Source organism: Marmota flaviventris, chromosome 13 (genome assembly GCF_047511675.1).
Source record: "Marmota flaviventris isolate mMarFla1 chromosome 13, mMarFla1.hap1, whole genome shotgun sequence".
Taxonomy (NCBI): Eukaryota; Metazoa; Chordata; class Mammalia; order Rodentia; family Sciuridae; genus Marmota; species Marmota flaviventris.
In genome coordinates, this window is record NC_092510.1 from 70,827,393 (window position 1) to 71,115,750 (window position 288,358).

Genomic DNA, 288,358 nt, shown 5'->3' on the forward strand with positions numbered 1-288,358 from the left:
CCTTCCACTGGGACGGAGGTAGACTGTAGCCAAACTATACAAAAAGCTGAGATTCACCAAATTTTACCAGCCTCTTCATCAAGCCCTCCCATAAATGCTGCAAATTTTGTTGGACTAGATTCCAGAGTTCCAAAATTGTTATTTCAGACATTTTATGTACTTAATAGTTATTTCAACTTGTTATAGTCACTCAGGTGTAGTGATCTACTCTTGGAGATTCATACTCCACCATATTCCATGATGTAATTCTTGTTACTTTTTATGTTGGCAATAGCATATTATATTGATAAACCCATATTTTGTTTATCTATTCAGTAGTTGATGGACATTTGACTTGAGTTATACATCATGCTATTATAAGCATTCACAATAAGTTTTGGTGTGAAAGTTTTAATCATAAAATTACTCAAATATGTACCTAAAAAGTTCTTATGTTAGGGGCTGGGGTTGTGACTCAGTGGTAGAGTGCTTGCCTAGCATGCATGAGTCCTGGGTTCAATCCTCAGCACCACATAAAAATAAAATAAAGGTACTGTATCCACCTAAAACTAAAAAATAAATATGTTTTTAAAAGTTTTCATGTTAATATTTCTTATATGATCCTAAAAAATAAGTTTAAAAATTAAATGTATGATTCCATTCAACAAGAACTTATTATTTATTCTGTGTTCTGTGTCCTGGAGAGTCATCTTTATGCAAGAAATATATTAGGTATTTGGCTTCTCCTGGCTTACATTGGCCGCTAAGTGTTGAGACAGGCAATAAACAAGGAAGCAAACAGGTAGCTTTGGATGGTAATATGCTAAGCAGAGGACACCAGTGGAAATTATATGGGCTGGATATATACACATACATATCCTCACCTCACAGGGCTGAGAATATTGAACAACAAGGTAGTGGTTTAGTTAGAAAAATCTGTACAGAATTCTAAAACAAGTAAAATTTTCTGCATTTTCATTCTTTGTTGGTCTGACTTGATCTTGATGTCTGTGAACCACTATTACTTAAATTATTTTTCTTTTTGAACAAAAAATCCTTTTCACAATTGATCCACTATTGTGATGGACTAACCAACTCCATAACATATTCCAAAATACATCACTGAAAAATACCACTAAAAATTCTCCTTTACTTACTACCCACTTACTATAAATTATTTATAGTGACACTTGGAGGACCAAATTGGTACCAGGGCCACAAGCAAAAATGAGCCCAGATCTACTACTGCTGATAGTAGCCACTTGGGCTGGTTGTGCTCATGTTATCATAGGACCATGTAGTTGCTTAGCTTTCTCATCATTTTTCGGTATTCAGCTACTATAAAACTTTCATTTATCCTAAATACTAGGTTATTACTTGGGCTTCTCTGGTGTAAATGCATCATAAATATTTTGATTCTTTATAAAAAACATGTTAATTCTGCCTCTGTCATTAGCTCTTGACAAATTAGAAAGCTTCTCCCTTGTGAATTATCATTTATGATTTATCTACAATGATATTTAATAGATTAAATAACTTAGAAAGTATAGAATTTTCCATGAATCTGCCTTCAACTATAAATTATCAGAAAGGGGAAATGGAAATGTTCCCTTTCTCACTGATAAAATATTTCATAATAAGCAAAAATACAATTGCTGAGGGCTAGGCTATAATTCAGTGGCAAAGGGCTTACATGGCATATATAAGGCCCTGGGTTCTACCCCCAATACCACACACACACACACACACACACACACACACACAATACACACACACACAGAGCAATTGCTGAGAAACTGTTGTGATTTTGACATTAGGATAGACCAAACCAAGGACATCCAGACATACTTACCAGCCTTTTAGAATTTAAGTGCTATCATCTTAGGTAACTATTTGTAGTTTTGACCTCATAAAAATAAAAGCAAATTCCAGCACTTAACTAACATGGCAACACTTCATTATTAAGTAGTCATCAATAAAATAGAAAACATGGTTATACTTATTCAGAAAAATCATCTAAATGAAAATGCAAATATTTTACATTCTTGTTGAGAACTCTCAGCCTCTTAAATAAGTCCCAAGACACCAGTTTGCCCAAACCTAGCTGACTTCTATCAAGTCAGGACCACAGTCCAAAACAGTTTGCTAGTGAACATTGCACAAAATTTTTTATAAAATCAACTTTGTAGTAACAGAGCTTTTGCAACTTGCCAACGTCCCTGTCCACAAGATCAGAGTTTCAGATGAATACCTTTTGGCCTTCTCAGACACATACTGGGTCAAGTTTGAAAGGGAACAATGACTAGGAATCATTCAGACCCATGCTTTTCTCAACCCCAAGGAAAGATCTTACCAATAGTTACCAATTCTGCTATTCAGAACATTCAGCCATTGCCTGAGTTACAAATACCTTCCAGATGGGTCTTATTTATGTGCAAGGAAACGACCAAAACTACCATCTAGAATTTAGAAGTTTGTTCTGGGTTCCACTTTCAGGAAAGACTAACTAAAGCTTGCTCAAAGGATGAAAGCACAATTCTTAGCCAAAAGAAAATATTAGGAAGGCAGTGACATTTTCTCCAAATCCCAAGGGAGCCCCTCCATAGGGAGGAGTCAACTCCTCTTCAGCCCAGGAGTAAGAACAATGGCTCCAGGGGAAACACTCCAGAGGGAGTTTTTACAGCATTTGACATTCAGAGCTGCCTGCCCAATCAGCAAAGGATTCACACACAAAGGGCAACTGCACCACTGAGACATAGTTTGTCTGTGCACAGGATCCATGTATTGGAAATAGTTCAGAAAGGCTTTCTGCCTGGTTATTTGCCTGCTGATGGCAAAGGCATCTGGAGTGGTATCATTCACACTCCTGCAGCCTATTCTGCCGAACTTGGATGTGAATAGAGTGCCTGTTCAGTTTCCCCAGAAGGAAAGCATGAAGAGAGAAAACAGGAAGAATTGATTGGAAACTTTTGGAGATCTACCTAAAAAGAGAAACTCTATGGATCTAGAATGACAAAGTAAAGGTCAAGGCTCTGTCTGAACAATTGTGAGTTGTTATGGTCTGCGTGTTGCTGTCCCTCCCCTCAGATGTACATGTTGAAATCCTACCCCTGAGTCTGGTGGTGTTAGGGGGTGGGGCCTTTGGGAGACAACTTAGGCTCCACCCTCATGAATGCGATTAGTGCTTTTATAAAAGAGACCTCAGAGAGCCCTCTAGCACTCTTGTCACTATGTGAGAATACAAAGAGGCCATGTTGAGGATACAATGAGAAGTCAGCAGTCTGCAAACCAGAAGAGGGCCCTCACCAGAACCCGACCATGCTGGCAACCTGACCTTGGACTTCCAGCCTCCAGAACTGTGAGAAATAAATTTCTGTTATTTATAAGAGACCCAGTCTGTGGTGCTTTGTTATAACAGCCCCAAATGACGATGACATTAGCCTGCAATTGTTACTCAGATTTGGTACGAAATATTTGCTACCCTATATTATAGAATCTGACTCTGCACAATTTTTTGTAGTGGAAAAAAAATATACTGCCCTTATGCTTTTTATACATTTTCCTGTGTTTATTTTTTTTAAGTCTTTTATTACATTCATCAGATATAAAAAGAGACAAGCATGGCAGAGCAGAAAGGGGATGAACTTGAGCCTTTCACTCAGTTTCTCATTCCGTGCAAACATTTCTTGTAAGCCTTTGTGTGTCAAGAACTGCAGCACCATGATCACCGTGACAGGAAAATGTTGCGAGTACATATACTGCCTTGTAAATAGGGCTCCATGATTGCAGTGATATTTACAAGCCATGTTATAGTTCAGCCTTCAAACACATGCTCAGGAACATGCTCTGTACAAAAGGAAGGGAAAGTCGTGCTAGTTCTGAAGTACTATTTAGCTGTCAGATTAAGAACCACTTTCCAGGAGGAACTCACCTCAAGTGTTATAATGTTCTAAGTGCCAATATAAGACATCCTGTTTTGAGGAAGTTGCTGCTGATAGCAAGGACCCCCCATTTTATGTTTTTTTTTTTTTTTTTTTTAAGAAAAAGACTAACTGTGAAGAGATGATGAGAGAATTGGGAGGAAGATGAGACTGACTATCTCCTGTCCTTATCATTGGAGAGATACAGTTTGGGGCTGCACAAACTTCAGGAATGCTCCCCAAAAGAATGACAGACCTAAAGTTGACAAAGGCTCTGTCTCAACAATTGTACATTGTAATGAACTGTGTCCTAACCCCCAGTGTGATGGTGTTTGGGGTTTTAACCTCCTCAGCTGGTGTGAATGCTAGGGCAAGTAAGGTAATTTTGTAATGCGGTGATGCAGAATTCTAACAAAGATAAATACATGTATCCCTGTGTCTGTTGGGGAAAACTAGAATGTCTGTTCAGCTTCTCTCTGGGTGGAGTTGGCTGTTGGGGGCTTTCTAGCAGTAACATTCAAACCTAAATAACCTGGCAACCTCCCCTTTTATGGTAAATATTTTGTAACCCCTTTCATTTACTCTCCTGGAATAAAATTCACAGAAAAAAAACATACCTAGAAAATTCATTGAAAATTTATGGGGGAAAAGTTATTATTTGTGTTTACCTATTTTTAAAAAAGATTGGCTCTGATCATTGTGACAACCCAAAAATAACCTCATGTATGTCCAAAGTGTCCCGTGGGGTAGATATTGCTTCCCTAGAGCACCACTGATAAACAGGCATGGATCAAACAGCCCCATGAGAAGGCTCTTTTGTTGCTTATTGGATTAACTTTACACTGAAAAGGGAATCTGAGGCTAGAGCCAGAGCCAAGCACTCTGGAGTCAGTGCAACCTCTGAATTTAACAAAAGATCAAGGCCCAAGTAACTTACTAAAGATCAGATGGCCAAGGAGTGACCATCCAGCCTGTAGAGTAGACTTCTGATCTGAACCCTCGCTCCTTGAATACTATTTGCCTCTTCCATTTAGAGTTGGCAAAACTATGCTGAGCTCCTGCTATGTATCTGTGTGGCTTCTTCTCACTGCTTCCCCATCCTTACCCCTAGCATTTTGTGCAGTATGATTTTTATAGCAGTATTTTTATCTACTGTTTTAGAATCAGTAATATTGTGGTTGATCGATTGCCTTGCATAAAGTACTAGTTATTCCACCTCCATACCCCACCCACGGCTGGCCTGTAAGTCACCTGACAACCTTGAAATCATCCTCATTTGGGGACCCTGTTTTAAGGCCGAGCTCTATGACTAACTCACAGCCTGCAAGAGGGCAAAGAGGATCTCTGAGATGGCCAAGAGTCTACCCCATTGTTCTATACCCTTTCTCTATACAAAATCGCTTTAAGCTTTCACTGTCCTGTTTTCCACTGTTCAGTGGCTGTGTGGCCTCTAAAGCTTCTGTGATCAGTCCCTTCAGGGGATTAGTCCCTTTCAGCTGACTCACCTTAGAGGCCTTTGTGGGCAGATTAGGGGGTTTGCTTGATCAGCACGCCTGTAGCTTTACCAGGGCCTGGACTTCAACAGGGCTCCGCAATCTCTCCCTTTTGTTTCATGTTTTGTTCTGTTTTTCCATTTTTCCTTACTCAGTTAAAACAAATGCAGTTGTCTAGAAACATCTCTGTTCGTGAGGCAACAGCTGATGAGAGAGGGATGGACTAGGACATTAATGATTAACCAAAATTAGATCTGTCCAAAGATTTTTTTTGTCATGGATCTATTTTTTCAGAACTTATGTAAGCAAAAAATACCCAGTGCTGAGTTTTATCTGTATATACAACTTTGAGCATGCTGTCAAGCTTCAAAAAGGAATATTGCTAAAATTCATTTGCAATTAAGTATCTCTTAGAATAAAAATAATAAAATTTGAACTCTCTTCAAACTGATAATCAGAGAGATGAGATGCAGAATCACTTGCTATTTCTACTAAAACGTATCTGAGGAACAAAGTTCTCTAGAAGCTCAGCTAAAGGAGCATCGTTTTGAGGTGGGGCTTCAAGGAAGGTTTCCTGGGAGAGTAATTGTCTGCGGCACAGAGTAATGCCACAACCGGTCCCTGCAGTTCTTTGGTGGCTCGGAAGCTTTACTTTTGGTTTGCTTTCTCTTCGGAGAAAATATAGAGAAGAAATAGATTAATTTGGATGGGAAGTAAGATGACAGCACCTAGAGGTCTCTCAAATTGCTGCTTTAAATTTTGGAAGGAACGATTGCAGTCTCAGTTGTGAAGTCTGAGACTCTGGAGAGTGAAGATGGGAGTATATTATTGTGGCTACTGTCTCCTCCTCATTTTGCTCACTGAACTAGGAGAAGGAAAAGGAGGACAGAGTCTCAACTCAACCATAAGCACTGGACCTGTCTGCCTTGGACTGGTGTCTTGGTGTTTTGCATCCATGTGGCTCTCTCCATATGAGCGGGGGCTCAGGGTGTAAATAAAATGAGTGAAGGTCTTCATATGAAATTTTCACACTGGAAATAGTTCCATTTTCTCATCCTAGTTAGGCTGGCAACAGGGCCATCTTCCTTCCCCACACCTGGGCCTTGCTTTGCACCCTCTTTCCATCATAACCTCCCTTGTATGAAGTTTCTGGAAAGGCACAGATGATTTTTCAGGCTGTTGCCTACTGCCACCACCCAAAGCCGCCTGAGCAAAGAGCATTGAGGACCCTCTACAGCGTTGGGGAAGGGAAATCCATGCCCGCCTTTCCTGAAAGACAGACCCATGTGCTCCCAGCATTTGCACCTATTGTTTGAAGATGAGCTTGGCCTTTGCTGATGAGTAATGACCTCGACATGAGTTCTGTCAATTTTGAAAACTCTGCTTCTTGTCTCCAGATATATACTTTCCTCTGAGGCAGTGTTCACAGTGGGCCCTTAAGGACTCAACCCTCTGTGAAATCATGTGCCAAATTTTGCATCTATATGTTGCTTTCATATATTCTTTCTTTCCTACACATGGGTAAGAACCATTGTGCCTAAAGAGTAACCAATCTGTGTCATCTCTAATATCCTTTAATTCTCCTGAAATCCAATTATATCCAAGGAATGGGAGTGAATTCTTGAACTCTCTGGGTCTTGGACCATTTGGCAAAAAAAATAAACACAACTTTCTAACCTGCCCTCACCAAAGGTCAGCCTCCCAGGGACTTTAAAGAATCTTCTGATATATCCTAGGCTAAAAATCTACCTGTACAATGAATACTTAACCCAAGAACATATATGAAGGGCCAATACACACTAGATAGTCAATATCACTAGTCATAGAGAAATGCAAATTAAAGCTTCATTGTTATATCCCTATGCACTCTAATGTATAGGGATACATTGGCTAAAATCAAGAAGACTGACAATGCTAAATATTGGAGAGGATTTGTAATAACTGCAACTCTTCTGTCTTACTGAAGGTGGGTGCAGACAGAAGGAGTCCAAAATAGTGCCACCCCTTTAAAAGTTTGTTTCTTATAAAGCATACACTTATCCTACAACCTGAAATTCTACTCCTAAGTGTGTATGCAGGAAAACCATCTGACCACACGAAGACCTGGGTGTGGTTTTTATAAAGCTTTATTCACAATAGCCCCAAACTACAAATAATACAAATACATATCAAGTATGAATGGATAAACGGTGACATATCCATACATACCACACAGCAATAAAAAGGAACTGACTGCTTATAGGTAAAACAACAGGGATGATTCACAAAAGCATTATGCTATGTGGAAGAAGCCAGATATGAAAGACTACCTACTATATGATTCCATTTATATGATATTATTCTAGAAAAAGCAGAGATATGGTAATAGAAATCAGATCAGTGGCTTCCAGGGGTTAGAGATAAGGGGAGGGAATTAACTGTTGAGGGTGTAGGGGAACTTTTTGGAATGATAAACTAGTCCTATATCTTGATTGTGGTGGTGGATATGCTATTAAATACATTTGTTAAAACTTGACAAACTGTGCACTTAAAATATTTGCCTTATGGAAGCTATTTATCAATAAAGTTGATTTCAATACAACTAGCAGCAAATCATCATTTTTTTTTCATATAAAGGACAGTCCAAACATGGAACACCTTGCAAGGAAGGATAAAGGATCTCAGATTTGGCATCTGATTAATTTTGTATATTGAATGCTGGAGTTTTCTAATTTCCTATTCACATTGGCACTCTTTCAATTCTCAGTGGCTATTTATATCTTTCCCATCTTAATGTGGAGCCAGGATATGTAATGAGTACTGCAGAGTCTAAATTGGGAGCTGGTTGTATTTTAGGGCTATTAAATCCACTGCAAAGTTTGAAGTAGATCAGAGAGGAGAAAAAGGAGAAAGAGATCTGAAATGGACTGAAATAGAATAAAGGGGATGCAGAAATGTTTCAGAGACATTTAGGCTTCGCCTGGAACCACATGTGACAGTATGAAAGAGAACAGTATTCAAAGAAGACCCCTGTTCAAAGCCTTAGAACAGTTCTCCTGTGGCCTTTGGGGGAAAAAAACCCCCAAAACTACTAAGCATGGGATATCAGAGTTTTTATGATTGACTTCCAAATCTATTCATTGCCTACTGAATCTTTTCATTGAATCAAAAGCTCCTTAAGCACATGCTTATGAGCATCGCATTAAGTTTTGTTAACAGCAAGTGATCAATATAGTGGTTAAGTATCCATTCACCTGCTGAAGGATATTTATGTTGTTTCCAATTTTGCTTTCTTATTTCTTGGGTAAATACCTGGAAGTAGAACTGCTAGGTCATGTGGTAGATTCGTTACATTGATACAATGGAATACTACTAAGCAATAAAGACAAACTATTGGTACACGCAACAATGTGGATGAATCTCAAAGGTATTTTGCTGAATGAAAGAATCCAGATCCTCCACCAGCCCCCAACAAAAAACAGTAATACTGTATGAATATATATATATATATATATATATATATATATATATATATATATATATATATATCACACATACACACACACACATACACACAAACAAATCTATAGCAACCAAAAGCAGATGAACAATTAGGGAGCAGGGGACAGGGAGGGACAGGAGATAAGGATTACAACGGACAGGAGAAAACTTGGGAGAGATGGATATATGCTCACTATTTTTATTTTGATGATGGTTTCACAGCTGTATACATGTCAAATTTATCAAACTACATTTTAAACATGTTCAGCTTACTGTATGCCAGTTATACCTCAAGATGTAAAAGAAAATATGGGTTGACAGGCAGCAGGCTCTCCATAAAATGTACATAGAACGATGCAGAAAAAGTTTTTAACGTTGGTTGAAGGAATGCAAAGCAGGTGCTTGATAACTTACTGTGATTAATATGCAAAAGCGACATGAATAAATATCAAATGTTCAATAATTTCAGAATGAATGAACAAATCTGATGAATATCTACTTAATGTTTATTATGTTCCAGGCATGATCTTAAGCTCAGGGAATGGATTAGGAAACCAAGCAAAACTCCCCCTAATCAAATGAGCTTTAATTTTAGGATAGTAGAAAATTAAAACATAAATAAAACACTTACAGTGTGCTAGATAGGTGGGAAGGAGAGGTAACAAGGCTAAGAAGTAGGATGGGGAGGTCAGGGAAGGAGGTTGACATTTTAAAGAGTGGCCAACCTCCTTGAAAAGTGATACTTGAGGGAAAAGCTGGCATCTGAGCGGACAGGTGGATGTCTGTCTAGAGGAATAAAAAGTAACTGTTCCAAGTGTTGACGAAAAGGATGGGCTAGAGCAGAGTAACTTCAAGGTGGGAGAAGCTGGTAGCAGAAGAGCCAAGAGCTGGGGCAGAGCCGCCACGCCCCCTGCGGGATCCCGGGCCCTCCCGGCCGCGAGTACCTGCGCTGTCCCCGAGGCGGCGCGCCTGCGTCCGCCCCGCAGCCGTCTTCCGCCGCCGGACCCTGCGTGGGCACGCGCAGAAACCGCTAGGCGGTGTCGGTTTCCCTTCCCACGCGCGGACGCCGGCGTGGGCCGACGCGACCGGGGCGCCCGCGCGTGCGCAGAGCCGAGCCGGGCTGCCCTGGGGGCGGGGCGGCGCGGCGCGGGGCGGGGCCGAACAGGGTGGGGCGGGGGCTTGAGGTGATTCCCGAGCCGCGGCGGCGGCTCCGGCCGTGCGGGAAACCGAAAGTGGGCGGCGGCCGCGGCTGGGCCCCGGCGGAGACGGCGGCAGGAGCCGAGCCCAGAAACGCGGAGACGGGCTGTGGGCCCCCGGGACGAGGTGAGCGTAGGTCTTGCCGGCGCTGGGCGCGACAGGTGCCGAGCGCCGGCGGTAGAGGTTTCGGGTGGGCGCGGCGCACCTGGGTCATCGGCGGGTCTGAGGCCGGGCGGGGCTCCCGCAGGCCCGGGACCTCTTCCCTGCAGCCGCAGGGGTGCCCGGGTCAGACGCCCAGGCAGCGGGCTGCGCGCTGGGGGAGTTGGAGTTCCAGAGCGTTGTGTTTCAAATCTCGGATGGGACCCTTTACCCCGGCCGCTCGGGGCTGGCGGGGCGCTCACCCGGGAGCCGGACGACCCTCCTGCCGGCTCGGGAGCTCGGTGCAGTGGGAAAATGCGGCACTGGGGGCGTGGACGAGGGCGGGAGATGCTGACCAGGAAGTGCTTCCAGTACCGGCGCGATGGGCCGCAGCTGCTCGCTCCTAGCCTCTGATCCCGGAGCTGCTGGTTCTTTGAACCCATGAATTTTACACCGCGGCTCTAAGTTTCTTAAAGCTGCCGACATCCTCAAGCATCTCTATAACTCATGAGAGGAGCCCGTGCGGGCCGCTCAAGAAATGCAAGACGCACACTATCCGTTCCTCTCAACCGTGAGCAACGGGTGGATACAAAGCACCAAGCCCCCGGAGGAAAGCATGGATCCGCGAATAAGTTGTCTCTTAACTTTCGTCAACATTCCCCCAACAACTTGCTGGGTGGGAACTTGGAGCAGGCACATCTTTTCTTGCTCCCAACCATTTATGGGCTATAATATATTTCCATTAATTAAGAGTTACACTCCCAAATAATTTCAAGGAGTAGGGAAAGTAAATAACTGTTAGCAAAAGCCCCGTTCCGAAAGGTTTGTGATAACCGTCCAATAAAATGAAACCAAAACCCCACTGATCTAGTAGTAAATTTACCGGCCACCAACACTATCCCGGTTGTGCAGATGGAAATATTGCAGAAAAGTGTTGCGCCTAGAGATCTGCACCAACCTAGTGGCAGAAGTGAAACTAAGACCTAAATCCTGGGCTACCTTGCTTGATAGGCATGACTATGTTGCATACTACAAATATGTTGCATTTTATAAATTTGTGTGTACTTTGCAGACCTGGATTGGAATCCGGTTTCTCTGCCTACTAGTAATGTGACAATGAATAAATTACATACTTTCTCTGGTTTACTATGTATCAAGGGGAAATATTTTACTTACTGTGGAAGATTTCTAGATAACCACTATACATCCTTTAGCTCATATTAATAGTCAAGCAGTGTTAATGTTGTTTTTTGCACTAATTGTTCATATTTTACATAATTGGATTTCAGTTTTTAAGTGTAGGGACACAAGATCTTTTAAGTTTTCTATATTATATAAATTAACACATGGTGGAGAGATTTGCATTTCCACTCAACTGACATTCATTTGAGCATCAGTTACATGCAGTGTACTTAATGTTGGTTGTAGGGAATTCTCCCAGGGCCAGATGGGTTAGAACTCACATCTTCCGTGCCTTGATTCAGGATCCTTTGGTGGCCCACAGCCTCCTTTTTGCTACTTAAAAACAGTGAGGCAGCAGTTGGCAGTACCTTTGGATTTCAGTCCCTGTAGGCTGGAAGTGAAAAGTAATCCCTGCTAATGCCCTTTTAAGTGCATTGGTTGAACATGGCTGAATGCACTATTGTATTTTGCATCAAGAGATTTAAATTCCTTGAAGTACTTCTCCTTTAAATTCACTGGGCAATGTAACCTATTTGGATACTTAATATTGAATGTAAAGAAAATATACTTAGAATCCAACTCTTTATATTTGATCTAGGGCTATTTGCAAGAACTGACATTTGATATGGAAAAGTGCATTGGATCTGGACACTGTCATGGGATAGAAAGTTTCTTGGTGTTTGGAGTGATATTTAATTTCATATTTATGTGAATTGTTTTTGTTTGTGCCAAACCTACTTTCTCTTCCACTGCCACCTCTCTGCTTTTGAAAGCTTCATTCTTTTCATTATTTCCCCATAAGCCAAATATTTTTAAAAGTTTACCTTTCAAATAAACTAAAAATAATTAACTTTACAATTTTTAGTTGAAGGCATGTACAAATGCCAGTTAGAGCTTCTGATCAACCCACCATACCTAGCGTGACTTCAAAGCAATTTTGGTATTTTGGGCTTGTGCTAAAATACAGGCTTTTGTCCTGAGTAAGCAAACCCTTGGTTTCCATTAGCTCTTTGGACCCATCTCAGTCTTGAAGGGAAATCCAAAGAAAGTTGAGAATTTCACCTGTTACTCACCCTCTTTATCTTCCATGTGAAAAAAAGAGACCTGAGGTAACTTGATTAAAGGGTAACAGGTAATTAGTAGCAAAACTAAAGTTAAGATGCAAACTCTAAGTCACCCTATTATCAGCTGTTTTTCTTCTAGTATGTAGATTTATAGAAATCCCTTACTTATACATTCATGCTATGCACTGAAAAAAATGTACAAATAATTTGGAACTTGAAGTCACAAGAATATAAAGGAAAACAGTTCCTTAAGAAAGCATACCACTCCTGGTGGATGCTAATTACTATCTTTCCTTTAAAAGGTGGTAGTAAGTAGACTGTAATTGAAAAAAGAAGATAGCATGTTTAACTGTTGCAAGATGAATAATCATTGGGTAAGGAACTTAGATAAAACCCTTCGCTCTCTGTAAGATGAAGGGTTTGAGTTGGCCTAGATGATGTCTGAATCTTTCAGCACAGATGTTCTGGGACTTTAAGGTCCCATCTAGTTGCTAAAATAATATCTTCAAGGAAAAAAGCAGCCAGCACCAGAAGTATATTCCCTAAGGAGATATTCAGATACTTCAAAGGTGAGCAGCTGAAGGTAAGAGAGCAACTAAAGAAGGTAAGAGAAATTACGTGTGATTTCACTTTACCCTAATAATTCTTAAGATGTATTCTGGGATTTAGTGTTAGCCTAAGGAAGTTGAGCCAAATAGTACAGCTGGAAAAAGTTGAGAAGAAAAAGCATAGAAATTACTAGCTCCAGTAAAGGCCTTTGGGCACCATAGTTCTAGGACTGCCCAGGAAGGCTCAGTAGCAGGCATTTATCTAGGATACATCAAAACCAGATCCTTTAAAATGAGATTTTCTTAACCATTTTCAGGTGTGTTAAAGAGAAAAACTGAGTTTACAAAATACAGTTTTCAGATGTATTAAGAATTATGGTAGGCCATTTAAATCTTGTTTCCCTAAAGGTTGTTACTTGCTTCTACTCCCTGCCGTACTTCCTGTACATTAAAAGCATCTTGGGGCAGTGACAATGAAAAGTAAAGAGAAAGGGTAAAGAATAAAAGGAATTGTCGGGTGTCATAATTGAATCTTTGTGATGATTGACAATTCTTTTGAATTTGGATGACACATCCTTCAATTAAAATATGGCAGGTCCCTTTTCCATGTTTTTAGGGCTAAACACTAAACATCCCTCCAGGTTGCTATTAGTGTTTTCTGTCAGCTTTGTACATTAGGAGCAATTGTCTGAAAAGAAGTCCTAGTTTGGGAAACAGAAGATAGGGGTTCTTGTGATTCAGTTTCCTCACTTGTAAGCTGCAGAGTTTGAAGAAGACAGTGTTAAAGTACCAACTAGTGTTTCATGCTTCCCCCAGCTCCCCACTTTTAAAAAAGATTTATTTTTTGATTGTAGTTGGACACTTTAATTTTTATTTATTTATTTTTATGTGGTGCTGAGGATCGAACCCAGGGCCTCGCACGTGCTAGGCGAGCGCTCTACCACTTAGCCACAATCCCAGCCCTGAGCTCCCCATTTTTGAGATTGGGTTCTCAACCTTCTTTTGTCAGGCATAGAATTGTGGTCTAGCAGGGAACTCTAGGCCAAGACTCTGTGCCAAAGCAGTAAGGAACTTTTTGCTTGTTAGGTGAGAAATCTTAGAGATCCACTGGCTTTCTTAACAAACTTGGCAGTTCATAAGTGTGTTTATGGGGAAAAATAAGAAAATCTGGGAAAATTATGATATTTCAAATTTAATGGTGAACTAAAAACTTCTTTAGTGTACTAGTGCTTCTGTCATTGCACTCTCAGCTATTTATTGCATATATTTACAGGTCATTTCCCATCCACACAGTTCTTCTAGGAAATCATTTTATTAGGTAACTACACTGTGCATAAAATACATATACCACTCCTGATGCTTTTATTCAGAAATAAAGACAAAGGAGGAGGAAACAGTGAGAGGAATAAAGTGAAGGACAAGTGCAATCTGCTGTGGCCAGTTCTTTAAGGTCTTTGCTTGCTGACTTTAGTCAGTTGAAATCAAAAGTGATATGACTTAATAATTCCCCAGACCTACTCCCAGTTTACGCTGCTGAATACATCAAGTAGCCCCTGTGTTGTCTAGAAAAATCCTTAGAAATTTCAGCCTGAGACTCTGGTCTAAAATAGAGATGGCCAACCTCAGTTCTCCCAACCTAGCCAAACATGATTATGAGGGCTTACATGATACGCTCAGTAAAAAGTGAAAATAATTTGAATTCTCTTATACCCCAAATTATATTTATCACAACATTTTTAGATAATAAAAGAAGAGGAAATGGAATTGAAATATTAAAATGAAAACTTTAAAAACTTGAGGAGCCACTTTAAGCAAACTTTTTGAACAATTTTTTGGGAGAGAGGGATGCCCAAGTTTGCTTTTGGAACACTAATAATTGAAATTCCCATGGCAAGCTTCCTTTTGTGCTTTTAATGCATGATGTCCAAGATAATACACTTGATTTTTATAACTAGGGGGTGGTATTTCTTTATACCTCAAGAGTATAATTGTTGTCTTCAGCAAATCTCAAAAAATGCCATGACGACCAAGGATTTAATGAAACTCAGAGCATTCAAAAAATAATATTTTTAAGCTTAACTTTCTTTTTATTCAGTGCCTAAAGTTATATAGCTAATGTTAAGAATTGTAAACCAGACTGGAAGAGATTGACATGCATGAGAACAAGGCCTCCATCTGAGAGTCCTACTTACCCTGCTAGGTCTTGCTGCACTTAACTGCTTTTCACCAGCTTGAAGGTCCTCAGCTTACAGACTAATGGTCTGTAGCTCCCTCCAAAAAGTTGTTTCTAAATGGAGTTATAGTAGCCCATGAATGATCATATACTTTAGAAAAAGGGTGAAGGAACTTAATTTACAGATTGCAGCCAGGCATTACTTCCCACTCTTCTCAAGAATAGGATTCTTTTGTCACTTTTTAAAAGCATTTGTGAAACTTCATATGCTAGTATTTGTACTTCTAGTATTCATTGGTTGATGAAATATGTAACAAAAGCTCTGTGGATTTAGTAACAGTATGTATTTAATAACAGTATGTATGGATTTAACAAAGTGTCTGCACACTGAAAGAGAAATCTGTGTAAGTGTGATATACTTAGCAGCATTTAAGCAGTGCTTACTGCTCAAAAGGATTTCTGGACTCCTTGTAGTGATGCCCTGGGCCTGGTAGGGGCTCCTCATTGTGAACTCTGGCTCTTGAATGGAAAGGCTTAGAAATAGATGGTTCTCCACCATAGTTTGGTAAGAGGAGCTATGTCATGGAATTTATAGCCATCAATAAAATTTTAAAATAATTTTAATAAACATAATTGAAAGTTATCCTTCGGTAGTTCACATACATTATGCTATATCCAGCTGAGTAGGGGAGAAAAGAAGTAGTGTTAGGTAAATGGAGAATTTCTTATTTATTTAATGTATACTCATTGAGCTCTTGGTACAGGCTGGGCCTGGGGGTTCCACAGCAAACAACACAGATACGAATCCCTGCTTTTGTGGAGGAGTCAAACAGTAAAATTAAATAAAGAGGAGTGTTGAATGGTGATGATGAACACTAAGGAGAACAGTAAGGTAGGGTAGTGGAATCAAGAGTTCTGGGCAGCTGGCATAGCAGTTAGGATTTTTTAATAGGTCGGAGAGGGAAAGCCTTACTGAGAAAGTGACATCTGAGCAAATACCTGAAGGAGGTGAGATGGTGAGCCATGTGGACCTGTGGAGGACAGACTTCCTAGTAGAGGTAATGGAAGTGCACAGGCCCTGAGGTGAGGCCATCCCAGGCGTATTGTGGGGGAAGCAAGGAGCCCAGGGAGGATGGAATAGATTGAGTGGAAGGAAAAGGAAGGAAGAATTGAGGTCAGGCACAGATTGATGGGCAGGCACTGATTGTGAAGCCCTTAGGCCGCTATAAAGACTTTGGCCACTTTAAAGGCTTCTTGTCTGAGACAGGAAGCACGAAAGGGTTTTGAGCAGAACAGTGATGTGATAAGATCTATAATATGAAAACATGACTCTGGCTGTTGAGTGTGGTGTGGAGAATAGATTCTAGGAGGCAAAGTGGAAGCAGAGGCTAGCTAGGAGGCAGATTCCCTAAGCCAGGCAAGAGATGTTGGTGAGGACCAGGACCATGGAGATGGTGAGTGGGGGAGTTGTGGATATTAGCCTGTTCATCTTCATTGTGTCATTTAGTAATGAGAGAAGAGGTGTGAGAACCACTAATACTGATTGCCCCCCCATCTTACAGATAAGGAAACTGAGGCTTGGAAGAAGGAGCTTGTTTCACAGTAGTGTTTAACTTGGGGCACAGAAGCAAAAGGAGGCACGGGCACAACCCTCTGCAGTCCCCTGTTTCTACTGCAAAACCAAATCAAAATATATTACCTATTTGTCAGCAACTTAACTATTAAAAGAAGTATTAAAATATGGACTTGAACTCTGATAATAAGTGCCTTAAAGGGAGTGTGAGAATGGGAAGAATGTGTGTGGCATGAGTCTTTCCAGTGTTAAGTCAGGGAATCTAATTTTAAAAAAATTCCCCAGAAGCCAAGATAGGCCAACATGAGGTTGGATAGGGTGGGAAGGGAAAAATAATTGTACCGCGCAGATTAGCATGTTATTTAATTTCTCAGATTCTTACTTGTAAGTGTATTCCTTATGTCTCCATGAAACTTAACCCAAGAACCTTGAGGCCAAAAGATAGGACAATTAGTTGGGGGCCATAGGACATTCACTGTGTCTTGACAGAGTCTGTGGCCTAAAAAAAAGGAAATATATTCAGAAAGGAAAAGATTAATGAAGCATTGGACACAGTTTCCCAGCTTTGACTGTGCTTTGTGACAGTCAGACTGGTCACAAATGTGGGTATGTGGCCTTCACTAACTCCCAAATTAATACTCTGGGAAAAATCCTTGCCGGCCCCTGGTTCAGAGCAGAAATAAGAAAGCTAGAGAGGGCATTTCAGGAACAGCGATGAAAAACTGTTCTGAAGGTGAAAGGAGTAGACTTTCTTACAGAGCCACCTGTAAGACAAGCCTCTGATTAGCTCTTAAGATGAAGTGAGGTGTGAGGCCTCTCTTTCCAAATCTTCCTCATATTGGGGGTTCTGTTATGTTTTAGTAATGGGATTTCCATTGATCAATGAGATGCATTTGGCAGAGATTTTTCCCCCCATAAATAAAGTTGTTACAAACATTCATGCACATGTTTTTTCTTAATATTTATTTTTTAGTTGTATTTGGACACAGTATCTTTATTCCATTCATTTATTTTTATGTGGTGCTGAGAATCGAACCCAGGGCCCCTGCACATGCTAGGCAAGTGTTCTACCACTGAGCCACAATCCCAGGCCATGCATAGGTTTTTGGGGACACGAATAATTCTTTCTCTTAGGCAGTTACCTAGGAGTAGGATTGCTAGATTAAACTGCCAAACTATTTTTCAGTGTACTGTTTTACACATTCACCAGAAATGTATCCGAATTCCAGTTATTCTGCACTGTCATCAGCACTTTATATTTTCAGTTGTTTACTAAACTATTCTAATATATGTGTAGCTATATAAAGTGACTTACTTGTAAGTGATACTTCCATTACTTCATCGTGGATTTGATTTGTATTACCCTAATGGTTAATGCTGCTGGGCATCTTTTCATGTTTTTGTTTTTGTTGTTTTGACATCTGCCTCTGTACTTTAGTAAGTTATGTATTCAGATCTTTCACATTTTTAATTGGGCTTTTTGTTTTATTGTCGAGTTTTGAGGGTTGTTTATATGTGCTGGTTTCCAGCCCTTTGCCAGATGTGTTATGAAAATATTTTCTCTCAGTCTGTGGCTTGTCTTCATTTTCCTAACAGCAGAAATTTGAAATTTTGTTGAGCTTCATTTTGTCAGTTCTTTTCTTCTGCAGTTCTAAAAAAATCTTTGTCTGACCCAGGGTCACAAAATTGATTCTTGTGTTCTGTTTTTTTCCCTAGAAGTTTTACAGTATTAGACTTTTCATTTCTGGTCTGAGTGATTTTATTATATTTTGGTACTGGGAATTGCACTTAGAGGCACTTCACCACTAAGCCCCATCCCCAAACCTTTTTCTTTTTTTCTGAGATAGTGTCTCCCTAAGTTGCTGATGCTGGCCTTGAACTTGTAGTACTTTTGCCTCAGGCTCCAGAGTCACTAGGATTACAGGCGTGTGCCACTATGCTTGGCTAAATTATTTTTAAGTCAATTTTTATGCATGTTATGAGGTTCATTTTTTGCATATGGATGACTAATTATACTAGCACTATTCATTGAATTTTCTCCATTGAATTTCCTTAGCACCTTTGCTAAAAATCAGTTGACATATATGGGTTATATGTATTCTAAATAATAATCTATTCCTGGATTATGTATTCTGTTCTATTGATCTGTGATTGTCCTTTTGACAATATCACACTATTTTGATTAATATAAATTTATAGTAAGTTTTAAAATCAGCTTTAAGGCATTGTCTAAGAATAGGTGACCATGGACATTTCTTGCCCTATTATCAAAGAAAGCTTGACTATTTCATTGTTACATATTATATTAGTTGTGGAATTTTCCACAAATTATAATTATCAGGTTAAGAGTGTTTCCTTTTATTCTTCTGTGAATTTCTCATTGTAAATCAATTTTTAATTTTGTGAAATATATATTTTTCACCAATTAATATTATATTGGTATCTAGGTTTGATCCCCAATACTGAAATACCTCTTTTAAAATTTTTATTTAGTGGTTGCCATAGGATTTATAATGCATATATCCTTGTCACAGTCTTTATTCAAATAATATACTTCATATGCTTTAATATCCTTTAGTCTGTGGATGTAGTAAATTACATTGATTGACTCATGAATATTGAGCCAACTTTTCATTATAGAATAAATCATAACTGTTAACCCTTTTACTTATTTTTAGATTTGATTTGCTAATGTTTTGTTAGGAATTTTTGTATTCATATTCATGAGGAATATTGGTCTCTACTTTTCTTGTAGTGTCTTTGGTTTTAGTATAAGCATAATGCTAACCTCATAGAATAAGTTCAGAAATGTTCCCCTCACTCTCATTTCTGGAAGAGTGTGTGTAAGAGTGGTATTGATTCTTCATAAATGGTGATTTGCCAGCATATCCATCTGGGATTTAAGTTTTCCTTGTGTGAAGATCTTTTTGAATATAAATTCAATTTGTCTAGTGGATATGGGATACTCATATTATCTATTTCTTCAGTGTTCTTTGAAAGTTGTGTTTTTCAGTGAATTTATCCATTTCACTTGTTACCAAATTTATTGGCATAACTTGTCATAATATTCCCTTTTTAATATCTGTAGGATCTGTTTTAATGACCCCCCCTTTCAGTCCCACTAGTAGTAATTGATGCCCTCTCTTCTTTTCCCCTTGATTCATCTTCCTAGGAGTTCATCAGTTTTATTAATGCTTTCAAAGAATTAGTTTTGGTTTTATTATTTTTTTCCTATTTTAAAATTTCACTACTGATCTATTTCATCATTTCAGTACTGATTTCTGTTTTCATCTCTTATGCATGTTTTTGATATAATTTGTTCTTTTTTCCCCTCAAAGTATATTTGGCTATTGATCTGGCACCTTTCTTATAACAAAACGCATAATGCTATAAATTTCCCTTTAAATAATGATTTAATTGTATCTGGTTTATAATTTTTATATATAATGTTTTAATTTGTTTAAAACTGTCTTTTTCAGATAAGTGAGGAGCCTTCCTCTTTGACCATTGGTTATTAGAACTACATGTTGTTAGATTTGCAAATACATGAGATTTGTCCATTTATCTATTACTGATAACTAATTTAATTTTGTTTGGGTCACAAAATATTCTTTGTATAATTTTAATTATTTTAAATCAAATATTGTTTTAAGTGCCAAAATATATTCTGTTTTGGTGGCTATTCCATTCCATTTTGATGCTCTTGAAATGCATATATAGTCTCCTATTGTTGGAGGAGGGTGTTCTATTGATATCAGTTAGGTCAGTTGAGTTGAAAGTGTTGTTCAGCTCTCCTGCATCCTCACTGACTTGTCTGCTGAATCACTGAATCACTAAGGAAGGCTTTTGAAGTGACCTACCATGGTTGTGAACTTATTTAATCTCTCATGTTTGTGTGTTTTGAAGCTCTGTTGTATGGTGCAGCTGCGCTTAGGATTCTTAGTTGTTGTTGTGTAATGTGCCTTTTTTAATCCCTGGTAATGCTCTTTATTCTGCTATTAATATAGTCAACATTTGCCTGGAACATCTTTTTCTCCATGTTTACTTTTAACCTATATACTTATTTTTTAAATAGATTTTTTGAAGATATATAGGTATGTCTTACTTTTATGTCCAGTCTGCCAGTCTCTGACTTTTTATTGGGCTATCTCAGTCATTTACATTTAATGTAAATATTGGTATGGATAGTGTTGAATGTACCACTTTTCTAGATGTTTCCTATTTTCCCTGTCTTTTGTTGTTGCTTTTCCTTACATATATCTATTCTTTAAAACTTCTGCCTGCTTTTGAGTATTGTTTTATTTTTATTTATGAGTTTTATGGGGGGTTTCTTACCCTTTTTGTTTTGTTTTTGTTTTTCAGTATTGGGGATCAAACCTAGACCCTTATGCATGCTAGGGAATTGCCTACTACCAATCTACATCCCCAGCCGTTTTTATTTTGAGACAGGTTCTTACTGAGATGCCCAGTTTGACCTCAAATTCGTGATCCTCTTGCCTCAGCCTCCTGAGTAGATGGGAATGAGTATTGTTTAATTCTGTTTTCTCTTCCCTACTGGCTTATTAGTTGTACCTCTTTTAAAATTTTTGTTTAGTGGTTGCCATAGGATTTATAATGCATATATCCTTGCCACAGTCTTTATTCAAATAATATACTTCTTCATGGGTAGTTTAAGAACCTTCCAAGGGCATTATTCCTATTCCCCTCTCTCCTGTTTTGTTTTACCATTGTTGTACATTTTGCTCATATATATTATGTACCCCACATGAGGGAACATTTTTGGTGATAGAAATAACTTTGATTGTGGTGATAATTACATGGATATATATCATTTTCAACATTCAAACACATAAAAAATTTACTTTAATAAATTAGCCTAAAGATTTGTATGTATATATGTGATTTCAAATATATGTAAAATCTGTGCATCTATTTCTCTATAGAAAGAATATGAATATAAACCTAGTATAGGACTTTCCTAGACTGCTGTTGGTGACAATTTAAAAAGAGTTAATGTTTTTACTTCTGTACATAATGAATGCTTGGATTTCCATTTGCTCTATAAGCCTTGCTATCATTTAAATATCATATTTCTAATTGAGAACCCCCCTCCAAAATGAGCTGATATTTTGTTTCCTTTTTTAAATGGACAAATGGGGAAATCCATAGAATTATATGCTGTTCTTCCTTTGTTTTCTAAGCCAGAGAAAGAAAAAAAAATCTGCTGGCCTGGAATTCTATGCTATTCAATACAGTAGCCACTAGCCACATTTAAATTAAATGAAAATTTTACCTCCCCAGTTATCTAATTGAGGTGCTGAGAACCACATGCCTAGGGCTCCATTATACAGCACAGATGCAAGATGTTTCCTCATCACAGAAAGTTCTGTTGTACCCACTGTAGAAGGAAAATTAACAAGGCTTGCCTTTTTCTTTTCCTTAGTAAGAGGGTAAGCTGCTGAGCCATTTTTCCTGGCTACTTGTACTTTATTCTCTGAATATATCTTCATTCTGTTTTTCTCTGCAAGATGTAATCTTGCAAAGAAAATATAAGTGGTAAACCTAAAAAAATGTCTGCTACTGTCAAATAAAATTCCTTGCCAAGATCCACACTTTATTTCCTAGGTATCCAAATTCACTTTTTATTTATTTATTTATTTATTTTTGCTCAACTCCTATTCTGTTCATGACACATTTTAAAAATATATATATATTTTTTACTTGTAGATGGACACAGTACCTTTGTTTATTTATCTTTATGTGGTCCTGAGGATCAAACCCAGGGCCTCGCGCATGCTAGGCAAGCGCTTCACCACTGAACCACAACCCCAGCCCTGTTCATGACACTTTTGAGCATGCCATTCTTCTTGACTTATTTCTCCCTGTATCTACAGGATTCCTCCTTTTATCTACATGACTTCCTCTTTTACTTTTTTTCTCTCTGGTTCGTTTTTCTTGGTCTTTTGTATGTTGTTCTTCACAGCCCAGCCTTTTCTTTCTGGCCTGGCTGATTCCTTCCTACCTGTCAGGATTCCATTTGGGCCTCCTTCCTTCTGGGAATGTTCCCTGCAGTATACGCTCCCAGGATCCTTTGTTCTTTCTGCCTGCCCTGCATTCTCAGGTGGGCTGAGCTTTCCATCATAATCATACAAAAAGTACTCATTACTGATTTATGGTATACTCTAACAAGGTTGAGCTCTGAAATCTATTTGAATTCACAGACTAAGAAGCCTAATACAGTAACCTGCTACTGTGTTCTTTGTAGGTGAAGATGCTGGAGGCAGATCTGGTTTCAAAGATGCTACGAGCTGTTTTGCAGTCTCATAAAAACGGGATCGCATTACCCCGACTCCAAGGAGAGTACCGCTCCTTGACTGGAGACTGGATCCCCTTCAAACAGCTAGGTTACCCTACTCTGGAAGCCTATCTGAGAAGTGTGCCAGCAGTTGTCAGGATAGAGACCAGTAGATCTGGAGAGGTAAGAAAGCAATTGTGCATGTTAGAAGAATCCAACCAATTTGTAATGAATAACCTTCCCAGCACTTCCAATCCCATTCCTAACAGAAGTCAAAATGAAAAGTACTGGCTAAGGGCAGTAGTGATGAAGAGATCAATGTCCAGATGCAGCATGGGTTCTGTGTCTTGTTTAACCCCTCCTTTCATTGTAGAAATGGAATTTTAACAACACCCCCCCCCCAAAAAAAAAAGTTTACCCAGTTTCAACATTTAAATAAATAGCTGTGCTGGGGCCTTTAACTGCCTAAACATAACATCTGCCCATTACAAACCTGTTGCAGCTGTTTTTGTCAAGGTCACTGATGACCTTTGCCACATCTCATAGGCAGGGTTTTTTCCCCCCTGTCTTTCAACATTCATAGGCAGTTGATAGTTGTAAGTTCTCATCCTTTGGCCTCACAGTGATACCTGCTATCTGGACCTAGGTCCTTCCCTAGTTGATCACTCATCACTTTATATTACAGGGGCCTCCCTGCCATTCTCCCTGACTGTCCCTTCCCTGTCCAGCTCATTCTTTCCTTTACTTCATTACGATCATTTTATTTTCCCACTTTAAATCCTTCCACTTCTCCAGAAGAAAATTATGTGTAGTATGGACTATGTGGCAACAGCAGATAAGTCTGCATTTTCACTGTCTCAATAATGTTACTTTTTTTAAAAAGAGAGAGGAGAGAGAGAGAGAGAGGACTTTTTAACATTTATTTTTCAGTTTCCGGCGGACACAATATCTTTTTATTTTATTTTTATGTGGTACTGAGGATCGAACCCAGCGCCCCGCACTTGCCAGGCGAGCGCGTTACCGCTTGAGCCTCATCCCCAGCCCAATAATGTCACTTCTTGCCCTTTGTACAGTATGATAGATGTGGACAGACACCACCCAAAAGACAAATAAAAACACCTGTTATCTCTCGTCATTTGCTGGGTACATTTCTACATATATAAATATACAGAACAAGGCTAGTATGGTTCTCACGCAAACTTACACATTGGTACTTCTTTTTGGGGGGTGGGTAGGAGGCAGGGTGTGGAGGAAGAGGGAACCAGGATTAGGATTAGGAGAGCCTTCAGAGGGGAAGTTTATCTATAGTAACTTTTATAAGAGAAAATATAACTTGGTTATATATTAATAATAAAATGTACTTTGGCTTCTTTAAGTCCTTTCTGTACTTACACCTTATATCATTACAACACGTGACACAATGTTTTCTATTTATATTCTTTGCCTTTCTCTTTTTCCTTCCTATGTCCTTGATAATGAAGGACTGGATTTTTTTGCTTCTCATAGTTGATATGTAATATGTGTTGAATACATGAATGATCATGTGTCAGGATTAATTAATAAATTCATCATGCTTCATATAGTTACTGTACTATAATTTACTTAACTCTTTGGAACCCTGTTTTAGACATTTCAAATGTTTCTAGTATTTGACTATTAAAATATCCCTCATTGCACATATTGGAGTAGATAGCATTTTTTCTTTTGAATTATGTTCTTGTAATATAGTCTCAGGAATAGAAATATTAAAGAGTAAGAACATGTTTTGGCTGTGGTATAAAGTTTCATTTATTTTCCTGTTGTTGATTTCAACTCAAGAGTCCAAGCCTTATAAACTAAATGGGTCTTTAGAGATCATCTAAAGTCTCCATGCTTCAAATATTTTCTCTGATATCCTATATATCGTACCAAATTTTATTATTATCATTGCTATTGTTTTGGTGCTGAGCATTGAACCCAGGGTCACTCAACCACTGAGCCACATCCCTAGCCCTATTTTGTATTTTTTTTCCTTTGGTCAGATAATTTAATACATTTACATTAATCCATTTATATTTAAAGTGATTTTTTATAGGTACGGATTATTGCTGTTATTATATATATAAAGTTTTCTATTTTACAATTCCTTTTTTTCCATTTTTTTCTTTTTTTTGGCATTTTACATTTTTTAATGTGGGTATAAAATTTTACATATTGTAACCAAATTAGAAGTGACATTTGTGTTATAAGTTTGTTGAATATTTGACATGAGGCAATCTAACAATGTGACATTGGGAGATACCAAGTAGCCCTAAACAACTAAGTTTTTGAAAACAAATAGAGAAAATAATTCCATCCTCACATGATGGAGAGAACAGTGATTACATTAAATGAGGGTGTTCTATGCATATGGATCACTTTTTTTTTTTGATCTTGACATATCATATATTTGATTCAAATGGGGTATGAATTCTTATTTTTCCACATGTACAGATTGCAGGATCACATTGGTTGTACAGCCACATTTATACATACAGCCATACTAGTTTCTGTTGTATTCTGCTGCCCTTCCTATCCTCCCTCCCATCACCTCTCTCTGCCCAATCTACTGTGACACATTTCTCTCTCTTTTTTCCTTCCCCCTCACACCATTTTATATGTAATTTTGTATAACAATGAGGGTCTCCTTCCATCTTCCGTGCAATTCCCCTTCTCCCTCCCATTCCCTCCCACCTCTTGTCCCTGTTTAGTGGTAATCTTCTTCTCATGCTCTTCCTCCCTACTCTCTTTTGAGTCACTCCCCTTATATCAAAGAAGACATTTGGCATTTGTTTTTTTAGGGATTGGCTAACTTCACTTAGCATAATCTGCTCTAATGCCATCCATTTCCCTGCAAATGCCATGATTTTGTTATTTTTTAGTGCTGAGTAATATTCCATTGTGTATAATGCCACTTTTTTTTTTTATCCATTCATCTATTGAAGGGCTTCTAGGTTGGTTCCACAGTCTAGCTATTGTGAATTGTGCTGCTATGAACATTGATGTAGCTGTGTCCTTGTAGTATGCTCTTTTTAGGTCTTTTGGGTATAGTCTGAGAAGGGGAATAGCTGGGTCAATTGGTGGTTCCATTCCCAACTTTCTAAGGAATCTCCATACTGCTTTCCAAATTGGCTGTACCAATTTGCAGTCCCACCAGCAATGTACAAGTGTACCTTTTTCCCCACATCCTTGCCAGCACTTGTTGTTGTTTGTCTTCATAATGGCTGCCATTCTTACTGGAGTGAGATGGTATCTTAGAGTGGCCTTAATTTGTATTCCTCTGATTGCTAGAGATGGTGAGCATTTTTTCATGTATTTGTTGATTGATTGTATATCCTCCTGTGAGAAGTGTCTGTTCAGATCCTTGGCCCACTTGTTGATTGAGTTATTTGTTTTCTTGTTGTTTAATTTTTTGAGTTCTTTGTATACTCTGGAGATTAGAGCTCTATCTGAAGTGTAAAGGGTAAAAATTTATTCCCAGGATGTAGGCTCCCTATTTACCTCACTTATTATTTCTCTTGCTGAGAAAAAACTTTTTAGTTTGAATCCATCCCATTTGTTGATTCTTGATTTTTTTTTAAAGACACACTCTTTTTTTTTAAAGAACACCTTTATTTTCTTTTTTTTTAAAGAGAGAGAGAATTTTTTAATATTTATTTTTTTAGTTCTTGGCGGACACAACATCTTTGTTTGTATGTGGTGCTGAGGATCGAACCCTGGCCGCACGCATGCCAGGCGAGCGCGCTATCACTTGAGCCACATCCCCAGCCCTGATTCTTGATTTTAACTCTTGTGCTATAGTGTCCTATTAAGGAATTTGGAGCCCGACCCCACGAGATGGAGATTAGGGCCAACTTTTTCTTCTATTAGACGCAGAGTCTCTGGTTTGATTCCTAGCTCCTTGATCCATTTTCAGTTAACTTTTGTGCATGGTGAGAGAAAGGGATTCAGTTTCATTTTGTTGCATATGGATTTCCAGTTCTCCCAGCACCATTTGTTGAAGATGCTATCCTTTCTCCATTGCATGCTTTTAGCACCTTTGTCTAATATAAAGTAGTTGTAATTTTGTGGATTGATCTCTGTGTCCTCTATTTTAAATTTAGATAGAGGGTCTCACTGAGTTCTTTAGCACCTCTCTTTTTGCTGAGGCTGACTTTGAACTTGTGATTCTCCTGCCTTAGCCTCCCAAGTCTCTGGGATTATAGGTGTCCACCATAACAGTTGGCTCTCAGTTTTTTAAACAAAAGATCAGAAGCTAAGCCTCTATATTTTAAGCAGTTGTGGAGAGTCCAGGGACTCTATTTGTCCCGTTTTGCACTCACAGTGGCAGCCCCTGAAACCTTGGAATTCTGTGGCTCCATTGAATACAGTTTGAGAACCCTGGTTTATACTATCCTTGTTTACAGCTGAGAATGCTGAAATTTATTCAAAATCACCCAGCTACTTTGTTGCAGGGGCAAGGCTAGGATTTAATGGTCTTGAGAGAAGTGATGCCATATAGTAGTTACAAGAACTCACTTTGGAATCAAAAATTATGCCTTCTATATAACTTGGAAGGTGACTTAACTTTCCTGAACTTCTGCTTGTAAAATGGGGACAGAGCATATCCTCATGGATTGTATGAGATAGTATATGTAGATCGTAGGTTTCTTTTAGTTCAGTTATTAATCCCATAGTACCTACTATATTATAGATGTCTAATAAATACTTGTTTGAATTTGAAGAAAGAATATTCATTGTACTAGTCTAGACTTGAATCTTTTTGTAGAAAATATATTTTGTGCTGTTATTATCAAGGAGAGAGAGAGATGAGTTTTTGCATGAAGTTGAATTGGGACTGGTAGACTCAGTGAGACCCACTTTTACAAATTGGCCCCAAGGCAGCACTCACTCCTAAGAACTGTTTCTTTTCACTCTGCCCCTGTTGAATAGATTACCTGCTATGCCGTGGCCTGCACAGAAACTGCAAGGATTGCTCAGCTTGTGGCTCGTCAGAGAAGTTCTAAAAGGAAAACTGGGAGGCAAGTTAACTGTCAGATGAGAGTGAAGAAAGCCCTGCCATTTTTTCTAGAAGGTAGGACGTTTTCTATGGTTAAAAACATTTAAGCCTTTCTATGAATATTTTGTCAAAAAGAATTTTGGAAATATTGCTTATATTCTTGATAACCACCTGTACTTGTTAACATCTGTACGTCAGGAGCTGGGATTTCCATTTGAAATGATTAAGTGAACAGGATGAGCATGACTTAGGAAGTCAGTCAATTACTAACTGTATTGGCAAGGTATAGTTTTATTACCTTGGGTTATTTGAGGGAAAGCCTCATTCGGAATGTGGATAAACCAAGAACCTATGATTTAATGTCTTATTTAGCAAATTATGTCTTTGGTACAAGACCTCTATTTTCAGAAAAACATGAATTATATACTATGAAAAAGTGTCCTAGATAGTGCAGCCTGTGTTTACCACATTCGGTTCTAAAACTAAGTTCTCAATAAATAGTTGAACAATAATATGAAACAATAGATGACTAAATACCAGAATGAGCATTTTGGACCAGGCAGTCTTCACTGTGAGTAAGAATGGCAGTGGAGGACTTTGTGGTGAAGGGGAGAAGAGCCCAGACTCAAGCAGTGGGTAGAGTTTGGATTGGTGGAGAAGAGATGGAAGGACCATGCTGTAGTTAGGAGAATGTGAGGTGGCTGCCACAGAAGTGCCAAGGTGGTGGCTCGAAGGTGAGTGAAGAGACTGACCTGAGTACTTCTAATCCTCTGTTTCTACTCCGTAACCCTCCAGGGTCCCCTCCTCATGTTCTTACAGACTGTTCTGAGAATAGGGATCCACAGAAAACCTCTGGCCAGTGGAATGGCATGATGAAAGTAGGGTTTGAAAAACTGATGGATTCCATTATGTATAACTAACTTCACAGGAAAACCAAAAGCAACCCTCAGACAACCAGGATTTGCTTCGGATTTTTCTGTCAGCAAAAAACCTAATCCAACACTGTTAAGAGACAAAGGAAATGCCCTTGGAGTTAAATCTGATGTTGAAATGCCACCTTATCAGATGCACAGGACTCTTGGAAATGAAGTATTCAAAGACATTCCAGTGCAGAGGCATGTGACCATGTCCAACAGCAGGTATTTGAACTTTATCTGACTGAAAGGAGAAGTTTGATGAACCTAGGATCAAAAAGTGTTAAAAATATGCTCAGATTAAGAAAGACTTTCTGTCTCATAAAAATAAATTCACATGTAGAGAAATGAATCCACTTTTCCTGGCTGCCTGCCGTTCTTTGAATGTATCTGTGTTCTGTGTTTTCTATGCGCTGGGGGTAATCTCCTTGTAAAATTCATTTTAAAAGCTCTCACAAGTTGTTCTAAAATGCTGTTTTAGTATAACTTACCTTTTTCTGAAAACCTTTCATTTTAAATAATTTTGTAGGTTTTAAGTAATTCTGAACAACTTTACATGCTCCAGTTTGCTCCAATAATCATCCCCATTATTAAGCAGTTTCCCCAGGTGTCAATGCAGGAGAGGGCTGGACCAGCATTAACAAGATAACCTAGAAGCCTTAGTTTGGGTTTTGTCACTCGCTAGCCTGATAAAATAAATTATTTCATCTTTTGGATTTGTGGTTTCTCATTTGTCCAATGAAAACGTGAAATTAGATGATCTCAAAATTTCTTTATGGCTCTAAATTTTGTGGTTTGAGGCAGCTCAGAGGTCAGCAAACTGCAGTGCACAGGCCAGTTCAGGACACCTGCCTGTGTTTTTGTACATGCAGTTTTATAGAAGCGTGCCCATGTCTTCTTTACATATGGCATGTGGCTGCTTGTGCAGCACAGGGACATGGTCCAGTGGTTGTGCAGAGCCTGGATAGCCTGAAAAGCCTAAAATAGCTACTGTAGTATCCTTCACAGAAAAAGATTCTGCCCCTGATACAGATGAATCAACATCCCATCCTTCCATCCTTTTAATTTGAAAATTTGTGCCTTTTCACAATAAATATATTGTATTCTATCCCTTTAAATCAGTGTTGGAGAATTCCCATTTCAGGTAAAAGATAATTTCCCAGGAACCTTCCCCCTAGATGTTAGAATGTTTAGGAAGAATTTTTTTTTTAAAAAAGTTGTTGTAAAGAGTACTATATATTTTTGGAATCTTCTATTATTTACTTAAATGTATTAATACCCAAATATGTTCTCCAAAGAACTGAATTTTTAGAGTCCTCCATACTGTTCAAAATTGGGAAATATGGGTGTTGCTGAGCAAAATGCACTCATTGATTGAGTCATTCAATCATTCTTCCAATGTCCAGTGTGTTTTGTATGTATCATAAATAATTCACATTCTTAGTGTCTAGTGGGGGAAGGAGACATGAACAAAAATGGAATTTGTGTGGGGATTTCTTTGTCCTCATATTTGGAAAATGTATATTCAATTCATATAAAATTATTTTGATAAAGTATATCAAGTAGGGATCTGTTTCTTTTTTTTTTCAAATAGTTATTTGAACAATCCTTCCATTGTCTACTTTGAAATTCCACTTTTATCATGTTTTAAGAGAAAATATAAATTCAATGTTTGTAGTATTCTATTGTTTTATTTATCTGTCCAGTTATTTTAAATGTTTTAACTTTATAATGTATTTTGAAGTAGAAGTCCTTCATTTTCTGGTTATATTCTAGAATATTCTTTGTATAGTTTTCTTCTGTTTTACCAGTCCTTTAAAGTTGATATTCTGGAACTCTTAACTACCATGTTCTCAAAGGAGGTTGTCAAAGGCCTAGTTTAAATTTAGCTTTTAACTTGGTTTTCTTGAGTTAAATGTAAAATATGAAAGATGAAGCTAGATTTCACTTTTCATTTTTTCCCCATTTTGGAGTGTGTTAATGACTTGTTTTGCTATTTGTGGAGATTTTAAGTGTTTAAAACTTGATATTCTTTCACACCTTAGGTTTAGCCCAAAGGCATCCTTTCCACCACCTTTTCAGATGCATCTCTCAAGAACCTGTACTAAGGAAGTGAGTGGTATGTTTTCCAAACATCTTTGTGGTATATATTGGCTTCTGGAGCCTCTGGGCCCCAAGAAGAGTATCTGATGGTGGCTTTTGACACTTGTTCTCACCTTCCCCTACTTGGAATATGCCTCTTCCCCTTTTTTCTGAATCTTTTAAATCATGAATTCAGGTGATCTTAAGATAAAATAATACTTCCAAGGATGTTAACACTTGACTTCAGGCCTTCTTCATACCAGACCTTGTTTGTTTATGTCCATGTGTCGTCTCCAGACCCTCCTCACCCTCTCCCTCATTTTAGGGGTCAGGCCCCAAGACTTTGCTGTCTGAGACCTCACAGGAAATCCCCTGATCCAGATTTAAAGTACACAAATGTGGGATTTAAACTCATAAAAGAATTTCAGGTTTTTCTGCTGCTTAAAAGTTGGCACTGTAAACTGTGTGTAATGACCACTAAGCATCTAAATGTGAGTATAATTAATTCTTCAGCATATAAAATCCAGAAGTGCTGTTAAGAAAACAATAGGACACATAATAAAGTCATCCAAGTCACAAATTCATCCATTTGTCTTCTTGTCTTCTTCAACAATAAGGATTATAGTATTTTTGGAATCTGTGCTTATATATTCTAAGAAGCATCAAAGTGATTTTTACATGATTTTCTGCTTTCAGTCTGATTGGTACTGAGTTGAAATTCTTTTTCTTCCCATAAGAACACATCTCCAATGTTTTATGGAAATTGAACAATTTGATTTTTGTTTATTTGAATTATTTTTACAAATGTATTTTTCTAAACCATGGCCGCTCAGTAAAGTCATAGTCTCTTTTAGAGTCTTAAATTAGTATAAGCTTATTCTGTGGAAATAAGAGGACTTGTTTCAGGAGGATTGCAGGTCACCCATCAGATTGAAATGGATACAAGTAAATACAACCTCCTCTCCTACCCACCGGCAGCCTAGGGTTACTTCTTCATTTGTTTACCAACAGGTACAAGTGATTCCAGTAGCCCCACAGAGCAGGTGTATTTTCAGGGTCAGCTGTCATTAAGGAGAGTCTGGCCAGTTTATTAGAAGCTGGTTGTTTTCTTCTTCCCAGTCCTTTATTATTTGAAAAGAATCTAATTAATTAGCTACATTCCTAATAAGAAATATATAAGGACATCCTGAAACTTTGTTTTCCATGCCATTTCAGTCTGGGTCTTAACGGCCTCTGATGGGAAGAGCAGAGTCGATTTCTAAGCATCTTCAAGGATCAGCTCCCCCTTTGGCTTCCTGGCATCTTCAGAGGCTAGTGTCCCAATACCAGTCTTTGTGTATCTATTAGCCAATTTAAAACAAAGTAAAAATTACTGGATCCTAGCAGAAATACTGTTTGATTAAAATATGAATCTATTTTGCACATAGATGGTAATTTTTAATAATCAGTGTCCCAGTGGAATTTTGAATAGGTTTAGAACAAATTTTATAGTTCTTAAAATATCAGAGCTGTCAACTATAGTGAACTCTCAGATTTCTTTGCCTTAAGATGTCAAGTCAGGCATTCTGAGATTTAAATAAACGTGAGTAAGAAAGCTAGCCACAACTTTATAAATACAAACTTATGAAAGATGAATACTAAGGAAATAAAAACAATTCAGATATTTCTTATCTATGAGTTCAAATCTGTATTCATTTTTATAAATTGCAGCTAGTTTGATTGTTGTAGCTGGATCTGTTTTTGAACCTTGGTGTTTTGTGAAGTTGTTTTCATTAGTAAAGGAGAAGATTATAATCTTAAAATCAGGGCAACTTTTTATCTTCTGTAAATCCTTCTTTGAGCTTACTATTAAGGCATAATTCTTAGGCTTTGTGAAATATAGTTTTAAATTCAGCATCGCATATATACCTATGTTCTAAAATTTTATCCTACATAGTTGCAGGAAGGAAGACAGTTGGTTAAATAATAAATTGTATTATTATTTTGTCCTTATGTTTAAAGTGAACTATAAAGCATCCTTGCAAAACAGAGGGTCTGACATCCCCCATTGGGTATCTCTTGACCCTGCCTGTTATTTCAGGGATGGTAGAATGAGGTTGTCATGGTGCTACTGTGCTTAATCCTTACCCCATCTAAGATTCTTGACCCCCACAAGCCCACTGGAAAGCAAAGCCTGGAGGCATAAATGCTAGGTAATGGGGATAATCTAAACTGTTAAGCATTTTGGTTAATTCTATCATTTTTTTAATTTAAAGATAATTTTAATCAGACTGTTGAAAAACCAAATGTCACGCCTCCTGCCTCTTACACTTATAAAATGGATGAGGTTCAAAACCGCATAAAGGAAATACTAAACAAGCATAACAATGGCATTTGGATATCTAAGCTTCCACATTTTTACAAAGAGTTATATAAAGAAGACCTTAATCAAGGAATTTTACAACTGTTTGAACACTGGCCTCATATTTGCACGGTACGTTTTTCCTTATTCCTCCCTTCTGATGTCCTCCCTCCCAGCTTTCCAACATGAATTCTGGTCATCCCACCTTGTATCCAGGGAGCATGATGCGCTGCACATATGTTACCTTGTTAATCTTGATCTCCGAGATTAGCAGACGTCCATTCTTATTTATGTGAGAAGTGTGTCAAGGTTGAGGTCACTGTGTGTTATATTTGCTGCTGTTACATATTTGGTTTTAAGTTATTTTCAAAGTGCATTTAATGTTTGATAATATGTACCATATACCATTTTGTATTATTGAAATGCTACCATTGAACACCAAAAGCTTTGCCAATTTAATAACTTATTGGTAATAATTTTTATTAGCCTCAACTTTTATGTTCTTGTTTTTGAGCATTTTTAAAGACTTTAAGCTGAACAAATTTTGGTTAATTATGTATATAATACCTTATTTTTATTTGGAAATTATATAATATTTAAATTTTTTACAAATTTTTACAAATTTAGAGTAAAAATTTTAAATGGAAAATGACTTATGAGTTTCCATACCTATTCATACTTGGGAGTTTATGATAAGATAATGGATCAGAATAGTTTATTAGAAAGTTCAACAAGAGATAGAGACAATACGTTTCTTAAATACAAGTAATTAACTTTTAGACATGTATGTGCACCCCCACACCCACTTCTTGGGGTTTCTAGTTATTTTATTCTCTATAACAATTACTAGTATTTGTGTAGCTTAATTTGTGACTTCTGGGGGATATTTTCATCCTTGCTACTCCGCCTGCCCACAGAGTCTCAGAACATCTCTGACTGGCACTGGAGTTGAGGGGAGTACCTACCTCAAGGGCGAGACCTAAAATGTACAGTTTCCTCCTGCATTTCAATCTAAAACAACGAATTTTATTGTTGTTGTTGCTTTTTTCATCACTTGAATTAATCTTTCTTGCATGATTATTTTCTACCAAGTCAGGGTGAACCATGAAACAGAAGTACAGTATATTTTTCCTCTCTGTATGCTATGTCTAGCTAAACTTTGGTAGGTTTTATATGGAACCACTAGTATTTGTGAGGTGACAGTGATTTGTTTTGTGAGGCACTGTGTCTAGGATACTCCAAACTGCCAGTTACAGTGATGTCTACTGAGATTTTTCAGAACTTTTTTTTTTTTTTAATGAATATTTTTTGGCAGCCTACTGTTAAGTAGTTTTGAGCGGTTTTACCATGGTTCTTTTGAAAGAGCTTTAAACAGTTGCATCATGGTTATTTACCCCTTCTCCTAACTTGCTTTCTCCTTTCTGAAAAGCAGAAACATTGAGAGCATGGCTAGGGCCAATGTTATTCTGTAAGCAAAGCCAGACAGTCTCAAAAGCAGTGCAGAAAACAGGGTAAGAAGAAACTTGGTAATGGGTGGCTGTCTGTATGGCTTGTCATAAACTGAAGAAGAAACCCAATTACAGTGTATTTCTTTAAAAAAAAAAAGAAAAGTATTGCTTTTAATCATATAAAACATTCTTTGTAAAAAGAAAAGAAGATTGAAAATTAAAATTATAAAGAAATTTTAAAATCTCCCATAGTTTAACCACCCAAAAATGACCACATGCAGGTATTTCCCTTTGAATGTCAGAGTTGGCAGCATCACTTCAGGGGCCAAATAGCAGCTCTGAATTTTTTCTTTCATGCATAAGCAGCATTCTAAGGATACTGGATGACATCTGCTGCAGGCAGAAATATGCTTTTAATCTGTTGTTCTTAACCTTTTAGATCTCTCAGAAAAATATGTACTGAGCATTTTTAAAGCTAAAGAGAATATAGAGTCATTAACGATGTTGAACCAGTTTTATGGTGTCCTAGGCAACTTGGGAGGGAAGAGGGCATTGTGCAAAAGCTGTCTTGGAAGCACAGAGCTCCCAAGGCCATAAGGCTACAGACCAAGAAAGCTGAAATCCAAGTATTCCCATTGGGTCCTGGGGGAAGGACAGCCACACCTCCTGGCTGTTTCAGAGCTGTGGTCTTGTTAATTAAGTTCTTAACTGTTGTGTTAGGCTGGTGTTTATAAATGCCACCACTGACCTGATTGCTAGGGAGAAAACAGAAAGCAAGACAGACATGGTCCTTGCCCTTAGGAAACTTTCTGTCTGGTGGGGAACAGAAGCGCTTAGCAAATAATGATAAGCATATAGTTGTTGTTAGGGAGAAGAGCAGAGTGTGGAGGGAATGTGTAAACAGGACTTACTTAGTCTGCTGGGGGTGGGCGGGCCTGGTAAACTAAAGCCTGACAATTGGAGTAAACTAGGGAAGAAGATCCCAGACAAAAGAAATAGCTTGTGCCAGAGCCCTGGAGTTTTCAAGAAGCTGAAGGAAGTTCAAGAAGAGAGTGTCCCAGCTGCTCGAGAAGCTGAGGCAGGAGGATCGAAAGTTCAAAGCCAGCATCGGCAACTTAGCGAGGCCCTAAGCAACTCAGTGAGATCCTGTCTCTAAATAAAATATAAAAAAGGCTGGGGGTATGGTTCAGGAGTTAAGCCCCCTTGGGTTCAATCCCCAGTACCCCCCCCCCAAAAAAAAAAAACAAGCAGGCAGAGGCCAACTTGTTTCATTAGAGTCATCATTTAGTAGAAATGAGCAATTCCTGCCCTGAAGTCACCCAGGATCCTGGCCTCTGACTGACTTTGGTTTCTAATAAAATTCTTAAAGAAACTATGACTGTTGACTACTAGAGATTTGTTCAAAATTCTCTGAAACCTGGGTGGAGAGAGAAACTTCTCCTTTTCTATAGCCACCTGTCTTATGGAGAGCTGAGGGGCCCAGCTAAGAAGAGCTCCTGCCATAGCTCTAAGACCTGCTGAGAGGCAGCTGCCAGACTGCCCCAGGAGGGTTCTAGGTTGGGCCCATGGCCTTAATCATACAACATGATATTTTGCGAATAGCAGCATAAAATTATAGAACATAAAATGTTGTGAAGGGGGCAGATGCCTAATTAATTATTAGTAGCTACTATGAAAAAGTTTTAATATGAATTTTACTATTTACTTTTGTTATGTATCATTTTTTATCCATTTGATGTCACTAGTTATAAGTTGTTTAGTACTCCTCAGATTCTTAAAAATTCCAATTCCATCCATATAGCAACGTATTAAACATCAAAGGAAGCAACAGCAGGCCTGTCACTCACATAGGGATATTTTTATATTTTGTATATTTAGGAATCTGTCTAAAGTTTAACTGTGATAATCAGTTGTATAAGATAATAAAGCACCTTTCAGCCCATGCAGAATGAATTGCCTTTAAAAAAAAAACAAAACAAAACAACTGAATCTTTCTAGATGGATAGGAAACAACTCAGATTCCTGAGAAAGTGAAACATAAGTCAAGCAGTGGTGGACTCCTCACAGTCCCCAACAGTGCCAGCAGAAGCAGTGGTGGAAGATAAACTGAGGACTTGGAAGTATAGCCACATATTTTTAAGATGCAATATGATTTCTTTTCCAAATTTTTACCAATAAAAAGAAATAGTTAATGAACGTGTTATTGGGTTGATGTTTAAATTGTGTTTCAGTGAACATCTGAATAGGAGAAAGGTGAAATAGCACTGAGTACAAAGAATGTGGACTTTTAGATTTGCCCCTTACCATTTCTTAGCTGTATCACTTTCAGCATACCAACCATCTTCTCACAGCCCCAGTCTACTCTAAAATGTGAGTAGTTCTACCCATGTCATAGGGTGGTTGTGAGAATTAAAAAGATAAAATATAGAAAGCAGCATCATAAACAGAAGGCATTTAATAAAGGTAGCTGCTTTTGAGAGGCAGCCCAGCTTACAGCAGACCAAAACCAAAATGAATAGGGACGTGCCCAGCAAGTCTTACAGAGGATGTCATCTCAGTGAAAACAGAGAAGCTAAAGAAAAAAGATGAAGTTTAAATTGAAAATAAATATGGAGCAGTGGATGAAATGAACTCGAGGAACTGATACTTCAAGACAAGTGTTTCTGTCATTGTAGGGAACAGATTCTTCTCCTGTCCCCACCCTCACCAGAGGTAACAAGACCAGGGTAGGCCTCCAGTGCACAGTGAACCAGCAGGGATCAGCCCAGAAAGCTCTGTACTTGCTTAACCAGAGGATTCCATCATCTTCCTGAAGGAACATACAAGCAAGTGGCCTTACCTTGGGCCACGTGAAGGAAAATGGTTTGAAGTTCATTCTAATATAAATGGTCGCAGTGTATGTCTGAAGAGGAGTGCATCAGTGAAAATTCTTTCTTAGGTGAAGGCATGGGAATGAGAGAGCATTGTCCTCAAAATATATAGAGTCTATAAAATTACTCATTCAAGATGGTGGCGAAAATTTCCCTGGGTAGATGGTTTGTAAACAATCAGGGTTACAACGGGAACATTCACCCTTGATTAAATCTGTGGAATGTACCACAAACTCTTACACAGTCTTAAACAGAATTAACTGAAAAATTAAGCCAAGGCTATCTTGGGTTTATCAACCCCAGCCTCAGTGCTGCAGAGGTGGATGTGAATGTAGGTGGCATGAAACATCAAGTTGAATGATGTAGCTGCTATTTTCCTATGACACAGGATCCCACCATCCCCCGCCACTGCCTTTACATGCTTTGAATATATACTTATCAGTTTGCCTTCCTTGTGACCTAATGATGCCATTGGAGACCTCATCTCTTTCTTAATCCTCAACTTTCCCAGTACTTCTCAGATTGAGCACAAAAGCTACCTGTTACGGAGTCCATCAAACAATCACCCTTTCTGTAAATTGGCTAATCATAAGGTACAAGGCTCTGGTGGATGACTCTTCCAGGTTTTTATTGTTGCTGGTACCAGGGGGTCTTTTATTCATTACTGACATCAAATTGGCTTGATTTTGAGTGGGTTGGTTGGTTGTTATTTGATTTTTGAGTTCGTAACCATTGCCAGTACCTAGAGTGCTCAAAAGCAGGTCTTCAGGTAAATGTGATTTTATTGTACTCAGTTTTCTGAGTGGTGACCATATAAATGAAATTTAGAATACAATTTAAAGCTTCAACAAAAAATGTCTACTCCATGGAAACCAAACTGTGCTTCTTGATTTAGTTGGTTGATAAAAATTCTGTTATAGAATCCCAAAGAAAATTCTAATTCCATGGAGACGGTAAGCTCACCTTGGAAGCCCATGCTGCAGAATTAGCAGGTGAGCCTTCTGAGACTCAAAGGAGTTTGGCTTCAAGAGTTTTAAGTTTGCAGCACAGTAAACTATAAAGAGAGAAGCGAAGACCTTTTAGAGTTAAGGAGAAGAAAGTTTCTAGGCATGTAGGATGAAGACTTTTATTTGTTTGATCAAATAGATTCCTGAAGAATTAATGTTTTAAGTCCTTAGGCCTCACATCTATGAAATCTAAAGCATCTACTTGAAACTTAACAGAAGTCCAGACAGGTATGAGATTCCTGAGGAGGCAGAGATTAAGCTGAATATAATGAATTTGTGGGGACAGCAAGCTTAAGGCATATTTAATATTGAACCTTCTGATGATTACCATAGGAGGTGGCTTGTTTCCATGGCATATGCAGTTCATCTTTTATGTTACCTCTCTCTCCTGCTGGGAGGTGGGCATGGGAATCCATGTGTAGTATATACATTGGATGTGAAATTACAGGTCATGATTGTTTGGGTGACATCCAAAGCCAGAGAAAAGATGTAGAGCCACAAAACAGAGTAAAACATGAAGGAGAAGGGCATGATTATGATCCTCAGTCTCACCTGAGTCAGTGAAGGAGGAAATGAAGGGGACTTGAGGAACTAGAAGCTGTGAAAGCCTCCTTTTCAGGGCTGGGACCTGTGGCACACTCCTGTAATCCCAGCAACTTGGTAGGCTGAGACAGGAGGATTGCAAGTTTGAGGCCATCCTCAGCCACTTAGCAAGACCTTCAACAACTTAGTGATACCTTTTCTTAAAATAAAAAATAAAAAAAGGCTGGGGATGTAGAGTGCCCTGGGTTAGATCCCAAGTACCAAAAAAAAAAAGCCCCTCCTCTTCAGAGACCCATCTAAAATGGTTAGGAGCTGATTATCATACCAAGGAAATACTAAAAGCCATGTTGACTTATGTGACCATTTGTGAAAACCAGGAGGCAGCCATTCTGTCTAGGGGGAGACAGGAGATGAACACGTGACACTTGTCAGATGCTTCAGAGCTCAGCAACATCACCTTGCCATACATAGAACAAGCTCCTCTGCTCAAAGACTCTTGGAGGCTGGAGTCAAGAGAGCAGTAGGGTCTCTTTCCTAAGCCCATTAGTAAACAATTAAGAAGAGATGACACATTCTAAGTGCGAGAGATGGCAGTCACAATAGGGTGCCTGGGAAAGCAAGTTTCCATTTGTATGAAAACTTTTAAACAAAAGAGTTTAAGGTTGGGGCTATGGCTCAGAGGTAGAGTGCTCACCTACCATGCATGAGGCACTGGGTTCCATCCCCAGCACCACATACAAATATGTGTCCACCTATAACTAAAAAATAAATATTAAAAAAAGAGTTTAAGCTGGAAAAAGTCACATTTGTTTTAGGTCATATTTTTATATATAATATGTGTATTAGATTATGTAAATCTATATATTTTTAACTCTAAATAATGTTTCATTAGTTTTTTTCCCTTTGAATTGAGAAACCCTTAAGTCATTCTCCAAAGTTTGGTTAACCAAGTGTGTGGACCAGGCTTATTTTCCATAACACTAAATCCATCCACGAATATTTGTCTAAAGTGTTGAAGGGTATCAGAATCAATTTAGTATCAGGTTTCATTCCTAATGTCAAATATGTATTTACTGCTCATTTTAGTAAAAATTGTCTGAGTTTAAAGAGGCCAAAGCACTGGAGAACAAGTGGAATTTATGCATATAACCAACCCCTTTCCAGATAAAGAAACCATTAAAAATTGGAAAGTGCCTACAATTCAAGGAGCTAGTCATTAGTGGGAATTATTGTCTGTCTTAAAAAATAATAATAAAACTGCTGAAGAAAAAATCTACCTTCTAGTTTAGATGATTATTTGGCTATTATTTGGGCTTTGGATGAATTTGGGATTACTGGTCAAAAATTTGCTTTGTAGGCTGATTGGTAAAGTTTGACTTAAGTACTGCAGACATAACCTGGAAGCTTATCAGCACTTCCAGTGGACTTTATCCCGAAATAAAGGCCAGAGTAAACAGAATTCTGCTCCTACCCTGCACCAACACATATTAAGTGATCGTAGTGTTCTGTTGAAGACAGTGACTTCAGGCTGGGCATACAGCTTGTAATCCCTGCCACTCTGGTGGCTGAAAGCCAGGAAGATCAGATTTGAGGCCAGCCTGGGCAACTTAGTGAGACTCTCTCTCAAAAATAAAAAGGGCTGGGGATGTAACTGAGGGGTAGCGCAGCCTTGGGTTTAATCCCCAATAATAATAATAATCCTATTTGGAAGATCTTGTTGTACTGGTTATATTCAGAGATCATATTGAGAGGTTTGCTAAAGTTAGGCATTTTGTTAAGTCATTGGTCCTGATGACATATGAGGCACAGATGGGAATTGAGGCTTAGAGACTGGAAGGGGGCAGACTTAATAAACACTGAGGCATCCCATATTCTTAGTTGACTCCTTGGAAAGAAAAAGAATCATTAAGCAGAAGAATCTTCTTATCCTCTTATGGGTTAGAAGAAGCCATATGGACAGTTGGGGGATGAGGCTTATGAAAGTCATTTAAGATGAATAAGATGGTCTGTCCCCCAAATTGGAATTAGCCTCTACTATCCACTCCAGAGAAAACCCTGAGAGGAGGTTGGGAGATGAGAACTGAAGTAAGAATTTTAAGATGGGCCCTGCAGATTCATCTGGCTTTGAATACAGAGTGCTGCCATGTCTGGATCTCAAACTACACTCCTTGGGATTCTCTGCAAGTAAATCACTCGCACAGGATTCTGTTTTCTTTATCATGTGGCAGAAGTTTGTTTTTCAAATCTCCTTTGGCTACCCAATCTAAATTCTTGTACCTTATCAAGCATCTTAAAGCATAGAGCATATTGGCATTTTTAGACTCCATATTTCAAGAAATGGACTAACCATGGAAAGAAGGATGAGCACACACCAAATGTCTGTGCTCCTGTGGCTAAACTTTAAGGACATAAATTAGTGACAGTTAAATGACATGCCATCCAAAGCTTGTGCCAGCAGGAGTCCACAAATGGTGGCAGGAAGTTCTTGCAGCTGGTAGAGGGCCATAGAGCCCTTCTGCTGTCATTTTTGCTTTACGTTTTTCATGCAAGAACTTTTTTACTCACTCCTCAAAACTTAAGAAACACATTGGCAGAAGAATGAGGAGGGGAAACCTAATGTTTTACACTTGTATTAATATAATTTGCTTATGTATCATCTAGAATATGTATAGTCAGACTGAATAAAGGGAATCTTTTAATATCAAGTTGTGCCTTTTGACCTATTAAAGCACTTTTATGGTGACAAGGTGGATCTTTCTTTGCACAGGCACATACATCTATGTTCTTTGTAAGCTGTAAGGAGAAGTGAATGGTGTCAGCATTTACTAAAAGTTTACTAAAAGTTGCCCACTCAGCATCCTTAAATACTCTTTTTTTGGGAGGGTGGGATTGCCCCTAAGTTTGTGTTATTACCCTGGTGGATCTTCCTCAGGGCTTAAACTGCAGCTAAGGAATAGCCGAATAGGACCTGATAAAATATGAACATTTCAGAAGGCAATGAATATTAACCTCAGTCTAATGGCCTCCCTCATACAGGGTTTAAGAAACTGTTTTTATAGAGGGCCAGATAGTAACTGTCTTAGGTTTTTCAGGCTCTAGAATGTCTTAGAGCTGTGCAGCTATCACACATCATACAGGCTGTCACAACTGTTGTGCAGCTGTAGTGCAAAATACAGGTAATAGACCAATGGGCATGAGAGTGCTTCAGCAAGATTTCATGTACACTGAAATTCCTAGCATTTTCACATCATGAAATAATTCTTCTTTTGATTTTTTTCAGCCTTTTAAAAATACAAAAATCATTGCTAGCCAAGCTGTAGTTTGTAGTTTGCCAGCCCCTGGACTAGCAGTAGAAAGGTCTAGAACTAAAACAATGAAGTCATACATCAGTTTCCTTATCTTTCTTACATAAAAAAGATGTATCAAGCTCTGCCCTCACACATGGTATGCACATAAAATTAGAAATTGGATGGCATACAAATCACTTGTTCATTGTAGTGACAGCACTTTCAGCTAACTTTGTGTTACGCTATGGTGATTGTAAAAAAAATGTACCTTGTCTTTGGGGCATCTTTTTCTAAATAATGAGAAGTTGAGGGTTGTGACATTATAGAAAGAAGACAGAGAGCATTCCTATTTTGTCTTAATATTTCCTGATGTTCTTCCCAGTGGACAGTGATGATACCTGTTCATAGCTTCGTTTCACCTTGGATTCAGTCCATTTTGTAAGCTGTTGCTTTGAATTTGGCAAAAGAGCCAAATGAGCAGAACACTTACAACAGGGCAGAAGCACTCACGGTTTCCTAGGCAATCGAAGACTGGATGTCTCATAAGGGAAATTAATACTATTTTATTTTCATTGTTATTTATGAAACAGGGCTCATGTTATTTTCAGGAGAAGGCAATGCATTAAAAATCATAGTAACTGAGAGGAATAAAATGCATGCTTTTATGTGTGATCCGATTGAAAACAGCATTGCTAACAAATATAAAATGCACTAATGTGTTTTCAAATAGTTATAGTCATTGAAATGTCAGTCCTTTTCTTTCTTTAAAATTTTCAGGTGGAAAAACCTTGCAGTGGTGGTCAAGATTTACTTCTTTATCCAGCTAAGAGAAAGCAGCTTTTGAGAAGTGAACAGGACACTGAAAAAGTGCTTCCATCCCCACTACCTGCTCCCAAACACACACCGCCATTGAAAGGAAGTGGAGCAGTCATGCCAATGGACATCAAAGAGAAAGTGGCAGAGCTGCTGGTGAAGTACACCAGTGGCCTTTGGGCTAGTGCACTCCCCAAAGCATTTGAGGACGTGTACAAAGTAAAATTCCCTGAGGATGCCTTAAAAAATCTTGCCTTGCTTTCTGATGTGTGTACCATAGACTACATTTCTGGAAATCCCCAGAAGGCCATTCTCTATGCTAAACTTCCATCACCCACCGACCAGATCCTAAAGGATGAAGGGCAAGCACAAGGCGATTATGATATCAAGACTATGATTGAACAAGAATATTTGCAGTTAGAAAAAAACATTGCTGAAAGTTCCGAAACCTTCATGGAGGACATAACAGTCCCTCCTTTGGTGATTCCGACCGAGGCATCCCCGTCTGTGTTGGTGGTTGAACTGAGCAACACAAATGAAGTGGTCATCAGGCAAGTTGCATTTTCTGATTCTTTAGGATGCTTGTGTACTGTTGACTGTGCTTGTGGATGCCAGGGATCAAAGGAAAGATAACATACTCTTAGTTTTGTAGAGTTATAGTGAAGTATAATAACATATTTTTTAAATTTCAAAACATACAACTATTCTTATGAGAAATGATGACCAACCGTTTAAAAATCAGGATAATAAAAATGAGCTTGAAAAGAATTCAATGTCAAAAGCATTTTAGTCCAAAGGAAAAGCAACCCCCCACCCCCGACTAGGTAGTATCATTTCATCAGGGTCTATAGTATGTAGCATTTCCTAAAAGTCAGAATAGCTAAGCAGCACCATTAGCTCTTGGACCCAGAGGTGCTCTGGCAACATGAGCCTTTCAGTATCATTGCCAGGGAGGAGGAGTCATCACCTAAGTGGCTGATGATAACTGGAATGACAAAAAACAGCTCAGCTCCAGGCACTCACCTTGGACTTTGGAAAAACTGTACAATACATGGAAAGTCTAGAGCGATTACAATTTGCAGTTTCCTGCTCAGGAAAAAGAATGGGAGCCTCTGTGGTGAAGCTCTGGTGCACCAGCCCAGGGTACAGCTGTGGCTGGCAGGTGAGGAAAAGGCTGAAGCAGAACAGAATCCAGGTTCCTTCAGCCCAAATGGCCCTGTGGTATGAGCTGCCAGATATTCAGGGCCAAGCGGGAAAGGCCCAAAGAAAGACCACCAAAACCAAACTCCTTCAATAAAAGGAGCTAAAAATTATAAAAACTCTTGCTTTCTATGAATAATCTGAGTCTTGATAATGGTGTGACCCAGTTTCTTGGGATGCTCAAACTAGAAGCAACTTTAGAGAGGGCTTGTTTTATACAGGGGTAGTGACCATATAAAGTGTTTATTCTGGGAGTGGTATGGCCTAATGATAAACATAGCTCAGGGAAGGCTAGGGAGTACCATTATGGTCCACTAATAGATTGAGGTAAAGATGTCAAGGGGCAGATTGCTAACTTTTACTATTTGATGTTGTAAAGAAAACTTAAACCTACTTACAGCAGGGTTCTGTGGTATCTATTACCAGTAATCATTGGTGCCATTGTCAGAGATCATCCAGTGCTGGGCTGGTCAATTGTGATTTCTGACGTTATTAAGGAAAGGTTGGCAGGAATCTGGATCAGTTCTAGGACATTAATTGAGGGTTCCAAACTATTCCAGGAGTATTAGTTCCAGGGTCTTCAGATTACTTAAACTTCTTTGTCCAATATAAATTCAAACCCTGGAGTCTGTGATCAGCAGGACAGCTGGCAACCAGCAAGCATGATAGGTCATATTTACTGTTAGGTTGACCCTAGGTCATTGGTCCCCCTCCTTAAGAGTTGGCAGACCCTGGCCAGACTGTACTCTGTTATATCCCATCTTCTTCACCTAGGCAGTCAGTAAGTAGGCCCTGAAAAATGGGCTTCTGGCTCATAAAGGTCCTCAAGGGGTGCTTTAGCAGAATCCCGAGGTTAAATATGGGAATCTTTGTCTCCAGTCTCAGAAATTAACTTTGTAAAACTTGTAAAAATTTGTAAAATTTGTCTATATGCCTCCTTGCTCAGGTAACTGGGGACAGTATATGACCCCATTCTTGTCATTGTTCACTCTCATCCTCTACCCTCACCCCAGCCATGTAGCTATCCTACTCTCCTGGCTGCCACAGAGAGCACCTGCATTTCTCTCTGCCTCCCTCTTCCCCACAGGAGCCTGTACCAGGCAGACTGCCCCCTCAGGGCTGCAGCCCAGGCTCTGCCATTTGAGCTCCCAGGGCTGGAGCAGTGCTACCAAGGCCCTTGAGACTCCAGGAAATGGGTACTTAGGCAGAACTGCAGACCTCCCAGAGCTCAGAGTGCAGCTGCATTCCAGGCAGCACCTTAACATTGGCAAAGCTCAATAAATAAAAACTGGGAACAGTACAAAGAACTATGATGTGGTGTGCCCCAGCCTCCTTTTGTGGTTAAAAGACTCCATCTCCTGTCTGGGATAGCTCCTGTTTCATTATCCACATTGATTTTCTAGGTTTTATATCCTGGAACGAGGCCTTTAATGAAGGCAAGAAACAACAGCCTGCTTGTGGCAGAAAAGAAGCTAGTATGTTTTGAGACATAAACTGGGACAGAGTGACTGCAGTTGTCAATGCTGGAAAGCTGTAGAAAGGGCTAGAGCATGTCTGAAAATAATACTAGAAATAATTCTCAGAAAGTAGACCTTTTAGAATATACACTCACCTCTTTTGAGAGTGTCAAAACTCAATATTTTGTTGTGATTTGTTCACTAAGTTGGGGGCAGTGTGTGTCACATTGTTGTGTTCAGTATGTTCAAGGCTGTATGTTGGAGCCCAGGGACTAGCATGTGCTAGTTCCTATCCTGGGCTTTTTTTTCTTAGTAAAGTTTCTTTGCTTTGCAGAGCGTGAGGTTCAGAGCCAGCCTTAGAGGGGGCAGAACTTTCTGGTAGATTCTCTTCTCAATATTGGACACAGATCCCCAGAACTCTTAGTGGAGCTCTGAGGGTGATCCCCACTTCCTTGAATTCCCTTAGTGTCTGTTTTCCACATCTCTTCCTCTCTTCCCTCCCTCAGGTCTTTCCTCAGCCTTGTCCTCCCTGGGGCCTCTTCTGGGCTGTTATATCCTCTGATTCTCTGGATGGTTGTGGAACATCTGCCCCATCATATGGTGGATTGGACCTCAGTCTTGTTTTGTGTGATCTCCATAATACGCTAATCTTGCTTTACCAGGGGATAAATGTTTCCTGCCTTCCCTCCACCATTGGTATAAACAAGTCTGAGACTGGAACCAATGATGGCAGTAGAAGAAGCAGAGTGACACTAAATGAATTCCTGTAGTTTTCCTCCCACTGAGTTGCTTCATTCATGTTTTCTTCCTTTTACTAATACAGGTATGTGGGCAAAGACTACTCTGCTGCTCAGGAGTTAATGGAAGATGAGATGAAGGAGTATTACAGTAAGCACCCTAATGTCACACCAGTCCAGGCCGTGCACGTTGGGCAGCTGCTGGCAGTCAATGCCGAGGAAGATGCTTGGTTACGTGCACAGATCATCTCAGTAGAGGAGAGCAAGCTAAAGGCAAGCACCATCTGCTGTGTCATGGCATCACAGGGGCACACACCTTATTCTGTTTCAGATATAAATGTTGCTTCTCATTTTATGTCCTTTCCAATCTAATCCTATATAGTTTTCACTGGAAGTTGAAAAAGTAATGTCAGTTAAAGATTATCCCTGTCAGCTTTTAAGTCAGTGGTAGGCATGTTATTTATGTCTCAGGAGTTTGCTAACAAAACAAATAAATAAAGCACATGCAAAGGATACCCAGAACCTACCGTCTGATCAGGAAAAGGTGTGTATGCTCTCTCCCCATACTGACCCCCTCTGGGCAGCTCTTCAAGGAATGATCAGAGAGCTGCCACTCTTCCTCTCCCTCTTAGCGAGAACTCTTGCAATTCTCAGGAGCTGCTCCTAGGGTCACCCTCTCAGTCCTCTTGGAAAGGTCAGAGGGCTCCTTCACTGCCCTCTGCCATCAGCAGGCTCCTTGACTTCCAGCTTGGCCACATCTGGAGTCACCTCTGCCCCTTGCCTCTTCTCACTCTCAATGTAGGGTCAGAGAAACAGGACTCTCTCGCCCACAGTCCCAGTTTCCCTTAGGGCTGTGGTGCCTCGGCCTCATAGCCCCCCATACAGTGTGCAGAGGAGCTACGTGGGATCTCTGCTGTATCGTGATCACTGTCTGCTGTTTTTACTGTGTCATGTCTTCCTTTCTTGGTAGAAACTTTATTTGGAAATTATCCTTTGAATAGGGCCTGCCTCCTGGATCTATCAGGCAGAGAGGCCTCTAAGTTCTGGAGAATCTGGAGGAGGAGAAGAGATCCTTTTCTTTCTTGATTGCTAAGATGTCTCCTTTTTGTTAAGCGAAAATGCACTTTAAGACTTCTGTGTGTCGCCTTGCTGCCTGAGAGCAGGTGCCCCTCGCCTCCCAGTCTTACAGTTCCTTCTGCTTGAGTGGAAGACTCTCAGGCCGCCAGGGGAATGTGTCTAGAGATCTTAGGGTTCTCTCTGGATTTGCAAAAAGGAAAGCCCGCTTCTGTTTCAGCAACCCCTGTTCCACAGTTTAAAACCAAATTCCATTTGCCATTTCACCCTCTGGCCATAATCCATGTGTACCATTGAGTGCTAACAGCCCACCCCAGAACCAGGCTCTGGTCCACCAGTTACTCCCTGCTGCAACTCCTGCCCACACACAGCGGGAGGGCAGGGAGGGAAGCTTGCGGCTTCATACCCAGTTTGTTCCGTAAGTAAGAGAGGCCCTGGCCCTGTCCAGAAGTAAGGTCACCCAGCCAATAGCCACATTTCCCATTCATAGAGAAATTTAGAAAATTCCTTAACTGAATCTTTAGAGACACAACTTTTTAAGAAGTTTGACTGACTTTAAAAATCTGAAACTATAACACTGATTGGCAATTGAAGACTTATCATATGACCCCTGAGCATTTGATAGAAGAGAGATGAAAACATGGGCCCACAAAAGGCTTGTTGTACATGTTTGCCACAGCTTTATTATTAACAATCTGGAACAACACCAACAGGTGAATACATAAACAAGTTATAAAGTTATAGTTAATTTATACAATGGAATACTATTCAACAATCAAAGGAATGAAGTATTAATATAAATACTGACATGGATAAATCTCGCATAAGTCCATGTAAGTGACATCTAAGAACAGGTCAGCTTCATCTGCAGTGATAAAATCTGAACAGTGGTTGCTTGGGACCGAAGTGGAAAGGAACTGGTTGCCAAGGGGAAGAGGGAGCCTGTGGGGGCAGTGAGAAGGTCTGTATCTTGATTATGGTAGTGATTCTATGGACTGTTCATTGGTCAAATTAGACTACATACTTCCAATATTTTTTATTCAGTGTAATTACACTTGGATAAGTTTAAAAAAAAATCTGGAAAAAGCTAAGGACCAAGTTGGTCACTGGACTAGAGAAAGCAAAGAGTTTTTTTTATGTTTGTAGTGTGGGCTCTTGCCTGCCTGTATTTGTGTGCCCATGTCTGGGTCCCTCTATTCCTCTGGGTCTCTAGTTGATAAGGAGTAACCATCCCCAAATTTTGCTAGATAAGCTTATACCTCTGGCCATTTATCTCCTCCTATCCTTAGGGAGTTCAGTGGAAGCTAGTCCATGTTAAGGGATAGGGATTTCTTATGAAGAGAAGAACTTTGCATAAGTCCTGGTGTCACATTAACAGTGCAACAGTATTTACAATAAATAATGCAGATATTCCACTAGGACATGCCCACTCTACAATCTATATTGCTACTGAGAGCGGATTGTTAGAAACAGGAAAAAATAACTCAGTGTCTTGGACAGTAGCATGCTCTAAGACAGCAATGGTTGTAGCAAAGCTGACTTATCTCATTCCCTACCTCCTGGTGGCGCTGACTGATTTCTCCCATTATTTGGAGAAGCCCCAACTATTTCACATGAACTTTGTTTCTCTGGAGCTGCACTTGGCTTGGCAGCTCTTGGCTTGCTGTCTGACTGCAAGGTCCTTGGCAAATAGGAGGAACAGGACTCTCAAGTGGGGCTTTAAGACCTGTGGCCACTTGATGGTGCCAGAGAACCACAAACAGAGCCAGATACCTGGACTTTGTGAACTTGCTGGTGTTCCTCTCAGGGCATTAGAAACTGCAGAGCACAGGATACAGGGCAGAGTGTGGTGACAGTCACGCAGGGCCATCTAGGGACAAGTGCTTTAAAAACTGTGGCTGCCATACAAATACATGTTATCATGATTCAAATACAAGAAAGAGGGTTGGAACTGTAGCTCAGTGGCAGAGCACTTGCCTAGCATGTGTGAATCCTTAGGACCACATAAAAATAAACAAAGACATGGCACTACAATTTTTTTAAATATAAGAATGAAAAAAAAGAAGCAAGCCACAGACATTACAGAAACACTCTGAAGAGTTTGGAGAAGTCTTTTGCTGTGCTGAGAATACATCCTGAATTTCCCAGAAGTCATGATCTCAAAAGTATGTCCTATAGTCAGACCACACTATCTCCATTTCAGGTCTGGGAAGAACAGAATCCAAGTTGTGTGTGGCTATAGCTATTAAAGGAAGTGAAAGCTGCCTGGTTCCTGAGGTCTATGAGAAGCGAGAACAGGTGCTAATTTAGAAGGGGAGAGATGAACTTGTACACTTAAATGGCTAGCCACCTGCTATAGTGACCCTGCCAGCAATCTGGGCCGCCAGCACTCTGTGCCCCCGGCAGCCTTGAATTAAGTGTGGACTGTAAGAAGCATTGCCACAGGGGACAGACCAGCCACAGCCCCACTTACCACATGGTCCAGGAAAGAGTTAGCAGTTTCTCCACCTCCTCTCTTTTTCCTTAGACTCCTTGCTGGAGAGAAGTTTTGATTTGTGCCATGATCTAGGTGCCAAGAAGCTAGCCTGTTCACTTTGTTTTCCTGCCAAGCCTCTGTCCCAGTTTTTGTTCTTTTGTTTTGCTTTAAAAAAAAAAAAAAATCTACGCATCTACTTTAATTGGAGAAGCATGCTAGGTTTTCAACACTTTCAGATTTTAAGTTATCATTCTAAACCACAATTTAATATATCTAGATTTTTTAAAGGCTTTGTGTTTATATGGTTCTTGTCAACAGAAAGTTCTATATATACACTAAAAATAGCATTTAGGCTTTTACTGATCTTTGCTGATGGTGAGGAGGAGCCCTGAAAACACAGAACTGTGGCACATATGTACAACAAGCCTTGCTGAGCTGGATGAAGGTTGAACCCAGCTTCACATCCCTGAACCAAACAAGAATATATGTTTTTCCAGTGTAGAATTTTATGTTGTCTGGTCATGATATCATTGCTGTCACTGACAGAAACATCTCAGGCCCTGGAAGCACAGTGGCTGAGGCACTGGGTTCCATCCGCAGCACCACATAGAAATAAATTAATAAAGGTATTATGTCCGTTTACATAAAATCCGCCCCCAAGCCCAGGCTGAGTTTGGCTGCAGCTCTTTTGCAGGTTCTTGCATAGTCAATAAATCACTGTTCTTTTCTTTCCTCCTTACGGAAGCATAAAGGTATATGTGTGAGTGACAGAGTAGGGTACACTTAAGGTCTGGAGAGCACATTGGTAAATAATGAGAGCAAAGCTGTCAAAAACACTGCTTTGGGGATCTAGACTCTGATGTGCTGCCCTCTCTGGGAACAACTGCTGCTACCCAAGGAACAGGAGGAAGACTAAGATTAAGCTGGCATTGGAACATGAACGAAGGTGGGGGAAGGGAGGGCAGTAGAGTTGGCAGAACCAGATAAGTATGCTGCCAAGATACCAGTGACAACAAGGCCTGGAGTTGTCCATGTTCTTCCCATTGAGGAAGGGGCTAAGTAACAGACTGGGGCTGGAACCAAGAGCCCTGTATGTTAGTTAGCTTTCTGTTGCTATGGCAAAATACCTGAGATAATCAACTTAGAGGAAGGATCTATTTGGCTCATGGCTTCAAAAATTTCAGTCCATAGTCACTTGGCCCCATAATTGTTGTCCTGTGGTAAGGCATAGATCATTGCAGGATGTGAGTGGGCAAAGCTGTTCAACTTATGGCAGCAGGGAGGTAGAGAGAAAAAGAGAAGGGGCCAGGGACAAAATATACCCTTCAAGGGTACCCGCAATGACCTACTTCCTCCAAGTAGGCTCCAACTCCTGAAGTTTTCACCACCTCCCAATAGCTCATTAAGCTTTGAATCCATAAGTGGATTAATCCATTTATCAAGTCATAGTCCTCATGATCTAGTCATCTCCCAAAGGCCCTGCCTCTGAACACTACTGTGGTGGAGACCAAGCCATCAACACATGTGCTTGGTGGGGGGTGGGTGCCATTCAAGATTAAAATTAGCAACCCAATGTCCTGGGCCCACTCGAGGCTTCTCTTCAGGGAGCAGCTTCTGCAAACCACTTCCTGCTGGTTGTGGCATAAAATGGAGCCAGTTAAATAATATATCAAAGTTTTGTTTTTAAGTGAGGATAAAGAACTTGGAACCTAAACGTCATGATGGTGGTTGTTTATCATTAGGTATGCTACGTCGACTATGGCTTTAGTGAAAATGTTGAAAAGAGCAAAGCATACAAATTGAACCCGAAGTTCTGTTCACTCGCATTCCAAGCTACAAAATGTAAACTGGCAGGTAAGGTGCTTTCCATTTTGGTAGCTTATCACCACTACTTTTTTTGTTGTTGTTAAATGCTGAAATCATCTCTGTATCTCAAAGTGTTATAAAGTGTTATTTCTTGAAAGGTTTAAATGCACTCATGTTAATGTGTTATGTGTTTAAGATGTGATCCTTATGAAAATATTATAATATTTTTATTTTATGATACATATAAAATCCACTGCATTGTATTTTTATTATATAACGTATTATACTATGTTTATTATTAGAATATTTGCTGGCCATCTGAAAGGGGTTTTTTGTCCTAATCACCTTAGTAAGAACCAGGAGAGGCCCTATACCATGGGGTTTGATCACTTTCAATCCCATTGCACCATGTGTCTTGAGGTGACCCTCAGCCCCTTTCCCAGGGAGATGGACTGTGGAGATGAGACCACAAGTATGTGCCCCCCAAGTCCAGGCTGAGTTTGGCTACAGCTCTTTTGCAGGTTCTTGCACAGTCAATAAATCACTGTTCTTTTCTTTCCTCCTACGGAAGCATAGAGGCATATGTGTGAGTGACAGAGTAGGGTACACTTAAGGTCTGGAGAGCACATTGGTAAGGTTAATGGAAATGTATATTGTGCCAGGAAGGCTTGCACTCCATTGGAAAAGTGATCATAAGTCTCTAAAGAAGTGCCCCTCCCGGCAAGGGTGGGTCCTTATATCACAGGAGCCAGGTCTGACTCTGTGAGACCAACCACAGTATCTTCAGGACCTGTTGGAAACCATATTAAGAGTGTAGGACAAGATGTAGGAGGCTGAAGTGAAAGGTTTGAGTAAAGCTACAGTGTGTCTAGAGAATAGGAGAGTGAAGCACAGGAGGAGCCTGTGAATTTTAGCTAATGGATTTAAAGGGGAAAATACAGAAATAGATATTATAATTAGGGAAGTGATGAGCTGATTAGTTTAATAGATGAAATTAGAGTTGTCATATTTACACTATATTGAATTGCAGTTTTCAGAGAACTGGAAGAGCAATTGGACTACAACAAAATTCACCTAATACCTAAGTTATGTTAAACACTTAATCGTTCTTTGATAAATCCGAAGGGACTCTGTATCCTCAGGGTTATAATAGTGTGCAGGAATGAAAGAAGGAATGAGGAGAGAGAAGAATTATTGTCTCAATTTCCAATAAATATGTCTTCATTTTATAAGAAAAAAGCAATTGTATTTATTTAACTAGAAATTGGAAGAAATCAAGGGTAGACTTTTAGGAAGGACATTATACAGGTACGTGGAGATACATCGATAGCTTCCAATGTGCTCTAGTATCTGTTTTTTGTTTTATTTTGGTGAGGGGGCCACCGGGGATTTAACTCAGGGGCACTCGACCACTGAGCCACACCCCCAGCCCTATTTTGTATTTTATTTAGAGATGGGGTCTCACTGAGTTGCTTAGTGCCTGGCTTTTGCTGAGGCTGGTTTTGAACTCAGCCTCCTCAGCTGCTGGGATTATAGGCGTGCACCACCACACCTGGCTGCGTCTCTTTGTTTTAAATGTGTGTTTGTATATAAAGTGAAGGCTGTTTCTCCTAAAGGAGAAATTCTGATTGGTCATCAGTTTTTCATCTTGTTTTAAGATTGTCAGCCTTAGAGTATCAAAGGGTATTCACATTGTACTTTTAAAAACCTATAGATGAGTAAGGTAAATAAGATGGTGAGGGCTGGGGTTGTGGCTCAGTGGTAGAGCACTTGCCTGGCATGTGTAAGGCACTGGGTTCCATCCTCAGCACCACATAGAAATAAATTAATAAAGGTATTATGTCCATTTACAACTAAAAAATTTTTAAAAAAATAAGATTGTGAAACAAAGAATCCATATAAAATTTAACAATTCTGTGGTGGATTCATAATTCCAGTAGGTGATCCAAGCAGGCACAATCAGTTCTCCATCTTAGATGATTCTGTTATAGCATTTGCTATTTTTCAGGACTGGAGGTTCTAAACGACGATTCTGATCTAGTGAAGGTGGTTGAATCTTTAACTTGTGGGAAGATCTTCGCAGTGGAGATACTTGATAAGGCAGATATTCCCCTCGTTGTTCTGTATGATACCTCAGGAGATGATGATATCAACATCAATGCCACCTGCCTGAAGGCCATATGTGACAAGTCCCTAGAGGTTCACCTGCAGGTACTACCCTAACCACCCTCGTCCTCTGAAACACATGCACCAGAGAGAAAATCATCAGAAAAAATGTTACAGATTTTAGGCTAATGATTAATACAGATATAACATAAATATTGAGAAAAAAGAAGGAGGGACTGGAAGAGAAAAAACTGTCAATAGTAATTATTACTTAGGAATGTGATTTTTTATTTTCCAGTTTCTACAGTGAGTATGTATTAATTTTGTATGAAATTACTCTGCACAAATAATGAAGGGAAGTAATACAAAAAGAAAAAATTCAGTCCATGAAGATATTTATTATTATTTGCTTTAACATTTTTAAATGCATAGAACATCAGTGCCCCAAAAGAAAGAAACTTTTAAATAAATCACAAAACATTTACCCTGAAGAAAAGTACAAGGTCTTTAAAATAATCATTGTAAAGGCATCATAAAAACACTGGGGGAATGGTTTGAATAAGCAGAACTGAGAATTGTCGTCTTATTACAACTTGATGACAAACGGCTAAAATTAAATCTTTACCTCAATTATAGTTTTTCTTTTTCTTTTTTTTTTTTAAGAGAGAGTGAAAGAGGGAGAGAGAGAGACAGAGAATTTTAATATTTATTTTTTAGTTATTGGCGGACACAACGTCTTTGTTTTGTATGTGGTGCTGAGGATCGAACCCGGGCCGCACGCATGCCAGGCGAGCGCGCTACCGCTTGAGCCACATCCCCAGCCCTCAATTTTAGTTTTTCAAATTGTTCAAATTCACATGACCTATGATCATTAGTTAGAAAGCAGGTTGGTCATGGGATTGGTTTTATGAGAGTTTTTTATTTTCATTTCTGTGAATGTTGCAAAAACATGGTTTATGGGATAATTCTTATTCTAAATAAGTGGGGAAAATAAACCAAAATTAACTACCTTTTTAGCTTTTCAGACAATGGAATGTGGTAATCTATGCAAAATGTCTTGTTTGTGCCTGACACAAGTATATTAGGTATTCCTTTTGGAAAGAAAAGGATCCAGTGTAATTAAATGTAGTTTTTTACATTTAATAATTTTATTTGATACTGTCATCTAAGTTAGATGATTTTAAAATACAAACTTTTAAATGGGATATTTAGGTAAATATCCCTTATGAGAAAAGAACATTCTGTTCTGAAGCATTCTTGGTGTGCCTCTATCTGTTCCAGGTTGATGCCATGTACACAAATGTCAAAGTGACTAACATTTGCTCTGATGGAACACTGTACTGCCAGGTGCCTTGTAAGGGTCTGAATAAGCTCAATGACCTTCTGCATAAGATAGAGGACTACTTCCACTGCAAGGTAATGGATAACATTCCCCCCATACACACACACACACATACATACTATTAGTCCTAAAATCACACACGTAAGTAGTTCACTAAACTGCAGAAATGGGAGTAATTTTAATAGTTTGAGGTAGAATTTCTAGAAAGATAAGTAGGAGCCCCAGACTTCAGAGCTTTAAGAGAAAAACCCCACCATATTCTGCATTTTAAAATGGAGACGATGACAGTGTGTTCCTATGGGATTGTCCTGTGGATAGCTGCTTTACTGGTTAGTACAGTGCCTGGCATATAGTAAGACTTCGTTATTTATAACATGTAGTTTGATGACCTATCAGTGCAGCTGCCTGTGACTCTGTTAGAGCCAGCTGGCCCTACCGCTGCAGGCAAAGGAGAAACCCTGGGATTTAGGACCATAAAACTCTGCCCTCATATTCCTTCTCAGGCACCACTAACTAGGCTCTCTATGGTAAATGTGGTTCTGCAATTTAAATTGTACTAATAAGTTCCTTACCGTTTTATTCGTGTGTGTGTATGTGTGTGTGTGTATGTGTGTGTGTGTGTGTGTATTTATGAATCAGGATCAGTAGAGGTTTTAAGTTCCAAAAGTTGTTTCCGCATATCCATTAGAACATTATAGTCAGAATATGCTGAGATTCCTAAGTAACTAAGCCCTGTGGCCACTTTAGCCCTGTCCCCCTTGCCTTGGAAGTGAACCCTTACCTTCTAACCTATAAGGTGCATTGGGCAACTTGGAGCACTCTATTCAGCTTTGTATTTTAGCTGTGCTTCTTGAGGGGAAGAGACTGTGCCTTGCCAGTTTTCTACATCCCCTACAGTACCTAATTCAGTAATGTATACATAAAATAAATATTTCCAAAATACTTGCTAAATCAGGTTAAATCTGTATTCAGATCACTATCCCCTCCTTCAGTGTTACAGATATCATTTGTGTGTGTGTGTGTGTGTGTGTGTGTGTGTGTGTCTAAAGCTATTTCAAGGTCATTACTTAAGTTTAATTGGCTAATGTGTCTTGGAGAAATCTGAGACCACCAGAGAGGCTGTCCCTGTTGACTCGTTTGCATAATGTCCTATAACCTGTGGTGGTAAAAAGCACTCTTGACATTTTCCGGGCTCTGGTGAGCCACTGAAGGCATTTTCTTTGGAGAGAATAGAGGCATTCACCTGAATGGAAGGAGACATTCAGGCAGAAGAGGCAGATGAAGACCTACACGCCTAATTTGTTGGCATTTCATTGGCATGGGTAATACATATTTGTGTTGATAACATTTCTTTTGTTTTGGAATTAAATTCATTGAGTCTTAATGTTAAAAGATGGAAAGAAGAGGCCTTATGGACAGCTGGCCCAGCCTCCTCACTTTTCATCCATCTGCTGTCCTACTCTTTGTGAGATTCAGCACCCATCTTCATGTGTAAGTGATGGAGACGGAGCCTAAATGAATCATGTTGACCTCTCTGCTAACATGTTAACAGGGCTGATTTGTGAGCCTTGTACACTCAGGGAGAGTAAACCACTGTCATCAACAAACATGCAAATGACAAGACAGAAGTTCTTGTACCCCTTGTATGTTTGCTGCATCCACAAGGCTTACTCCTTGGAAGGAAAGGTCTCAGAGGAAGTCTGGGTTATATGTGGATAAAACAGCTCCCCACCCCCTTGGCAGTGTGTTTCTTCTAATGGTGTAGCAATGTGCTCTTTGCCAAGAGCAATGAAAGTATCTCATGTTTCTGTTTTGTAGCACATGACATCTGAGTACTTCGTCTCATTACCCTTCTGTGGGAAAATCTGCCTCTTCCATTGCAAAGGAAAGTGGTTACGAGTGGAGGTAAAATCATCACTTGACTTTTTAAAAACTTATTATGAAACATTTCACATATATACAAACGTGGTTTTAAAATAAAAGGAATAAGCCACATGGATTCATCACTAGTTTATGAAAGAAAAGACAACCTGAATGGTTCATCTCCCTTTTTTCCTGCCCAAGAGAGGCTACCAGCTGAATTTGGTGTTTCTCATTCCTATTCATTCCTTTACGCTTTTAGTATATTTGTTTCTGTACATATATACTTTTACTATATATGTTTAGTAGTTTGTTAACTAGTATAAACTATATAATTCTGTGGTTCTAGATACAAGAACTATATAATGAATATGTCTTTAGAATATGTAGTAAAAAATGAACGTGGCTAAATGAATAAATTTTTAAATTTTTCTGTAAATAGCAAAAAGTGTTGATTTTTCTAAAATATGTTTTTCACTTCCAGTGTTAATTAGTTATTCACCCTTGTTGATGCATGCAGCCCCGGTCCATCTACATTCACACCGTATGATATAACAAAATGAATATGCCAGTATTATTATTTTCTTCTCCTGATGATGAACATCTAGATTACTTGTCATTTTTTTCTTGTAAAAAGCACTGCTCTGAACCTTCCTACGCCTATCTTGCAGAGTATCTACCTAGAAGTAGTCACTGGGTACAGGAAATGCATAGCTTCAGCTTTTACTAGATAATTCCTAGTTGTTCTCCAAAGTCTATGTCCATTGATGGTGCAGCCCTTGAGAGATCTGGCTTGCTGGGGGAGTCTCAGACCCTTCTTTCCCCCTGCCCAGGTTTGAGGCCCTGTATTCACATACTCATCTATTTCCAGTCCCTGGCAATTTTAAACTTAGTTATAAATTTGAAAGGAGGTTACATTTTATCATTTTTATATTTTTAAAAGGTGTGTCTTAGATTTTTGTAGTTGCTGATTTTTTTCTTGAATCTTCCTTTCTTCTTGCCCTTTTTTCCTCCCTTCCGTATCTATTTTGCCCAATTACTAAAATCGAAAATCTCAGCTTTGTTATTTTTCTGTTTTTTTTTCCTTGAGTACAGAGGTTCTTAACCTAGATGCAAGGACCTCTACTTTCAGTGTGGGGGTGGGATTCCTGAACCCTTCTGTAATTATATCCAAAGTTCATATGTGTGCACTCGTATTATATATTTGCAAAGGGAAGTATGCGTAATTTTCTTAAGATTCTCAAACCAACCCAAAAAAGATAAGAACCATTGATCTATTCCTTTTTTTAAATGCTGCACAGAAACATTTTAATAAATTAATTGATTTTACCTTTTAAGAAAACTCAGGCCTGTCTACATTAATTAAAGCAGTTTTGGAGTAATTACTATCATTAATGTAAATGTGTCAGGAGGCCAAGCTCTGAAGTTATGTGACCAGGGCTTGTGTGCTATATGCTTAGCCATAAACTTCAAAAGCATGACTCACTAGAAAGAATGTGGCATTGTACAGATCTTAAAGCTCTTTTACAATATGTAAATATACAAATACTTTATAAACTTTAAAAAAATAATTTCAGACTTTCTGAAGAATTGCAAAAATAGTACAAAGAGGCCCCATTTACCTTGTACTCTTCAACTGACATCTCACATGATCATCATATCATTTTAAAACCAGGAAGTTAACAGTGTTAGTACAGTGTTCTTAACTAACCTGCAGAACTTTTTGACATTTCCCAAGTTGTCCTACTAAAGTTGTTTTTCTGGTCCAGGATTCAAGTCAACATCCACATTGCATGGTGGTTATGTCGACTCCCACCTGCAGTTACTCAGTCTTTGTCATTCATGGCTTTACTAAACATAGCATCATTTTGTAAACTCTCTCTCAATTGGAGTGTCTTTGTTTAAATTTCGGGTTGTGCATGTTAGACAAAAACATTTTCTTAGTGTATGCCCAGATACTTGGATGACTGTCTGGTGTTATATGTATTGTTATCAAATTATGTATTGCCTACCTTTGAGGTAGGCAGAAGGTTTGAGTATTCTCTTAGCAATGTGTGGAAAGTTAGGGAGGAAGAAATTATGAGAAGCAGATCCTGTGTTAAATGATGTTTTTATTTTTGACAGTTACACAAATAATTACAAAGTAATTACTGTAGAAGTAATTGACTCTGTCATTTCTCCATTTTTTAAAATTATTTGGAATTTGTTTTATCTCTCTAAAACTTTCTGCGTTTCAAAGGTTTTCAATTAGCAAAATGATAAAAATTACTAGGTTTTCTGACAAAGCTATAAAAAGTGTTTTTAAAAATATATAGTATTGGGCTGGGAAGGTAGCTCAGTGGTAGAGTGCCTGCCTAGCACATGTGAGGCACTGGGTTCAATCCTCAGCACCACATAAAAATAAACAAATAAAATACAGTACTTATCAATGTACAATGCGAGTACAATTTTGTTTCTGAATTCCCTCCATTCTTTGTTTTCCTATTGCTAAAATATAGTAGTAATTTCCCTCACGTTTTAATATCTTAGAGAACAGATTACATCTTCTAATTAGCAATATTTAGTAATGTATAAAGTCATTTTACAATAAATCACATCTTGGAATTAGAAAATAGTAAACATCACTGTCCTTATGAATTTTATTGATAATTAGTTTATTGATTATTAGGTGAATTAAAAACTAGATGTTGAAATCAATTCTGCTTTCAAAGAATACTTGATAAATAAATGCATTTTAAATTAAGAGGAAATTTTAATAATATAGTTTTTGTTGCTTTTAATATGCAGTTTTGAATTATATAAAATGTAATTGCATGGAAATGTTGGTCTTTGGAGCATAATAAATCAGCCAGTACCTTTCTCATTTCAGATCACGAATGTGCACAGCAGCCGGGCTCTTGATGTTCAGTTCCTGGACTCTGGCAACGCAACGTCTGTAAAAGTGTCAGAGCTCAGAGAAATTCCACCTAGATTTCTCCATGAAATGATTGCAATACCACCCCAGGTACAATATGTCTTAAGCCTGGAGATTTGCTGGAAGAGGTTTGGATGTGTTTGTGATCAGTTTATGAGATGCTTTCTCAGTTTTGATCTTGCCAATGATCAAAGTCCTCATTTGTAAGAAAATTGAAATTTATCCAAATGTGGTTGTTTACCGTTTCTGAAGTAAAACTTGGCTGACTTAGACAGAAAGCCCAGTCATACTTATATAGTATTGTTTGATAAATGTTTGCGTTTAGGTCCACTGAGGCATTAAGGCTGTGTTGTCCAGGTGGAGGTTCCATTTTAATTATTAGATGCCAATACCAATTCCTATAGTTTCAGGATGTTCATACTTAATCATTTTCTATGACTTTTCCTCCATACATTTTAGTAAAAAGATTAATGTCAGCCCTTTTTTCCTCTCTTATTGAACTTTTAGGTGATAAGGATTTTTAATTATCTTGAAAAATTGTTCAGGACTTTTTATTACTTTTTGGAGAAGTGGTGTATTTTGTATTAAAATTAGTATTTTTTTAAAGAGAGGAGAGAGAGAGAATTTTTTAATATTTATTTTTCAGTTTTCAGTGGACATAACATCTTTATTTATTTTTTTTTAATTTTTATGTGGTGCTGAGGATCGAACCCAGCGCCCTGCGCATGCCAGGCGAGCATGTTACCGCTTGAGCCACATCCCCAACCCTAAAATTAGTATTTTTTTTTAAAATAGAATTATTTGGTATTCCGTAATTGCGAAATACCTTGACACTGTTTTCTAGAAGACACCTCCTGCTCTCAGTATTCAGTGATAAAACAGTAGCTGTGCAAACCTCACGTGGCTTTTAGTGTTTCTCTCATTCCGGCCTCCGTTGCCTTTTCTAGCAACAGCTATTACACAGATGTTTAACTTTTATTCAAACCTGTTTTCAGAATCCTTTTTCTGAGTCCTTTTGTTCAGTTATAATATTGGAGGCAGACAGACCTTAAGTGCTGCTGTACTTTTGAACAGTTCTGGCCTCTTCATCTCCTTGGTGAAGCATTCATCCAGGGCTAGCCTTACCTCCAGGGGTTCCCTGCCTGGGAGGGAGGGCTGTGGCCCACTGCTGCCAGTCTGAAAGGCACACAGTAGTTTTTGTTATGCTGCAGCACCAACAGGTTCTGAATGTTTTTTCTGTTAATCTTATCTGGATTTACTATTTAACATCTGTTAAGACTACTGATTGAGGTGGGAGCGGTCCTTAAAGGCTAGCTAACCCAAGCCTCTGGCTAACAGCATCTCCCCAAGAGGTTTAAGTCACAGTAGCAAACTAATGGTCTGTCAGCCAAAATTAATTCGAAATGTTGTGTTTTGGCTCTTGGCTCTTACCATAATTTAAACATGTAAGTTAGTTCCCAGGATTTTAAAATTAGGATTTTTTTTTTCCACACAAAAGCCTACTTCTGTCTTTTCTTTTGGTAATACATAATATTGAGCCCTCTGCCCTATGGGCAGTGCCATGTTTGCCAACTTGCTGGCCCATTGGACCCCCCCATACTCCCGCCATTACTTACCAGCCCCTGCAAATATTATAGTGCCCTCTCCCTCCGCCCTGAGTGACCCCTCCCCTCCGCATGCAGCTGGCACTATGAGTCAGACTGGAGGGAGAGGACAAGAGAAGAAGGGGTAGAGAGGAAAGGAGGAACCCGAGAGGTATAAAAAGGCTCACCTGAGGCTGAAGGGATCCCCAGGGTCACCTTTTGCTACCTGCTGCAGTCATTCTACAGAAGCTTGGGAAGTGGGGAAAGGCAGTAGTTTTGGAGTAAATGAGATGGCTGTGGATTTTAGGTTTCCGTGCCCCACCTAGTTCTCATCAAGGCATCCTTTAAAAAGTGAGCTCAAGTACATGGTCCCATGAGCTACCCAGGAGATACTGTAGAGCGCTGAAGCCTCTGAAAGATCCTTGCAAAAGTTATATTTTTTTCAAATATAACTTAAAAACTTCATTTTTAAGTCAAGCTTAGAGGGAAGGTCTAGATGTATCCCAACCCTGTCTGCTCAGCTCTGTGGTCTTCCACAAACTAGTTTCTCTGAGTTGTCTCACTGTCTATAAAATGGTGTCCCAGGGCCTGCCATGCAGAGGTATAGTGGGACGGGAAGTGCCTGGTACAAGCAGGCCCTGGCTCATAAGAGAAATAAAGGTAGTAGTAGTGACATAAATAGAGCCAGGAACATAGGGACCGACACTCAAACCAAGAGCTGTGGCGGTCACTACCTGCTATTGCTGTTGATGCCCTCTATCTGGACAGCATCTTTTTGAAGGAAAGTAATGTTGACATTACTCTTGGGTACAAGTTCACTTTTCCATTGTGTTTTTTTCCCCCACAGGCTATAAAGTGCTGCTTAGCTGATCTTCCGCAATCTATTGGCATGTGGACACCAGATGCTGTGCTCTGGTTAAGAGATTCTGTTTTGAATTGCTCCGACTGTAGCATTAAGGTTAGTTATTTTACTGGTCCTGGTGCTTCTACAAAGGGATCTAGAGCCATTGATCAGAGGGCCGCTAGTGGTTTGTTTGGAAGAATTTTGTTACTGTAAACTGGTGCTTTCACATTGGACATATCTTTATGTTCAAAATATTGGTTACATGTGTAGCTGTAAAATATTTCATGGTTTAATTGTTTCTTATTTAAGAAGTTATCCTGTATGCCTGATATTACTTTTAAACTATTTATTTAATTTTTCCCATTATTGATAAGATAGTAGAGATGGTTCTCTATTATACTTTTGTATTGTGATAAGGAATTAAGTCATCAACAAAAGGACATATCTCTTGATAATTGTTTCTTATAATTAAATAAGTCCTTTTTTAAAAAATTAGAATAGGTTATAAACATCTTTTGTTTATAACTTTGGTTATTTAAATTTCTTATTTCACTAGCTCTTGTTTCATTTTCTGCACTTTTGCATCTTAAAATGAAAAACCATGCTGGGCATGATGATTCATATCTGTAATCCCAGCAACTTGGAGGCTGAGGCAGGAGGATCACAAGTTGGAAGTCAGCCTCAATAATTTAGCAAGATCCTGTCTCAAAAATAAAAAAGGACTAGGTGTATAGTTCAGTGGTAAAGCAACCCTGGGTTCAATCCCAGTACCACAAAAAAGAAAAGAAAAACCTTGTTCCTATTTCTAAGAGCAGAAATAAATGTAAGATGATGTTTTCTGTTATTAACTGATGCAGATATTGTTTTATATAAACATATAAACACACAATGTCCTCAAAAAAATGTCTGCATGAAATCTCAGATTCGCTCTAGCTAACACCATTCCCCTGTCTTTCTAAAAGTTCCCCTAGGGTTGCATTCCATGTGGCTGCATGCTTAATTCCACACTGTTGTATATTTTTCAGTTGTCATACAATATTGTTTTCTCAGCTACTCATTTTTTTCTAAGCTACTTGTTAAACTCCTGCAGCTCTGGTATTTGATAAAAATTTTTAGTGGTTAGTTTTTAAGTGGTACTTCTGTATCATAAATATAAAAAAAAAACAAACTGATAGTCAGTATCTCATTAGTACCTCAAAACAAACTGATAGTATCTCATTAGTATCTCAAAGGATTATTTTAAATAGAATTATCTCACTGGGAAAAAACCATTTTTTTAAGTAAAATACTGTGGAAGGATCGCCTCACTGATGTCTCCTGATATGATATCCCTGCCTGTGTTCCTGCCTTTTCATTTCTAGCCCTGTCTGATAATTAGATGCGACTAAAAGTGTCTCACTGAGGTAAACCAGAGAAGATAATGAAAGTCATTTACAGTCATCTAGCCTTTGGGACACATGGCAGTGTTGTCCCAGTTATCAGTACGTGGTATTCCTGCACAGACACCCCTATAGCAGAAAGAGCAGAGGTGGCTGAGGAGTCAGAACGTCTTCTGGGAGAAAGTGCAAAACTGTGGTGTGGGCTTTCTTTTCTTCTCTCCCCAGGTCCCTTCTCCATGTAGCGAGGGTGAGGGGTGAGGACATACAGTAGGCCAAACAAGGAATTGGACCCACGGGTGTGGGGATGTCCGAGCTTTTTCTTTTCCATCCCAGCAAGGGTATACCAGCCTGGAATGGTGACCAGGGCTTTTGCCATCCTCATGATTATGTAATTGTTGAAACTGGGTGATGGGAACTCACCATGATATTCTATTTTTTTTTGGAATGTCATTAATTTAAAAGCTCTCATCATGACGTATGGAACCACTCTTCTCAGTGATAATGACCTCTGTCTAGCAAGTGGTAAGGTTTCCCCAAAGCTTTTCATTTCCATAAGATTGCTGCTGCTTTATAGATTATTTTGACTTGATTCTTTTTATTGCTAGACTGTGACAGACAGTTCATCTTACCTTAAATAAAATGAATTTTAGCCAGTATGTTTTGCAAAATGCTGTGCTTTCATATTTAAGATTAATATTATAACTGTCTCTCAAAATTCAATGTGAATTTGGGTTTCTTATATTGATTTTTGTATTTTCCAAAGGTTACAAAAGTGGATGAAAACAGGGGGATCACATATGTGTATTTATTTACTCCCAAGAACTTCCCTGATCCTCATCGAAGTATTAATCGGCAGATTACAAACGCAGACCTGTGGAAGCATCAGAAGGATGTGTTCTTGAGTGCCATATCCAATACAGTCACCTCTCCCAGCAGCAAAAATGGTAACACACCCTTGTCAGGCCACACTGGAGAGAATTTCAGAAAGAGCTTCCCAGAAGTCATCAAAAAGCCCATGGCAGACCACACCAGCTCTTTCTCTATGGAAGAACTGCCACCTCCTGTCCACTTGTCGAAGCCAGGGGAGCACATGGATGTATATGTGCCGGTGGCCTGTCACCCAGGCTACTTTGTCATCCAGCCTTGGCAGGAGATACATAAGCTGGAAGTGCTGATGGAAGAGATGATTCTGTATTACAGTGTGTCTGAGGAGCGCCACATAGCGGTGGAGAAAGACCAAGTGTATGCTGCAAAAGTGGAAAATAAGTAGGTCCTAGGACAAAGCTTTTTATTCCGCTCCTAAGAAAAGTGTGTAGCATAATACCAGGGATTCTTAATCTCAACAGAGGTATTTTGAACCACACAAATGTATTTGGAATGTGAATTAAAATCAGTGAATTGTGCAGTTTTTCTAATATTTAAAATGTCATTTATCTAAAAATCTAGTTAACTATACTCCTGTTAAAGCCTAATTATATACTGAAAATGAAGGTTTAAATGTTTTCCCACAATACTTTTATCCAGAAAATAATTTTTCTCATTGACTTTTTTATTTTAAAAGTAAAATGTATGTTATACAAAATTTATGAAATATAAAAAAGCATAAGAAACTAAAATTAGCTACCTAAACATAATAGTTGCTAAATCATTTATGTATTTCTTCTAGTTTCATATGCATATTTATATAATTGGTATATTATTATTATATAGAAATCTGTATCTACTTTTCCTCCAACATTATGCTATGAACATTTTTCCATGTGGTAGAATTTCTTTAGAAATATTTTTCATGGCCAAATGATAATATGTCACATGGAGAAATCATAATTTTTCTCTTTTGTTATGTAGGATTTTTCTCTCAGATTTCTCACTATTAGAAGTAATAATAGATTATTATTATAAACAATAAAGCTTTGCATCTCTGATGTTTATGGAATAGGTTCCCAGAAGAGAAATTAACCTGTTGAAATTACTTGTTGAATCTCGATATGTCTAGATCAATATACGTTATACATTTCTTCCTAGCAGTGTGCCACCCTTTATAAGGAAGACCAGTGCATTACATCACTGTTCTTTGGCCTTGGGACTGTGAGAACCATACTTCTTACACATGTTTAACACTCGAGTCTGTTTTCCTATATTGTCACGCCTGGATCCACACTCTCCTCCCTGAGTCCTGTGGGGCCCAAGCTCTCCACTCTCCACTCTTCTGTCCATGCATGCCACGAAGCCCTGGGAAATGGCACCTCAGCCCATCTTTTCCTCATGCCAGCTCGCTTAGGGGAACATACAAGCTTAACGTTGATGGCTGAACATGAAGAGTTGTCTCCCCTCCCCAACACACACACACACACACACACACACACACACAGAGGGACCCCACGCTCAGGTTAAAAAGTCATACTGCTTATTTTTTAAGCATTTTAAAATATTAATTAATTTTTAAAGTATTAATTTTAAGAATTAATAAAATACTTTTATTCCTTAAGATAGCAAACATAGTCATGTATAAATGTCATTTTCATGGGAGAGAAAACCTAATTTGTAACTCTCAAAAGTGAAAAGTATAATTATCATTTTGAAAAGCACACAACTCTACTTGTCACAAGGTTTTCATCTTCAAAAAATTATTTTTACTATGTCATTATGTCATGTTATTTACAACCATAAGCATAAATGGGTTTAATTCAGTTTGTGTAAGTTTGCTTTAATCAGAATTCTTTGTAATTTAGTTACATTTAAAAACAAACCATTGTTAACTATCAGGAGGAGCAGATTAATGATGGCAGGGAGGTTCTACTTGGAGGAAAGGGGTTACCAGGGAAGGAGAACTGATAAACTGGAGGCCTGTAGTGTGGGCCCTCTGCCTCCCCACCCACCCTCTATGGGTTTGAACAGTTCTGCCCAAGAACTCTTGGACTTTAACTTGTTAAGTTATTCCCAGATAATCAAAGATTGTTTTTCTGTCTTTGTTTTTAGTACCAGGGATTCAATTCTGGCACTCAACCACTGAGCCACATCTCCGCCCTATTTTGTATTTTATTTATTTAGAGACAGTCTCACTGAGTTGTTCAGCTCCTCACCATTGCTGAGGCTGGCTTTGAACTCGTGATTCTCCTGTCTCAGCCTTCCGAGCTGCTGGGATTACAGGCATGTGCCACTGTGCCCAGTTTCAAGTGTTGTTTTATAAATAAGAACAGATTATCCAAATTTTTTTAAAGCTTCGTGAACTGACAGTATCAAGTGTTAGAGTGTTTATCTTGCTTAAGACTCAGGACTATTTACTACTATACCTTGTTCCCAACTATAGTAGGCTAAGACTTAGGAATTTCAGATATATTTTTTTTTAATTAGAGTGGTTTCCAAATTGATTCCAATAAGAAGCACCTAGAAGCCCTATTTAAAATACAGATCTCCTTCATCACCCCAGGAATCCGCCATCTCTGTGGTGGAGCCCCAGATCTGTGTTTTTAACAAACTCCAGGGGATGCCTTGCACTAAAGTTGGTGATCTAATCAAAACAGAAGCCTTTATGAAGCTTCTAGTTTTGAGAATCAAAAGCTGAATAGAAATACATCACATCTGTTTTCTGAGGCTTTCTCCCCACTGCTCTGTACCTCTTTATTTATGGACTGAAAATACAGACCACCATCTTGTTGCCCTGTACAATTTAAAGACAATGCTGTTGGTAAAAATCAAATGTTTTTGTCTCTTTTTGCACTCACACAACTTAGCAACTTTTACCAAACTGGCATTTCTACATACTATGTTCTCTTCAATTTGATCAGAAATTTTATTAATAGAGCTTATCTTCCAAATGATGGTTATTATAATGCCCTAGGGACTGAGACTGGTGCATTACTGCCTGTCACACTCTGAACCTGTCTGGAGGTTCCTGGAACTCCTCCAGTGGCCACCAGTCACATAGAGTGCTTTAAAGTTGGCCTCTTTTTTGGTAGGTTCTTACTGTTTACTAGGGCAGCTGAGTGGTTTGTAGACCCTTCTCGAAGTGTTTGCTGGCCAGCCCCTGCCTAGCAGTATGTCACAGTAACAAGTCTGCCATTCCCTGGGCTTGGGGTTGGCAAACACATTCCAGAGAATGACTGGGCCTTCCACCTGAGGTGGAGTCCCTCTCTGACCATTGAGGTACTGAGACCACCTTCACAGACACTTTCATCTCAGGTGCAGCAAGGAGTGTTCCTTTCCTTAACATAATAATCCTTTTTTAATCATATAATTGAGACTATAGGACCTCAAAATGGCACTTCATATTTTAACCTCCAAGTCTAGGTTTTTCACATTTTATCAGTGTCCCCGGGAGGGAAAAGTATTTTCATGTGAATTTCTTTTTGGTTCCTTGAATTCCAGATCTGAAACCAGGCTCCTGTTCTTTCCCACCCTCTTACCACATCCAGGTTCTTTAGGGATGAGTTGGGTTTTGTGCTTGGTTTTGGTTTTCAGTTTCCTCCCTTGGCATAAAATTGTCAAGTTTTTGTTCAAAGCTTTTTTTGATCTCTCCCTAGCCTCTGGTCTCAGGCTTTCTCCTCCATTCCCACATGCACTCCTTTCCACCATGCCCTCCCTAGCCAGTCTGTGCTTTCATCTCAAGTATTTTCCACCTCCAGCTGGTCCTGCACGCATCTCTCTTTTCACCTCCCAGACCATGGGCTACATACCAAATGTGTGGCTGTTCTCTGTCTCCCCAGGGTGAAGGGATCCACTGGTCTTGTCCTGACCGTCCTGCACGGCATGTTTCATTGTGCTTAAGGATGGTTGGTGGTTTATGTATCAGTGTCCCTCATTAGCTCTGTGAGGCCCAGCAAAGTCTCCTGAATGAGCAGATTTCATCAGATGAGCCAATGGCAAAGCCAAGAATCGTAACCTTTGGGAAAAGAAGCAGCAATGGCCTTAAAAACTTCTACAATTATATAGCTTTCTATTTTGATAACCATTACTTGCATTAATTATTCTTTTTTAATATTTTTAGTTGTAGATGGATACAATACCTTTATTTTATTTATTTTCATGTGGTGCTGAGGATCGAACCCAGGGCCTCACACATGCTAGGCAAGCGCTCTACCACTGAGCCACAACCCAGCCCTAATTATTCTTTTTCTCACAAAATGTTTGCTTACCCCTAAAGCCATTGTTGACTTTGTGTGTTTTTTCTTTTTAATCCAATGTGCAACTAGGTGGCACAGGGTGCTTTTAAAAGGGATCCTGGCCAATGGACTGGTCTCCGTGTACGAGCTGGACTACGGCAAGCATGAGTTAGTCAACGTGAGGAAAGTACAGCCCCTGGTGGACATGTTCCGAAAGCTGCCGTTCCAGGCAGTCACCGCTCAACTTGCAGGTAACTTCTGGAGAAGCTGAACTCCTGCTGCAAAGTAGCTTACATTGTCCTTTTGTCCTGGGTACTTAGTTCTAAGTGCAGAGTCGTTGGCCCATTGAGTTTTTGGTGCTTTTTTCTGTATTTTTTTTTAAACACTAACAACATCCTGACCATAGTGGAAATAATTTTAATGAACCTTTCAGTCAAGTTCTTCCATTATATCTACCGTTCCTATTCTCTGTTTCTGGTTTCGTGCATGAGTATATTTTTAAAGCTGCAATCCTAGTACAGGTGCATTATTGCATTCTGCTCTTCATTTTAGCATTTTGTTCCCTAATAGTTTTGGGGGTGGTTATTTCATGGTTTTGCTCATTATTATTTTCCCCCCAGTACTGGAGATTGAACCCAGGGCCTCATGTGTGCTATGCACACATTCTACCACTTAGCCACAGTCCTTGTTTATTTATTTTTGGCACTAGGGAGTGAACCCAGGGGCACTTACCACTGAGCTATATCCTTAGCCTTATTTTTAAATTATTTTTTCATTTTGAGACAGGATCTCACTAACCTGCTAAGGCTGGCCTCAAATTTGTGATCCTCCTGCCTCAACCTCCCACATTGCTGGGATTATAGGCATGTACCAGCTGCGTCTAGCCCCTGCTATTAATTTTTAAGGTGTAAAATATTCCATTGAACTGACATTTCCCTATTGTTGAATAATTAGGTCATTTACAGTTTTTACTGTAATATTAAGAGAAACTTTGCAGATATGTATACTAGCAAAAACAAAAACACAATTGAAGCAATCTAATAATCAAATGGAGACAATTTCATTATTATTATCGCACAAGTTTATTTGTTGCATAAATTATACTTTACCCAGTGGAGTATTACACAATCATATGACACTGGTGGGTCATTTTCATGGCCAAGTGAGTTTCCAATTTGCATCACAACTGACAGCATGCAATAGTATGAAATTTCGCCACATTCACACCTGCCTCTTGACATTAAAATGTGAGGTGCTGGGCCTCAGGGTGTGGCTTGGTAGCAGAGCACTTGCCTAGCATGCATGAGCTCCTTCCCCAGCACTAGAAAAAATAATTAAATCAAAGCTGGCCTCAAATTTGGTACTAGATTTAGTAAGTGTTCAGTGATGCCTCTTCGCAGTCCCGTCTAATGAGGTTCTCCTTTGATCTTTTGTGAGAGCAGTGGAGATGTGGGTGGCTCCTAGTGAGCTCCCACCATTAGAGAGCATGAGCTGTTGGATGGAGCTCGACCCAAAGGCCTGTCAGCATCAGCAGAGGACTTTGAGGCCAGGAGGCCTGAGGAGGGCAGACACTGGGAGTCAGCTGGCTCTCTGTGTCCTGCCACACTGGGATAGGGGGCATTGTGACCATGACACAGTGCCATCCTGATTGATCTCTTTGCTACTGCCTGTAGTCCTCAGCCCCACTTAGCCCAGTATGTATCACGGGGACAGAGTGATTTGATCTCAGAAAGAAATTATATCTTAGATTCTTATTTGTTAGAAAGCTACTTATTGCCTTATTTTGAAACATTTGACATTTTGTCTGTCTCTTTCTACTAGAATTCAAAGGACATTCTCGTGATAACGAGAAATAAAGCAAAAATGATGCTTTGCACATGACTTGGTGCCAGTTAGTCAGCTTTGGACTCAAATCTCTTAAGTAGCTTTTTGAGATTTAATGGTTACTTGTTTCATTTTCACTTTTAATGCTTAAGTTTTGCTAATTACACATTCTGTCAAACATGATCATCCAACTTCCCAGAGAAGGAGTCCCTGTGAGGAATGAGTGCCTGAAACCATCATCCCCATCGCTGGCATGGCAGTTAATGGTTGCTGTGCTTACTCCGTGCTAGGGACTCTGCAAGCCACTTAGATCTGTCTCCTCGTCTAGTATGTGCATCCCATGTTATAAAGTTCCCTCTAAGCACTGCTTGTGCTGCATCCCACAAATTCTGATATGCTGTATTTTCATTTTCATTTAACTCAAAATATTTTTAAATTTCTCTTGATATTTTTTTTGACTCGTGTGTTATTCATTCTCCAAGTGTTTGAGCATTTTCCAGCTATCTTCTTGTGTTGATGTCTAATTTAACTCTGTTGTGGTCTGAGAGCAGACATTGTGTGATTTCTGTTCTTTTAAATGTGTTAAGGTGTTTTTTCTGTCCCAGAATGTGGTCTTCCTTGGTAAATGTTCTATGTGCTTGGAAAGAATTGTAGTCTGCTACTGTTGGAAGAAGTAGCCAATAGATGTCACTTTTAGTAGTCAGAAGGAAGTAGTCTAGAGATGTCAGTGGATTTATAGTGCTGTTGAGTTCAGTATGTCCTTACTGACTTTCTGCCTGCTGATCTGTCCATTTCTGATAGGTGGCCGTTACAGTGTCTGACTGTGACATTGGATTCATCTGTATCTCCTTGCAGTTCTGTCCTTTTTTGCCTCATGTGTTGACATTCTGATGTTAGCTGCATGCCCAATGGGATTGTTAATGTCTTCTTGAAGAACTGACCCCTTGACCATTATGTAATGCTTCTCTTTGTCTTGCACTGAAGTCCACTCTCTCTGAAATTACTACACCTATTTCTGCTTTCTTTCAATTAATATCAGCATAGTATATCATTCTCCAGCCCTTTACTTTTCTTTATATTGTCTTTAAAATGGATTTATTTTTGATAACATATAAGTGAGTCTGTGTCTTGATCCACTCTGATAATCTCTTTTAATTTGTGTATTTAGACTAGTAACATTTAAAGTGATTATCAATATGGTTTGAGTGATACCTGCCATATTTATTGCTTTTTTTCATTTGTAGTCTATGTTCTGAGTTTGTTTGTTTATAGTACCAGAGATTGAATCCAGGGCCTCATGCTTGTTAGGCATAATTGGTCTTATTTTTGTCTTCCACACTTTCTGCTTTTCTTGATTTTAATTGAGCATTTTAAATGGTCCTATTTTTCTCCCTTCTTAATATATCAATCCTATTTCTTTTACTCTATTTTACTTTTTTCAGTGGTTGCCATAGAGTTTGACGTACACATTTACAAGTAATCTAACTGGACTATTGTTTTCTTTTTTCTGTGGTGCTGGAAATTGAACCCAGGGCTTCACATATGCTAAGCAGACACTCTACCACTGAGCCATATCCCCAACTCCAAAGTCTACTTTTTTATATATATTTATTTTTTAGGTGTAGTTGGACACAATACCTTTATTTCACTTATTTATTTTTATGTGGTGCTGAGGATCAAACTTGGGGTCTCGCACGTGTGAGGCGAGCACTTTACCGCTGAGCCACAACCCCAGCCCCCCAAATCTACTTTTAATAGTTATCCTGCTTCAAAGGTAGTACAACCTTGTAATAACAACCTTATAACCAAACAGTTCCTTCTTCCTGTCCTTGCCTTATTGCAGCTACTCATTTCACTTATTTGTACAGGCATATATAACCAAATATGCTGCTGTTGTTTTTATCTTGAACAAACAGTTATCTGTTAGATCAGTGGAGAGTAAGAAAAATAAAATCTTACCTTTACTTATTCATTCTCTAATGCTTTTCCTTTCTTTATGTAGATCCAAGTTTACTTTTCCTTTCCTTTGCAGAGCTTCTTTTAACATCTCTTCCAAGGTGCCTACTGGTACCAGACTCCTCCAGTTTCCAGGGTTTGGCTTGGTTTTATTTTTTAGGTGGTCCCAGAGTCTGCACCTGGGCCCTCTCACCTGCTAGGCAAGCACAGCCACTGAGCTCCACCCCAGCCTCTCTCCTTCACTCTTGAAGGGTAATCTCACAGGATACAGAATTCTGGTTGTGGGTTTCTTTCTCTCAGCACTCCACTCTCCTTGCTTGCATGGTTTCTGAGAAGGTAGATGTCATTCTTTTCTTTGTTCCTCTGTAGGTGAGGTGGTTTTCCCCTCTGCCTTCTTTTGAGATTTTTCTTTCTCTTTGATTTCCTAAAATTTCAACATGATATGCCTTGATGTTTTGGAGAGGACATTGAGCCTCCTCAGTGTTCTGAGTTTCCTGGACCTATGGTCTGGTGTGTGACACTAATTTGAGGAAATTTTCAGTCATTTATTCAGATAGTTGCATTCCTTTCTCTTTCTTCTCTTTCAGTTTCCCGTCATACACATTGTGGCACCGTGGGTAGTTGTCCCCTGGTTCTTGGATATTCTGTTGTGGGTTTATTTCATCCTTTTTCTCTTTGCCTTTCAGTTTGGGAAGTTTCTATTGTCACATCCTCAAGAACAAAGATTTTTTTCCTCAGCCTTGTCCAGTCTACACAGGCACCTGCTAGAGAGAGAGGAGTGACGTAGACTGGGAGTTTCATGGGAGTCGCCTGTTGGGACAGGGGCATTCCAAGTGTTTTTGATCTCTAACTTTTCTTCTTTATTTTTTCTTAAAATTTACATCTTTCTGTCATCCATCGGGTAGGGCATAGGTTTTTGGGGTGTGAGTGCTGGAGCTGGAACCCAGGGCCTCACACACATTAAGCAACCACTGAGCTACCCCAAGCCCCAGCCACGTGTCCTTACGCTGTCCACTTCATCCATTAAAGCCCTTAGCATATTAATCATAGTTCTTTTAAATTCCTGGTCTGATCTTTCCAGCATTCCTGTCATATCTGAGTCTGATTCTAATGCTTGTTCAATCTCTTCAAACCGCGTTTTTTGCCTTTGGCATGACTTGTGAAAGGTGGACACAGTGTCCTGGGGAAAGGAGCTCTGGTAAACAGGCCTTTGGTAATGCCATGGCAAGGTGGTGTGGGGGTTGCAGTCCCATGCATGGCTAGGGCTGAATCTGGTGAGCCTCTGCCCCAGCTGTGAACTTGCCCAGAGCTTCTCAGGGTTTCCCCTTAGGTGGGGTAGGGTGGCTAGAGGAGAGAGGAGTTGGACAGTTCCCTTCTCCAGGTGGATTAGGCTCTAGTGGAACCCCAGCATGCGGTCAGGTGCTATTAGAACCATTTTTCCTGAGAACAGGGCTTATTAGGAGCCACCCCCTACTAGAAGCCCAAGGGGACTTTTCTCTGCTGTTCACTGTGAGAACCTGGAGAGAGGAGGTCATATTCTTGGAGGGAAAACTCTCAGACTTTTCTACAGGCCTCCAGCTGTTCCTCATTCTGCCTCTTGGTCATTGGTTTGTGCTCCAGCAAATTGTGACTCACAGTATCTGCCTGTCTCTCCAGTTTAGGGGGCAAAAGACTACTCTGTGACCCTACTTTTCAGTGTTTTTAACATTTTACTTATTGTTAAGATGAAACAATAACTTCTGAATTTCTTGCATGCCGAGCCAAAATGCAGAAATTCTGCCAGCCACTTCATTAGATTCTCCCTGTTGGGAGTCTTGGTCCTGTTACTGTGACTATAATGCAGATCAGGAAAGAGCAGCTGAGAGAAGTACCACCCCAGGCCCACAGCCTTGACCCCGCAGTCTGCCTCTCTGTGCTCGCCTTGTTTTACTGTGTGCTTCCTCCTCGGAGAGTAAGGTGTAGCAGACCTGGATTTGGGTCCCTTAACTGCTCAGCCTGTCTCCATAACAGTCAATCTCCGTCCTCCTTGTGTCTCTGAATGTTGGGTCAGATGAGCAAGTGCGGATGAAATCCCCTTGTAGACTAAAACTGCACAAACGCATGTTTCTTTTACACTTAACAGAAACTCAGTGCTGCTCTGGGATCCCATCTCCAAGCCCAGTTCCTCTTCTAGGCTCACCTCTGCTAAGCCTTTCTTCCTACAGACTTGCTCTTAACTCTGAGCATCAGATGACTCATCCGAAGGGAGGAAAACAGCTAGAGTGGACGTGATGGAGTGTCTCTTGCTCAAACGCGCAGGCACCCGCTAGAGAGAGGAGTGACGTAGACTGAGAGTTTCATGGGAGTCACCTGTTGGGACATTGCCATTGACGTCATTACTTTGGTAGACTTGGTTCACATCCACCCAAGCCCTGTGAAATTTGGGAATACCCCTCTAACCAAATAATTTTGGAACCTAAGTGGAATCCACAGGGTGTCCTGAGTGTATAAATGAAAGTACTTCAAGGTTCTCTAGGGTCCTTGGGCCAAATCCCTTACCCACTCACAAAAGGGGTCCCTGGGTGCTTACCTCCCAAGGCTCCCAATGAGTCATCGCTTCACTCTGTCTTCAAGGATAACATGACATCCTTTGCAGCAGTTCTGCCTGGGTGTGCATTCAGTTTCTGGATCATAAAGTAAAGGAGCCGCACTATCGGGTCATTCCTTACCTTACTGATCAGGCTCTAGAAGGGTTACCTTTTTCCTTCTTAAGTAACATGGCTCTCAAAAATTGTCAAAGCTGCTAAAGATAATGATGAGACTTCTAAACTTCTCGTGGGAAATTCTTAATAATCCAAGTCTTTAGCCCTCTTGCTATGTAGATAACAAGTCTTCTAAAATTATATCTAAAACCCCCAGACTTTCATTCCTTGGGACATAATTCATAGTTTGTCTAATCTAATATATGTGGTCTTAATTTATATTAATAGTTTCTTGAAAAATATTTTTTCTTATCTCAATTTCATTTTCAGATCTTACATAGAATTCTCTAACTTGATCTCAAGTTCAAAAGTTAAAAGATGCACAGGGCTTAAAATTCATCTGGCAAACCAGTTTCTTTTGTGATAGGTAAACTGAGGCCTGAGAGAGGAGCCAAGTTGTTTAGGGTCATACCACTTGATAGAGGAAGAGCTGGGAATAGTAACACATATCCTAACTTTGAATGCATGGTCTTTTCCATGGTGCTGGGTATAATTTTTAAAAACTATACTGTAAATAGATCAGATATCAGTCTTTTCTATTTTAAACTATATTTGGTCCATCAGGAAAAAAAAACTTAGAAAAAAATTTCACTAATATCATTGACATTTATTTCCCCTGGATATGTCAATTATTAGTTTAAATTTACATAGACTTTATGTAAGGGAAATGTGTGTAATCTTTGGGGGGGGGCGGTACTGGGGATTGAACCCAGAGGTGCTTTACCACCAAGCACATTCTCAGCCCTTTTTATTTTTTATTTTGAGACAGGGTTTCACTCAGTTGCTTGGAGCCTCCCTACGTTGCTAAGGCCTTGAACTTATCATCCTCCTGTCTCAGCCTCCTGAGTAGCATCTCAAAGTAAACTCGTGTTTGTAGGTAAAGGCTTATAGAAGTGGCTCCACTAGAGTAGAACTATAAGCTGGACGGGTTTATGATTGTTCTGCAACCATCTTCTGGCGTAGACAGGTCTAATCTGGGATGCTCAAGTTACTCTGGAATTGACTGAATGTTTTTCCAGGATAATGGATCAAAGAAAGGCCATTGACACCTCACTGCTCCCCTGCTCCCTGTCTTTCCCCTAGGAGTGAAGTGCAGCCAGTGGTCTGAGGAGGCTTCAATGGTGTTTCGAAATCATGTGGAGAAGAAACCTCTGGTGGCACTGGTGCAGACGGTTATTGAACATGCTAACCCCTGGGACCGGAAAGTAGTGGTCTATCTAGTGGACACATCGCTGCCAGACACTGATACCTGGATTCATGATTTTATGTCTCAATATCTGGTAGAGCTTTCAAGAGTTAATTAATCACTGCTTCTGAGATCTTGATGACTAATTCAGATTTTTTTAGCAATAACAAAATGTAGTAGGCTTTAAAAACATATTTCTGCTACATGGCTCTGACTGTTGTGGGGGATTGAAACGAAAATGCTTATGTTTGATGAAAGATATTTAACAAGTTTTGTTTTAACAGAGTTGACTTTTCAAAGAAAATTGCACTTGAATTATTACTATAATATTAGAATAAAAATGTTTATCAATATAAAAACTGACTACCTTGTAATTTCTAGGCTTTATGATCATAAGGTGAAAGTTTCCTTTTCTGTTCGTGTCTTCTTGCAATGCTGAATTCCTCTCCAGTTAAACGGAATTTTATGACTTGACCGTACCCTGATATGGTGGTGTATCCCAAAGCATGTGAAGATTTGTCCTGACTCATTAGCATATCAGCACTGTCACAGACCAGGCAAACTAGCACACACCCTTGACTCCAGACCTTCAGTGGCTTCTCATTGTCCACAGAGTCCAGACCCAAGGACAGGCCTTCCACAGCCCCTGCTCAGACTTGTCCACACATCCTGCTTCAGCCACATTGAATCTTTATCTGGTCCCTGAACCTCATGCATTTTCATCCAGGACTGCTGACGTTCTATAGCAAGACTCGCTACGCTCAAACTGTGTTTGTTTATTCCCACAACCTGCAGCACATTCTCCCCATCTGTTTTCCATGCTTGATCCCCACAGCTGACCACAAGCCCTCCCTGGTGCCACTTTCTACTCCATAGTACTCTCTTGGTCCCATATCTCAGTGCACTTCAGGGTACACAACTAGTTATCTGTACCCACCACCTCAGGGAGGGGAGGGACAGGCTTAGTCATCTCTTTATCCAGCAGTTCTCTGTAAAGGTTTGACAGCTGGTCTGGCTGGTGAGAAGATGAATCTTGATTTCTATTGTCAGATGGTTTGCTTGCTGTCTATACTCCCACCATTGTTGCTTTCTGGCTAATAATGTGACATCACTGGATGTGGAGTTAGGAAGGGAGGCACCTATGTGGCTCTTATGGCCCTAGATAATGGACTCCAGCACACACTGTGTCATTGACAATGGACAGAATGGCATCTTCCCTAGTCAGGCACTTGTTATATGCTTGCTAACTGATGAGTAGATACAGGGGCTTTAACCCTGATGTAAAGATGAAGTGGAGAGGCCCTGGACTGAGTGGAGCAATGGAGACTGCTAAGGTAGCTCAGTGCCATTGCGCTTGCCTAGCATGCAGGAAGCCCTGGGGTCCAAAACCCAGCACCAGAAGAAAAAAAAAAATGTGATGGGAATGAAGGAAAAAAATATTGAAATTTAATTTAGTTAGCATAGGTAAGAAGACAAGAAAAAGTGAAGTCAGATCTTAAGGACTAGGGTGATGATCCTTACCCAGTTTGAATGGAAGATTAATATTTTGGTTTTCCACATACTGAATTTAAACCAACAGATCTCTGTGTGAAGATACATACAAACTATTAGAAATATGGGGTGAACTTAAGGGGAGAAAACCAGGCTGTTAGATGACCACTCTTAAAGTCATTGGTGTTTACTCGAGAAAGTTTTTACTTGAGAAAACAAAACAAAACAAAAAAAGTAGAGACAAGATAACAGTAGAAATTATCTCTAGCTTTAAAAAAAATTTAATATTTACAATTAAAGTGGTTCAAAATTCAAGAGTATTATGCCAATTGATTAAAATATTTATGATGAAATTTTAAAATTCTGATGTTTAAGTGAAATAAAATAGTGTGGATTTTTTTATAATGGTCTCTTTTCCTACCCCCCCCCCAAAAAAAAGGAAAAAATTATCAAATGTCTACAAGTAAGGAAGAAGTGGTTTCTACTTCACCGACTTTAGAAAATGTTTCCATTTTTAAATCAATTAGTTGTTGATGTAAGTGTAAAATTAATCTGGTGCTAGGACAGTTTGACAAATTACTTGGCCTCTCCCTCATACCATATTCCTAAGTCAGTTCCAGGTGGATTGAAAACCTAAACAGTGAAAGCTAAGACAGAAAAATACCATCAAAATTCGGGACTAGGAAAGAATTCTTAAACGGGACACACAAAGTACTACCAATAAGGAAAACAGATTGATATATCGTATTAAAACTAAGAGCACCTTTCCTGAAAAGACATTGTTAAGAAGGTGAGATAGCAAAGCAGAGTAGAGGAATATCCCCCCCTGAGAAGTATATTGAATGTTCAATACAACTATTCAGAAGAAAAATGGGCAATACATTTGAACAAATACCTCACAAAGGAGGAAATCCAACTGACCATATAAAAAGGCCAATATAAAAGGGGTCAACCCATTAGAACACGGGAAAGGCTAGCTGGAACCTCAACTAGATACCATTACTCATGGACCAGAATGACTGTTTCAGTTTCCTCAGTGGTATGGAAGACGTAAAACTGCTGTGTAACACAGTAATACCTTTGGAAGAGTTCAGGCTTCTCTCTTCTAAAGTTAAGGTTGGTCATACTCTGCAACCCTGTACTTCAAACAGCAGTGTGTGTGCTGGTGCAGAATAGATTGGCAAAAAACGTTACAGTAACACTTTTCATAGCAGTTACAGGACTATGTTCGTTAATAGTAAAATGGATTTTTTTTAAGAGAGCGAGACAATTTTTTAATATTTATTTTTTAGTTTTCGGTGGACACAACTTTATTTTTATGTGGTGCTGAGGATCGAACCCAGCGCCCTGCGCATGCCAGACAAGCACGCTACCACTTGAGCCACATTCCTAGTCCAATAGTAAAATGGATTTTTTTCAACTAATGATATATTCATATGATGGAAAACTCCACGGCAATAAGAAAGAACAAATTACAGGTACATGAAACATCATGGATTTATCTCACAGAGTTGAGCAAATAGAGACAAATTGTAGAGGCTCAGGAAATCAGGATAGATTACCCTAAGGGTCAAGAAGTTGAGCATCTTTGGGAGGGAGCTAAGACCAAGAAGCAACAGGCTGGTTTCTGGGCTTCTGACATGTCCTGACTGAGGACTGGTTTGCACAAATATTCATGCCTTTAAAAGTCAGGAAATAGCCAGGCCAGATGGTGCACATCTGTAATCCCAGCAACTCAGGAGGCTGAGGCAGGAAGATCAAAAGTTCAAGGCCAGCCTCAGCAATTTAGGAGACCCTGTCTGGAAAAATCAAAAGGTGTGAGGGTGTAGATCAGTGGTAGAGTGTCACTTGGTCTTGAATCAAATTGTGAAATATGATATATCAAGAACTATGTAATGTTTTGAACAGCCAACAATAAAAAAAAAAAAAAAAAAAAAAAAGAAAGAGGAGAGAATAGAAAAGAAAGATCAGGGAGCACATTTATGTTGTGTGCTCCTATATGTCTGTGAGACCACAACAAAAATGTTTAAATAATCTGAAATATTAAATCACTGCTTTATTTTAAAATATATGGCACATACGCCTTGAAAAGAGTCTTACACCTGTGAGAGTTTTATAATATAGAAATACATCTTTGTGAAACTATTTTAAAATGTTTTTTAAAGTGTTTCTCTCATTAGTAATCTATATACCAGGATTAAAGAGCTTATTTTATTAGGGTTTCCTCCTTCAAAAACTTTTCCACAATAATCCAAACGGAGATGTGTCCCCACATCCCTACAAATTCCTTTGTATGAGCAATTTGTTTTATTATAATACTTTAAATTTCTGTTTGGGTTTAGGTGGTGTGTTCTGGAAAACACAGCCTTTTGAGAAAGTGAGATTTTTTGTGGTGGTTATTTTAAGACGTTCGTTTGGACACTCCATTCTATCTCAGTAGAGTGGAGAGAATGCATTCGATTCTGTGTTGGAATTACACGTTCACCAAATGATAGTTATTAAAGCCTGGGCTCCTGCCAGACCTAGCTGGGCTGCTAAGATGGGATGGATCGCTACTTCAATGCAAGGAGAAGGTGCAGCAGCCGATGGGCTGGCCTTGCTCCTTCCACTGTTGAGGACCTCTTAAAAATTCTAGACCCCGAGGGAATTAAAAATCTGCCCACCTTTTTCCAAACAACTCTACATCGCTTAAACTTCCTGGGGTAAGTGGGAAAGGGCAGATAACACATCCCCTGGGCTGCGGAGCCGGCTTCCAAGCCTGGTTTTTTTTTTTTTTTTTTTGCCCTGAGCTCCCACCCAGCGGGTGTCGTTCTCGGCCGGGGACCTTGCGCTGAGCTCGGGCGACCCCGAGTTGGGGGTGGGGAGGGCGGCGGGCGGGGCGGGGCACGGTGACAGCGCGGAGCCGGGCCCGCCCCTGGCTCCCACCCCCTGGAGCCCTCAGCGCCCGCCCGCCCCAGCTCGTCCAGCCCCGCGCTCCGCTCGCCCGCCTGCCGCCCGCGCTCGCCCCGCCGCCGCCCGCGCCCGCGCCGTCCTCTCCGCTCCGCGTCCCGGTAAGCCCCCCACCCTCCTAGGGTCCCTCTCGTGCTTGCGGGGCTCCCTGCCCCCGCGCCGGGGCCCCAGCCATATCTGGGCAAAATATTCAGCTGTCGCCGCCGCGGCCAAGAGGGACTGAGCGTGGCTCTCTCTATAAATAGCTGCCTCCTCGGATTGCCTTCGGGACTGGGGAGCCCGGGTGTCGGGGTCCGGCGCCCCGCGCTCCGCTCCCCGCCGCCTGGCGCGCATGGCCCTGGCCAGGGCGCCCGCCCTCTGAGCCGCGTCTGTAAACGCCAGAAAGAGCAGCGCCGGGGGCCGGGGTCCTGGTGGAACGGACTCCCCGCCGCCGCTGGTCTCCTGTGCTGCCGGCCTGAGCGCCCGCGGGGCGCTCTGCTGGGTGCAGGTGCCCGCCGAGCCGGGCCCCGGGGCGCGGCCTCCTCCACCCGCGGAGAGTCTGGGGGCGGGAGTGGGAGCACAAGTCTCCGGGGACGCGGATCCCGGGTTCGCGCTGAGCCGGCCTGTGGCAGGAAAAGTTTCCAAAACTGCGGGAGATGGCAAGGTTTAAAGCACCACCACACGCGCTTTACGCAGCCGGGCGGAGCGGGAATCAGCCTGGAGGCAGGAGCCCCCTCGCTACGGTCAGCTCATGGAGTGGCATGGGTAGGGTCCTACCCTTCTCTGGACCTCGCTTTCCGGGTTTGCACGGAGAGGTTAGGTCCCCGCAATGGAGCTAGGAGCGCGGCCGGTGAGAGCGGCGGGGCGGGTTCGTGACCGCCTGCGCTCCCACCACCTGTTCACCAGCTCCAGGCCTGGGACACGCTGGGCACAGCCGCCCACATCAGGAGGGGTTGCAGAACTCAGAGACTGGTGGATCCCCGAATCGGGTGTATTCTGGAACCCACTAGAGCCCTCCAATACCCTGTGTCATACACTCCGGGGAAGTGCACCCCGGGGTGCTTACTCTCCGCTGGGTAGCCGTCGCCTTGCAAAACAGCAAGGGACCCATACAGCTTTAGACCCAATGAACTGGGCAGGGCCAAGGGTTCCAGTCCAGAGCTCCCTGGCCTCAGTTTCCCCGTCTGTAAAACACCTATGACATGCCCTCCGAGCTGCACAGCTCCCTCCTCTTGCCCACCCACTACTTCCGTTATCCACCCTCTTTGAAGTACTCATCTTTGCCCGCTCAGACTCTTGAAAAACCACTTGGCCTAAGCTATTAGGTATCCACATCACACAGCCCGCCCCTGAACCCAGGTGCTAAGACCTCAGAGCACCCCGAGGGCTCCATCTTTCTCCCCAGGTGACGGCCATCTTGTCCCCGAAGCGCCTCAGAGCCCCCTGCTCAAGGTCATGCTGCTGAACAGCAGGTCTGTAGCCTCCGCCTGTTTTTCCCCATCTCTTTCTGACCCTTCCCGCTGTGCAAGCAGGTCTTGGGACCCTGTGAGCACCTAGTCCATGCCCCTCTTTTGTGATCTGCTACTGAAACAGGACTTTCCTTTGCTAGAGCAATGGTGCTGTCACCCTAGAAGGCTCAGTTTTGTTCCTAATGCCTCTATTACATTTTCTCTATAGCCATCTCAAAGCCTCAGAGGTAAAATAATTAAGGGGAAATAGAGCCATATAGCAAGGTTCTCATCATTTCAAGCTGTACAATAAACAGGCAGATGAAAAACAAGGAGCACCATCCCTTTAGGGTGTTCTCTCTGGTGAGCTAGTCTTTTAAACCCACGTTTTCCTCAGTCATTGTCCCCTGGGTTCCTAGCAGCCTAAGTGGAAAGCCAGAGTCCTCTAAAAATAGCCTCCGCCCCATCTTATCAGGGTCTCACACCTTTTAGCTACTCTAGGGTAGGGTGGTTTCCTGCAGCTCAGCAAAATGTGAAAACAGGGAGCAGGTAGTGGCAGCTGTGAGTATCAAGGGTGGTCTGGCCTGGGGATCAGAATCCCTGGCTCCAGCCCCAGCTCTGCTGCCCACCCAGAGTGACCTTGAGCAATGAGGAGTGGCCAAAATGGTCTCTAGTGGAGGGAATCAAGAGGGCTCAGACTCTCATTTGGAAGACTTTCTAGCATGAGGAACTTAAAGTGCCAGGCATGAAATCTGAGGCATTCCCTTGTGAGGAGAGGTTGGGAAAGGAGCAGGAGAAAGTGGCTTCCCAAGACCTCAAGAAAGAGAGAAGTGGACAATAACATTTGTTTCAGAGAGAGAGAGGGTGGCGAGAGCTAGGGAGGGAATATTGGATTTGACAGAGGGCCTGGGTGAATTTCACCAGGGCATTGCAGAGGATTCAAAAACACGATCTACCAGTGACCCTTGTCCAAGCCTCAGTTTCCTGCTCCTAACAATGGGGATAAGAACTTCATCCATTTCCTCCAGGTTTGCTGTGGGGATTGAGAAGTTTCTGGGAAAGCCCTCAGTGGAGAGTTGGGCACCTCGTGATGGTATTATTATTGTTAGTGAGGGACAGAGGTGGGAGCTGAAGTGGAAATAATTTCCAGTTCTTTTTAAAAGCTTAAATGTTGGAATAGGTGGCATATACCTGTAATCTAAGCAGCTCAGGAGGCTGAGGCAGGAGGATCTTTATTTCAAAGCCAGCCTCAGCAACTTAATGTGGCCCTGAGTAACTCAGCAAGACCCTGTCTCTAAATAAAATATAAGAAAGGCTGGAGATGTGGCTCAGTGGCTAAGCACTCTAGTGCCAAAAAAAAAAAAAAGCTTAGATAAGGAAGGGAAAGGTGGTAGGAGCCAGGGACAGAGCACAGAGGGAGGAAGAGTGTGACGGAGGAGAAGAACACAGGAGAGGGAAAGGCAATTATAGAAGAACCTAAGGGGTCAGAATTGAGGATCTTCCTTATTGACTTGCTGAGTGTCACAGATCCCACAGGTGCCCTTCATCCTCTGTAACCAGGTTGAGCAAAAAAGGGTAAAAGAAAGCAGATTCTGGCTGGAGGCCCCTGTGTCCCCTGGCAGATTTCAGTATCTGCAAAGGAGCTGGGTGATGGGCCATGAAGGGTGGCTTGACCTGCCCAGGGGCCTCCTGACCTTGGCTTGCTTATTTCTGAAATGACATCATCTATCAATGACTCCTACTGAGCCCAGTCATAATGGCCTTTTCCAGTCAATGTTTTGATTTTTCAGTCTTACTAATGGACCAGCCAGGCTGCCAACATTTCTAAAGATGCCTGCTCACTTTCCCTTAAAGCCAGAACACCAGATAGATCAATTATTTGGCTGCTAAGAGCCATTATCAGCTGAAAGCCACAGGCCTTCTACTATGGAGCAATGTGAGTTAGCACAGTTCCGGGGTCACTTCCTCCCTTTTCTTTTTTGGTTGATCGTGGTAGGACATGATTTGATTCTCTTTGCTCGTAATGATAATGAAAGAGTGAGCTCACTGGAGTCAACCTAGGACAAAGTCTGGATGGTTTTTTTTTTGGTATTAGGAGGTGCTAGATCCTTCTCTGATCTGAAAAAATAAACAAACTCAAGCATTGTTTCCATTTCTCCTTCTCTTATGTCTTTTTGCTTTTTAAAAACGAGCTTTGTGGAAGAGCTGGACCTTACCTGGCCTGGGGAGAAAAGAGGGAGGCAGAGGGAGACGGACCGCACCCCAGTGTACCTGTCTCATTTTATCTGCCCAGGGTCCCCAGCCCCAGCCACCCCTCGCTCTGGGGTCAGTAGGATGGTGCCCCCAGGCTGGTCCTGGAGATGACTGTGGTGGGCGGAAGGTTATGACCACCAGATGTTTTGCCCAGAGGAAGCGTGGGGGAGCAGATATGTCTCTTGGCCTCGGTCAGCCTTCTTCATGGACTGGCTTTCTGCCTCTCCCTTCAAAGCTGGTGCCAGTCATAACCCTCCTCTCCTCCCAGCCCACGCCCTCTCACGATCTCATCCACTCCCATGACTCCGACCACCCTGTGATCCCGAGTTCTGTGTCGGCCTGGACCTCTGTCCTCAGCTGCAGGCATCTGTAACTCCTGCCAGTTGGACAAAAGCAATAGGATGTCCCAAAGGCACTTCAGTCCAGCAGGCCAGAGCCAGGCTCTTCCCCCTTCCTCTTCCTGTGTCCCCGGCTTGGTTGCCAAGGACACCGTCCACCCAGCCACCAAGCCAGAAGCCTCCCTTCCCTTCCCCACCCTCACATAAGGCCACCCAGTCCTGTCAGTTCTGTCCACCACCCCAGTTGTCAGATCTCTGTGAAGTGGAGCTATGGCCGTGTCACTTCCATTTCAAGGAGTCCCCCTTTCCTCCTACAGACCTGTTTCCTTACCATGGTCCCAAGCTACTTTTTTGAAATCACACAGATTGGGGTAGACCCTCCCCCCAATCTGTGTGCCTTCTGATCATGGCCCAAGCCCACGGTGTCTTCCTGCTTCTGCTGTCCCTTCTGCCTGGAATGCCATCATCCTTCAGAACAGAGCTTCTCGGTGCCACATCTGTGCTCCCACCGCCCTCAGCTCCAGTCACTGTGTGTTCTGACTGGGACCATCCACTGACCTGTCCATCTGTGGGGAGACTGAAACCCCCTTGAGCATGGGGTTTGTGGCTCATTTATTTCTGCCCCCCAGGGGTCCGCCTCATGGCTCAGCCCGTTGACATAGTGCAAGCCCTTTAGGGCTTAATTAATGGCTGCCTGTTGGATGAATGAAGGAGTAAAGAACAAGTAAAACCAAGCTCTGTGATCTCCACGACAGTCACTCAACACCAGCCAGCCCTTGCAGCAAGATTTCCTGTTCCATCAGACCACCCGCTCCATGAGGGCACATGCCATCCGTTCTGCTCCCTGCCAAGTCCCCAGTCCCCAAGGGCCCCCACACAGTGATAGCTAGTGAACCAATCCATGATCTCATCTGAAACTCACAGGGAGACACAGCAGGTATAACCACCCCCTTTATGTAATTGGACAGTGAACCCCAGCAGGCATTGCTCCAGGTCATCTGGCTGGAGGGTAAATTCCAGAAAACTGAAGTGTTCTTCGGGGTTCCATCAGCTTGAGGGACGAGAGTCCTAATGTTGTGTTAGGACTTCCTAACTTTCTAATGTCCACTTTAGTTATTTGGGATCTTTTTAAAAAGAGCAAGTTCTGGTTCAACAGGTATAAGATGAGGCTTGAGATTCTGAATTTCTAATGAACTCCTTACTTCTAATAAGCAATAATATGTTTATTAGATAATAAGCCTCATTTCTCCTAACAAGCTCTAATAGTCATAATTAGGTGATACTGATCCTGCAGCCACAAGCCACCACAGGTTAGGCATCAAGGTGAGTGCCGGCCATTGATGTTCTCTCCTGCCTGTTGCATTTAAGATAGGGTTTTATAAAATCCACAAATGAATTTATCTAAGCCCTGGCTCAAAATCAAGGGCTCTTCCTGGCCAGGACACTGCTTCCAAGTTTGGTGTCTGTGAGCACAGGATGATGTCTGGCCAGTACTGGGATGTGGACCCAAGACAGCTGACACTCTGAGACAGCAAAACCGCTCAGAAGTGTATACATGTGAAGGTGATGGAGAAGGAGACGGGAAGAGACTTCCTCCATGCAAACTCGGGAAGATTTAAACGTTTGGACTGGATTGTGATATTGCACGCATCTGTGTATGGATTTTATATCAGATTCCACCTAACCCCATTAAAAAGGCCTGAGATGGCTTAAAATAAACCTATGCAGGCAATGTAACTGGTAAGAACAGATCAATTTAAAAGGGCAGAAACCTTGAAGATGAGGATCGTGAAACTCTTTAAGGATCTAATTAGCACTGTGAACCCTTGCTCGGGAAAAGTGAACACATTAATACACACAACAGTAACCTTGTCATTTCAGTGGGCATGAGGATCCCCCTGAAGTCCATTCAAAAGCAGGTTAAAGACACCAAAAACAGAGAATAAGGAGAGAAAATTCTACTGCATGCTGCCTGAAGGCACCAACTGTATTTGGACACTCAGATCAGCTCTGAGATGAGTCATGGAAGCCACAGGAAAAAGGAGTCAAGATGGATTGGAGGGCTCTTTATATCCAATAGAAGTTGAAACATCAGTCTTTCAGAAGAGATAAACGTTTCTATTCTTCATATAGTATCAGGATAGGGCACTGGGTAGAAGGCAGTTTAGCAGAGTGGTTAAGAACGTGGACTCTGCAGACCATCCCCCTGATTTCAAATCTAAGGTCTCTCAGTTACAGACTCTATCTCGGGTAACTTTTAACCACGCTGTGCTTTGGTTTCCCCATCGACAAAGTGGGGTGATTGTGGGGATTAAATTAGTCACGTGTAAAATGCTTAGGACAGCGCTTGGGACAGTGTCAGCGTTATGTAAGTGTGAGCTATTCTGGGAAGGGAGCAGGGATCACAGGTACAATCAGATTTCCTGCCTAGATTTGAATACCGGCTCTGCTGCTGATTAGCTTTCTGGATGGTCGACTGGTGTCCTTGTAAGGAAGGTGAACACCCACACAGAGGAAGCCATGGAGGTAGGAATCAGAGCTCCGAGTGATGGGGCAGCAATCCCAGGAAAGCCAGGGCTTGCTGGCTCTCCAGAAGCAAGGAGAGAGGAATAGGACTGATCCTCCTTTCCCTGATTCTCCCAGAAGGAGCAGGCCCTGCCAGACACCTCCATTTTAGATTTCTGGCCTTGAGAACTGTGACAGAATACATTTCTGTTGTGTTAAGCTGTCTCGCTTGTGGTAATTTGTTGTGGCAACCCTAGGTTGAGTCCTGTCACTTCACTTCTCCACACTGAAATTTCTTCATCTGTAAAATAGGGATGATAAAAGTACCTACTGAGTTACGAAGATTGCATTAAATAGCCAGGCACAGTGGCGCACGCCTGTAATCCCAGCGGCTTGGGAGGCTGAGGCAGGAACATCGAAAGTTTAAAGCCAGCCTCAGCAAACTTAGCAAAGCCCTAAGGAATTTAGGGAGACCCTGTCTCTAAATAAAAAATTAAAAAGACTGAGGATGTGGCTCACTGGTTAAGCACCCCTGTGCTCAGTCCCAGTACCCCACCCCACCACCCCCCAAAAATTACATGAAATAATGTACATAAGACCTAAGCATGGTGCCTGGTGTGCAAGAATTATGGCATAGTGCTTGCTATAGAAGTGACATAATGGTCAATTGCAGCCTGAAGGAGGGTGTGGGTGGTATTCCATTGCTTCTCTGTACTATAATTTATTTCTCCAATATCCTGTTGATGAACTTCTATGGGGTTCCCAGGTTTCTTGCCAATACAGATTGCACCAGCCAATTTGGACATTTATCTTTGTTCAATACGGTGAGCAAACTAGTAGGCTAAATTCCTAAAGTGGAATTGCGGAGTCCAAGGGTGCGAGGACCTTGACGGATATGGCTTCTGCTGAGGTGAAGAGGCTACACCAGCATATACTCCAGTCCCCGGGAGACCGCAGACCTCCCCCTGGGCTGGGAACACTGGCAAGCGCCACGTTTTTTTCGTTTCTTCTGTCTTTGTCATTCTGATAGATGATGCTGATACTTCATTTCTCAATTTGCTTTTCTGTCATTCTGGGCCAGGTTTGTTACCTGTTCACATGTTTATTGGCCATTTGGACTTCTTTTTATGTGAATCACCTATTCCTTTCCTCTTCCCACATTTCCCCAGGGCAGTTCTATTTTTGTTGTTTGCTCTTGTAAGAACTCTCTGTCGAGTAAACAAATTAGCCTTTTGTTCTGTGTACAGCAAATATATTTTTTTTCCGATTTGCCATTTGCCTTTTGCCATTGTTCACGCTAATTTTCATATTGTTTGTTCAGAAAATACAAAAAATGTATGCTACCAGCTGCTGCGGGTTAAGGTGACAAGGTTTGCATTTATAAAACAAAGAATGAGAATAGGAGTGAGGCCCACAAGCTTTTCTACGAGTGCTTTCTAGATTGTGGCTGTCAAATCCGATAATAACGCTGCGCATTCATTCATTCATTCATTCATTCAATAAACAGCACCTGAGAGGTGCGGGGCTTTGTGCAGGCCCCTGGGACACGGAGATGCTTGCCCTCCAGCGGCTTTGAATCTCAGGCGAGATGGGGTGCAGCAGGACAATGCAGTCCCCCCAAAGACCTCTGGTGGCCTCTGCCGTTTGTGCTATGATGTTGGCTCCCTGGAACCCTCTCTGGTGTGGAGGAAGGTGAAACAGTTGGAGCTGAGCCTGGGGGAGCCAGGGGTGGCCTGGATGAGGGAAGCTGCAGAGAAGTGGGGGAAGGAGCCACCAAGAGGACGACAGCTCCTTTCCAGGGCAGGTGGGCAGGCAGCTGGCACAGGGAGATGCTTTCAGAATCCTTTCCTGGAACTCTTGCTTACAATGACCCCTGTGGTGACTCAGACACTGAGTTGGCCCCAAGAGATGCAAAACAAAGATATGGGTTGCTTGCGTATGTGCACACCCACACCCGCACCCACACCCACACCTACCTTTCTAATTTAAACCATTTGACAACTTTGACTGACGCATGGACCTCCAAGGCTCACCATGCTCTGGGATGGGGCTCACAGCAGCTGCAAAAATCGACAGAGTCAAACACTATGTTTAGTGTCCCTGCTTTTCTGGAAGGTGCTTTCCTGGATGACTAAAAGAATGAGCTCAGCCAGAGAAAATAAGGGCGGACAAGCCAGAAAATAAGCCTTTTAACAAGAGCCGAGCCTCCTCTGTTCACTACGTCTTCCATGATAGTACCAGGCCTTACAGGGCCTTAAGTCTCATCTTGTCAACTCCCCAATAGCCACCACCAGCCGAGGCACCTGCCCTCTCTGGAAGACTTCATCTAGTGCTCTGTCATCTCCTCACAACCCATAGTGACGGGGCTCCCTGCCTCGTGAGTCAGTCCAGTGCATCCCTGGGCATTATTATTGTTAGAAACTTCCTTGGGCTGATCTATGTCTTGGTGATCTCGGTGAATCCATGTCTTCTGCCCTCTGGGAAACCAAGACCATTTCGGTTATCTTTTCCCTGGGTCAGCCCAGTAGGGGTTACAGAGAGGAACCACGTTCCTCATGGTCTTTCTACACACGACAGCCTGCTCACCTTCTCTGTATCAGTCAGCATTACCCGAGAGAAGGCCACATGCACAGAAGAAGTCACCTATGTGGCCAGCGGACATATGAAATGTGCTCAGCATCCTTAGTCATCAGGGAAACAGTGAGGTGCCCTACCTTCCACCAGAATGAAAAAGTACCGACAATACCAAGAGTTAACAAGGACTAGAACTCTCACACATTGCTGGTGGGAAAGTAAAATGGTACCATCACTTTAGAAAACTGACAATATCTACTGAAACTAAATATGTGCCTACTCCATGACCCAGCATATCCTATTTCTGGGTACATAATCAAGAAAAAGTAAGTGGTTACTTCTACTGAAAAACAGACTCATAGCACTATTTCTAGTTTCCAAATATTAGAAATAACCTAAATGTCCATAACAGTAGAGCAAATACATCAATTATGGTACATTGCATATAGTGGAATACTACAGTGGAATGAAAAAGAACAAACCATTGCTACGTGAAACAGCACAGATGAATCTCACAAACAGGGTTGGGTGAAAGAAGCCAAGCCCAAGGACATACGATGTTCAACACAGTCAAAGCTAATCTGTGATTTTGAAGACCAAAATCATAGGGAGGTTGACTGGGAGGGCGGTATAAGAAAGTCTTCTGGGGTTAGAAATGTCCCGTATCTTCACCTGAGTTTTTCCATAAGTGTATGTATATATATTGGTGAAAATTTGGTGAGTTTTACACTTAAGGCTTGTACTAGACTGTCTATAATCTATGCCTTGTGAAAAAAGAAAAAAATTCCCTACCCAACAAAAGAGCAAAGGCCCAGGGTTGGGTTCTTGCACAGAAGCGAGCGACCGTGGCCCTTGTTTGACACCCTGCTTTCATCAGTTCAGCTGAGATCTCCCCCAGCTCTGGGGCCAACATGGCAATAGTGTGCCATGGACGGTCTCTGAGAACCCCACATCTTCCTCGTGGCTGCTGAGCCGTGTCTACCCATGCTGGGCTTGCAGGTGGCTTGTTGGGCCGGAGACATCGAGACATCGGGGGACTGTGGGGAGGAGGAAGAGAGGAGTGATCTGAACTGCCGGGTCCTTTATCAATACCTCACACCCCCTGAGGAGAGCATGCAGTCCAGGCTCCAAGCTCTGCTTTGTGAAGGCTGCTGTCAGAGGGGCGGGGCTGCTGCCAGAGGGGCGGGGCTACTGTCAGAGAGGCGGGGCAGGGATCCTATTGCAGGTCCGAGGGAGCCCCAGGCCCAGGCTCATCTGTAACCAGGCTGACCCAAGGTGAGGTGTCTGTAAAGAGGGGCTCCTGGCTCAGCCCATCGCTCTCTCCTCCTCCAAGGGTGGTGGATGAAGAATTGGCACATGGGACACCATCCCAGAGAAATACAGCAACTGGCTCAAGATCACACAGCCAGTTTTCAACCCAAGTCAGGATTTGTAAGCAGGACCCCGACTCCTATCCAGTGCTCCCTCTGCCATGGTGCATTGACAGCTTCCTAATGCCCCCAGGGATTGGACATTTTAATGGGTTGAAAGTCACTAGGGAGGACTGGTCACAGCTGCAACAAGACTGAGTCTGGCTGTGAGACCTTCAGGGTGTGTGTCTGGCCTAGGAACAGATCGCACACCTGTGCAGGTGCCCAGAACCCTGCTCTCAGAGGAACCTGGGCTTGGTTGAATGCTTAGCAGTCAATAACTTGAAATTATTAAGACTTTTTTATCTTTGAAGTTGAATTTTTTTTTCTTGTACCTGGGGTGTTTAACCACCAAGCCACATTCCCAGCCTTTTTTTATATTTTATTTAGATTCAGGTTCTCCCTGAGTTGCTTAGGGCCTCACAAAGTTGCTGAAGCTGGCTTTGAACTTGCCATCCTCCTGCTCCAGCACCCTGAGCCTCTGGGATTACAGGTGTGTAATCCCTGCACCTGGCTCAAGTTGCATTTTTAAAGGGGAAACCCGAGTGGACAATGGAGCATTCACCAGGGCTTCGAACCTCAGCTCACATGGGTTCCTCCTCCTGCTGCCTCTCTGCTTCCTGGCATGGGTTCATGGAGTCCCGCTCCCCTGTCACTGGACACTGTGGCCCTCCCCACTCCTGCCCAGCTGCCACTGGATCCCTCTGCATTCCTACCATGTGCATTCAGCTGGAAACCCTATAGGGCAAGCCTCTCAGCACCCCTTCCAGGTCCCTAGTGTCTTGCCCAGAGGTTGCAAAACCCTCATTATATTGCACAAGACACTAGGGACCCAAGACAGGGGTGGATGAAGGATTGTGCTGGGGCAATGACCAGTGGGAAGGGAACTGACCTGGATTGACACCCCACCTCCAGGGCAGCCTGTGTCCATCCTGCATCTGCAGGAGGGGGAAACTGGCAGCCAGTGGACACCTGGGGGGGGGTCACAGCGTTAAATAATAACTAAAAAACACTATGACAGATGGAGAGAGAGAAAATGAACAGAACAACCTCATAGTTTAGTATCTTCCCTTTTGAACAAAGGACCCCACATTTTCATTTTGCACTGGACTCAGCAAATTCTGGGGGCAGCCCTGCCTGGGAGAGTTCTGCAAGGCAGGGTGAGAAGCTGGGCCACCTTAGGGAGGAGCTCTTCGGGGAAGCAAGCAGACATGGGACTTGGACCTTGGTGGTCCAGGGAGCTTAGTCCCCTCGACCAGCTCTCTCCCTTTGCCTCTCCTCTCCCCATGCCTCTCCTCTGTCTGGACCCCATCATGGGTGACAACACACCCAGGGACATGGAACTGCAGCTGTAAAAGTGGTTGTTTTTATAAGCTGCAAAGCTCTCTGCACATGGGAAGGATGGCTATTGGCATAATTATCCAATCATATTTTATGACCTTGACCTCAACTCTGAACTCTGAGGAAGTGACACCAAACTTCCCTTACTCACTTGTCTACGCCTTAGACAGCCAGCCGAGTGCTGGCTGACTCTTCCCTTGCTGGTCCGCTGGCCTGGGTTAGGATTTGTTTGTTCGCTCTGTTCCCTGACTGACAGTTGAGTTCAGTTTGCAATAATCACACCTTTCTTCTGAGGCAGACCAGGGCTGAGATGTGGACAGGTGATCACGGCCCTCTCCTGGGCCCCACCTGTGGGCACAGAGAGATGAGGGAGCCAGCATCTCTTGTACTAGGCAGGGGAGTGCTGCTTCCATATGGCCACCCACAGAGGTTGTGCCAGGAGAGAGGGCTGGGAGCCTGTGTCGAGGGAAGGAAGGCACTTTGAGGGCTTCCTGAGGCTTTGAGGGCACAGGGGTGGGGAGAGAACATTCCAGGCTACAGACCAGCATCAGCAGGACCTAGGGCTGGGACTCCAGGGATGCTCTGGGACAGGTAGTCTTTATAGTGCAAAGGGGAAGGCCTGCAGCGGGGTTAGGGGCTGGGAAGGCTCCAGAGGTCCCCAGGTCCCGAGGGTCTCAAACCCTAGGAGGGGAGGACGCTGTCAGTCTGCCCTAATGGGGAGCCATAGGGGCAGTTTGCCCCTGGGAACAGCATGGGAGTGACTTTCACCAAGATTATTCGGGGGCTGAGGTGAATGTGGCCAGGAAGAAGGGAGAGCTGAGGCAGAGTGACAGGCCAGGGTCCCAGCCACACCAGGCTATGATTCTACTCCTGTGAGCCCCACGCGGTCGTCCTAAGTTCACAGAGACAGGGAGGGGCACGGTGGGTGCTGGGGGCAGGGCAGAGCAGGGAGTGGGCAGTGAGTGTGTAAGGGGTACAGGATTTCCTGTGGGATAGAGGAAAGCCTTCCAGAATGCCCAGTGGTGATGGTGGCAATGACGGGAACGCACTTCATGCTACAGAACTACACGCTGAAAATGGGGAAGGCTGGGGCTAGCACAGAAGTGGAGGACTCCCGTAGCGTGCACAAGGCCCGGGGTCCCAGCTCCAGCTCCAAAACAAACAAGGTAGAAAGTCAACGCGATGTTTGTTGTTATCACAATTTAAAAAAAGAGAGAGAGAGAGAGAAAATATGACGGTTAGACATGGGGTGGACAGAGGCGGGAGGCAGGTGTTTGCCTAGGTGGCTGAAGGCAACAGAGGTGCCAGAAGCCAGGTGTGGTGATGGGGACAAGGTGATCTGGGGGCAGTGGCTCAGGGCTAGCCATGTGGGGAGTGGGGGACTCTAGGAAGAAGTGCCTGGCAGGGAGCCATGACTCAGGAAGGCTGGAGAGCGGCCACCTAAGTCATCACCACCTGAACACTGGGAGCAGGGCATTGTCCAGGAGGCAGGAGGCAGGGCCACAAGGGAAGAGGGAAGCCATGGTTTGAGCTTGCCTTCTCGTTTAGCCATAAGGAACAGAGACTCCTTCAAGGTGTCTCGGTACAGCAAGGATGGCATGGGGACAGCGTGACCTTGTAAGGATTATGGGAGGGCAGGAGTCTGTGGGAACCAGACTTAAGCCATGGCCATCCAGGCCTGAGGGAACAGGAGCCTGGTACCTGTGGGGCCCAGCCTTCGCCCTCTCTCTCAGGTTGCATGAACTGTCCCTCTCATGAGGACTCTGGCCCCCTTGCCACATCACTTCCCACACAGCCTCAGTGTCCACACGGTCACTCCAGCCCCATGCTCTCTTTATGTCCCAGGTCAAGACTGTCAGAGGTTGAATTGTGTCCCCCACTCCCACCAAGATGTACCTGTGAAATAGAGTCTTTTCAAAGGATCAAGTTAAGATTAAGGTTACTAGGGTGTCCCTAGTGCGGTCTGACTTACGTCTTTATAAAAAGGGGAAATGCTGACATCTACAGAGGGAACAGGACACAGGGCCCAGAGAATGTCAACTCCAGGCCTGAGGCTACCAGAGTGAGGAAAGAGGCCTGGAGCAGACTCTCCCTGGGATCCCTCAGAAGGGCCCCCTGCCCACACCGCCTGAGTTCCCTCCGCCAGCCTTCAGTGAAGCCACTCAGTTTGTGGAACTCTGTTAGGGCAGCCGCCAATCGAATACACAATCAAGTGAAGAAGCTCACTGCCCAACTCCCCTCCTTCCCCACTTTCCCCTTCTTTCCTTCCCAGTCCCCACCACCATTCTCCTTCTTCTCCCCCTCATTTTGTCCTAGGCCAGCTCATAGGCCATAGACCAGCCAATCACTTGGCTGCTCTCCAGCCAGACACCCACTCTGTCCAATCCGCTGAGAGCAGAGGGTGTCCCATGATATAAAGTCTGGCTGCCTGAGCCATGTTTCTTTTGGAGATAGCTCTCTAGGGAGGGACAGGGGACATTACTAGCTCTCTCATGTCTCTGAAGCTAAAGCGGGAGCAGTGGGCAGACAGCATAGTCCTGGGATGCAGGATTTAGGGATGAGGGATGGTGATGTAAAATCCCTTTACCAAAGTGTGTTCCAAAAGAGAGACCCATGCACCAAGAGATGTCTCTGAAGGGTCAAGTGGGGACCCAACCTTGCTTTGCCCATCTTCAAGATATTCCCCAATGGAAATGAGAAGAGAGTATAACTGGAAAATATTCTTTTGAACTTGTGACTCTGCTCTGCCTGAGCCTGGGGAAGTGCGGTCCATAAATCAAGACTCTTAAGTGACTCCTCCCAAAGCATCCCCTCACAGACGGTGCTGGAGGAACGTGGGCAGAAGTGAACGGGCTCACCTCCTGCGAGATGCAGGAGCACTGTGTACTGGGAGCACCCCCTTCTTAGAGCCTTCGCTTCTGCTGCTGCCCTGATGGATGGCCTCAGCCCTTGACCCACTAATTTTTACTGTCCAATCTGCCAAGTTTTATTTCCTGGCACAGCTTGTAAATTCTATTTTTTATATTTAGCAGAGGCTTAAGGCTTCTGCCTTGGAGATGCAGGGTTGGCAGGATGAGCCGTAAGTATAAAATAGTCCACAGATTTGGAAGACTTAAGTTTCACTTCATTGCATTTTTAAATTTACCTAGCTGCCCTTTTCTTTTTCTCAAGAGCTTTTACTCAGGACCCAATTTATAAGGCAGGTGACAGAGGAGCTGTTCTGGCTCCGGAGGGTCATGCTTAGAGTCCCTGCCCCTTCATCATTCATACCCTTCCTGCTTGTCGCTCTGCTCTGGGATTCTCATCCCCCAACCCCAGGTCTGGTCCAATCCGTCCACAGTCCACATTAAAAATGGTAAATAGGATCTGAGAAGACCAGGGGTTTTCCAGGGTCTCAAGGACCACAGACCAGAACCCAGGTGTCTGCATTTCCTGTACCTCTGGGCCAGACACAAGGCCAGGGCTCATTGTAATGACTGGCACTTGTTGAGACCAGGTGGACTGCGTACCAGCCACAGGTCCCGTCTCATCTGCTTTTTGATACTTAGCCCTGACGCATCCTATGGGGTGAACACGGTTCTTCTCACAAGAAATCAGCCCAGTGACTTTTCAACTTTTTATTTGAGCTGCACAATTCTTTGTTCAAGAGAAATCTTAACCACAACCCCAAATAAGAATCAGGTAAAATTAGAGGTGGGCCCCCTCGCTTAACCTTAAACCCCTACAGGGATCTGGAGGCACTTTCTCAGGGGTCTTCTGAGAGCTCAGTTTAAAAACTGCCCATGCCATCCAATTCTATCTATTTTAGAATTGGAGGCCCAGAGGAGGGGAGGAACTTAGTGAGGGTCACTCAGGGAATTACTATTACAACTAGGCCTGCAACCAAAGTCCTGGGAACTTCAGTCCATGTTCCATCCCTGACACCTCTTTTATTAGGAAACAGAGGCCTTATAGTAACAGCTCTAACATGCAATCTCTTCCACGCTGTACTTTAAGCCTGGGCTTGCAGTGGGCTCTAGTAATGTGCTAGTTTCTTCTTCCCCCACTCCATGTCCTCCTTGCCTCCAGCTCTCCAGGGCCACCGACCACAGGAGGAGAATCCTACTTTCCAGAACCCACTGCTGTGAGCCAAGTGGATGAGTGTGGCGGAAGCCCACAGCGCCATCATTTACCTTAGGAGTCCTCCATTCTTCCCAGATTATTTAGTGCAATGCTTCATCGCTCTGTAATATTCACAGGACACTTGACATTAGAAAGGGCTTTTTAAATCCCATAAAATAGGGATTTTGAGTTCAGCCACACCTTGGGGTGTATAAATGGTTCTACCACTTCAATGCCACACTGGAACCTCTGGGAAACAAATCATTAACCCTCTTGGGTGCCATAAGAGGAGACTCAGGAAATTTGATGATCGTACCCCTGGGTGTGGCATCTCTGGGGGTGGCCTGCTGCCCAGCCCACATCCCTCCACTAGCAGACCCGTATCCACCACCTCCTTTGCTCTCTGGCTCAGTCTTCAGTTCCTTCTGCCCCAGCTGGCTTTCCTATGGATTTCTTTCTCCCCGTTTCCTTGTCTTGGCTCACTCATTCCCAAGGGTCCCATCTATGATTCTTTATCTACAGTTTTATTGCCAGTCATCTAGAAAAGGAGTTAGCTGGCAAAGATATATAGGATATATATATATATATATATACAGAAAGCTCCTGGGGTCCTCAAACTGTTTGATTTCCTGGAGCTGTATCCTGTCTGGTCCTGTCCCTGTAACACCCTTCTTGGGTGGTTCTAAGGATGGAACACAGACCTGAAGCTCCCAGGACTTTGGTTGCAGTGCTAGTTGTGATAGTAACTCCCTGGGTGACCCTCACTTGGGTGGTTCTAAGAGTACCAGAGGTGACTGGGTTTTGTTTTGTTTTTCAAACTTTGTTTCATAAGATTCCAATTCGGGGAGCAGTTTCTTAGAGACATGGTGACATGTCAAAAAGATTGGGGAATTTTGTTTGCAACCTACCCCTCTTGGAGACATCCATTGCAGAGTAGCATAAGAAAACTCAGAGAAGTCCTAAAGTCTAGATCTCGGAGAACCTGACACAACCTTGAACCCGTTCAAGCACTGTCTTAGCTGTTTGTTGCTAGAACAAACTACCGGAGGCTGGGTACTTTATGAAGAAGTTTATTCAGCTCAATTTTGGAGGCTAAAGATTCCAGGTGAGGGCCCTCCTGGCCACGTCACAACATGATATATGACACGATGCTGGGAATGTATATGAGAGGAAGAAATCACATGGCAAGATAGGAAGCTGGAGAGTGGGGAGGGCCAGTCTTGCTTTTTTATAACAACACCCTCTGGCAAGAACTAACTCCTTCCATAAAAGCAGCATTAATCCCTCCAAAGGGCAACACCTTCCATGACCCAATGACCTACTGCTCTGCCCCACTTTTTAAAGGTTCTACCACTTCAATGCCACCACACTGAGGGCCAAGTTTCTAGCACAAGAACCTCTGGGAAACAAATCATTAAAAAACTGTGTTTTGTAGTCCACGGGGTGCCAGTTTGGAGGCCCCTCTGGACTTCTCTGTGAGTTGGTCTGGAAACCTCTGAGCCCTTCAGTAGGGTCCCTCTTGGCCTTAGGATAGAAATCATAGATCCACCTTCTCTCCTGGCTTCACTTAGGAAAATCCAAATTAGGTTGCTTCCAAGGACCTCAAGGAAGGTTTTTCATCAATACCAGAGCATTGTCAGACAGCTGTGCTTTCTTTGGAAGAAAATGGAAATGGATCAAGGGGGGGCCCATTTATGGTCTGAACACTGCATTCTTGGGGTCTGGTCAAAGGAAGACGTCAGACCAGGCTGAGCCATTCTTAGAGGAAAGGATGGAGCTGGGGTTGCTGTATTTGGGAGGCAAGTCCTCCTTATCAAGCCGGCTGTCACGTCTTCAGATTTCTCCTAAAAATGTGCCCACACACTAATCAAATGTACTCTCTCCTTTAAACGAAAACTCAACTTTGCTTTTAGTTTATTTTAGGTTACTTTTAATTGCTTTCAATTAACAACTAATTCTAGGTGGTAGATCGGGTGGTTGTTTTCTTGTTTCATTTTTCTCTCCTGTGGAAAATTCCATCAGTCACTTCACAGCTGAGTCACAGGTTTTGTTTGTTTGTTTGTTTGCACGGGGGTCTGAATAAAGCTGCTGTGAAGATGGGGATAGCAATTATGTAAGTGTGTGAGGGCTGCTGGAACAAAGTGCCTCACGCTGGGTGTCTGGAACAATAGGAATTTATTGTCTTGAAGTTCTGGAGGTTAGAAGTCCAAGGTCAAGGTGTTGGCAGAATGGTTTCTTCTGAGGGCTGTGAAGAAGAACCAGTTCAAGGCTTCTCCCCCAGCTTCTGGTGTTTTCTGGCTCTCCATGGCTCGTAGAAACGTTCTCCTGACTGTGCATCGTCACATAATGTCCTTCTTGTGTGTATGCCTCTGTCCGAATTTCCTCTATTAGGACACCAGTCACATTGGATTAGGGGCTCATCCTACTCCTGTATGACCTTGCCTAAACTTGATTAATTATATCAGCAAAGACCCTATAAGGGTCACATTCTAAGTAAGGCCCCATCCTTCCTTGTGTTACTGAGTCACTGAGGTACTGGGGTTAGAACTACAACATATAAATTTGGAGGGGCCAAAGTTCAACCCATGGCACTGCTTCTGTCCCACGGTACTTAAGGAACTTGCAAGCTGTTGCATCCCACACCTGCCCATCAGGAGAGATGGCTGGGGGCTCGGCTCAGGTAACTTGAAGGACAGGTAGAGACAGATGCAGAGATACAGCAGCTCTGCAGCAGGTTTACCTTTCCCAGGAGGAGAGGAGCCCAGAGCCTCCTCCCGGCTGACTGATCAACAAAGGCAGGTAGGGGACTGGAACTGGGTTCAGTCCCATGAGAAACTTCCAGGGTGGGGACCTCTGTGGGGAGGGGACAATGTAAACCCCGATCCTGCCCACGGGAAGCCACATGGGGGACATTCACAGGAGTTGCATGGAGAGGTGTGGGCCCAGTGCCAGGCCACGATGCACTTGGGTTTGTGAGGAGTCATCAAGGCTCCTCAGGGAGGTGAAGTACGAACTGGGATTCTCATGTTATTGGACAATTTTTGTCATGCTGATGGATAGAAGGACTCAATGCCCCATTGTCCCCTCAACTGCAAGAGACTGTGTGTGGTACAGTGGGAAGCACTCATGCGCTGACATCAGGGGTCCCAAGTCAGGCCCCAGGCCATCCCTCCAGTTCTTCATGGATAAATGGCTTTAATTTAAAAATCTGGTTTACAGGAGATGCTGAGGAGCTGGAAAGAGTTAACAGGGAAGGGAATCTCATGGCTCTAGAAAGTAGCAGACACAGAGTCTCAACACAGGAGCTGAGTTTCATCTGTGAAAAGGGAACCCAACGGCATCCCTCTCCAATGAGAGAGAACAGGCGTGGGCCCTGGCCTCCCTGGTTCCCATGAGCCAATCACTTCTTCCCTTTGGACCAACTCCCTTGAGAGTGAAATGAAGGGCCCAGGCTAGACAGTGTCCCTCCGCCAGGACATTAAGTGATTCTATCAAAAATGTTTTGAGACAATACAGGCTTGAAAAGCCAACAGACTGAAGTACAATTTGTGGTCATGTGATGTGGGTGACTCACTTAACCTAAGTCCAATTTCCCTGTCTCTGAAAGTGATGGTAAATAGCCCTCATGGGTTAAGTTTGAAAATGTTCCTGAAGTGTTTAACATGTGGCTTGGCGTTTGGTAGTAAAAGTTAGCTCTTATCAGAGCCTCTGTTTGGTCAGGATTGAATGAGTTGTGGTAGGTGAAGGGCCTGCCCGCAGTAGGTCTTCCATGAATCACGGACACTGCATTTTCCCTTTAAAACTCGGTCCTGGCGGAGCTGTCCCCATGATTCCCACTGGGGCCTTGGGTAGAGGGGGAGGGTTGCCTGGAAAAGAATGTGAACTATTTGAAGAATAAAATTGTTTTCAAGCCCTCGAGCCATTTTAATCACCCATTTGCTCATCTTCAGTAGCTGTGCCCCTTACAACCAACGTGAACCCATTCAACCACCCGCCTAGGGGTTCTACCTTGTTCAGTTTCTTAGAGAATTAGGCCCAAAACCAGAGAGCTGTTTCCAGCATGGTAATAATTATCCTGGCAATTCGTAAAACAGTCCCAGGCCGCCTCATGACGGACAAGCACCCTTTCACTTGAGAACAAACCTAAGGAGGGTCTTTCTAAGATTTCTCTCTTTCCGGTAGGTCACAGATCACACAGAAACTCGGAAGACAAAGGTAAATCCCACCACGCCATGTCCTACAGACGAGAGCTAGAAAAATACCGTGACCTGGACGAAGACGAAATCCTTGGAGCCCTCACAGAGGAAGAGCTCAGGACGCTGGAAAATGAGCTGGACGAGCTGGACCCTGATGTGAGTGGGCACTAGGGGAACACGCTGCCCCAGGTCAGGGGCCACGCCCTCAGCACCGGGTGGGCAGGCGTGTCTTCCCCATTGCCACTGTCTTCTCCTTATATGGCAGTGACACTGAGTAATGATGTCTTTGTATGGTTTCTTAAAAAGTGCTGTTTAGAGTTCTCCAGGAAAACCGATCCAATGAGATAAGGGTAGATACAGAGGGTTACTATGAGCAGTTGGCTCAAATGATTTTGGAAATTGACAGATCTCGAGATCTGCAGTAGGAAGCTGGAGACAAGGAGAGCTGGGGTGCAGCTGGGGTCTACCTGCTGGTGGGCAGAAGGCCCCGGAAGAGGCAATGTTTTAGTTTGAGTCCAAAGGCAGAAATCAGTGCCCCAACTCCAGGTGGCCAGGCAGGAGGAAACACGGCACCCTGACAGGAGGGTCGGCTTCTTTGTTCTGTTTGAGCTTTGGATAGATTGGATGGGGCCCATCCACAGGGGCAGCCTGCTCTCCTCAGTCTTCAGATGCAAATGGTAATCTCATCCAGACACACTCACAGATACAACCAGAACGAGGTTCCCCAAGTGTCTGGGAACTGTGGCCCAACAAGTTGGCTCGTAAAACCAACCGCCATAAGTCCTCTTCTTGTTAACCCAGCATCTCTTTGAACCATAACTAATTTTCAAATAGGGGCAGTACCAAGGTTGTACTTCTGCCTAACACGATACAACCAATCTGTGTACCACAGGGAACAAATGAACCTATTCCCCAGAAGGGGTGGTAAAGTTCTTGAATGCTGTTGACTCTTCTCCAAATCCTGTAACCTAAACATTATGATGGAAAATGAACAATACTTAAATATTATCAAATATAGTCAGGGGTGGCGGCACACACCCTGTAATCCCGGTGATTTGGGATTCTGAGGCAGGAGGGTTGCAAGTTCAAGACCAGCCTGGGCAACTTACAAGAGAGTCCCGAAATGAAAAATAAAAGGACTGGGGATATACCTCACTAGTAAAGTGCCCCTGGTTTCCCAATACCCCAGGGGGGGTGGGGGGTGGGGGGGTGAGGAAACAAAACCCCACAATGGTGTAAAGTCAATAACAGTTTATGTTACATAATAATGAAATGAGAGGGGAAAACTAAAGATATTTGCTACATACACACATTCATAAAACAAAGGAAATATTCATGACAATTATTGTCCTCATTCCTATAACTGGTCAGATGCAGGCGGCTTGTATTTAAAATGACTTCTTTCCACCACCCGTTCTGACATCCTGTTGCTTTTAGCGAGCACCTCAGCTGATTGAGGACCTTCATTCTGAAGGCTCTCAGCCGTGTGTAGTCCTTCTGGGGTGGGTGGTTGACTTTTCCATTGACCTTGATCACAGGGCATGGCGATACTGAGAGATGCCTACAGGACCTCCCATGTTCCAAGCTCAGGCTTTGTCCCCTCTACTGTGAACTGGGGGTACAGTTTCCACTTGGTGGCTGGGATCAGCCACGCCAGCCAGCGCTGTGGCTGCCTTCTCAGCCTGTTGATTCCCAGGCACAAGGAGCCCAGGTGGCCAGGGGGAGCCTTACCTTCCTGTCCAACGGATCCTTATGCCTCCAATGAGAGAAAGCATTCCTCTTGTTGCCCTGTCACTTCTAGACAAGCAGAGCCTAAGGTCAAGAGAACAGGAAGCAAAAATGTTGCCAGGAGTCCCTGGGGACACTCCCATTTCCAACCTTGACTCCTAAACCTGTGAATCCTGCCTATGGCCATATATTGGCCCCCTGATTCAGAGCATGCGCAGCCTCCTGGAGCGCCTTGACTAGGGCCCGGCAGGCCACAGACACCTACCTGGCTGCTGCTGTCACTGGGTCTTCCAAGGGCCATTCCACTGTTCTGTCAAGTGCAGTGCTTTTGGATGGAGGGGAACATGCATTGTAGAATGAATTAGTTGAGAAATAAAGGACTAGAAGAATTCCTGTCACTTGTTTGATGTTTTATCATTGCATTTCATAGTTGGCACATTGAAGAAGTTTTAATTTAATTTAATGCTCAGAATTCACCTCTGTAGTCAGGATACCCAGTATTGATAAGCAGAAGTCTCCCTGGTAGTGTGTTCTTTGGCAAGCCATGCTGGAGTAAGGGGCAGGGTCTTCATGCTAAAATTATATCCCAGCATAAGGTCTATGCTTAGCACAAAGAAGGCAGATAATGAATGCTACTGAATTTGGTGCATTTCTATTTGATGTGTTTTTAATTAAAAATGGAATGTTTCATGCCTTTAAAAAACAGTCTTCATTCAATTCTGGCCTAACAGTGATCTACCAAACAAACAAAATTTTAAAAAAGCACCTCACTTTCGTTTCACTAGCGCACAGATAATCACTGCTGATGTTTAGGGAGCACAGTACAGCAGGAAAAATGCAAAACTGGAGGCTAGAGGTCCCATTTCCACCCCTGTCTCTGATACCCCGTGTGACCCGGGGCCAGTTCCTGTCCTTCCCTAGGCCTCAATGTCCCATCCATGACATGCTGGAGTTGGTTGGTCCCTTTCAGGACTAAGCTTCCATGAGCTTATCACCTGGTCTTATCTCCAGACTCCATGAAGTGGCTTCTTTCCAGATAACCCAGAATCCTTGACTAGGGTCCGGGATCCATGCCCCATGGGATGACAGATCCTTCCAGCAAAGTGTCCTCATCTTGCTTTTCACAGCTTTCCCCTGCCCAGCCACGAGGAGACAATGCCCTGGAGAGGCAGCTTCTGCTGATCAGAAGGCAGTGTGGGTGGAGGGAGCTGAGGTTCCTCCGCCTTCCCGCCTGTCTCCTCCTGCTAGGCTGCACGGCTGCCGAAATGAGCAACAGAGGCCAGCAAAACAATCCAGCTTCCGCTTCATTGCTGCAAAATTATTCTGTTCTAATTCTATCCTAGATTACTGTTCATAGAATTTCAAGAACAAACAGCTTTTGAAAGTTAGAACAAAAGGGGATGTGGCTGCTTCTAGTCAATTCGATAAATGTGACTCAGTTACCTGCCCAGCCCGGGGCCCTGTGTTGGGCACCAACAGGGATCCTGCCCTTCAGGACTCAGGGTGGTAAAAGCAGGTATAATAATCAGGTTCTATGTGGGGCAGGCAGGGGGCTCAGGATTATCTCTTGGTGGGAGGCTCCACAGAGCAGGTGATATTGGAACTGGGCCCTAGATTTTCCAAAGTCTATAATTAAAAATGAAGAACTCCAGGTGAAGGCGTCTAGCACGGGCTGCAGGAGGGACGGTCCATGTGGGAAGAAACTGGGAGGGGGAGCCTTGGTGATTTCTGTGGAATGTTAGATGTGACTAGAAAGGGGTCAGGGGCTGGATATGGGGCAGGGTGGCAAGGCAGACAAGAGTGGACTTCTCTCAGTAGCCTGGGGAGCCCTCAAGGAGCAGTGACTCCATGTGCTTTGGTGACTTCAGGAGCTGATTCTCAGCACAGAGGGACTATTAGGGGTACCAGAAGGGACGGAGAGGGGGCTTGGACGTGAGTCCCCCTGTTCTGTCCACCTGTTAGTGGCAAGTGCTCTTGAAGGCAAGGAAGGGCCTGACCTTCTCCACAGCCCTTCCTGCAATGCCGTAGAACACTTGCTATTCCCAGAGAGGAACAAGTGGACCCCCAGGGTCCCACAGGCCTGCTGTGTCTCTCTTTTTGCCCTGTTGGAGTTTCCCTGAGCCACTGGGTGGGGATATTAGGTGAGGCTGCAACTGCAAATAGGGCATCCGATGACAAGGATCAGAGACCAGCATTCGCCCCAGGAGTGAGGAGGGGGCAGGGGAAGGCGCCATCCCAGAATTGACAGTGTAGCCCTAAGGACCAAGCCCAGGCCCCAGCTGGGAACCATGTCACTAACCTGGCAAAGATCCTCCACAGAGCCCAACACCAAATATCAGGTTCTCCAGCCTCAGGGGCAAATTCCCAGGGCCTTGGTACCTCTTAGAAGCCAGCTCTGCTGTCCAGGTGAGTAACAGGGATGGCTCTGCTGGTTCCCATGGAGGGAGGAGCATGGAGGCTCAGATTGCCACCAGCTTGCCTATACTCACACCACTAGAGTGACACCACAGGGCTCGGGCTCTGGGAGTCGGGTTGCACGCAGGCTCCAGAGTGTGTACAGGCGGCTCTGGCAGGAGGGGAGCCATTGTGCCGGTGGGTCTGGGAGTGGGCACAGGCCACCTGAGACCTGGCATTCTCAATTACTGGGGTTTCTAAAGTGACATTGTCAAACACCCCTTTCTCCCTCAGTCGAGGAAGAAATCAGAGCGGATGGGAGATAACAGGCCAAACCGGCTTTTTGTCCCCAACACACAATGGCCCCTTCACTTGGGATCATCTCTGTTACCTGATTTGCAAGACAGTATTCCTGTTTTGAAAGGCCTGGGGTAGGGGCTTCTTTCTGAGAGCTCAACATTCCAGCTCTAGTTTCCCCCTGCCTTGGCCCGCTCCAAAATCACAGCCCTGGGAGAGGCCAAAGGTATGTGGACCGTGAGAGGACAGTCAGCAGCGGGTATGCAACCCCCAACTCAGAGCAGGAGCCAAGCCCAGAGAGGGGAAGCAACCTGTCCTAGATCTGAGATGTCCAAACAGAACCAGAACAGAACCCAGGGGCCCTGATGCCCAGGCTGCTGCCCTCCTGTTGTACCCCACACTCCTCCTGTGTTGACTTTTGTGTCACATGAGCTGACATGGCACTTGGGACGTGCAGATGCTGTTCTGAGCACCTGGAATATATAACTCAGCCATCACCCTAATCTTCTGAGGCAGGTGCTCTTCTCATCCCCGTTTTACAGATGAGGAAATTGAGCAGTGGAGGAACTTGTCCAAGGTCCCACAACTTGACAGTGGCAGAGCCACGACATGGTTCTGGAGTTCACGTCTTAGCCAAGTAGCCTGAGGCTTCATGGGAATCTTCATGGGATCGTTTGGGTCCTGTCTCTATCCTTGGGCACTTACTTTTCCCTCTTTGGGTCTCAGTTCCCTTGACTGTCGATGGACATAGTTGGATAAAAGACCTCAGATGCCCCCTCCAGCTCTCCCAAAGCACGATCCTCAAGTCCCTTCCTGCTTGGACTCGGCAAGCCCTTCAGAGGGTGACGTTTTGGGTTATGCAATTAAGCCCCAGCATCACGTGACAGCGTGGAGTACGAGAAGTTGGACAGCAGCTCTGTTTGCAGCAGAGGTTTCCAAACTTGAGCACATTAAAAAAAAAAAAAAAAGGTTCCCCAAACTTTCTATCTCTCACTCTGGAAAAACTCGAGCTTATCATGAGATTGTTTTGGACTCCCGCGGGAAAGGAATGCTTCATGTGCTAAAAGTATCCGCTGTTGACTGGTTCCCCAGAGGATCTGCCCTTTCGCGTCTCTCTGGAGTTAAGTGGATGTTGCTCTGAAGCTGAGCCAACTCTGTTGTTCAGATCGCCTTTGTCCTGGGTAGAGGGGAAAACGGGCAGTGTGCAGAGCAGCGCATCAGGGACTAGTCTCACACAGTGACTTGTGCCGGGAACAGGTTCTTATGTGATCAGTAGATACTTAACATTTACTGGGTAAAGCCCTGTTGGATTATCTCATTTAGTCCTCTGTGAGGGTTTGGTGTTTTGTCTATTTTAAAGGTTGGGAAACTGAGGCTTACAGAGAGGAGTTAACCTGCTCAGGATGCAACCTGGGTACTGCTGGGATTTCCACCTACGTAGCCATGCCCCAAAACCTCTGCTACTAACCCTCACTCCTGTGAGCACTGTGGGACCTGGACTTGGGGAACAGACCTGGGAATCACCAGCAATTTTTTTTTTCAATTTGATTTCCTTTGAAGGTGTTATGTTATTTTCATCACAAATACTAATCTTTTTTAAAAAAAAAAAGAAATTAGGGATCCACTAACACAAAGAAATTAACTATAAATATTATTTGTTAATGAGGCTTTGGAGAAAAAGTAGAATATTTTAAAAATTCTCCCAGAAAAAGGATCAACGGATTTGCAGGAGAGACAATAGTAGAATAATCCCAACCTCATAAAAGAATTAGGGCCGATGGGTTGATTTGGCAGTCAGCTGTTGGGAAGCTGTGATACAACATAACCACAAAAACAATAATGAGAAACAACAGGAAATCACGAGAGCTGCAATTCTCTGTCCAGGTGTTCTTGCATGCCAGGTCAGATGTTCCCATTTCATGGGCATCTGCCCAGGAAACCTCCAGAAGCACCCTAGGTTCATCTTCACAGGCTGGGGTCAATGCCGTTCTGCAAGTAAAGCTAGAGGCTAAAGAAATGGTGGAGGTTAAATCCTGGAACTGTACTGCCCACCCATGCCCTGCATGAGCATATCAAGTACATAGGTAAAAGACCCTGAGTGACAGTCTGTCCTGGACTCCTGTCCTTCACTTGGTACTTGGTGACTTTCACCAAATCCTCATACTGGTCCTATAGGTACTATTATTACCTGTTTAGTGGTGAAAAATCAGAACAATGATAAGACCCTACAATAGAGAGAGGAGAAAGGACTTGTTCAAGGTCACACAGAAGGTCATCAGTACCAGGGCAAGGGCCTGGGGCTTCCTGACCCACCGTGGGGCTCCTCATCAGGCTCCACACACTCCTACAACCCACCCTCCCTGTGCCCCAGAGCATATCCTATAAGGCAGAAGACACTCTTGGCCATCCTAGGAGCTGCCAAGTTTGGTCCACGGGGCCGTGGTTCTTCCTTGTAACACAAACCGGCAGAATCGCAAGCTCAGGACAGAAGTAAACAGTTGAAATGGAAAGAAATAAATCTCTTCTCTAAAAATAGGCACGCATCCTTAGAAACACTGCCGGTCGGCCCTGCATGCCCAGGATGGGCTCGGTGGGGCAAGGGCGAATCAGGCCAGGCAGCGTGTCTCACTCTACCCTTGTCTTGTGGCCCCAGGACACCCACACCCACACCCACACTTCTCTCCACCTCCTGTCTGCCCCCACAGCCCAAGAGACCTCTGGGACCTGAAGCCCTTCACTCCAGGTTGGCATTTCCCACATCTCCAGGACCAACTCCCGTCCCCTCCCATGGGATCCTTGCTGATTTCCCTCCAAACCCCAGCACAGCCTTGCCCACACTGCAGACCCTGACTCATCTTCCTTCCTGCACTGGGTTTGCCTCTCAGGCAGAAAGTGCTCAGAGGAGGAGATGCAGCTGCCCTGACAGTACCTCCAAAATGTAGGCTCTGTCCGGTTGAATGGAAGTAAACAATGAAGCCCTACGTGGTCACTCTGATGGGCAATAAGCTAATTTCATGTGGGGTTTAAACCTTTATTCTAAGGTTTCAGAATAAAAGGGTTTAGAGCCTCATTTTGCAGGGGGAACTCTAAAATCAGAGAGTACCAGTGCCATATCTGTGACCTTATGGCCCTGGGATGAGAATCCAGGGTGGCAGGCAAGGTTCAGCTTGGTTTCAAGCAACAAACTCAAAATCGCATATGCTGTAGTTTGTTCATCCTTCAAGTGCAAGTTCAGAGGCAGGCAGTCTAGGGCTGGTGTGGAGCATAGCTCTCCAAGCTCTCCAGAGACCCGGTGTCTAGCCAGCTCAGCCCCTGCCATGGCCAAGGTGTAGCCCTCATCCCCATGGTCTGTAGTGGGAGCCACAGCCCAGGCATCAGAATAGAGGGACAGGGAAGAAAAGGGAGGGGCGGGAGAGAAGGAGAAAAGCCAAAATTCAAGTGCCTTTTAAGGAAGATTACCAGAAATTGCCACTGTTTTCTCATATCACTGATCATGGCTTGACTTAGCTGCAAGGGATCCTGGGTAATGTAGTCTTTAACTCTGAGTAGCCAAGGGCTCAGCTTAAGAGTTGGGGTGTGTTTGTTACTAAAGAGGGGAGAGAACATCAGGGATAATTTAGAGTCCATCACCATGGGTTTGTCGGTTTGCTGGCCTTATGTTCTGCTCTGCCAAAAGCCCTGAGGTAAAATAAGAGATGTTGGCAAAAATTTAAGCAAATTTCCCAAGTAAGACATCGCAAAAAGCTCACTCTCTAGCTCAGCATTTCCCAAAATCCCCTTCAGAGAACCCCAGTCCCATCACAGCCCTCACTCTAACAGCTTTCATGTGTCCCCTCCCCCAGACTTGCTCAGGGGCAGCAGTTGGGGTAGGCCTATGGGGTGTCCTAGAATACTGTCCTTTCCTCCACTGGAGCATTGGTGCTGTGTGAGTGACATGGATGATCCGTTCCCACTCTCCTAGCACCCAGTGCTTGATGATGGGGATTCAGGAAAGACCAAGATATGTCCCAGCTGGCACTTGAGGGACACCCATTCTCCTTGGTGAGAGGGATATGGCTAAACATACTCTAGGACCGCAGAGGGTGGGCAGTATATAAGAACTGGCAAGATGCCAAGGGCAGTCTGGAAAGAGACTCACCAGGTCAATGTGGGTCACTGCAAAGACCCAATGGGGGCCCCAGGGAAAAGTCTTGAGAGGAATGCAGAGCAGCAGGGTCAGCCCAGAACCAGACCCAGCCAAGGAATGGCAGTGTGCGAGACAGGGCAGAGCTGTGGAGCATGGAGGGGCAAAAGTGGCCAGAACCCAGACCACTCCCAGAGGGAAGAGGAGCAGGAGGCTGGAGAGTAGGAGCAGGTCGGGGTCAAATCCTGAACCACTCTCTGCACCTGGCTCATGAATTTTGTCATGATTCTAGGTCAGTGAAGCTGCTGAGCCTCCATGAGCACTTGGGGTCAGCACACATGTCACCAAGGTGTGGCCAGCTGCTGGAGGGGAACAGGGTGGAGGTGGAGAGAACTGAGACTGGAGGACCAGCCAGGAGGTGGGTCTGATGGTCCCGGCAAGAGTCACAAGGCCTGAAGGAGGGTGGTGCCCATGAGATGGAGATGTTCAGAACACACGCTATCTCAGGCTGGGACCGACCCAAGCTCCGGTGCAAGCCATGCTCCTGCCATTGGCCCAATCTCTGCCCATGCTGCACTTTCTGTCTCCCTATGGTCCCCACTCCCTCTCTTCACTTGGCCAAGGCCCAGGAAATCACTTCCTCCAGGAAGCTCAGGGCCGAGTAAGGTGCCACGCTGGGTGAGGTGCCTCCTCTCTGGCGGTGAGCAGGGATTGTGCACCCATTGTCTCAGGAGGCCCATGCCCAGCCCAATAGGGAACTTTTCTTTCTTGCATGAGGATTAGGAGAAAATAGGGCAGAGAAGCTTTCTATGCCATGAGCACCAGAGACAGATGAAATGTGCTGCTATGTCCAGTAGGTCCTGTTGCAAACGAATACTGGCCTTGGGCCCTGGAGGCCTTCAGAGGCCAGCACTGATGTCTTATGAAGTTGATCATGAAAGATGCGTTTCACTAGCCCTTCAGTAAGGTCAGGGTGGCTGAGCCAAAGGCCCAGCTCTTTCCAAAAAGAAAGCAAAAACAGGAAGAGGTCCAGAATGTATGTGTTGGTGTGGGAGTATGTTTGGAGAGAAAGGGACCCTGAGAGGTTTCAGTCCTACTTGTCCCCTTTATCTATGATGTCAAGATTCTGCAGCTGGGGCATGAGCAAGCTCAGTCCTGCCTGTCCTGATGTGGCCTGATGTGGCAGAGGGGAGACAGGAGGGCAAAAGCACAGGGCAAATTGTTTGAAATAGGACAAGTGGGAGATGTGGGTGGGAGTTTTAAGAACAGAAGCTCCCTCTGAGCCTCATTTTGTCCCCCTGTAGAGGGACATTAGCTCCATGAGGAAGAGCCCTGTCTTTTAACTTGGAGAGGGGACCTGGCTCTCACACAGGGCCACGCCCAGTTTCCAGCACCCTCTGCTAAGGGAAACAGTCAGTAGGGATGGAATGTCTGTCAAGGAATGAAGTCTACAGTCCTGGGTCAGGGTCCAGCATGTGACCTCAGGCAAGGCTCTGGCCCTCCCTGGCTCTTAGCTTCTCCCGGTGCCTAACACTGAGGTTGTGGCCCTCCTTCTCTTTTAAGGGGCTGTGTGTGGTGCAGACACAGAACAAGCACCCAGCATGCCTGGTGCTGGTTGAGGGAAGCACGGTTTGCATCTCCTTGTTCTTAGACATGGCTGATTTATTTGGGAAAAGTGATCTAATCATTTGTTGGTTGTTGTGACTTTGAAGAATCGGGCTAAGTGATTTTTTTAATTATTATTTTCATTGCTGGGAATGAAACATGGGACCTCAAACATGCAGGGCAAGCCCTCTGCCACTGAGCTACATCCCCAGCCCTATAAGGGATATTTTATGTGTGACTAGCCACCAGTCTGAAAATAGCCATATTGACCCTTGAGCATGCTAACTGCACACAGTGTCATCTGTTTGTAAAGTCAGGCTTCCTGGCTGTAAGGCTATCAGACTGTGTGATTTGGGGCAAGTACTTCAGCTTTTTAAGCTCTAGTTTCCCCAAGTGAAAAACTTGGCTTGGAGGACCTCTTAGGGCTTTGTACCACCCAGTTGCAGGAGTCTATGATCCTTTTAAAACATTACATATGTGTGCACATGTGTGTGTGCTAGTGTGTGTCTGCACAGTCTTGTGTGTTTATGTGTGCTCATGTGTGTGTGCACGTGTGCATATGTGTGTGCTTGTGTGCTTGAATACCTGAACACGCCTACAGTTGTTCTAGCCAGGATGGCTTTTCACACGTCCTTCACTATCTATAGCAGTGATATTTGTACAGGGACTTTTTCTTTAGCCATACTGGCTCTTGTTTGCAAGGGTGTGCAGGACCCTGACAGTACAGTTGAGGATGTGTCAAAGTTTCTGTTGTCCTTTGCTCAACTGGACTCCAGAGCATGGTTGTGAAAGTTATACTAAGATTAATCTCTCCAACTGTAGTTGGAGTTTTTTGTTTTGTTTTAAATAACTTGTTGCCTTTGGAGAGAGAGAGAATTTTTTTGAATATTTATTTTTTAGTTTTCAGCGGACACAACATCTTTGTTTGTATGTGGTGCTAAGGATCGAACCTGGGCCGCACGCATGCCAGGCGAGCGCGCTACCGCTTGAGCCACATCCCCAGCCCTGTAGTTGGAGTTTTAATGTGTTACAACATTGAAAAGGAAGTCACCATTTTAAAACCAGAAGTAGGGAACTATAGGAAGAGTTGCCGAACTTTTTTCCCCATGATCATTTCCAAGAACATATTTAAATTTTTGCTTCTTCATTTGTTTTTTTAATTTAAAAATTTCTTAGTTAAAAAAATCATGTATAAACCAAACATGGTGGCGCACATCTGTAATCCCAGCAGCTCAGGAGGCTGAGGCAGAAGGATTGCAAGTTCAAAGCCAGCCTCAGCAACTTAGTGAGGCCCTAAGCAGCTTAGCAGGACCCTGTCTCAAAATAAAAAGAATAAAAAATGGGCTAGGAATGTGGCTCAGTGGCTAAGCATCCCTGAGTTAAATCCCCAGCACAAAAAATAAAAAATAAAAAAAATCATGTATACACGTCATTCTTCCTCTAGCCAGTGCCTGGTGAGGGTAGAACAGCCCATAGATGTTTGTGGAACAAGCAAATGACTATCTTGACCTCCTCAACATGGAATCTTAGTCTGATAGGACCCTAATGGCAGCACATGAGCTGAGTTTGGCTTGCAGTGTTTCATTTGGCCTGAACATTGTTTTGGAAATGTTTGGACCACATGTCAATACTTTTAAATCAAGTGAGTTCACATAAAAACAAGCAGATCTAATAACACCATCCATGTTCCTACAGATCAACAATCACTAGCGCTGGGTAGTGTGGGGCACGAAAGCCCTACTGCACCGCAGTCCCCACTACCCACAAGTGATAACAACTATAACTTTAGGCTAAGTTCTGAGCATCTGGGAATCCCTCCTCCTTAAAACACACACTAGGCTGCCTGTGGGGTGACAGGAAGATCACTTGGGCTTGAGTCACTGCATGTAACTGAGACTTTGCTCTAATTTACTTCACCTCCCCCATTCCCTCCCCCAGGACCTACCACTGCACATTGGAGAGCTTGGGTGTGGTCATGGCCATACCTCTTAGCACACTGTCTGGGCACAATACTTATCAGTAGAAAGAGACATTTCTACATATACACGATCATCAAATACCCTCCTGGCCAGAGCCAATGACAAAATACCTGTGAGAGCTCTTGGTGAGCCTGGGTCTGGTTAGGAGTAGGTCTCTCAGTGTGAGAAACCCCACTCAGGGTTCTCTCATCCATGGCTTCTCCATAGCTAATTTACAGACAGGCATGTCACACTGTAGAACAGGCACCATGGTCAGTGGGGGCTGCTCTAGCCCACCAGACTCACCGTCACCCTTGGCCCTGGCACAGGAAGAGCCTTCTGTTCCCAGCATCCCATGACCATTCAGATTAGTGATTGTATTAGCCATTTGGATAATTCTTTCCTAGATAACATACGACATTTTAAAAACAAGAGTTTTTCTGAAATATAATTCACACACCCTACAATTATTCCATCTGCAATCTACAATTCAGTTTTTTTTTTCAGTATACTCAGAGTTGTACGATCATCAACACAGTCAGTTTTAGAACATTTTCATCATTGCAGAAGAAACTTCATACCCATGAGCTATTGCTCCCCATCCCCCTAAGTTCTACCAGCTCTCTTCCTCAGCTCAGGCTGCCATAGCAAAATACCGCAGAATGTGGGGGCTTACTTCCTCACAGCTCAGGGGCTGGGAGGCCTCAAGTCAGGGCCCAGCAGGGTTGGTCTCTGGCAGGGGGTCTCTTCCCACTTTCTCACTCTGTTCTCTCATGACAGGGGGCTGGGAGGGCCCACAGCAAGCTTTCAGATTCTCTTCTAACAAGAATGCTAATCCCATTGGCTCAGGGCTCCATCCCGGTGACCTCATCCATCCTTGCTTACCTCCATGTAGGCCCTATCTCCAAATATTGACACATTGGGGGTTAGGGCTTCAGCACGTGGATTTTGTAGGGTCAGAGTTCCATCCATAGCCCCAGCAACCCTCAATTTGCTTTCTGTCTCTATACATTCAACTATTCTGGACCCTTCATATAAATGGAATCATATAGTATGTGACCTTTTGTACCTGGCTTCTTTCACTTAGTATGACGTTTTTAAGGTTCCTTTATGTTGTAGTACTTCATTCCTTTTTTGTTGTTGTTGTTTCCTTTATAGTACTTAGGATTGAAGCCAGGGATGCTTTACCACTGATCTGTATCCTCAGCCCTTTTTGTTTTATTTTGGGAAAGGATTTTGCTAAGTTGCTGAGGCTGGCCTTGAACTTGTGGATCTTCATGCCTCAGCCCTTCAAGTTTCTGGAATTACAAGAGTGAACCACCATGCCTATTTTTTAATTTATTTGCCTTATGTCATTGAGTCATAAGAGAAATTTATGTATCCTGGCCACTAGGCTCTTATCAGATATACGATTCACAAATATTTTCTCCCAATCTGTCATTTCACTGATGTCGTTTGAAGCACAAGTGTTTTTAATTTTGTTGAAGTCCAAGACATATATTTTTTCTTTTGTTGTTTATTGTATTGTGTCATATCTAAGAGACTATTGCCTAATCCAGAGTCACAAAGATTTATGCATATGTTTTCTTCTAGGAGTTTAATAGTTTCAGCTCTTACATTTAGGTCTTTGATCCATTTTGAGTTAATATTTATATACAGTGTGAGGTCACATACTGTTTTTGAAAGCAAGCTAAAGTGATAATCAGGAATTTAACAACTATGCAGCTGTTATGGTTTCAGTTGAAAATCATAATTCTTTAAACATACATATTATTTAATGGAAAGAAAATAGACTTCAATTCCTAATGAGGCGTATATGTTCAAATTTTATGTTTTATGTTCAATTTTGATATTTTTGTTTTTAAAAGTCAACTTCTTTCAATAAACATTTAAATAAAAACAAAATGTTTTTATTCCCTTGTTATATGTCTTCAGTTCAATGCAGTTGTTCTCAGCATTGGAGGACATTTGACAGTATTTGGAGACATTTTTGGTTGTCAAGACGGGTGGGGGAGGGTGCTACTGGCATCTCTGAGGTAGAGACCAGAGAGGCTGCTGCAGTCTAGATGTATAGCACAGCCTACACAAAAGAAGCATCTGGCTCAAAATGTTGATTGTGCTGAGGCTGAGAAAGCTAGCTGTCTGGATCGGTGGCATCCATCACAGAGATTTGGAAAGCTGTGCAAGTTTGCAAACCAGTTTCCAACTTCATAGATTTCTCCCATCACAAACTGAGCCTTTGGGCAAGCCAGAATGTGTCCCAGCCCCTTACTGCCATCTTACCCTTCGTGGCAATGACAATCTATGGGCATCCCCTTGAGATTTTTTGAGAAAACCCAAGCACCTGCTTTCAATCCTTGATTTGTTGTGTATTTGCATGAAATTTCACATGCTCATATTCAAATATCTTGAACTTCAAATGTATTTGGATCATTAATTCTCTCTTAGCGACATATCTGGGTAACCAGTCTCCTGTCAAAATGTACTTGAACTGATGCTATAACAACAGCCCTAAGTCACCCTTTGGGGGTGTTCATTACACCAGGCACCATGCTGAGCACTCTGCCTGCATTGCCTAATTTAACTTTCTCAACCCGCCTACAAGGGAGTCACTATCACTATTCACATTCTTCAGCCTTAGAAACTGCAGCGTTGGGCTTAGGGGCCAAGCCCCATCATATAGTTGGGTCATTGTTATTCTGAGTCAGCACTTGAGCCTTAGGTGGGGTCAATTGTGAAGTGCAGGCATGTCACAGAACGGTTGGATGAATCATTTTGGACAAGCACATACAGACATTTGCAGGGCAGTGAGGTGGCCCTCAATCACACAGTAAGCCCCCTGCCATGGGACAGAAGGAACTAGCTGCAGGAAGTCCCCTCTAACCTTGTACCTGTCTGCGAAGCCTGGCTCTGCTGGGAGCCTGTCTGCTGTGGCAGACTGTGTGAGAACTGCTGCTTCAGGGTGCGGTTGGCATCACACATTCCTGATGCTCTGTTAGGCTTGATTTTCTACCTATAGAAACCCTCTCACTACATCCTCCAGCTCCTAGACTCTCCCGACCTTTGGCCTTAATCTGTTTGCACTTACCGGCACCACCCTTGAGGCCCTGACCTCTGCTGTACAGGCTTGCTCACCTATGGCCCACCCCCCAGGCAGTGACACCCCCCCTCCTCCCCCACCCCGTCTTGCAGCCTCTACTCCTGCTCACACATGGTGTGGTGGTAGACGGTGATAAAACAACTTGCAAAAATTCCACATCTGTTCAAGGTGGCCTCTCCTCCCAGCATCATCTCTCTGGGTGTCAGGCACGCAGCCATCTTTATATGCCTCTTGTGCCCTTGTCAGAGGGGGATTTCAGAAGAGTTTATGAGGGAAGATAAGGTGGTACCAAGATTTGAGATGGAATGACTCCAATTTAGTGAATTTGTGGGTGCAGCAAGAAGTTGCACACCTGCACCCCAGGTATCCTCCTCTAGCTCTCTGAATGAGTGCAAGGGGGTCAGAAGAATTAGAAATGCAGATGACCTCTCCTCAAAATTTGAACAACGGCTTTTGTTCTGATTTGTCCCTGAAATTCCTTGGGCAAATCTTTGCTTGTTCTGGAGGGAGGGGGATCTCTGAGCATCCTCGTGGTTATTAACATCTTTGCCTCTCAAAGGTTTGGGGGGTTGAATTAAAGGGAAGCCCATTGGGGTGATTGAAATCTACCCTAATGGGGAATCTGCTTCTGTGGGAAGCCCATGCTTAGTAGCCTGCCCATGTTTGAAAGAGAGCAAGCGCCCAATTGGTGGATGCTATCTTTCTTGAGAGACCCATCTCCAGGGGCAACGTTCAAAATATTTAACAACCAGCATGTCACAAGCACAGACCTGCTGGAGGCTGGAAGTAACCTATGGGAGGGCCACAGGCGCTGCAGCCAGAGGCACCTTGTCCTCCTCACAGCTCTGCTGGGCTTTCGGATTGCGTTTGGTAGTTCTGCCTCTTTCCACCTGATTCTGCATTTGAGTCCTCCCTCAACCCCCTTTGGCTTCTCTTTCCAACACTTGAAACACAAACTGCTATTGTTCATACATCCAAACACAACTTAGTCTTATTTACTTCTTTTTTAAATTTTTTTTAATAGTTGTAGTTGGACATCATGCCTTTATTTATTTTTTAATGTGGTGCTGAGGATCAAACCCAGTGCCTCACACATGCTAGGCAAGTGCTCTGCCACTGAGTTACAGCCCCAGCCCAATCCTATTTACTTCTCTAGTGACATTCTGAACACTCCCTCTGGGCTCAGCCTATGTCAGTCACCCTGAACCCTCAGCCCTCACCTTCGGAAACTTTTGAGACAGGGAAACTAGAGAATTAAGAGATAGCCTTTGTCTGCCTTTCATCTGGGATGTGGATTGACGTTGGACAAGTCCCTGCTGCTCCTGGGCTTTCAGATTCTTTGCATGTAGAAAGAGAGACTTGGATGGAGTCTATAGCTCTGGGGTCCCCACTGGTCCAGGATGAGTTCCTAGAGATTTGCAAGTCTTCAGCAGCTGACTGCTCTCTCTCTCCTTCTCTCTCTTGCTCCCTCTCCTACCTCCACAACCTGCATCTAGAATGCTCTGCTGCCTGCAGGCCTGAGGCAAAAGGATCAGACCACCAAGGCGCCCACGGGCCCCTTTAGAAGAGAGGAGCTCTTGGATCACTTGGAAAAGCAAGCAAAGGAGTTTAAGGATCGAGAAGACCTGGTCCCCTACACGGGGGAGAAACGAGGTACTGAGTGATGTCATTCTTATGCATACATCATTCCCAGGTGTGGCCGAGGGCCCACTATATGCCAGGCCCCTCCCTGACTGGCCAGGAGACAAGTCCCAGCTCCTATGGCACCGATGTGTGGTGTGGATTTGGTTAAGTTTGGGGGTGAACAGAGGAAAGACACCCCACCTGGAGCAGCCACACGTCTCCCCTGGTCCCTTTTGGTTGGAGTGTCCTGGCCATTTTTCATCCAAACCTAGATCCCATTGAGAGTGAAAGAGGAAACCATTCACAGGACTTGAGGCCTAACCAAGGACCACCCTGTGCATATGAGGAACCAGAGAGAGGGCCCCGGCCCTTCCCTCCCTTCATCTGTCTGTCCAGATGCTCCAGCCCAGGATGCATCTAGAAGTCCCCAGGGAGAAGAGAGGCTCTCGTGCCTGTGCGCCTTCCAGGCCCCCCGTTGTGTATTTTGCCTGTAGATGCCATTGATATTTACTGTGAACAATTTAAAAAAATAAAACAAAGCAAGTCAAAATCATTTCTGCCATTGAAAATAAGTTCTGGTCTCGTTTTAGTGAAGATCTTCCTGCTCCCTCCCCACATCCACCCTGTGCTTCTGGCCCAAGTCACTGTGATCTCTCACCTGGACTGTCACACCAGCCCCGTGACCATCTCCCCGCCCCCAGTCTTTCTCCTCTTCAAACTGTGCTTCATCAACAGCCCACGTGAACAGGGTTGTTTCTTTTTTTCAATTGAAGTAAAATTTACATGACATAAAATTAACCATTTTAAAGGCAACAATTCAGTGCATTTAGTACACCCACAGTGTCACAACCACCACCCCTATCTAGACCCAAAACATTGTCATTTCTCCAGAACTAACCAGGTATCCCCTTCCTCCACTACTCCACCCCCTCTCCCCAGCCCCTGGCAAGTACTACTCTATGAACTATTTATTCTGGATATTTCCTATAAATGAAATCACATAGTACATGACTTTTTGTATCTGGTTTCTATCAACTAGTATAATATTCTACAACTCATGCATATTGTAGTATGTCTCAGTACTTGGTTTCTTTTTATGATTAAATGATATTCCATAATCTGTTTATCCGTTCATCCACTGATTGATAGACATCTTGGTTGTTTTCACCTTTTGGCTACTGTGATTTCACCCTTTGGCTGCATTGAACATTACTGTTCAAGTATTTGTTTGAATGTCTGTTTTCAGTTCTTTGGGATATATACCTAAGAGTGGAATTGACGAATCATATGGTAACTCTATATTTAAATTTTGGGAACTCCCAACCTTGTTCTCCATAGCAACTGTTCCGTTTTTCACTCCCACCAGCAATATATAAGAGATCCAACTTTCTACATCCTTGCCAACACTCATTTCCTGCTTTTTTTAGTCCTGCTCATGGGTGTAAAGTGGTTTCTCATTGTGGTTCCATTTGCATCTCCCTAATGAAGCATCTTTTTCTGGGCTCATTGGCCATATGTATATCCCCTTTGAAGAAATGTCTATTCCAGTCCTTCACCCATTTTTAAGTTGGGTTGTTTGTCTTTTCATTGTTGGGTTGTAAAAGTTCTTTCTATATTCTGGATACTAGACTCTTATATAGAGTTTGTGAATATTTAATTTCACCCTGTATGTTGTCTTTGTACTTTCTTGATAGTGTCCATTAATGTGTAAAACTTAAATTTTGGTGAAGTATGATCTTTTTTTTCTTTTGTTGCTGGTAGTTTTGTTGTTGTATTTAAGACTCTATTGCCAATCCTAAGATTATGAAGACTATCCTAAGATCATGCCTTTTCTTTCTTCTAAGAATGTTGTAGTTTTAGCTCTTATAATCATGTCACTAATCCACTTTGAGTTTGATTTTGTGTATGGTGTGAGGTAGAGGTCCAACTCTTCATTTGCATGTGAATATCCAGTTCTGCCAGAACTCAGAAATGATTCTTTCCCATTGAATGGACTTGGCACAGTTGTTGAAAATCAATTTGCTATGGATGTTCAACTTTATTTCTGGACTTTCAATATTTTTCATAGTCTATGTGTCTATCTTTTCATGAGTATCACATTAGCTTAGCAGTTAAGTTTTGAAATCAATGAGTCTTCTAATTTTGTTCTTTTTCAAGATTGTTTTGTCTATTTGTGGACCCCTGCAATTCCATATGCACTTAAGGATTGGCTTTTTCTTTTCTGCAAAAAAAGGTCATTGGGATTTTTGATAAGAATTCCATTGAATCTGTCTGTACATCATGTGGATCATACTGCCATCTTAATAATATTGTCTTTTAATCCATTTATTCAAGATATTTTTGCATTTATTTAGATCTTCTTTAATTTCTTTCAGCAATTTTTGTTGTTTTCAATGTAAGTTTATACATAAGCACATGATTCTTTGGGTCCTATCGTAAATGCAAGTGTTTTCTTGAATTCTTCTTCAGATGGTTCGTTGTTGATGTGCAGAAACACCACTTATTTTTGTCCATTGATCTTATACCATGCAACATTCCTGAATTAGTTTTTACAGATTTTTGTATGTGGAAATTTAAGGTTTTTCTCCATATAAGAATATGTCATATACAAACAGAAATAATTTTCCTTCTTTCTTCTCAGCTTGAATTCTATCTGTTTTTCTTGTGTCTTTATGACTAGAACTCCCAGGACAGGGTTGAATAGCAGCAGTCAAAGTGAGTCTCTTCATCTTGTCTCTCACCTCAGGGGCTCCTTTCCCCACTTCTGACAGGTCCCAAATCACAGGCCGTCATCTCAGTAAAGTCTTCAAAATGACGATACCACCTCCTCTGCCTCACACCTTGGCTTTTCCTAGTCCTTTGCCTGGCTTTGTCTTCCTGTGTTCATGATGCTTAATGCCATGTGATTTTTCACATGTTTATTCTCTGTCTCCTTTCAATAACTTGTAAGCTATTGAAAGTCTTGGTCACTGCTGCTCATCAGTCTCTAGAAAGGTGCCTGGCACATAAGAAGCATTCTATTATTATTGCATGAAACACATGCACACACATACACACACACACATATGCACACATGGGCTTAGTTTTAGTCTCAGTCCATCTTCTAGTGCTATAACTGAACACCACAGACTGAATGGATAATTATAAAGAAGAGAAATTTATTTCTAGAGGCTCGAAGTCCATGAGCTGGTGAGGGCCTCCTGGTTGCAGCGTAACATGGTGGAGGATATCGCATGACACGAGAGAGCGAGTGTGCTAGTTCAGGTCTCTTAAGAAGTCACTAACACCCTGGCACAGTGGCGCACACCTATAATCCCAGTGGCTCAGGAGGCTGAGGCAGGAGGATCACAAGTTCAAAGCTAGCCTCAGCAATTTAGCAAGACCCTGAGCAACTCAGCGAGACCCTGTGTCTAAATAAAAAATATAAAGGGCTGGGGATGTGGCTCAGAGGTCGAGCAACTCTGGGCTCAAACAGTACCCAAAAAAAAGAAGAAGAAGTCACTAATACCACCATTGGGTCCCCCCCCTCGTGATTTCATCCACTCCTAATGACCTCCAAATACCATGAACACAGGAACTTGGGGATGAGGTTTCTAATGCTTGAACTCTGGGACACAAAGACCTTAACATGCTGTTTGTGAAATTTAATTTTTCACTCATGTGTCTTGGGCATTTTCCTTCTTCATCTCAAGCAGCTACCCTCAGCACACTTTAAGAGCCCTTGGCACCCCTTGGGGGATGGGGCACCCTCACCTCCCCAACAGTGCTCACTAGTGGACCAGTAGCGGGCATTTGCACGTCTCCCGCTTTACTCCCTCATTCTGTCACGAGCCTGACACTTTAAAAATAGAATGTCCCAAGAGGCAAGTGTGTATTTTTGCTCCCTTTTTGTGTTGTGTGAGTATGTGTGTGTGTGCTGCTGGGGACCAAACCCAGGGTCTCACACATGTTGGGCAAGCGCCCTAACCCATAAGCTGCACCCCATCCCCCTTTTTGTCTTTCCACCATCTGAGTGTATTTTATTTATTTTGTTTAGGAATGTTTACAACTTTTTCTCTTACACGAGAGCCCTTAGTTAAGGCATCCCTATTTTATTCTATTATTTTCCCTTGTATTTTTTCTTGCTTGCAGGTGGTTTAAAGTCATGACTGATGCTTTGAACAGAGTGGTTTAGTTTGACCAATTACAAACCCTTCTTTTCAAGTGCAAGCGAGGGGTGCCATGTTGGGATCCCTGACTTCTAGTCTCTGGGGAAGCTGTTCTCTGGAGGGAGAAGCCTAAAGGGCCCCCTCCACAGGACTCTGCCATGGTCCACCAGGGCCAGTGTCAAAGGCAGTCCGAACGTGGTCACACACCTTGACAGACACCATGTGTGTTCACAGGAAAGATCTGGGTCCCCAAGCAGAAGCCAGTGGATCCCGTGCTGGAAAGCGTGACGCTAGAGCCCGAGCTGGAGGAGGCCTTGGCCAACGCCTCGGATGCGGAACTCTGTGACATTGCAGGTGAGGGGCCTTCCAGAAGCCTCCCAGCGCCTTCCAGAGGGTTTATTCACAGTTGCAGGGAGCCCTTGTTTGGTTCACTTTAACAGGACACCTTCTATTTCTACAAGGAGACCAAAGTGTTAAGATAAAACTCCTTTCTCAGGGTAGGGGTGGAGCACTTTCTGGCATGTGCAAGGTCCTGGGTTCAATCCCCAGCACAGGAAGGGAGGGGGTGCATATCCATTATCAAGATGAGGGGGAGAGAGAAAACCATTTGAGCCCATCATATCACAGAGCCACTTGTTGCCATGAGACCCCCTCCCCCAGAGAGGCAGGAATGTGTCTCAGGGAGGGCCAGTACAGGGCCTTTCCCAGCCACTTGTATCACATCCTGCACAAGCCCGGGAAAGAAAATATAGAGAAACAAACAGGGCCTGGCGTGATTGGTTTGGGAGACTCACAAAAGGATCAGAGTGAAGACACCTGGTTTTAAGTTTTGAGCAGGGCGAGAGTGTCCCCCTTGTGTCTCATACTTCAGACATACCTCCAATGTGTGTCTCATTCCTCCAATGTGTGTTGCCATATGATCTTCACACTGGAAAACTCCAGAAGGTGGCAGACGTCCAGAGTCCTTTGCTGCTCACCTTTCTACCTAGCTCCTGTTCCATCCCCACTGAGGGGTGGGCTTCTTCCTGAAGACTCTGGGGCTGCTAACCCTCACTCAGGTGGTGGAGGGAAGAAGTCAGGGTGTGGAGATTCTGGGGGCAGAGGCAGGACAGAGGAAAGGAAGGGACCAACTGTAAGTGAGGTCCAGGGAAGAGTTGGCCCCAGAGACTAAGTGGCTTTTGGTGACTTTAATAAAGGAGGAACAGCAGTAAGGGAAACATTGAGTTTGATTTCTGGCCTGTGACATTTCAGGTGCCTTGAGCCACCCAAAGGGGGATAGTTGTGCACAAAGTTCTGGAGTTCTGCAAGGAGTCCCTCTTTGAGACAGAGATCTGGGCATGATTAGTGTTGCCAAACTCCAGGAAGAGCAAATGGCAGGTGGGGCCCGGGCTCTGGGGAGGCTTGTGCCAGGCTGGGGTAGGAGACTTTAGGGGCCAACCTAGCATGGTGGCATTAGCCATAATGGGCTGGAAACCAGAGGCCAAGACAAGATGGGCAGACCTGACCCAAGAGCCAGGAGGCAGAAGGAGGGTTCAGGCCAGTGGAGAGTCTCTGAGGTACCAGGCCAGGGACTGGGTGGGGCAGCAGCTGTCCACCTCATCATGTCCACTGGTCTCTTGGCTTCTCCAGGATGCCTGTGCGTGACTCCTGAAGGCATTCCGGGCAGGGAAGGGAGCTGGGGAGGGTGCTCATCTGCAGCAGGGGGGCCATGGAAGGAGGGCAGCAACTTCAACTCTTCAAACACAGGCCAGGGGTGACCCTGAGCAGTGGCAGGGGAAGCCAGGTTTCAGGGGCCTGAGGAGTGAAGGGAGAGAGCAGGTGTATGGCTCTGAGTACAAACAGCCCTTTCCTGAGGAGACAGGAAGTGTGCACAAGGACCAAGGGCAGCAGCCAAAGGACATGGGCTGAGAGAGTGGCTTCCATTCGCGCTGTAGAGCAGGGAGGCAGAGAGCTCTCCCCAGAGGGGAAGGGAACACTGAACTCAGGAACCTAGTTTGCTGTGCAGTTGAGGATTTGTTTTGTCAGAAGCCGCACAAGTCATATCAGATGGCCCGTGATGCCCATGTGTTCAACCAACCTCTTCCCCAGCCGGGGTCCTCTTGAAGGAGCCCATGCAGGGGAGTGCTGATGCCCTGGTCCCGCACCCCCAGGCTGACTCGCCCTGGAGCTGTTTTTATCCTGGACTTTCTCCTGCAATCACCCTGCATGACATCACTCCACTCATTAGGCAGCTCCAGAGGATTATCAAATGACCGCTGTCAGAACCAGGGCTCCTGCCCATGCCTGAGCCAGAACAGATCCACAGCACTGGGTGAAGTTTCTGGGTTGCTTTCTTGAAGCTGTTTCTCTTTATTTTTGTTGCTGCTGGGCTCTTTTTTATTATTTGCCCATGATACCATGCCCTTCTGATGTCCGTGAGGGAGATGAGGCTGTGCATTCAGCCCAGTACTAACTGGATGTCCCCAGATTCTTGAAAGGTGGCAATGCCATTGGAAGGGAGGGATATTTGCTGAGCACCACCTGGGTCCCAGGTGCTGTGTGGGTCGCTCTCAGCCCCCTGTTGCTTCTAGTGATCACAACAATCCCATGAAGCAAATTCTGTCGTTGTCCCAGTTTCATACCAGAGACCAGTTGCTCCTAGCACTGGGTTGGAAGTTGGGGGGCCCAGATGATACCAGGCTTGGTGGCTGGAGGCACCAAGATCGATGGTGGTGTGGGTGTGGCTCCATTCTCAAGAAGGGTGTGGCTAAAGCCATGAGTGGGGTGACTCACCAAACGAAGAAACTAAGGGGACCCAGGGTCTACAGGTCACCTCTAGTTCACTCCCAGGTAGGGATGGTACCTTCTATCATCCCAGGCTTTGGTCTCTCATGCACACAGTAAGCACCATGTTCCCAGGGTCTGCCTACCTACTATGTACCATGCCTCAGACTAGGCTGTGGTGAAATAATCCTAAGAGAACAGCCCGTTTCCTATCCTCATGGAGCGAACTTAAACAAGTACCTGGAAAATGTGATATGACAAATGAGGCCCACCCTCGGCCACCTGCCCCCAAGGACAGTCAGCCAGCCCTAGCTCTGTGGCTCTTGGAGGTGGTCCTGGCCAGATCATCCCCTGGCTGTTTTCATGCCCTCAGGCCCTTGCCCTAGACTCTCATAGTGGTGCTTATCTAGGCACCCAAGTCCTGGGCCAGAGCCACTTTCTCTCACCTGTTCCTAGGATGCAGGTGCACACCTTGCAGCTGTCCGCAGAAGCCATAGGCAGCTGGAGAAGCCGGGCATGTATGCGAGCTCACGCTGCATCCCGAGTGGAATCACAAACGAGTGAGGCCTGCCAAGGCAGAGAGAGGAAGCAGAACTCAATGTTCTTTTTCTGAGTTCAAAAATAGTTCTTTTTGAGTTTTGAGGAAGATCTAGACTTAAAAAAAATAAATAAAAAAGAAAGAAAGAAAGAAATCAAGTCCCTCAGTGCTAAATTCAGCTTTGCCGGTATCTACAAAGAACAAAGCAGCAGACCGTGTGGAAGTGCTGTTTTCTTCCATTGCTCCCTCCTGGTGACATGCAGCACCCAGGACCAAGTGAGAGAGAAAGGTCCCCATCTCCTACCTAGGGCTGGCTAAGGCAGCGCTGGCTTCAGGACCACCAGGCGCCACATTGGGCCCCTCTTCCTCCCTCCCTCCCTCTCTCCTCCTTCCCTCTTTCCTCTTTCCTTCCACCTTAATTTCTTCTGAGCTGCCAAATGGTTTTACTCCTCCTTAGGCCTGCTATTGACACATAGTACCTCCTAGCTCATATGTGATGGGTCCTTAGAATTTCCTGGTAGAGCCGGGTGCAATGGTTCTTGGGAGGCTGAGGAAGGAGGATGGTGAATTCAAAGCCAGCCTCCAGCAACATTGAGGCACTAAACAACTCAGTGAGACCCTGTCTCTAAATAAAATACAAGATAGGGCTGGGGATGTGGCTCAGTGATTAAGTGTCCCTGAGTTCAATCCCCAGTATCCTTCCCCTCCCTCTCCCCCGCCCCCCCAAAAAAAGAATTCCCAGGTTGAGGAGATGTTCTAGAACTCCAGGACTACTAGTGACCTCATAAGCAGAAATACTAACTTAGAAACCAGGAGAATCCTTGCCAAAAGGTCTTGGCAAACCATCTCCTTGGAAAGTGGAGGTGGGGGGTTTGACAGGGCCTGCCTGGATATTTATTGTGAACAATCAAAACAGGAGAAACCATGAGGAAGTGTTGTGTGGCTGTTGACTGAGGCCCACAGGAAGGTAGGTGTTTAGCACTTACACACCTCCACTTTACAGATGAGAAAACTGAAGTCCCAAAGGGGAAGCAACCTGTCCAGGGTTACCCAGGAAATTAGGACCAAGGCCCAGGCTAAAACCCAGGCCTCTCAGTCCCCTGCAACGTCCCTGCCTCTGCACCCCTCTCTAGACCATCACAGGAAGCTGGCAACCGAGCTCCACATACACTTTCCATTCTCCACCTCTGTCTATGTCCAGGGTGAGAGCAGGCACCATGTGAGGTTGCATCTTTCACAGGATTCCCCATAACCTTTGCAAACTGTGTTTCCAACCTGAAAACAGTCGCAGCCCAGAACACCATGAGCTGCTGCTGTGTGGGAGCCCTGAGTGCCAGCTCCAGGGGGTGCCTCGTGGTGATGTGACTCACCTGACGCTGACTCAGGCCTCAGCTCCTGCTGCCCACGGAGATGCAGCCTAAATTAAAACCTGGAGAGCTCGAAAAACTGCAGATGCCTCTCTCCCTATCGGTTCTCCTCAGTGATGAACAGGCAAGGATAATTTTAGGATGTGAGGAGCAGAAGGGACTCTCAGATAATTTCTTGTTGTGGTTCTTGGCTCCTGGGGGGCATCAGAATCACCCAAGGAGGTTAAAAAATCTCTCTCCAGAGATTTGTATTGTTTGTCCAGGGTGAAGCTAGGCATTGCTATTGTCTAAAAGCCTACTAGGTGATTTGCAAGTGAGGCCATGATTGAGGAGGTCTGGTCTTCTACCACCCCCTGGTTTGGCTGAGGAGACTGAAGCCCAGAGGGAGGAGGACTTTCCCAAGGTCACACCAAGGGCATAATCAGGGCTGGAACTAGAGTCTCCTGGCTCTTCATTAAGGGCTCTCATGTTACCTCTTTAACTGGAAACCATATCTAATGAAATGGGTTTTGGATTTAAAAAAAATACCATCACCAAATATTTACCAAATACCTATTATTTCTGGGAGGGATGCTAGAGAGACAAAGAATGCTCTTCCCTGACCTCTGGAAGCCCACAGTCCAGCAGAGGAGCACAAACGTACCTGGATATCTCTCATAGTGGGTCCTCTATGGTATAATAAGGACACCAGGCATTGGGAGAACCCCAGAAGGAGAGGGAGGAATCCTACAAAACTCCCTGGAGAGGAGGAGGGTTACCCCAAGTCTTAAAGGAGAGGGGGAGATAAAGAGGTTGAATAAAATACAGGATGTCCATTGAATTTGAAAGTCAGATAAACAATAAATAACTTTTTGATATGAGTATATCCCAAATAATGAATGGAACATACTTATAATACTAAGAGATTATTCATTGTCTATCTGAAATTCCAATTTCTCTTGGTGTGGAGAATCACCAGCAGAAGGGACAGTGTTGGCAAAGGCAGGAGAAGCTACTGAGCGGTGATGAACAGTGTAGCGGGTAAGCAACCAGCTGCTGAGGCAGAGCCAGCCAGGGGGGCTGGTGTTTGGACTTGGCCATCACAAGCCACAGTCCTTCCATGGACAGCTGCACACCGAACTCACATCCATCACTCCCTCCATAGACCAGCTCACGCCCTGCTCAAGGCTTCACTGGCCTCCCCGTTCACACCAGGAAAAGACATCTAAACTCCTCATCTCAACCCAGAAGACCTTGTAAGATGCAACCTTGCCCTTGTGAAGTAACTCTTCTCTAGAGGGTGGTTGTACAGATTAGTGTCAGACGATTGTTCTCAACCTCTGCTGCACCTTGAACCTTCTGGAAAGCTTTAAAAATGTTGCAGATGCCTGGGCCCCATCCCCCCAGAGAGTTTAGTTTAACAGGTCCAGGGTGGGCCTGGGCCTTGGGAGTTTCTAAAGAGTCCCTAGCCTTGCACCCTGCAACCAGCTTGACAATCACTGATCTAAGGCACTTCCCTGGCCCAGAGCCCCTGGTGTTGCAGCCCTTGTTTTGACCACCTCAGGTCCCACTTCTGGCCCTCTCCTCTCACCTCCTTTACCCTCTAGCCCCACTGGCCTGCCTTGGCCTTTCCCATCCTCCATCCCTGTCTCCCTTCTCTCGACTTGGCCAACACAGTCACCCTTCCCTGCCCAAGCCCACTTTGATGTTCTTCCCAAACACGCTGAACTTTCCAACACTTGTCACATCCCATGCTTATGTGTTTGAACGGTGTGGACACTCACTTGGTGTCCTTTCCCCCATCTGACCATCAACTACATGAGCAGAGACCCTGACCCTGCTGTTCTCCCTGCCCTCTTCCCCAGCCGGGCCCTCAGCAGGTGTTCAATAAATGCTGAACAGTGATTGAGTGGAAGAATGGCCGAGCACGGGAGTGATGAGGTCCCACTGGCATTTCCAGAAGGATCTTTCTGGCTGCTCTGTGCTGAATGTTGGGAGGGAGAGGGTCAGAAGGATAGGACAACCATTGTGCCACAGCTGTGACAATACAGATGCTTCTGAATGAAAGATGGGGGGCATCCTGATAACCCTACTGTATGTTGAAAACAGCCTACATCAAAAACACACTTAATACCGGCCTTCCAGACATCACGACACAGCACCCCGGAGAATCTTGGTTGTTTTCCCTCGTGATTGTGGGAGCTGGGGCTCACTGCCACTGCCCAGCTTCTTGAAAGAGTGTCCTCCCAAGTATGGCTAGCCTGGGAAAAATTCAAAATTCAAAGTCTGTTTTCTACTTGATGCATGTTTCTTTCATGCCATTGTAAATTCAAAAATCATAAATTGAACCTTTGTAAGTCGGGTACCATCTGTACAACCACAAAAGATAGGGCCTCAACCAGGACAGAGGAGATGGCTTGGGAGGTGAGACAACCAGGGCCTGGGGGGTGGAATGGGCTTGGGGGAGAGGGAGCCATGTGGCTGAGGTGTTGCATGAGGGAGAGGTCAGATGGCAAGGTGAAGAGGGATCCATAGGAAGATGGAGAGGCTGAGAAGGTTTCCTTCTATTAGGTTAAATTGGGTGGGGCATGCCAGTAGGAGCTTAGGGGGACCTGGAAGTCTGAGGGCAGTGGTCAGAGAAGTCTGGGAAGGATGGTGATCTGAGAGTCACTCACATGGAGGTGAGAGTAAAGATAACATTACATTTTAACATTTTTTGCACAAGTGTTTCTAGCCATTTCTGTGAGCTAAGTTCCTGGGGTGGGGAAGGTGGGTTCAAGGGAGGTATCTCTGTCTGCAGGAACAGAGTCAGAGAACTTCCTCTGTCCCCACAGCTATCCTGGGCATGCACACGCTTATGAGCAACCAACAGTACTACCAAGCCCTGGGCAGCAGCTCCATTGTGAACAAGGAGGGACTCAACAGTGAGTACATGGCCCTGACTCCTGGTGGCTGCACCCCTCGCCTGGCCCCCTTACCCCCTCACAGAGGGCACCTTGGAGGAGATGAGTCCTCCTGCATCTTGCCTCCTCTGCTCACTGATGCACTGACTCTTTGCAGAAGTTCTAAAATCTTGTGTAGCCAAAACTATTCATCTTGTCCTTTGAATGTCCTGGAATTTTCTGTTTTGTTTAAAGAAAATGTCATAAAGTATTCTCCTACATTTTCTTCTCAACATTTGGAGATTCACTTCTTATGTTCAACTTCTTAATCCACCTGGAGTTCACATTTTGTGTGTGGGATGGGACTAAACTTTCATTTTTTGAATGAATATCTAATTATATCACATCAATGGTGACATTTATCCTCTCCCCACTGGTGTGAGGTCTTGCTTTTATCATCAGTCTCCACATACCCATGAGGGTCTGTTCCACTGATCCCTTTGTCCTTTCCTGGGACCATATCCCATTGTCTTAATTACTCCACTGCACTGTTCCAAGCTGACATTTGGACCCAAAGGGAAATAAAGGTGCCAGAAAAACAAGAACGCTTCCTTTGGGAAGATGTAGGCATTTCCTTTCTTCCCAGGCTATATCATGTCCTCACCAGAGTCCACTGAGATAATGAGCATGGCGAGAAGGACTATCCCTACTTATAGAGGAGGGCTGGAGGGTCAGAGTTTGAGAGGTTCACCCAGTTCTTTCAGAAAGTCAAAGCCAGAGCCCCAACCTCCTGGCTCCTTCACAGGGCTCCTTCTGGCACCCATGACGTACAGGCTTCCCAAGCACCCAAACTGCTGATGCTCCCTTTCAGGGTGTCCTTGTGTTGAAAGAAAGTTGTCCCTGTCTTCCTGTGAGCCACCTCCCTCTCCCTGGTCACTCTAGGTGTGATTAAACCTACACAGTACAAGCCCGTGCCTGACGAAGAACCGAACTCGACAGACGTCGAGGAAACACTGGAGCGGATAAAGAACAACGACCCGGAACTTGAAGAGGTCAACCTCAATAACATCCGGGTAAAGTTCCTTTCTTTCACTTCCCCTGTGTGTGCGTGGGGTGGGGGTTGTCCATGTCACCTAGATACCAACAGTCTAGGCCTGTTTAGACTCTGGATGTTTCTGAATCAGATGGCACATGTCCCAGATGGGAGCATCTAAGGGGGTGAACAGTGTAAACAAGTGCATCCCACGGTCCTGGTTTCTTTCTGAGCACATCAGGCCCAGATGTTCACCGTGGGTCAACCCAGCTTCCATCTGGAAACCTGCCATGTTTTTCAAAACGTAGAGATTTTCTGAGATACAAACATTGAGTCAGACACACGCTTTAGCACATGATCTGGAGGCTGGCAGAGTCCAGGGCCCGCAAGGTTCATGGGCCTGTCAAGCCCTGGGCAGGCCCTGCCCCCAGCCATCACTCCTACCTCCTGCTGGATCATGTTCAGGCTCCCTCCAGCCTCGTTCTACAGCCACAGAAGGGAGCTGTTGGCCCAGTGTCCAAGGAAATAGCTGAGCTGTTTGCCCTCATCTCTGTGGACCTCTCCCCGGGTGGCCATCAGGGCAGAGGAGGGACAGGTGGACCAGGAGCCCCACCCTGGAAAAGGCTGTAGGAGGAATGCCAAAGCGGGCACAGCTGCCCACCCACCTGCTCAGCCCCAGGCCAGCAGGATTAGTTTGGGGAGGTGGGGGTAAGACAAGAAGCCAGACCCCGCTCCAGGCTCCTCTTTCGTTTCTTCTCCACTTTCCAATGTCGGCCAGCCCCTGGGCACAATCAGATTGGAAACCTGGGCCCCAGTGTTCTCCTCCACCTGGATCCCCACTCTGCTCCCTTGGGAGCTTAAGTGACACTCTGAAATGAGAGCTCAATAAAAATACAGCCAGGCACTCTCTGCCTCAGTTGTGAACTCCCTGGGAGGCCTCTGCTAAGGGCTCAGACTCCCTCCAGGCCTCAGTTTCCCTGATCTGGTCCAACTGCCTCATGACACAGTTGCGTCTGTGGTTTTCACCTGAGGACATTAAAAATATATGTACCAGCTGGGTGCAGTGGTGCATGCCTGTCATCCTAGAAACTTCCGAGCCTGAAGCAAGAGGATCCCAAGTTCAAGGCCAGCCTCAGCAACTAACAGAGAGCCTATCTCAAAATAAAAGGGCTGGGGGTGTGGCACAGTGGTAGAGCACCCCTGGGTTAAACCCCCAGTATTACACACACCCAAACACACACACACACACACACACAACAATGCCCAGATTCTGATTTTATTCGTTTGGGATAGGCTCTGGTATTAGCAATTTGTAAATGTTCCCTAGAAATCGCCGATGTACCACCAGAGCTGAGCCTTCTGTGTAGATGTCTGTGACAGAGTATCTAGTGCAGCCCCCACTTCTGATTTCTAGAAATAGGCCCAGAGAGGGGAAGGAAGTTCCCCAAAGTCACACAGAGAGTCAGACACACTGCCAGGGGCTAAGGGATAGATCAGGCTCAGCCCTGCCCCTCCCCGCAGCCCTGAGCCCACTGCACAATGCAATGCTGCTCTCGTCTCTCAGTGTCTTGATTTTTAGCTTCTTCTCTGACTTTCACATGCACAGAGGAGAGTTGTGGGTTCTGTCTGAAAATTCAGAGGTGATTTTCTCAATTTATGTGCCAGAAATTTCTCCCCAAATCTTTGCCTTCTGGGACAAAATCCATTTCGCTTTCTGGCTAGGGACGTGTTGGGACTAGGATCCAGGCTGTATATGTCAGAGGGTGACTGCCCCAGGTGCCTACCCACCTGTCCCAGGTGGAGACTGCTGATCACCCTCTGCTGCCTTTTTCTCTGCAGAATATCCCTATACCTACCCTGAAGGCATACGCGGAAGCCCTGAAAGAAAACTCCTATGTGAAGAAGTTCAGCATCGTGGGGACCCGGAGCAATGACCCTGTGGCTTTCGTATGTACCTCTTCATTCTGCTGAATTGAAGTTGGGGGGGGTCTGAAATTAGGGTTACGCTTGTGGCCTCAGGACCATCTGTATCCAGGTGAAAGAATGGCGCTAGGAGCCAGAAGGGAACACGGGTGGGACCACCGTTGCCCAGTACTACCTGTCATCACCCCAGCCAATCCTCACGACCCCCCTGCTCTCAGAGGTGTGGGCCTCCCCACTCTGCACCTGAAGAACTAGAGTTCAGAGAGGTCAAGCAGCTTGCTTAGTCCAAGTCACAGAAGGAACGAGAGGCAGACATGAGATTCAGATGAAGTCACGGACCCGTAAAGCCAGATCTGTCCACTCAGTACTTCACATTTGGGGCAAAGCTCTGCCCTCGCTGGGCCTGTTTCTCATTCCTAAACTCATTGTCTTCATCATTAGGTCCCAATGACCAATTTGATTTTCCCCCCTTGTCCTGAAAGATATTGCTGATTAAATTATATATATTGTAAAATAACCATTAATTTAAAAAATATTTGATGCACATTTACTGAGAGCCTCAGTGTACTTAGCTCAGAATTAGGCTTTGGGAATTCAACTGTGACTGGTCTCAGCTCCTTTTTTTTGGTGATGCTGGGGATTAAGGGCCTTGTGCATGCAAGGCAAGCACTCTACCAACTGAGCTCTCCCACCAGCCCCTCAGCTCCCATTTCATGTACACACGGGTCCATTTGGCCACGCAGGCAACTAAAAGATAACAGCACAGTGTAACACCAGTAGCAGGTAAAAAGTGCAGGAATCAGCTTAATCCATTTAGTTGCAATAAGTTTTCTTCTGATTGTTAAAAAGAGGAGGGACAATTTTCTTCAATATTTTTGAAATGATAAAAAGAGCTCACAACATCCATGGCTGCCAGAGGGAACCTCTGGACTGATGACCTCTGAGTTCAGTGGGTCCTGAGTTTGTCTATGGTGACACAGCTGGCAAAGCCACATGCACCATACACTACTAGGGCATGGATCAGAAACCAGGCATGTCCATGCTGGCACTCAGCTCAATGCCACAAGTGTTTTTTGGGCACAGACTTTGTGCCAGACCGACAGCTGATGTCAGCCTGTCTGTACCTGCAGACCCATTGTCGAATTCTGAAGTGCCTCGTGCCAGTGGCTAAGCCAGGAATCCAGAGCCCTGTACGTGCCCTGCTGCCTGCCTTCACTCTTCCCCTGTGCCCTTCACTGTGATCTAACATGCAAGGGGTTAATAAGTGACATGACAGCCTCCAAGACCTACTCAGCCCAAGGCCTGGCCCCCCAGCCTAGTGCAGCTAACTACTTTGGTGATTAGGCCAGGCCAGGTCTTTCTGGGGAGCAGGGGCTGTCATAACGACACAGAGAGGACACAGGTAGGGCCCCTGTGGAAGAGCTAGCCTCTTCAGAAAACAGGTATGGTCATAGAGAAAGCCACCACCCCATCCTGGGGACACAACTAAAGTGTCATAGAGAAAGCCACCACCCCATCCTGGGGACACACTGAAGTGCCATGGGCAGGAAGGGGATGATTTTAGCATGGAAGATGTGCTGGGAGCTGAGCCTCTGCAGGGACAATGCCACACAGCAGGCATTCCTGGCTCCAAGTGTCCCTTCAGGGCCCACTGATCACTGTGTCCCAGGCCTCTCAGCTGTTGGTGTCTTCTTTCCCCCATGACACATCGTTTCCACCAACTGCTAATTAGCTCATTTCCTTCGGAGGCTCTGATTGCCATCTACAACCCCTGGCTGCATCTCTCTGAAACGTGCTGAGGGCCACCTGAGCCCTCCTCCAGCTGGCCCTGCTCCTGCCTCGTGGGGTGCTTTCCCAGCCTTCCTCTTCTGCTCCCTGGTGCTCGGAGAAAACAGTGACTCTTCAACAGAGCAATAGAGGAGAAGCTGAGAGCACACAGGGGAGGCTGAGCCTGCAGTGGTCACCCAGCGAATGTTGCCTGAAGCCCTACTATGTGCTGGGCTCTGCGTGGGCACTGTGGGCACCATGGGACACTGGGGCACGTTTTCAGCCCAAGGGTCTGATGGCAGAGACACACCAGGATAGAAACAACTGTGAACCTAGGAGCACAAGTTCCATGAGGGAGTTGTGGGTAAATCAAGAGGGCACAGAGCTAGCTGAGAGCCAGCAAAAGCTCTTACAGAAAGGGGCGTTGAGAATGGCCTTGAAGGACAGGCAGGGTTTGGACGAGTGAAGCAGAAAGAACGTTCCGGAGGCAGCGATGGCAGGTGAGGGGAATCAGTGGGAAAGCACTGAGCATGCGGGTCTGTGGGTGGCTCTGCTGGAAGAGGGCAGAGGAGGAGAGGCAGGCTGTGGAGATGGCGTAGATGTGACTCCATAGCATGTAGAGCCACCAGAATGGGAAGTTACACTCCATGTATGTGTGATATGTCAGAATTCACTCTACTGTCATGTGTATCTGAAAAGAAGAAAGAAAAAAAGCCCCACTGGGTGAGGGGGGCGACTGAAGAAAACAGGGATGTTTGGAAGTGGCCTTCGGAAGCCAGGGATGGTTGCAGGGGAGAAGAGACCCCTTCAGAGACGTGTAGGTGGAGGAAGTTCCAGAGATCATCTGGCCTGCACCCCATGGAATTTGTGGATCCACCCACGAGGGGCTCCAGCCTGCCGGGGTGACTCACAGGTGTCCCTGCTTTCCTCCTGTGGTCAAGGCCCTCGCTGAGATGCTGAAGGTGAACAAGGTCTTGAAGACGCTGAATGTGGAATCCAACTTCATCTCTGGAGCTGGGATCTTGCGCCTGGTGGAAGCCCTTCCACACAACACTTCTCTGGTGGAGCTGAAAATCGATAACCAGGTAAGATGGGCAGGTGTCCCCGTGCCCTTCAGTAAGCACTCCTTGCTGATCCGCGTTTGTCAGCCTGCAGCTTCATGGAGCAGGTGCCATTGATTATGGAAGCTCCAGTGCCCATATGTGGGGACTCCACAGTCCACTGGTCCATGCCCTCCACCCTGGGAACCTCCTCGCCCATCATTTCTACCACGTGCTCAGCCAGCTTCTCCTGGAAACCTCCTCGCGATGGGGAGCTCATTCCTTACCACCCTCGCCCTTCACTCTTAGGCTTCGAGAAGATCCTTCCTTAGACTCAGACCAGCTGGCTCCCTTTCTATGCCCCGGTTGTTGGGTTTAGTTCTGTTCTCTGCTGCCCCCAGGACATCTGATCACAGATCTTGTAAACCACTGGGTTAAACATCCCTGCTTTCTTGAGTCACCCCCGCCAACCCAGTGGGGCTTTTTTTCTTCTTTTTCTTTGTTCTTTTTAGATATACATAACAGTAGAATATATTTTGAATATCATATATACATGGAGTATAACTTCCCATTCTTGCAACCATTCTTGTACATGATGTGGAGTTACACTGGTGGTGTATTCATATATGAGCATAGAAAGTTATGTCTGATTCATTCTATTGTGTTCCCCATTCCCATCCCCCTCCCTTCCCCCCATTCCCCTCCCAATCCAGTGAACCTCCCCGCCCCCCGCCAGGCTATGCCCCCCATGAGAGAACATTTGACCTTTGGTTTTGGGGATTGGCTTATTTCACTTAGCATAATAGTCTCCAATTGCATCTATTTACTGGCAAATGCCATAGTTTCATTCTTCTTTAAGGCTGAGTAATACTCCATTGTGTGTATATATCATTTCTTTATCCATTCATCTGTTGAAAGGCACCCAGGTTGGTTCCATAGCTTAGCTATTGTGAATCGAGCTACTATAAACATTGATGTGGCTGTGTCACTGTAGTATTCTGATTTTAAGTCCTTTGGGTATAAGATGAAGAGTAGGATAACTGGGCCAACTGATGGAATCATTCCAAGTTTTCTGAGGTATCTTCATACTGCTTCCCAGAGTGTTTGAACCAATTTGCAGTCCCACCAGCAATGTATAAATGTACCTTTCCCCCCACATCCTTGCCAACATTCATTGTTGCTTATATTCTTCATAATTGCCATTCTGACTGGAGTGAGATGGAATCTCAGTGTGGTTTTAACTTGCCTTTCTCTAATTGCTAGAGATGTTGAACATTTTTTCATATATTTGTTGACCATATTTCTTCTTCTGTGAAGTGCCTGTTCAGTTCCTTTGCCAATGGGACTTTTGATTGTCTTCACCATTCAAGTTACTCCCTGGGCACATCTTAGTTTGTCTTTATAAAGTTACTGTTTCTCTCTGATTTCTGTGGTTCCATCATTTATCTTTTGGCAGCTCTTACGGTCCTGACTTTCTAAGAGGGGGTTAATAACAAAAGTTGAATGTAACAGTAGCTTGTACATGGTTGAGGGTCTGCTGCGGACAGCTGTGTGCTACCACCTTGCATCCACTGTGTATGATCTTCACAGCCCTGCAGGATGTGTGTATTACCAACCCCAGTTTGAAGAAAAGAAAACTGCTCAGAGAGGGTTAGACAAGCAACTTCCTCAGGGTCTTAGTCAGGATTTGAACCCAGGTCTCTCTGACTCCAAAATCACACTTTATTCACTGCCACACCTGGCTTCCAACATTAAAATGCTTTCTTTTTTATGAACAGGGAACTCAGGGTTTTTTATTTTTTCTTTTTGTTTTTTCTTTCTCTCTCTCTCTCTCTCTTTTTGGTGTGTGTTTTTTTTATTTTGTTTTGTTTTTGGTACCAGAGATTGAACTTAGGGGCACTCGACCACTGAGCCCTATTTTGTATTTTATTTAGAGACAGGATCTCACTGAGTTGCTTAGCACCTTGCTTTTGCTGAGGCTGGCTTTGAACTTGCAATCCTCCTGCCTCAGCCTCCAGAGCCCCTGGGATTACAGGCATGCACCACCACACCCAGCTTTTCTTTTCTTTTCTACAAGAAACTTTTGAATGGATGTTGTGTAAATGTATACATAGGAAAAAGACTGAAAGGAAATATCACAAAATTATTAACAGTTGTTATTCCCAAGTAAGATTAGGGAGATTATCAGTACTTTAAACTTTTTTATTATAAAGTATTCAAACAGACAGAAAGTGCATAAAACATAAATACACCGCTTAACAAATCCTAACAGCTGTGTGAACTCTGTCCAGGCCAAGAACTAAACCTTTCCAGTTTCTAGAAGTCTTTGTCCACCTCTTCCCAGTCAGAGCCCTTTCTTTTTCTTTTTTTTTTTAATATTTATTTTTTAGTTTTTGACGGACACACATCCTTGATTGTATGTGGTGCTGAGGATCGAACCCGGGCGCACGCATGCCAGGCGAGCGCGCTACCGCTTGAGCCACATCCCCAGACCCCAGTCAGAGCCCTTTCTTTCCAAGCTCTTTTCAACTTGCTCCCACTTCTGTTCCTGCCTCCTGGAATGTTCTCTGACCCCTGCCCTCTTCCCTACCTGGAGAAACCCGTCTTCCTCGGCTTCAGCTAAAACCTCTCCTCTGCCCAAGTGATGTTCCAGAGCAGCTGGAATCAGCTGGCCAGGACTAACATGCAGTTTAGTGATGGCACAGGGCATGTTGGTACCTTGAAATCACCCTGCTGGACACCACCTAGCAGGGTAATGGAGCACTGCCACCTTCTCTCAGCCTTCATATTTCCTCTGAGCCTCTGCTCTGGTGCTCCTCCTCTGTGTCCCCCTAGCACCTCAGCTTCCCTGTAACCTCTCGGAAGCTGAGCTATGTCTGAGCTATCTCCATATCCCAGTGCTCAGCCCAGGTCCTGGTCCTGTGGGGGGGTGCTTGGTAAGCAAGGTCGCCTTGGGTGGCTGTGTGGATTGTTCACTGCATAATGAGGTGGCTGGCAAAGCGAAACGCAGTGCACAATCCACTCTCCAAGCTGGTGCCATGGTCTAGGGCTTTGTTTACACAGAGAGGGCACTTTTTTTTTTTTTTTTTTTTCTAATTCATATGAAGAGCCACACAGGCCAGCAGCAGCCTTGCAGGGTGAACTCCCTGCTTGGGACACCTGGCATCTCTGTCACCCGTCCCAGCCCTCCCCCTCTCTACCCTTCCTACCCTCTCCCCTGATCACTGCTGACTCTGCTCTGTGAGGCAGGAGGGCCAGAGGGATGGAACAAAGGCATGCAGCGGGCTTGGCAGAGGCCCCAGACCAGGCCCTGGGCATGAATGCTCATGTGACTCCAGGCCCGGGCCAGGCAGGAGGCAGGGTCTCCCCAGAGTCAGCTGAAACCTGACTTCCTGGCAGAATGTTAGCCCTCAGCTACAGGAGTACTGGCCTCCTGTCATTGAACTGCCCATCTTGCCTGTCACTGCGGTCCCCCTAGAGCCCAAGACAGAGCCAGTGCTGACTGACCATTGCCCTCACCCCAGCTGAACACCCTGGTTGTAAGAACATTTGCTTCCCTGAGCCTCAGTTTCCCGCCTTGGAAAATGAGAATAATAAGAATCTACTTCTAAGGAGATGAATTCTGGTAGCTTTTAAAATCATTCTAGGTGATCTAGGGAGTTCAGACATTATTCTAAGGGTTAATTTACCGAGCAGGCACCATAAGCTCTTAGGAGCCATACGGAGCGCTTTGTATCCATTATCTCATTTAATGCTCACAATGGGTAGCTGAGGATACTGTGCCAGGCAGCCCTCCTCTGGGCCTGGGTCCCCAGAACCCCTCCTGAGATCCACTTCCACCCATTCCCTCTTGTCCCCCAGCAGCCCCAATGCTAGTCAGGCCCCCCATCTTGGCAGCCATAACCCCTTCTGGTCTCCCAGGCCTCAGTGCCCCCTCTACCCTAAGTCTCCCACAAAATGTCTCCCAGGCCTGGGCAAAGCCGGCTCCCCTCAGGTACCTCAGTCCTAGACTGGGATGAGCCGGAAGTAGGACAAAGAGAAGGTGTTGAGTGGCCTCTGATTTATTTCTCATTCTTGGTTAGTCACTGAGGTCCTCAGAGGCCAGAGCTTTTGCCTCAATCCTTGTGCTTGTAACCTGTGTCAGTGAGACTCTGTCCTTTTTCCTTATACGGCCAAAGAAAGGAACTTGGGGAGTTCCACCCAGGGTGACATGCAGCCCGGCAGGCTGGCTCACAGAAATGGGGAACTTGGATTCTGAGGCTGTTTGTTGACTCAACCGCATCTCCAACGGCGATGTTGCCCTGACACCCGGAGAGGGTAGGAAGGGACTGAGCTAGGGCCAAAGAACACTGAGAAAATGTCCAGCCCACCTCCTTCTACAGGTAGGGGAACTGAGGCCCTGAGAAGGGATGGGACTTGCCTGAGGTCACAGATCAGGTTATCAGCAGGGCTGAATTGGAACTTTGGTATCCTGGCTGCATTTATGGACAAGAGAGACCCTGTCAGCCCCCAGGGATCAGACTCAACAGACCAGGTACCTGTGGGTCCCTGCCCAACTCATAGCCAAGTGGTGTTTCTCTGTCCTTCCTGATTCACCCTCCTAACTCCCAACCCAGCTGCCCTTCAGAAGACGTCCTCAGAACAGACCAAGCCTGAAGGCATGACTCTCAAATGAGAAAATGTGTAAGGCTTAGGGGATATTAGCCAGGTTTCCCACTTCTCCTTTCAATATCTGACAAGGAAGGCTGTGCTTAATATTTTGAAGGGAAAATAAGGGAAGTGGGTTATGTTTTCTTGCTTTTCCAGATCAGATAATTTGGTTTTGGCTTTTTTTCCCCCTAACTAAACATTATTTGTAAATGTATCAGCTATCTATAGCTGTGTAACAAATTATCCCAAAATTTAGTGACACAGCCTCAAAGTCCTGGCTTGAAACAAGAAACATGGATTAAGTCATAGCTTCTAAGGGCCAGGAATTCAGGGGCAGCTTGGCCACATAACTTCTCCCAGAGCAAGTGATCCAAGACAAAGAAAGAAGAAAGCCTCAAACGTCTTTATGACCCAGCTTTGGAAGTCACACAGTCTCTTCTATCATTTTCTGTTAGGAGGAAGTCATTAAGTACAACCCCTGCTCAAGGGCAGGGGAATTAGGCTCCACCTTTTGAAGGAAAGCTTATCAAAGAATTGTGCAGACATATTTTTAAATCACCATAGTAAAAATCACTCTTACTTTGTGCTACAGGAGTCTGGCCAGAAAGCCCTTTCTTACCAGCAGAGTTATACAAGGTCAGAGCAGGATGTCTCAAAGGGGTGATAAGCTCTACTCCCCGGGAGTGTGTAAGCAGAGCAGAACAACTTGGAAGCTCAGAGATGGAGAGAAGTTTAATAACAGCTAGGGTTCAGAACTCTGGTGTTGGACAAGATAATTCCCAGAGCTACTTTCTTTATATTTTCAGTTGTAAGTTATAAAGAAATGGCGAGGATTTGGCCAATCAAATGTACAAAGTGAAATATATATATATTGTAGATGGACACAATATCTATTTTTATTTATTTTTGTGTGGTGCTGAGGATTGAACCCAGGGCCTCATGCGTGCAAGGCAAGTGCTTTACCACTGAGCTACAACCCCAGCCCACAGAGTGAGTTTCTGGCCAGGTTGGGATCTCAGAGCCACCAGCACCAGGTCACGGCTCAAAAGATTTGAGGCATTAATCATATCCTCTGATGATGACCCTCAGCCATGGTAAAGGTCTGAGGACATGAGCTATCACACACTGCCAAGAGCATGCCAACTTTCATAGGTTGTTTAGTTTTAATTTGGTTTTTGTTTTTAGCAACCAAGCATCAGTTTTATTGCAAAAGCAACAGTAACAGACTTCTCCAAAGAGAAGGGGCCCCTGCAGCTGGGAATCCCTTTCCCAGGCTATTGGCAGAGCCCTCGCAAGTTTAATTCAAAACGTGCCCACCTTTCAACCCAGCAATCCCATATCTTTACAGCCAGACTGTGGAATACGCCCCCCCCCCCGCAAAGTCCACTACCACCTTGTAACACACACAAAGCAACCTTGGTGGCCGTGAGGGCTTCCCAGGAGGCAGTGAAAGGACTGAGGCAGGTGGCTACGTACTAGATTTCCACCAAGTATTGAAGGAAACAGGCAAGTTGCAGAACAACAAATAAACTATGAATCCATTTAAAGAAAATGAACCAGTACAAGGAAACCATACCAACCCCTGCCTATTTGTGTCGTAAGTTTCCTGGCACAGAAACACACACCCCGCTGGCCATGGAGTGTGCTTCTGCAGAAAGTGGGTGGGGCTGGGAGGGAATGGTGTGACAGGGACTCATTTTACTCCAACTGCTGTAGAATCACTTGAGCTTTTAATGAGATTACATTTCTTCACAAGTGATTAATTCTCAAGCAAATCTGAAAGGAGGCAAGAGCTCTTCTCTGAAGGCCCTCTCCCTGGCCCTGCTGCCCAGAATCTGCTATGGCCTGTCCTGTCTGACCAGCCCTTGGTCTCTCCCCAGGGGCTTCTCAATGCCTTTCACCCACTGTCAAGGTCACCCTCCATTCTTTATGCCATCCAAGCAAGCTATTCATAGACTCACAGGACACAGGGCCCAGAGACCTTAAAGGTCATGAAACCTAAGTCTTCCCCATTCATGACAGTTTTAGGGAGACCCTTAACAGAGGTGGCTGCCTTCTAGTTACATACCTCCAGGGACAGGCAGCTTGCTCGCTTACCAGGCAGCTCCGTCGGTGTATGGGCACTGGCAATGGTTAGACTGCAGTTCTGCACCAGAGATAGACTCCATCTGCCACTAATTTCTCTGTCAGTCCTCTGTCTGCCTTCTGAGCTTTCTGAGGCCCGAAGTGGCCACTGGCACAGACTCTGAGCAAACTGTCCTCATTAAAATCCTTCTTCTGCAGCTGACCAGTTCTGTGATTTCAGGAAAAAAAAATGCTTAATATGTCTGTATGCCACTTTTCTGTAAAATGAAAATTGTGATCAATAGGTATCTATCTATAGGTCGATAGTGAGGAGAAAATAGCTCATTTTCCCCTAAGTGCTTATGACATTGCTTGACACACAGCAATCACTAAGTGATGTTGAAAAATAAGCTAGAGAAAGAAGCTTCTTTAAAATCTTATCACTTATTCTAAGAGGTATGCACATTTTCTATTTTATTCCTTAATACAAAAATGATGGTCTGGGGAATGGGCAATGTTCTGGGTTCATTCTCTAGCTCCAAAACATAAAGGAAAGAAGGAAAGAAAGGAAGGGAGGAAGGAAGGAAAGAAGTAAGAAAGGAAGTTAAGTCAATCCACGATTAACACTCCAAGAAGACTGACCATGATTATCTAATGGATTCTGTACCTTCTGAGACACAGATAGTCTGCATATATCCCAGATTTGAGAATCTGGGGCCTAGAGGATCCTCTGCAGCCTTTCCACCCCCAAGTCTAGGTCAAACCTTGGGTTTAATAAACCGAGGGAGTGCGGTGCAACTTCCATCCCAACATGGGCTCAGTTTATTCACCTCTAAGATGGAGAGGCTGGGACCTGCCTGCCTTGGTTGCCTTCTAGGCTGCAGGCAGGTAGAGTAAGGTGATTTGTGTCAGAGTACCATGTATGCTTGGATGGAGCCGCACAAAGGGTGACCGTCGCGGAGACAGCCCTGCAGTCGCTGGCCACTGCTTCCTTAGGGCTGAGACTTGCCCATCCCAAGTTCCAGAAGCATCTTCCCAGCAAGTGACCTCGAGGACAGGCCAGTCTTACTGCTAGATGGGCTGGGCAGGGAGCTGCCCTTCTTAGGTCCTAGATGGTCACTATAGCATCTGCCAGGCCACACCAGCCAGGGCCCACTCCTTGTGCTGAGTCCTCCAAGGATAGTCCCAAGCCCTTCCCAGCATTCTCAGGAGTGGTGCCAGGCAGGCTGGTGGAATTTCACCAGCATCTCTCCTCCCACTCTGATCAGCTTTCCCTGCCCACTCTGAATGCAGACTAGCTCTGGTGGATTCAGAGACCCGGGAGAGCTCTGGCAAGGGTTCAGCTGCAGATCACACTTGTCTGTTCAAATGCTGAGCTGCTGTGTCGCTAAGTTGTTCCTCGTTCCTCCATCCACTCCAGTCCATCAGGTACTCTGTGCTGACTGGAAGTCCCCTGTCCAGAGCACCTCTGTCATAATGGGAATATTCTCTATCTGTGCTGAGCAGATATGATCGCCACTAGACTCTAGCCATTGAGCACTTGCAATGTGACTAGTGCCACGGTGGAACTGGATTTTAAATTTTATTTTAATTATTTAGATCTAAAGAGTCACGTGTAACAAGTAGCTACACATAGGACAGTACAGTTCTGGTTGGAGAACACATAGGCAGGCAGGTGACCCAAATAAGGTGGATGGACTGTGCTACACATAAAGAGGGATGTCCGATGTGTCCCTTGCATGTGGAATGGAAAGGGATCATTTCCAGGGGTTAGGATCAGGAAGGCCTCAAGAGGGAGGGGGAATCTGAAGTAGGTTTAAGCATTAGGGATTCACAAACAGGGCTAGAGAGGAGGGTGGGGACATTTCTTTTGGAGCAGGAGAGCATGTAATCTTTAAGATGTAGATCTCCAGCTGCACCAGGCACCATGGGACAGGCCACCAGAGGCAAATAGGTGAGCAAGGAAGGAGAGAGAGAAGGAGGCAGGAAGTGAAATTTGCAGGCCCCCGAGGAATGGCGCTTTACTCCGGAATGGCGCTTTACTCCACCGGGTTATTGAGGGAATGCTCTCAGGTCATGTGGGTCAGACACAAGGCCAGGCCTGGAACACAAGAAGCTCTCAGTAAATAGCAGCAGTTACTGACAGTGGGGAGCCTCTGGATGTGGTTTGTGTGTTTGTTTGCTTTTTAGGCCTGGTTTTTAAATCACTTTTTAATTATGAGATCATTGTAGATCAGCATGTAGTCATAAGAAATAATAGAGCTGGGCGCTGTGGCGCACGCCTGTAATCCCAGGGGCTCGGGAGGCTGAGGCGGAGGATCACAAGTTCAAAGCCAGCCCCAGCAAAAGAGAGGTGCTAAGCAACTCAGTGAGGCCCTGTCTCTAAATAAAATACAAAATAGGGCTGGAGATGTGGCTCAGTGGTTAAGTGCCCCTCAGTGCAATCCCCAGTATCCCCCGCACCCCCCACAACACACACACACAAAGAAATAAGAGAGACCCGTGTGCTATTCACCAAGCTTGCCTCAGGGGGAATTGTGGTTTTGTGTCCCAACCAGCAACACTGATACAGCCAAGATACAGGGGCGATTCCATCGTCCACAGGAACCCTCATGTTGCCCTTTGATAGCTAAATGCACTGGTCTCCTCCTCTTCCTCCAAACCCCAGGCAGCTGCTCACCTATTTTCCATTTTAATGTTTTTGTCATTTTAAGAATGTTGTGTAAATGAAACCATATGGATTGGCTATGTACCACTTGGGATTGGCTTTTTTCCCATTTGGCACAATTCTGTGGAGATTCATTCATGCATGTATTGACAGGTTGTTCCTTTTAACTATTAAGTAGTATTCCATGGTACAGATATATCGTTTGTTTGACCACTTACCCACTGAAGGACGTTTGGGTTGTTTCCAAGTTTGTCTCTTACAAATAAACCTTCTGTAAACATTTGTGTACATGTTTTATGAAAACATTTTTATATCACTGAGATAAATACCCAGGAGTCCAATTCTTATATCATATGGCAATTGCTTATGTAGTGTTTTTCCAACTTTTGTCCAAAGTGACTGCCATTGTCCCATATCCACCAGTACCATATGAGTGACCAAGTTCTCTGCATCCTTGCTACACTTGGTGCTGTCACTATTTTTTTATTTCAGTAATTCCAGCAGGTATGTGGTTTTGATTTGTGTTTCTACAATAGTTAAATGTTAAACTTCTTGCCATGTGATTATTTGCCATATGTGTGTCCTCTTCTGTGAAATGTTTCTTCATATTTTTTCCTCATTTTCTAATTGGATTTTTTTAACTGTTGGGTTTTTAAAAATTGTCATATAATTCATATATACACAACTCATCCTTTTAAAGAGAACAATTCAGGGTTTATAGATTATTCACAAAGTTGTGCACCTATTACCATTAGCTAGTTCCAAAACATTTTTATCACTCAGAAAGAAACTATACCCAGCAGCTTTTACTCAATTCTATTCCATTCTTCCTCCAGCCCCTGGAAACCCCTCACCTCTTTTCTCTTTATATGGATTTACCTGATCTGGACATTTCATATGAATGGAATCCTATAATGTGTGATCGTTTTGTCTAGCTTTTTTCACTTACCATGTTTCCAAGGTTCATTCACATTGTAGCATGTAGCAGTACCTCATTCCTTTCAATGGCTGAATAATATTCCACTGTAAAATCTACCATATTTTGCTTATCTATTCATCACTTGATGGTATTTGGGTTGTCTCACTTTGGGCTATTATAAATAAGACTGTTCTAAGCATTCTTGTGCATGTTTTTATACATTTCTTTTCCACCTAGGAGTGTAATTACTGGGGTCATATGATAACTCCATTTTTATCTTTTCAGGGGAACTACCAAACTATTTCCCAAAGCAGCGGCACCAGTAGTATATCATGGTCCCGCTTTTTCCAGGTTCTTGCTGACACTTGTTATTGTCTTTCTTCCTATTACAGTTCATCTTAGTGTGTTTAAGGTGATAGGATTTTCTAAATTATTAATGATGATGAGCATCTTTTCAAATACTTACTAGCCAATTGTTAATCCTCTTTAGGGATATATCTATTCAAATATTTTGCCCAGTTTTAGTCATTTGCATCTTTACTATTGTGTTCTAATGTTTCTTTTATATATTCTGGATGCTCATACTGAACAGATGTACAGAAAAGTTTTTCCCATTATGCATTGTTGCCTTTTCACTTTATTGAGAGTATCTTTTGAAATACAAGTTTTAAATTTTGGTAATGTTCAATTTATCTCAATTTTTTATTTTAGGGTAAAATTTACACCTATATTTTTTCTAAGAATTTTATAATTTTAGTTTTTATAGTTAGGTCTTTGATTCATATGGTGTGGGTCTAAATTCATTCTTTTACAATCTTTGACAGTACTTCTTGCAAAGACTCTTCTTTCATTGAATTGGCTTGGTGCCCTTTTTGAAAAAGCAGTCTTCATAAATGTATGAATTTATTTCTGGACTCTCAATTCTATTCCATTCATCTATATATCTGCCTTATGGCAATACTACAGTATCTTAGTTATGACCACTTTGTAGTGATTTTGAAGTCAGGGAGTGTGGGTCCTTCAACCTTGTTCCTTTATTCAAGATTATTTTAGCTATACTTGGCCCTGTGCATTTTCATGCAAATTTTAGGATCAGCTTTTCCATTCTTGCAAAAAAAGAAGCTGGAATTTTGATAAGGATTGCACTGACTCCACAGTTCAAATGGTATGAAATCTTCTGATCCATGAATTTGAGAGGTTTTCACATTTTTTGAGGTTTTCTTTAATGTCAATTTAATGCAATTTTGTACACTGAAAAGCATACAGGTCTTCTTTTGTTAAAATTTATTCCTAAGTGTTTTATTCTTTTTGAAATTATTGTAAGTGAAATCAATCATTTGTATAACTCTTATTTCTAATGTATAGATATACAACTCATTTTTGTGTATCACTTTTATATCCTGCAATCTTGCTGAACTCATTTGTTAGCACAAATTTTGTGTGTATTTTTTTTTTTAAAGCAACTCCTCTGCCATTCCCAGCTTCCTTACTGTGTGATGTTTCTTCACTCATAAGTTGAAGAGAAGTTCCTGGTTATCCACTGGCTTCCATATTGGAAACACCTGGGGAGTTTTAAAAAACACAGCTACCAGAGTCCCACTCCCAGAGACCTTGATTTTGTTAGCAGGGGTATAGACTGGACAGGGGAGTTCTAAACATCTGTTTGGGACGAGATGATCTGGAGGTGCAAACATTCCTCCAAGGAGGAGCTGTTACCTGGATGCCTGCTCAGAGAAGGCTGTCGTAGGGCCATGGGAAGAGCTGCTCCTGGCACTTGACAGACCTAGCTCGATCCCAGGCATGTGCTTCTGCCCAGGCCACCATCTTATCCCTCTCTACTCCATTCCCTTGCTTTTGAAGGGAGGACTAAAATCCTCACTCACTCAAGGATTCTGCCTATAGAGGTGGCTTAGGTCGAGGTGGTTTCTTTACACATGGAATGAATGGTGATTATTGTTCTTTTTTGATCAAAGAGCCAGCCCCTGGGCAACAAAGTAGAAATGGAGATTGTGAGCATGTTGGAAAAAAACGCAACGCTTCTCAAGTTTGGATACCACTTCACCCAGCAGGGGCCCCGGCTGCGGGCATCCAACGCCATGATGAACAACAACGACCTTGGTGAGTAGACATCTGCTTTCTGCCCTGCCCACCTGCTGGTCCTTCCCTCTGTCTATGTGGAATAGTTAGGGAGAATCCTGCTGACCCCCTCTGAGGGTCTTCTGGAGCACGCCTCCTTTTTTCATGCTGGTCATGTCTTCCTATTTTTCTGTTTGTGGCTCCTGTTCTCACCTAGACGGAGTTCTCTGGTTTCTGGAGCCAGGGCTGAGTCCCTCCTATCCACCCCACACCTCAGCACAGGCTGAGCCCAGCATACATCAGCATGCTGGCCAGAGGCAGTGAAGTTTGGGGGGCACAGGCTCAGCACGGGTCTTTTCCTCTCTGAATTCCTGGAGTCCTCTCCAGATCACACTGTCTGGCTTTATCCCAGGTTCCAAAGCTTCCAACCAACACGACTACCATAACCCTGAGCCTAGAAGATTTTACACTGCTTTGAAGGAAAAGTTGTAAAGTAAAAGCAGCTTACATTCATCTAATCTCAGTTAAAGGCATAAATTAGGGCTTTTTTTTCCATAGAGAAAAATAAAGAAAATGTCAGTCTTTCTTGATGATGATCATCAAAAACATCAAGAGACACAAATAGATACACAAGATGAATGAATGAAAAGCTGGATGGATCATTCACTTCCTTCCAGGTGCCAATTGTTCACAAGCTCCATGGGTACTTATCTATTATGTATGTCCCTGCTGGCTGCTAAAAATCCTCAATATGGTGTATAATAAAGGGAGTCTGACTGACAAGACCACAGGAAAATAGAGGAAAAATACAAATCTAGCAGTGAGTCTGCATTGTTAACAGGGCTGATCATCATATGTGGCCCCAAAGTTCGTAAGATCACAACAGGAAAAAGACAAACCAAGTTACATTTACATTAATCTTACAACAAGTTATATTAATCTTACAGCAGAAGTAAAGGAAGGGTGAGTGTTTTTAAAAAGCTTCTTTCTGGGTGAAACCAGGGAATAAGTGTTTTAAAGGGCAGTGTCTTCAGTGAATTTTTCATCAAATTCACACCTGCTCTGCCCAGGTTCTTTCTAGTTTCCAGTCCTCAGTAAAATGCAAAGAGCCGAAACCTGAGGTACAAGTCACAGCCCAGGTATGTGGCTTCCTGGTGATGATGAGGTAAGATCAGTGTGAAGGAGAATGGAGAGTGTGTAGGCATGCAGGGGGCACGCCAGGGCACCACAGACCATGTGCGAAGATGACCACAGAGCTCAGGCACAACTCACACTGGGCACAGCTGTCGATCAAGTCCCTCATCTCCATGAACACCTCCAAGTGCTGTAAGAACGAACTGGGTTTTGAAGACACTGGTTCCTACTCTTTAGCATATCACACTCAGGGGCTGTTCATTCATTGCTCCCTCCAGAGGCCACTTTTTCTAAGAACCTCAGGTCTGGTCTCTTAGTTTACCTAAGAGAAAAGTGCCCTTGTTTGAAATTAAATTAGAACACACACAAATAACCAAGCATCATAATCATGATTATCATATCACAGAGGTGACAACTGAACTGAGTAGTTGAAGGCCCCCGTAGGACTGTGATCTGGCTGCAGACTTGGCATTTTAAAAGCCTCCAGTCTTATTCTAGAGAATAATCTCACATTTCCTCCTCCTAGCTAAAGATTAAGCTTCTTCCGTGCCCTTTAATGCCTGTTTCTGGGTTGATTCAGCTTCTGTCTTCCATAGTGTGATGGTCTAGAGATTTATCTTTTTTGATGATCAGAGGTCAGGGGTGCTGCAGGGGGCAGAATCATCTAGAAGCTGGACAAAGGACTGTGAGAATTCTCTCCCAATCCCGAGTCCAAAAGTCAAAACTCAGGGTCTCTCAGAAGCCATTCTGAGTCTAGAATGCTGGAACCTGAAGGGACGTAGGGCTCAGTCCCCAAATTATCTTCTGGAGAAACTGAAGCCTGGAGTGGTCAGGGGGATGGAGGCCCTGGCTCAGGCAGGTTACCAATTGTTAAGTTACAGCAAGCATTTCTGAAGACTTTGGTGTGCCCAGCACTGTGCCAGGTGACATTAGGGGCAGCAGAAAGGTCAGTTCTCTGATTCAAGAAGTTTTACAACCTTTTAGGGGAAAAAAGACTCAAAGCCATGCCTAAAAATCAAGAATGTCTCCAAACTCTGTCCAAACAAAGTGAGGAAATGATTTATGAGGCCAGAAGCCAGTTAAGCAAAGCATCCTGATGGGGTAGGGCTTTAGCCAGCCTTGAAAGGAAGGGCTGGGTTGCTGGGGGAGGGCGGGAGGCATCCTTGCAGGGCTCTAGAAAGTGTTGGGACTGCCTACTAGGGTACTTAGGAAAGGCTGGGAGCCAGTCTACGGGGTGGCAGAGACAGGAAGATCTAAAGGGGTTGGAGGAACCTTAACAGGGAGTTAGGCCTAGAAGGGAAAATAGTCACAGAGAAGGAAGGGAAGAGTGTTCAAGCACGGGGTATAGCATGAGCAAACAGTGGGTGGTGTTCACAGGAGCAGGGCTGGTACATGTTGGGGAGGCTGGGGCCCCCTAAGCTCAGGCTGTTGGTAATGAAAGCAGGCGGAAGTGGGAACTGTGGCAGTTTGCTTGCAGGGGTGTCAGACAATAAAAATGGGCCTCTGGGTTATCCCAGGGAACTGTGTGCAGCTGCTCCCTTGGGGTGTCCCACAGACAGAATCAGAACCACATCATCTCAGAGATTACAGGCCACATTTGAAGTGCTAGCTGGCAATATCAATTTCTAGTTTTAAAAGCAAATTTGTGCCCATTTTCTAATTTTTGTAAGAGAAATGCTTCTGATTTCGATGGTGCCTTGGCTCCTGCCTGCACAAGAGAATCCTGATTCCCTTCCCAACACTGTCTTCCTCCTTGCTTTCAACCTGTGATCTTGCAGCCAGGCTTCCATGTTTTCAATTGGGTGCTTTTACCATGAAAGCCTCCTGTTGTCCTTAGGGCTCTGGGGGCTCAGCAGAGCTGCAGCAGGGAACAGAGCCAGGAAGGGAACAGGCCCCTCATGGGTCCCTAACACTTGGCCTAACTTGGGGCCTTGGGGCTTTGCTTGCCTGTGAGTAGGTGGACTTCTCCCTGGGGGATATTCGGTCTCCAAGGCTCCCAGGTCAGTCTTACTGCAGACAGGTGGGCTGCCTGGGACTCATGAGGTGCATTTTTGGTCTTTCTCCCACTGTGTGCTGATCTCTCAGGAGACTGTGTGGGTGGAGGACACCGAGGTGGAGTGGATATCAAGGAGCAGCTGAGCTATGGACCTGCGTTTCTCACAGCAGTGCCTCAGATGACTCCTGTCTCCACTCTATTTATAGCTAAGGCCAGGCCATTGTGGACCCCAGGCCCTCTAAACCTGCCACTGGAGCTCTTTCCACTTAACAAAATCTGAATTGCAGCCTCCAAGTTAAGGCAGCGGTAGAGAGGGGATAACATGTTCAAAAGCAGAGAACGTCCTTCCCCGGAAAGTTGTTCATCCGCTGCATTCTGAAGGAAGCCCCCCCAACCACTTTTTATTTTTTAACTTGTTCTTTTTAGTTATACATGATAGTAGAATGTATTTGGACATATCATGCATACATGGAGTACAACTTCCCATTCTTGTAGTTGTACATGATGTGGAGTTACATGGGTCGTGTATTCATATATGAACACAGGAAAATTATGTCCGACCCATTCTACTGTCTTTCCCATTCCCAAGCCCCCTCCGCCTTGGGTGTCCAATCCAGTGACACCCCCACCTATTGTAAGTCAGCATTTGCATATCAGAGAAAACAGTCAGCCTTTGTTTTTTTGGTATTGGCTTATTTCACTTAGCATTCACTTATGCACAAATGCCATAATTTCTTTTTTCTTTATGGCTCAGTAATATTCCATTGTGTATATATACCATGTCTTCTGTATTCATTCATCTGTTGAAGGGCACCTAGGTTGGTTCCATAGCTTAGCTATTGTGAATTGGGCTGCTATGAACATTGATGTGGCTGTATCACTATAGTATGCTGATTTTAAGTCTTCTGGGTATATGCGAAGGAGTGGGATAACTGGATCAAATGGTGGTACCTTTCCAAGTTTTCTGAGGAATCTCCATACTGCTTTCCAGAGTGGATGTACCAATTTGCAGTCCCACCAACATGAGTTACCTTTTCCCCCACATCCTCACCAACATTTGTTACTTGTGTTCTTGATAATTGCCACTGTGACTAGAGTAAGATGAAATCTCAGAGTAGTTTTAACTTGCCTTTCTCTAATTGCTAGAGATGTTGAACATTTTTTTTCATATATTTGTTGACCATTCATATTTCTTCTTGTGTGAAGTGCCTGTTTAGTTCCTTTGCCCATTTATTGATTGGGTTATTTGTTTTGTTTTTGGTGTTAGGTTTTTTGAATTCTTTGTATATCCTGAAGATTAGTGCTCTACCTGTGGTACAGGTGGCAAAGATTTAAGGAAGCCCTAACAAGCACCCCAAACAGTGCAATAACAAGCACCCTGAAACCAGTTTTTAAAAGTTTGATTATAAATTGACAATATATGATTGTATATAATTATGGGGTACAAAGAGGTGTGATGATTTAGGAATATGAAGTAGAATAATGAAATCGAGCTAGTTGACCCATCACTTGTCATACCATTTTTTTTTACAACATTTGAAATTCATGATCTTAGCAATTTTGAAAGGTACAATACATTACAAAAAGTATATTCACCAAGATGTGTAATAGGTCTCAAACAAACAAAAAAGTCCAATTCCTTCTGAGACTTCAGGCCCCTTGGCCATCAGCCCTTGTCCCTCCTGCTACCCTACAGCTTTTGTAACCATCATTCTACTCTCCACTTTTGAGTTCAATTGTGAGAACATATGGGATTTATCTTTCTGTGCCTTGCTTATTTCACATAGTGTAACATGTTCAAATTCCATACATGCATGCATGGCAAATGGCAAAATTTCATCTTTTTAAAGGCCAAACAATATTTTGTGTGTTTGTGTGGGGGTGTGTGTGTGTGGGTGTGTGTGTGTCCATCCCACATTTTCTTTACCCTTCATCATTTGATGAAATTTTAAGATGATTCTGTACTTGGCAATTAGGAGTAGTTCTGCAAGGAACATGGGCATGAAGACAACTTTTTGACAAACAGATTAAAAATCTTCTGGGTAAATACCCAGAAGTGGGATTGCTGAATCCCAAATCAATTTCTTCATATTCCCCCATAACCATCTCAGGAAAAGAGTACTACCTTCCCCACAATCACCCGTGCCAGAAATCTGGACCTCTTCTGCCCTGACTACTGCCAACCAGTCACCTCCTCACTGACCCCAACACTGGCCTCTCATGGAGCCCCATCACATTAGCTTGGGCTCTGGCAACTTCTTCAGCCTCCAGCTCCTGCAGGCAGCACTTATCCCAAAGCTTGCCACCCTATTCTCCTGCTTCGAACTCTTGCTGGGCTCTCACTGTTCCCAGGCTCAACTCCTTCAAGTGGCTCCCACAGCCCTAACATGACATAACTGTGTCAGGCACTGTTCTGAAGACTTCCCACCTTACAAACTATGTTGTCCTCCCCTCTACCACACGCTATTATCATCCCTGTTTTTGCAGTAAGGAAACAGGTCTGCAGAAGTACAAAGTATATCCCATGGTTCATGGGCAGACCTGGGATTGGAACTAGCAGTCTGTGTCCAGAGCTGTATTCTGGAACTCACTGGAGACCATCCCATCAGGAGGCCTGGCCTTGCCTTGCCTGATGAGGTCCTGCCAGACTCAAGCCATCCTCTTGCCATGCTATACCACCCATTCCAGGTACTTTGTGTGCCCCCAAGTGACTCAGAAATAAGCTTAAAAGGGTCATTACTCCTAATGCCATGTACCTTTCTTATCCTCTGCCATTTCATTCTTTACGATTCAACTGACCTGTTACTGCCCATCCTGGGAAGGTTGTAGCACTCCATTAAAGTACCTTTCACATCTCACAGTACTATGCTGGAGAAACTGTAAATTTTTCTGTTACTATTGATACATTTTGGCCTGTTACACTGTATCATGATCATAGGAGCACTCAGTAAATGTCACTGAATTACATAAATGAATAGAAAGTGCTTCTTAAGGACATCAAAGACATGATTGGCAAGTTCAATTGGCCAAAAGTGGGAGTTTGGCAGCGGGATGGGGGTGTTCCTGGTAACTTGAGATTGCTTCTGGATCTGACAATCAAAGATTCTCTGGTTGCTGTGATGACAGGTAAGGAAGAGTTTAAAGAAAGCCTTAAGATTGAGTTAGAGGATATTGAAAGTCTTGGCTTTGACCCCCAGCTGTCACTTAATCACTGTAACTTGGGGCAAGTTACTCCCCTCTCAGCCTCATCATTAAAATGGAAAAAATAATACCTGAATAAACAGGACTCCCTCCTTTCTCCAATGCTCCAAGTCTGTGCCTATGGATCTAGACCAGTACTGAGGGCAAAAAATAGAAAAAAAAAAAAAAGTATATGGGTCCCTTTTTATACCCACAGCCATGGGCTAGGGATTTGTTTTTGTCCAGGCTCCTCCAATGGCTCTTCTCCAGGAGAAGGGAGCTGGTCTTCCTTGTGAGAATCAGATGAGACAGGGATATGTAAGCTCTTTGTTGATAAGGCCAAGTTGTACTGAGGGAAGAAGTGCTAGATGGACTCAAGATGAGTCACAAGCCACAAACATGCACTCTCTGCCATACTTTCGTCATCTGTAAAATGGGGATGGCATGAACATCGCAGGATTGCTGGAGGGGCTTCAGTGGGCTGTGAAGTGTGAGGCCAGAGGACAGCCCTGCTGGGTTTGCTGGTAGCTAACTTGGTGATGCTTCAATGGCTGGTTCATAGAAACTCTGTTCGCTTTGGACAAATTTTTTTTTTTTATTTTTAGGACTGGAAATTGAACTCAGGGCACTCAACCACTGAGCCACATCCCCAGCCCTATTTATTTGGAGACAGGGTCTCATTGAGTTGCTTAGTGCCCTCACCATTGCTGAGGCTGGCTTTGAACTCACAATCCTCCTGCCTCAGTCTCCCAAATTGCTGGGATTGCAGGCATGTGCCACCATGCTCGAACAAATTTCTTCTTTTTAGGTTTTGGCTTTTGTTTCCCTACATCTATTCCTAAGCTAACAAGACACTGATCACCTTCAGGAATTGGGCTGAACACAGTGTCTTTTCCCAGAGAGATACTGCTTGCATCCTGATTTTGCATTGCTTATTCTTTTGACCTGGGATAAAGGGGAGTACGTAGGGGCTCAGACACAGGCTGAACTCTAGGCTCCACACCGAGCACCTGTATTACTGAGAACTTCCCCTCCAGCTCCCAGCCAGGTCTTGAACAACATACCTTCTTGTGGGTCTGCTTTATATACTCAGGGTCATACACAGGCCAATTTGGTTCTTTTTGCAGTTTGTATGCCCCACTATGTTAGACACACATCGACCATCTAAGCTTGGGAAAGCATCTAAGTATATAAACGTATTCCCCCTGGGCAACAGCTTCCTGCCACATCAGCATGCCCCTTGACTGATACCTACCAGTCTACCAATTTACTAGACCTTTCTTTCTCTGATGGCTGATAGTTTAATGCTCGGTCTTCAACTGCCAACACTAGACATCAATCCATCATTCTCTAAGCTTGCAAGCTCCTGGATAGTGGTGCTTTCCTCTTAATGTCATGGAAACAGTGTTGAATAAAAATTGCCTTGCTCCTGGGAAATGTTAAAAATGTCACTGTTAAACATAAGGGACACAGATACTGCAGGAAATCTTCAGGGTGGAAACTTGTTTATACAGGCAAGAGGTGGGCACGGCTGCTAACTCTGCCTGCTAACAAAAAATAAGCGAGAGGCTTCAGAAGTGACAGTGGTGGTCCCTAGTGCACAGGCACAAGTGGCTTAAGTCTTATCTCCATTCCTTTTCAGTGAGGAAGAGGAGGCTCGCAGACTTGACGGGGCCCATCATTCCCAAGTGCCGCAGTGGTGTCTAGGGTGTGGAGGTGAAGACCACGCTGCTGAACTGGACGTGTTCTACTGACAATCCGCACCTTGCAGTGCAGACCAGGAGGCAAATGCTGGCACAAAACTCTTTTGTGGTTCAGTTCTTCATGCACTAAGGGTCTAGGTGAACTAGTGGTTGTAGTTGAAAATTTTATAAATTGTGGTTAATGTGAAGTTTTTCTTTAGTCACAGAAGTTCAGTCTGGTTATTATTTAAAAACTAAGAAGCCCTCAAATTGGCAGATCTTCCTGTAGATGATTTGACAGTGGCAGTGACTTAACCCCAAGGAGCCCAGATTGGTGGCCCTGCTGTGTGGTATTTCAGGTTCATTTACAACGTGGAACCCATAAACTAAAAATGCACTCTTCTACCTGGTTTGCAAGTATTAAATACTTTATTACAAATTTCATCTTAGCTATTTAGCAAAAGGAACAAATAAACACTCTTTATTAATCCTCCTTTAAATTTTAAAAACTTCAAGATTATAAGTTGCCAAATTGATTACTGGATCAGAGCCACAATTTTCCCCTTAAGAATACAAACCGAAGCCACAGAGCTCTGCCAGGAATCAAAAAACACCAAATTCCTTTTGCTGGATATGAAGTTTAAAAAAAAAAAAAAAAAAAGCAATGGTGAAATTTGAAGTTTCAAAAACCCTCCTGGGCAACAAACATATTCCTGAGTTACTTACGAACATTTGAGATGTATGTACAATTGAATACTGGAGCAGAAAGAAGTTTTTCCTCATTGAATGCCAACCTTATGACAGATGTGAGAACTTCTGGCTAAATACTTGAAAACACCTTTCTATACAGCATAGTGGGCAAATGGCTCATGAAAGGCCAAACACTAGAGGGGTGAATTTCCAGTCCACTGTGGATATGATGCTTATTATTATGGCCAACCTTACAGACTTAAACTACCTATCTCATCATTTATTAGACAAATCATTGAAGATCTCATGCATATAAATGAAGCCTCTGAAGGACAACAGTGCAGAAAACTTAAGATATTAAAGAACTGGGAAATCCTGGCCAAGCTATGAAAAGATGATTATTCTTAAAACATAATCTTGGTATTTCTACTGGACCTTTGCCCCTCTTTTTTAACAACATGGCATCTTTTGGGAGTTGGCAAAAAGGTTAAGCCACATTGCCCTTGTGCCTTTTAATATACCACAGTGCCAGTTAACTTACATTTTTGTTTGTTGCTTTGGGGAGTTATTTTTATTAGGGATTCAGCAAATCTTGTGATAAAGGACAAGGCCAAAGAGCTAATGAACACAGACTAGGAGGCTTCTGATGAAGAAGGAAAAATCTTGTGCACTGAACTGTAGAGATGTGGACAGTACAGGGTAACTAGAGGTGGAGCCAGGGCCTCACCACTATGAAGAGTGTCTACTGCGGCTGCAAATGGGCCCAGGAGCGGCACCATGCTGCAGGGATGGCCATCCCCACTCGGCTTCTCCTTGAAACACAACTGCAGCTGCATTCTGCATCACTGGAAACTGCAACATAATATTAAATCTGTTGGTCAACTTGTGGCTGTGTGTTTCTTGGGACCCATGTGACAGGGACATGTGCCTGGCATGCTGACCAGAAGGCTGGACAGCCACTGTGGTAGTACTGAATGATCTCATTAAGAAAGCGAACTGTGTTCCAGGTACTGATCTAGAAACTGCTCCTAAGATGCCAGTGCCATCGAGCCTCTCTGGATCTCTCAGAGATAACATTTAAAAGCTGAGAGCGTAAGTACTGGAGGAAGCAGGCCTGTGAGGAGAAATCTCACAGAAACCAAATCAAGTAAATTATGAAGCTTGGGCCATACCTTTAAGGGCATCTCCATCAGATGAGCTGTTGCTCTAGACCAGGGGATGGCAAACTTTCCTATAAAGGGCCAGGCAATAAATATTTTAGACTTTGTGGGCCCATGGTCTCTATTGCAGCTACTCAGTTGTGCCCCAGATCCTATAGGAAGAAGTAGGTATGTAGGTCTTTTCTGATAAATTTTACAAAAGCAGGAGGTGGGCCAAATGCTAGTATTGAGATCTTCTCAGGCAGTCAGAGAAGAGACAGAGGCAGGGAAGGGGAAGATGGCAGATGACCTAAGTGGCCTGGTTTAGGAACCCATTTTGAGGGCCCAAGATTCACAGTTTTGCCCCAGGATGGACACGTTTGCTGACAAGGGCAATGACTACTAATAGCCTGCTGCATGGCAGAGAGGGCATGAGTGACACAATCACCAGGCATAAGACTATGCCTCACAAGCTTTGGGATTCCATCAGCTTACCCATCTTCCATCTACCACCTTCTGAAATAGAATGCTTCAGTAAGTGATGAAAATTTGACTCTCTCCCTTGCCCCTGTGAAGTGTAGGTGGTCAACATGATGGTGACCAGTGTGCCACAATGGCACTGACCAACAGTGAAGTTCCCGATTTCTGTTTCTGCAGCCTTGACAATCTCTTATACAAAGTCACCCCACTGACTTTGAGAAGGCTTGGGAAATGCTAAAAGTGTCACTTACACAAGCAAAGACCCATCCTCACCAACACTGGGCTCTGGTGCAGGGTTCACAGAGAGTTGCGCATGCTGTGAGACTTCCCTTGGGATGCGTGGCCTTCGGGCTGTACACTCACATTCCTCTTTAAAACTGTCCTGAGTAGGGCCTGAAGCCTGCCTGTCCCCTTTGTCTTGACATGTGACACAACAGGCTGTGAATCCTTGTCCTTGACAGGCAGGACAGATCAAAACAAGCTGGCGGCATTGGGGAGTGGAGCAGAGTTTATACTGGTCCCACTGGGCTCCACAGTATGAACATTCTAGGTTCAGAAAGAAAAGCCCTTATTATACACCCACACATAGACATGTACTTCTCCAGTTCCTAAATATAACTCTGAGCTCACCCGTATCTAATACATCCTGTTGAGCCAGGGAAGGCTTCTAAATAGTACATCTCTTATCTTCAAACAAAGAAAATGCTGCCCCCTTACTTTCTTAGGAGTTTTGAGGAAAGGTTGTTGTTGGGAATTATCTTTCTGATGCTAGCACTTACTGATCTATTTTTCTTTATCACATCTAGAAAAACAGGCCACAATGTTTCTCTTTTTCATTAGCTACTCCCAAAGTTGGACAACCAGCCCTTATTCAATGATCTTTTCCCTTAGAACACTTTTCCAATGGGGATATTCAGATGACTCCACATCTAAATTCAACTTCTGCAGTGTATACCATTCTCCCCGAGGCCAGAGTTTCTCTGGCTGCTACCAGAACACCTAACTACCTAATTCCTAGACAGCACATTATCTTCCTTCTCGGCTTGTTTTTCTCTGCTGACTTCCTGACACCACTGACACCAACCTTCCTCAAGTCTCTCACCTTGCTTATCTCTGGGCCTTTTCAGGTAATTAGTATCGGCCTGCCTTCCTGCAGCAATGATGAACTGGGAATGTGCCACACAGTATGGGCGTCTGCACTTGTGGTGACCTACCTGATAACACATCACTGTTATAGCACAGGGCATAGCGCTCATCAAAAACAAACAACTTCCCCTTGTAAAAACCATCAGGAAACTCTTCCAGGTACTTGTGGATACCACCCTTGAGCTGGAACACTTCCTTACACACTCCCTAGGAACAGAAAAAAAGGAAATCTGAAGAAACAAGCAGAGACCTAGAGGAAGATCCACAGAGCAGTGCCAAGTGCCCAAGTGGAGGATTCCCCACCTCTGCTATCTATCAGGGCTCCTTGCTCCCCCTGCAGGACAGAGGAATTGCTAACCAAAGGGTAAAGGAACCAACTGGCCAGACCTCGCCTACTGGGGGGAGGGGGAATGGGGGGATGGGTGATGACAGCAGTCGGCGCCTTCACCCTCTAAGATCCTGGGAAGCCCAACTATTTTTGCTACCCCCTAAATATAGGAAGACATCTGCTGGGGCATGTGATATTACTGAATTTGCTCTTCTCAGGATCAAGCAAAAGGATTAGGAAAGTGGAGATGTTGAACTAAGCTTTCTCTTTTGTACTTGATGAGTCTCTAAGACTGTTAAGTGTTTTTCTCATCTTGAGATTTAAGAACCTCAGATTTTGCACTTGGAAACTCTATGCTGGAACCATACAAGGGAAAAACAAATCCTTTGGCTGGCTGGAGGGTGGGAGAGGACTGGGAAGGGGTGGAAAACACCACACAGGCTGCTGGTAGAGACTTTGTCACCTCCATGTTGGCAGCATCTCCAGGGCGGTAGCTCACCTTGGCCTTCAGGTAGGCTGAGCCGCGCTCACATCGGATGCCCCCAGTGCAATACATCAGCACCCTTTTTTCTCTGAAAAGTTCTAGATTTGTGTCAACATAGCTAGGAAAATAACTGAATTTCCTGATGTCTGGGGCTAAGCAGCCCTGGAATCGCCCCTACAATGTAGAACAGCAGAAGGAAAATTTTCAGAAAAACATACCAAAAGTTCTCTATATCAACAATTCCCATCCTTGGCAAAGAGCATTTGCCAGTTGCTCTTCTCATCCCAAACTCTGACCTTTTAACCTCAAATCTGGAACTAGAAACAAGGCTGGCAGGCTGTAGATGACCTTCCTACTGAATCCACAGGGGAACTGGAGAGGCTACCCAAAGTCAACTTTATAAGATCATTGACACATGTCAGAAGAGTCAAAAAGTACATTATTTGCCAAGAGGTCTTTAATTCATATATTCTTAGACATTCTCACCAGATTCTAAGTGAAAAGGCTTGGATTTTCTTTGTAGCTGCTAGTAATGGAAGGTGATATGTGTGGTCAGTGGTTCCCCTTGGGAAATATCCCATGCCACAGGAAGGGGGAGATTTACCTATACTATTCACTAAATTCGATTCTGGTTGTTACTTACTATTTTGCTTTCATAAAAGTTCCTGCAGTCCAGTAGGATAGTATCACTTTGTTCTTTATCTGCCTGAGATAAAAATTTTTCTACTTCTTTATGAAATTCACCTGGGGATAAATGGATTCCTAAAGCCAAACCAAAAAATTATGTTAAAACAACAACAAAAGGAAACACCTAATCACAACTTACGTAGCCTGAATTTTATGTTGGCTTTGTTTCTTTCCACCCAAACCTCTTTTCCCCATAATGACAGACTCCAAATAATATTTGATAATCATAATAATGATAAAATAATTTAGTGAGGCCTTCATCTTCCTCCTCCTAAGAGGACTACAGAGAGCAGGTAGGTTAGAAATAATTAGCTGAAGAAATTTGCTCATACTTGGCCTAATCAAGTGATAAAACCCATGTAACTGGGATCTATTTGGGTTTGCTCATTCATTGTATGCTCACTAGTGAGTGGGTCAGGAAATGGCCACTGTTCTACTGTCACTGTGCATGAAGGAGCTCTGGAATATATGTGCTTGATTGTAGGCTACAAACAGTTTTATACCAAGGCTGAATCCAAGTTCAAGGATAAGAACCTTGGCTTAGTCCACTGAAAACACTGAAATTTTGAAAATAAAGTTAGAATATGTCTTTTAAAAATGCAAAAGGGAGGGGCCAGGGTTGTGGCTAAGTGGTAAAGTGCTTGCCTAGCATGCATGAGGCACTGGGTTCGGTCCCCAGCACCACATAAAAATAAAAACAAATAAAGGTATTGTGTCCATCTACAACTAAAAAAATATATATTTTTTTAAAAAATGCAAAAGGGTAAGAGGTAAGAAAAATGTGTCTAACTTTGTGTACATGATTAAGAGAGAAAGAGGTGGGAGGAGTTGATACAGGAATGACATATGAGAAAAGAAAGGAAAGAAAGAAATGGATAAGAAAGTGAGAAGATGGGTGAGTGGAGAAAAATATTAAAAACCAGGGGACTATAGGAAAGAACCTTTGCCTGTAGGATAGAAATATTCCATAACCTCGGGGATCCAGACATCAGAGTAGATGGTGGGAACTTTTGGTGAATTTGACATTGTAGGGTGATTATGACCCATGCAGGGATTCTGGTGACTTACCACCATTCACGATAGAGTTTTATAGCACTAAATAAGCCTCACTCTGCCCTATAAGCACCCGACAATGCTCTGTACCCTGGAGAGGCTAAAGGCCCCACAGCACAGCCAAAGAGCCTGTGTTTCTACTAGTCTAAACTAGGATTATAGGGAGTATGTAACCAGGCCAGATGCTATTTAAGTCAATGTCATATGACTGCATGGATACCAAAAGAGTGGGGTAAAAAAGGATATTAAAAAATGTGATGAGAAGTGTAGAAATTGGATAAGACTTCATCCTGCATGGAGTCACAGGGAACCTAAGCTGTTATTGCTGCTGCTATTATTGGTGTTGCATTACTGGCCCTGAGAATGCCTGACTGGATCATGATCTAGACAGACATGTTTCAAAGGTCCCTTTGAACAACTTAGTTCAAATGAAAGTAGCATGGCAAGGCATGGAGCCCACTCTTCCCTGAGCTCCTGAGCAGCGCCCTGTAGCACCAAGAAGAGCTTTTGTTGTTGGCATGGTGCTTTCTGTTAAGATGGGGCCACCAAGTAGACACAACCCTGTTTGGCTCTTATCTTCTCATGTAAGAGTTGTCTTCTCCAAGATGCTGGTATCTTACTCCCACATTTCCCTCTGCCTTGACACTTAGCCTTCTTTTAAATAATGTGCATATTGAAAAATGAACACCTTAGAGTCAAGTGCCCTTTGCAATTCCAATGAAAGAAGGCAATACTACCTATGGAGTAGTCTTGTGGGGTGGAGAAAGAAAAGAAAGGAAAAAAGTAAGAAACTGAATCTGATCGTATCTGGTCCTGACTTAACATGGTAGCCACTGTACCTCTAGCTGACAAGCACTTGAAATGTGGTTTGAGACGTGCTAATAAGTGTGACATACATACTGAACTTCAAGGACTTGGTATTAAAAACAAAAAACTGGGGCTGGGACTGTAGCTCAGTGGTAAAGCGCTTGCCTGGCTTGTGAGGCACTGGGTTCGATCCTCAGCACCACATAAAAATAAATAAAGATATTGTATGTCCACCTACAACTAAAAAAATATTAAAAAAACTAACTGAAGTTGAAATCAATGTTTTGAATATAGCACAGTAATACAATAAAATATTAAATTAATTTTAACTTTTTACATGCGTAGCTACCACAAAATTAAAAATTGTATTATGTGGCTTGCATAATTCTATTAGCACCATTCTAAATCTAATTACCAATTTGTAGGAAATACTGGAAACAGAGGAAAATTCCATGGGGATGCAATTAAAATTATCTGGATGAGAAACTCTATAGGCCAAATGACCTAGTTCCTTCAAAAACTAAATGGTAAGGTGGGAAAAAAAGATGGAGGTGAATTTATAGATTTAAAGACACTTATAGAGGCACATTGATGAAATCACAATGAATGGGTCTCATCTGAATCTTAACAGAAATGTAACAAATAACAATACACTGGGAACTAATTAGGTATTTGAAATATTAAGATATTACCATTAAAATGTTTTAGGTGTCACAATAGTATTACTTTTTTTTTTTTTTTCCAAACTTTGTCTTTTATGATTGAAATGACATGGCATTGGTATTTCCTTCAAAAGGATGGGAGGGGGCTGGGGTATAGAGAGAAGCTGGCCATGGATTAGTAGTTGCCAAAGCTGTGTGATAGCACACGGAAGTTTGCTATACTATTTTCTCTACTCTTTAATGTCTAGAAATTTTCATAACAAGTAAAATAAAATACATTTTAAAATCCCACAAAATAAGTATCTTTCAACCATCCATAGGACAAAGGAAAGGGAGAAAGGAACATTCTAAAGCATTGTAGACTGCTTTGGTATTGAAAGCCACTTGGTTTCTGTGGCAAAAAGTGCGTGCTCTATTCTGCTGGTGAACTATTTATAAGTAATTACACTCTTCACAAATTGCTGTCTTTGAAAATAAAAAACAACTTCATGGCTAAAAATAATAATAAGTAATTCTAAGGGGTGTGTTCCATAAGCACCACAGAGAAGACCCAGGTTGTGAGCTAACTCAGAGCTGTTTTAAAGAGAATATTCATCAAGACTCTTGCTGATCAGTGTCTAACTTTCCTATTAAATTTTGCCCCTATGACAAAAAGCATAACTCTACTTTTAAAAATAAGCATACCAGGCTTCTTGTAGGAGATCTTATAGGGGCTGATCCCCATGGGCACAATTTCTTCAAATACACCAACACGCAATTCTGGAAAACAGTGAGCTCCTCCTCTGCTGATCTAGACAAAGAGAAACAAAAAAGAATACAGTCTTCCTATATCATCACCAGGTCTAAGTACTAAATGTAAATATTATGGTTTGTTGAAGTCTTAAGAAACCTCAAATTAAAACAAAGATTAAGAAACTACAATGGGCATAGAGTTAGGCCCAGAATGTTCCAGATAATTCAAAATATTAATAAATAGTTATTGCATATCTCTCATGTGCAGGAATGTTATGTTCTATGGGTATGGGCATTTAACTATAAAACTGAAGAACCCCTGAGCAATTCCCAATGTGTGATTACACCCCAGCTGCTAGTCTGGAGCAACGACTTCTTTTTCTATTGTCACTAGCATGAACACTTCCCAAGGCATTTCCCATCATCTTATTATCTATTGTGATGAAGCATAAAATCACTCAAAAACTGCTCTACTTCTCTATGTGGTGTGAAGTGTCAATCTTAATTTTAGGTTTACTAAAAACATAGTAAAATCAAAATGATCTGCTCAAACAGATAGTCCCACAAATGAATGAACACATCCACATTTTAGAGTCAAACTGTGTAAGAGTAACATCTTTATTGTGTAAAATTGGAGACTGAAAAGAGGGCTCAAGGTAACATGGTGACTCATTGGAAGAATGGAGATAGGAATTCTCCTTCTATTACACTGTCTTATAACTTAAAGGGAAAAGAGAATTTTTCTGGCTCTGTTTATTTCTCTACATTGGTCTCCTCTTCAATAACCTACACTGAGACAGAAGGAGAAAGCTCTAGATCCATTTCATTTTCAATTTTTCTTACCTTAAAATCTTCCTTACAAAGATAATCCTTAAATAATGGATAAGAAAGCATGGCTTCCACATAGAGTCTGGTGGCCAACTTGCTTCCTCCAACTGTCCCATTGATTCCTTCAGTAGCAATTCGAATCTGAGAAACAAGATGTTGAAAAATAGGGATCAAAGCATGTTCTTAGTTATTCTTCCAGGATAGAATGAAATGATCTTGCATATCAATGAGTTTAACAGGATACGCAGAGAGCTTCTGTGGACACTGAAGTATTACTGAACAAAGGTACCCATGTTTCTATAAAATGGCACAGCCTGTAGAAGAGGCAAGGTATTTAGATCATGTATGCTGAACAAGACAATGTGAATAAAACTCCTGGAAAGTCCATTTACAGTAGGAGCTCCAATCATCCAATGGCCAAACAAGTGAATTCTCTGAGCTTAACCTAAACCCAGGAAGTATATTAGAGTCAACAGATCAAGATTTAACTCTGCTACTTACTTGCCATGTAGCTCTAAAAGAGTTAAATGACTTCTCTGAACTTCAATATATTTTTTATGTTTCATATTTGAAGTATGCAGTTTGGGCAGTTTTGACATGTATGTAACCAATACAATTAATATAAAAAGCATTTCCATTATTCAATTCTTCATGTTGGTAAAAAGAGAATAAAAGAATACCAAAAATGGTGGCGCATGCCTGTAATCCTAGCTGCTTGGGAGGCAGAGGCAGGAGGATCATGAGTTCAAAACCAGCCTCAGCAATTTAGCCAGGCACTAAGCAACTCAGTAAGAACCCGTCTCTAATAAAATACAAAATAGGGCTAGGGATGTGGCTCAGTGGTGGAATGCCCCTGAGTTCAATCCCTGTACACCACCCCCCCAAAAAAAACCCCACCAAAAATGATTAAAATAAAACAAAACAAAAAAATCTGAGGAGATATTACCTAAAGCACAGAGAATACCTAAGGGCAGGGAATGAATGCATGTATCATCTCTGCATGGCTCGGGGATGGTTGGGAGAAAGCCACCATCGCAAACCCACCCATTGGAATCCAAGTACCAAGGCGAGTGTGTGTCTCCTTTGTTTACTAATGTATACCCAGAGCCTAGAATAGTACCTGCCACACAGTGGACATTCAATATATATCTGCTGAATAAATGAATGGGTATCTCATTTTTGGTAGACGAGAAAGCAAGTACACACAAGTGGCTTTCACTATAGTATAGCATGAGGGTAAATAGGAACCTCCCACTTGGACGACTGAACACTTTGCTTATGGTGGATTCAATAAGACCAGGCAACAGGTCTTTAGAAGCTCTCTATATTCTCTTTGGAATATTTCATTGATAAAGGGATAGGTCACCAGCATTCTCTGGGGGCCTTGCAGAGTTGGTTGTCTCAGTACTACAAAGTCTTGGCATGGCTACAAAATGGGATTCATCATACAATCGAATGCACTGGTAGTGGCTATCCATAGTTCCATGATTAAAATTCTAGATTACATCCAGATTTCTTAAAAAGTCTGCAGTCTAGTGCAGCTTATTCTGGGAATGTGCTATGGTTTGGATCTGAATGTGCCTCAAAGGCTCATGTGTTGAAGGCCTGGTTTGCAGTGCAGTTATATTCTGAAGTGGAGCTTTTGGAAAGTGATTGGACATGAGGGCTCTGATCTCATCAAAGGATTAATTCATTGATGGATTCATAACTGAATGGACTACTGGGAGGTGACTGAGTGTTGAGATCCACAGCCTAGTCGGAATGGTGCCTAGCATATTACCAGAAGGAGTGGTTGAGAGGTGACAAGATGATGATAATTAAGTTAAGCTGTGTATAATTGCTGTGACTGGATGATGCTGGACTGAAACAGGCTGTCTATTCAGTTGTATATGGACCCCTGCTGTCCAGCAATAGGATGGCTCCTGCTGCCTCAGGCGCCTGCCTGCCTGTGGAGTTCTCCCAGAGTTCCCCTTGAGCTCTCGCGGGGATTCCTGGAGAGTTGTGTTGGTTGGTGAGGTTCCGGTGGAGGGAGTTCCAGTTGGTGTGTGGTGTTCCTGGAAGGGCCTCGTGGGTGGCGTGCACCAGAGTTCGAGCAATAAAGGAGTTCCTGTTTGAACCTACAAGTGCCTCGTGGCGGCTCGGTTATTTTGTGCCCAGCCAGACTGCGGCAATTGAGAACTGGAGAAGGGGCTAGTTGGAGGAAGTGGGTCACTGGGGATATGCCCTGGAAGGCTATTATCTGTCCCCAGCCTCTTCCTCTCATTCTCTCTCTGCTTCTTGGCTGCCATGCGGGTAAGCAATTTTCCTCCACTGTGCCCTTCTGCCAGGATGTGTGGCCTACCCTCAGGCCCCAAACAACGAAGCCAGCTGATCATGGACTGAAATACCTGAAACTATGAGCCAAAATAAATCTTTCCTTCTTTTTCTCAGGTTTTGTCACAGCAGCAAAAAGTTGACTAACACAGCATGGAATAGTGAAGCAGGAAGCATATGCCATCTCTGCTGACAGTTACTGTATTTACTACCAATTTACAGGGGACTACACAGAAAAATAGATTTGAACCAATGTAAGATCAGGAAATGCATTTCCAGAATAGTTTGAGACAGATAAGATAAAATACATACTTCTATATAGCTGTCTTTGAATGGGCTAGCAGATCCTTTCCTATTTTACTTTAATCTCAGAACCCAAATAAATGGCAAGCACATCTACTCCCCACATAATTAAAGCAGAGCAATTTTAAACTCAGGTGCTAGACTTTCAATCTCTAGGACTCTTCAACAAAAACCTTCAAAGGAATTCCTTGTTGAGACAGGCCTTATACCTATAGTATAAGTAGAAGTTAGTTATTAAGCACCCACTATGAGAAGGAGCTTTATATTATATTGAAAGGTAGATTTCATGATCCCCATTTTACAGAAAAGGAAGTAGAGGTTCAGAAAAATCAAATAACTTGTGAAGAAACTGGGGGGTGGGAGATCTGGGATTCAGAACCAGAACTTACTGGCTTTAAAACTTGTCCTTTGCAAAGTATCCAATGTACCTCCTCAAATTTCTTAATCCATATGGATGTACAATGATAAAGGCAGAAGCTTCTTTCCTCAATCCTAAAATTGTCAGGTTTTCTTTCCTTAAGTTCCAATCAATATTCTGCCAAATCTACCAAAACAGAACTCTAACTAAACTGGGCATGTATCCTTGAAGCATAAGAATTTGGACCTGAGATACAGGAAGATGGTGCCACCTTGTGTAGAGGATCCCTCACTGCTAGATTACTATTAGGTTGGACAGAGAATAAAAGTATGCCTCTACACCAAGAGAAGAGACTGATTTCATATACTGCACATTCTGTGAGAGTACCCAACTTTCAAGATGTTCTCTGAATAGATATGGTATATACGTTCATTCCACAATATCTACTAATTTTTTTTTACTATGCATCAGAAATTGTGATAGGAAGAACAAAGTGGTTGAAAAAAAAAATCCTTCCCCTCTTAGAGCTTGCAGACCAAGGAAGGTTAAAGATATGAAGATACTGAGTTATAAATGGACAAGTGATAAGAAAGTAACAATAAGATGCTACAAGGAGGATCGTGAGTTCAAAGCCAGCCTCAGCAACTTAGTGAAGCCCTAAGCAACTCAGTCTCTAAATAAAATATTAACAACAACAAAAAAAATTGGGGGCGCTGGGGATGTGGCTCAGTGATTAAGTGTTCCTGGGTTCAATCCCCAGTACGAGAGAGAGAGAGAGAGAGAGAGAGAGAGAGAGAGAGAGAAGATGCATAAGAGAGTATACTGGGAAAAATGAATTTAGTCAGGAAAGGTCTCCGGGGAGATTTCATGAAGTTTGAGTAAAAATTAGCCTGGAGGAACAGAGTAGGTGTGGGAGAGTTCCTTTGCGAAAAGGCCCAAGATACGAAAAAGCTTGGTATGTTCCAAGAAACTCACAGACCGTGTTGCTGGAGTATCAAGAGTGAAGAATGGCATCAGATATGTGGAAAAGAAGCTGAGTGCAGTGGTGTACACCTGTAATCTCAAGTTACTTGGGAGGCTGATGTAGGAAGATCACAAGTTCAAGGCCAGCCTCAGCAACTTAGTGAAACTGGTAAAGCACCCATAGATTCAATTACCAGTAACGAAAAAAAAAGTTAAGTGAAAATGGTAGGAAGTGCCCAATCATGCAGGAACCCAGGGCATGTGAAGGACATGGGTTTTACTGCACTTGTACTAGACAGCAACTGAAAGATACTGAGGGACTAATATGATTTTATTTACCTTCTAAGACTATTCTAGCTGTTGTGTAGAGAATGGATTAAATGGTGGATAAGGATAGAGGACTTAAGACTAATTTGGAAGCTACTGCAAGGACTAGGTAAGAGAGGCTGGTGGTTTGGTCTAAGGTGGTGGAAGTGAAAGAGAAATGAATGGAGTCAAAGGCTATTTCAGAGGTAGAAATAATAGGACTTGGTGATGAACTGAATGAAGTAAATGAAATCCCGGCATGTTAGAAAACATGGGTGTGGAAAATAGCAATAACTGGTTATTACCTTAGGAAACTCATTACCTTAGGAATCTAAAACTTAGAAAAAATTAGCTGCTTAGACAGTGTCATAACTGGATGGGGTCTCAGAGGAAACCTAGTTCACTTCTTTTGATTTAAAGTTTGGATATTATATAACAGAGAGACAGATATGCATATTATGAATCACAGAGAACATTACAGAAAAATAAAAACCATCTGTCCTGTCATGCAGTCATGATCATTATTAGTATTTTTATATATATTACCTCTCATCTTTACATACATACTATGGTTTTGTTATGAACATCCATTCAATTTTTTTTATTGGACTTTCTCCAAATACATGCAGAGTGTCCTGCTCTAGCACTGAAAGTACAACAATTAGGACAACATTCCTAACTTCATGAAGCTTATATTCTCTAAGGAAGACAGAATATACTCTCAGGCATAATAAATTCTTTGAATAGCAAAAAGGGATAGGAGTGCGGTAAGGACTCCTCTGATTACAGTTCTGAGAAGACAACATTGAAACAGAGATCTGAAGGGAGGCACAAACCATGTGGAGATGTAGGGGAAGATGTTAGGACATTCTAGAGGGAAAGGTAAAAGCAAGCATCAATACCTTGAGATGGCAAAAGACCCTGGCATATTCCAGGAAAATTAAGAAGCAGCTTAGAATCACACCTGTATGTATGGTCTATAAAAGGGTTTGGGAGTTTGTATACCATGAACATTCCCCCATCCCAGAAGTCAGCAAATTATCCCTGCTTTTAAATATAGTTTTATCAGAACACAACCAGATCTACTTTTTATGCATTGTCTATGGCTGCCTTCAAGCTCCAACAGTAATGAGAAGTTTTTCTTTTTTTTTTGTAAAAGCCTAAAATATTTACTATCTTTAGGAAAAGTTGGCTGACTCCTGCTCTAATTCTTACAAAACACCACGATTAATAGCTATTTAATGCTCTACTAAAATGCACAGCAGGATTTCTCTAACTTCTAAGAACCCAAGAGCAAACTATTTTTTATAGAGTATAGGCTCTGCAATCCAAAGTTGGAAGGCAAGATGAGGCCAATGCAGGGGGGCAGATGGAGAAGGGGTTACCTTGCCTGTGAGGTGCAAGTGCTGACACAGAGCTGTCTGCCAGGCACAGATCCATTGGGGATCCTCTAGGTCACAGTAGCAGTAATAAAGTAGCACCTCCCCTTCTTCACTGCCCTGGCCACTATAAAAGAAAATCAGAGGAAAAGAGCATTTGAGATGCTGGTGTATCAGGCAGAAGATGAAGATGGAGCAACTCATGTCTGCCGTTTGCTTCTACTACTATTCTCCTGAAATAAAAAGCAACTTCTTTTGGTATTTTCTCTGTAGAAGGCAGTATCTGCACCGAACATCCTACTTTACAAAAAGTTAGTTTACTTAACTCTCCTTATAGTCATATCTGAGAGACTGGTATTAATAACTCCATTTATAGGAAAGTTGGAAATATGAGTTCATTCTGGCTTCTCCTCTAACACAAGGCAGTATCTGTTTTGAATCTCTCACCAAATAAAAAAGTTTCAGTTCCATTTTTTTCAATCCTCTTACCTGTGAGGTTATTGTCCCTATGGGACAAACTTTCATACCTTAGCAAGTTCATGCTGTCAACAGTAAACCACTCAAAAAGTGCAACCACATTTCCCACACTCTAAGATACTACAGAAGAGTATACACAGTTTGAAACATACAACTTAAAAAAAAAAAAATTCATTAGGTGGGATATACATTCCCCAATAAATTCCAATAAATGATTTGTTTTGCCTGGGTGTACAAATGGACTCATTTGGTCTAATTTATAAGAGTCCTTTTGTTGTTGTTAGTTTTTACCTATTCCATTTATTTATTTAAAGAAATTTAAGTCACCAGGCATAATGATGTACATCTGCAATTCCAAGACCCAAGAGGCTGAAGCAGGAGGATCATAATTTCAAGGCCAGCTTGGGCAACTGAAGGACACACTGTCTCAAAATAAAACAAAACAGGGCTGGGAATGAGTGCTTTCTTGGAGGGAGGTCCTGGGTTCAAACCCTAGTACTGACAAAAACAACAAAACCCAAAGATATAAATAACCAAAATTTACAAGTAAAATACACAGACCATAAGTGTACAACCTGATCAATTTTGACACAGGGGTATACCTGTGTAACCTACACCCCTATCAAAACATAACATTCTCAACATCTCAAAAAACCCTCTTGTATATATTGCAAGTCAAATCTTCCACTACAGGCAACCTTTCTATCATCATAAATTTGTTTCTGAAACCAGAAAGTAAGTACTCTGGTTTTGGTCTCTCAGCATAAGGGTTTTGTGGTTTACCCATACATAGCCCTTCATATGAACAGTCCACAGCTTGCTCCTGTGCAATATTTTTATGATTATACCAGTTTATATTGTTCTCCTACTGATAGACAGTTGTAGTTATTTACAGTTTTTGTTGTTGTTATGAATAAAACCATGAAAATTCTTGTTCAAGGCTTTTTGTGGACATGTTTTTATTTCTGTTTGAAATATACTCAGGACTAAGTCATAGGCAAGATGCTTAACTTTAAAAAAAAATAAAATCTACTGAGGGCTGGGGTTGTGACTCAGTGGTAGAGTGCTTGCCTAGCATGTGTGAGGCACTGGGTTTGATCCTTAGCACCACAAAGAAATAAATTGAAGGTACTAAAAGAAATGGGAAATAAAAGGTCAACTATTAGGAGGGGAAAAAAAAAAAAGAATATGCTGAACACTTTTCCAGAGTGGTTGTATCATTCATTTCACATTCCCACCAGCAACAACTGGGTGTTCCAGCTTTTCTACATTCCCATCCATATTTGCTGAAATTGGTCATTCTCATTTTAGCCAGTTTAGTGGGTGTTGTGTTGCTCATGACAAAAACACTCAGGGATCACTCCAGGGGAACTGGGCTATGCGAAAAAAACCACACAAGAGACAGAAATACCTTTTTCTTTGGGGGTGCTATGGCGGCTCCTCTGACCTTAAGGGTCTGCAGAAAGAGAGAGTGAGCCAGCATGTGCTGACCCCTTTTATTGAGGAGAAGCCATTTAAATGAGGCAAGGGGTCAGGTTTCTAACTTCATGATGTCTGCTGTCAGCAGGTTGACTGACATCTAGGAAGGCCACACCCAAGGGCAGAGTAACAGAAGGGGACACACAAAGGGTGTTTCCATGGAACATTCTATCCCAAACAGAGCAAAGGGTAATATCACAAAGGAACAGGTGAGCATAGCTCCACCCATAGAGCTGCAGGAAGTCACGCCTACGCATGAAGACACATTTGGTTGCATTATTTCTACCCTCAAGATCAGGGCTACCGTCTTCAGCTACTTAAGAGTAACCAGATCATTATGGGTGGGGGGGTGACTGACAGTGCCTCAACTTATCAGGAGGGGAAAAACGCTGGTCACATGACGCGACTACCTCCCACAAGTGGGAGGGTTGTTGTATCTCACTGTGGCTGGAAGAGTATTTTTAAGTCAAAACCAAAATACCAAATGGAAATCTTACCTTTTCAGTTCATCAGGGCTAAAGCAGCTTGTGTCAGGCAGCCAAGCAGACACCTCGTGGCTATGAGTGAGATACTCTTTTAGTGGGTTCTTTTTGTTTGCAGATGTGACACTCTTTGAGGTACTCAATGTTGCAGCAAGTTGCTTTAAAATAAAAGCAGTCTGGTGATAAATTTCATCAGCATGTTGTGTTGCCACATGTCTATGGATACTGGTCTGGTTCATGAATAGCTGCTGACAGCATTTCCACCATTTTTCTTTACATTCATAAGAAGGTGCAGGAACTTGTTTGGTTTTGACCAAAAGGGCAAAGGCCTGCAATTACATTTCAAATAATATCACTATTAAATAACCTTAAGTTTATAGGTAATAAAAATTTTAATGAAATCTTTTATTTTGTTTATCCACAGGCATTTCTAGTTTTACGTCCCACTATTCTATGGACAAATTCCCCGAGACAGTGACAGTTCTCTTATTAGTAAGCTTCAGAAGAGACTAATAGAGAAATTAAAACCAGGTGCTTTACATTATGGAGCTTAAATAGTCCCCAGCACCATAAATTTATTCTCAGGATGCAAAATCTAAGTCACACTGGAATGAATATATACTTTAGTTTGGGAAGTCAGAATGGGAAGACGTGGCATCACCTCCTGGCCTTCCACAGTTGAGCTCTCTCCCCCAACCTCTCTTTTGCTCTTCCTCCACCACATGTATCTGCCACATGAACAAATCGGGGCACCTTGCTGTTTTTATTTTCCCATCCTTGCCCATGTTATTCCCTGTAGGTGGGATGTGCTATGCTAATCTCCTATTTTCCAGAATTACTTTATAAATTTCAGAGCCTACTTTAGTGGACACCTCTATGATCTTCCTACTTCCTACTATTTCTCCATATTCTAAAAAATAGAAATTTCTGGTTTTTTCCAATTATTTGTAAATACTGGCTCTAATGTTCACTGTATCTTTAAGAGTAGATACAAATCTTTTGATAATCAACCTTCAGGTGCTAAGTTTTCATCTAGACAAAGTAAGTCATAAGAATCACACAAATGTTAAACAATGTAATTCGATTTATGCCCTTGCCTGGTATAGAAGGTAGACAGTGGCATTCCTTTGCAATGTATTTCCCCATTCTGTTTTTAGTCTAATCTTTCTCTTATAATATTCCTAGTTCAATTGAACCTATCTATTAATCCTTTAATATGACTTAAAATATTCCTGCCTTTATAGCTTTGCTTCTACTAATTGTAGTGTCTAGGATGCTCTTTCTTCTTTGTAAGCCACTAAAATCTTATGTAAATGAAAAGATTAAGTATTATAATGATGTCAATTCTTCTTTTTTTTTGGGGGGGGTATTAGGGATTGAAACCAGGGGTGCTTAAACACTGAGCCACATCCCCAGCCCTTTTTTATTTTGAGACAGAATCTTGCTAAGTTGCTTAGGGCCTTGCTAAGTTGTTGAGCCTGACTTTGAACTTGTGATCCTCCTGCCTCAGCCACCCACACTGCTGGGATTACAGTTATGCACCACCATGCCTGATCAAGATATCAATTCTTTAAAGCATGTATTTAATGCAATTATAGTCACACCAGGTTTATAACCAATTATAGTCAAACAATTGTCCTTTAGGAACTTGACAAGATAGTTCTAAAATAACAAAGAACTCTTATTGCCTAACAAAATCCATTTTCTTTTCTTATAGGGCAAACAATCAGGATTGGCTGTATAACTAAGTTTTCTCTAATGGAATGTGAATGAAAGTGACATGTGACAATCCAGGTCTTTGTGTGTGTGATGGGCTGGGATTGTGGCTCAGCAGTAGAGTGCTCACCTAGCATCTTCAAATACTATACCATGACTGTTCCTGAGCCATCCTATGCCTATGATCTCCTTTGCCTGGTACTGAATTAACACCACTAATTAAGGCCCCTGACCAGATCATACTAGAGCTGGAGGGCAACCTCAAGAAGCTATTTTAGAGGCACCAGCGTTACTATATACACATTACTATATACACATGATCAGGAAAACATTGATAGCAATTTTACCTTTTTCTTTGCAAATGAGTATTTCTTCTTTGTACTGCCATCTAACTCTGCTTTGAGCGTATTGCTGGAACTAATAAGACTTTTATCTTTTAAATCCAGGTCAGAAAATCTTAAAATGCAGGCCTCTTGGTCATCTTCTTGGCCTGGTGCAGTTGAAGAAGGCATCTGGATTGATTGCAGCAGTGGGTAGAGATTCCTTTCAGTTTAGTATTTCCTAGGACATAAGCAAAAGAGAAAGCAATGTCAAAGTCTATTTATTTCCTGAAGTAAATATGAGCTAATCAATCATGCAAATCTGCACAGACCCAGTAGCCCAAGCTATCTGTTCATTCGACTGCTCAATTAATAGTATCATTTAACCACTATTTAGTGCTACACACTGTTCTACACATTGGGGATATAGCAGTGAATGAAAAACGAGACTTTCCATTTTCTTAGAGTTTACATTTCAGTGGAGAAAGGTAAAGAAATGAATAACCTGACTACTAAAAAAGAAAGATGTTGGGAAGGATTATGAAGAAAAATAAGCAGGATAAGGAGGCAAAGGGATGGAGGGGCTCTTTAAACAAAGCTAGTAGGAAAAGCTTTTCTGAAACAGTAGCATTTGAACAGAAACCTCAACCAGGGAGCAAGCCATGCGCACATTTAGGGTAAATACAGAAAAGCACCATGTACAACCAAAATCAACCAAGCTGTGTGCTAGTATCTTCCATTATTAACACTTTGTTCTTTCTGTCCCAAATTTCAGAGCCCATTTTAATAAGCCAGAAGAAACCTCAAAAATGTTACTGTGGGGGCTGGGATATAGCTCGGTTGTAAAGTGCTTGACACGCATGCACAAGGCCCTGAGTTCAATCCCCAGGACCATCAAAAAAAAAAAAAAAGATGTTACTGTGGCCAAATCTTGTCAAGATGGATACACTACAACCAACCAACCAACATATTGATTCTTTTATAAAACAACTGTTACAGGTTACAAATGCTAAGAGGCAATATGAAGCACTGAGAAAAGCATGGACTTTGGCTTGTGCTCTCAAGCATCTGAACCTAGGCAAACCATTTACTTTCTTGGAGTTCTAATTCCCTGAGTCTGCAAATTGGGGATGACAATATTTACTTTACAGCATTAGAAAAGAATATATGACACATACTATGTTTTGATGAATAGTAACACTGTTGATATTTCAATTAGATGTAATGCCACATTTAAAATTTAACTTTAAATTGACTTATCTAAAAAGCAGCAACTGTAGACTATTATTTTCCAAAAATGATTGCAATCAGTATTTCTAGTCTATTTTCCTTCTCTTTAAGCCTAGGCAGCCCCATAATTGCTCCCCAAAATAAAGTATGGCAGAAGCAATGCTATGTAACTTCTAAGATTGGGTACTAAAAAAGGATACTGTCCTGCCTCTTGCTCTCCACACAGCATTTTCACTACCCTCCAAATTATCTCCCTTTATTCTGAATCTTCTTCCAATTTTACCTTACTTTATATCTTTATTTGGAACTATTCTTTATGGAGCCTCTACTATGTGCCTGGCACATAGAATTGTACTGGGAATGCAACTCAGAATAAAACTGCTGAAGTTTCTATTCTCTTGGAGCAAGTAAGGGGAGTCTACAAAAAAGCAAATAATAAAAACATGAAAATACCAGATAGTGTAAGTTCCCTTTGCTGAACTCTTTACCATCCTAAGCTCTAAATGTTGAATTTCTCTATTACATTCACCCTGTAGATGATATCATCTACTCCCATTACTTAAAAGAACTATATTTGCTTCAAAATAAGTGGGGAGGGAGGTAAAATAGGTGAAATCAGACTGGCCATAAGCTGATAACTACTGAAGCTGGGTGATGAATACATGGGAGTTCTTTAGTTTCCCCTACTTTGGCAGATATTTGAATTTCCATTAAAAGATGGAAGACAAATGTTAAGAGAAAATTTGTATTTAGACTACTATATAATAAACAACTCCAAATCTGTTATCTCCAATCTGGGCCTCTTTCCGCACAATTTCATCTAACCACTAGCTAGCTTCAGTTTCAAAGGCAACTATTCAAAACCAAAATTCTTAATGTACTTCCTCCAAATGAAACATGCTCTTCTCCAGTCTTCCTTATCTCGGTAAAAGACAATTCTATTCTTCCTCAGACAAAAAACTGTGGGATGATTCTTGACTCCTGATTTTTCTCAAAGGATCATCAAGCCCTTCAGGAAATCCTATCAGCTTTGTTTTTGACATACAATCAAAGCAGACTTCTCTGTACCACCTTCACTACCACCTTTCAGTTCCCCAGCATTTCTTGCCTGAATTACTGCAATAGCCTACTAGTCTTCTTCCTGTAGAAACCAGGACAGTAACTTAAAAACCAATCAGGTTATCTTCCAAAGGCTTCTCAATTTATTCAGATGATGTCCAAAGTCCTCACAAAATCCCTTCCCCTTACCTCTCTGATCTCATCTTCCACTACTCTCCATTTGCTCATTAGACCTCAGATCCCACTACTTGTGCCCATTCCTTTATGGGTCATTTAGAACAACATTTAGCTCCAAGAGAGGATGGGTTTTCCTTTGTTCGCCTCTGCATTCTCAGCATCTACAACACTGCCTAGAGCACAGGAGGTGCTAAATGTTAACAATCCAATACTTATTGAGTGAAATAGAACAGTGATTGAATAGTCAGAGAAATGCCTCACTGAGAACCTGATAGTTGAGCTGAATCCCTTATGACCAGGAGTCAGTCATATAGAGTTAGAAGACAACTTCAAGTAATAGTGACTGTAAATTGCTAAAATGGGAACAAGATTGACTCATTACAAGAGGCAAAAACGTGGTTGGAGCACAGTGATGAGGGCAGAACCTTACAGACCCTGGTTTGTAGCTTGCAACAGAAAGTTTACGGAGAATTGTAAACAAAGGAATAGAGATCTGATCATAGATTTGATTTGAAAAGTACAGCTGTCACGGTTTATGGATAGGAGTTATATAGGAAATGAAAGACCTAAGAATGATTCCTCCCTACATTTTTGGGTTAAGCAACTGAAGGATGATGCCATTTACTGAAATAGGTAAGACTGGGGGGAGAAATAGCTTAGGCCAGGAGGGTACAATTTCAGATGACCATGGACAAGGCAGTGTGGTGCTCATCAAAGACGTCAGGGCAGAGATGTACATATACTGCACACGCAAATAGGAACCCAAGGACCACTGGAAACAAAGTACTGAAACCATCACGTGTCCCTATTAATCAGCTCAGACAGGTGAGAGGTAAGGCCGCCAAGATAGCAGCAGGCCTGCCCACATCCCAGGGGGCTGTCGGAGCGGCTCCGCCTCCCGCCAGGCCGCACCCCACGCGCCAGACCTGGCCCAACCTCTCGCCAGCTTTCCCGAGGCGGCAAAAGCCGGGAGGAGGGAGTAAGATGGGCACGTACCCGCCAGTCCAGAGCCTTTCCTAGGTTTTTCTTCGAGGAACTGCCTCTGCTTAGCAATGGTTACCTCTCCCCGCCCTCTAGCCCACACCCACGCCGCGCGTTTGCTAGCCTCGTGACGTCACCTCGCTCCGGAAGTCCTCGCGGGCGCCGGCGCAAGGGCCGCCGGGAACAAGCGGGGGGCGGAGCAAGGGAGCCCCGTGGGCGTGCCCGGAGCCCGGGCGGGGACTGAGCCGGCCCTGCACCACTAATCCCCAGGCTTGGCTCGCGGCCGGCGCGCTCTGGCTGGCTGGAGCGGCGGCCTCTTCCGCGTGGCCCCGGAAGGACACTAGGCGGAAGGAGGGAGAGGGAAGCCGCCGGCCGCGGAGGAAGCCCGAGGGGGCGGATGCGTGCGGACCGGACGCCCGTAGACCAGTGAGCCTCCAGACGCCGACTTTACGCTCATCGGCAGCCTCTCCCGTCGCGCTTTCCGTGAGCCTTCGGGAGCGAGTGCGCCTGCGCGCCGTCCTCTCCGCGTGCCTCGCTGCTGTCCTCAACGCCGGCCGGCGGCCCGACGGTTCCTGTGGCGCTTCCCGCCCGGCTTCTAGGCTCGGCAGCGCACGGGCCGGCGGCATGTCGCGGCGGCGGCACAGCGACGAGAACGATGGTGAGTGCCCTCGGCCGGCCGCCGAGGACGCGTCCAGTGGAGCTGTTTGGCTTAATTGGTCTTTGGGTCTGTGGGAAGGGACTGGAAGCCCGTCCCCCCGTGCGCATTCCGGGGGCCTTGGAGGGAAGGGTGTGCACCGCGCGGCTGAGCCTGGGCGGCTTCGGACAGCGATGCCAACTCCCCGCCCCTTGGGGAAAGGAGGCCTGGCAAGTCCCTGAACAGATCCTTGGTCTCTAAGGACTCCTGGATCTGGCCGTGCGCCGAGGATCAGGAAGTGCACCCGTGCCTGGGCTGCCGCCTCTTATGGTCAGTGTCGGGGACCCAAAGACCCGGTGCTTGTTTTAAATCCTCAAAGCTGCACGTGAAACAGGTTCACGAAGACTTCACCAAAAGAAAAGGAACAAAACCTTGACCGAGATCTGATGAAGTGCATGCAGTCTGAACTCCACACCTGTTAGTCATGTGATTTGCCCTCTTTTAAACTGCAGGGAGAAAATTTTGTCTGTTTTCCACACCCAACAGATCACTAGTAAACAAACCCATGTAGTTACATTAGATTAGTCTTAAGCATGTTTTTCCCGTGTAAGAAAGAGTGCAGGAAAACTAACAGAAGACCAGAGGTTCTCAGGACCTTTTGGAATGGTTGTGTTTATGAAGGTCATGATGTTGTAATCGTAAAATTAAGAATAATTTTGCTAGTTTAAACAGAGAAAAGCTTGCTTTATGTAAAGCATTAAAACCAATGGAGAACACACAGCCATATACAAAGGAGTGAAACTAAGGAGTAATTCTTTTTAGTGTTTTTTCCTTAAAGAGAGTGTATCAAAATAGTTGAAGCAAGATTTTGGAGCCAGAGCATTTAGGTCAAAGGCAGACCCTGCTATTTATCTACTTTGTGATCTTGCCCAGATTGTATAACTTCCTTAAACTTTAGTCTGTAATACAGAAGTAATGATATTTATCTCTTCTGATTTTGTGAAGGTTAAATGAATACATGTACCCATGTACCCAAGCTATTTATTATCTGTTAATGCTTCGGAAGTGATAAAAACTAGCAGGTACAGTAAGAGAAAAAAAAAAAAACAGAATAGAAATTTTAAATTTAATGTGTTCTCCACTAACATTTTTCTCTCCTGAACTGTGGAGGCAGTTAGGGATAGAGGCAGAATCACATGTATTTAGTTTTAGCACTGAAACACCAGATTTCTGCAAGGGCAGGAATTGAGAGAATATTCTAGCCCAGCCTTCTTATCAGACACCCAATTATCAGTGCTCTTACAGCAGCAAGAGCAAGTCCAGGGCTTTCTCCATTGTATAAGTGTAATTGATGCTTTGAATTTTAACATGAGGCTTCTTGTACAAGATACAGAAAATATAGTTTGTGTATGCTATGTATTTGACTAATCAAAAACTTATCTGTTTGAAGTCATCTCTTGTGTTTTAGAGAAATTTTAGCCCTTTCTTCCCCCTTTTCTTTGCTTATTTGATGTTTTCTTTTCTCGATCCATTATGTCCTTCTCACTTGTAGGGCATTCCTAAAGGGAGGGAAGATGTCACCAGAGGGCAATCTGGAAATTGGAATGTGAATATGTGGAAAATAATTTGCTTTGGTTAGTAGGAGGCTTGCAGGGGTTTTTGGAATTGGCGCCTCTTTTACTCTAGCTAGAAGCTAAATCATTATTCATTTTGATCATGTAGGATCTTCCGAGTAAATAAGACAAAGACATGTAAAGAAGGTCATTATTATAGTGGTCTATAACCTTCCTTAAACAAAGGTTTTTATGTTGAATAGTTTAGTAGTGGAGAGGCAGTTAGTAAGTTCCTCTTAATAATATGCTAAATCTAGAATTTTTGTAAATTGCCATAATTTGTATAATGATCCACTATGGTTTACCCTAAACAGTGATCTGAATCAAATATATTGGAAGCTTTTCTTAAATTTACTTTGGCATCTACTAATTTGTTTTTAAATAAGAAGGAAGTTTAACTATTATAGAAATGCTTTTAAAAGTAGGGTAGGAATTACTTCAATCAGAATTAAATGGGTGTATCTGAGCATTGTTGGACTCTTACCAGCTCTTAACAGTCACTGACCACTCTGACTTTCCATATGCTTGACTATGTACAGTAAGCCAATGCATCTACAGGTTTTGCATCTGGATTCAACCAGCCATGGTTGAGAGATATTTTGGGGAAAAACTGTATTAGTACTGAATGTGTATTCTCTTTTCCTTGTCATTGTTTCTTAAATAATACAGTATAATAACTGTTTACATAGCATTTACATTGTATTAAGTATTAATCTAGAGATAATTTAAAGTATGTTGTGTAGGTTATATGCAAATACCATACCATTTTTTTAATGAGAAACTTGAGCATCCTCAAATTTTGGTCTGTGGGAGGGGGAGTGATATCCTGGAACAGGAACACCTTGGATGGACTGTATTGTCAGTCAGTTTAGGACTTGCCAGGTAAGTCTCAACTACTTGTAATACAGTGGTAGACAATAAAAAGCTGGATCTTCCCTTTTAGTATGGAGAGACAAAAACAAGTATATATTATAATATGGTCACAAGAAGTTGGTCAGGGAGCACTTTATTGAGGATGGCATCTGATCAAGTACCTGCAGGATATATGGGAGAAAGCCATATGCTCTGTGGGAAAAAGCAGTGGTCCAAACAAAGGGAACTCTTCATTTCAAAGACCTTAAGTCTAGGACATTCCTGTCATGTTCACCAAATAGCAGAATGGCCAGTGTTGCTAGAATGGAGTGAATGAGGTGGACCTTACGAGAGATAAGAGCAGAGAAATAGCAGAGCGTCAAACCTTTCAGACCTTATGGGACAATTGTAAAATATTTCTTTGTTGAAACTAGCTTATCCAAGATTCATGGAGACAGGTTGAGACCACTATAATAATGAAGTTCATGTAGTAATTTATAGACAAGGAAAGGGATATCCTAAATGAAAATAATACATATAGATATTAGTCCAGTGCTAAATCTAACTCATTCCTTAAATTCCTTATAAATGTCTCTGAAGCTTTTCAGTTACTGTAGAATGTGCATTTAATAGGTATTAAATGCATTTGTTTTGTTTTGTTATGAATGGATTTAGAGTGTTAAATTTGCCAAAAAAAACCATTGGACCTAGAGTTAGACAGTTACTGATTTTTTTTTTTTTTTTACTTAATTATGAAAGAAAAAATGAATAGAGTGAAGAAGTTGTTATTTTGCGAAGAATATACTTTAAAAATTGCTGGTTATCTCTGTACAAAACCTGCAGGGTCAAGATATATTGCTTATTAATTTTTAAAATTTTACTTTATTTTACAGGGTTTCCACTTTGTGGGTTCAAATTTTTTTGTAGCACATGTAATTCTAATAAGAATGTAGAAGTAGTACAATGTATTTATATAAGATTAGGATGGAGAAGCTGTCAGTGATTATAGCTCATAGATAGAGTGCTTGCCAAGCTTGTATGGGTTTGATCCCCAGCACCCCTCAACACCCACCCCCAAAGGGAGAAGTAGTGATAAATAAAATAAAACAGGATTGCCTACTAGTTTATTTGGGCAAAATTTGTTTCGTGTATTAAGGCCCTTTCAGGTGGGTTTTAATAAAGAACAGTTTTTCATTTCTATGCTAGCCAAGTCCATCCAAGTGAAGTAGCAGTATATAACTTTAACATACATTATAAGGTTTTTATATAGTGATGTTTTACTATAAAATCTGTTTTTGCTTTGGAGCTACCATAGTCATGTTTTCTTGAGGGTACATGAAAAAAAAAACCAGTTAATTGCCCAAATAGTGTTTTTAATTAAGGTGCTTCTCTGCTCTCACCCAGGTTTTGTTCTGAATTCAGTATCTGGTCTATAAATTCAAATTGTTTGTAGTGCCCCCCTCCTTCACCATATTCTCTGAAAAATCAGATCAGAGTGGAATGTCTCTTTCCTCTGTACCTTCTGCCTCCTCCCATTCTCCAGTTAACTCTTAACCTTTATTTAGCTGAAATGAAAAGATTTGTAGTTGAGAGAGATTACTGTGCACCTGCATTTTCTCGTTGTTCCTCAGAATTTTTCCTTCTCTCTCTTTAGCATTTTTTTCCCTTTGTCAAGCATATATGAGGGCCTGGGAAGTTTGTTTTAAAGAAAGATATGATTCCAAACTGGACAAGCCAGGCAGATAGTTAAGTTAGGAAGGCTGTGGAGATGAGATAAAATGTTTGCAAATTAAATGGGCCAGAAAGAAGGGAACAGTGTGGTTAAGGTTTAAAAACTAACAATAAAAAACAACTGTTCTCATTCAGCTGGTTTACAGCATCTGCATTCCTTCAACTTCACTGAAATCTCGTTCTGAAGAATCCTACTAGTATATTCTGCTTTCTAGAACAGAGTTTTTCAACATCAGCACTATTGACATTTGGGGCGGGATTGTTTGTTGTTTGGCGATGTCCTCTGTAGTGTGGAATGTTTAGCAGCATCCCTGGCCTCCAACCACAGATACCAGTTGGATTCTACCAGTTGTGAAAACTAAAAATGTCTCTGGAGATTACTACCCAACTGAGAAGCACTGCTCTAGAAGGAGGCTGTTTTAACATCCTGACAGTTTGTGCAAACATTGCATCAAATAGGCAATTTTTTTCCCTTAGCGAATGAATCTTGGGAAAAAAAAGACCTGTTCGGTTTTTAGGTAGTCAACTTTTAATAGATGTTTTAATGTTTACTTAAGAGTCAGAGTCACTGATCCCTCTGTGCCATACATGTCCACAATGTTACACAGGCAGATATCTCCAGGAATACCTCTCAGCTATCCCTCTATATCCATGTTATACTTTTTGTGGCATTATTCCTTGAAAATTATATTCAGTGGTTATTCAAACCATATCATAATGGAAATTAAGAAAATAGGAAGTCAAAACACTGTATGTACCCTTTTATAATACATTCCTCTAGCTATCAGGACAGTAGTAGATTTCATTTAAATTAAGTTCATATGGTATCTGAAGATTATTTCAGTCATTGAAGAGAAACAGAATATTTAAGGGCTGTGTTTTATGAGAAGCACCATACATTTTCAACCAAATATTCCAGAGGAGGCAAGTGAGGATTATAAACTCTATAAGAATAGTTCAATTCTATTAGATGTTCAGGTATGAAGGAAATCAAAATTATACATATATGTAAATGTATATATGCATAATATACATTTACATACATATAAAATTTATACACACATATGTAAGTCTTCTATGTAACCCAGTATCCAACTGTAGGTGTTCATTATTAAGACAAATTACCAGCACAGTTACAGACTGTTTCCTTGTCCTTATGCTGTCCTAATAAAGAAATTGCTGGAAGTTAAAAATTAAAATTGTATTAGACTAGTCAACGTTGTTTAGCAACAAAATTATGTTTCATACACAATGGTATTGTTTTAATTTTTTAAGTCTTAATGTATTTCACAAAAGGATTCAGATGCCTCTCTTGATTTCAAAGAAAATGGTAAGAAATCACTAGCAACAAAGGTAAATCTGAACAATAGTCCATTCAGAGCTTGAAGTTAATTTGTAGCACAGCTTCGTTAGGTTAGAATTCTTCAGCAATAAACAGGACAGATGGTTAGTAATGATTTCACCTTAGTATATCAGATCTTTGAATGGTAAAGTTTTAAAGAAATCTTAAATTTTTATCTTCTCTTTCCCCAACTTTATACCACAGTTTTCTTTATTTTTTGTAGTTGTTTATTTTATTTGTTTATTTTTATGTGGTGCTAAGGATTGAACTCAGTGCCTCACACATGCCAGGCAAGTGCTCTGCCATGGGCTATAGCCCCAGCCCCCACAGCTTTCTTCTTTTAACCAAAAATTTCCAAAGCATTCATCCTAGTTTTCACCTTTACAGTTTATGTAATAATTAATTTATATCATTAGATTAACAATACTACTCTACTTGTGCTAGGAATAAACAACTGAGGATCAGTAAACAAGGTAAATAACTAAAGTTGAAAGAATGGAAATAGCAGTACCTGAGCATTCTGACTACTAGTATAGCATGTTGTTGATGCCATTCTAGCCTGTACACAGAAATGGACATGGCTACTGCGTTGTGTAGTTCCATGGATGCTTTTTATACAACTTAGCATAAACACTGCCTCCTGGAGTTATGATTTATGGTGGCCCTGAGGATTGGGACTCTTGCTTAATGTGGCATAGTTAGAAATGGAGGATCAGATAAGAACTTGAACTCCAGGTCAAAACAAAAGTAGAGTGTCGTATAAGAGATTAAAGACTAAAGATATGAAATGAAATTTGTGATAGCAGATTCATCATGTAATGTTAAATATTTTTATGTTGCTGAAATAGGTGGACAGCCACACAAAAGGAGAAAGACCTCTGATGCAAATGAAACTGAAGATCATTTGGAATCTTTAATATGCAAAGTAGGAGAAAAGGTATGCACCATGATAGGCATAGGCTACAGTGGGTTTAGTTTCTGGTTGTGCTTTGATTAATTTCTGCAAGTGAAAACTAGATGATCTTAAGTTTTAGGCAAGTCTTGTATTGCCATGCCTCTGTATCCCAAAGTGAATGTATATTGAAACTCAGGGATGCAGATTATTTTGAGTTTTTGGTAATTAGTGATTTTCATGGATAATCCTTAGAAGGGACCTAGGGAGTAGTTTTCTCACTTTATAAATGACCTAAATTAGACCTGGATCCTTAATGATACTAATTTCCTAAAGTCACACAATGAATTAGTAAGATGGAATAGAGCTTATGGTATTCTCCATTTCTAATACTTACTCTCCTTAGACTGCATATTTTTAAATTTTCATTCATTCTTTTTGTGGATTTCTAAAGACAGATAACTACCTGAATTGATTTATAGTCATCTAGAAAATTTTTATTTTAATTCACTCATTGATGAGTAGTTGATAGATACTTAATGTGATGTCCTCTACAGAGTGCCTGCTCTTTGGAGAGCAACCTAGAAGGCTTGGCTGGTGTTTTGGAAGCTGATCTTCCTAACTACAAGAGCAAGATCTTAAGGCTTCTTTGTACAGTGTATGTATGCAAAAGATTTATGAATCCAGGTGATAATGTATTATCTACTCTTAAATGCTTTGGGAAATGTTCAAAAGATGTGTTTATATTCCATATATCATTGGCTTTCTGTTGGAAAATTTGTACAAATGAAATGACCTCTGGTCTTTGAACTCTTTTTTAAGGGATAAATAGAACTGAGATTGAGCATTTTCCTTATGCTTTGTTACTTAGAACTTTAGAATCATTAATTGACTTCCATTAATAAAGTAGATGCTTCCTCATTCAGAGATTATTTTTTAAAAGCATATGTGTATAAAACAGAATTTAGCTTATGTTTTTTTAAATCAGAAGTACCAAACAATTTTGAGAACAAGTAATAGCCCTTTATGGAAGACTGAAAATGCTTTTTTGAAGCTATTAACAAGCATAATCTTTCTCTGAATTAGGTTATTTCGGTTATTTTAAAATATTCTTAAATGCTAACAACTCGTTTTTTAAATTTAAAAATTATATATAGAGTGAAACTATCAGTGGGTTTCATTTAAACCTCTTAGTTAAAGTATAGTTAGATTTTTACTTTTTTAAAATAGAATCCATTTAATATTTGGGAAGACATATTCTTAGATTAAAAAACTATTAAGAAGATCATTTTGCTACAGTTATCCATAAGATAACCTTCTGTTTTGAAATTACTTTTACAGAGACAAATAGCATTTATTTTTAAACTCTTTTGGAAGTCATGTTTAAGTCTGAGCTGGTATTGCTTGGCAGTGCTGTTTTTTAATTTTGTCTTTGAGAGGTCTTCGGGGAGCATGGCTTACTGTCAACACAAGTATTTTCTTAAGACCTAAATTGTCTCTAATATTCTGGCTAGTACCTTAGGAAAACATAAAAGTATATCAGAATCTTTTCTCTGCTGAACTATCATGAGTTTTACTTGCTTCTCTTTTTTGAGCTATTTTCTAAAGGCTGCCAGACTTAGGAAGCAGCATTTGCTTTTCTTAATCCTTTTTTAAAATTGTGATCCTTTTCGCTACTTTATCGAATTAACTTTAATGAAATCAACATACTTGGAGTAAGTAACTGAGATGTAACAAAATTTTAACCATATTAGTTTACCATGTTAAGAATTCTACAGTTTAACTGATAGGAACTTAGTTGAAATTCATTTAATTTTTTTGTTTTATTAAATAAGCGAAGAATTTTAGTCCCATGACATTTGGTTAGCTAACTTTAGAAACTCAGAATGCTTTGTTCCCTTAATGATTCTGTATTAAAGAAACTTCATCCAGCATTTTTATGATACTTTACCATGGAAACCATTTTATGTGGAATTGTTATTCGATTCCACTAAACACATTTGAAGAGAAACTGGTCTAGTATTTTTATTTCAGGGTGATAATTTCACAGTGAAACTGTTCTACTCTGTGTGTGTGTGTGTATTTGTGTGTTTTTTTATTGGAGTTGGGACCCAAGCCCTTGCACATGCTAGCAGGTTGTCTGCCTCTGAGCTACAGTCCCAGCATGTTTTACTTTCTTAATTCTTGGATTAACTAGAATCAGAAAAAAAAATTGTTGGGCCACATATGCAACTCTTCTCAATGACTTGTATGACAGTTCTGAAGTGGGTTTAAAAACATAGTTAAAAATAATCTCATTCCTAAGTTAATGGGATGATAAAAGGTTTATATGAAATTCAACAACTTAACAATGCCATTGTTTGGGGTCTTCTTGTTGTACGGGTTCTCAAATCAGTGCACGTCTGTTACCTGAGAAGCTGACAATTTATACAACATTAGTTGGACTGCTAAATGCCAGGAATTACAACTTTGGAGGAGAATTTGTAGAAGCCATGATTCGTCAACTTAAAGAATCATTGAAAGCAAATAATTATAATGAAGCTGTATATTTGGTAAGTTATTACTTTGTACATTATGACTTAGTGTTAGAATGGAAGGAAGGGGTGAGCTATAACCAACTAATTTATCCTTTCTCTTGAGATACAGGGCCCTATTCACCCCATTGGCTGCTCTTTTGAAGAGCATTCTCAATTAAAGGTACTACAGAGCACAGTACCCAATCTAGCAGCATATTTTTATTTACTCTGATTCCATGGTGACCTTCCTGCAGCATGATCATTTTCCTTTGTTCCTTAATTTTTTTGTGTTTCTAAGGATTCTGACCTCACTTTCCTTTCAACTTTGTCTCCTGAATCATTCTTATTCACTCTTATAGCTTTATAAACCAAATTAATTTTGACAGTGCCCCCAGAACTGAACCGTATCTTTAACTTCACCATTTCTTCTGAATTCCAGACCTCTGTCCCAAATTTTATCTGTATAGCCCTTAAGATAACTTTACCTGCAATTCCTTAAATTAATGTATTGTTTACACCCCATTTCCTTCTTTCCTCTCCCAACTCACAGTGGCCACTGTCTGCTGGGAAACTCTTCTAGAAAACTAATTATTAGTTTTTTTCTTCCCTTGCCTTCTTACATTAAGTATTTCTAAGCCCTGCCAATTCTGCCTCCTAAAATGATCTGAAATCCATCCCTTTTTTGTCTCTAGGGTCTTCTGTCATATTTCATGCCTTCATGCTCTTAACAGACTCTTAACTGAAGTTTTTGCATCTAAATTTTTTGCCTTTGAGTTTACTTTCTATACTTGCACCAGAGTCATCTTTCTATAACTAGGCTTTGCTTATCTTAATCACTAGCTAAAACTTCATTTTCTACCTGTTGTCTACAGTAGGTACTGTGCACAAAATTATTCGTTGGTTGAAGGAAGGAAATATTAGAACTCGTGTTAATATTAGAACTTGTGTTAATCTTTAATAGGAGTGGAATTAAGCCCTACTAATACTTAGAACAGATTGGCAGTGATCATAAATAAATATGCATGTGGGAGATCAAAATCTTTTGTACTGGGCACATAATCAAAAACCCTTGACTGAGCACAATGGTGCACTCCTTGAATCTCAGCAATTCAAGAGGCTGAGGCAGGAGGATCACAAGTGCAAGACCAGCCTCAGCAATTTAGCAAGGCCCTTAATGGCTTAGACCCTGTCTCAAAATAAAAAGGGCTGGGGATATAGCTCAGTGGTAGAGTGTCCCTGGGTTTAATTTTCAGTACAAAAACCAAAGCAAAACCTTAGACACCCATCAGTATAGGATTAAAGTTCATATTCTTTAACCTGACCTTTTATGATTGCCTCAGTTTGTTTCTCTCTCCTTGACTCCCATATCCTCTCCATATTTATCAAAATTACTTGCAGATCCCTGGGCACACCTTGTTTTTAAACCTCACTGCCTGGAATTCCCTCCTTGCATACCACTAGAGTAGTACATCCTTTATGATGTAGCACAACTATTACCTCCTTTATGGTGCCTTTCTCTGCTCCTTTTGTTGCTGTTCCTAAGGCACTTTTAAATTTACCTTTTAGTCTAAGAGTCACCTCTGTGTTAAGATTGTGCTTGTATCAGTAGACTGAGTCTCTTATAACAGAATCTTTAATAGTATTTAAGAGTAGCACATAAGGATACCCAATAAATATTTTTAATAATTTCCACTTCTATAGTTAAATGAAAATCGTTCATAGCCAAACAGAAAAGGAAATTTTGTAGGTTAAAGTAGCTAGAATATTTAACAGTCTGGGTTCTTAATGTAATAGCATGGAAACCTATAAATTCAGATTCCTGTCCATCATGGTGTCTTTATTACAACTCTTCAACTCTGCTATTTTAACACACAAGCAACCCATCAATAAATAACTGAATGAACTTGACCATGTTCCAATAAAAGTTCATTTATGGGTAATGAAATTTGAATTTCATATAATTTGTTTGTGTCTACACACACACACACACACACACACACATCCCAGTATTAAAAATCTAAAAGCCTTTTTGGTTCCGAGGCTGTGCAAAAACAGGTAGTAGGCTAAATTTAGCTCTTGGGGTATAGTTTTTCAAACTGGGTTTTAGACCATACAAGATTGCTTATTTTGTAATTATTTATGAAGGACATTGAAATTTAATAGCAGAAATTGTTTGCCCCAACAGGTCCGTTTTTTATCTGATCTTGTGAATTGTCATGTGATTGCTGCCCCATCAATGGTTGCCATGTTTGAAAATTTTGTAAGTGTAACTCAGGAAGAAGATGTACCTCAGGTAAGAACAACACATATGCTGAATCTTGTCCCTATAGTACTATGTTATGATTTTTTTCACTTGTAACCCTTTGGCAATAAACAAAAGGTAATGACAGCAGATGATCACACTATAAATGCTTAATCAAAAGGTAAGTCACCTGACATACTGATGGGTTCTCTTGACATTTGTATGTTAATTCAAATTATTCTGTCTACTAAGATTAGAATATCTGGAAATGCTCTGAATGAGCCAAATGTCTTATTTAAACTCTATTAAATAACTTCTATAGGAATTCATTTTAAAATAAATAAGATATGAATGAAAATTTACTAGCACTTATTTAAACTTACCTTTCTAAAAATTCTTTAGGTGCGACGGGATTGGTATGTGTATGCATTTCTGTCATCTTTGCCCTGGGTTGGAAAGGAGTTGTACGAAAAGAAAGATGCAGAGATGGACCGCATCTTTGCCAACACTGAAAGCTATCTTAAGTAAGGGCACAGCTCATAGTACTCTTTGCTATTTAGATAAAGGATATCTTACTAATATAATAAATGTATGATATTTTATGTTAGGAATACCAATTGAGTTTCATCTCTTAAGAAAGCTACGAGTTTCTGAAGGCATTCTCTAGGTAATCTCACTACTATTGTAAAACTCAGACCTCAAAATAAGCAAATAAGTTTGCATACTTTACCAGTGCAAAAGAGTTGCTTATTAAAAAGCTGCTTTTATAAATGGTTGTAAAAGGTATAAACACCCTAGTAAAATAGTTGCTCAAATGTTAGTGTGCATAAGAATTACTTAAAATTCTCAGACCCTAACCCTCAGACCTAGTGAATTGTGTTATTTAGGAGAGAGGTTTGGGCATCTGTATTACAAATATATTCTGCAAACAGAAAACCGCTGCCCTAACACATGTTTATTTCATAAAAGTTAATCCTAAACCAAGTCCTTGAAACAGCAGTTCTCTAATCTTCCACCCAGCTTACATTTCTTCAGCAATATGACATTTTAATTTCAATAGTCCCATCTTTCTACTGCCTAACCCTCCCAAGTCATTATAAATGTCTTGGTTTATCTTGTTAGCTATAATATTAATAATAGATAGGCCTTGTTAATAAACTTTGGTTTAATTGACCAGCAGCATGATATTGGTTATATCTCTTAAAGTGTTCACAAATTAATTTTGTTGTATGATTTTCTGCCTATTAATAGGTACTTCTTTGGATACTGTGTTAATATTTGTTTTATTGGTTACAAATAAAGTTAAAAGAAGTCTAAAAGAATCTCTTTATGTATGCATATGTAAATCTCTTTCCTCATTTTTATACAGATAGTCCAGTAGATACATGTGTTCTTCACTTGCTTTTTTTCCTTAATATAATATGGATTTTTTGTGTAAAAGTATATAGCTCTACCTCATTCTCTTTAACAGCTGTATATTATTCCACTGTTTTAAGGTACCATGATTTCTTTTAACCAGTTCCTTGTTGGTGGACATTTAAGTTATTTCCAGTCTTTCATTATTATAAATAATATGTCAGTGAATGTTCTTGTATATATGTCTTTGTGTACACGTACATTTATGGGGAATGTGAATTCTTAGAAATGGCAATGTTGGGTTGAAGGTTGTGAACAATTTAAATTTTTATTGATTCAGTAAAATTGCCTTCCAAAGAGATTATATTCTTCCAAAGAGAATGTACTAATTAACCTCTCTGCCACCAATGTTTGAGATTGTAAATTTATCTGGTGTCTTGATGATTATGCCACGTTATAAGACTATATTGATGTATGTTTGCTGATCTGATAGATAAAAATGTTATTTAAATGCTTTAATTTGTGTTTTATTGATAACCACTGAGTGTTTTTTCCTATTTTGAAAGCCTAAATATAAACTTTCATTTTTATCATTAGGAGACGCCAAAAGACTCATGTGCCCATGTTACAGGTTTGGACTGCTGATAAACCACATCCCCAAGAAGAGGTAAATTGATTTCAGTCTCTAGTGATAACAAACAGCTCTTCAGTAGATTCTCTTCTCTATAGTGGACTTAAATCATTTCATAAGTGTTAGCATGTACTTGAAACATTCCCGTGTTCTGTGAGATTCTAGCTATCACAGAGTCATATATACATCTACATATATATGACAAAATAACATTTTATACAAGTAAAAACAAAAACTTTGTGCCATTGTTTTGTACCATACATAATTATAAGTAAGCTTACTTTTGTGTTCTATGTGTTAAGAGGATAGTGATTTTTTTTTATTTTGTCTAGTCAAAATTTTATTTATATTAATTATTAAAAATTAATCTGTCTTTAGTATTTAGATTGCCTGTGGGCCCAGATTCAGAAATTGAAAAAGGATTGCTGGCAGGAACGGCACATCCTAAGACCTTATCTTGCCTTTGATAGCATCCTCTGTGAAGCACTACAGCACAACCTGCCTCCTTTTACACCACCACCTCACACTGAGGATTCAGTGTACCCAATGCCAAGGGTCATCTTCAGAATGTTTGATTACACAGATGATCCTGAGGTATGTGACCAGTTAAAAATCCTAGAAAGGGGGTGTGAAGGGGATGCATTGCATTCTACTTGTGGTTTAATCCTGTTTTACTTATGCCTGAGATACCTTTCCAGTAATTTTTATCTATTAGAGTTGGTGACAATGCAGGTAAATTTTAATTTCATAAATGATAATCACCTCATTCTATAAGAAATTATATTTAGCATATGTAAATAAATTAGAGGGACAGCATAGTGTGCAATTTAAGTGGGTAGTTTGAAGGCCAGATTAGATTGCATTTTAATCCTATTTAATAATATTTAATCCAGATACTATTTTGTAATCTTGGCTGAATTATTTAGTCTCTCTGTGCCTCAATTTCTCTAAAAGAATAGTAAATGTATTTATCTCTTATCGTTGTTTGGATTGAGTTATTAACATGTAAAAAGTTATTAACATGTAAAAAGTGACATGATGACCTCAATAATTGTAGCTATTATTCTTAATAAGGTTTCTTCAAGAAAAATACCTACTTTTAGAGATTGTCCCTATCTATATGTATCTCAGCTTGCCTTAAGTTAATAATTGTGTAATTATTAAAAATAAGTACTAAAAAAATAAGACCCAAAGATTAGTATAAACTGATACATTAGTCATCTTTTTTTGTTGCTGTGACCAGAATACCCAAAAAGAACAACTTGGAGGAGGAAAAGTTTATTTTGGCTCACAGTTCCAGAGGCTTAGTCCATGGTCAGTCAGTTCCATTTCTCTGGGCTCAGGGTGAGACAGAAAATCATGGTGGAAGGGCATGACAGAGGGAAGCTGTTCAGGACATGGTGCAGGGGAAGAGGCCTGCAGGGAAGAAGAACCCTTCAGGACAAGCTCTCAGTGACCCACCTCCTGCAGCCACTGTGAATTTGTTTACAGTTAACTACCTAGTCATTCCATTCAAACTAGGATGGTCTGATGGGGTTACAGCTCTCAAAATCTAATCACTTCATCTCTGAACATACTTGTGTTAGCATAGGAGCTTTAGGGGGACACCTCATATCCAAACCATAACAGCTGACTTCATCATTCTTACCATATTCTTTATTATGAAGTTAAGTTGTTGGCAACCATTATACAATAAGAGTTTGGAAAATGTATAATTTTGATGTTAATATTTGATTTAAAAATGTGTATTTTTAGCTGTGCATTAATTATTTTGTATCTTTGCACTCATGTTGCTATTTTAGAGTCAGGAAGCAAGCACAGTGATTACTGGATTTGTTCTGAAGAGAAACTTGTCTGGCTAAAGTACCATACTTCTTGTTAGTATATCCCTGTAAGCATGAATCAGTTTCTGATCCTCAGCACAGATGACATTTTGGGTAGACAATTTTTTTATTGTATGGGGCTGTGCTGTGTATTGTAAGATGCTAAGCAGCATCCTTGGTCTTTACCTTCTAGATGCCAGTTGGCAAGTAATTAATCTCGTATACAAAATTATCAACTGCTGTCCGCTTTGCTATATTCTGTACATAATTAAACACTTTTAGTCATAACTACATTATGGTCTAATTAGGTATATCTAACTGAATGTCCAGTTTAATTTAAGACTGCTAAAGTCTTTGTAATTAGGTATTTATGCACTGGAAACTAGAATGTAGCCACAAAATTTATTTCTCCGGTGGTGGTTATATGTAATTGGTATTGCCTCTGCAAATGTGCTTACCTGTTTTCTTCCAGAAGAGTATAAATATATAAAATACATACTACTCTAAAAAGAAGATTGGATTACTTTTTTGTTGTGGCCTTTAAAAAGTATTTATTAAAAGATTTTAGGCATTACAGAGATTAAAGCAGAATCCCAAAATCATCATTAAGAAGTCTATTGTATACTCTTTGAACCTGTTTGCTGTGCATATACTTACCAAAATGTTGAACAATGTCATTTTGGCAGTACTTTTAACCTTGTTGTAAACAATATATTGATATCTTTCAGTGCATATGTCATTTTTATGTCTGTGGTGTTTGAATGGAATTTTCTTTTAAGGCTTAAAATATAAATCAGACTTTCCAGGGCTAGTAATATGTAGAAGTTACGTTTTATAAAATAATTGGTATGTAAAATGGACACTGATGGCATCTGATGGTATCAGATGTAGAAAAACACTACAGTTGACACTAATTTCATTGTAGGAATATGAACAAAACAATGAAATTTTCTGAAATACAGAACTTTGACACTTCTGAATTTTTATCCCTACCATACAGCATAGTGCCTGGAATATAGTAAATCCTCAAATATTTATTGAATAAATGAAAGAAATCTGTTTTCTAGGTCTGTATATGTGTATATTTGGGTTTTTTTGCAGGGTCCTGTTATGCCAGGAAGTCATTCAGTGGAGAGATTTGTTATAGAAGAGAATCTTCACTGTATCATTAAGTCCCACTGGAAGGAAAGGAAGACTTGGTAAAAATTTTCTTTGTGGTATTTTCAGAGGGGGGACAGCAATTTTGATGGTTTAGTAAGAGCAAAATGTATGTTAAGAATATACAACAATCAGTTCGTTTATTCTCCTGATGAATCTTGCTAAAATCAGTCTCCACAAACACTTGATTGACTTTCTCAAGTCTCTTTGCCTTCAAAATAGTACTTTGTTGGGTGCTTTATAATAATGTGCCCATGATGCCAGTTTTTTTTTTTTTTTTTAAGAGAAAGAGAGGGAGAATTTTTATAGTATTTATTTTTTAGTTTTTGGTGGATACAACATTTTTATTTTATTTTTATGTGGTGCTGAGGATCAAACCCAGCGCCCTGTGCATGCCTGGCGAGTGCTCTACTGCTTGAGCCACATCCCCAGCCCAATGCCAGTTTTTTAATGTGGATATTTGCCATACAATATGGAGAACTTGAATGGCGAGCTACTTTTGGTTTGGATGTTATGGGAATAAATGAATACTAGAATAGTTTTGCTCTGATTTCTAGCATTTATACACCACACTTTGAAAATTTATTTTTATAAACCAAGACCTTGGAAAGTTCAGGTTTAGATGTTAAAGTGGAAAGAAAAATATTTGGGGAATGAATCAATCTATTAAATTAGTAACCTGTTAAATTTAGTAGACCTGAATATGCTTCCTTAGTATTATTACTTAAGATTCCTTTTTCTTATGGTAGACAAAATGACTTATGCCATGATTAAGTAATCAAAATCCAGAACATTTCAGAAAAGATTTCCTTCATATCTAAGCACACTTCTTTGGAAATGGCTTGTTTGATTTCTTACCTATCTTTGTTTACTTATTAAGCTTTAATTGTACTTTCTATAGTGCTGCACAACTAGTGAGCTATCCAGGGAAGAACAAGATCCCCTTGAATTACCACATAGTAGAGGTATGCATTCCACATGGCATTTGTTTCTCAATTTTAGTCTTTCTGTTGACTTTAAAGTATAATATACTCTTGGCTTTTTTTTTTTTTTTTCTTGCTACTTGTCAGGCACTGAAAATTAACAGAGGAGCGAGAAAATTGCTGTCAGTTTTGGTGCTCTATTAGCCAAGTTAGTAAAGAGAAAAGAGGAGGTTGAGACCAGTAGCCAAATGGAATTTTGAGTTGCCTATAAATTATTTATATAGTATGCCTTCATTCATGGATAGTTATCATGGATAATGTAAGTTACCTCTAGCCCTGTCAGTACATTGTCCACTTAATAGATGTAAAGTGGCTTACATACTTTAAAATACTGTATCACTCTAGGCAGATAACGTATCTTTAACTGTGTTTATCTGGCCTCTTAATCAGCATAAACCTGACTAGTACATTATTTCCTGTAACACAGTTAGGGATGAATCCTTATTCTTTATTCTTAGAAATCAAAAGAAAGTTTGGAATTTGGAGTTATAGAAATGCTTTGGACCCCACATTAATTCAGACAAGAAGATGGTGCTGATAGTCCAGATCCTTGAAGAGACCATGTCCTGATAGTTTCCACTTGACACAAGTCATATTGTTTATCGCACTTCTCCTTTATGTTGAAGTTTTTGTGAAAGAGAGCATAGTGGTGGTGTATTATTTAAGTGTCACATTTTATTCATCTTGTATTTTTGTGCTTTTTAAAAAATAGTATGTCTATTCTATCATAAAACTTGTGAGAGAATATACTTATACTGTGAACTTGACTCTGACTTGTCAGTTTAAATGTAAAATATGTCATTTTTAAATCTGTAGAATGTGTAAAAATTTATCAAAGTAAAGTATTGGCGTCAGAGAGATGAGGAGTAAGAGGAAACAATTCTAGGTTGATGGTTCTATAAGGAGGGAGGAAAGCAGAAGTTTCCAAACAAGCATGACAAGGAATTCTTTCACTGCCAAATACATCTAGCATCTGTTTGAAGTAGCAGTGCAATAACTTGACTATCTTCTCTTTCTGGTCCTCAGAGTGTACTAAGGATTATTGTCACTTACAGAAATAAAACTCAGTATGTACATCCCTGAATCAACTTAGATACTTCCAGTGTTGGAATTATTGCATACTTGTCAGGGAGGAGTATGGATCAAATAAACATTAATCTTATATGCTCTTTTTGATTGAAGAAAAAAATTCATTTTGGTATTTGTTATAAAAAAGTAATTCTTTTTTCCACATGAGTGCCATGGATTTGAGTTTGAGTTTATTATTACATTAAGGTCTTTCTAATTGTTAAAATGCAACAATAGCAATCAAGTTGAGTTCTGATTCATGATTCTTTTGTAGGTGATCTTTGCGGAACTGTTTCAGCTTCCAGCACCTCCTCACATTGATGTGATGTACACAACACTTCTCATTGAACTGTGCAAACTTCAACCTGGTTCTCTACCCCAAGTTGTATCCTTTGCTCTGTTTTTAAATTTATACTCACTGGACTGGCTTTAAAATATTACTAAATATCTGAGCTAATTTTTCTCAATTTTGTCTTTTTTCCAACTAAGCTTTAGGTTTTAGGAAGGGTGGTTCCAGTTTGCCTTGTTTTATAATAGTGGATTCTATCATTTGAATAAGAGAGATGGACTGATACGCACATTGCAATGTTTGTTTACATATAACACCTCCCCCTTGTTATGAAATAGAATATATTGCTGTACCTTAAATGTTCCTTCTGTTCTCCTCCCCAGTAGGGCTCCTTTATTTCCATCCCCACACTGTTCTGACATGATAATCATTCCCTTGCTTTTTAAAATGTAGATTACTACAAATAAGAATGTATACTCTGTAGTTAAGGTTTTTCTATAAGTTAATTAGTATCCATTAATTGTAATATTTAGTTACAATATTGGTATCTTTAAATTTTTAAAAATTTTTGGTCTGCTGTTGCAGAGGAGGTATTACTCTCCCACTATGACTGTGAATTCGCTCATTTCTCTACTTCCGTAGTTTGCCTTGTCTGTTTTGAGTTAATATTATTAGGTTCGTACAAGTTCAGATTTATATCTTTGGCAAAGTGAACTTTTTGTCACTCTGAAATGTCTGTTTTGTTAAATGTTAATAAAGTTTCACCAGCTTTCTTTTTGTTAAAATAATTTTTTTCTTAGTCTTTTTACTCTTTCTGCATCTTTACATTTTTATGTTTTATACACAGCATATAGCTGGAGTCTTTTTGTCTTTTTACTGGGCTCTGTTTGTCATTTCTTTGCTGTCATGTCTTTTGTACTACATAAGGAATTTGGGATTTTATTTCATTTTTTCTCCTCTACTAGTTTACAAGTACATACATTTATGCAGTATTCCTGTATACTTTTTGTCATGCATGCTTACTAGTCTTAATTTCTAACCTTTCTCTCAGATTTTAAAAAGATCAGGAAACACTTTCTTTTTTCTTCTTGATTTACATGCTACTCTTAGAACTTAAAGGAAAAAAAATTCTTTCATACAGTAATGTTCATTTAAATGAATATACATATCTGCCACTTTCAGGGATCTTCATTTCTCTTTGTATATCCTAAATTTTTCATCCAACCTTTAGAGAAGTTCACTGCTAGTAGTCTCAACAAATTTTTTTGGTAAAGTTTTTTATTGTTTTCATTTTCTGAAAAATAATTTGGATTTTCAGAGAAAGAGATCTGGGCATTAATGTTCAAAGACACTTGATTTGTAATAGCACAAAACTAGAAATAGTCTAAGCATCCAACAACCCATGAATGGAGAAACAAACTGTTATATCTTTGAAACAGAATACTACTCAGCAGTATAAAGAACAACAGGAATAACAACACAATGCAGACAGCACTTGAATAAATAGAAAAATAATGCCAAGTGAAAGGTATCAAAGAATCTATATACTGTAAATTTACCTAAAATTCTAAAAAATGCAAAATAACAGCAGGCCAGTGGAAGCTTGGGAGAAGGAGAAGAGGAATGGATAATAAAGAAGCAAAATATTCATTATCTTGATTTCATGGACATGTACAGGTCAGATTTATTATGCATCATTGATACTTTATAGCTTTTTAGAAAACAAAAACCAAAAGATCATTTACATGAAAAGATGCTCAAAGTTATGTTTGAGAATTTTCCTTATCTTCAAATTCTCAGCTTGCACAGGCAACTGAAATGTTATACATGCGTTTGGACACAATGAATACTACATGTGTAGACAGGTACAACAATTGCTTATTTCTGTACAGTTATATAAACGTATATAAGGTGCCCACAAAAAATAGGTGCTCAAATTTTATGTTTCTTACCTAAAGAGAATGAATGTTAGTACTATTAGAAGAAGTGAGATAAAGAACTATTAAAAATTAGTTATAATGGAGTTGAGGCTGTAGCTCAGTGGCAGAGCGCTTGCCTAGCATGTGTGAGGCACTGGGTTCAATCCTTAGCACCACATAAAAATAAACAAAGCCATGCTGCCAGTACACAACTACAAAAAAAAAAAAAAAAGTTATAAGATTTGCAGAGAAAAGAGTAAATCACAAGAAAAGAGATAGCTGCAGGTGGGGGTGGGGGATAGTTTTCATTAAGCATAAAATCAAGTTGATCTGTTTGAAAGATTCATAAATTTCTGTTCTAAATTGCAATCATTCTTTTTCCCACTCCCATGTAGGTTTATTAATTGGTTTTCTCATCATCTAAGTAACTTTCAGTTCCGTTGGAGCTGGGAAGATTGGTAAGTGTGGTATGTTTTATCTTTTCCTTTCTCCAGAAGTCAAAAAAATTTAAAAATGTAATTTAAAGGCAGTCTTTACTGTCTGAAATCTTTTATTTCTTTGATATTAATTTACTATTTATAAGTGGAATAATAAAGAGAAATTATTTTTAATTAGTACGGGTTAGGTATAAGTGCAGACCATATGTAAGAACTTAAACTATATTTCTTCATTAGGTCAGATTGTCTTACTCAAGATCTTGAAAGTCCCAAACCTAAGTTTGTAAGAGAAGTTTTGGAAAAATGTATGAGGTAAGTTCTTCATGTTTTCTCTTTATTTAGGTCTCCTAATTTTGCTGAGAAGATATTTTTCTCTTCTTTGCACTTGATGTGTGATGAGTGTCCAGAATGTAATTTGTAAATTCCAAGTATTTGCCCTTAGTCTCTCTTTTTAATTAGGATTTAGGCTTAAAAAAATTAGTCAGCTTTACCATTTGTATCCTATATGAATTAAGCCAGTAAGTTTTACTTTAATGTTCCATAAGATGATATCAAATTCATACAGAAGTTGCTCCCCTGAAATACCAAAAACTCCGTATCCTGTTCATCTAGAGTCCCAAGTTGCTGACATTTTTGGTGTTTGCTCTCATGATCACTCTTTTGCCTCCTCTCTCTATACCTGTTACAAACAAGAACCAATGATGCACCAATATGGAAGATAACAGGAGCCAGCAGGAGGAGGGCCCATCATCTTTCAACACTTCACAACATATTTCCCCTCCTACATAGCCAGCAGACCACCTTTCACATGAAAAGTCAGCTCTGGTACAAACTACCATACAATCCCCAGATAGCATTATAATTTCACCAACAATCCCATCAATTTCTTCCTTTTTCTAGCATAGAAACGGGGGTAACATTAGTTGTCATTCTCTTTAGAGTCCTTCAGACTTGAACAGTTACTGTTTATCTTCCACTTCTTTGTCAGTGTTAAAGAGTCTCGACCTTGCTTTGACCTTGCTTTCTTGGATCCTTCGGATATTTCCTCCCGAGTCAGCTCGGGTCTTACATTGTCGCTTTCAGTCTGTCACCTGAGAAGGCACAGGAATCCAACCAGTGGTGATGTTATCTTGATCAGCTGGTTGTGTCAATGTGCCAGGTTTCTCCTCCTTAAACTCACGATTTTGCCCTTTGTTATTGATTAGCATTAATCACATATTGATTAATATATTTTGGGAAGATAATCAAAATATCTTTTTAGTTGTAGATGGACACAACACCATTTATTTATTTGTTTGTTTGTTTATATATGGTGCTGAAGATTGAACCCAGTGCCTCACACGTTCTAGGCAAGTGCTCTACCACTGAGCTGAAAACCCAGCCCCCTAAGTTATATTCTTGCCTTATTCTTTTTTTTTTTTTTTAAGATTTCTTTAGTTGTAGATGGATGTAATATCTTTGTTTTATTTATTTACTTTTTTTATGTGGTGCTGAGGATCAAACCCAGTGCCTCACACATACGAGGCAAGCGCTCTAACCGCTGAACTACAACCCCAGCCCCTCTTATCTTATTCTTCATCAAACCTCCATTCTCCACTAATACTTCCAGCTTTTATCAGCCACCACTACAATGATTGCCAAGTGATGATTCTCTTTGTCTTTTTTTTTTTTTTTTTTAATATCTATATGTGGGCATTCTATTAGAACTATCCTTTCTGCCCATTTGTCTGGTCCTTTATTTATAATCAGGATTAGTGAATTTCTATTTCATCCAATGTGTTACAAACCATTGACTGTTATTATTTATTTTGATGCCTAAATTGTCCCTGTTTTGCCCATGGGAAGTCTGTGTAAGCCCTTTTATTTATTTAAATCACATCCTCCAACATTCTTTGAGCATTTTCTTATTTTCTAGTATAAGATTTTCTAAGCCCATGCGTTGTTTTCTTGACCTCCCCTGGAATCATCCACTCAGATTGCCCAAGTTTCTAAGAATAGAGTATGGTATTTAGGAACCAAGATCTGGGCCCTTGATATGCCCCTTGATATTGGTGCATCATTGGTTCTACGCCCTCTTGGTGAACACATATACACATGTACATAGTGTATATCTATAAATATTTTTATATCCACCAGTGTGTATGTTTGTGTATCCATCTCTTCAGTGTCAATCTATCATATTCCTTCTAGTTTTTCTCTATGGCATGATTTGTAAATACCTTCTCAGGTAAAAAATTTGGCTCCTGTTATCTTCCATATTTATTTATTTGATGCAATATAATCAGTCTCTCAGCCCTGCAGACTATTTCCTCCACCCTATTCCACTATCAGCCCACATCTTTGGCCACCAGGCTTGTGGACTCCCAACCTACACATCAGTGAATGTTTTGAAGTAGGCTTGAGCATTAGGGTGCTGACTAAGACAACAGCCCAGAGGACTTCCCCACCCCCGCCCACCAATTCACTTCTTGGTAGTCAGCTGAGCTCAGGATGTCAGAGATAGTGACTTTTCAGGTAAATTGTGGGTTATCAAAGAATAAAATGATGAAAGACATTTTCTGAGGCTGTTATTTTTATCATAGGTTGTCTTACCATCAGCGTATATTAGATATTGTTCCTCCTACCTTCTCAGCTCTATGTCCGGCAAACCCAACCTGCATTTACAAGTACGGAGATGAAAGTAGCAGTAAGTAATAAAATAAGACAAATATTCCTCTGTCCTTAAAGAGTTTATCAGTGCAACTATAATGTGAAGTCAGTTACTTGATGGTGGAAAATTTGTATTCTTTCCTTGGGGTTTATACTTTCTCTCTTTGAAGGTGGTCCTTCACTAGCCACTATAGTTTATTTGTCCTGCGATCATTTTGAGGATTTTGCTGAGATTTTATCATTGGCTTATAATATTTATACAGTTTATAGTGTTGTATCTTTGACATCATTTTAAATATGGTGTCAAGTATAGCAAGGTAAATTTAGAGTTAGAATGTACTAAACTTAAAAATGTAATTGTTTTGATGATGGAGACTATGTGAATTGATTGTCTCTGATAATAGTTAAAGTGTGGTGTTGGGAACATATGTGCACATGCCATATGCCTCTAGAGGTAAATTCATCAGTATGATTTTCTTACCTTTCATTCACATCATCTCTGAGATTGCACTGTAAGTCAGAAGGGCTATGGTTTTAGGTGCTATTTTGTACTTGGCATACTATGTGTAATAAAGGTAAGGTGTTGTATGTTGGTGACACTAGTGCAGACTTGGGCATAGTATTCTTCAAGTTGCCCTTTTGGGGTTGCACTGAGCACAGACAGCCCCTCCAGGAGCCTTCATTTTGTGTTGCCTGAAGGTTCTTTGTTTCTGTGAACTCTACTCTTATCCTTTTTCTTCCTGGAGTATAGCCTAAGCTCTACTCCCATAAGTATTTTGTTTAACCTTTAGCAAGCCAGTTTTGTTTTGCTCTCTGGCTACCTCAAATGCAATCATCTTGGTTCCTCAGCTAGAATGTAAATTCCTTGGTGACAGAAGATTCTGGTTTTATACCATGTGTGTTTTCTTGTTTTGTTTTTCACTTACATTCCTCTCCCACTTTCAAGGAAAAGCTCATACAGGTCATGACATGACTGTCCTCCTGTGGCCTGTTGTAATTGACTTTATTCATTCCAAGTGCTTAATGACTCATAATCTATGAGCCAATGTCAGGAGTCCCTTTTTGGTTGCCCCTTATCTCCCATACATAACAAGTTAATTCTCTGTTGCTCTGGTGATCCTTTTATACAAGCACACCTTTTATACAAAAGGATTCAACAGATGTAAACCTAGGAGTCATATCACAAGAGTGTTTGCCTTATATAGATTCAACCATTTCTCTACTCAACAAAAGAAAGCAGCAAAATACCTTCTTAAGTAGGCAGCCTTTGTTCAAGGTCAAACTTAGTTTCTGCTGTCTTAGAGAAAGTGGGACAAAGGGGATAGTGGCAAAAATGAAAGAGAAGTACTTTAATTCTTGGGTTTTGAGGTTACAAAGGCTTAAGAAAGTTGAGGGTTGTTAAAGATAGTTGTAATCGTATCACTTTTCCACTCACTGTTCATCTTGAGGAAGCTCAGTAGCCCTGACACTCTAGATTCAATTAGCTAAGTATCATTAAGAAAGTACTGAAATGAGAATCTTCTTTCCGGTTGGGTGTTTTTTGTTGTTGTTGTTAGGTTTGTTGTTTTTGTTTTGTTTTGGCTTATTAAAGGAAACCTTCACTTACACAATTTAAATACTGATCTTCATAGAATATGTTATTTTGGAAGGAAAGAGTTTTTTGTTTTTGTTCTTTCTCAGATATTCATTAGAATAGTTTTTTCAATTTTATCTGTCTTCCCCTCCATTCTGTCTTTAGATTCTCTTCCTGGACATTCTGTGGCCCTCTGTTTAGCTGTTGCCTTTAAAAGTAAAGCAACCAATGATGAAATCTTCAGCATTTTGAAAGATGTGCCAAATCCTAATCAGGATGATGATGATGGTAAGGGAATTAAATATTTCTTCAGTGGAACTGTGTATATAGTCAAATTAAAATATAATAACTCTGGCAACAGGAGTTCCTCAATCCCACTGGATGCTCATAAAGCAATGTATCTATTTGGTCTGTTCAGCCTGTCAGTTGTCCTAGAACTCAAGAATTTCTCCCTTATCTAAAAAGAGGCTCTTAAATTCCTGTGAAATCATTTTACATTAAGAATATAAACTGCATTCCACTTACAAATATTTTGATCAGTCAGTGATGTTTTAAAACATCTCTGCTTTCACCAGAGAGAGATTCCTGAATGAGAAGACTTGTTGTGTTATAAATATAAAGCTGGGTGTTTTCTCCAAATTAAGCTATTATAATAGTAATGTTTAACGTTTCCTGTAATAGTAATGTTTAACGTACCATGTAATTCCAACCAGAATTGCAGTTTTATGGACATAAGTTTAACTGATTAATAAATGGATAAGAATTTACCATAGCACATATTAAAACATTGTGAAATGTATAGTTATTATAGTAATTAAATCAATGTGGTGCTAGCACCAAAAAAAAAAAAAAAAGCAAGTGAATAGAATGGATGACAATCTATTGGGACAACTGGATAACCATTGGCTGGGGAATGGATTTAGAAAGCATAAATCAAAATGGCAATATTCATTGTAGGCACTGTCATGTATTTAAGGACATAGGCTTAAGTGTTCACTCATTTTGCTTTTAATTAACATGATCTTTCCATTTTATGGACGAGTATGAATAAGGAAATATCAGTGCTGTTGTTTAAAGAAATGGCTCATATAGAAGTATTAGGGAAACAGTTCCATAAAACTAAGAATTAAGATTGGTTTTTATTTTGAGTATTTAAAATCAGTGATCATCTTTTGTTAGTAATACTAGATGTTACATGAATTTCTGACTAAGCATTTGAATGTGGCATCTGTTTAGCATTCCAAGTGTAGCAACAAGAAATTGCTGTACCTATTTTTTTATATTACTGTGAAATATTTTTCAGATGAAGGATTTAGTTTTAACCCATTGAAAATAGAGGTCTTTGTACAGACTCTGCTACATTTGGCAGCCAAATCATTCAGCCACTCCTTCAGTGCTCTTGCAAAGTAAGTACTTACTATACCACCAGTGGTATAGTAATTTTTATCTAAATTTTTTTTAATATGAAGATCTTAATACTATTATTTAATTTTGGTTTGTGGTTGCTAAATTCCCTATCCCCGGCTTTCCCAAAGGAAAGCAAGCAGAAATGGGAGCTACCTACATTTTTGAGAGCTGCCCAAAGGTTGGCATATAAAGGCAGATTTTTTTTCTAATTTTAGAATCCAAGAGGAGGAGAAGCACATAGATATTCCTCTCTTTAAGATTTTGTGGCAGCTCCCTCACAAACTGTGACTTACTGTTCTTACCTTTTAAATCTGAAAGGCTTTTAAAAGAAAATGCTCAATGAATAAGTATGTGTGATATTTTTCTCCCATTATCAAAAGGTTTCATGAAGTCTTCAAAACTCTAGCGGAAAGTGATGAAGGGAAGTTACATGTGCTAAGAGTTATGTTTGAGGTCTGGAGGAACCATCCACAGGTAAAAATTATTTAATTAAGCATGTTGAGGTTCTAATTAGGTATAAAGATAAGGCAAGAGTGGTGTTAAAATGTATGAATTTTTTTGATGCTGTGAATGATGTTTAATTCATTCTTAAAATGTAAAAGTGTGAAAATTTGGTTTTGGACTATAATACCTCAACATGTTCTAAAAGTTCAGTAAGAATGCTTGTTGCTTGGCAGTGTATTCGTTTGATAAGAGTTAGTTGTCTGTTCTATCCAGTTTCTACAAAGAAGCACATATTTCTCAAGCCTCAATATAATTGTTTTTATACTGTGTATTATAAAAAGGAATTGAACAAATTTTATAAGATAGTTAGGTTTTTCTGTGATAAAGTTTTTATTTGGGGGATTCAGTTGAAATTATATGCTTTTTTTTTGTACAGGCATTATCATCTAAATTTTTTTTTATTATTATCATTTAGAGTTTTTCTTTCCATTCAATCTTTATTAATATTATAGTATATCTTAGACTACTAGAACCAAGCAGAGGGCAGGATAAATGTTAAGACAAAGTGAACAGATTGCTCATTTCCCTTGCCACTAAAAATGAATTATACAGCCCTGTTTTACTTTTGTAGCAGTAGTATTATTTTGGCTACTATTAGGTGATTTACTCTAGAGATTCTTTTCTCCCTGTAGATGATTGCTGTCCTCGTGGATAAGATGATCCGTACACAGATTGTTGACTGTGCTGCAGTAGCAAATTGGATCTTCTCCTCAGAACTGTCTCGTGACTTTACTAGGTTTGAAGCTCATATATAAGAAACCACATGTATACCAATTCTTAGAGAACACAAACTTTGTGAAATAATTCATAAAAATCCATCATAGCCTTTTAACTTCATTGTATCTCTTATTGCCAGAGGTCACTGATATGAAATATACTGAATCCTTAGGGCTATAAGGTGTGATCAAATGTATGATCAGTCAATTTTGATATTCACAAATGAAGCCAACAGTAAGGCATTCTCAGATTTCCAAACACTCAGAAAACTGACCACCCATGAATGTGTTAACCATTATTCTGAATGATTTACATTTTCAACTCATTTCATGCTCACACACCAAAAAGGAGGTTCCCTATTGTCCACATTTTACAGGATAGGAAAATGTCACAGAGTGCTTCAGTAGCTTGCTCAGAGTCACATAACTAAGTGCAGAGCCCCGATTCAAACCAGGCCTTCTAGAATCAATTCATTGCTCAAGAGCACCATCTTTTCTTCAACACCTAGCTCAAATATTTCTACCTGCAAAGCCTTCACTGACCCCTACCAAAGTCAGAGTGCTCTGCTCTTTTGTCCTATCTGCTAACGTTCTAGACTAACATTTTCTTTATTGGAGTTTTATGAATAGATTGCTGTATTATCTTTCACTTAAACTGTCATCCAAGCCAAAATTTATAGAAGGAAATATTATGCTGTATCCTGAGGTTAGAAGGCCTAGTTCATAGACATAAAAATAAGTGGATATTTTTTAAAAATCAACCATTTATTTTAAAGTATCTACAAGATGATCCTCATTTTTTATTCTATTTGATGATAAAGATAGCTGACGTAAATTTATCTTATTCTTAAAGCCTAGTAGTTGATAGTCATTATAAACTAATAAGTTTCTGAAATCTCCCTAAGAGAATTAGCTTGAGTGGTTAAAGGTTGTGAAATGAGCCTTAGATTAAGTTCAATGCTTGGTATTGACATTGAGAAAAGACAAAATGTATTTCTCCTCCTAATGTTAGTGGTTTTCATAGTTTGCCACTTCAGTGAGTATGTACAGTTACATATAAGAGAAGTAAGAAAAATGGCAAGAATGTAGTATTGCCCTCGGGGAGCTTCCTTGAGTCTACTTGAGTTTAACAAATGGAGATGGATGCTTGCTGGAGAAATATGACTAATTGTGCCCAAATGGAGAAATATAGCAGCCCTTAAGGATGGAATAGATTATAAAATTTGATTATAGGTTTTATTGTCTGCAAGCATAACCTACCATATAATAACCAAATGGCATATTTCTTTAAGATTGTTTGTTTGGGAAATCTTGCATTCTACAATTCGTAAGATGAACAAACATGTTATGAAGATCCAGAAAGAGCTAGAAGAAGCTAAAGAGAAACTGGCAAGGCAACACAAACGGGTAAGTCTTGTGTCGATTTCAAAATGATTAAAGAAGGTTTGGCCGCACCTGGAGAGAATATTCAAAGACTGTTACTTTGTGGTAATTCGTTTTTTCCTAGGCCAAGTTCTGTAGCTGTTTCCAGAAGCAGAGGGGAAAGGATCGGGTAGTCTGTTATGGGTAGTTATACTGCATGATGTAAGCCATGAACTTTACTTTTCCCCAGTTCATCACCTGAGTCAACTTCTTGTTTGCACTTCTAAAAGGAAAAAGGACAATATTATTTCTGATTCTCTGGTGCACGGGGGAAGGGAGAAGACTGTAGATGGCTTATCACTTCCTCAGTACTTTGGAGAGGGGTGTGACAGACACTCCTAGTTTACAAAAATAATTATCATAGTAATAAAAAGTTTAGTATTTTAGATGTTTTGAGGAGAATTAGGGAGCTGATTGCATCCTGTGATTTTGCATAATAGTACTGGTGTTCTCCGTGACAGTACTTTCCAGTGTGAAGCATGTTTACCAAATTAGAACGTGGGGGAAATGTTAAGTGACTTATATGAATGTGCAGGAAGTTTGAGTGCTGGTCTCCAAGTAGACATACATACAGACACATGGGAATGTAAACATACATTCACTAACCTAAAATGCTATAAATGGTGTCATCCTGTTTTTTAGATGTATAAATTGAGGGAAGCATGCTCCAGGGTCACATAGCATGTAAATGACAGGACCCAGTTTTGGCCCAGGTCTGTCACACTCCAGAGATTTCCCACATGCTACATTGTTCTCTGGAAATGTGCTACATGTAGCTGCTAGCACATGTGACTATTTAAATTTTAAATTATTTAAAATTGCTTAAATACAAGCTAAAATTTAGTTTCCTTGTTGCACTGGCCACAGTTCAAGTGTTCAGGAGCCATATGTGGCTAGTGGCTGTTGTAACTAGTAGTGTGGATCTTTGTAGCATTTCCTTTATGGCAGAAAGAGCCATTAAGAATGGTACTCTAGCCTTATCTTATTGTAGGATTAGGAAGACAACTGTGCCCAGGTGCTTAGACTATAAGGAAGACCCCTATTACATGTGTGTGTAGAGTTAAAAGCAGAATTCTGTACAATCATTGAGTGGTTCTGATGATTTTGCTTAAAGAATGGAAGATGCAAGTATAGATGGGCCTTAGCAGTAGAGTAGTATCAAGAAGGATTACCAGGCTTTCTAGGTTCTATGCGTGACACCCATCTTCATGCCAAAAGAAACCTGGTATGTAACATACCGAGAGCCAAGAATAGCTCAGCCATCTAACCTCTTACCCTTTCCCTTCTTCAGTAAAATGAAGATAAATCTTGCCTTTTATTCTGCCTTATTTTGTCAGCCAAATAAGCAAATGCTGTATATTCTTTTCCAAGAGTGCTGCTTTAGCTACTTGTCAGTAGGCCTTTTTCTTTTTCTTTTTTTTTCCCCCTTTCTCAACATTTTTATTGGTACATTATAGTTTTACATAATGGTGGGATTTATTGTTACATATTTAACAATACAATTTGACCAGGATCACTCCCGGCACTTCCTCCACCTTGCCTGTCTCCCACCTTGATCCATTCCTTCCACTGACCTTCTTTGATTTCCATGAGATCTTCTTTTCCTTTTTCCTCTCAAGCTTCCACATATGAGAGAAAACACGCTTCCTTGACTTTCTGAGTTTGTCTTATTTCACTTAACATAATGGTCTTTAGTTCTGTTTATGACTGAATAAAACTTACTTTGAATATATACCACATTTTCTTTATCTATTCATCTGTTGATAGACACATACTGTTTCCATAGTTTTGGCTATTGTGAATTTCGCTGTTGTAAATGTGGGTATGCGTGTATCACTGTAGTGTGGTGACCCTAATTCTTCAGGATAAATACCTAGGAGTGGATAGCTGGGTCATATGGTAGTTCCATGCCTAGTGTTTTGAGGGGCCTCTGTAATCATTTCCATTGTGGTTGTACTAATTTACAACCCCACCAATAGTATAAAAGTGTTCCCTTTCCTCCCCATCCTCGCCACCATTAATTATTTGTATTCTTGATGGCTGCCGTTCCTGCTAGTATGAGATGAACTCTCAGTTTAGTTTTGATTTAAATGCTATATACTCTTCAGAGGAAGTTGGAAGAAATAATTAAAGCTGTACAGGGGTAGATTGAGCCCATTATTACCATCAGAGTCTTGAACAGTCTGCTTTAAATTACTACATGTCACTTGAAGCTATTTCTTATTTCTGATGAGAATGAACAACCTGGGCTATGAGCTGCAGGAGGGCCTGTCCATCTTTTCCGCGTGGTCCATTAGGGATGAAAGATTGACAGGGTACCTTCCTGTTGTTAACTTCACACAGGTGGTCAGGCGGTATTATTTGATAGTCAGCACTCCCACTGCTGTTCCAAGACAAGTGTCACTAAATTTCGCTGGCCTAGCAAGTACCGATAAAACTTAAGTGAAAACGTGTTTCTGAACCAAAAGAGGACCTGGAGATTTTTTGAGATGGCGGGGGGTAAGGGCCTTTTACCATACATATAAGTTTCCCCTTACATACACACATACCCCTCTTCGGGGATTGAATCTAGGTTCTCTACCACTAACGTACAGCACTAGGTGTATACTAATATACTAATTTTTTAAATTTTATGGTAGAGTTTTTCTAAATTTACTGAGGCTCACCTCAAACTTGGTGATTTTCCTGCCTTGACCTTCAGAGTACCTGGGATTACAGGTGGGTGCCCAACAGAATACAAGTCTTTGAATAGCATTTGACCTGACACAATAAAATCCTTCCCTTTCTTTAATGGGATTTAATACACTGGAGTTGTAAATAATGCCCTTTTGTCCCTGTGCTTTCTGCAGCGAAGTGATGATGATGACAGAAGCAGTGACAGGAAAGATGGGGCCCTTGAGGAGCAAATAGAAAGGTTGCAGGAAAAAGTGGAGTCTGCTCAGAGTGAGCAGAAGAACCTCTTCCTCGTCATATTTCAGGTAACTTGGTTTGGCACATTGACATGTAGAGGGAATCAATACATCTCTTTCATTTAAAAAAAAAAAAAAACTTATTTTCAATTATAAAAGGAATGCATGCTTATTTACAGAAAAGTTTTAATAATACAAAAGTTTACAAAAGAAAATGTTAGTATTTGGAGGCCTCCATGTATTCTTAGTTCTGTGCTGTGTACTTAGTATTGAAATGTCTGTTTCATATTTAATTATTCCCTATTGTTGATTTAAATGATTGTTAACAAAATGGTCATCAGGATGCAAAACAGTGTCCTCTTAACATTTCTGATTATTTTCCCAGAATAGAGACCCAAAAGTAATATTATAGAAAAATTTAGACATTGAATCATTATGTATTGCCCAAAAGGATGCACCAATTCAAATTATTACTGGTTTCCTTTTCTAGATTACAATATTCAGTGAATCATGAGAGTTAGGAGCACACAGCTCAAAGACTGGGTGGAACAGGCCATACTTGAAAGTCTCTGTCATGAGTTTTTTTCTGAAATATAAAATTACCCCTCTAATACTTCATCTTCATTCCTCCTTTCCAGCGTTTTATCATGATCTTGACTGAGCACTTAGTACGATGTGAAACTGACGGAACCAGTGTATTGACACCATGGTACAAGAACTGTATAGAGAGGCTCCAGCAGATCTTCCTGCAGGTTTGTGAGGAACATTGTTTATGATAAATACTATATTCTCAGCCACAAAGGTTTCCTCGCCAAATTTTTAAGGAGGTTATGTAGTAACCTGTAGGCCCTTTAGTTAATTCCATTTGCTGCTATTCATCAGAATATTTAGGTTTAAATTGGCTTATTATCACATAGACTCCCAATTGAAATTTTCTATGCTAAGGATCTCAAATGTAATCTAAAATAGATTAAAAAAATAAAAACTAAGCAAATAGTAATTGGTTTTATAAAAGTACTTAAAAATCTCATGTTCAGATGATAAACAGTGATCACAGAAGCAAGGTAAGCTGAGGTCTCTTCACATAAGAAACCTGTTAGCACCTGCTCTCGGCTAGATTTAAGTTAGAATGTGGAGCTGATTCTTTGTAACTTCAGACACTAATCTTCATTTGTTTGTTCTAGAAAAATCATGAATGCAAAAGTCATTAGGAGTTCCTCTAGATTTTTTTCTTATTCACTACCAATTTAAAAAGTTTTAAGCTGTAAGAATCCCTAAGTATACTCAAGTCCACCTAGAAACACATAAAAGAGTGTTTTTGTTGTTGTTTTCTGAAATTTTTATCTTCCTCAGTTAGTCAATGTCTGGGCTGCTTTTTAAAAAGTCCTAAAATATTATGTCCTGACCAGTCTATACTAGTGATAGCCACACACAAGAGCCACTGGCACAGTGTGGCATCATGAGTTACACTTTGGACAGGCTGGTAATGACTGCGTTGTTTAGAAAAGCTGTTGGACACCCCTTTTTTCACATCTCCCTGTACATTTTCTTAATGCTGGGCTTTTGAAGAGTCTGTTATTCCCATGAGCCTGAACTACTTGCCTTTTCCTACTTCCTCTTCTCATTTCACAGCATGGGTGGGCTGCTGAGGTAGATGTTTTCCATGATTGTTTACTTGCTATGACTGACCTGAACACCACTTTTCTGTGTCTACAGCATCATCAGATAATCCAGCAATATATGGTGACCCTGGAGAACCTTCTCTTCACTGCTGAATTAGACCCTCATATCCTGGCTGTGTTCCAGCAGTTCTGTGCTCTGCAGGCCTAAGGGTCATATTTTTTTTCCCCTCGTGTCAAGGTTTTTTGTTTTTTTTTTAATATCTTAAAATAATTTGTCTTATTTTTTATGGTTTGAAGGCTTGGTTTCTTATAATAGCCTTCACTTCTTAAAGGAAACAAAGGGGAAGAAGGACAATGAGGAATATGGAAGTACCTTTAATTTCCCTTAAAAAGCAAATATTTCTTAATGATAACAATGTGACAATGACCATGATGTATTATATGTGACAGATACAACTTTTCTGTGATCATTTGATATGTTTTCTCCTTACGGCACAAAACGACAGATTTGAGGTATGTGAAACACTAGAGGTCAACCTTTCGTTATAAAGTAGTAAATAGAACTGATGGGTTTATTACCAGCTAGCATAGCTTTTCACAGCTCATGGATAACCTGACATGGCTGAAATAAAACTAAAAGTATGTTTTTTAATCTTGGTTATTTCATGATTTACCATCTTAGTTTACTTTTTAAATTAATGATTTACTGTTGAAGGCACACTTTCATACTGTTTGAAATTTTCTCTTCAAAATATTTTTCTTAAGTATTTTGAGATACTATTAGTATGTAAAAGTGTTACTATTTTAAGTAGTGATACTCAAATTTGTCCATACCAACTTACCTAGGAATCTGAAGTTACTTAAATAATCTCCAGAGGTAGAAGCTGGACACCATCTTAAAGCTCCCTAGTTGTTTCCAGTTGGAGAACGATGATCTTAGAGCATCAGGTCATTGCCTGTTGCCTCTGAGAGGGATTTGTCCAAGATCATGTAGCAAACCACATGCTATAGTGGAACTGGACACAGATTAGCTAAAACTGTATTTAGATGTCAGCTTGGGTTTTATCTCCATGTGTCTTGATTCAAATAACTAATTCTTGAGGGTTTTTTTCCCTATGTGGTATTGAGACTCAAGAGCATTTTGTAAAATAATGTATCTGTATATAAGGAATTCTCTGACATTTCAAAGTTGTGGGATTTTTAGTCTTTTTTCACTAAAACAATAATAATTCTATAGTTACTGGTAATATTTTTGTGCATCTGCACACCAAAAAAAAGTATAGTAACTTTTTAAACTTATTACATCCTAAGTGTATGATGCATTGAGCATTTTCCATGTTTTGATATATGGTCATATTAGTTTGCTATACATTTTGGTGGCTATGAAACAGTCCATTTAATAGATGGGAATTCCTAGGATTTTAAATACCATACTATTTAAGGAAGGAAATCTTAGGTATACTGTTCTTCTTTCCCATTGCTTTACCACAGCACACAGTATGTAGTTTCAAGTGGCTTCTGTTCACAAGAAGCCAGTGGATAACGTTTAAGGCTCTGATGACTTTATTTGATCTTAAACTGCTTTGTAATACTTCCACATTGCCTAGCATAGGTTAGCTAGCTATACTTGGTCCACATTCTAGAGACATTTGTAGGTGTTCATGTTCATTTCCTTTCTCTTGATCCTCTTTTCATGTATAATGGTTGCTTCTAATAGTTCCTTCATGGATGGGACTCTGCTTTACCTAGTCCAACAGCTATGCATATGGAAAAACTGAACCTAGCAACTGAATTTTGAAGAAATAAAGGTGCAAGAGCAAACATTCAGCAATTGCTTTCCACACTAAGGAAGCTTACACAGACAAAAAAATGGCATGTCACTGTACCTCCTACCTTGCAATGAATCAATATTCCGTTAAATTGTACTGGTGCCATTTAACATGTATTTGTCAATATACTGATGACATACACTGTTTTTCCTAAAATATAGTTAGACCTGAAAGTGAAAGATGACATGAAGCCTTGCCATGTAGATAGCTGGATACCAGGACTATTTTAAATTGATAAAGAATGAATAGAAGCAAACCTCAGCTAGACAAATCTCTCTGTGTATTGGCCTAGATTAGTGCTTATTAACTAGTGGCGGTTATGTGCCAGTTGTTAGATTAATCCTCACAGCAGTGCTCTGAAAGATGATTATACCTCCCTTCACAGATAAAAATAGGCCTATGGAGAAATTTGCCCAAGGTGTCCACAGCTAGGAAGTGGAATTTGTACTTGGCTTCATCTGGCCCCAAGAGCTTTATCCCCCACAATGCAGTAATGCTCTTAGCAGCCGCCTGAACAGCTAGTTACTCTCTTGTCAAAGGAGAAGGTTTTATCCAATCACAGAAATCTGGCTGCCCATTGAGTCAGTTTTACTGAGCTATAATATTTAGTATAGCACATATGAAAAGTCAATACTTGAGAAATACACTGAACATTCCTGTTTTTATTACGTAGAGAACAATTAGTAATTATAGCCTCAAGCACCTAATTACTTGGGTTTGAGTTGTTTTGACTTTGGTCTTTCTCCAAGCAAATCTAAGGAGAAGAAGGACTGCATGAACCCTGTTTATAGTGACAGGATAAAAATCATGTCAAATAATTTGAAAAATATCCAGTTTATCTCAACTTGAATTTTTGTCTATAATTATGCATAGATCCTATAGTCAAACTATTTGATGATCTTTGAACAAGATTAAAGGAAATTCCAATTAGCTAAACTTAATCCAAATGCTTGGGGTAAAGTGAGGTCATAGGCTGTGATCTCCTCCCTTAGAAGCATGGAAGCTAAATAAGAAGTGCTATAAGAAGCAAGTTGCCTTCCCTCCCAGGATCAAAATCAGAATATCTATAAGGCACTCAGCAGTACTTAGGTAAACTAATATCTTTGATCAACAGTCAGATATTCAACCTTCAAAGAAGCTGCTTTCCATTTTAATTCAGCATTTGAGAAGAGCTGTCTGTTTGAACACTTACACGAAGGTCTGCAGTAGTAAGCCCTTAGTGAAAACATGACCAGAATCCTGCAATTTGTTTATTCTTGCAGCATTGACTCCTCAGGACTGCCTCACTGTCCTAGAGATAGAAGTAGTCCTTAAAGTCCTGACAGACTCTTACAACAGTGTACCACCATCCCTGATTGAGTCCAATTCAGTCAACTTTGGCCTTTATTGAAAGCTCTTCTTTCTGCACCATTGGAGGGTTTGCTTTATCCTCTTGCTCCCCCATTTGCAGCTCTGACCTGCTGCTTTAAACCCACTCTACCATTCACCTCCTACAGATCTGATATGCTGCCCTGGACCAGACCAGCTGGACTGTAACTTTCTCTTAAGTCATACAATTATTATTATGGAAGCATTTATGCAAGTGTGTCATTTATGAGGACTACATTGTGGTGAATTCTGAATAAAGCCAATCTAATTTCCTTTAAATATAAATTTCTGTTAAAAAATGTCAAGTGAAACTAAAAAAATCACATTTTTTCATATGTCAGTTCATGGCCACACACAGTACAAGTCTTGCGGTACATGTCATCTTCTAAGTTTTCTTCTGGTCCATACTCATGTTGATGAGCAGTCAATTCTCTTTTCCATACACTGCTTCTTACTGCCCGGCGCAATTCTTTAAAAAAAAAAAAAAAAACACAAAGTTTGTCAGCTGAACCCAAAAATAAATCCAATCAGACTTTCAGCCATGTCTGTGTATTTAAACCATATAGTTTAAATTTATGGCACATCAAAGTTGATTTCACAAACTTGGCAAGCTTTCTTACCTCCCTGCTTGGCTTGTGAAGTCAGTTGTTGGAGTAGTATGACATGAGAGATTGAGAAACAGAACAGGTATGTGGGACTAGGCGCAGTGGCACATATCTGTAATCCCAGTGGCTCGGAGGGCTGAGGCAGGAGGATCTCAAATTCAAAGCCAGCCTCAGCAAAAGCAAGGCACTAAGCAACTCAGTGTGTTTCTAAATAAAATATAAAATAGGGCTGGAGATGTGGCTCAGTGATCAAGTGTCCCCCGAGTTCAATCCCTGGAACACCCCCCCCCCCACCATCACCCCCAAAAAGAAAAGAAACAGGTATGTGGTTAGAATTATAGCAAAAGAGAAACAGAAGTGACAGGAGATAGTGTTGACATCTGACTTTTTCCATGCCACAGCAGGAAAGGGGAATGTCTTTTAATCCAAATTTATAAGTCAGGAACACTGCCTCTAAGAGGCAAGGCAAGTTTTTGCAAGAAAACTAGAAAGCCAGGAACTACCAGTAAAATTCATGTGTTTTCATCTTAGAAAAATTGGTCATGCAATTGATCACGTTTATTAAAAGTTCTTTATTTTACAAAGTGGCAGCATTAGTTTGGGGGGAAGAGCTGCCAATAACTACCACAAAGTACAACCTAAAAATCAGAATCACAGAGTATAAATAGCAGGGGAAAAAACTTTTTTTTTTTTTTTTAACTTTGTTTTATTTTGCAGGTGGGAAAACAGAGCAAAGATATATGTGAACCCAGGTTGTCTTATTCCAGTACTGTCTTTGTGCCACATCATACATTATGTTTAAGTCATTTTACCAAATGAGTGGGGGGAGATGCTTTGAAAAGCAACTTAAGGCTATCACTTTTTTAGAAGTTCACATTGCATATTACCTGAAGACATTTAGTACTCCACTTCAAATGTTTAAGTGGTAGCTTCTATTTCTAATATAATGAATAAAAAGCAACGCTATACTTGTTTACATTTCTGTTCTCATCAGTGATCCAACCAGAGCTCATCACCGTCTTGGACGGTGGTACTACTTATCTAAGAGTATGGGAGCTGTATTTTATAATTTCAGCCATAAAAAATATCCACCAATTATTCGCCTTTTCTTTAATCCATTATAGATCTGTGGTAAGTAGTACCAAAATACTTCTTGAATCTTTGTAATATCTGCCTTAATATGTGGGCTATATGCCAGGCACTGTTCTAAGTACTTTTAATGCATTTAATCCTCAAAACCTTGTATAGATGAGAAAAACAAGGCAGAGAGAAATTATAAATTGCCCAAGGCCAAACAGCCAGTTGCTGGCAAATTACGGCCTAATGTGGGGTCCACATTCTTAACCAGACACATTGTGTCTCCAGGCATGAGGCCCTGAGAAAGGCACATCACTTTCATATTATCAACCAGCAAGAAATGGCAAAATCCCAAGTGAGAAACACTAAAAAGCCATGGCAGGAGAAGGGAAGAGACTTCTGACTTAGGAAGTGTCGATAACATAAAAGACAAGGCTGTGAAAATCCAGAACAGGTTTAGAAAAGACTTGGTAGCCAAAACCAGTATCTGATCTTAGAATGGATCCTGTTCTAAAGTAGAGCCAGTGAAAAAGACTAGAATGTAGATGGCAGTTTAGATAAATACTAACTCAATGCTGAGTCTAGTCAAGTTAATGATGTTACATGGTGATGTTAAGAGAATACTTATGTTAGGAAATACGAGTACTTAAGGGTCAAAAGTGGTGATGTATATAATTTATTAAATAGTTCAGAAGAATAAATATTTGTTTGCATATAGAGTGGGCATGCAAATGACGACTGAATGGCACACAGTATTAACAGATCAGCTGGGTAAGGTGGTCTTTTGTTCTATTTCCCTAGCAACTTTCTGCGAGTTTGGAATTATTTCTAAATTAAAAGTTTAAAAAGACAGTTGCCACCTTGAAGAGGACTCCGACTGGCCAAATTTGGGACAGTTTGAGTATCAAATGAATAATGATGTGACTAAGTACAATACACTGATTTGAGAATAAGAACCCATGAGGCACTCCAACATGTTTTAAAGGGAGAGGGGAGTGTGATGGGGAGGTAGCTCAGTGGTAGAATACTTCCTAGTATCCCAAGGAAAAACATGACTTTTTTTTTTTTTTTTTTTTTTTAATGTTTTTAAAACAGCCTGAGGAGCTTGGTGTGGGGTACAGGCCTGTAATCCCAGAAACCCCAGAAGCTGAGTCATTAGGACTGCAAGTTCAGGACCAACCTTAGAAATTTAGTTGAGACCTTGTCTCAAAAACAAAAGTGGCTGGGGATATCACTCAGTGATAGACTACCCCTGGGTCCAATCTAATACTGCAAAAAGAATTTTAAAAATAAAATGACCTTAGAGATATGATTTTTTTTCCCCAAAAAAGAGGCCAAATAATTGTAGAGGGAATGAAAGAAACAAAATTGCCATTTATATCTACATCAGTAATAACTGCCTCAGGCAAGACTCATCCCTGTATACTAAACATTGAGTAAAGCAGGAATGAAATTCAGTGTCACATTTCTTTTATTCAGTGACACAGGTCACGGGTTCCTGACAGTGGAATCTAGCAGAATGCCTTAACTGTACAGTCAAATCCCTTCAAAGAGAACTGGCAGCATGTGTACACTGGGGTGACCAGGAGTGCTCCTGCCAGATCCACTCCACCTGAATCACATCAAGGAAATTGCAATCTAGGTGAAGGTATGTGGTGGACCAGAGCTGGCCTGACACTTTACAAGTGTCCGGGTATGAAAGATAAAAAGACTGAGGGACTACATCAAAAGAATCCATTCAAATCCAATCCTATCCAAAGAAGGCATCATCCCTGAATGGCCTCTGGATCCAACAGCCAAAAAGTTAAATTTTGAAACAGCTCAGGATCATTGAATGAGTATTATATACTAGATACAGCCTCACATTAGCATTACATTTCTTGAGTTTGTGATTATTTTTAGTTCGGGAGAAAAAACATTATTTTTAGGAGAAACATGCTAAAGGATTTATAAGAATCACAATGTCTGCAATTAACAAACCGTTCTGCAAAATGAGTACATGTGAGAGTAAACCTGGCAAAATGTCAACACTTGGTAAATGAAAATTTTTTAGATTGTAAGTTTTCTTCAATACTTCAACTTAGAAAAACAAAACTATCCATAGCTGAGACTAGAAGAAGGTAGAAAAGTGAGAATAACAAACCTTGGTGGAGCATTGGGAACCAAGGCAGAGCGACACCCTGCACAGCCTGAAAGCCAAAGTGAAGCCAGAGAACAAAACAGGCTGACACTGTGACGGCCCCTAGTACTCTTGGCCCAGAGCTTCACAACACAGAGAGCTGCTACCTCTCCTGGAAATGGGTAAAAATGTCCAAGTCAACCAGTCTTGCTACTGATACCCTGAGTAATTGCTTACATTATCTCCAAAGATTTCCCCCTAATCCTTGTTTCAATGAAAAATATAATACTACCCTAACACTTTCTAGTTTTAGATATCTTAATTTTGCAAAGAGGCCATCTGTATACAAAGAAACCTGATACTGCTTATGAAGCAAACTAAGAATTAGTTGAGAGACACAGATACTTCTAATAGTGGATGGAGGGCAGGAAGTACTGAGTTAGGGTGCCTCTTGTTACCTGGAAGGAAGTTATCACAAGAAAAGATGACAACATATGTAGCTTTGACCTTATTTTATCCTCTGTCAACTAAAATCATTGAGTATAGGGCACTGTGTCTCTCAAGCTCCTCTGAGATAAACCCCAATAGTCATATGAATATAACCATAAGCCCCACATGTACAGCATCTATAACAGGGGCCTCAAAATGGAATTTTCTCACCCACCTCTTGGGGGGAAATGCATAGTAACAATGAAGACTAGTTCATTTCCTTTCTTTTAGTGGTGAATCTCTACCAGTACTAAGAAGAGGCTGAGTATAACTTGAAAGCCTCACCTCTACCTTACTGCCGGAAAAGAGGCCTGCAGACAAAATGTTACACCAACTCCAACTTTCATCCAGTATGAAGGCCAACACATACTGCATTTTAAAAAATATTTTATTAGTTGTTGATGGATATTTATTTATTTATATGCAGTGCTGAGGATCGAACTCAGTGTCTCACACATGCCAGGCAAGTGCTCTACCACTGAGCCACAACCTTAGTCTCACATACTACATTTTTTGAAATCCAGTTAAGCTAAGCAACAATGATGCCACCATTTCCACTTCTGCCTTCTTGGATCTAAGAGTTCTGTAATAAACCTTATCTTTCTCTACACATTGTATTATTTTTACTTTTTTTTCCTATAACTAGCTGAATTCTCAAACTGCTAATGTCTAAGATCATACTCTAAAAGCAGATAAATATAATCTCTTATGTTCCTAAAAAGAAATTTTGTGCCAGCTGCTTTATTGATCAAAACAGAAGACCAAGAGGACTCAGGTTCTGATTTCAACTAAAGAACCTTTCTAACCTGATTTTATTTCTCTCCATTCTGCCATCCACTTTATTTTATTTTTTTAATATTTACTTTTTAGTTGTAGTTGGACACAATACCTTTATTTTATTTATTTATTTTTATGTGGTGCTGAGGATTGAACCCACAGCCTCTGCCCCAGACACACTTTAAACACCTGCATGAAGAACATTTGTGTGTGTGTGTTTATTTATGGGTATCGGGGATTGAACTCAGGGGCACTTGACCACTGAGCCTCATCCCCAGCCCTATTCTGTATTTTATTTAGAGACAGGGTCTCACTGAGTTGCTTAGCACCTCACTTTTGCTGAGGCTGGCTTTGAACTTGTTGTGATCCTCGAGCCTCATTTAACAAGCCATTTCACCTTTCTGGGTCTTTTAGTCATATATAAAATAAAAATGGTTAGATTAGCTGACATCAGAAAATTCCTTTTAACTGCGATGACTAAGACTTGGGGCACAATTTTTTCACTTTAAACAATCAGAGAGGTCTGTTGGTGAGCGTTTGTTTTTTAATACTGTTGATCATATTTAAGATTTAACTGACACCAAATTCTTGACCAGGATACCATTCTCAATCCTAACACCATTCCTACATAAAATATGATTCATCTTAAAATGATGGCTTATATGCTTTTTGGAAATGCAGTTCTTTGAGGTTTAAACTGAGAACCTCAAACAACAATGTACTGAGGACAAACTTCCAAGTCTTTTTTTTCAACCTCTAAAAAAACACTTTCCAATCTATTGGTGACATATCTTTAACAAGAAAGAATCCAGCTAAAGTAGTAAAACAATCCTTCATGATATAAAATGTAGCTACTTACCTTTTACTTTTTTATCAAACTTCTTTTGTTTCATTTTTTCTCTGTTTTCTTGTCTCACTTCCTTTGCTTCTTCTAGTGCTTCCTGACTACCCCAAACTTCAAGGGACCTCTTCACAATCTATAATACAGTCATCTGTAAGTTAGATGTGATTGAGAGTTGCAGGATATTATGCATTATAATTATCAAATCCATAGATACCAAAAAATGATCTAAATCAAGTACAAATGTTTTTTGAAATTTAAATGACATTAACTATTACCAATAAGAAACAACCCTAATAACATATCTCTCTAACCCTAGAAACCCTTAACAGATGTATCATGAATTAGATTATAGAGAGAATAGCTGTCCTCAGAAGGACATGTGGTCAGTGGGTTTGATGAATCTCAGCAAGCTCACCAAAGAAGTCTGTTGACACATTAGCCATTTCAGACCTAAATCTGAGGTCATCTCCAAAAATCCAACCAAAGGAAATCACCAGTTACTACTATCCATCTCCTCCTGGCTCAATACTGGTTTCCATCCACTTGACTAACTTCTCATCTGCAGAATATGAATTAAAAAAAAAAAAATTTGGTACCTATTTGACCTAAAAAGTCTTCATTCTAGTTTTAAAACATGGGATTATATATTGGTACCAGGGACTGAACTCAGGGGCACTCAACCACTGGGCCACATCTCAACCCTATTTTGTATTTTATTTAGTGACAGGGTCTCACTGAGTTCCTTAGCCCCTCACTTTTGCTAAGGCTGGCTCGTGATCCTCCTGCCTCAGCCTCCCGAACAGCTGGGATTATAGGCAAGCATCACTGCACCCAGATTCTGTTACATTTTTTTGAAGAATAGTCCCACATAGTAAGAATTATGCTCAGGATACTTCTCATGATATATTATGGGTAATATCAATTAATGTAGCCAAATCCAAAATTTCTTAACCTTGTAAGTGATATATTTCTATTTCATAAATGCTAAGACATCACATTTTCCACATTTTAACATCTCTGTAAATGCTACATCACCAGTGTATGTAATGAACTTTAACAACAATGAATCAAAAAGTGGATCAGATTGGGGCTGGGGTTGTGGCTCAGTGGCAGAGCACTTGCCTAGCATGTGTGAGGCACTAGGTTCTATTCTCAACACTGCATATCAATAAATAAAAATAAAGGTCCATTGACAACTAAAAAATAAAAAGTAGATAAAGCCAGGCACAGTGGCACGTGCCTATAATCCTAGCAGTGGGAAGCTGAGGCAGGAGTTCAAGGCCAGCCTCAGCAAAAGCTAAGCAACTTGGTGAGACCCTGTCTCTAAATAAAATACATTAAAGGGCTGGGGATATGGCTCAGTGGTTGAGTGCCCTGAGTTCAATCCCCAGTATCCCCCACCAAAAAAAAAAAAAAAAAAAAGTGGATCAGAAGAACTGTACTCTAAATGTAAAGAAGAATATCTTTCTTTTGGTGGTGGTGGTGGGGATCAAACCCAGGGGTGCTTAACCACTGAGCCACATCCCCAGCCCTTTTTAGTTTTTATTTTGAAACAAGTTTTCACTAGGTTGCTTAGGGCCTCACTAAGTTGCTGAGACTGGCTTTGAACTTGTGATCCTCCTATCTCAGAGTGACTGGGATTGAAGGTGTACACCTTCATGCCCAACGGTTAGGAATGGCTATATAAATCGTTTGTACTTACATTTTCCTTTTTACATATACACAAACATGATATATGACAAGAAAACTGTAATAAAGTCTAATGGTACTATTTCAATAACTAAAAACTAAAAGTACCAAGTGATAAGAATACCAGACTCAGTTTAATTACCCACATTTTTTTTCATTTTTAATGGTATTATTTAAAAAAATACATGGTGACTCTCCTAATTGTGTAAGTACAATGAAATTCAGTCTGTTTTGTTTCACAATGTGGTTTTTAAATTTTATTTAAAGATAGGGGAATTTATACTTTATTCCAATTCAAACTGTGCTCTGAAGCAATGCCTCCCAGTATTTTCATATAATGGTACAAAGAGAATATTATTCAAGCATTCTGAAGCAGATACAGGAGGCTGCTGTGACTCTAGGTAACTGGCCTAAGTGCCAGCAGCTTCAGCCACGAAGTAGATAACTCCATCAGCCTGAAACCTGCCTGTGGCAGAAGAGGCAAGCCGACTTTTTTTGAGATATACTGGAGGCACATGGAAGCTTGGCAGCACTCCAGATGGTATCCCCAAGTACAAGTCAGAATTTAGGCCCAGTAGGGTGTTTCTGGGGATATGGGAATGAAGTGTGACCCCTTTTAAATTTTTTTAGTTTTAGAATCATACTCCTAACATCACCCACCAACAACGTATTTGTTCCAAAGTGCAACAGCAAAAAGCAAAGTAAGAAAACATTGTTATTAAATGTTATTACATGTTTATGACAATGTGCAAAACAAGAAATCCTTTTCACTCTCTGTAAGCAAGAATGGAATTAATTACAACTAGTTTATTGTCAAAACTTCACCTAAATCAGTATTGAAAATTCACAAATATAATTCATTAGAGACCTGTAATTTTAAGTAGAGTTTCATATCACCCCATTGTGAATGATGAGGATTCTTCTTCACAATAAATTTAAGAGCTGGTTCTCTTTTTTCTAAATCACAGTCCTTCAGGAGGTATTCTTGTTTTGCTTCTGTTTTGGTAATAAGCTTGTGTTTCTCATCAGCATCTCTGAAAACAGATTAAACTCTATTATATAAATTAGTTATTTTAAATAAATTAAGTTTTCAAATGCCCAGCAACCAAGGGGTATGCACACCAAAAAAAGTATAAAACACTTGTTCCTGCCTGAAACCCCCCACGTTCAAATTAGCAGCTTAAAAATTCTATCAGAAAAGTACTTTATCTGTTACTTGTTCTAAGATATTATATTAGCAGCAGATCCATGTAATTTAACAATTTAAGAATTTCTTTAAAATCCCTCTTATTCCAGATAGGCCTTGAAATGACTTGTTAGAGAAAATGTAAATGAGAACAAGACTCAATGAGAAAGAAAATCTAAACTAAAAAAGGCCAAGATGGGTAAGAAATAAGAAAATATAAGGCTGGGAGTGTAGCTCAGTGGTAGAGTGCTTGCCTAGCATGTGGGAGGCCTTGGGTTTGATCCTCAGCACCACATAAAGATAAATAAATAAAATAAAGGTATTGTATCCATCTACAACTAAAAACATACATATATATTTAAAAAGAAAATATAAAATGCTAGGTCCATTGCCCTCAATATAGCTGAATTTCCAGCTGGCTCTGAGCATTCTCAAAAGCAAGGCAAAAATGGAGACAGAGGCAATTACACAGTTCTTCTCATTCATTTGTTCTCCATCTACATGCCTGGTACATCTACATGCCTGGTACATGTTCAAATAATACAGCCATGTTTTAATGAGAAATAAAGACTTGTTTTAATGAGGCTTCCATTCTAGTTAGAAGACAATCGACAAATATAATGACAGGTGAAAGTGCTGTATGAATACAGATCACGGTGAAGGAACAGCAATGTTCAGGTAGGAGAGTAATCAGAGGCACTGATGATGGGATACCAGCAGAGCCCTGATGAATTCAACAACCAGAGAAAACCTTTCTAGCAGACAGTAGCATGAGAGCAGAGTCTCAGGCAGGAGGGTACTCTGCACCAGGAGCTCACAGGAACAGACACCTGTAACCACACGCTGAAAGTGATTGACTGTGAGGAGTGGTAAGAGGTAAAGCCAGACACACAGGGGCCTTGCAAGCAGTACCAAAGACAAAGCTATTTTCTAAGGGTGCAAAAGTTGGGAGGCTGGGAAGAGACCAATCAAAAGACCACTGCAGAGTCTACGCAAGCACTGACAGTGGCCTAGACGAAGGCAGCAGTGACAGAGGTGAGAAGTGATGGATTCAGGATATGGTCTGAAGATACAGCCAAAAGGATTTGGAATTAAACAGGACAGTAGAGACACGCCAACGAACGAAGCTGGCCTTTACCGAAAAGAGCAGATAGAGGTCAGGGAGGAGAGAGACCTAAGGTTCTAGCAAAGGATTCTATCAGAAAACCAATGTAGAATTGGGAATAACTTTAAGAAAGCTAAATACTAGCAGAATACAACAGTCACTAATATGCCGTTATGTAAAAATGTGAGTGTGTAACCGATGTGATTCTGCAATTTGTATTTGGGGTAAAAATGGGAGTTCATAACCCAATTGAGTCAAATGTATGAAAGATGATATACCATGAGCTTTGCAATGTTTTGAACAACCAATAAAAAAAAAAAAAGAAAGCTAAATACTTTATAAACAGAGGGAGAGGATACATAGACTCCTCCGTACAAAACCATAATCTTTATAGATGTTGAAAGGAAACAGAACTTTATGTTAAACAAAAGAATATTCTTTTCAGACTACTACACAGTTCTCTTATGTATGTATGTATATGTGTGTGTGTGTGTGTATATATATATACACACACACACACACACACACATATACATACATACACATACACACAAAGATTGCTGAATTTATTGATTTACATATATCAATACTAATATAATCATTGAAAGAGAGTTTCAAAGAAATATAATGTGCATAAAGCCATGATATTAACTCTAAAATAAATGTTGTTAATCATTCCCTATAGATAGCTACATTTTCTATTGAATAACAGAATAGAAAGCACAGTAAGACTGAAAAACTACTCAAATTGAAAATATCAAAACATTGTGACTTGAAATGTAATCAGGTATTATTTTTGTTGTTCTTTTTAGTTATATATATATGACTGCAGAATGTATTTTGACATACATATATGGAGTACAACTTCCCATTCTTCTGGTTGTACATATTGTGGAATTACATTGGTCGTGTATTCATATATGAACATAGTATTCATAAATGAACATGTCTGATTCATTCTACTATCTTCCTATTCCCATTCCTCCTCCCTTCTCTTCATTTCCTTTTGTCTAATCTAAAGTACTTCTATTCTTCCCTACCCCTGCTTATTTTGAATTAGCATCCAAATATCAGACACAATTCTTTAAATTGATACAACAGTTGCTTCTGTTTTCTCATGGAAACAAAATTACATGTGGTACTTCAGTTCCCCAAAGCTACAGTGGCTTTTAAGTAAAGTGATGATAATACTAGACCTTCACCACTGGGTCAGCAGGAAATGGGTTTATAATTGATGGTCCCATCTGGAATGCCAGACAGAACATGACCAGCTACGTATGTACCACAAGCCAAGGCCATCATCTCCCACCCTCCATGCACTGAGGATTCCACTCAGCAACAAGTCAGCCATGGGGGCTCCAATGTCTGTAGCGGGGACCCGCCCAGGGCGGGTCCTCTAGCTGGGAGATGATCTAGGGCTATAGGTACAAAGCTGGATCAGGGAAAGGTAAGAGCCAGAGAGTCCACGACAGGACTTTCCATGTGTGAGAGCCTTCAACATGGGAGCAGCTAAGTAAAGACAGGAAGAACTTGTGGCATAAGAAGCATGGGGTAGCTGGGGATATAGCTCAGTTGGTAGAGTGCTTGCCTTGCATGCACAAGGCCCTGGGTTCAATCCCCAGCACCACCAAAAAAAAAAAAAAAACAAAAGAAGCATGGGGTACTGTGAAAAGAGGATGGAGGCTAGGAGAAGAAAAAGAACGACTGAGGAATGTGATTCTCCCTTGTCTGTTCTCTTCATGAGAGGAGCAAAAGATGAATAAAAAGAGGTTTTCTGAGCCACCCTCCTCTCACAGCCCTCCGACCAAGGTAACTACACACTGGGCTAAGTAAGAAATAAGTAAGAAACAAGGATGCTTGGGGCTGGGTGAAGACAAGGGTTAGGAACCCGCTAGTAAGAGATAGGGAAGCGGGGACCAGGACAACAGAAAGGAAATTTCCATGACACAACTAGGTTCACATCATAAGCTTTGATCAACACAGACTTCCTGTATTTCTTTGGCAAAATGGAAATCATAGAAATTTTAGGGCCCCCAAAATAAAAATCATAATTTCTAAGAAAAATATCAAATCCAAACATATAACCATTATTTTTCCCTAAACCTATACATAGACGTGAAATTATTTAGCAATTAAGAACATGAAAAAGTACCTGCAGTTATCACAAGTTGCCAAATCAAAGTGTTTCATAAGATAAGAATCCATAAATTCTTTCCCACATTCTTCACATATTACATAATCAAATTCCATAACAGGTCCTAAAGAAAGGAAGATGAATTCCTGTAAGTTTCCTTTCTTGTGAATTTGAACAAATAAATTTTCCTCTATTTTAATAGCTTATCATGTATTTTATGCCTGACATAAATACCTTTAAATAAAAGATGAAATAAAACTTTGATTAAATAATCTTATGTTTATTTAAAAAAAAAAAAAAAAGAAACAAAATAATATGGTGGGGTAGTCTATCAATCCAACAGTATTTCAGTTTGGGGTGTTTTTTTTTGGTACTGGGGATTGAACTCAGGGGCACTCGACCACTGAGTTACAGTCCCAGCCCTATTTTGTATTTTATTTAGAGACAGAGTCTCACTGAGTTGCTTAGCACCTCACTTTTGCTGAGGTTGGTCCTCCTGCCTCAATCTCCCTGAGCCATTGGGATTACAAGTGTGGGCCACCACACCCAGCTCAACAAGTATTTCTGGATCCCAACCATATGTGCAATACTTGTTTTAGTGTTAGGTTGCTGCGCTAAGAAATTATCACAAATTGAGTAGCTTAGAAGAACACAAGTCTATCATTTTACAGATCTATACTTTTACTAAAGTAAATTATGGATTCTGACAGGGCTCAGTGGGTCAAAATCAAGGGTCTATAGGGCTGAACTCCTCTCTGGAGGCTCCAGGGGAGAAACTCCCAGCTCCTAAGAGGGCAGCTGCATTCCTTGACTCAAGACCCCTTCCTCTGCCTCACACCAAGACAGAGCATCTCACATGGCATCATTTGGTCTTTCTGTGACCACATACCCTTAGCAAGACCTGGGATTACAAAGAGCCTGCCTACTATCCAGATAATCCCCCACCTCAAGGCCTTTAACTTGAAACATTTCTGCAAAGTCCCTTTTGCTTGGTGAAGTAACATATTCACAGTCTCCAGGGCAATTGGAGCATGGACATCTTCGGGAGCCATTATTCTGTCTGTACTGTTCAAAGTACAAAGCAGATTAGTCCCAAAATAGGAGGGAGAGGAAGGTACACACAAGGGTGGCACCAACATATAACATGGTTTAGAGCAATAAAGAGCAAGGGAACAGCAGAAGACTGTCAGTACAGAATTCATTTCCAAATGGAAAAATTATTTTTCTCTCCATTTCACCCCTATCAACTGAACAAACAGCTCCCTCTTTAGCTGTCTCAACTACTAGATTATAAACTCCTTGAGGGAAGAGATCCTATTTAACCAGGCATCCTCAACACCCAGCACAGAAACTTCTCTAGGTAGAGGAAAGCTAAATTTTTTTCTTACTTTGGTGTTTACACTGTCTCAGAATTGGCCAGTACCTCCTGTGTCCCTGTAACACACCTTCATCATTTTTGAACGCTTAACATATTTTCTGGCATTACTCTTGTAATGGTCCAAACTCATCTTGTAGCCATGTGCCCAAACCCAGAATCAGCTTTTTCTCTGAAAGGTCTTGACTCTTTAATGGGAAATTAAGAAATATAATGTGCTTAAAACCATGATATTAACTCTTAGTGTCCAAGATCTGAACACCAGGTGTGTTCACTGATTCTGGGGTCTCTTTGGTCCAAGGCCCTTTGTGTGGACAGAGCTAGAAAATATACACATGTATATACACAAACATACACATACACTTACACACGCACAGACGCACACAGACATATTCACTGGTATGACAGTCTTCATCCACCTATAGGATTCGTTCTTCCCATCTCCCATTCTATATTTGTATGATTCTTCCACAGTGAAAATTCTGACTCCCAAAAACATCAAGACATTTATTTATCTGCTTGAGCCTATCATACTTTTAAAATACTTCCCCCATGTCACTCTATAATATGAGCTCAGAAGTTCTGTGGTTCCTCTGCTCCCATTCCACCCTCCCAAACTAAGAACATATAGTCAGATACTGTTTACAAATGACTTGGACTCGTTCTTTCTGCCTGCTCTTCCCCTGCAGCATGGTCATGTTATTCATTTGGAGAAAGAGTTAAGTAGGTCTGTTTATTTGCTTTTAGTTTTATTTTGTTGACTCTTTCTATCCTTAATAGCTTAATCTTCTTCTTTATTATTATTATTATTATTATTGGTACTAGGGGATTGAACCTAAGGGAACTTAACCACTGACCCACATTCCCAGCCTTTTTCAATTTTTTTATTTTGAGACAGGGTCTTGCTAAGTTGCTTAGGGCCTTGCTAAGTTGCTAAGGCTAGCCTCAAACTTGTCATCCTCCTGCCTTTGCCTCCTGAGTCACCAGAATTACAGACATGTGCCATGATGCCCAGCTTAACTTTAAAAAAAAAAAAAGTCAAAACTTTTCAGAAATATAACTTCTTCAGTCATTCTCTTGCTATGAATCAGAGATCTGTACAAAAGTTCACCTTCAAATATATACACTATAGCAATAATTATTAGAATAGAGAAAACAATAAACAAAATGGGCTGAATTTAAATGAATCATCATACTGCCATAAAATGGAATATTATTTAGCCACTGAAAAGCAAGCTCTTTAAAAACATTTTAAAATGAGAAAATACTCTCAACATTTTTATAAAAGACAAATACTGGACTGGGGATGCAGCTCAGTGGTAGAGCACTTTCCCTAGCATGCATGATGACCTGGGTTCAATGCCAAGCACCGCCCCCAAAAAGAAAAATATTACATTCTCATTCACATATCAAAAACAGTCTCAAAGAAAATATATCAAAATGACTGCATAGGGAGTTAATGTTTAATGGGTACAGAATTACATTTGGGGATGATAAAAAAATTCTGGAGATGGATGGTAACAATGGTCATACAACATCATGAATGGAGTTAATGCCACTGAAGGTATAGACTTTTAAAATGGTTAAAATGGTATAATTTTATCTTACATATATATATTTTATCACAAAGTTTAAAAATAAATACTTTTTAAAAAAGATAACATGAACAGTGAATGACCTATACACTGTTCTCCCCATAGTGGTGGGGTGCATTCCCCGAAGGGGATTTCATCTTCTAGACTGAGGTTGTGGCCCCTGGGTCAGCAGCAGCATCTCCTCAGAACTGGATAGAAACTGATTCTCAGGCCCAACCTCAGACCTACTAACTCAAAAGAAATTCTAGGGATGGCCCAACAATCATTTTAACAAACCCTTTCTGAGGATTCTGAGGATCCACTCTTCTAGATCCTAAAAGTATCAAACTTTGCTTTATAGGCAGCAAGACTTCATGACCGAAATAAGCTGACTTTTCTCTATGCTAAAGAAACAGACTATCTTTCAAAATTAACAACAATAAAAATGGTAGAACATTAACTGCTCATCTCCCTCTACCCATGTTGGTCAGTCCCTGTGCATGAGCATCTGGCCACAGGGGCAAATGGGGCCAAAATGCCACTCATGACCACTTGTTAAGCCATGAGCCCAGCACCAGGCTATGGTGGTCCATGGAAAGGGGAGCTTTTTCTAATTTGTCACTCAAAAGGGACACCATTCTAACTGGCACTAATTCACTACCAGAGTCCTTTGTGCCAGCAGCATGATATCGGTGCATGAATAACAGCAATGCTTAATGCCACATGAATATCCTAGTCAAGCAACAAGACGCTGTAGTAGGTTCTCAGTAAATATTCACAGCCTGTTAAAAGAAAGCATAGGCTTTATAACCCACGGTGGACTCAGGAATCTATAAAAGCAGTTAAAATGAGTTCATATCCACAAAATCATGAAGTCCCTGAATTTAATGTGTTCCCTCCTAAGGCAGGACTGCTTCTCTACAATATTGTGGTCTTGGTCAAATTTTTCAATCTCTGAATCCCTCTAAAGCTTCACTATTAGGAGGCAGCAATCCACATGGCTAGGATGTTTCTCCATTTCAGGTCACTGTGAAACCCACACAATACATATACCAACACCCTGTAAGCACCAACTGCTAACTACACCTAAGCTGCACCTTTAATTTACTGAACTGAAGTCTCCTTCTCCATAATTGTCCAGCCACTGTTTAAAGTTCTGTCTTCCAAAAACAAACCCCACAGTAAGTGTAACCTCTGTGTCCCCAGAGTATTGCAAAAGAACGAAGTATTCTCCAAGTTAAACCTAACCAATTTTGACAAATGTTCCTCATATGTCCATTTCAAGATTTCCATTCCAGGGCTGGGGTTGTGGCTCAGCAGTAGAGCAGTTGCCTAGCATGCGTGAGGCACAAGGTTCGATTCTCAGCACCACATACAAATAAATAGATAAAATAAAACATTTCATCAACTAATAAAAATATTAAAAAAAAAAAAAAAAATTTCCATTCCAGTCACCTTACTTCAGACACTATGCACTTGCCTATATCCTGCTTAAAATAACAGACCCAAAATAAACATAAACATTTTAACCCTTTAAGCCTCAGCTCCTGAAAATAACAATTTAGACACACATGGAATAGGACAGCGTTACTACCGTCTATCTTTGTGAATAAACATTTCTGTTGCTTTAGCTGAAGATGGACTAGTTCTCTCAAGCCTCTATATTACACTATTAGCTATCAAATTGAGATCAATAAAATTTCTTATCTGTTTCAGAGTTTGAAAGTATTTCTCACCCTAAGAATATGTGTGTATATAACTGATATATCAAAGCACTGACTTTAGGAGTAGATTTATATCTTTCTATCTGAGATCTTCCTCTACTTTGTAAATTGTTTTTTCTCTCCAAATATACATAAAAGAATATCCTAAAATTTATCTCTGTGTTCTGGATCCACATTTCAACCTATCAAGACTTTTTATTGAGACTGGGTCTCACTGTATTTATTGTCCAGGCTGGTTTTTGAACTGGTCTTGTGCTCAAGTAATCCTTCTGCCTCGGCCTCCTGAGTAGCTGGGATTATAGGCACTTCACTGTGTCCAGCTTATCAAGATAATTTTGAGTATTTATTTTATCTGTCAACATATTGCCTGTAGCTGCCTATTATATAACAATAAAGAATATCAACCCCTATGTACTCAAACCACAAGTTAAAGAATAATTTCCAACATATAAATGTTTCTTTGATTTTTAAAAATGCCAAACATTATCACTCTTATAAACTGCTCACTGATCAAAACAAATGTGGTGTTATTTGATATCAATATGCAAAGAATTATGCACGTTACTCAAAATAACTAATCTAGATTTTTTTTCTACAAAACTCATACTTTACCTGGTTGATGAACAATGTTTCCAATTTTATGTTCTTCTTCTTCTTCCTCTTCTAAAATAAAGCCTCCTTTTGTGTCAATTATTTTGGGGGCTGCTTTTACATTAGCCACACCTACAAAAAGGAAATAAAAGTGGTTATCAATTGAATTAGGTAAACCATATGTTCCTTGTACATAAACAGAAATTTTCTTTAAATTTAATATACTCAAACAATACATAAATGTTCATATCACCACTTCTATTCAAATCTGTACTGAAGGTCCCAGCTAGTGTACTACGGTAAGAAAACCAAAAAGGCATAAAGGTTGAAAAGAATGACGTACAACTGTACTTATTTGCAGATGATGTGATTATACATATAAAAAACCCACAAGAATATCAATTAGAATTAAGAAATAACAATAATCTAAGAAGAAATGTATAAAACCTCTAAACTGAAAACTACAAAACACTAAGAGAAATCAAAGACAACCTAAATAAATAGAGAAATAGACCACATATGGATCGTGGTATATTGTAAAAATGTCAATTCTCCCATTAATCTACAGGGCCACAGTGCTCAGGTCACTGTGGGATATGTACATCAGTGGGATATGTACAAGGGGGCTGATAATCTGACTCTAACAGTTATATGTGAATAGAAAAAACCTAAAGTAGATAAGAGAACCTTGAGAAACAAAATTGGAGGATTTTTACACCTTCATTAATTAAGACACTAAGGTAATGCCACAAAGATAAATAGGGCAATGGAACAGAAGAGAGAGACCTGAAATAGACCTATACAAACTTGGTTATTTAATTTATGACGAAGGTTCTTAGTGGGAAGAGGATAATCTTTTCAATAAATGGTGCTGGGGTTTACGACAAAGGTGCCACTGCAGTACAGTCATGAAAAGATGCTCTTTCAAAGAATGACCTTTGACCCTATTTCAAACAATACACATTTTAAGAACTTTAAAATTAATTGTAGTAATAAATACGAAAGGTAAAACAATAAAACCCCTATAAGAACAACTTCATGAACTCAAGGTAGCTAAAAGCTTCTTAAACAGAACACAAAAAGACTAATCATAAGAGAAAAACTGTTAAACTGGACTCAATTAATTAAGAACTTCCATTTATTATGACACCATTATGAGAGTGACAGAAAGCAAAATGAAAAATATGATATGCAGTATGTCTAACTGACAAAGGCTGCACATCCAGAATACATAATGAAATCCTAGAAATCAGCAGAAGACAAATACCACAACTTAAAAAAATAAGCAAAAGACCTAAATAAACACATCACAAACAAGGAACGGCCACTAATGGAAAGGTCTTCATCATCATTATCCACCAGGAAAATGTAAATTAAAATCATAATTAGGGGCTGGGATTGTGGCTCAGCGGTAGAGTACGTGCCTAGCAAGGGCGGGACCCGGGTTCGATCCTCAGCACCACATAAAAATAAAGGCATTGTGTTGTGTCCATCTACACCTAAAAAAATAAATATTTTAAAAAACATAATGAAATATCACTACACTCTCTCTAGATCTCTAGAATGTCTAAAATGATCAGTTTCTTTCTTTTTTTTTTTTTTTTTGGTACCAGAGATTGAACCCAGGGGTGCTTAACAACTGAGCCATATCCCCAGAACTTTTTATTTTTTTATTTTGAGACAGAGTCTCTCTAAGTTGCTTAGGGCATCACTAAATTGCTGAGGCTGGCTTTGAACTTGCAATCCTCCTGACTCAGTCTCCCAAGCCACTGGGATTACAGGTGTGTGCCAACATACCCAGCAGAATGTCTAAAATGAAGACTGACAATACCAAATAGTGAGGATGTGGAAGTGCTAGACTGTCATACTCATATCACTGCTGGTGAGATTATAAACTGATAAAAATCACTATTTGGCAATATCTGCTAAAGCTGAATATATATCTTCCTTTAACCCAGCAATTACATCTCTAGGCATATGCATAATAGAAATTAGTTCATAGGTCCACTAAAAGACAAATACAAGAAGGTTCTCAAGAGGATTTATTCCTTATAGCCCCAAAATGGGGGAAAAAATCCATTAAAAGGAAAAATGGAAAAACTGTGGCATAATACAAAAGAATGTCATACAACATATAAATGAACAAACTACTAACAATGCAACAAAATGAATGACTCTCTCAGATGTTATGTTGAGCAAATGAAGCCACTGTATGATTCCACTTAATTAAGTTCAAAAATAGAAAATGCCAACCAAATCATCAAAACAATAGTTACTTCAGAGGGAGGGGTCTGACACTGACTAGGAATGAACAACAGGGAAAATTCTAAGGTTCTGGAAGCATCTTGAACTTTATCATTATGGGGTTTACATGAGCACACATCCAGGTAAAATTCGGAGGACAGCATTTTACATATTAATGCACTACACCTCAATTTTTTTAAAAAGTCAAATTTAACATGTATGCTTAAGTCACTTGCCTTGTCTGGCCTCAAATTCTCCTTCTATTAAATGAAAAGTTTAGATTATAATAAGCCTGTTGCCACTGTTAATAGCAATTCTCACTATACAACATATTAGACTGAGTGCCTTTATATCTGTCATTCTGACAAACAGTAAACATATGAGTATCCACTGGATGAACACACAAGGAATAAATGTTCCTAAGTGTATTATTTTTATTTCATGAATACTGTAGCAAGTGAATTGAATGACCACAAGGGCAATGTGAATCAAGAGAGGAAACTGGAGCTGAGCATGGTGGCACATGCCTATAATTCCAGTAACTCAGGAGCCTAAGGCAGGAGGATCACAAGTTCAAAGCCAGCCTCAGCAACTTAGTGAGACCCTAAGCAACATACAGAGACCCTGTCTCAAAATAAAACATAAAAAGGACAAAGCAGACTGGGGATGTGACTCAGTGGTTAAGTACCCCAGCTTCAATACCCAGTACCAAAAAAAATTTAAAAATAAGGGGAGTTGGAGTAGTTGATGTCCTGACTTCAGCAGGATTCTACACAAGGCTGAATTCATGCCCCAAATGAAGACCAGTCTCCCTCTGCTGCTACCCTTGCACCTTCCCAAGACTCCGAGCACCACTTTAGCACCACAGTCTAAGCAAGCGCTCCTCAATCTTTTTCAGAGCATGTCACAGAAAATAAAAATTGTTTTATACATTGAAATAAAATTACAGCAAAGATAAAAGTCTCAGCACCTGCATACTCTGGAGGCACGATGGGTTGCATCCGCTGCTATGACACAAGTCAGCTCTGGGGTAACTGCCTGAGAAATCTTCATATGATTTCATTCTACCTTGCTTTCCATGATCAGAAGTTTAATATCAGTTTTTGCTCTCTACTTATACCTGGTTTCACAGCCATGTAGAAACCTTTAGAAATCATGGATATGAATTAACCAGTGCAAATGAACTTTTATCAGTGATGTAAAACTGACTCTTAGAGACTTAAATGGGACTTTGGAAAGCATCTAACATAACTCAATTGCTTTTTAGAGAAGGAAAGCCCAGGATCACTCATTGCCTACAACAAATCCACCAGAGCTCAGAGAGATGTGAGGCGCATCTGAGGTTTAGTTTCTACTAGAAGTGGGATAAACACCACAACACAACACTTCTGATATAAGATGGGTGGTTTCCACACCCACCCAGGAATTCTCTGTTGAAAACCAACTGGGAATCCTAGAACTCAACTCAATTCTGACACTATCTATCTGGAGTCAAATCCCACAAGATGAGGGCTCAGTCTCCAAGATTTTCTCTCTTCAGATACCAAATGCAAGCTCCAAGTGCTTCTGACCAACTGGTTATATATCAGGATTTCTACAACCCTTTCCTTGGATTAAAATTAATTTGCTACAGCAACTCACAGAGGAAAAAAAATCACTCTGATTATGTTTACCTATGTGTGTATGTATTTAGAGACAGGATTTGGCTAGGTCACCCAGCTGACCCTGAGCTTGGGAACCTCTTGCATCAGCCTTCATGGATTAAAGGCATGAACCACCACGCTCAGATTTACCCATTTATAACAAAACATATTTTAAAGAATACAAACAAACAACCAGATAAAAAGTTACACTAGGCCAAGGGTGAGGTGTGAAGAGTCCTGAGTGAGCACAGGAGCTTCCTTCCTTGTGAAGCTGCACTCCCAGTACCCCAAATCCTAGACTCTAAGAGGTTGAGGCAAATATTTAGGAAAAAATTATTCTGCAAATAATTTGTCACACTAAGCCACCAGTTAGAGAACAGTGGGAACACACCATAATCTAACCTTCACAAGGTCTTTCTAAGGACAGATGTATATCTCGGGCCTGCTCTGTTAAACTGTTTCTGCACAAGAGACTCACAAAGACAGACAGGCAGCATCTTTGACAGCATATAAAAAAAGTGACAGTAATAATAATACCATATTTACTAAAAGTCTTCTAACTTTACTAGACACTGTCAAAATAACTTTAAGAGGATTATTTTAACCAAAACTAACAGTGAGCAAACAGGATAAACCTAATTGGGGAAATGTCTATTTAAGAACCACCTTTAGGGTTTCAAGAGGTAGGAGAAGCTTGAAAAGAAGTGATTCACTGTAACAGCAAGCAAACTGATGTGGAAAATTGCAAAACACATAATAATGAAGAGTTAAAATTCTCAAGTACAATTTCTCTCAAGTGCAAAAACCTTTCTAGAACTGAGGGTTTGTCGTGGGGCAACAGAAAACTGAGCAAAATGAGGGTGGGGTATTCAAACAGGATATACAGACTCATTTGCTTCCAAGAGTGCCAAGGCCTTACCAGTTGGACCTACCCAACACTGCGATAGCCAACCTTGCCTTCTTTATATTATTTTCTAGTTTCTTTTATGATCTGGACCTACTTAGAATTGGAATTCCTTACTTTCTTTACACACTCTGTCAGGCTGTTGAAAGTTGGAGAGAACCTGTACAAGTTCAGAAATTACCAGGAATTGGAAGGGATATACGTTCAAGGTACTTATCTGCCAATGTCTATGTGCCCATCTGGAAAATGCAAGAACAACTGTGGGTATACATAACTCTCAAGGTCTGCAATTATGAAAAGCCCTTTACACATTACAAAGTGTTACACAAATATAGGGATTTTTCAAATGGCTTGGAAAACTTCTCTAACCAGCTTTAGTTACAAGCAGATTCTCCATCTGCACACAGTCAAGGAGGAGAGTTTCTGGTCAGTAACAACAGCTAATTCAACAGTAACTCTAAAAACATTTTTAAATTATACACTCCTGTAAAACATAAGGGTTATTATTTAATAGGCGTCATTGCAAGGACCACTTTGTTGTGGAAGGAGGAAATGTAACAGACACAAGGCATTCCCACATTTCACCCAGTCAAGAAAGACCTAAGCATCAATTAGTATCATGCTTGTGTTAGGGGATTGGGACAGAAAGTACCAAACCCAAGACCAAGTATCTGCTTTCAAGAGGCTTCAACTACAGTGATGAAGAAATCATATGAGGACTCGGGAGGTAGCTCAAATGGCAGCGCGCTTGCCTGTCATGCGTGAGGCACTGGGTTCGATCCTCAGCACCACATAAAAATAAAATGAAGATACTGTGTCCATCTAAAACTAAAAAATAAATATATTAAAAAAAAAAAGAAGAAGAAATCACATGAGCCGAGGGTTCCAGGCACAAGCAACAGGAGACAAAACATGTGTGCTGGAAAGGTAAGGAGCTACACTACTGACAGGGTGAAAAAAAGAAGACTGGGGAAATACACAGGAGTCAGGTGATGATAAAGAACTTAGGGTTTGTCGTGGGGCAACAGAAAACTTTGGCAAGGCTTTAAATATGAAAGAAAAAGATTTATAGATTAGATAGATGACATTCAAAGATGGGGGGAACTAGGAGATTACTGCAGTAATCAAATAAAATATGGTATAAAACATGGACGGAAAAGATTTGAGGGATTTTGTAGAAATAATTTGATTTAATTACTTCCAAGAGCAACATCAGCACCTAGAAATATGACTGATAGATAAAAAGCATGAAGGGCGGCCAGGGGCTGCTGTAAGAAAGGGGACAGATGAAACCCAGCTCCCACAAAAGTAACAATCTTTCTTCCTAGAGATAAGAAAGATGACTAATAGAGTAGAGGTAACTGGTGGGCAAAGAAAAGCCCTAAATTCAGTGTCACAAGACCTAAGTTCTACTCTGATAAGCCTGTGCACTTGAATCTGAGTAAATCCCTTTCCTTTCCTGATCTCAATCATCGCTTCAGTAAAATACGCATACCAAACCCTGCCATTTTTCTTTTCCAGGACGGCTATGAGGCTCCAACTAGGCAATCTGACAAGTGTGCAGCACTGCAGATGTTACTCTGTTAGCCCCATGAAGGCAGTGGCTCAGCTGTTTGCTGTCTTGGAACTCCATGAAAATGAGGGTCACTCAGTCGCTTTTGGTTGGATGCATGAACAAGGTACAGGTGCAGGCTTATTATTAAAAAGGGTTACAGCTCTAAAAACTTTATGCCAGGGCCACCCTGTGGCTGGTGAAAGCGCAGCAGGCAGAGGACAACTGAGGCATAGACAGGTACTGGATGGCACCTCCCAGCGGGGGTGGCATCCGCGAAGGAAAGATGGAAGCTGGGCAGCCAAGGCGCAGGGAGAAAGCCCAGGACCGCGGAATCGCTCTGTGGAAGGGCAGGCGATTCCACAGGGCGGATTCCTGCCGGGACTGCAGGAGGATCTGCGCGCAGGCGTGAGCGGAGTGGACACGCACCCGCGACCCGGCCGCGCGAGCCCGTCTGGGGACCAGGGAGACCGAGAAAGGTAAGCGGAGAGGAGCAGGAGGAAGGGGAAGGCGCCGCCAGGGCCCGAACCTCCAGTGGCCGCAGCCGCCGTCGCCGGGTAGGGCCGGGCTGCCAGCCGGGCCTGACGCAGCATCAGCGCCCGCTGCCGCTTCCGCTCGATGCTCGCCCGCACCGAGGCAGGCAGCTCCCCCGGCTGCTCCGAAGCCGCCAGCTCCAGCGAAACACTCTCCGCTGCCGCCATCTCGGTCCAGCTCAGAGGAAAGCGGCCCGGCCCCGCGCTTGCGCATTGCGTACGGAGGCGTGCCCACGGTCGGCTGCGACGCCAGCACCGCTTCCATGTCCCTTGACTGAGGGTGCCCCAGGAAGGAGTGCGCCTGCGCAGTTGAGGGGGCGGGGCTGAAGGGCGGGGCAGTGGGTGGGGTCTGAGCATGCGCGGAAGTCGGGACTACGTACCTGCCCACCGGTACCTGCTAGGCAGGAAGTGGGCGTCCTTAAAGTCGGAGTTTCGCCAGGAGATTCAGAATGTGGGCTTTGCACGCACACCCAAAAGGTTAAGTCCCAGCACTGACACAACCTGTGGTTAATGATTATGGAACCATTTCCAGGGTCGTGGGGAAAATTAGATGGCAGCACAATGGCTGGGACAAGGAAAGCTTCAAACAGTGATAGCGGTTGATAGTAATGGAACCACTCACAGAGACCGGTGGGTGAGTGATCGAACTGTATGTTGGACCCATGGCCTTATGTCTGAAATGAGAAGACATGATTCAGGTTTTCACTTGTTGTGTGACATCAGCAAATGCAGTACCTGGTACCAAGGCTGGTACGCAGGAGGTAGGCTATTTTTTCTATGATTTTTTTCCTCTGTGTGGATGAGCTGGATGACCAGATAGACAGTAGGTTTGGACTGGGGCCAAATATACTGACTTTCCCAAAGTGTGGTAAGTGGAACAAAAAAAACCACAGCATGCTTTTTCAAGAATTTTGCTTTTTTTCTTTTGACATAAAATTTAGTTAAAACCAGAAAAGATTATGTTCTAATCAGTGCATACATCATTTAAGACTAGTTTTTAGAGAGACCAATCTGACACACTAAGATTTTTCAACTGACACCCAAGGGTTAGAGTTTGAGAAGTCCAGCTGTTGTGATCAACTGCCATGTATATTATTACATACAGATGTATATGTATATAGCTGAAGAACCTTGTAAAAATACATGTAGATCTTCTGATTGAACTGGAGATAAAAATCTCAAGTCATCCTCATTCCCTTTCCCCTCAGATCCCTTTTAATTCCCATCTACTGACCTTGTCCAGGTTAAAAAAAAAATCTAAAATTCTGTGACAACAAAAACACAAACAACAAAGAAAAAATTGAACTTCATCAAAATTAAAAACTTTTTTACATCAAAGAACACTATCAATGTTAACCCACAGAATGGGGGGAAATATTTGCAAATTAGATACCTGATAAGGGTCTGGTAATCCAGAATATATAAGAGCTATTTCAACTCAACAATAAAAAGACAATTAATTCAAAACAAAAAAGTAGACATTCTTCCAAAATGGATATACAGATGGCCAAGAAGCACATGAAAAGATATTCATCATTATCCATTAGGGAAAATCAAATCAATTGCACAGGAGATACTACTTTTAGTATGACTAGAAATTAAAAAGGAAAAAATGGAAAATAATAAGTGTTGAGGATTTAGAGAAATTACAACCTTCCTACATTGTTCATGGGAATGTAAAATGATGGAGTCATTGTGGGAAACTCTTTGTTCCTCAAAATTTTTAAATCTAGGATTACCTTATGAGTCAGCAATTCCACTCTTGGATATATACCCAAAAGAATTAGAAACAGGTGTTGAAACAAAACTTCCATGCAAATGTTCGAAACAGCACCATTTACAATAACTCCAAAGTGGAAACTACCTAAATGCCCATCAACTGATGCATGGGTAAACAAAATGTAGTATATCCATACGATGGAATATTATTCAGCCATGAAAAGGAATGAAGTGCTGATGCTTGCTACAACATGATGAACCATTGAAAACATTATGCTAAGTGAAAGAAGCCATTCGCCAAAGGCCACATATTGTATAATTTCATTTATATGAAACATTCAGACTAAGCAAACCCATTATGACAGAAAGTAGATTAGTGGTTGCCAGGGCTTTGTGGGAGGGAGAAATGGAAGTCACCGCATAAAAAGTATGGTGTTTCCTTTTGAGATTATGAACGTGTTTTAAAAGTAGATCATGGTGACAGTTGCACAAATTATGAATGTATTACATGTCACTAACAGTAAGTTTTATTTTCTGTACATTTTACCACAACAATAACAAAAATCCAAATTCTAAGTGGAGCAAGGTAGATAACAGAAGTTAATGAACCTGCCAGGTCAGAAATTTGGGCAAACTGGAGTGTGAAGTTCCCTCTCAAAGCAGGTTGCTATTATACAGCTCCACCTGGTAGTTGCAGAGAGAGAATCTGGGCCCATTGTTGCCAGGTTGTTGTTTTTTTTAAGCTGCTTCTCAAAGTTTAATGCATATACTTGTTACCTGTGATCTTGTTAAAATAGATTCTGGTTCGGTAGGTCTATGGTGAGACCTGAGAATGTGTCTTTCTAGAAAGTTCTACAGAAGACACTTTGAATACTAAGAGTCCAAATCAGAAGTTCTCCAGCTTGACTGAACATTGATAGTACCTGGGGAGTTTTAAAAACACTGATGTTCAGGCCCCATGCCCAGAGGCGCTAATGTCACAGGTCAGAGTGGGGATCTGGGCAGAAGGATTTTGCAAAGCCCCACTCCCCTGAACCTAGGTAATTCTGATGGGCAGCAAACCTTGAGTGCAGGCACCTGAGGTGACCTGTAGAGACAGTACACAGCTCTCAGTCTCTGAGGCTGGGGAATATTTCTGGAGGCCAAGGTAACAGCTTCCCTCCAAGGTGACCTTTTAAGAATAGTCAGTCCTCTGAGCTTTCTCCCTAGCAAAGCCTTCCATCTTGAATATGGGAGGACTCCTGAGCACAACTCGGACCCTGCCCAGTCCCAGGCATTTTGTAATTCTTGGCAACCTGCTGATCTTCTTTGGTTGGTAACTCCCTCTTCTTTGGTGCGGGGACCTTTGTTAGAGAGTTTCGTGTAACTGGGTCCAAATTGTTAGCACAACCAAGCGAAAATGAGACTCCTTCTTTAAAGAAAGGAAGAGTGCGTGCCCCGATTTGTACATCTCACAGGGTGACAGAGGCTGGAAGGCTTGCCCAAAGCAAAGCAGCATGAGTCATTTTGGTGGGGGCACACAAGGAAAATAAACCAGTGGATGTGTTCATGCCTCTCCCCAGTCACAGTCTGGGGGAAAACCTGTGACTGCAGCTATCTTCCTGCTCTGTACCTCTTTAGTCTCCCAGATCTGGGCTCCTGGCAAAAAGAAGTTTCTTAACAAAGAACAGGAAGAATGGAAAAGCCCTAACTCAAGCCTAAAAGAGAGCAGGCAGGCGAGAATGGGATCCAGGAAGGGGAACGAGAAACTTGGCAGGGTTTCCTGACAGGGCCTTCTAAGTGCATGACGGGCTATTCATGCCTGAGATGACAGGGTGTGTGCACGCTTGTCTTTATTATCTAGAAAATGGTACGTGTGTGGCTTTCTGTTTTATTATTATCCACCCCCCTCCCAATTCCCTGGGGCTTTACTCCTTAATGTGGTCACTTTGAACATCACTGGCATCCATTCACAATAGAGGAACATGTTTAGGGAGGAACACACCAAGTTTTGGGGGGGGGGGGCGGTTCTTCTTGTTCAAGGACACAGCAACAGAAATTAGTTTGATGATTTAGGCCATCAAACTTGTAATGCAGGAAACGTGGTTGCTTTTTGCTGTGGTCAACCAACAAACTTAATCCCCAACATCCTACACCCAAAAAATAAAAGGATCAAGGCAAAAATATCATAATGTACAGAGAGACGGAGAAACCTCAAAGACTGACAAGGCTCATCTTTTCAAAACCAGTAAGGACAGGAATGGTCCAAATGATCCAACTAAGGACAGGGCCAAGGAAAACTGATTCTCCATTCTGGAACCCAGAATCCTTCCTCACTCATAGACCAACAAGGCAGATCCTCCCCACTCTGCACACCCTTATCCTGTAGAGGGCCCCGAGGACCTTACTTCACACTGCCTTTCCCAGGAAGCCTGCCCTGTCCCTCCTCTGGCTGTCTCTGCACCTCCTATATGCTGAAGTTATGGCACTTAGCTCACCAGAGGTGATTCCTGCCTGCTGTCCTTGCTTGATTATCATGTCCTGAAAGCTGGGACAACCTGATTCATCCCACTGTCTCCAAGGTCTAGCATAGAATTTGGCACACACTAGCTGCTCAGTAAATGTTTGTGGCATTAAATAAATGCACAGAGTAATGTTGAATAAGCCTGGTTGTATATCTCTCTAACACTGAAAACTCAAGGTTCAAAGCTGAATCTTGCAACCACCTTGTCCCTGCAGTGACAGGAAATACTCCACTTTAAACAGGGCATGGTGGTGTGCAACTGTAATCCCAGAGACTCGAGAGGCTGCAAAGGAGAATCACAAGTTCAAAGCCAGCCCCAGAAACTTAGCGAGGCCCTCAGCAATTTAGGGAGACCCTGTCTCAAAATAAAAACTAAAAAAGAACTTGGGTTGTAGCTCAGTGGTTAAGTGCCCCTGGGTTCAACCTCTAGTACCAAAAATAGCAACAACAACAACAAAAAAGAAACACTCTACTTTAGAGCTGTCTGTTCCATTGACCATTATGATAATAATAACAATAATAATAGCAAACAGTTCATAGGATGCTTACTAAATACAATATGGTTTTTAAGCATTTTATCTCAATTAGTGTAATCCTTCTAATACTCAATAAGTGTATTCACTCATCCCAGTTTATAGATGAGACAACTAAAGCACAGAGAAGTTAAAGAACCTATTCAAGATCATAATGAGTTCAGAATTGGTTGAGTAGGTGTGGCCCAGCTCCAGAATCAATATTCTCACCCACTAAATTAAAAGTCTCTAAATTAGAATAAGTCTTCCTCCTACTTCTTTCACTAGGCTTGTCCTGCCTGGGCTGGTGCAGAGCAGGGGTCAGAACCAGGGCCTCGCCAATATCACACGTGGCTGACCAAGTGGCTCAGGAGAAGACTGTGAGGCCTGTCTCTACCTGAAGCCTGGTCCTGGAGTGATCATTGCCGGTCCTGAGCTCGGCCAAGGGAGCATGAACATGGTCCAGGGTTCACCTATTGTGGGATGAACTCCAATACACATAATGGGGTTATAGGCTTGTGGCTTCCTGTTTCTTATTACCCCGATTGGGACTTTCAATTACCTTTATAACACGTGTGGTTGCAATTTCAAACCACAAACCACTTTTATTGCCAAGTGCTTCCTCTGCTAGTTACAGTTCTGTTGGGTAGGTGAAATATTTCCCACCAGATGCACTTGTTTTTGAAGTTTTCATAATGCCTGGAAAGAGGCTGAGGGTCTCTGCCTTGATTCCTTCTCCAGCCCACTGGTACTGGCCCAGTGGAGTCCCCACCAGCTCTTCCCTGAATGGCTCTAACCTGGTCCCCCAGCTCCAGGTTGACCCCTCAAATCCAGCTTCCAAGTGGCCTGGCAGCACCACCTTTCTAAAGTACAGCTGTGACCAGGCGTCTGCTCTGCTGAAACAGCACTTACGGACCCCCCCAACTATGGAGGATTCTATCTTATCATCTAGTTCTGGCAGCCCTCTGGGGAGTTTACCATCCAGAGGGCCTCATCATGAACTTAATGCTTTTACCAAACTGGATGAGATCACATTTTCTGGACCTGCCCCGCACCCCTCTGCACACTTGGTGCCTTACTCCCACTCTTCTCTCTCCACTGTTCTTTCCTTCAGGCCTTCACTCACGCTTTGCTGAGTCTCCAAGCTAGGTCCTGAGCGAGGACCAGGAATACAGCAGCGAATGGGCCAACAGAGACTAACCTGAACTCCTTCTGCTCATATCCATTACCTCCTCCTGTCCCAGTCTTATCTGAAAGGATACTTATTCCCTGCTCCTGGAAGCCTTCCCCTGATGTTTCGGCTGGAAATAACTTCTTACTTCCTCTGAGGCCTACCCCTTACTGTCATGCCCATCTTCCATCCACCCCCATTTTCCATTATAATTATGCATATCCCTTATTTCCCCCCGAATGATACAAGATAACAATCTGTCTTCTTATGGCAGAATCCTTTTGCACCAGGGACCAGAGTGACTGCTGATTACTCTGGGGAGCCCACCACTCTGGGGGAGTGACTGCTAACCTCCTATGCATTAGCAGTCCCTCCCCTGCTTCCGCTCAAACCTTCTCAGCTCTGCACAGCCACTAATTTGCTTTCTGTCTCAATAGATTGACTGTCCTGGACACTTCATATAAATCAAATACATGGCCTTTTGTCTCTGGCATCTTGGACCTAGCGTTATGTTTACAAGGCTCATCCGTGCTGTGGTGTCTATTAGTAAATCATTTGTTTTTAACAGATAACATTCCAGTGTGTGTGTGTGTGTGTGTGTGTGTGACTTTTTTTCCCATTCATCCATTGATAGGCATTGGGATGTTTTTACTTTGGGGCTCTTATGAATAATGCTGCTATGAACATCCATGTACATGTTTTTGTGTAGATATATGTCATTATTTCTGTTCATAGGTCCAGGAGTGGAATTTCTGAGGCAAATGGCAACCTGAAGAAATGCCACACTGTCTTCCAAAGTGAGTGCACTATTTCCCATCAGTTGTGTTTGAGGGTTCCAATTTACCCACATCTTTGCTAATATTAATTATCTTCTTTTTTGGTTATAGCCATCCCAGTGGATGTGAAAGAGGATTTGGGGTATTGTGGTTTTGATTTGCATTTCCCTAACAATTAATGCTGTTGGCATCTTTTCAGGTACATAGTGACTATTGGTATACCTTCTTTGGAGGAACATCTATCAAGTCCTTTGACTATTTTTGAATTAGGTTTTTTGCCCTTTTAGGGTAACCAGGATATTTAATTATCTTCTTTATGCTTTCTATAGTTCCTGAATTTGGTACAATGAATTCTCTTCAATGATTATTAATTACTTTGGTAAGCAGAATGCATAACCAATATGTAATATCAATACATGTGAAAATATAGCAATTTCTGAATGACATAAAACTGGAAAGGTGATTGATGTTTCTTTTGACAAAATCGTAGCCTGTTTTTAAAAGACCAGAGCAAGGAATTGGATACAAAAGTAAATGAGGTAAGTGTAAACTTCCTCATTTCAGCTCAAACATTCAGTTGGGGTGTTTGAAGGAGTCTCTCTGCCTGTTTGGGACGTGGCCTTCGATGACTCCCGGGACCATGTTCAGCCTTCAGTATCTGATCTTCAGTTTAGGGAGGGGCAGGGCTGTCTTGAGAAAGGTTCATGAAATAATAATCCAAAGGTCTTCGTGTTTCACAACTGAGTGGGAACCAACAACGTGAGGTGACTACTAAAAGAGATGGTGTAACTGGAGGTGACAAGAACAAAGGTAGAGTGCCTGGCTGAGGTTCTTGCCATTGTTTTGGGTTGCTAAGACTACATTGGAGCTTGTGCCAGACCCAGACACAACCCAGGGAGGGCCATCCAAGTGGACAGGACAGGGAAGGCAGAGCTAAGGTGCCCTGATAAGCTAAGAAAGTGCTGGCAGGGCCAGTTCAGGTTCATGGCCAAGGTGCCCCATCTCCAAGGCACATCCCTGGGACAGAGGACACAGAAGGTCTGTAGCACCTTTATGCTGTCACTCAACTAGACACTCATCATGGTCTCACTGAGCAGGACATTTTATCCCTTCAAGGGCCATCAGCCCCAGGGCTACACTTACAGCCTGCTCCAGTGGCCTCCATCTCTCAAAAGTTGAAGACAGAAGTGGCCACAGGTGATCCTCTGACCCTGCAGTCCACACTTTAGGGAGCAGGCTCTAAGACTCTGGCAGTGGGCTGGGGTTGTGGCTCAGCGGTAGAGCACTTTCCTTGCATGTGTGAGGCACTGGGTTTAATCCTCAGCACCACATAAAAATAAATAAAATAAAATAAAGGTATTGGGTCCACCTACAACTAAAATAATATTTAAGAAAAAAAAAGACTCTGGTAGCAAATACAAGGTGTTGTGGGACCCAAGCTTGTAATGAAAACATATGAGGTGAGTTGGACATTTGCCTTTTAAATGTAGAGAAAATGACTTCACTTCCTTAAGTTTTCCCTTCAAATTATTTATTTATTTAAAAAATATCTTTATTGTTTAGTTGTAGATGGACAATACCTTTATTTATGTGGTACTGAGACTCGAACCCAGTGCCTCACACATGCTAGGCAAGTGCTCTACCACTGAACCACAGTCCCAGCCCCTAAATTTTTTATTGAAATATTTTAATTGACAAATAAAAATTGTATATATTTATGGTGTACAATGTGATGTTTTATTAAGTACACACATTATGGAATGTGAAATCCACAATGTAATTAATTTAATTTACATATGCATTACCTTACATACTTATTTTTCAATGGTGAGAACACTGAATCCAGTCTCTTGGATATAAAGCCAGTGGAAGTACTGGGTCACAAGATAGTTCTATTTTCCATTTTTAAAAAATTATTAAAGAAACATCCTATTTTTCTTAGAACACATGGTTCAATTTTTTATTTCTTCTCTTTTGATAAACACATAAGAAAAAATGTTTTGTTCTCACAGTAAGAAAAATAACAGTATATGTGCAAGGAGAAATGGCATTTGCCAATCACCCAAGATGCTGGGGGGACAATAAGAAGGGGAATGGGCAGAAGTGACATGCTGCAGCAGGCCCAATGAGGCCTGTTTTGTTGAAGAGGAGCTTAAAATCTAGGGTTTTACCTTACACTTTACATTGTACATGGACGTGGGGGCCACTTATGTGAAATCTTCCAATTTCTAAATATTGACACCAATATTAAAAAACATGCAGGCTTGAAATTCCTTCTCAACATTCCTACTGTGGTCTTCTGGATTCTGCTTGCATCTCCTTGGGTTGTGGAGCTGACTCCCATGGAAGCAACCCTCCCCAGCTGTGGGCTTCTGTGACTAATAGAAACAGACCCTTCCAATAAAATTGAAATTGATCTCTCTGCAGTACACATGTCCTAGCCTCTGCCATTTGTCCTCACCCTAGTCTCTAGGCCACTCACTCACTCACTCACTCGCTCGCTCATTCATCCCTGGGCTCAGCTGCACTGCCATCTGTTGAATCTAGTGGCTCATGGTGCTTAGCGCCTTCTTCCACCTATGACCTGGAACAGAAGGAGGCCCAGAGATCCTTAGATTCCCCATCAGGAATACTGCAACGTCTCCACTCCTCTTCTAGATGGAAGCTGCCTCAGGGAAGAAGTTCCTTCAAAATCTTTTTGTTTTTTCCTTTTAGGTGTAAAATTTTATTATAGTAAGGGTTTTAATGTCAATAATAATTATTCCACCCAAGCAACTAGCAGGGACAATTCTAACAGTTCACTAACACAGATACAATTTTCTTTGAACAATGAAATGCTATCCCAGCCAGCTTGGGCACCAGCCAGATATATTTGCAGAATATCCTTTAGCTAGAAATTTATTGCTCAACCATCGGTTGAAAATCTTTACATGCAGCTCTCCTGGGCAGCAGCCTGGCCCAGTGAACAGTGAGCACAAACTTTAAAGGACTTGTGGCCCCAGAAAGTTACTTATGACCCAGTCTCAGTCTCCCCTTGGGTTAAATAGGGGTGTTTATACCCACTCCGTGGCATATTCTGAGGTTTTATAAAACATTTTTAAGGGAAAAGTGCTACACAGTGTGAGGACTATGGTGAGTGGTATCTACATTAAGGTTGGAGAGAACATGGATTCCCACAGGGCTAGGTTTGAATCCAGACTCAGTCAATCTCTATGAGACTCAATTTCCTCATCTATAAAATTGGAATAAATAATCTACAGACCTGTTTTTTGGATTCAAAATGAGAAATAATGGAGCATGTTCAGTGTCCTGCCCAGTGGGTGGCCTGGAAGGTGCTGTGACTGTTGGTGTTACAGACAGCCAGTAGAGGGCAGCAAACTACTCCGTAAATGAAACCCGCTTCAGGTGTCCTGGAGCAAACCCAGAAACCTTTTATACCGCAGGCTGCAGGAGATCCATCAAGTGCGTAGGTCTACAAACATCACACTATTCCTTTTTTATGGGAGAGTTAGAAATTACACTTTACATTGTACATGGGGGTGGGGGCCACTTGTCAAAATAAAACTTGGAGTTGGCAGTGGAACGATCTCCCCAAAGCAAAAGGCTCACAGGAAGGGGTTCTTACCCTGGCCCTAGTCCTGTTGCTGTGTGACCCTAGAACAATCACTAACTTGTGTTTGACCCGCTCTTGTAGCTGAGAGGGTCGGGCCATCTCTAAGGGACCTTCCAGCTGTCTATGACTAAGAGTCTGGGACAAATAAATGCATGCAGGGAATAGTGGTTGGGGTAGGGTCTCCGACTAAACGACCTGTGGATGCCCTCGCCAAGGCTGCGAGCTGACGATTTATTCAGTCCAAGGAAGCCACATACAGCCTCATCCTGGCCTTACAAAGGAGTGCAGTCGGAGCTGTTGGGTGGTGCTGATGTTTTCCTGCCGGAGCACATGATGCTTATCATCTTTTGTGCAGGTCGATGCTGAAGCCAGGAGACCACCCAGCCTGACAAAGAAAGGAATTCTTGTCTGCAGTTGACAGCCCTCAGGTTGACGGCTTTCCATTTGCCCCGGAGGCTGTCACTCGCAGAACAATGGCAGCGAGCAGGGTGGCTCTCACCTGAGACTGGCGCTGCCGCCAGAGGAGGGGGCAGCCGGGATGGGGGTGTTGTCTCTCTTCCCAAGATGCAAAGGTTGTAAGATCACTGCCGCCTGCAGCAGGCCTGCTCAGGGAGGCTGCGGAGGATTATTTTCTGCGTGGCTGGCGTCTCACTCTGCAGACAGAAAGCAGTAAACAGCAGAAGGTTACTTCTCATTAAAAAAATAATAATAAATTATAACAAATGACTGTAACAGAAACATGAATATATCTCAAAAACATCATGTTAAGCAAAGAAGTCCCATGTAAAAAAGAATGCATGCTGTATGATTTCCATTTCTATGAAGTTCTAGAGCAGGCAAAATGAAGTTATGGTGATCGAAATTAGGTTAATGGTTGCTTTCTTAGGAGAGCAGAAGGTTGACCATAAAGGGATGCCAAGGAACTTTCTAGGGCATGGAAACATTCTATGCCCTTATTGAGCGAAAACATGAATGGACATACTTTTGTAAAATAGTAAACTATGTGCTTAAAATCAGTGCATTTTGCTGTATGAAAACTACAGTGTTACAATAGCCTTGATTAACAAAGCTGAATTGCAAAATAAATTAAAAGACCTTTTCTCATTCTCAAAAGAAACACATGTTGACACTAAAAGACTGAGAAAATACATTTTTAAAGAAAATTTAAAAATCATCCATAATTCTATTACCCAGAGGTAAACATGGTTATCAATTTTATATTGATAGTGCCAGTTATTTATTTTTACACACATACACACACACAAACGAGAGCAATTACATTAGATGTGCAGTTAAAACTTCAGAAGAGGTAAAAGAACATCAAAAATCTGTCTTTCCGGGCTGGGGATGTGGCTCAAGCGGTAGCGCGCTCACCTGGCATGCGTGCGGCCCGGGTTCGATCCTCGCACCACATACCAAACAAAAATGTTGTGTCCGCCGAAAACTAAAAAATAAATATTACAAAAAAAAAAAATCTGTCTTTCCCATCCCACTCTCCAGGATCAGTCACCACCACCAGTTACTTTTATGTTTTTCTAAAAATACATGTGTATGATGTTCCTTAAGTGGAAAACAGCGTTCTACACACACAGCTTGCATTTATACTAACCTGCATTTTTAACACAATATGACCACATGAATCTTTCTATGCTATTAAAATCTTTGTACATTGTCATTTTTACACAGACTTTGGACTAAAGTAGAACACAGAAACAGAAATGCACAAAATCATAACAGTGGAGTTCAAAGCACTTTCACAAATTGACTCTCCTATCTGGTACCAATATAAAAATAAGAGAACATTTCCAGAATCCCCCCAAATCTTTTGGGTCCTCTTCTACTTACTGCATCCCCTACCCTCAAAAGTAATACAATTCTGACTTCTAGTTTCTAGTTGGTTTCACATGGTGTTTGAAATTTATATGGTCTACTTATACATTTTTTAAAATTTTTATGCCTATATTCTTGCATTTGACAACATAGGAGTAAGATTTGTTCATGTTGCATATAGCAATAATTAATTCACTCATTGCCATATATAGTATTTCTTTAAATAAATATTTCACATTACTTATCAATTCTATTGTCAATGGACATGTGGATTGTTTCCAGATTTGAGGCTATTTTAGCTGCTATGATCATTCTTTAGATGTCTTTTGGTGAACACATTCTGTTACCTTAAGAGCACAATTGTTTGGTCGTAGTATATGCACATGTTCAGCTTTAGTAAAAACTACCTTTGTCTCCCAAAACTGGTTGCACAAATTCACACTCTTACCTGTAATGTATGTGAATTCCAATTGCTCTACATCCTTACCCACAGCATCAATTTTAATAACTACATGGAATTTCATTATATAGGATGCTGTATATTATTTACCAGATTCCTGTAGGTTAGAGGTTCTTTGCCAATAAACTTCTTACACTCTGATAAAGCCTGAGGACCCCCATCTCAGAATACAACACAGTAGAACATGAGTTTATTATTAACTCACTAAATAGCATCATCTTGTAAGACCCTGTTTCAGAATATGACATAGTAAAATATGAACTTTATACTACTAGATGGTGTTATGACCTAAATAATACCATCTAGTAGAAGTTCTAATAATTATAGTAATTTCAAAATGAGCATAAGTATACAAATATGGGGTTGCTATAGCTCAGTGTAGAGTACTTGCCTAGCAAGTGTGAGGCCCTGGTTTGATCCCTAAAGCACTATGTATTATATAGTTTATTGGCCTTTGCTATGCTTCTCCTATGAATGTATATTCTTGACTTTTGCCAATTTTTTGAATGGTCCATTTATTTTAAAATTTTTATATAATGGCTCATTATTTACGGATATTAGTTCTATGCAATATTATCATTTTTTTCATTCGTCATTAGCTTTGCCATTTTGTGCTCTTCAGAATGCAGGAAAGCCCTGTTTGGTGAGATGATAGTTGGATTAAATAAAGGCAAAGCAGGGAGAAGGGACTGTTTTATCCTTGCAGTGATCCTGGGAGATTAACCGAGGCCCAGGGCTCATTAGCTCCATTTTGCAGATGAAGAAACAGAACCCCAAGTGCGCAAAAGCTGAACTCACAGGATAAGGACATGTTAGAGCTGCATCTCAACAGCCCCCAACTCCTGACTTGAGGCCTCGAAATCCCCTGTTCTCCAAGGAAAGGGAGTCAAAGGTCCAAGGTGTGTACACAGACAGCCCTTGAAAGGAATGTGGGGTTTTGTGCTTGGGGTTTTTCCTCCTGTCTCTAAGCGCGCTTCACATGCCAGCAAAGGGCGTGCATGTGTGTGTTGGGGGGCAGGGGGAGTTGCAGGGCTGCGTGTCATTCCTAAGCCATTTTATAAAGGAGGGCAAAGCCTGCAACCTGTGATGGAGCTCCAAAGTCCCTCCTGGTCTCCTGGTGTCTCACCAGAACTGAATAACTGCAAGGGAATGGCTCAGGGCACCACATAACATCCAGGATGGGAACTGAGCTTGGGTTCATATAATGCGACTCATGAAGCAATTCACTGGGATCTGTACATGAGATTTAAATTCATAAATTACTCCTTTGATTACAATAGAGATAGACAAACTCACTGCTTCATTATCTCAAAACTAAAAATCAGGACTGGGGTTGTGGCTCAGATGTAGAGTGCTCGCTTAGCATGCATGAGGCACTGGGTTCGATCCTCAGCACTACATACAAATAAAATAAAGACATTGTGTCCACCTATAACTAAAAAATAAAAACTAAAAAGATAGAAAAAGTCTTTGCATGCCTATGACATTGCATACATTAATGTAATCACTTTATGGTAATAAAAGATGGTGGGGGACATTAAACGCTTTGGGCAAAGGCTACAAATTGCATACCCCTCTTGAAGATTCACAATGATAATTAGTATATTTGAGGCTCCACGAAGTTGTACAAATTTGAGTCTGTTGACTACTTTAGTCCTAGGGTTTATCTAATGTCCCTGGACCACTGAAGCTTTTCTCAAATAACATCCAAGACCTCTTACCAAATGACACACAGTTCCATGTAACTTAATTTTGGGGCATGCCATTATAGAACACACATTTCTCTTACACACATTTACTAGTAACACTTGCAATATTTTAAAACAATATATTAGTCCATCTGTTCCAGTTTATGACTGAACAATGTTAATAGTGTTTTTGAACCTGAATATGATACAGGTGAAATTCTATTACAATGCCTTCCAGGAGGCTTCCCAAATTCTTTTACAGTTGTGGTGTCCTTTTAAATGTATCACATATTCATTACATTGGGTGTACTATTTTCAGAAAATGCTTTTTTGATCATGTAGATATTTCATCGTGAGATTTATTTTAATATACTTTCATGATATTGCACTTTTCAGGTAACTCACATTTGCTATCTTTATTAGCATTCATAAAATATCTTATTTTCAAACTTTTCAGTGCTATTAATTTTTTTTTTTAAATATTTATTTATTTATTTATTTTAGTTCTTGGCGGACACATCGTCTTTGTTTGTATGTGGTGCTGAGGATCGAACCCGGGCCGCACGCATGCCAGGCGAGCGCGCTACTGCTTGAGCCACATCCCCAGCCCGTGTGCTATTAATTTTTATGAAGTTGTTTTATGGAATTTTCATGAAAATATGCAAATGGAATTTTCCTTTGGGACATTAAATTACTTCTGAACAGAATTTTTTTTTCAGTATAAGAGTAATTGAGGAGCCCTGTAAAGTTTTCAGAAAATATAGAAAAGTAGAAAAAAAATTTCATTATCTACTCTCTCAAATACAACCACTAGGAACATCTTCACGGATCCTTTTCTTCTATGTGTATATAGTATTTACATGAAGATCGCACTTCGCCATTTTGTCTCGTAATGTTCTAGCATTGTTTTGGATACATGTGTAAACAAAGAAAACAAGATGAGACTGTGCTTTCCAAGGGATGTTGGTAGATTCAGTGACTTGGGTGATTGCTGTTTGTGAAGTGGAGAAAATGCAGGTAAATGGCTCGACCACCAGCTGTGTGCTTTGCGTCTCCTCCTGAGTTGGTAATAACATGAGCAAGTGCATATTATTTTAGAGTTGGAAGTCAGGGTAAAATACAGAATCTGATGTGTCCTGATGAGAACCTCATGGAGATGAGGTAGTTGAGACCCAGGGGCGTCAGTGCTTTGACTAAGATCCCTTGCAGTCGGCAAGTGACAGCTCCAGAATCTGAGTCTTGGTCTTTGCTAAGACCAAGGCTTTCTGCCTTTCTGCGCAGACCTGCTCCCCTGCTTTCAGGAGGCATAAAATGCATGCAAAATATCAAACAGAAGCGCAGCTATCTTTGGCTGCGTGGATTGGGAGATATTTCAATCCAACAGAATGAATGGGCTTATTACCAAATCCTCCTAATTCCTCAGTCAACGCATCTGAGCGCAGTCCCGGGCCCTCTGTGGCTGGGTTGTCACCTGTGGTTGATGGGAGCTGCACATTCACAGGGAGAAGCACGCAGGCCTGGGAGGCGGCTTTGGGTTTCATAATGGCCACAGGTGTTCTGGTCTGCCTTTCTGCTTCACCCTCTTCACACTTTGCCAGACGACAAAGATGGGATGACAGGATGACTGAAGACTGCTTTGCCTTTCTCGGGTTTTACATGACTGAAAGGATTTGCTATGTGAGGCAACTTGCATCTTCCTGCTGCCTTCCCCTGGGAAAGTACGACTCTCAGAAACTTGGAATCCACAGGGTAATTCAGGCTTAAATCTGGGTAAGGAAAGTTTTTTTTTTTTTTTTTTTTTTGAATAGGGTGAAATTAAAAGCATGTTCTAACCAAGCCACATGTGAGATGGTAGGAATTTGCTAGTAACAGCTAGAGAATACTAGGAAAGAAACCAAATTCTATTTGTATTTCTTTAAAACAAACAAATTTCCTCATGAAAGAATTGCCCTTTGCCATTTGACAACATTACAAATGAATACGTTTCCAAGTCAGAGGTTAATAATTTTTTTTTTTTTTTTTTTTTTGGTATCAGGGATTGAACTTAACCACTGAGCGACATCCCCAGCCCTTTTTTATATTTTATTTAGAGACAGGGTCTCACTGAGTTGCTTAGTACTTCACTAAATTGCTGAGGCTGACTTTGGACTTGGGATCCTCCTGCCTCAGCCTCCCAAGCTGCTGGGATTACAGGTGTGCACCACTGCACCCAGCTGAGATGGGAGATTTTGAACACATAACCTCTGAGGGTCCTTTTAGCATAGTGTCTACTATTTTATATCAATCCAATTTAAGAAACATCCTCGATCATGTCTTATGACAGACCTTACCCCAGGCTCTCCTGAGGCACAAGATGCACGTTCCTGCCTGCCCAGAGCCAGCTGTTCACTGAGAAAGCTGAGGCCAGGGAGAGGCTAGCGAGATGCAGCTGTGCCTGGCATACGGCACAGGAGGTGTGGTGGCCAAGGAAACCAGGGAAGGGAGAGTGTGTCCAAATGAAGAGAGTCCATAGGAGAGAGGGCATTTGTTTGGCCTTGAAGGGTGAGAGGGATGTCACCACATAGAGACCAGGAGGCCAGGGGCTCTGGGCAAGGGAGGAGCATGTCCACAGCAGGGAGCAGGGCCCAGGCCCTCCCATCTTTTGCACTGATGTCACTGCTACTCAAATGGCTGGTTGGGCACACTTCTCAGATCAGGACTTTGTCCACTTGGAGTCAGTTAGTGTAGGCTTTGCTGACAGGCCTAAGAGAGACGGCTGCATTCTTGTCATTCCAGGGTCATTTCTGATTTGTCCGCCTGTGGTATATTCTTTAGGTGTTGATGGAGACCAAGGTTACAGAGCATCCATGAGCCAACTTTGTGAACCACTAAAGATGGTCTAGTGAGCCTTGTGGGAATGCAGGGGATCAGGAATGCAGGGAATTAGCCTTGTGCATGAGGCCTCTTATGGGGGAGCAGAGTTACCTGGGCAGCAAAGCAGGACTCCAGGCCTTTGCCCAAACTGTTGCCTCACCCACAACATGTTTTGTCTCAAGTACAAAAAATTCCTGCAGCAACAGTGCAAGAGGGTCTTCAATAAAAGGAGTAGAAACTCAAACTCACTTCTTTACACTGCAACTTTGGCCAAGATGATTCTTCTCAGTGAGCCTCAGTTTTCCTTTTCTATAAAATGGGGATCCTACTGTTTTCCTACTGAGATCAGAGTTATCACATGGGGTTACAAAGGAAGAATCAGGAACCAACTTAGATATAGCCTACCCCATCCCTTATTTTACAAGTGAGGAAATTGGGATCAGAAAACGTGAGTGATTTGCCCAAGATTCAGGAGAGAATCCTTTTTTAAATATTTTTCCCCCCTAGGCAGGCTGGTAAGACATACATGCCAAACCAGAATACACCCTGTAAATGTCATTGAGGACACCCATCTCAAAGGTGGCTAGACTTCAATCTACCTGCTTCTTTTTCTAAAGTCCTGTCCAAAATGGATGAAGCCCAGGCCTCCTCTTCTTCACCTTTGAAAGAAGGGTTGTGATATTTGAATTGTCCTTGCAACTGTGGGCCTCTGGTCTAATCCTCTCCTGGCTCCCCAGCAGTGACTTTGCTCACCCCACCCCCCATCATGGCCCCTTTAATCAGGAATGCAGGGAATTAGCCTTGTGCATAAGGCCACTTGACCTTCCGCAGGGTGACATGGTGATGGGGACAGGCGGGGGAAGCCTTTTAGCAGCAAATGATTCTTACCTGGATTGGGTAAACATTCTTTAAACCTACACATCACTCTCAAATATTTGTCTCCCTGACTTGTGCTTCATTCTTTCCAAGTTGCATGAAACTAGAAAACAATTTGGGAGGTTTCCAATCAATGTTTACCACAAGTCAAAATAAAATGTCTTCTTTTTTTCCTAGCGTTAGAAATAAAACAACAGAATATATTCTCTTAGATGAACAAGACCATTTTCATCATTGAGAAAAAGCGGTATTTGAATTAACAGGAATGGGCAGAAAGGAGGCCAGGCAACTTCCCTAAAACACGGAAAGACACACAACACTCTCCGTTCATGTACAGAGACACCAAGAAATGCAGTAGAGTTTAAGGGAATCTACTTGTTTTCACTTAAAGCAAATAAGATTCCCTAGGATAAAATGGTCACTGCAGAGACCCCCTGGGCACTCAGAAATGCTTTCCAGATGCAGGGCCAGGTATCAATGTGCCCCAGTCCTGAGGACAACATGTTGAAGTTGTCCCGAGTCAGCAATTAGTCCCTATGGTTCCGAACAAAGGCAATCTGATTGGGTTGAAGCAGAAGTCCTGGCTGCTTTTCACTTTTTTTTTTTTTTTTTTTTTTGTGGTGGTGGTGCTGGGGATTGAACCCATGGCCTTGTGCATGCAAGGCAAGCATTCTACCAACTGAGCTAAATCCCCAGCCCTACTTTTCACCTTTTGATAGCAGTTGAGGCTTAAATAAATGTAAGTGGCTGCAGTTTCTGGAAAACATGAAGTCTCCAGTCAAGAGTTTTGGTCCATGAGGCAACTTCTGCCATCTCCCTTTGAGTTCTTTCAGCAGCATCGGTTGAGAAACTGCTCTCTCTAGAGCGCTCCGCCAGGGCAGAGGGATTAGATTTCATTCTCTCTCTCCTGAAGCACCCTGTCAGAGGGGAAGAAAGATACAGCAATGCTTGCTTCAAAAACAAGATACCACGAGGTGAGTGCTGGGTACAGGGGCCTGTGATGTAGCAAGAGTAACACAAGATGGAGACAGAATTGCTCTGATTGGGGGGAAATAATCGGGGAAGCTTCATGGAGGAGATGGGAGCTGGGTCAAGAAGAATCCTGAGGAAGGGGGAATGCAATGGGTAGGACCAACTCAGTTTGAGGAAACAGGAAAAGATCACACACTGAGGGGCAGGTGGAAGAAGGGACGAGAAAAGATCCTTGGATCCATCCCCATCCTGGGGAGTTTGGGATGCCAAGGTGAGGAGCACCCTGTAGGTGCTGAGGACCCTTGAAGGTTTTTAAAGGGAGAGTGACGTCCTAAGAGAGGAGTGTTAGGAACATAGTCCTGATGGCTGTGTGGAAGGGGGGGCAGAGCCAGGGGAGGGAAACCAGAGCTGCTAGGTGGTGGCTATGGAAGAGGGGACAGAGTGGGACTGAGAGAATGGCAGTGAGAAGGAGGAGCAAGGAGGAGAGAATTCATTTCTCTCAAAATGGGCCCTCAGCCTTGGCTCCCACAGAGCTCTTCACAGGACAGCAGAGTCCCACCTGGCATGAAGATATTGGGATTTGGGGCCACCAATCTTGGGGGAAGGGCATCTCAACTTCCAAGTTTATCCCATCTATTTCTGGACTTAGTTCATCACTTACTACATCCAGGTCTTTAGGGAAGGCATTTCACTTCTCTGACACTTTGTTGCTTCATCTGTAAAATGAGGAGGGAGGGGTGGGTAAGCAGGAATAATATGCAAGGCCTTTAAGAGGCAAAATGAAGAAGGGTGTGTTGATGAGAGGTAATGTATGTAAAGCACTTAGCTCGCACCTGGCATGGGAAAAGCACTCAGCAAACTCTAGCTGATAGTAATGTACCTGAGACGTGATCTGAGAGGGCCAGAATGAATGGGCTATCTCCCTCATGACCTGCCCCTGGTTGGCTCCAGGAAGGGAGGCTGGGTCCTCCTGATGAGGTCTCCTTTTGTGTGAAATTGCTCCCCTGCCCGCCATCTGCAGACCTGGCCACCTCCTGGGATATTTGCTTTTTCCAGTTGATGGATGGGATCATGAGGGCATGGAAATAGGTTTTGTAAAGCTCCTGATGGCTCAAAAATCACCCTTCTCTCCCTGGAAAGGAGAATAACATGTACGTTGAGTGATTTTCCAACAGCATCTGTGGGGTTTCTGGTCTTGTCAAGGCCACACTCCAAGTATGTCAAACTTTCAGACCAAAGCTGTGCATGCATTTCCTAGGAGGGTTGTTGCAATCTCCCAGATCCCGGGGTGCCATGGAAACAGCCAGTTTCTTCTGAATCTGAAAGAGCCAGTTAACCACATCTTCTACATAGTGAAATATGGTCGTAGGGGACATACGGTCACTCACACATTCTATCATTGTGAGTCTGTAGTTTCCTTTGATCTAGAACAGTTCCCCCAGCCTTTCTTTGCCTTTCATTGACTTTGACGTTTTTGGACAGTACGGGCTCTTTTCTTTTTTTAACAGAATGTTTTTCACTTGGGGTGTGTTTGATGTTTCATCATCAGGTTAGGTTCAAGTTTTTGCATTCCCCAGCTACACGGGTGTCTGTCTGCAGGTGCATGACATCCATCTCCCCACATTAGTGATGTTAACTTTCATTACTTGGTAAAGGTGAGGTCTGGTTTCTCCAGTGCATAGTTATCTCTTCCCCCTTGCAACTAGTAAATAATCCATCAACAGACACTTTAAGATCATACAAATATCTCGTTCCACATCAGAATTTCAATCTAGCCATGGGGAAAATATCAGACACATCTAAATTGAGAGATATTTGACAAAATCCTTGGCCAAGACACTGTCAAGATCATGAAAAACACGGGAAGGCTGAAAAACTGTCACAGACCAGAGAAATCTAAGGAAACACGACAGCTAAATGTGATGTGGTCTCTGGATTCAATTCAGAACAGCAAAAGGAGCACAGAGCAAAAACTGCAAAAATCTAAAACAAAGCCGGAGTTCGGTTGATGTACCAATGTTACTTTCTTCTTGTTGTTGAGCACCCCTGAAATATATGATGCTAACATCAGAGGACAGTGGGCTTGAGAGGGTATCTGGAATTTCTGCATGACCTGTGTAATTTTTCTATAAATTAAAAATCATTCTAAACTAAGATTACTTTTTATAATTTCCCCCTCAGAGGAGCATCCTTTGAAGATTCTTATTCAAATCAATTTTACCATGATGATTGCAAAATGATGAGCTTCCAGCTCTAGCAATTTCTTCAAGCTTACTGACTAGAATTCTACTATAAACGAGACCTCCTCCTCTCCCTGATTTATTCATCCATTTATCATTGGTTTATTTATTATCAGCATAGACTCATGAATTTCTATTTTTTAATGTATTTTACTCATATATATTTTTAAATTATTGTGATGCTCACATTGTTCCAAATTTGGCTTGGAGGGAATGTCTTTGAGTTGATCCCCTTGTCTTTTGACATTCCCCATCATTTTTTTAATATATATATATATTTTGGTCATAGGTGGACACAATATCTTTATTTATTTTTATGTGGTGCTGAGGATCGAACCCAGTGCCTCACTCATGCGAGGTGGGTGCTCTACCAATGAGCTACAGCCCCAGCCCTATCATTTTTTTTTTTGAATGTTGACTTTCCCTCCACCACAAGTTGTTCCAAGCTCATCTTGTAAAGGAAAAGCATGAAAGAGGGGGAAAAAATGGAACTTCCTAGACCAAAACAGAAGAGTATGCATTGGAAAATGTAAGTGTAAGAGGAAATTATTCTAAGTATATAATCCAGAAAGAAATAACCATGCATAGAAAAAAGAAAACACTAGAATAAAACCCAAGAAGACTAGAAGGTACTCTGTTGGAATTATGAGAATTTTTAAAAATATTTCTCTTTTTTTGTGTATTCCCCCGCCCCCCTTTTTGTACCAGGGATTGAACTCAGGGGCACTCAACTATTCCAATCAAAATCCCAATGACATTCCTCATAGAAATAGAAAAAGCAGTCACAAAATTCATCTGGAAAAATAAGAGACCGGAACAGCTAAAGCAGTCCTTAGCAAGAAGAGTGAAGCACGTGGCATCACTATACCAGAGCTTAAACTATACTACAGAGCAACAGTAACAAAAACAGCACAGTATTGGCACCAAAACAGACTTGTAGAACAATACAAGAATAGAGGACACAGAGACTAACTCATATAGTTACAGTTATCTTATATTAGACGAAGGCATCAAAAACATAGATTGGAGAAAAGATAGTCTCTTCAACAAATGGTGCTGGGAAAACTGGAAATCCATATGCAACAAAATGAAATTAAGCCCCTATCTCTCACCATGCACAAACTCAGTTCAAAGTTAATCAAAGACCTAGGGATTAAACTAAAGAACGTGGACCTAATAGAAGAAGAAGAAGTAGGCCCAAATCTCTGTCATGTCAGATTAGTCCTTAATAAGACTCCTGTAGCTCAAGAATTAAAATCAAGAATCAATAAATGGGATGGATTCAAACTAAAAACCTTCTCAGCAGAAGACACAATCAGTGAAGTGAATAGAGAGCCTACAGAATGGGAGCAAATTTTTACCACATGCACATCAGATAGAACTCTAATCTCTAGGATATATAAAGAACTCAAAAATCTTAACACCAAAAAACAAAACCCCACAAATAACCCAATCAATAAATGGGCCAAGGAACTGAACAGACACTTCTCAGAAGATGATATACAATCAATCAACAAATATAAGAAAAAAATGTTCAACATCTCTAGCAATTAGAGAAATGCAAATCAAAACCACTCTAAGATTTCATCTCACTCCAGTCAGAATGGTAGCTATTAAGAACACAAACAACAATTAGTGTTGGCGAGGATGTGGGGAAAAGGGCACAGTCATACATTGCTATGAGACTGCAAATTGGTGCAGACAATATGGAAAACAGTATGGAGATTCCTTGAAAAACTGGGAATGGAACCACCATTTGACTCAGCTATTCCCCTCCTTGGTTTATACCTAAGGGATTTAAAAACAGCATAGTACGGGGACACAGCCACATCAATGTTTATAGCAGCACAATTCACAATAGTTAAATTGTGGAACCAACCTAGATGCCCTTCAGTAGATGAATGGATAAAGAAAATGTGGTATATATACACAATGGAATATTACTCAGCATTAAAAGAGAATAAAATCATTGCATTTGCAGGAAAATGGATAGTTGGAGAATATAAAGCTAAGTGAAGTAAGCCAATCCCCAAAAAAACAAATGCCAAATGTTTTATCTGATATAAGGAGGCTGATTCATAATGGGAATTGGGAGCAGAGTGGGAGGAATAGACAAACTTTAGGGCAAAGGAGAAGGGAGGAGGCATCGCGGTAGGAAAGACGGTGGAATGAGATGGACATCATTACCCTAAGTACATGTATGAAGACAGGAATGGTGTGACTCTACTTTGTGTACAACAAGAAACATGAAAAATTGTGCTCTGTTTGTGTATATGAATTGAATTGCATTCTGCTGTCATATACAACAAATTAGAATAAATAAAATAAAAAATAAAATCTCTGTTTAAAGAAAATTAATAAAAATATTTCTCTTTTTTCCTGAATATCCCAATTATTATTATTATTATTATTATTATTGTTGTTGTTATTGTACCAGGAACTGAACTCAGGGGCACTCAATCACTGAGCCACATCCCCAGCACTATTTTGTATTTTATTTAGAGACAGGGTTTCACTGAGTTACTTCGTGCCTTGCCTTTGCTAAGGCTGCCTTTGGACTTGGGATCATCCTGCCTCAGCCTCCTGAGCCACTGGGATTACAGGCATGTGCCACCACACCTCGCTGTATATCCCAAATTTTATGTGATGAGGATCTATTATTTTTATAAGGTAAGAATAATGGAGGGGCTAGAGTTGTAGATCAGTGTTAGAGCACTTTTCTAGCACATGTGAGGCACTGGGTATGATCCTCAGTACCACATAAAAATAAATAAATAAAAGAAAGGTATCATGTTGAAGAAGAAGAAGAAGGAGAAGGCGAGAAGAAGAAGAGGAGGAGGAGGAGAAGGAGGAGGAGGAGGAGGGGAAGGAGGAGGAGGAGGAGGAGGGGAAGGAGGAGGAGGAGGAGGAGGGGAAGGAGGAGGAGGAGGAGCCAGCTCTGAGAATATTACATGGATGAATAAATGTGTTAACAAAGACTAATAACAATGTACTGAAGACCTCTTCCTCATCCTCAGTCACATGGCCAAAAATGAAGCTCAGTGCCACAGGCTGCTGCTGACCTAGACTGAAAAACTTGAGCTCTGGCAGCTGGTCCTGCCACATACCTCCTGGCTAACCTTAGGTCAATCACTTCCTCAGTTTGGGCTTCAATTTCCTCACCTGAAAAAGGGGATAGTAATCTCTTCTTATATAAGCAGCATAATGCAGTTCAACCCCAGAGTTGTCCTGGTGAAAGGCAAGGGACCTGGAGTCACTGGATTATGTTTGGGTTGGTCCCTGTGCCCCGGCACCCATCCATCACTGGAAAAGGGGGTGGGGTAGGTAATCTCCTACTGGAAGGTAATGTTTCCAGTTCTCCTGTGTGCAGGACAGTGTATGCCAGCATTCCTGAACTCTGTCCTCTGAAAAAGACATACAAACACATCTGCAGGTAGGCCCCCAAATGCTAAAGGAATTGGAGGGGATATGGGTAGAACCTTGACAATGTTACCTCCAAGAAGGACTGATTCCTCTGTGGCTGAGCATTCTAAACTAAAGAAAAGCAAGAACCAGTGTCCCACACAGGACAGGCCTTCACAGGCACCACAGTTAGACTCATCGAGACTGAGCCCAATGAGGCTGAATAACGTCCCAGGGTCACACAGGACACAGAATCAGGATTCCAGTCCTGGTCTGTCTGACTCCAAAGCCCTGAACCCTCTTCAATGTTGGGGCTAATGCCTTGTCTCTGAAAAGCAACCCATAGGAAATCCTTCAGTACCACAAACACCAGTACCACAGTAGGATTCCACCTGCCCTCAGAAACCCCAGAGCCCCTGTGGGTGTCCTCAGGATGGCATTGACTGTGCCTTCCTCATGGTAACCCTGTCCTCTTGAATTCATCCAACACAAGGCCCCAAGATGGATTGCATCATGACCTTATGAACTCCAGAGAGAGACGCCTATGTCTCAGATACAGGGTGGCCCGTCTCCTGGTTGCAAAGACAGTATTAGTGATTTGGGGAGAGTCAGTTAGATAAACAGGTACCAACCCAAACAAAAAGCCTTGTGAGCTCATCGGCTTGTCTCTCCTTTATTGTCTTAAAAGCAGTTTCCCCACATCCTGAGTTTTGAACATGAGCAAACATGTGAAGGAGCCAGACACACAGCAGTTCAAGTCACGCAGACCTCACATCTCGCAAGGCCCAAGTGGTCCAGAGCCACAGCTCAGTGGCTGGCCTGCCACAGCAGGGGGGTCCTGGGTCAGAGGTGTACTCTCCTCAGATCTGAGCATCCTCATTCATAAAGCTGTAAAATCTCACCTGCCCCATAATGTAATTATGAGGGTCAATGACATCTCTAAAGGACATCATGAAACACCAGGCTCAGTGCACATAAAGGTATTCTTATCCACATTTGTTCCTGATTGTTATAAAACTAAATTCATTTGCTCCTTTTTTCTCAAGATCATTGATCCAACACACTAGGACATCCAAACCCCCGTCAGGAGGTAGGATATGAATTGTCAGACCTCCAGGAAGCTGTACAAGAGAATACGAACCCATGCACCTTCCTTACAATGAAGCAACCAGGCTCCAACACCAAGTGATTGTGATATTTTCTAGGCAATTCTAAAAAGCTTAGCTATTGTATCTGGTTTCTCAGAACTGAAGCAAACAAAGACTCAAGAAGTTGGCCCACTGACCCCAGCAAAAAGCAGAACTTAACAGTCTGACAGAGAAATGCCCCAAAGGGTATAAAGTGCAGCTCTAATCACTCAAAACCATAGTTCTGGTGCGGAAAATCCACATAGTTTAGAAACCCCTAGTGTTGGTAATTACTCAAGACCCTAGAATCAAGTTGTTCCCTGATCTGAACTCTATTTTTAAGAGTGCACAGAGAGCTACTAGAAAAATTGACTGAAGAATGTCAGTAGCACTAGTAATTAAAACAAAAATCACATACAACAACAATAAAGTCCATGATATTTAAATCAACATGTATATTCTGAAATGAAAACAGTATACTGGTGATGAAAAGATAACACTGGTTCTAGAAAACCAAAAATTATATAAAAGTCTCAAAGTAAAAGGTAGATCTTTATTATATAAAGTATGACATCTTCTGCATCTACTAATAGTGGAAAATTTTAAATTATACAAGAACATAGAAAATTGCTTAAGATATGTTCCATGAGAAGCCAGACACTAAATTGTATGTGCAGACCAAATTCAACTGCCTACATTCTTATGCCTAAATTCATAGACCTAAGAAAGAGAGACCAGAAAGAATATCAGTGTGCTGTCCTCCTTCCCATCTCCTCCTTCCTTAGAACTTTATAGATGAGGCCGCATGGTCGTCCTTTCTGTTGAGAATCCATCCCTACAGTTTCTATGTGGCCTGAAGGGGGTACCTTCGAGGGTTGAGGAATGGAGCTGGTGGCCATGCACCAGAAGCATGGGGTCATGGAAGACACCTGGGGCTGGAGTGGAGATGGCTGATCATCAGGTGCCTTCTGCACACACCTTCCAAAGAGTGGAAGCCACTCAGGACAAGGCCCTGAGAGGAAGATACAGATCAGACCTAGTGCTCACCCTCTCGGGGCACATGAGAGGGAAAGATGTTCTCTGCCTGTGTGAGCAGGGGAAGCGTCAAGGGGGAAGTGGCATTTCGATCTTGAGGCACGGCGAGGACATGTGACATGCTGGAGCAGGTTTATGCCAGCTTTTGGAAGCTGGCTGCTAAGTTTTCAGGAATCTCAAATACCATTGCCTAGACGTCAGTATCATTAAAAATGAATTTGTGAAATTTACAACTTGATAAGTCATATTTGAAACAAAGGCAATCTTCAAAACTCATCACATCCCAATTATTTTACTACACTTTACTATTATCTATGCTTTTAAGGTTGTGTACATCTACTGTATTTATATGGTGGAAATGCTATATAATAATATTTATAATGATATAAAGAGATGCATTTCCACTATGCATCTCTTCCCAGTTCTGTATTGAGTGATATCGTGCTGGGAGCTTGAACTCTGCCCTCCACAGTACTGGCCATCATGAAAGTATTTACACCACAGAAATGGGCAAAGGCCACAAATGGGGACTTGAGTCAATGTTTCAGGGATTGTCTAGAGTCTAGACTATGGACTTAAGAAAGGGTTGGAGAAAATATTCATAATTAGATTTAATTTTAAAGTCTCAAGCTGGACATGGGGGTGCACACCTGTAGTCCTAGCTACTCAGGAGGCTGAGGATTACTTGAACCCAGGAGTTTGAGGACAGCTTGGGCAATGGAGTGAGATTTTATCTCTTTAGATAAAGAAAACCTGTCATGTCTAGAGATTTTACATATTATGAAGAGCACAAAAATGAAGAAATTCTTCTAGCATTTAAAACAGCTCTCTGATTCAACAAAAGGTTACTCATGTCATTGATAAATGAGTAAAGTTCCATAATGTGTCTTCAATATTTCATTTTTGTCTCCCTTGCTAGTGTAAATGAAAAGATCAATTAATATTCATGAAAGAACTGTGCTCCATGACATGAGGACTTCTTCTGATCTCATAAGCATTTGTTCAGAGTTTGACTTTATAACACTGTCATTGGTGATAGAATTACAAAAACTGAAAGTGGATTTTACAAGAATTGACAGCACTGAAATCCAAGTGTGGAATTTTCAATGAAGTGTATTGTCTACTACTATTTATACATTGCAGGCTGCGCACTCCTCATATCAGGAAAATTTATAATGAACTCTTATACAAATGGATATACGAATGCCATTTTGGGGAGAAACATTTTTAAACCCTGATCAAGACACCACTGATCATCTCAGGCAGAAAGAGACAGGACAGGAGTAGGTAGAGAAAGGAACAGTAGGGATTATAAAATAGGTTGCATATGATGATCATTATTATCCAAAGTACAGTATGAGGACACAAATTGGTGTGAATATACTATGTATACAACCAGATATATGAAAAATTGTGCTCTAAATGTGTAATAAGAATTGTAATGCATCCCGCTGTCATATATAAATAATAATAATAAAAAAAAAGGTTGCATAGCAGAAGAGGCTCCTGGAGCCAATATCCACATGGCCCTGGGTTCCTCTGGCCCTGGTCCCTGGCCCAAAAAGCATTTGGGAGGAAGGAGGAGTCCCTGGGTGGGGTCCCCTCAACCTCCCACTGAGTGCTGGAAGCTAGGTTGAGCCAGACCACCCCAGGAGGAAGTGCCTTGAGGCTGTTGGAGAGAGGTGACATTCTGCCTTCAAAGCATCCTTGAGATAGAGACAGCCGAGTTTGAGGGTGGGGAGATCCCTAAACACAGTGCCAGCCTTCTGAAGCTCAAAGCCCAGGAAGGGGAAGACCAGTGCAGGGAGTGGGAGGTCCCAGAAGCTAAGGGACTCCAGAGATCCCTGCACATTCAGTTGGGAACCTGTGCTTCTACTTTTATGGACCCACACTGCAGCCTGATCCTGTGATTATTCTGCCTTATCCTGAGATTATCTTGGGACAGGAAATTCTGAGAAGCTCTCTGCCCTCCACAGTCCACGACTGTCCTTCTTTCCCTGTTCCTATGGTTTCCTCACTACTTGCTTTTCTTACGTGTTTTTTAAATCTCTGTGTTTGTAATCAGATTTCTCCTTCAATCCAGACCCTTAGTTTTGTTCCTGATGTCATTTATGTCTTATATTTCTTTCCTTGATTATTCCTAAAGCTGGTTTGTTTAATCAGTTAAAAAAAAAAAACCTGGCTTTTTGTTTTGTTGATCATTTGTGCTGGTTTTTGGTTTAATTTGGTTGTTTCTCTTTTCCCCTTTCTATCCTCTTTGATGGAAAATTTAGTTGATCTCATTCCCTATTTTAAATTTTCTCACTTCTAATATTGAGGAGAGTTAAAGCTATTAATTTCCCTCTGAGTATTGCTTTGGCAACATCCCACAAATCTGATATCCATTCACTCAAAAAATGTTTTCCCAAACTTTATTGAGGTAGAATTGGTAAATACAAATAGTATGTATACATTTAATATGATTGTATATATTCAGTGGGTCCTAGGTGATGTTTTGATCTATGTATACATTGTGCAATGATACCAAAGTCAAGCTAATTAATATATCCATTGTTTCACATAGTTGGTTCTTTTGTGTGTTTGCTTGTTTATTTAGGGTGCTGGTGAGATTACTGAGACAAATTTCAAGTATATAATACTTATTAACTAATGTCACCATGTTCCACTTGAGGATTCCAGTACTTACTCTTCTTATAGCTGAAGGTTGAGTCCTCCTGGCCCTTTATACTTAGAAAAATCCTAGACCCCCGATCTCTCCTAAACTTCTGCCTTGGAACCATCTGAAGGATTAAAACCATACAGTCCAGGCTGAGGGCATGGCTCTGTGGTGGAGCACTTGCCTAGCATGCCAAGTGCCCTGGGTTTAATCCCCAGCACTGCAAAACCAACCAACCAACCCTCCTGTTCCTGGCCCAAACTCATGGCCTTGGTTTCTCCAGAAGCAGGACCCAGGACTTTTATTTTAGCAAGTATCCCCAGGTGATTCTGCTCTTCAGCCAAAGGCAGAAACTTTCCTGTTTTCCATGGTTCATGGATTGGGGACCAATGAGGCAAATTATCATCCCAGGGAGCTCAAGTCATTCCCAGTCCCCTTCAAAGGATGGCAGATAAAGTTGGGTTCCTCCCCTGCCACACCTCTTTGCCTTTGGTGGCGAAAGTGAATAAAATCTGGATGGCTTATCAGAAACATCAACTAATTTGGTGCATCTTGTCCCTTTCCTCATTGCCACCATGAGTAGTCAGGGTTAGGGAAGAGAACCCTTCCCCAGTCCTGTCCTCTACTCTAAGAGAGTCCTGCAGGGAGAAATGCCTTAGTTCCCATCTCCTGAGAATGTCAGTGTTCTGAAAGAGGCCACAGGTTATCACTGAACGAGCAAGCACTTGGGAATCAGACCTGAGGTCAAAGCCTAGCTCCTTTTGCTGCAAACAACTGGAAGTCTCTGAACCTTGGGTCCCTCATCCTGAGCATGGGGTTAGGGCTATTAGGTTTAGCACTAACATTAGTGCCTGGAGCATGGTCTGTCCTGAATGGATGGATGTGATTTGCAAAAGTCTAGGTTAGCCAGGTCCCATCATATTATCTGGAATATCACCCAGGCTGGGTGGCAGAGGTGGAGGAAGAAGGAATGTTGACTTTCCCAATGTTGTACCTGCTGTCTTCAAGTTCTTCCTTTCTTTTGGGACTTGAGTGCCTTTACTCCAAGTTCACCTAGGAGTCATTCCACTGGACACATGTTTCCAAGCAGCTGCTTGGCCTGCCTCCCCTGAGTGGCTTTGGGGTTTCAGTCCCTGTCAGGGAGGAGTACCTAACTGGACTGGTAGGTGCATACACAGTGATCCACAGTGCAGAGTCTGAGAGGAGAAGTAGTGTTTGGGGTGGGCTCAAGGGGCTGAGGAGGACTCAGCTAGCAGATCTGGGCAGAGAAAATACACAAGTGAATGTCAGCTCTGCAGTTTGCAGATGGGCAATCAGAAGGGCAGGGTCTGGAGCAAACTCTCCTAGTGGCCCTGAAACCTGACTTCTCAGTGCTCCTTCTCTCCCTCTCTTTTGGAGTTTGTCTCTTAGGCAAAGTTAGATTCATAACAGTGTCAGTTAAAGAGACCAGTGGACATGCAAGAACTGAGTATGAACTTGTAGGCATAAAACAAATCAAATATGTTAAGCAAACTGAGAGTCATGAAGTCCTTTGTAGGCCTCTCTGAGCTAATATTTCACAAGAAGAACATCTCCCACGGCAGAGTCCATGTGAATTTGTGTTAATAAGTGTGTTTACTAAGTATGTTGACCTCAAAATGACATCAAGAGAAAGAACTGGCCTTGGACAGCTCCTTGCTCTTTCTGTGTGAGCCTGGGTTGTGAGTCCTGGGAGTCAGGAGACCTGTGTTCAGGTTAGTCTCTGCCTGACTTGCCCTGTGGCCTGGGTAATTCCCTATCCCCTCTAGCCCTTAGTATCCCTGTCTATGAAATGACAGCACAGGCTAATTATTCCCCGGGACTCTTTTGGGTCCAGAGTTCTCAAATCCAACTCTCTTTAGGTACTTGCAATAGCCATAGGAGATTGATCTCATTCTCCCATTTTGCAGATGGACAGTCAAGGCTCAGAAGAGACAAGAGTCAGAAGTCACTAGCATCAGAGGCTGAACTAGACCAAACTCCAGACCCCACAACTTTCCTAAGTATACCCCCAGAAAGTCACGAGTGTGGACATGTGCATGCACATATGAGCGTGTGTATGAAGGTACATGTTTCCACATGTGCCCCAGAGCTGCCCTGTGCTTGTTCCCTGGTTGCTGCATGTGCAGACTCGTTAGCTTGGCCAGGCCTGTTCCAGGAGTTCCACCCAGTGGGAGAGGGGAGGAGAGGGGCCAGGGGGAGGGGGCAGGGAACTACACCTACATTTTTGTGCTGCTCGCTGATTTCAGCTGCTGAAAGGCAGGCTCCAGGCTGCTGTGCACTTAGCTGAGTCTGAGTGACTCCATACACAGGCAGTGGGCCGGAACGCTCCCCTCCAAGCGTCAGAACTGACAAGCTCTGCTCACAACTGGGATCTGTTCCCGCAGGAGCATTCACGGCCTTTCTTGTACACAGAAACACACCCGCCCATGTGCGCATGCACAGCATCTCCCTTCTCTGGTTTCAGGTTCCTTATCATAAACTGAGAGACAACTGTCTTTATCTTGACAGAGGATCCTTAGAGTTCAGAGACTTTGAAGTATGTTTTGCAAACCAGAAAGTACTAGGAAGACCCAGCCGAGATAATGCTCAGCAAGTCTGCTTATACTCATGGCAGAGAACAGAACTCATTTCCTTTTCTTTATGTGATTATATAAGCCGTGTAGGCCACCTTTAGATAAATATTAGATAAATTGACTCTAATACATACATAAGACTCTACTACCTCAATAAAGAGTTGCTGATTTCTACCTCCAAAGCATGCTCTCTGGAGTGCCCTTTCCCAACCAAACCAGGAACCATTAGATGGCCAGAAAATACCCTGATTCACCCTTCACAAGGAAGATGGTGTAGCGAGGTCATTCATAGAATGGGCTCTGGGAATAGAAGGCCTTCGTCAGATCCCAGTCCTGCCATTTGCTAGTTGTGTTGTTGCCTCAGGCGTATTACACAATTGGGAGGACCTGCTTCAATTGAGCATTTGTGAATGCCTGCACATACAAACTGTTCAAAAAGAATGGGTTTTTGTTTGTTTTGTTTTTTCTTAGAGGAAAAGTAGTGGTAGAGCTGGCCTCAGAGAAGTCTGAGACCAGGGACTCAGACACCAGCAAGAATCTCTCTTCTTAGCTTCTCTTCTGATGGCTTCAATCTGTCCTTCCAAGAAGTTTCCTGTGGGTGATCACAGGCTCCCAAACAGCTCTGGGTTCCAAGGATTTTCCTCCAGTTAAAAAATCTCGGGGCTGGGGTTGTGGCTCAGTGGCAGAGGGCTTGCCTAGCACATGTGAAGCATTGGGTTGGATCCTCAGCACCACAGAAAAATAAATAAAATAAAGGTATGCTGTTCATCTACAACTGCAAAAAAATAAAATAAAAATTTAAATGTCAAGAAACGATGCAAAGTTACCCAACTTTGGTCCCATGATCCTCTCTGGGCCAATCATAGTAGCCAGGAGGATGGAGGCCTCTGATTGGCCCCGCCTTAGACACGTGCTTATCCCTGGGTCCTGTATTCTTGGAAGGAACAGAGAAAGGGGTTGCTGAGGGATTTCCTCCTCAGAGTCCAGCATGTGAGTGGATCAGGAGAACAATCTGTATCTAGGTGCTGGAGATGGCACCAAGCCATGGCCTACAAGCGCTATATCCTCTTAGCGTGGCTTTGGTATCGTGTTTATCCTAAAATGTGCTCTTTGTAGAAACAGCTCGACTTAATACAGCTTAATGCTGACCAAATCCACCATCCTCAGCTGCTGTTTGCAGAGCTTACACAACGCCCACGGCACACCAAGCCTAGTGCTGCAGCAGTCTCACCGGAGGACCAGGAATGGAGCTTTCACTCTCCCAATCTATAGTCCCCAGCCTCAGCAAGCCCCTGCCTTCCTTTCCTCTGTCCACCCATGCATATCTCAAGAAGGCCATGCAAGTGTGTGTGCCTGGAGCAAAAAGTCATGTGCTCCAAGGGACCTCAGGAACCACCTGTCCCATTCACAGGGTTGGGCAGGGTGTGTCTGCCTACCAAAGGACACGGAGCTTCTTGGGGACTATGTCATCCTCAAGCACCTGAGCCTCTGGTACATGGCAGGGCCTCAATAAACAGTGGGTGAATGAATGAATGAACTGAGATTTGAAACCAAGTTTCACGATCCCCAGGCTTGTATTAGTTCTGCTGTATCACTGTATTTTCCCTTAAGCCTAAAAATTGTAATTTCTAGATTTAAAGTCCATTCCCATTCTAAAGGATAGACAGGAGGGGTATGAAGGTGCTGGGCAACTCCAGTGCCCACAGTCCTGGCTGAAGTCAATGTGAACTGCTTGTGGTACTGGAGCAGGGGGCCAGGAGGAGTGGAGAGAGTGGGCAGATTAGTTACCCTTCCTCCTAACTGATGATTTGCTCCATGTGAGAGGGGCAGGGCTGCCATCACCTCCATCTGATGGGGAGGGGGAGAGTTCAGGCTCCTTGGAAGTTCAGAGAGGGCAAACGACATACTTATAGAGCCCTCCTACCCTAACCCTAACCCTATATGCTGGAACCTTGAAGCTATTTTCCTCAACTAGCAGTGTGTGCAGGGGCTTAGAGGCCTCCCTGGGTCCCAGCACCAGACTCACTGTGTCTCTGTGGCAGACACCTGGTGCCTCACTCAGCGCCTGCCGCTCTGCCCCAGGCTTCTCTCTGGCGGCCTTTGGAGGCACGTCAGTTCCATGCTGGGGCGCGAACATCCCTTCCACCACTGACTGACAGGAGCTGGTGGATACACACCCCAGCTACCTCGCTCCCCAAATGGGATAACTCTGAGGCTGTACGCATGCACCATGTGGCTCCCTTCTGAGTCCCCGCCCCAGCTCCAGTTGCCCACGGGGGTTACTTGCTTGAATATCCTTCCTCCCCATCCCTGTTTTACTTCCATGCTCTCCTGGGATCCCCTACCAAAAAACTACTTTCATTTGAACTTCTGGAATAATCCAAACTAAGATGACCACCTTCTTTGAAAGGCGGGAGGGTGGGGAAAAGCTGGCTAAATACTGACAAATACAGTTTATAGAAAGTTCATCCTTGCCAGGTCTAGAAAGCTGGCTGCCATCTCACCACCCCCTGCTCCTTTCTGGGCCCCACCCTTACCGGTCTCACCAGTTTCTCCACCACCCATTAAGGAGTGGACATCTGGGCTGCCAAGAACCAGCACCATGCAGGGCCTGGCTGCCCCCCTGATCCCTGGGTGACAGTTCCCATGGCTCTGATAAGGTACAGGGATTGGCACATGCCCTGCCCTCTCGGGCTGCTGGCCTGTCCCTGTGCCACACATAAGCCCAACCTTAGGTCACTCAGTTCCTGAACTGACTCTTGAATAACCTGCTCCTGGCAACACAATCTCCAGACCACTTGGTCTGAGGAGAAGGGCTGTAGGATCACAGGATGCTGAAGCTGGGGCAACTGCAGGGACTGAGCACCTTGCCTAGCCTTACCTAGTGCCTGGCCATATAAGCCTCAGTTTGCCTATTTGTAAAATGAGAGGAGGAAATGGAATCCCCAAGGGTGCTCCCAGGTCTGATATGCTGGAACCTTAAAGCTGTTTTCCTCCACCATGAACTCCTTGCTTGTAACCTTGGCCCACCAGCTCTGGTCAAGGACAGTCCCTGGGAATAGTGTGGAGGGTTCCAAGAGGGCATCTGCCTGGAAATGGCCCCATTGCTTATCTCTGATCTTGTCCTGGAAAGGCAGGCAGACTTGAGAGGGCCTGGCTCCACCTGCCTCCTGCCAGCAGAGGCGACGTGAGGGCTGCCATGCTCCCCTCCCTCCCTCTCTGCCCCCCCCCCCACACACACACTGCTGGGACAGTCAGCCGCTGGGGGATTAAGAACAGGCCCAGCGCCCATTCAAGCCATTCAGCAAGACAGGAAGCCAAGCGCGCTCCTGCCCGCCTGCCTCTGCTGGGCAGGTCTGCAGGATTACGCTCATTGTGCTGGGGACTTGCACAAAGGGAGGCCCAACCCTTGGGGAAAGGCGCATCCCCGAATCCACCCCACAGGCTGGGGTGGCCTGCGGAGCTGCAGATCTACTGCCACTGAGCTGCGCAGCCAGAAGCTAGCACTCATGGGTCAGCGACCATAGTGCCCAGTGCCACCCATCCTCTGCCCACAGTGAGAGGTTCCAGGCTCCTAGTAGCAGGGTAGGTCCATACCTCCCAGTGCCTCTGGAGACACGGTCGCCATCATGTGCGTGCAGGAATCTGTCTCCCTGACATTGCGACGTCTACACAAAAGGCAGGCAGGCGGGTGAGGACAAGTTCATCTCCAGGAGCTTCAAGGCTCCTGAAGGCCTCTGTGGAAATGACACATCCATTTTCTCTGCCTCATTAGCACCCCACCATCTAATCCTCAACCAGACAAGTGGCATCTGGCTTCGAAGGCTACTCTAAGACAATGATGTCCTTGAGATCCCCAAAAGCCGGTGAGCCAGATCTAACTGGACCCTGGAACTCTACTGTCACACCCAGGTCACATAAAGAGGAGGACATTCACTACCTGGAATCCCATCCCGGTTTGTGCTTTGGGTTTGCAGCGTGTGTGAAACTTCACTCATTCTTAACTTCAGCCATGTCTGTGCACACCTGTGTAGGACTGGTCTCCAGAGGGCATTGGATGGACCAGGTTCTTCCCCTTTCTGGCTTGTAGTTCTTAAGAATAACTAGGCTATGCTGGGAATGCAGTCTCCTGAGATAGAGAGGGCCTGGCCAAACAGCCCTGACTCTGTGCCAGTTTGTCCCTAAGACAAGGTATCTTTCAGTACTTTATCCCAGAAAGTCACATTGTTACAGGGTATAAAACTCAGGCCTTGGGCTTTCTGGGGTTTCTCAGCTGCATTGCGAGTGCGATACATACAGTCAAGACTCTATCTACCCTGAACAGTTTTCCTAAGCCTTGAAGAACTTGCTTCAAATGATTCCTGAACTTCTGTTTTCCCTTGCTGCCTGTAAGTGTGAAACCTGCTTCATTTACCTTATATGTGGGTCCTCCATATCAGGAGACTCAAACCAGTTGGTAACCAGTGTGCCATGAACCTTCTTCACAGTCTGCTCTACTATTGATGTAATGTTTTTCTTTATATCCTCTCACATTTTAATTAAACAATGGAGTCTTTTGGTAAGCAGTATCTGGAAGTCATGTATGTGCCAGCGATTCCAAATACAAAATAATAATAATAATAATAATAATAATAATAATAATAATAATAATAATAATTTCCAAATCATAAAAAAATGAGGCTATATAACCTATAATCAGCATGGGAATCTTCAGTGACAAGTGACATAGAAAGATAGGGACTATTCACTAAGCTCCCTTCAAATCTTGGGAGCTAAGTTTATAAGATACTAAGAATTCATGAATCTACTGATTCCAGAATTTTTCACAAGTCACCTGAGCCAGACCTTTAGGAGTCATCTCAGCCTGTCCTCCATCCTCCCAATGCCATCATAGGCCATCCTGCCTCCTGAACACCTCTCTCATCTGTCCCCTCCTCTTCCATCCCAGTGGCCATTGCCTTGGTTGCATCCCTCCTTCCAGGATCCCTGCAGCCATCTCCTGTCTACTTCCTGCCCACCCCCAATCTGTTCCCCACCCTGCCACTAGGGTAACCTTTTTTGCCATGCATATCTCAAGTGCCTGGAAAATGTTAAAGACCCCATTAATGACAGCTTTGATATTTTTAAAGATACAAGTCTGCTGAGAGCCATAGCCAAGTAGGAATGACGCATGGCAATTTCCTTGTCAGCCTATCCCATGTAGCTTAGAGGGAGGACTCTCCATTGTGGAAATGGGCTTGCCTTGGACCCAGGTCATTTGCAGTGACATTGCATGAATGTTTGAGGGTTTTGATTTGAAAGGTGACCTTGCTCAGGGATTAGGGCGGATCCGGGTTTAGGGTGTATCCTGCTGGGAATAGGGCGTATCCTGCTGCCTCAGGCGCCCACTCCTTGAGTTCCCGTTGAGTTCTCGCGGGATTCAGAGAGTATTTGGGATGCAGAGCCCGGTGGAGAGGTGGATTTTCCCAGTATGTGCGTGTAGAGTGCCGGTGACAGTTCGAGAATAAAGAGTTGCTGTTTGAATCTACAAGGCTGTGAGTGGCTCGTGATTTTGTGCCCAGCCAGACTGCGGCACAAGTCTCCTCATGTCTCTTCACTGCTTACAAGCTTTCCCCCATCAACCTCAGGTTAAAAGGCAATTCCTTGACCTGACATGGGAGGCTCTTTCTGATGTAGCCCCTTTCTGATGTGCTCCTTTAGCTGTATTTTCCATCATTTCCCAACCCTCTCCCTATGCTCCAGAGTCCAAATTTGTCATGCCTGATTCTGTCTCTTCTGCCAGGAATGGTTCCCTGACCACCACCTCTTCCTCAATGTCTTAACAATTCAGGACCTTACTAAATGTTGTCATCCTCTCTGATTTGCTGTGTAACACACCACCCTGAAGCATAGTGGTTTAGAATGAGAAGCACTGGTCATTCCTCACAATTCTGTGGATTGGTGGTGGGGGTTTTCTGGGCTGGGTGGCTTCACTGACTCACATGGGGTTTCCATCGAGGTATCTAGAACAGATGGGATGACTAGAGGCTCTCTTGGCATGATCTTATCCCCCAGGGAGCTAGCATGAACTTCCTGGGTGGGAAACTAATGTTCCCAGCAGGAAGAGAGAGGGCAAGCCCCAGGGCACAAGCACTTCCCAAACCTCTGCCCACATCACATTGGCAAAGGTCCACTGGCAAGAGCAAGTCACATGACCAAGCCCAGGTCCAAAGGAGGAGAGAAGAGAAGCAGAGTCACATTGCTAAAGGAATTCTTGTTAGGATGCAGGGTCGCTGGGGGTATTTTGCCAAGTACCACACTTCCCTGAATTTTATTGTGGTGAAAAACTCTTGCTTTGTCTTCCTAACACTCACTTCTTCCTTGTTCTGGTAATATCAACCTTCTTTCTTTTGAAGAACTATTCTCTGCACCTCAATCAATCCCTCCCCCCAGCCACAGGGATGAGTAGGGTGGGTCACAGTATCACATCTCCTGGGCCATACTGTTTGGTCCAAAAATCATGCATGAGAACCAAGACAGGCCATTCAGAGTTCTCCCCTAGAATTTTTCATTAGGGCTGAGAGTAAAGAACCCTCCCATCACTGATGTCAAACCTGGGAAGATGAGCCCCAAACTGACAGCAATCCAGAAGCTTCCAAACCTACACCCAGGCATCTCCTATCCACTTCATCTCCTGTCCACTTCGAGATTTTTCATTTTTTCAACATGGACTCACCCCATTTGTCTTGAGCCTACTAATGTCCCCTGTTTACTTAAGCTGGTTAGAATTTATTTTCTTTCTTTCTTTTGGGTAACCAAAAGACTCCTGTCTTCTTGTTCCTGTCTTCCTTGGTTCTAGACAGAAGTGGCCATACTCCTTTGTGCCATCACCTGGGGTTCACCTCAGTCATCAGCTGTTGACTGTTTGGGGATTAATGAAAAACGCCTCTCTGAATATTCTTGTATTTAGCTTTCAATGAACTTCATTTTCTTTGATATCCACCACCCTAAAGCATAGCGGTTTAGAATGAGAAGTACTGATCATTCCCCACAGTTCTGTGGATTGGTTGTGGGGGTTTTCTGGGAGTAGAATTGCTGGATCATAGGATACGTGTATATTTAGCTCCAATGTATACTTTTAAAGAATGAGGGGTTTTAGTTCCTTCATAAAGTCCTTCCAGGTGTTGTTCAATGCAGACCACCAGATCAGTTGCATACCCCCCTGAACTTTAACCTATATTCTGGTGTCCCTTTACAGAAAACTGTCTTACAAAGTAATTTTTAAAATCTGGCTTGTGCTACATCCTGCATTGGCACTGACACTCTGTGAGAAACATTGCTTTAAGTTTTATTTCTTCTCTCGTCCTCACTAAAGGAATGCTCTTTGAGGGCAGTACTCCATCACTCCTGCAACCCCCTATGAGGACTAATCTTGAATGTGGAATTGATTGGATTGAGAGATGCTCAGGAAATGAGCAAAACACACTTCTGGGTGAGTCTGTGTGGGTGTTTCCAGAGACAATCAGCATGTGGAACAGCAAACTGCAGGTGTCCAGGCAAGGGCGAGGCCTGCCCTGATGTGGGCAGTACCATCCAAGAGGCTGGGAGCCTAGATGGAACAAAGGCAGAAGGAGGAGGAAACCCACCAGCCTCGGCAGGCCCCATTCTTCCTGAGCAGGTGCATCTGTTACCGCCATCACACATGGGTGTTAGACTTGAGATTCTTCACTTTTTCAACTTGGACTCACCCAGTGACTCTCCAGGGAGTTTCCAGGTCTTCAGCCTCAGACCAGGGCTGCATTATTGGTCCCTCTTGTTCTGAAGCTTCTAGCTTCTTGGACTAAGCAGCTACTGGTTCTGTAACTCCCCAGCTTGCTATTGTGGGACTTTCCAGCCTCCAATCATATGAGCCAATCTAATAATGCACTTTTATAAACACACACACACACATACACACACATTCTTTTTGCTTTCCATACAAATGATCATTTATGTCTAAAGATAAATAACAATAGCTTATATATTAGTTATCTGTCATGTGTGACAAGTTACCCCAAAGCCTAGTGTCTTAAAGCAACACTTGTTATTTCACAGTTTCTGTAGATACATCTAGGAGCAGCCTGAGTGGCGTGCCTCCGGATATATCATGAGATTGTCCCTGAGATACTGACTAGTGGTGCAGGCATCTGAAGGCCTGATGGGGCTGGGAAATCTTCTAAATTCACTCACACCTAGCTGTTGCCTGGACACCTCGGTTGGCCTTGTCACATGGTCCTTACAACTGGACAGCTGGCCTCCCATGGTAAGCAATGAGAGAAAAGGATGGCAAACTGCAGGCCACAGTGGGTTTTATGACCTGATCTTGAAGTCATCCCTGGCCGTTTATTCTCTATTCTATTTATTAGGAGTGAGTCATTAGTTTAGTCAACATCAGAGAAGGGGAATTAAGTCCCACAGCTTGAAGAGACAAAAACTCAAGAATTTGTGGACACATCATAAAGCCGCCATCAACAACAATAGCTAACATTTACTAAGCACTTACTATGTGCCAGGTTCTGCACTTTGTGTTCTTAGAGTATTTTGTTGAATCCTTATTACACTCCTACAAAGTAGACACTATCCTTGACTTTTCAGAGAGGAAAACAGAGACATTTGTCCAAGGTCCTAGAGCAAATGACAGAGGGAGGGTGTGAATCCAGGAGTCAGACTCTAGAACTTGTGCTCCTAGCCACATCAGCTATATCATGAATGACAGATAGAATCTTGGTCTCACGGACTCAAAAGATGTGGCAGGCTGACTGGTATTTCCCCCAAAAGTGTCCAAGTTCTATTTCCTAGAACTGTGGATATTATATGTCAAATATGTCAAAATATGTGATAAAGTTAAAGATCTTAGGGGATGATGTTTACCCTATATTGCCCAGGGAGGCCCTACATGCAATGATATGTGTCCTTTTAAGAGACAGCCAGGAGGAGTTTTGACACAGACAGAAAAAGAACAGAAGAGAAGGTGATGTGAAGACAGAGGCAGGGATCAGAGGGATACAGCCACAAGCCAAGGAGCGCTGACAGCAACCAGAATCTAGAAGAGGCAAGGACCAGATCCACCTCCCCGAACCCCCCAAAGGCCTGGAAGAAATGCAGCACTGTCATTGTCTCTATTTGGGACTTCTAGCCTCCAGAAATTTGAGACAATACATTTTTGTAGTGTTAAGCTGTCAAGTGTGTGCTTATTTTTTGCAATACTCACAGGAAGCTAATATAGACAGAAAAGTATATCTCACCTCATTTTGATCATCAGTGATACTCTTGATGGCCAGAATGGATTGCTTCAGTTTCTTTCTTTGATCAGCTTGGCATTAACACACTGAAAAAATAGGAAAAATAAATAAATAAAATTATGTAAAAAACAGAGAAAGAAATTTATGTAATGATCACCTATATTGTTATTATCGAGCTTAAGTTTTACTCCAAACTTCCTGACAGCTGAGGCAAAAGAGAATCAAGATGAACTGTATAATTTTCATTTTACTGGTAAAAAGGAACTAGTTCTGTTCTTTTCCTCATATTATGTTCCAGGCATAACTGGGCAAGCTTGTCTTCACACAATGGACACACAAAGAAGGAGATAAAAATGCTCAAGAGTGACTGAGAGATCTAGGGCTGATCTCAGGTGATGATCTCTTGTGCCATGCCAGGATTAAAAACTACAGTCTCACATAAAAACACACTGCAGCATCCCGGCTGCTACCTCAGAATAAGCCCTCATGTGAACAGAGAGGGCTGGAGTTCACAGCCATCATCCTGCAGATGCTCAAACAACTTTGGAAAGCCAGGCAGGATGGACATGGTAATCCACATTTTATATATGTCTAGATGAAGGTCACAGAGGTGAACAGATTGTCCCAAGGTCACACACTGATGAGTGGTAGGGATGGTGTTCCATGAGGCTTGGAGAGCAGGTCCCCCAAGCCTGCTGGCTCTATTTTAAATACAAGTGCCTGTTCTCCAAGGATTCCATACACACCTATTTTCCCTCTCCAAACACACTGAGGCTTGTGGGAAGGGTTCTCTCCCACATTTTTTAGGAAGGCTGAACTACCTGCCCAGGCTGATGGGTGACAGATACCTTGCCATGTGTCAGGCCTTGACCAGGAGAGACCACATCCCACGGCCCAACCTCCACCTGCTCCTTTAGGTCAGGTTCCAAGCCAGCTGGGAGCAGTCTCCCGAAAGACAGGAATTGGGGGTAGGGGGGCTCCGGCTCTGCACCACCCAGAAAGATCCCCGGAGAAAGGTGAACGCCCCCGCCGGCCGAGGGCGTGGCCAGGGCGCTGTCCACCCCTCGGTGCTGACAGGTCTCCTGTTGCTGGGAAAAGACAGACCTGCAGGGAGCCAGATTCCACCTCCCTATCTCTTGACCAGTGGCTGAGACAATGTGTCCCCTGAGAGTCTGGGAGGAGAAGGGAGGACTGGCTGCTTCTGCCCCTGCTTTCTCCCCACGCCGTGCCCTTGAGGGCCTCTATTCCCCAACCCCTCTTCCCCCCCCCCACACACACCCCATTCTAACCTCTCCTCCATTCCTCTGGAGTCACTAGCCTCCAGCTTCTCTCTGTCCCTACTCCCCTCTCTGTTTTTCTCTTCACCCACTAGCTGTGCAGCCATTTGCAAGTTCTGCTCACTCAATCTCGTTTCTCTCAGATGGGAGAGAGGACAAGCAGGGACACAATCATAGCTCCCCCAGAGTCCACTGTGCTGACTGCTCACCAACCACCAGAGACACCGAAGGGCACAATTAGCCTCCCTGCCCACCTGAGGAGGCAGACCCTGGCCCGGGATATCTAGCTATGTCTAGCAGCATTGTGGGGTGACAAATGATAATTAATGAAGATCTCTAGAAGGGTAGGGATCGTGGCTTCCCATGTGCCTCCTGTGTGCCAGGTGTAAACTGAGTGTTATTACACCTGACCACCACAAGGGCCCTGTGATCTAGGCATATTATTATAATACACCCATTTGACATATGTGAAAAGAGGTGAAGTGCCACACAGACCCAAATTGGTGAAGCCATATCAGTCTGGCTCTGAATGTCATGCTCTTTAAAAAAAAAAAAAAAAAAAAAAAGATTTTCAGTTGTAGTTGGACACAATACCTTTATTTCATTTATTTATTTTTCTTTGGTGTTGAGGATGGAACCCAGTGCCTCACAGATGCGAGGCAAGCACTCTACCACTGAGCCCCAGCCCCAACCTGTGCCATGCTCTTTGATTTAACTGTATTCTGTGGGAAAATGTAAACATAGAGGAGAGCAGACAGAACTGTGTGATGAACCCCCATGCACCTGTCACCCTGCTTCTTTGGTCAACTCTTGGCCAAATTTGTCAATCTCTATCCATGCTCATTTTACCCTTTCCTTATTTTGAATCTATCTTGGATATCATAGAGTTTTGTCCATAAATATTTCAGCATAACCCTTTACAAGATAAAGCTAATTTAAAAAACATAACCAAAACATTACTATGCCTCGAATCTTTACAATAACTTCCTGAAATCATCCTGTAACGAGGTAGCACATTTGGCTCCCATTTCCAATCATGCTCTTTTGCTCTCCCTGCTGTTTTTTGTAATAAAGACAAGGACAGCTCTTTCCCTGCAAATCCCTTCCACCTATCATCATCTCAGTGAATGCTCATCTGTTCAAGGCAGAACATTTTCTGGAAAACTGAGGCTCGGAGAGGTGAATGGACTCATTCACAGTCACCCAGTAAGTTAGGGGCAGAGCTGGTGCTGGCTAAGGCTCCCTGTCTTCCAGTCTTGCCTCTCTGCACCCAGGGGCCACACGATGGGAGGCTCCAACTGTCAGACTCAGGGGCTCCAGGGATCTGGAGGAACAGGGTGAGAGCCTCTTCCTTCTCCGGTGGCAGGCTGGATAGACAGTGTTCAGCCCCAGCCGAGAGCTCCAGCCAAGCTCCTTTCATTTGGTAACAACAGGATTCATTCCCTGGCATGGGCTTGTTTGCGTGCAGTAGCTCCCCAAAGCCCCGGCAGCGGCTTGGGTTTACCACCCAGCCTTCTGAGCAGTATACCTTAAGCCCCCCCCCCCCCCCCCCCCCCCCCCCCCCCGCACTATGGCAGATTGGATCCTGAAGTGTGAAGGATGGACATAATAGCTGGATCACTCAATCAGCCCTATTCTAATTCTGCTTTTCACCTAAGTGCAGGAGGAGGGCAAAGGTCTCTCTGTTTTTCTTCTGGGAACCTCCTCGCCTAGCCAGCCCTGTGCATGCAGGGAATGCCAAGGATTCCATTCTAAATCCCCTGGCTTTTATGGCTAATTCTTCCATTAGTCTTCAGGCTACAGAGCAAACCTCTCAGCCTGGTGTTCTGGGCCTGCAGTCTGCCCAGCACCACAATGTAGCCTATCCTAGATACCAAGGGGACCACACTACAATTTCAAGAAAGGCAAAAACATTTTATGCTCACTAATTCCTGGAATTCTCCAGTTAGAGATTCACTTCCTTAACTTTACACCATGAACTCTGTTTAGACACAAACTTTGTTCCCACCAACAGCGCCCATTAAGTCTCTTTCCATACCTCTGATCTGATGTCCTAAGGATACCGCTTGCTCCTCATCTACCCACATAGACCATGGAATTTTGCTTCTCTGTGACTTTGTTTATGCTGTTTCCTCTGCCTGGAAATTTCTTCCTTCTTGATCCACTAGCTCCCAGGGGTGCCTCGGGACTCAGCTGAGACCTCACCTCCTCCAGGGGAGCTTTCCCAATTCCCAGTCCCTCCCTGAACCTAGGCCTCACCCCTGCAGCAGATGAAGGGGCCTTCCATGGGTTCAGTCTCACCCCGGTGCTTCCTTAGCTCATGCACTATCACCAGTCCACTGCGAGCCCCTCAGGGATGGGACTCACATGTGATTCATGTCAATCTTCCATAGGCCTGTACATGGGCCTGGCACACAGTAGGACCTCAGCTTAATGGGCTGATTGAAATGCTTTTCTCCCCTTGAACCCTCACTGCAGCCCTATGGGTCAGGCTGTTCAGCTATCATGATCCCTCCCATTTTATACAAGGGAGGCCAGTGACCCACCCAGGCCCCCTGTGCAGAGTGGGGAGCCACCCTCTCACCACGTCTCCTGTTCCTGATGTGGCCCTTCTGCACTGGCTCTGGGGGCCCCAGGGTGGGGAGCTGTGATACAGTGGAGTAGCATCTCCACTAGCTTCCAGGCCTGCCTCAGGACTCAGTTGAGCTAGCTCAACGCCCCCGGCACAACTCTTGGTTTTCCGGAGGTGAACCCCAAATCCCTTGTCCTGGCCCCCAACCTCCCCCAAGCCCACTGCTCCAGCCTCATCCTGTGACTCCCTTCTCCGATGACCCTGCTTGCCACACCTGCCTACTCACCCTTCTCTGGGCTCACCTGAGTTTTCCAAACCCTATACAGCTTCCCCAATTCTGCCCCATCATGTCCTAGGCCTCTAGGATCAGAGCAACTGGATGAAAAAGTGGGGCAGATGTTCACAGGAGGCTTCCAATGCCAGGGTGACAAGACAGCACAGTGCTCAGAATAAGCAGAGGGACCAGTGCTTCCCAAGCTGGGTTCCTGGAATACTACCATCTTGAGAGGTGCTTATGGCTCCTCCTCTGCAAAATAACACAACATGGTGATGGGGACTGACATGTACCAAGGTACTGTGCAGGAGGTCTTATATGCAATGCTGTATTTCATTCCCACAATAACACCAAAAGACAGGTTTCATTTCTTTCTCTGAACTACAAGTGGAGAGACTAAAGCTCAGAGAGGGTAGTGAACTTCCCGATGGTTGCGCAGCTAGAAAGTGGTAGAACCTGGATTCAAACCCCAGCCTGTCCTTTTTACCACTTTACTGTGTCTAACTTGACTTTATATTACTTTCACTTTACTGAGTCTACTTACTGCTTTGTCTCTCAAGGAAATTCAAGATGCAATTAGCATGTTAAACATCCAAGGATTCTTGCATAAATTTAACTAAACCTCTTCCACAATTATTTGAGACTGGAACAAGCCCCCCACCCCCCATCAGTACCTTTGATTTGCTGAATTCTATTTCCAGCTCACAGATCTGATATTTCTGTGAACACAGTTTGTGAGATGTTGCACTGGGAAGTATCGAGTCCCGTTGTCCTAACAACAGGATGGGGAGATGAAGGGAGCCTAGAGCCCTCTGTGCAGTTTCTTTGATGTCCATGTGAAGCTCTGAGACCCGAGAGTGGCAGGTGCTCTCCTCAGTTGCACAGCCCAGGAGGGGAGAAGCAGGTATCTGACCTCCTCCCCAGAGCCAGAAAGGCCTTTCCTCCCTGTAGCCTGATGGGACTGGCAATTTGGAAGCTTCCTAGTAGGTGGAATTCACACACCTTCCTGTAGAGGCCGCACAGGCTTCGGGAGATGGAACCTGTTGGGAGGAATGCAGTCTTATTGCAAAGAATCATTAAAAGGCAAGGACCACATAGTATATTCACACCAATTCGTGTCTTCATACCTGTACTTTGGAGAACAATGATCATCACATTCCACCATCATTAATTACCCCAAACTATGCTCTATATATGTAATAAGAATTGTAATGCATTCTGCTGTCATTAAAAGAAAAAAAAGGCAAAGACCACAAAGCCAGGTGATTCCACAGATCATGGCACATCTCACCACTTCAACCAAAAGATCCAGAGAGGGCAAGCATTTGTGAAGCCACAGAGCAATTCAAAACTGGAATCCAGGCCTCCCGTTATCCACTGCAAACTCCATCTGGTCTTTCCCGCAGTTTCTGATAGGTTTGTCTGTCTTCTGAGCCTGGCCGGGTGCCCCTCCAGAGCAAGGAAAACATCCAGCACAAGCCAGACTTCCAGATCCTGACATTAAGGGCTAAAAGAAATGAGTAAATGAATGAGCAATAAAACACTTGTTTTTTTTTTTTACCAAAAATTCGATTTCTCATCTTGATTATTTACATGGCTGGGATTAACTTTTGGCTGATCCTGAAATGACTACATCCTCAAAGGAGAAACATTTGCCACACTTATAATAACAGTGACACTTATAATGTGCTCAACATGAGTGTGTGTACACACACAGCCACACCACACCAGCCAGCCCCTGGTTCAAGAGGCATGGCAGGAAACTAACAGACACTGTCCCCACTGGCCCTGCCTTCATAAAGCTTACAGTCTGGTAAGACAGATCCTCATTAAGCTATTCATTTCATAATTAATTAGCCAATTAAAACAGTGGTAATTGCTACACACAGGAGAGGGAGAGACCTGCACTGTGATTAGCTTGAGTAGAAAGTGCTGCTTAATCTGCCGGATGTTTTGAAAGCTGACATTAATTCCACAACTTCAGATAGCAATTATAAAAAGAGAGCAGAGAGAAAGAAGTTCTTGTTTATCCGAGGGAAATAAAAAAGTATCCTTGGTCAAAACATCTTCCTGGAAAACAAAACTGCTCAGGAGCAAATGCAGACATTCAGGAGATGCTAAACAAGAATACCTTCCGAGCACCTCTTATCTACTGGAACTCTGCATGGAGACTTTTTATTCCCATTTGAAAAGAGAAATCAAAGGGCCAGAGAGATTCACCAGCTCTTCAAAGGTCAGCCATAGACTTACCACAGAGGACCAGAATCCAAGCCTGGGCCCACGTGACAGCGACACTTAGGATTTTTCCCTGTACCACGTGGAAGCTTCTAATCTTAACATCTCATCAGCCAAGAGCTGAAATGCTGGACTCTGACATCATAAGTTTGCAAAATCTTCTTGTCAATGCCATCTCCCCTCTATGGGGCCCTGGAGAGTAAGCACTGCATTTTCTGGGAACCAAGAGGATCCGAATGAGAAGATCACGTATGATGCAAACCACACTTCTTGGGGGAATGGTTAATTACTGGAATGATTGCATTCCTTTCC

The 288,358-nt window shown here is 42.0% G+C and overlaps 5 protein-coding genes and 1 non-coding gene across 13 annotated transcripts; 4 read left to right on the forward strand and 2 right to left on the reverse strand.

Moving 5' to 3' along the window:
• Nucleotides 1-10,052: 10,052 nt before the first annotated feature.
• On the forward strand, nucleotides 10,053-77,310 carry Tdrd7 (tudor domain containing 7). Its single transcript, XM_027930982.2, has 17 exons — nucleotides 10,053-10,195; nucleotides 23,013-23,225; nucleotides 27,993-28,134; nucleotides 28,988-29,198; nucleotides 31,019-31,092; nucleotides 33,311-33,528; nucleotides 43,329-43,915; nucleotides 46,845-47,031; nucleotides 52,051-52,162; nucleotides 54,123-54,325; nucleotides 55,502-55,636; nucleotides 57,381-57,467; nucleotides 60,292-60,426; nucleotides 62,767-62,877; nucleotides 64,906-65,408; nucleotides 69,335-69,495; nucleotides 76,849-77,310. Exons 2-17 carry the CDS (start codon nucleotides 23,019-23,021, stop codon nucleotides 77,067-77,069), a joined length of 3,294 nt encoding a protein of 1,097 aa, XP_027786783.1. The 5' UTR covers nucleotides 10,053-10,195; nucleotides 23,013-23,018; the 3' UTR covers nucleotides 77,070-77,310.
• A 4,075-nt stretch (nucleotides 77,311-81,385) lies between these two features.
• On the forward strand, nucleotides 81,386-175,056 carry Tmod1 (tropomodulin 1). 4 transcript variants are annotated; one of them, XM_027930841.2, is made up of 10 exons: nucleotides 81,386-81,492; nucleotides 101,522-101,691; nucleotides 118,237-118,393; nucleotides 122,746-122,865; nucleotides 129,993-130,082; nucleotides 130,983-131,113; nucleotides 132,913-133,020; nucleotides 135,705-135,848; nucleotides 148,078-148,222; nucleotides 174,986-175,056. In XM_027930841.2, exons 2-10 carry the CDS (start codon nucleotides 101,572-101,574, stop codon nucleotides 175,039-175,041), a joined length of 1,071 nt encoding a protein of 356 aa, XP_027786642.1. In that variant the 5' UTR covers nucleotides 81,386-81,492; nucleotides 101,522-101,571; the 3' UTR covers nucleotides 175,042-175,056. The 4 variants fall into 4 exon arrangements, with proteins under 4 accessions (XP_027786642.1, XP_027786643.1, XP_027786640.1 ...); XM_027930842.2 differs by lacking the exon at nucleotides 174,986-175,056 and adding an exon at nucleotides 167,639-168,314; XM_027930839.2 differs by lacking the exon at nucleotides 174,986-175,056 and adding an exon at nucleotides 148,593-149,018.
• On the reverse strand, nucleotides 156,812-179,028 carry Tstd2 (thiosulfate sulfurtransferase like domain containing 2). Of its 3 annotated transcripts, none has more exons than XM_071600764.1 (10): nucleotides 178,889-179,028; nucleotides 175,332-175,545; nucleotides 173,284-173,597; nucleotides 170,837-170,957; nucleotides 165,224-165,349; nucleotides 164,333-164,438; nucleotides 161,083-161,201; nucleotides 160,455-160,613; nucleotides 159,696-159,834; nucleotides 156,812-159,027 (listed from the first exon to the last, which is right to left on the reverse strand). In XM_071600764.1, exons 2-10 carry the CDS (start codon nucleotides 175,494-175,496, stop codon nucleotides 158,729-158,731), a joined length of 1,548 nt encoding a protein of 515 aa, XP_071456865.1. In that variant the 5' UTR covers nucleotides 175,497-175,545; nucleotides 178,889-179,028; the 3' UTR covers nucleotides 156,812-158,728. The 3 variants fall into 3 exon arrangements, with proteins under 3 accessions (XP_071456865.1, XP_071456866.1, XP_027786639.1); XM_071600765.1 differs by lacking the exon at nucleotides 178,889-179,028 and adding an exon at nucleotides 178,767-178,851 and having other exon boundaries at nucleotides 173,284-173,426; XM_027930838.3 differs by lacking the exon at nucleotides 178,889-179,028 and adding an exon at nucleotides 178,767-178,851.
• Nucleotides 179,029-179,136: 108 nt separating this feature from the next.
• Nucleotides 179,137-213,691, forward strand: Ncbp1 (nuclear cap binding protein subunit 1). 3 transcript variants are annotated; one of them, XM_027930880.2, is made up of 23 exons: nucleotides 179,137-179,409; nucleotides 185,772-185,860; nucleotides 186,373-186,473; nucleotides 188,211-188,367; nucleotides 190,517-190,624; nucleotides 190,976-191,097; nucleotides 192,527-192,596; nucleotides 192,939-193,154; nucleotides 195,485-195,582; nucleotides 196,443-196,506; nucleotides 197,867-197,977; nucleotides 199,682-199,746; nucleotides 200,196-200,258; nucleotides 200,475-200,549; nucleotides 202,820-202,923; nucleotides 204,625-204,747; nucleotides 205,763-205,865; nucleotides 206,247-206,340; nucleotides 207,003-207,106; nucleotides 208,379-208,493; nucleotides 211,358-211,486; nucleotides 212,056-212,169; nucleotides 213,134-213,691. In XM_027930880.2, exons 1-23 carry the CDS (start codon nucleotides 179,376-179,378, stop codon nucleotides 213,245-213,247), a joined length of 2,373 nt encoding a protein of 790 aa, XP_027786681.1. In that variant the 5' UTR covers nucleotides 179,137-179,375; the 3' UTR covers nucleotides 213,248-213,691. The 3 variants fall into 3 exon arrangements, with proteins under 3 accessions (XP_027786681.1, XP_027786682.1, XP_071456864.1); XM_027930881.2 differs by lacking the exons at nucleotides 179,137-179,409; nucleotides 185,772-185,860 and having other exon boundaries at nucleotides 186,411-186,502; XM_071600763.1 differs by lacking the exons at nucleotides 179,137-179,409; nucleotides 185,772-185,860; nucleotides 186,373-186,473; nucleotides 188,211-188,367 and having other exon boundaries at nucleotides 190,532-190,624; nucleotides 193,031-193,154.
• Xpa (XPA, DNA damage recognition and repair factor) lies at nucleotides 211,587-240,617 on the reverse strand. Its single transcript, XM_027930882.2, has 6 exons — nucleotides 240,398-240,617; nucleotides 233,547-233,657; nucleotides 228,280-228,385; nucleotides 224,705-224,870; nucleotides 222,163-222,280; nucleotides 211,587-216,705 (listed from the first exon to the last, which is right to left on the reverse strand). The coding sequence occupies exons 1-6, from the start codon at nucleotides 240,567-240,569 to the stop codon at nucleotides 216,557-216,559; spliced, it is 822 nt and encodes a 273-aa protein (XP_027786683.1). The 5' UTR covers nucleotides 240,570-240,617; the 3' UTR covers nucleotides 211,587-216,556.
• On the forward strand, nucleotides 227,685-227,757 carry Trnaa-ugc (transfer RNA alanine (anticodon UGC)). Its single transcript has one exon. It is a non-coding gene; the product is annotated as a tRNA-Ala (tRNA).
• Nucleotides 240,618-288,358: the final 47,741 nt, after the last annotated feature.

Excerpts from the sequence above, each read along its gene's own strand:
- Tdrd7 (XM_027930982.2), top strand. The coding sequence starts at position 23,019 with ATGCTGGAGGCAGATCTGGTTTCAAAGATGCTACGAGCTGTTTTGCAG. Across the intron at positions 31,093-33,310 it reads CTGTACTAAGGAAGTGAGTG|ATAATTTTAATCAGACTGTT; the intron begins GTATGTTTTCCA and ends TTTAATTTAAAG. Across the intron at positions 47,032-52,050 it reads TAGAGGAGAGCAAGCTAAAG|GTATGCTACGTCGACTATGG; the intron begins GCAAGCACCATC and ends GTTTATCATTAG.
- Tmod1 (XM_027930839.2), top strand. The coding sequence starts at position 101,572 with ATGTCCTACAGACGAGAGCTAGAAAAATACCGTGACCTGGACGAAGAC. Across the intron at positions 118,394-122,745 it reads CTACACGGGGGAGAAACGAG|GAAAGATCTGGGTCCCCAAG; the intron begins GTACTGAGTGAT and ends GTGTGTTCACAG. Across the intron at positions 135,849-148,077 it reads AGCTGAAAATCGATAACCAG|AGCCAGCCCCTGGGCAACAA; the intron begins GTAAGATGGGCA and ends TTTTGATCAAAG.
- Tstd2 (XM_071600764.1), bottom strand. The coding sequence starts at position 175,496 with ATGCCTTCTTCAACTGCACCAGGCCAAGAAGATGACCAAGAGGCCTGC. Across the intron at positions 173,598-175,331 it reads ACTCATTTGCAAAGAAAAAG|GCCTTTGCCCTTTTGGTCAA; the intron begins GTAAAATTGCTA and ends ATGTAATTGCAG. Across the intron at positions 160,614-161,082 it reads ACTTTTATGAAAGCAAAATA|GGGCGATTCCAGGGCTGCTT; the intron begins GTAAGTAACAAC and ends TCTACATTGTAG.
- Ncbp1 (XM_027930880.2), top strand. The coding sequence starts at position 179,376 with ATGTCGCGGCGGCGGCACAGCGACGAGAACGATG. Across the intron at positions 192,597-192,938 it reads AACCACATCCCCAAGAAGAG|TATTTAGATTGCCTGTGGGC; the intron begins GTAAATTGATTT and ends ATCTGTCTTTAG. Across the intron at positions 205,866-206,246 it reads TCCTTCAGTGCTCTTGCAAA|GTTTCATGAAGTCTTCAAAA; the intron begins GTAAGTACTTAC and ends CATTATCAAAAG.
- Xpa (XM_027930882.2), bottom strand. The coding sequence starts at position 240,569 with ATGGCGGCAGCGGAGAGTGTTTCGCTGGAGCTGGCGGCTTCGGAGCAG. Across the intron at positions 233,658-240,397 it reads GGCGGCTGCGGCCACTGGAG|GTGTGGCTAATGTAAAAGCA; the intron begins GTTCGGGCCCTG and ends TCCTTTTTGTAG. Across the intron at positions 216,706-222,162 it reads GTTTGATAAAAAAGTAAAAG|AATTGCGCCGGGCAGTAAGA; the intron begins GTAAGTAGCTAC and ends TTTTTTTTAAAG.